At 36.8% G+C, this 288,358-nt stretch overlaps 3 protein-coding genes and 1 long non-coding RNA gene across 4 annotated transcripts; all 4 read right to left on the bottom strand.

The window, feature by feature from the left end:
* Positions 1-9,909: 9,909 nt before the first annotated feature.
* Positions 9,910-78,762, bottom strand: LOC150074906 (CBP80/20-dependent translation initiation factor-like). Its single transcript, XM_090389351.1, has 5 exons — positions 78,573-78,762; positions 62,052-62,188; positions 33,241-33,520; positions 28,228-28,415; positions 9,910-10,131 (listed from the first exon to the last, which is right to left on the bottom strand). The coding sequence occupies exons 2-5, from the start codon at positions 62,154-62,156 to the stop codon at positions 9,928-9,930; spliced, it is 777 nt and encodes a 258-aa protein (XP_090245477.1). The 5' UTR covers positions 62,157-62,188; positions 78,573-78,762; the 3' UTR covers positions 9,910-9,927.
* A 26,879-nt stretch (positions 78,763-105,641) lies between these two features.
* On the bottom strand, positions 105,642-210,380 carry LOC150074905 (uncharacterized). The gene is made up of 10 exons (XM_090389378.1): positions 210,373-210,380; positions 209,369-210,310; positions 202,266-202,342; positions 183,814-183,893; positions 166,909-167,053; positions 156,080-156,127; positions 144,850-145,091; positions 127,744-127,818; positions 114,723-114,796; positions 105,642-105,803 (listed from the first exon to the last, which is right to left on the bottom strand). Exons 1-10 carry the CDS (start codon positions 210,378-210,380, stop codon positions 105,686-105,688), a joined length of 1,809 nt encoding a protein of 602 aa, XP_090245504.1. The 3' UTR covers positions 105,642-105,685.
* A 92-nt stretch (positions 210,381-210,472) lies between these two features.
* Positions 210,473-219,926, bottom strand: LOC150074904 (uncharacterized). The gene is made up of 3 exons (XR_016547941.1): positions 219,837-219,926; positions 215,159-215,203; positions 210,473-210,546 (listed from the first exon to the last, which is right to left on the bottom strand). It is a non-coding gene; the product is annotated as an uncharacterized LOC150074904 (long non-coding RNA).
* Positions 219,927-225,650: 5,724 nt separating this feature from the next.
* On the bottom strand, positions 225,651-278,531 carry D12 (YEATS domain containing 2 homolog D12). The gene is made up of 7 exons (XM_090389377.1): positions 278,435-278,531; positions 268,209-268,306; positions 258,838-258,921; positions 256,183-256,356; positions 242,539-242,639; positions 232,736-232,901; positions 225,651-225,755 (listed from the first exon to the last, which is right to left on the bottom strand). The coding sequence occupies exons 1-7, from the start codon at positions 278,526-278,528 to the stop codon at positions 225,651-225,653; spliced, it is 822 nt and encodes a 273-aa protein (XP_090245503.1). The 5' UTR covers positions 278,529-278,531.
* Between the last annotated feature and the right edge of the window lie 9,827 nt (positions 278,532-288,358).

The raw sequence follows: 288,358 nt of genomic DNA, 5'->3' as shown, positions 1-288,358 counted from the left end.
GTGAATCTGAAACACCTGTATGGAGAAACTGACAGTCTTTTAGATCCCTTTTTCCCTTAGATCCGGCTTGGCAACTCTCATGGCCAAGCCGACCAACTGGATTACGTCTGCAACTCACGGAGATATAATAAAGATATGAAGTCGGATGCAACACATCCTTTTTGACCTTCAGGTCAACGAGCAGCTCAAAGCCAAAATGGAAACCTATCAGGAAGAGCATGGAAATGAAATGCTACAGCGTACCCGCTCTTATGCAAATGCACTGAGGAATCCTTCAAAAAAGAATACTGAAGCACACAAGCCCACTCAGGTAAAGAAAATGCCACTAAAGGAGCAACATCTAGTTTTATTAAAACAAGAAATCTGTGCTGAAAATGTATTCTACTGCACCACTTCTATAGAACAGCCTTTCAACTTAGATGAATTAAAACTTGTCATTGGCAAAATAAAAAAAAAAAAAAAAGCCCAGGGTTATACTTCATTGAAGCAAAAGTAATTAAGAAGCTTGCAGAGATGCAATCAATCTTCTTCTCAGCCTGTACAACAATTGTCTGGAAGTTGGACTTTTCCCGGATGACTGGAAAGAGGCCAATCTACACCTCATTTTGAAGAACCCAAGTAAGCCACCAGAGCAGCCAAGGTCATACAGACCCATAGCACTCCTTCCCATTTTAATCAAAATATTTGTTGAACATCTTATCTTATTCAGATTGGAAAAAAAGACTATAAAAATGCAAGTGTCTAGTCCCCAAATCAGTTCGGCTTTCGGGCAGGCCGTTCAGCAGAAGATGCTCACTGACAGCTCATGGATTGTGTCAGAAAAAAAAGTCAGCCACCAAATACTTAATTAATATCGGTGGATTTTGCTGGGCCTTTGACTTGCTCTGGTATCAAAGTATATTATGGAGACTCAGAGAAGCTAGCATTCCAGCAAATCTTTACAGCTGCATACAGGACTATCTGCACAACAGAAGTATTACAGTCAGAAATGCCTATCGACAAGTCTCCAGAAATGTCTACAGAGGCTGCCCCCAGGGCTCTGTCCTTGGCCCTTTCCTATGGAATGTGGTCATGGATGAGTTCCTGAATCTAGACCTGGGGAATGTTTCCACCCAGGCATTTACAGACTTTATACTGACAGTCACTGGAAACAACAACCAACGAAGTCCTTACAAAGCTACAAGAATAGGCCAGCCTCCATAAACTCCATATATCCCCTGTGAAAACTACTTCAAATTCTACTCAGAGGAACCCTTCAACTAAGCAGGCCACTGCAGATTAAAATTGCTGGTAGAACCATCAAACTGGCAACTGAGATGAAGTACCTTGGGGTAATTTTCTGCCCCAAGCTCATGTTTTACCTGCATCTAGACTACCTTCATTGCAAAGTCAGGAACCACACCACAATGGTAGTGAGGATCAGCAGGTCTGACTGGGGCCTAAATAGCCACTCATTGCAAATGCTATATTTATTCCCACTATAACCTACTGTGCAGGTGTCTGGTATTAGCATTAGTAGAGGCATATGATGCAAGAAAGCAAGCTTATTCAGCATCAGCCAAAAAAAAAAAAAAAACCACTACTCCCATTTCACCCCTCCGTTCGTTCGAAATACCTGTCCAGCTGAGCCTTAAATTTGTTTAGGCTATCAACTTCAACAACAAGCGATGGGAGTCTGTTCCACAAACCAGCTGCCCGCTGGCTAAAGGCAAATTTCCGCACATCTATCCGACATCCGTCCTTCCTCAATTTGAATTTTATGCCCTCTCAGGTGATTATTCTGAGCAAGAGGAAGAATCCCATCGGCATTGAGCATGCTCAAGCCATTCAAAGCCTTATACACCTCTATCAGATCACCTCGCCGATGCCTAGTCTCCAGGCTCTGTAATTTGCAAAACTTAAGCCTTTCTTCGTAAGAGCAACCCTTTGTTCCATTCACTAATCTTGTTGCCCTTCTCTGTACTCGTTCCAGCAGCTCTACATCCTTCTTGAAATGAGGCCTCCAGACCTGTATACAGTACTCAAGGTGTGGCCTGACCAATGCCTTATACAAGGGAATAATCACATCCCTGTCCCTGCTAGAAAAATTCCTGTATATCATTGACAAGACACCATGAGCTACTCTTGCAGCTCGTCTGCACTGCTCAGAGAACTTCATATCTGCCTGCACAATTACCCCCAGGTCCTTTTCATACTCTACCACTGTCAGCGTAGTACCACAGAGTTGATATGTTGATCTGGGGGTTACTGTTTCCCATATGTAGTACTTTACATTTGTCAATGTTAAACTTCATTTGCCACCTCTCAGCCCATCTGCTCAACCTTTCCAGATCCTGTTGCAGCAGCAGAGTATCAGTAGTGTCCTTAACAACCCTGCCAACCTTGGTATCATCTGCAAACTTGGACATTAAGCCTGATACACCATCATCAATATCATTTATAAATACAGAAAACAACAATGGACCCAACACTGAACCCTGAGGAACTCCACTAATAACATTAGTCCACATTGAGCAGTGTCCATTGATTACCACTCGTCTTCTGCCACTCAACCATCCCTTTATCCATAGCAGCAATTTGCCTCCAATGCCACACTTCTCCAATTTGTGCAGCAGTCTTCCATGCGCAACAGTATCAAAAGCCTTTCTAAGATCCAAATATATAATATATCAAAGTTATTCCCTGCATCCAGTTCTTTTGTGACTACATCATAGTATCCAATCAAATTGGTCAGACAAGACCTGCCCTTAACAAAACCATGCTGTGTCTGAGCTATAACTGAATTCTTGTCCAGATGATCCTGCAGTGCTTCTTTAACCAGTGCCTCCATTAATTTTCCTGGAACTGAAGTTAAACTAACAGGTCTATAATTACTTGTGTCAGCCTTTGATCCTCCTTCGTGAATTGGGGTTACATTTGCACATCTCCAGTCCATGGGTACCTCCCCTGAGTCCAAAGAAGCTCTCATAATTATGGCTAGGGGTTTGCTTACTTCCTTTGCTGCCTCCTTTAATATAACTGGATAGATAAACATAAAAAATGGGTAAACTGGATAGATTATCCAGTTTATCCAGTAGATAAACATAAAAAAACTGGATAAACATCCAGTTTTTTTAACATGAACATAAACAATTAAACATAAAAAAGGCACCCTGGGTGCCTTTTTTATGTTTATCCTCAACAATTTCTCCTCCACTTTCCTCTGTTATTAGAAAATAATCTAGCTCACTGCCAATGTTTACTTCACCTACGACATTCCCCTTCCTGAATAACTCCTCATGTGTGAATGTAGATGCAAAATACTCGTTTAGATTGTTCGCCACCTGAGCTGGATCCTCAACTGTTGAACCAGCAACATCCAGTGGACCAATCTGATTCATCCCTTTCCTTCTTGAGTTTAAATAGGTAAAGAACTCTTTTCTGTTTTTCTTTGCGTCCTTTGCCAAGGATTTCTCATAATCTGCCTTTGCCTGCCTAATCTCCTTTGTGACTTGGTTACAGACCAACTTATATCTATCATAGGCTTCCATGTCACCCATTAATTTGTATGTATCCCATGCATTTTTTTTCTCTGCCATATGTCTCATTAGTTCATCTGACAACCATTTAGGCCTGAACCTTGAACAATATTTCTTGGTTGGTATGTAAAGCCTGGTAGCTTCCAAGATTAGTTCCTTGAATGCTTCCCATTTTGAATTTGCTGTTGGTAACATCATCAGTTGGTCCCACTGTATAGAATTTAAATACTGTCTCAGACCATCATAGTCGCCTTTACGAAAGCAAAAACCCTTCCCTTTACCTCTGATGGTAGTTACCTCCTTGAGTAAATCCCACTTCAGCACACTGTGATCACTGCCACCCAGTGGTTCCTTTATCTGCAGATTCCTAATGCATGAAGAATCACTACTGATAATCAGATCAAGAGTATTACTCCCTCTAGTTGCCTCCCGAACATGCTGGTGTAGAAAACAATCATCCAATAAATCCACAAAAGCCTTGCTAGTGTGTGAGTGACCAACCCACAAATTCCAGTCAATATCTGGGAAATTAAAATTTCCCCATTATAAGACTCTGATTTACTGGCCCATTCTATTTCCCTGTACAGTATCTTATTATACTCATCAGAGTCATTAGGCCTATAGCACACTCCTACTCTCAATTTTGATTTACCTATGCTTATGTCACACCAAACTGACTCGACACTGCCCTGTCCATCAATGTCAACTGGCTTCACTTCCTTGGATTTTATGTGTTTTTTTAACTAATAGCATAACCCCTCCTCCCCTCCTGTCCATCCACATTGTACTCCCCAAATTCCAGTTCTGCATTCCTTATATCTGTGTGACAACACGTCTCTGATATCCCAACAATATCTGCCTTTGATGTTTTGAGCAATACCTCAAATTCATCAAATTTATTTACTAAACTCCTAGCATTGGTGTACACACAAGTATACATGCACCTGTTTCTATTCTTAGCTACCCTAACACAACCCATGTGTTTACTTGTACCGCAATGACTTCCAGCAGTCTCTGAAATATCCTGCATCTTGTTTTTCAGGCTTCTACTCATTCCAATAGAAGCAGTGCAAGAATCTCTTTCACCTCTGCCAGTGGCTACTGTTAATCCATTAGTCTGTCTCCCCCCAAGCTAGCAGTTTTCCGACCCACCTAACACTGCCTCGATAGCATCAGCAAATATTCTTGCACCCTTTCTATTTAAGTGTATCCCATCCCTGTAGAAGCAATCTCTCCTGTTAACAAGTACATTCCAGGCTGAAAAAAATTCTACCCCTTGAGCCTTGCACAATCTTTCCAGGGCCGAATTGATTGACAAGGCTCTCATCATATACTTCCTCCTATCGTGTCTGGGCAGAATTGCAGACACTTTCAAATTCAATCCTACTTCACGGCTTTTTTTCAAAAGTGACCTGTACTTGTTAAGTAATTCCGCTGGTCTCCTACTCTTAATATCATTAGTGCCAACGTGTACAACTATATCACCTTTTGTGCCCTTAAAAGATGATATCTGCTCTACAACGTCATCAACCTTTGCCCCTGGCAGACATACCCTGGTCCTGTTCCACCTATCCTTTTTACAAAGCATGTTCCCTGTTTCCCTGACAATAGAGTCACCAACAACTACTAGTTCCTGTGGGACCAGCGCATTCTGCCTTGGGGGCTGCCTCTGTGTTGCAAGATGACCAAGTGCAAGCTCTGGCGTTGATGTGGGCAGCTGAGAGCTTGATGGGCCCCTCAATTTATTTCCTTCGAGGGCATCCACCCTGTCCTTCAAGGTCTCATATAGGCCCATAACGTCGAGTTGTCGCCTAATTTCCTTGCACCGTGCACACAAAGACATCCCCATGGCAGTATCATGTCCTGTACCCAATTGCTCCGCAAACATCAAGCAAACAGTGCATCTTAAAAGGCTGTGATTCAGAGGGCAACTGCCCCCCCCCCCTCAGTTCTCCCCTGAGTCACAGCACTCCCATTAGCTTGAGCCTTTTGCTTTGCTGCTCTGGTCAGAGTCATGATTTCGATTTAAATATCAATAAAATTACAATTTCAGAACAAAATTAAAACCTTAAACTTGTATCTTAACACAGTTATAACACTATATTTATTTTTCAGTATCGAGTGTTATCTACGAGTTCCCTTTATAACTTCTGTATCAAGTATGTATTAATTATTTGTTACGTTTGTACTCTAAGTCGTTATATATATATATAGTTAAAAGTACAATTTAATTGACAATGAAGTTCGACAAGATTAATAGATTTTACTGATTAATTTTCACGTAACAATGGCGGCTGTTTATGAATGGTAAACACGTGGATTTGATACCCTTTCCGATACTAAATAATACCTACAAATCTCTATCTAAGTTACTTTAAGTACCGTAAATAGGAATATAAAGCTACTCTAGAAATAAGTTAATATGTCAATTTAAACTAATAAAGCAGAAAATAAATCAGAAAAAAACTCTGTTCCAAGAGCAGCAGAAAGGCACGTCCGCACAGGAAACTCGTCCTCAAACTGGAGGACTCTCATCCTCCAGTTTGAGGACGAGACAGCACTCCAAGTCTTGGCAGGAGTTCTCCTTCTGGACCTGCAGATAATTCGCAAAGGCGTGCACTACCGGCTCACAAAGGGACTCCCTACCACCATCCTGGATTTCACTACAAACTCAGCAAACACCATCAAAGAAGAAGAAATAAAGCACCTTGCAGTCTACCTTCCTAACACCTGGCAAAACAGATGGAATACCACCCCCAAAGGTTCCATCTCTAAAAAATTCTTACCTCAAATAGCCAGATCAACCCTAAAGCTCCAGCATGGTACAGCCCAGGTTTATACGCCACTTTCCTGATTACAGGCCATGGATCCATAAATCACAAACTTGTCTCTATGAACATTGTTGGTGACCCTCTGTCTTTGTGGTGAAAACAAAGACTAGGATCACCTATTCTATGTTTGCCTGCTCTACGAGGACCTGCAGACATTGCTCATAACAAAAATACATGCCTTGCCTCAAGGAAATGAACATTTTCTGAATAATGAAGACCAATACCATGCTTTCTCTGCCTTCACCCACGATCTCTTCAACCAGAAGATCACTGGTACAAAGTCCTGGAACTAATGCACATTGATCAACACCCTTTTCTCATACTGAACATCTCCACCTCAGATTAGTCCAGATTTGACTGTCTTAACCCGACTGTGAACATCTTCACCTAGATTGTGACCACTTCTAGTTACTGGACTTTACACTCAGGTCACTTGAATTGCTTCTCTCTTGATACATGACCATCTTCCCACCCTCTAGAGGGCTCTTCCACATTTCGTTTAGGTGGGAGAATTCCCATCCAACCTGCAGAGGATGCCTTCCCTTACATCCTCCGTCACTATCTATACCTCCTTTCCTTTACCCTCTCTGGTACATCCTGTGCTCCCCCCAGGAAGCTCAGGCAACTTGGAGTCTAGCCAGAGAATTATGGGCAGTCTGGCTACCTCCTAGTGGTGTGTGTGCAGGCAACGTGGAGTCCCACCAGGGGCCCCTGCAGCCAAAAGCCAGGACACCCAACAGAACCCAGCACAATAGTTCATTTACAATGCATAACATTTTTCTGGCTTTCACAGTGATACTGTTTGTCTCCACAGAGTTTATATGGCGCAGATGTGGGAAACCACTGGAGGTGCCTTTCCCCCAACGCTATACACACAATCAGATCTTAATCCATAAATGGTGTATTCCCGATACTGTCAAACGAGGATAGGGCAATTTCTGTACCACCTCCGCGATAGTGACCCTTGCTTCGGGCAACCACTATCATCCCTCTTTCAAAGTCAGTTAACTCATGACATTTTTTCATACTGACATTGAATTACCATCTACGTGAATGAAGTGATCCAGCGTACCTGCCAAGTGGTGGGTTCATTCATTAATGAGGGGGGGGACAGCATTGCATTGCCCAGGAATCCCATAAATTGACCTTTCAGTGTACTACATATCAAGTACACATTGTATTTAAAAAAAGATAGTTTATTAATATAGTGGCAGACAAACTGTATCATCTTTAAAAATGCAGCAATTGTAGTGAAATTGCTAAGATTGTTTTCACTACAGTCATTTTACTTGTCACAAAGCAAAAGGTATTGAGTCAGATAATGCTTCTATTGCATCAACCATTTCTATACATACTGGTTGGTTATTAGGATTTTTATGGTGCATCAGCATCTAAGGCTATAGTGCGCCAACTATAAATACTGCGCTGGAAGTGTATATACACTCATTAGTATCCTGTTTTGCAGAGGTGTAAGCCCATATATGTTCAAGTTGACACCAAGGAAAAAAATGCAACTGTTGCTCTGTCCCAGGAAGAGCTTTCTACACGTGCTATCAGTGATAAAATAGGCTGCCACCAGTAATCCTGGGTGCTGAAATTAAAGCGTGAAACCCGTGATGTGAAGAGAAGACCTGGATCAGGCTGTAAGAGTGACTATGCCTTCGTAATCGCCATGCTAGTACTCCTGATCTAAAACTGCACTTTGAAATTGCCTCTGGTGTTGAAACAAGTGCACGAACTAGCCAAAGACTGTTTTTGGAATGTGGTCTGCATGCCTATTGGCCCAAGAAGAAGCCTTTGTTGACCCAACAAATGAGGAAGTGACTTTCTTGGGCTAAAACGCATGTTTCATGGACAAAAAAGCAATGGGACATGGTCATCTTTTCTGACGAATCGAAATTCGACCTGCATGGCTTGGATGGGAAGAGATGTCAGAAGATGAAAATCTGAGTCATACCATCCTGAGTGCATAACACCGACTGTAAAGTTCCCCAGTGGTCAGATGGTGTGGGGATGCATAACAAGCAAAGGGGTGGGGTGAATGCAGAGATCACCACACAGACATCCAAGACTGCATTTTTCAATAGGACTCAGCACCTTGCCACACAGCAAAACTGGTAAGTTTTATGCTATTTAGATTTAATGAGTTTGTCTTCTTGTCTCAAGGCTTAAAATATACTTACACCAATGTGTTCTCATTTTTCTCCCTTAAGGTAAAGGCATACCTCAGAAATGCTGGCATTAGTGTTGGACTGGTCCAGCAACAGTTTAGTTTGAACCCTATTGAAAATTCCCAGTACATAATGTCTAAAATTGCTCAGAAGAAGCCAACAAGTAAGATTCAGCTGTAGGAGAGCATTGTAAGGGTGTGGTATCACAAAATTGGACAACTGTATCCAGAAGTTGATTAACTATAAGCCTATAATTGCAGCTTGAGGAGGACAAACAAAATATTGAGGACTTATTTTGCTGATTTACAATACATAATACTATTACATTAACTTGTCATTTCAGTTTGTACACGTAAATGCAATAAAATGTATGTTTGGTTATTATTGCCAATTGCATGATTTCTCACATTTCCACTAATTACGTATTTTACCCTTTGGGAAGATATTTATGGCAATTAGGTATATCAGGTGGATTCTTTATTGGATTTCATTCACAGATATATCCCATCTAACAAATGCATTTCAAAAATTTCTGCAATCCACAATGCAGCACAAAACACATTTGCAAAATTCACAAATGATGCAGTTTTTTTTTTCCACCACTGTAGATTCATGTATAGTTTAATATTTTTTGTGGACACCTCTACCTCAAATACAAAAAGCTCTAATCAAATAACTAAGGAGGTAATCAAATAGCTAATTTTTCATTTGTTCCTCCTCTTCCTTAGTATTCTGATAAAATTTTTCCCACCAAGAGTGTGCTGTCTAGTAATATAAACCTACAAAAGAATGAACACAAACAGTATTCTGATGGTAACAGTAAATATGCAGGTGATAGAGAACTTGAACAATAAATTGTGAAATTTGTGCTCAGATGGACGAGCAAGCACTTAAAGATCACCAGTTGAAAAATGGAAATACCAGGAGTAAGCCCTTCTTACAATTGATGGAAACTTCAATCAAACTTTAAACCTGCTAGAACATAATTTTTCTTCTGATGTTTCTGAACATCCACTCATAAAATAATGTACATTATCTTAATTTCATAAAAATTATAATTTATTCTCTTGTTCTAAATTAAAATATGAAAGAATGCATCTCAGAAAGGGAGTGTATTTTATTTGTAGCACAATATTGAGGCAATATGTGATAAATTTGTATAAAAGATTCAATATCTTAAAAATTTGCTTCACCTATTGCAAACTTTTGGTTTGCTTTTAATCAAATTAGCATTAGTAGTGGCATATGATGCAAGAAAGCAAGGGTTATACAGCATCAGCCAAAAAAAACCTACTTCCCATTTTGCCTATCCATTCCCTCCAAACAGTTTGTCTAGTTCTTCCTTGAATTTATTTAAACTGTTAAATATTAATCAAAATATTGGACAAATGGAATTTACAATGTATTTTATTTTGAATAATTATTGTAAAAATCATCTACATAAGATGGGAGTGGCTTCCAGTCCATAACAACCAATTCTAGTGTCCTTAACAATATACTCTGCAGTTCTGTATTACAGGAAGAGTCAATTATCTTTTTTCTCAACTTAAGAATTGTGTCTTGCAAACAACCTGGCTCACAGATTTCCAGTTCTCTTCCATGGAGTGATAACTATAAATAGAATTATAATTAAAGTAAATAGTTATCCTATTTCATAAAATATGGATTATTATGCAGTAAAAATAAACTTTAATTTTAGGGAACAAAAGTTCTTACATTACTGGACAACTTACCATTCCCCCCATCTAAAAGATTTTTTCTCTTTGAGGTGCCAAAATGAATGTCCTCAATTTTTTTTTTTAAATCATGAAGTTTTCAAGAAAGATTTTTTAAAAATTAATTACATTATAAAATTATTTAAATAGATCACTAAAACAAAATTACAAATTAACTGAAAGTAGTGAGTTTAGTTGTGAAATTTACTGGACACCAAGTTTCCATTACACTTAATGAGTAAATGAAATAAGTTCTATGCTCAACCTTGAAGTTGTTACCAAATTTTGAAAAAAGCATGCGCCATTCATTTTGAAAATAGTGGTTACTTCGGTGTCCTAGGTCAGACTAATGGACACCAATGTAACCACTAGCTTCACAAGACATAACAGATGTTAATTAGCAAGACTTGATAACGAACTCCAGAGTTCAGTTAGAAATGTCATCATTGTCAGAGTGGTTGAGTATGGAGCCTACTTCATTCACTCAGTACCCAACAAATATCAAAATTTAAACTCAAACCTTACCTGGAGTTGTCAATTACTTTAATTTAGGTATCTAGAATATCCCATGTCCACTTTCAACAATCTTTAAACCTAGTTTTAAGAAATTCAGATGAATTCCGAAAAATGATTTTTGATTTAAAAATGTTTGTCATTGATTTTAGCTTGTTATATAGAGGTTCCTTCATTAATATCCAGCAATAATTAACTATCATGGCTCCAAGTTTATCATTATCAAGCTTTAACAGGAAGTAGTTAAGTGGATTTTTAACCTTATATTAAAAGTGATCTGCAATCTAGAAAAGGCTGAAGTTATGCATACTTAGGTAACCCTTGCCTGCAATAAACAAAGTTCTTCAGGTGGATAGACAATGTTTTAATGACAATCTAAAATTTCATTTTGAATTTGTTTAAAAAAAAAAAAAATTCTCTTCTACAAAACTCCATGAAATTGTTGTTTCAGTTACTATAAACCATAACTTCCTTTGTCTATCATGCCGACAAAATTTTTCATCAAACCTAATTTGATGCAGAAGGGGGCAGAGAGAGAAAATGAAAGCTTTTCAGTAACAGCTAATGGAAGATATTCAACATTTTCTCCAGAAAGGTACATCTTGGATAGCATGTTCTTGGCATTATATTGGGAACTCTTTGTCCACTGTTCTATTTGCACAGAATTTTAACAGAGTAAAAGACAATCACTTTAAGATCATCACATATTGACCAACTGTATCTTGTATTTCCTGTTATGTATGTATCTTTTTCAATGCTTGTCATTGAAAAAAAAAACTGAAATAAATTCTGATCCCCACAATGAAAAATATATGCCTCACCCTTTGCAGTTACAGCATACTTGTTTGTTGTTTGGTTTTTAGGAGCATTAACAACTAGGGCCATATTGCTCCGGGAATATGCGGTGGTCATTCCCTGACCTTTCCGCATCCTCCGTATTTGGTGGTGACAGGCTCGAACCCCAGTCTAATCAAGAAGCGTGTGCTGCGCACTGTTGCTCCTTCCCACCTGGCTACGGAGGCACCCAGCATACTTGTAACCTGGATCAAAATAACTGTGCTTGATTCTTCAAAAATTTCAATTGTGAAGCCAGATTACTCATTCTGTTTAGGCTATCAAGTGATTCTGTTTGTCACTTAGATGGTACACTTTACACTGTTATCTGACAATTTCACTGATTCATCTTCATGAGATGGTGTAGTTGCACTCAAATGTTTTTAGGAATTGGCATATTTCCACAGTGACCTATTGACAGCCCTTTTTTTGTTGAGACAGACTGGTATTGAGTTTTCTTACTTTAGAGAAGAAAACACTGATTCATCTTAGTTTAAAAGGGGAGAGGGTCCAAAATGGTATTCCAAACAGGTTCACTTACCACAGTGACATATTTTGGCACACATACTAACAATCATTTCTTCTCTCAATTGTGAAAAGCATATCTTTTCCTTTCTCTCTAAATATCATGCATAACAACTATAATGGAATATCCAAAGTTGATTTGTCTCCATTTATACTTTTGGAGTTACATACCTTGGATAACATTCATCACACGTAACACATTTCAAATTATTCCTTCCTTATTCTCTGTATATATGATATCTACTGAAACTGGAAATTTGAAAATTAAAAGGCACTTAACTATAATAATAATAATAAATTTTCTGTTTACGACAACAGTCAGGAGTTCACAAGATAGAGAGAATACAAGAAACTGTACTGTATTTAGCAGCCCCGGTCACTCAAGGCAAGTGTATTTATACACTAGCATGCCTGACCACTCAGCTACAGTGACATTGTATAAAGATGACAATTCTTAACATGCCATTTGCAAGTATCTGATATAAACTTGAAGCAGTAGTATGCTTGATAGTGCAAGAATTTAGCATTCTGCATGACCTAAATGCAAACATATGCTGTAAACTTGGAACATTTTAAAATTAAATAAATACTTCCTGCCAATACAAATAGAAAATTTCTTAAAAGCCTTGCATAATAAAAAGGAGTCACCTTTGTAATTAGCATAAAAAAAATTGCTATTTTTAGTAGTTTTATAATGCATCAACAGCATAAGCCATATTATACCAGTGTATTCAGTCTGTAAAAGTGTGGGTCCACACTTTTACAGACTGAATTTGGTTAACTACAGCCCTCACTGAAGAGGCTCTTAATGATTCAAACCTAAATATTGCCATGGAAACAATTCTCAACTGTATTACCTAGCCAGCTCTATAGATGTTAAAAGTAACAAAATCAAACTGTAAAGCTTCCTTATAGAGGAGACACTTTTAGTTTCACTTCTGCACTCTTCATTTATTCCAAACAGGTTCACTTACCACAGTGACATATTTTGGCACACATACTAACAATCATTTCTCTCATCTTTATATGCTATCAAGAGGCATTTTCAGCTGATGACAATCACTGCAAAGTGAAACTAGTTTTCACTCAACACTCTGTAGTAAATTGTAATTGTGTTGTACTCATTATCTACTTATCAGTTTTTAAATTTTGTTATAGAGCTGAGATTTGACTGTTGAATGTATTTTCTTACTATTAAAATGAGTAAAGGTATCACTAGATGAATAGTAAATAAGTACTTGATATTGTTAGCTTCACACCACCTGCTTTTCCCATCAAAATCTAGAAACCATAACTCAATTTCAATGAAACAATTCTTATCTCTTACTTATTCCCTATATGTAAATTGGTTGATACATCTACATCATGAAATTATGATTATATGAGAAGAAAGTCAATTTCATTTACACATACCTTTGTATCAAAACAGAACAGAGTAGTACAATTCCAAGTAATAAAGGTTGTGGGGGTTATATTTCAATGCAGACATTGAAATCTGAAAATTGTAGGCACCTCTGCATTCATTTTCAGGTATGTTAGCATATATACACATTAAAGCACCTATTGTCTTTGCCATGTCTGTCCATCCAGACAGACATGGCAAACCAGTGGATGATTTTCTTAAATTTTATGTGGCTCTTCTGAAGGATTTGTTGACCTATCCCAAGTTTAATTAAAATGACACCAACAGAAATTGAGCAATATTCTTTGTCCATCTGTTACAGGAAAGGGTGCAAATGCTGTGGCAAGAGTGTAGGCAGCTCTTGTTATAGTGGACAAGCAGATCAGGATCACAAGGGTAAATGGTCTTTGTTCTGACCATGTAGCATGTGCATGCTTGGAAGGTAGTTTTGGACAAACATTCTTAATCTCAATCTACATGCAATACTCACAGCATGCTCAACAAATTGAGCATTATCTAAACTTCCTTGAGACAGCTTTAAATAGGTTATCAGGCAAAAAGATAGTTATTATGACTAATGCAAATCCTTCTTCCACCATGTGGAAGAGCCCCATAAAGAATAATAAAGGTGAACTACTGGAAGAATTCATAATAACTAATGGATTGATTGTCTGGAACTCCTCTAGGCATCTGCCCACTCACTCATCCCTTCTAGTCAGTCTTACATAGATGTCACTTTGTCAAATGCAACAGTCAGGAGATGCATAGAAAACAGGACTGTTCACTCTTGGTCAGTAAATGACCACAATGTAATAACCTTTGATATAATATCCAATGAAAACACAGCAGCTTTGAGAGTCACTCATGACTTCCCCAGATACAAAACTTGACTAATCAATTGGAATCCTTTTGAAAAACTACTTAAGGAAAAATTCACGGATGAAAAACTGACAAATTTTACGGAATTTACTATGGACCAACATCTAAAAGAATTTATGGCAATCATCACCAAAATATGCAACGAGACGATTAAGAAGAAACAGAGAAGACAAAATTCTGTTCCATGGTAGTCCCAGAACCTTTCTACTCTAAGGAATCATACAAACAGCACAAGATGAGATGTTCAGAGAGCTAGGAGACCTGAAGATGAGATAAACCAATTGAATGAAATATACAAAAATGCGAGGACATATTTCAACAATATTTACAAAGGAAAACACCCCGGTCCATAGTTAAACTATGGACTGGGAACCCTGTGGCTTAATCTACAAGCTGACTCTTGACAAAATTCATCCGAGGGAAATCTCCTCTGCACTTAGATCTGATAACTCCGAAAGTCTCACATGGGCCGAGACTATGGAAACAATTTTGGTTGAATTGATTATGATAGGGACGAGGTAAGTCTTGCTGTTGCAACTTTGCAAGATGGCAAATGCCCTGGACTGATTTTCTTAAATTTTATGTGGCTCTTTTGAAGGATTTGCTGACCTATCCCAAATTTAATTAAAATGAGACCAACAGAAATTGAGCAATAATTATTCTTTGTCCATCTGTTACAGGAAAGGGTGCAAATGCTGTGGCAAGAGTGTAGGCAGCTCTTGTTATAGCAGACAAGCAGATCATGATCACAAGGGTAAATGGTCTCTGTTCTGACCATGCAGCATGTGCATGCTTGGAAGGTAGAAGTTATATTAGAAGTTACCATTGTTAAAAGAATGTGGAGCACCTGTCCCCAACTGATGAAGAACCTCTTTAATGCCTGCCTACAATATGGATCCTTCCCCTCTCCTTGGAAAAAGGAGAATTTTAAATTACTCATTAAGAATCCCAACAAAACAGCAAATCCACCGCCCAATTTCTTTACTTCCGATCTTTGGAAAAATACTAGAGAAGCTGATTGTAATGAGATTCCAAAAGTACTATAAAGAAAGAAATCTAAACTACAGATATCAGGTTGGCTTCACTGCTGGGATGTCTACAGTGGATGCCATTAACCTAGTTATTAATAATGTTTCAGCCTTGAATGAAAAGTATGTCCTCTGCCTCCTTGTGGTTTTCAAAGGGGCCTTTGACACTGTTTGGTGGTGAAGTGTCCTGGAGAGGTTCCAAGAGGATGGGGTCTCCATGCTTATTTATAGTCTCATCACTGATTATTTCCAGAATCAATCACTTGTGGTCTCCAGTGGATCCTGCTCTGTTGCAAGACCTGTGACTCGCGGTTGCCCTCGGGGATCAGTTCTCTGACCAGTATGCTGAAACGTGGTCCTTGATGAGTGGCTGGCTACTGAACATAATTGCACTACTAAGATTGCTTACGCAGACAATTTAATTATCCTTGTTTCTGGAAACTCCAGACTACAACTTGAAATCCGTGCTAATGAAGTCCTATCAGACCTAGACACAAATTACCTATTTCTGTTCCCAAAAGAAAAATTCTTCTCAAAGGAAAATTAGACCCAAATAGACCTCCAAGTAGTAAGATTAAAGAACAATCAATAAAATTAGTTAATTGTACAAATACCTAGGAATTATGTTAGATAACAAACTTAAATTCATTATGCATGCTAAATATGTACTAAGCAAAATCAAGACTTTGACAGGCAAAATAATCAAAAGGTTCTTGGTTCTGAAACCCTCCCCTCTCGAGCTGTACTACAAATGTACAGCTATTCCTATTGTCTGCTATGCCGCTGGCACTCGGTGCCACAGTATATGCAGTCATGGTGGGAAAAAAAAATCTTTACTCAAGCCCAGCACTTCTTCCTGATTGTAACTTCAAGAGCTTGTCGCACGATTTCAACGTCAGCACTACAGGTAATCAACGGCAAACTGCCAATTAAATACAAAGTACTGTACAATTACTTTCAGTATTGTAGAAGGAAGGTTATTGCAGCACAGTTCAACCAGTTTTCTGTTAACCTGGATATGCCAGTGAAAGAAGACAACACTAGATTAAGAAACCAGTTCTTCCATGAATGGCAAAATGAATGGACTAATGCCAACACTGGAAGAATTACTACCCTTTTTCAATTCCTACTATTAGTTCACACTCTCCCTATATATATCTTGTTCAAATTTTCAATCGTTAATAAAACACTTTTTATTCATCCACTCAAGTTCAAATAAATTTTTTTAAACTTGTAGTGGATGACACTTGATGTTAATACAGTTTTTTCAAATATTAATTCATTAATTAAATTTAATTAATGAATTTTATATGGGAGAAAAATTTCTCTTATATAAGATATTTAGCAGGATATAAATTTAGGAATAAATACCGTCAGTGGTGAAGCGTGTAGATCGCTGGAAAAAAATTTTTCAGATTATTTCATTCTGGGTTCTAGTCTGAGTCAAGGAGGGAACAAAATGGAAAATGAAACATGTGAATAAAAATAAGTCCAACACCATATATAGAAAGGAAAATTGCAAGGACATTCGCTTTCTATTTTGCCACTTAATATTGTGATTCTGTCATATGTATATACATTTATATTAATTGTAATTATTTAATAAAAAGTAACTAAAATAAAATTTGTTGACCTAAGTAGGAATTGACTTTAAAAAAATTTTTTTATATTACTTGTTCTACCTCAATTTGACAACATTGGCCCTGGTTTAACCCAAGTCTTTGCCTAACTTTCCTTCTATCCAGGCATGGCAGCCTAAACTCAAAGTTATTTACTCTGGGTTTGGCTGCATCTCCTCTATGTATATGTGGCTCAGAGAGACAGTCCAACATGTAATCTTTGAATGTCAATATTACGTAGATATTCGATTTGAACTTCAGACATTGACGGAAGTTTATAAATGTAAATAACTTCAAGTTTTTACAATGTAAAGAAAATTATCAGGCACTGGCTAACAAGGCTTTCCACAGAAGGAAAGGACTTGCCAACTGAGAATAATTATGTTATTAGTGTACTACCACTGTATATAATTGCCTTGGTATTAATCTTGTCACAGGACCTCTGATGAGGAAATTTATTTGTATTTATTGCCAGACAGCAATATTAGCATTTAATATATATAAGTTGATGTGCCAGGTTCACTGTTGGGTGGGCAGTGTCCTGAAACTTTGGCCTCTAATAAGATGCATAAATTGTAAATCTTGAATTCTATAAATTGTAAGATATTAGCATATGATGCAAGAAAGCAAGCTTATTCAGCATCAGCCAAAAAAAAACACACCACTCCCATTTCACCCCTCCGTTCGCTCAAAATACCTGTCCAGTTGAGCCTTAAATTTGTTTAGGCTATCAACTTCAACAACAAGTGATGGAAGTCTGTTCCACCAACCAACCACCCGCTGGCCAAAGGCAAATTTCCACACATCTATCCGACATCCGTCCTTCCTCAATTTGAATTTATGCCCTCTGAGCTGATTATTCTGAGCAAGATGAAGAATCCCATTGGCATTGAGCATGCTCAAACCATTCAAAGCCTTATACACCTCTATTAGATCACCTCGCCGGTGCCTAGTCTCCAGACTCTGTAATTTGCAAAATTTAAGCCTTTCTTCGTAAGAGCAACCCTTTGTTCCATTCACTAATCTTGTTGCCCTTCTCTGTACCTGTTCCAGCAGCTCTACATCCTTGAAATGAGGCCTCCAGACCTGTACACAGTACTCAAGATGTGGCCTAACCATTGCCTTATACAAGGGAATAATCACCTCCTTATCCCTGCTAGAAAAATTCCTGTATATCATTGACAAGACACCATGAGCTACTCTTGCAGCTCGTCTGCACTGATCAGAGAACTTCATATCTGCCTGCACAATTACCCCCAGGTCCTTTTCATTCTCCACCACTGTCAGTGTAGTACCGCAGAGTTGATATGTTGCTCTGGGGTTACTGTTTCCCATATGTAGTACTTTACATTTGTCAATGTTAAACTTCATTTGCCACCTCTCAGCCCATCTGTTCAACCTTTCCAGATCCTGTTGCAGCAGCATAGCGTCAGTGGTGTCCTTAACAACCCTGCCAACCTTTGTATCATCTGCAAACTTGGACATTAAACTTGATATCCCGTCATCAATATCATTCATAAACACCAAAAACAACAACGGACCCAACACTGAACCCTGAGGAACTCCACTAATAACATTAGTCCACATTGAGCAGTATCCATTGATTACCACTCTGTCTTCTGCCACTCAACCATCCCCTTATCCATAGCAGCAATTTGCCTCCAATGCCACACTGCTCCAATTTGTGCAGCAGTCTTCCATGTGCAACAGTGCAATATGTCTGACATTGTAACCAAACTGGCAGGTTTTAACTATCTGTAAAAGTTGAAGGTTAATGTAGAAATTGGTGCCTTCAACATATTGTAATAACTGAGTTCCAAGTGTTAGATGTTTGGAGCATTAGCAACTAAGGCCATATTGCTCCAGGATATGTGGTGGTCATTCCCTGACCTTTCTGCATCCTCCGTATTTGGTGGTGACAGGCTCGAACACCAGTCTAATCAAGAAGCGTGTGCTATGCACTGCTGCTCCTTCCCACCTGGCTACGGAGGCGCCCCCAAGTGTTATAGATATATAGTCAAATGTGCAGCTATACTACATTAGTCTCAGGCAAGGAGATTTATTGGTTGCAATCATTCCTGTGAAGTTGGTGGATCAAGATGTTTTGCAAAACCACAAGTTGTAAATAAAGTACAGCTACTCTTTGGCAGCGGATAGAGGAAACCCTGGAGCCCGCAGAAAATAATAAAATACTTTGAATACTTGTCCACATGTAATAACTTAACTCTCCCCCCATCGGATGAATTTTATATTAGGCTCTTTTAGAAAGATTTTTTTCAGCCTTCCCAACTTTAAATGAAATTATTTAGCAATTATTTCTTTTTCCATATAGAGGTTATTCATCTATTCTATATTGTAGCCAAATCACTTGATATTGGATTTATGTTTGTTGCCGTATGCTCACTGGAGCAATGAATGGACAGTACAGCTAATGTGCAGAAACGAGTGTTATAAATGAATTATTACTATTTGTTAATGCACATCAAATGTAATGTACTACACGCACATACTTGACTAACAGAAATATACATTACAGACTGGAGATGCACAAATGTATCCCCAATCACAAATGGTGATCGAAGGGCGACAAGTAATTACAGACCTGTTAGTTTTAATTTCTGTTCCGGGGAAAATAATGGAGTCATTGGTTAAAGAAGCACTGCAGCATCATCAAGATGAGACTACAGTAAAGTTGGGCAAATGTGGTTACAAAGGAATTGGATGTCACGAAAGTTTTTAATACTGTTGGGCATGAAAGACTACTGTACAAATTGGAGCAGTATAGTATTAAGGACAAGTTGCTACAATGGATAAAAAGATGTATGAGTGTAGACAGAGTGGTAATCAATGGACACTGCTCTTTGTGGAGTCCCCAAGGGTTTGGTGTTGGGCCCACTGTTGTTTTATATATTTAAAAGATATTGATGAAGGTATATCACAGGCTTAAATGTCCACGTATGTGGACGATACAAAGTTGTTAAATGACAGTAATGGCAGTGTGCTACTGCAACTGGATCTAGAAAAGTTGGGCAAATGGGCTGAGAAGTGGCAACTGAAGTTTAACATTGACAAATGCAAAGTACTGCATATGAGTAGAAGTAACCCCCAGAGAAACATACCAATTGTGTGGTGCTAGACTTATGCTGGTAGAAAAAAAAAAAAAAAGCCCTGGGAGTAATTGTGCAGTCAGATAAGTTTTCTGAGCAGTGCAGACAGGCTGCCAGAGTAGGTCATGGAGTTTAGTCAATAATATACAGAAATTTTGCTGATTATCAGCAAAATTCCTGTATAATCAGCAAAATTCAGGCCACACCTTGAGTACTGTGTACAGGTCCAGAGGTCTCATTTTAGGAAGGATGTAGAGTTGCTTGAGCAAGATTGGCGAGGGGAACGAATGGGTCCTCTTACCTAGAAAGTCTTAAGTTCCACAAATTGCAGCATCTCAAGACTAGGCACCTGTGAAGTGATCTGATTGAGGTGTATAAGGCCATTAATGGGTTCCATAGGCTCAATTCTGATTGGATTCTTCCTCTTGCTCAGATTAAGAACATGAGAGGACATAAATTCAAGTTGAGGAAAGACAGCTGTAGAATAGATGTGGGAAATTTGCCTTTAGCCAGTGGGTAGTTGATTGCTAGAACAAAATTCCATCTGTCAAAGTTGATAGCTTAAATAAATTAAAGGAGTAACTGGACAAGCTTTCATAGGGAATGAATGTGTGGAATTTTTTTGCCTGATGCTACATAAACTGGTTTCTTGCATCACAAGCCTCTACTATTACATTTCTAGATACTTATTTTATGCAGTTGTCTTGGGTTTATGCATTATAAAGCATAATTATTCCTAAGTCAACCTAAATTTTTAATGTTTTAATATAAATAGTATTACCAAAAAGGTGAATCCATTACTTATTTAATTGCAAGTTTTTCCTTGTGCTATATTTTCTTAATGGCAATATATGCATTCATGGCTCTATAGTGGGATCTTTAAAGTAATTCCATAATTTCCTGGTCTGCCCTTCTACACTATCTTCCCAACTGATAAGAGGTCACATAGAATCTTAAACTATCATAATCTCCTTATCTCAACAACTGAGATATCACTTGTCTTCATACACATTATCATTTCATAATCACTTGTGCACTATCTGAATCTCAAATTACATTAAAGTTCAGAATATTCTTGCAATTCTCTAGTACTTTCCTACATGCAGATATAGATACAAGTCATCTACTTGATTAACATATGGTTAGTGCAAAGCAGCAGTTTGTACATAGTCAAAATAATACACAGTTTGCAGAAAAAGCCATTGTTTTGTATCTCAAATTGTAAATCCCTTCACAATACGTTAATTATTCCTTTCAAATAAGCTGCATCTCCCCAGAAGTGAAGTACACTGCTTTTTATTCTCAGTTGAGTGACACTACCTTGGTGACAAAGACTTGTCTCCTCATTGATGGGTTGGTAGTATCCTGTAAGCTAAGGAAATATTTAACTAAAATGTGGTTAGTACACTAGTTTGCTGTAGTTTTTATGCAAACTTCATTTGCTTTATTTTAGGGCAACATACAAATTGGTGTTTTGCACTAATCATAGTTACTTAAATATTTCCATATACTGAAGCTTACGGAATAATCATCTTGCTGATTTAATAATTTTGTCCTCCATGGAGTTTCCCTTGCAACTATCTAATCAATCAAGAACAGACTGAAATTTTCTGTAACAAGGTGTTTGTTTGCTCTTCCATTTGCATATAGAGGCATTCATCATTTTATTATCCCTTGACTTCCTATTACCTGAACACACACACACACACACTTAGTGCCGGCATACATTAATTTTGGATATGGGAATGCATTTATTACAGACAGGCTATTTTTGACAAATAGCATGGATTCCTCCCCCTCTACATCTATCCTTCCTAAATACATTCCATCAAAACTTATCTCTCTCTATTGCTGGGTGACCATCAGATTTCTAATAGCCCTATTATGGCAGCATAGTTTAGTTGTTCTAACCAAGAATTGGTTAGAAACTATGGAGTGAGCACAGTTCGGACTAAGTATTCTTTTAGTGTTTGCTACTAAGCAAAACTTACTGAAACTACTACCTTAAAGTTATTTAACATCCTCCCCCATTCATTTGAATTGTTATCCTCCACAATCTTCCAGTGCCAGAAAACTATATAATGCAGTGGAAACCACTTTTTCACAACCACACACTAACAAATATGATAAAACAGTTGATCAATTCTAGGGAATTATATGGGGACATCTTAAATGAAAAACAATATTGAAACAGTGTGGAAAAGTGGTTTCCACTGCATTATATAGTAGCCCTACAATCATTTGCTATTGTTTTTCTTAGCTCATTTTTAATTTTTACCTGTTTTTTTTAGCTCATTTTTACCTGTTCTCTAATCAATTTCTCTGTTGATAAATGACCTAAAAATGTTCCATAAAATTTTTGAGCAACAGGTCTGATCAGTGGATCTCTTCCCTCTAATACTCAATACCACATTTTTCTAACATTCATGCCATCTGTTACTCTTAAAACTTTCTGCACAATTATTCTTTTGGTTTAAAGCCAAAGCATTTTCTGATGCTGATTTTATGGGTCCCCTGATATCATTTTTGCATAAACTGCATCCATAATGCATTATATACTATCACTAATTTGTTTCTTTAAGGCAGAGCAAGAACTTAAAACAACCCACCTAATTGAACAATGTTATTTTTTTTACTTTCCTTTATCAAGTCTTTCAAAGTTAGAGCATCCAGTTTAGTTTTCATATAAAAAACTATTTTCACACTCATATTTCATTAATTTGCATAATTTTTGTTTAAGTTATGTAGGATAATTGCAATAACAATTAATTTTATTGTGCAAACATCATTTGGAACAAACACACAACTGACATCTTATGAAGCATACATAAGAACCATATCCTGCACTAGCCATAAACATTCTGGACCAGTGTCCTATGGCACTGCAGTGTGCATAACAGTTATATTTTAACACATTCGCTGCTTCCTGAATGTGTATATGTGAATTCGGATTTTAATCTACTTGGAGGGAAAGCCATCCTTCTTTAGAACTTTTAAATTGACAGAAGAAAAACCAGATTTTTGTCAAGCAACCTTCAATGGAGGCTGATTAGTTCAGTCATAGTAAGAAAGCCCAAAAAATATTTATGCCCTTTCCAATCCAATGACTCAATCCCATGGTTTTCAATCCTAGGTTGAAACCAGTCAGAAAATTCAGTAACAAAAGCATTTTGGATGGGGGGGGGGAGGTTGTGTAATCTGGCAAGTTGTTTAAGCAGACATCAGTTAAGAGGGCTTTGTGCTCACAGAAAAATAAAACATTTTAAAAAACTAGACGAGTAATAAGGGCATAAATGAAGCACAGAAAACATGGAGACAACGTTACTAAAACCAAATCTGTGCTCAGTATATGCTGTTCTGACATGCACAGAGCCACAGACATCAAATGGTGAGTTTCAGCTTCTATTATTTCAGCAGCTCCACAACAAACTTGAGTGAAATTCATAAGAAAAGTAAACTTTAAAAAACCTCCACAATTTCTGGGAAAACCTAGATACGTTAGCAGGCATGAAGCAATATTCAGCAGCATATCCTGGTTCTGCACACAAATCAAAATATTAAATTATATTTGTGACTAAGCTGTACATATATCTGTCAGTGTTTTGGATAAAAAAAAAAGCATTCCATACTAACTCCAAATCTACATTTAAAAACATGTGAGAACAAAAAATACTTATTTGAAACCTCAACTTCAAAAGTATGTGATGAATGATTTCTTTTAAAATTGTTAATCCCATGTTTGAAAAACAAGGACAAAAACTAGATATTTCAAAATCTTTTTACAACAACATTAATAATATAAACTCCATTATTTTTGGCCAACATCTCTTGCCAAGTACAAAGACCAAAATTAATTAATTTTGGTCTTTGCAGTAGCACACAAAAATGGCTTAAAGTAGGGGTGGCCAACAAGTCGATTGCGATCTACTAGTCGATTGTGGATTTAATTTCAGTCGATCACAACAAATTTTAAATATACAGTCATCCCTCGATTTGTGCAATGTAATTTTTGAGATGGTAGATCGCAGCACATTTTGAAGTAAAAAAGCAGATCGCATCACAAATTAAGTAGGCCACTCCTGGGACTGAATACTTAATCTCAAATTTGCATGTTGCTGACTATAACTAAAAATTAAAGAATATACAGTTAGTAACAAATACAAGAACATTTATATGTACAATAGTTTTAATAAATAAAAAAAATTTTTTTTTTAATTTTAGAAAGCATCACATTACAATATTTATAAAATTATAAAAGTGACAGCTAGCTATTTTTAGTATTTTGTTCAATAACCATCAAGCAGTGGAATAGCTAGATCCTGGCCAGGGTTGAGACATCATTCCCCATATATTTCAAATATGGGGAATTTCAAAACTAACCTCAGAACCAGAGCTAGCCTTAGACCCTTGCCTAATGTTCCTAGGCCAATGCAGTGCAGGTTACCTGGGAGAGGACCTTTCACTCAGAGTATCATTTAACATATAATTTAAGACTGTGTAGGAACAAGACAGTGACTTTATTGTAAACATTTGTTTTTGTGCAATGTCAGTAAGCACATGTAAGTCTAATTTACATTAAATTTAATTGTAATGTGACATGAATTTATACTGAAAGTACTTATTAATCTGCTGTGTGATGCTCAAATTTTTTAGATAAATAGATAGCACTGGATTTAACTTGTTTAAGCTGAAAATTTCTCAATCAAAAGTGGAACATGAAATTAGTGAAAAGCATACAATTTAGTAAGCCATGCAACACTGTTTTTGGATGAAACCTTTCTACATCACTGTTGAAAATTGTATGTGTTCATTTTACTTCAAATAGACTTATTTCATTCACATAGTAACCAGTGGTATGGGATGTGCTAAGTTGGGTATTATCAGCGTAGTATCTAAAGCTGTCTACTCAGTGTGTCTAAAACTGCTTACAGCTATTGCTGATATCTTGACAAAACTTAAATTTAGGATGCTTTAATATGGTTTTGATTTGCTTGCATGCTAATAGTGTATGAGATGCAAACACATGTGAAAGAAAACACATGTTTTCTTTAGACTAGCAGCTGAACATATTTAGATTTAAAAGGACATGTCTTCTGATTCTTGTTAAATTATTTCTCTTTGCTGAGGAAGTCACAATCCAGCTTGAATGATTTGTGTACTAACAAAAATATTTCTGATTATGAAACTGCATGGAGATTACCTGCACAATTAATTGCATTTAACTTGGAACTAATTTGAGTGAGTTGTCCTTTTATTTAGTGCATGAAGTAAATGAAAGGACATCTAAAGAATGTCTAACATGAAGCAGCACAGTAGGAAACAAATAGGGAAACTATAATTCAGTTACTTGTTTTATTTTGTTCACTCACTCTGCAAAACTAAGATTTATAAGATGTTTAGGTACTGATTGAAAAGGAAGACAAATATTTGGCTCTGTCCATAGGATTGAAGTTATAATTTAATTGAAGATGAGATTAAGTTCTATTTTCTGGGAATTGTTATGATCTGACACAATAGTTTTTATAAAGGTGTAGACAGAAACTTTAGGGAGAATTTGTGGACAAATAAAGACTTTCCTGGCTCTCCCAAGCAAAAGGATAATGAATGTTCAACAAATTGTTTATCATTCATGTTTGAAGATGTTAAAATTTTCAATATCAACAGGGAATATGCCTAATGGTTAAAATATCTTTATAGACAGTGTGCAACTTGAGAAGACAAAAAAAAAAAAAAAAAAAAAAAAAAAAAAATTCAGGCAGAAGCTCTAATCCTAAACATAACATTGCCTAATAAAAATTTAATTAAGACAACTAAGCAGTTATGTATTCTTGTCAACCAAATGATATTGCAAAATCACTAATTAGCATAGGCATATAATACAAGAAAGAAAGCTTATAGCATCAGCCAAAAAAAAAAAAAAAAAAACACATTCCCATTTCACCCATCCATTAACTCCAGATGTTTGCTAGTTCTGCCTTGAATTTATTTAAGCTGTCAACTTCTACAACTACAGATGAAAGTTTGTGCCAGCAATCAACCCACCCACTGGCTAAAGGCAAATTTCTGCACATTATTCTACAACTGTCTTTCCTCGATTTGAATTTATGTTCCATCAGCATTGGGCTTGCTCAAACCATTGAAGGCCTTATACACCTCAATCATACCACCTTGCAGGTGCTTAGTCTCCAGACACTGCAATTTGCAGTCTTTCATTGTAAGAGCAACCCTTTGTTCCATTCACCAATCTCGCTGCCCTTCTCTGTACCCATTCGAGCAGCTCTACATCCTTCCTAAAATGAGGCCTCCAAACTTGTATACAGTGCTCAAGGTGTGGTCTGACCATTGCCTTATATAAGGGAATAATCACCTCCTTATCCCTGCTAGAAAAATTCCTGTATATCATTGACAAGCCACCATGAGTTCTTCTTGCAGACTGTCTTCAGCTTGGCAAACTCCATATCTGCCTGCACAATTACCCCCAGGTCTTTTTCATTCTAATAGGTCATATTAAATTTTACAGGACTTGGAATAACAGTTAAATAATACTATGATGTCCCAGAATGCTTTAGCCATTGGTTCAAGCAGACCAAGACTGCATTTTAATAATTCTAATCTCAAGAAGACAGGATGGGCAAATTAATTTCAATAGCACATCAAATCAGAAACCAGGAATAATTTGCTTTAAATGCAAAACAGGCTGGATATTTTGCCTGTTTTTATCTTAAGAAGGCATTCATTTAAGCCCACTTAGCATTTTTCAGCAATCTCAGTTGCTGTTACTATCTAGTAATGGTGATGGGGTTGCTAGTGGTAAATTTGGACTTAACCAATCTTCATTTCAGGTAGCTTTGTTCTTTCAAATCTGATTCTTAACTATAAATAGGCAATTTCACTTTGGAGCTGAAGCGTGTTTAGCCACTAAAGGTTGTTTAAACAAAATCAAGAAAGGAAAGGATGTGTCAAAGTAAGTAGAATTAAAAACTCCATTAAAAACTGTAGCTCCTAAAGAGATGGTGGCAAGTTAGAGATTGCTATTCATTTTCAAAATATTAAACTAATATAAAATTCTTTGTTGTTGATAGTTTAGGCACACAACAGTTTATTTTAGGGGAACCTTTTCTGATTAATTCAAAGTTAAGTTAGATTACAAAGTGAGGTAATACATATTTTAAATTATCTCATTTCTAAGAAAAACTGTCACCTATACAAGACTAGCGAAATTAAATTTCTCATCAGAATTAGCAAAATTTAATAAGAGTATTGAGAAAACTTATGCCTTTGTGTAATTTAACTATTTCTTCTTTACTTTATTTTTTTAAGAATAAAAAAGGTTCCCCGTACTGCCTTTTTTTCTCCTTGAAATGCTGTTGTTATTCATCTTTTAGCCAATTGGTCTTTCATCCTCCAAATTTATATCCACTTTGCCACTGCTGTGCAACACATTAACACACTTAATCTTTGATTCTATCTAAATAAATAATAATCTCATCATTTAATAGCTTTTCCCATGCGATTACCTCTGTACTCTGCTTGACTTCATTAAAAACTTACATCCTAGTCATAAAATAGCACTTTTTTTTTTAAATACTGGCTACTGTATTTTCTCAGACAAGAGGAGAAACTTGTCTGAATAATCACAAAAAACTCAATTTGATTTCTTCAATATAAAAATTTTTACATCTCATTATGAAACCTTGAATCATAGGTTGTATACAGTTCTGGTACTAAGAGGTAAGAAAAAGCATTTTGATAAAATTCAAAAGAATGAGCAGTGGTATTATCTAACAACAAAAATGTGTTAATGTTTTAATTTGCAATTAATTTTTCCTTTTGAATGATTTAGTTTGTTTTACAAAGTGACATGGAACTATTTTGAAAGAATTTCAGAATTGAATATTAAATTCTCATTTAGGAAAGATCTCCATTATTCATAAATAAAACATACACAGGGCAATATGAATTAAAGCAGGTCCAGATTAGTGAAAGTTTTACTTATTAATTCCTAAATCTAAAAGTTCATTTTGTAGTGTTTAATTAAAAGTGAATTAATATAGATTAATTTTTTTTAAGTCAATCAAAATTTACCTGATTTGCAAAAGTTGCTATTTCAGCAGCAGAGTTACCATCAACAAGCATACTTAGATAAGTAACAATTGGCTTAACCAAACACTTCATTGCTGATCCATCCTTTAACCGCATGTGATGGAAAACATTAGATAAAAATGCTGAATGGCTCACAAACCTTCCTAGCTGCTTAAACATATGACTTCTGTCTGAAAGGGAGAGAAGAAAAATTAATACAAATATATTTTTGTAAAATTGAATGTTTTGAGTGAATGCACATCCATATTTTTCTGAAAAAAAAAAAAAAAAAAAAAAAAACAATTTTGTAACCAAAATATATTTGACAGCAATTTTTTTTTTTTTTTTTTAATCACACAAATTTGCTAATACAGTAGAACCTAGATAAGAAATTCCTGCATAAGTTTCCCTCTGTACTAGGCTTGGTTTCTTAATTCCCAATTTCAACTGTATATATTGTAATTTTAATAGGAACTGACAAACTGTTATATGAAATAGGATCATACTGCCCCATTGCTCTTCTTTCTGTATTGGGAAAAACTTACGAATGGTTATGCATTAATCGTTTAACGATTAGTTATAATATGAAAGCTATGTCCTATGAAAACCAAATTTGGTTTTAAGAGAGGTATTGAGACAGAGGATGCAATACATAGCTTGATTCGAGCAGTGGGGTTAGGTATGTTTTCAGCATTTTTATTGATTTTAAAGGCACCTTTGACAGGATGTGGTGGGAGGGCATCCTTGTTCGAATTAGAGTTGCAGAATGTTCTGTGAAATTATATTCCATTTTCAGAAATTATTTGCATAGTAGAAAAATTTCCAGTGGAGAAAACTAATCTTACTTATTCTCAGGAAATACCAAGATGTTACTTATTCTTGGCAGATACCACCACCACCACCCCAGTCCTGGGTGGTGGTATTTGCTGATAATAAGTCTTCTCCACTAGAGAATGTTGCTTATTTGATGTAGTACAACATCAGGGCAGCACATTATGAAGATACCCCCCCCCCCAAGAAATAATTGTGCAAAAATAATAGGCGGAATAGCACCAGGGGTATGTCTGCCAGGGGCAAAAGCTGATGACATTGTAGAGCAGATTTCATTCTTGAATATCCACTACCACTTCCTTAAATGCTGATCTCCAGGTAATTCTCCAGTGGGGCAAAGAACTTAATTTCAATCCTTCTAAAACTCAGTCCTGTCATTTCACAAAAAGGATTCTTCTGCTCCTATGCTTATCTTTGATGACACTCAGATTTCTAGGAAAGATCTGATCTCTCTTGGCATAAAGAACATTACAAATATTGTTTCCTCTGCATCTAAAAAACTTGGTTCTTTTTCTCTTGGTGTTACTTTTCTTCCAAAAACTGTTGTTGACTCTGTAGAAATCTGAAATCTGGCCTGCCACAGAATATTATTCCCACATCTGGGGCAGTGCCCCCAAAACATCTCTCAGGCTTCTAGATTCCATTAAAAGAGGGCAGTTAGGTTAATTAATATCTCATCTCTAACAAAAAAAAAATTAGTATGGAAAACATTTAACATGATATACTGTAAAATAAGACCTCTGTAGCCAAGTGGTCAGGAGCAGGAGTGCAGTAGCACACGCTCTTTGAGTAGACCGGGGTTCAAGCCCCTGACTGCTGAATACAGTCGATCTGCCAACCCGCACTGGACCAGCGTGGCAAATTATGGTCCATTTCCCTCAGCATGAATTGTTGAGGAGGCTTCCATCCTGCAGTAGGTTGATAATGGCTGCACTTTACCTTTTTTTACTGTAAAATAGTAAACTAATTATAAGGAATTGTGGGAGATGGTTTCTTTCTTTGGCAATTCTTTACTTTTTATTTAATTTGATTTTACTTTGTTTATTAGTTATATTTTGTAGTTTACAAAGATATACTTATGTAAATCTAAGCAGACGCCATTATAGAATTTTTAGTGTGAAACCCCAGGGGTTTGCAAATGACCAATTGGGAACCGCTGGTCTAACAGAATCTTATCTAAAGAGAAATTTTGCTATGAAATTTTCTTACCCTACCTGTAACATTAGCTTCTTGTGCAAGGTCCTTCAAAACGAGAAAAATTTCAATTAAAATAATACACCATAGCATATTTTTAGTTTGTTATAATGTTAGAAGTACTATATTTGGCAATATTTTGTTTCTATGATTTTATACTAGATATATAAACTATCTAGCTTTTTTAATTTCTTTGTAGTTATACTTTCTTTGTAGTTTATATAGAATTAAATTCTCTGTAGATATAAATGAATATTTGTAAGTTTCTTTTTCTTTGATATTTCTGTTTTGTTATATTCATTATATTATTTAAATTATTTTATTAATAAATATATATGCGCAAATCTTAGACTGTTGGAATAGTAATTTTTATAAATTACTAAAGATTGCAGAGGCATAGCAAAGGAGATGCAGAGTGGGGAATTCCCCCCCCCCCACCTGGTGCCAAGCTTCAGAGGCACATACTGAAGGAATTATCTATCACAATCAGGGGAGCCAGGAAGACATGTTGCCCCCAGGCATCAATGACCCTAGCTATGCTACTGAAAGATTTTACTACCTGCATATGAGGGTGTACTTAACACTTTTGCACCAGGCATAGGATTGCCTGGTTCGGTTCTGGCTCTGTTCATTGAACTGTACTTGTTAAGTAAAGCTGCAGATCACCTACTCTTAATGTAATTAGTGCCAACATGTACAACAATATCATCCTTTGTGCCCTTAAAAGATATCTGCTCTACAATGTAATCAACTTTTGCCCCTGGCAGACAATACCCTGGTCCTATTCCACCTATCGTTTTTGCACAATGTTACACTGACAATTGTCACTCACAATAACTAGATCCTGTGGGACCAGTGCATTCTGTCTTGAAGGTTGCTGCTGTGTTGCCTGATGCACAAGAGTGAGCTCTGGCATTGAGTTGGACAGCTGAGAGCTTGATGGGTCCCACACTTTAATACTTTTGAGGGCATCTAGCCAATTCCTTTAATCATCTAGCCAAGCCCATCAGAACACTGAGCTGGCATGCATAATTTTTTGAAACTACACCTGGCACACAAAGACATCCTCCTTGGCTTGATCATGTTCTGTGCCAGAAAGGTCCACAAATTTTTTTTGTGCAAATTTGCACATAATGCACCTGGCCACCCACCATTTCTACAACATCACCACCCTAATGTTAAAATAAATTTGAGACACCACTTTGACCAGAGCGTTATTTAAACATTTAAAGCGTGTTATCTTTGAAAGACATTTGACATGCTAATTAATGTAACAGATAAGGAGGGAGGTCCAACTGTTAAAGAATTTTGGAAATAATTCCACATTTTAGATGCATAAAATAATACAACGAACCTGGAACAAAATTACAGAGAACTTGAGTGTTTGGAATAAACTGTGTCATCAGTTTATTGATAATTTTAAAGGATTAAGAACCAGCAGAGATTGTACAAAATAAAACAGAAGCAGATTGCTAACCAATTACAGCTTTACATTTCTTCAACGAATGTCACTGATCTGTTTCAAGCACACAATGGAGAGCTCACAAATGAAGACCTCTTTGAAATAGCAAAATGTGAAGAAGATTCTCTTCAAGCTGAAACTCCTGTTCATTCCTTTACTCTCAAAGGGCTAGATGAAACTTTTCAACACATAGAAAAAGCAACTGAGATTTTTTGATTCAAATTTGGAGCATACTAGGAAAGTTGCTACCGATTTAAAAAAAAAAAAAAACCGTATGCATGTTATTGTGAAATTTATAAAGAAAAGAGAAGACTATCTTGGAAACAAACGCCTCTTGACACATTTCTGAAGATGACTCCTTGTGGCTCCAACAAACCAACAATGAGTGCCGAGACAACAACCAACAATGGGTGATCAACGAGTGTGCATGTCAATGATGAAGAATTAACATTCTTCAACATTTGAAAGTCAGAAAATTTTTTTATTATAATTTGCTTTTACAAGCTATGTTTTTATTTCTTTGGATATATGTCATTGTTTAAGCATAAACTAATTTCATTGTTGAAAACTTAACCCCTAATTTTAACATTAGGTCCATGGGGAAAAAACTGCCGCTTTACGAGTGCACATGAGGAATGAATTAACTCGTGAAGTCTAACTACCTGTATATCACAAATTTACAATGGACCACTTTGAGAAATATATTATTACATAGTGTAACAAAAATAACTCTAGGTATGAGTGTGAAAGGGAAGAACTTGCAAAGTTAAAAATTTGTCATAAATGGTTTAATTACTTTAATATGTTGAATACAAAGAAATTGTGGTTTATTATTACAGAATAATTAATTGTAATAAATGAGCAAATGTAAAAACAGTGAACATTATTGGTGTATTTATTTCTACTATTGACCTGTTTTTTAGCGCATATAATTTGTCTAATTATTACAAACCCATTCAAAATTTTATTACAGAACATTATAGCAACATCATTAAATTAATATTACATAAAAATAGCAAAGTATTTTAAAAAGATTTAACATTTCAGTTTGATTTTTAGTCTGTAAAACTACTTTTAAAAAAAAATTATGGGTTTTGGAAAATCACTGATTTAAACTTTCTCAATTACAGATTGTTTTTCCCTTTACAGTTTCTTCTTAATGTCACAAAATTTAAGTATAAAAATTAAAAAATGTAATCTATAACTAGGAAAAAAAAAAAAAAAAAAAAAATTCTTTGCACAACAAGAAGGGAAATATTGTAACACCTACATTATATCTTTTGAATTGTGCAATTATTCAAAAGGTCAATGACATAAATACGAGTTGCATTAAAATTGCATTGTGTACATTATATAGGATTTACCACTAATGAAGAATCCACAAAATCGTCAACAACTCCATAACATATCCAAAACTATGTAAAATATATATGACACTTAATAAGAAATTTAATACTCTAAGGTTTTATTATTAATAACACCTTCAAATTCTAAAAACTTGACTACATAAACACTAAAAAGTAACATACCTTCATAATCCTTTTGTAGCATTCCAAGCAAAACTGTCCTGAATTTGATATCATTAACTTCAAAGTGACTAAGCTGCTTGCATATCATGGCACCCAAATAAGCATTTTTTTCATTCTTCATGCTAAACTGGTATATTGCTTGAACTGCAGTCTTAAGCTTTTCTTCATTATTAGAAGACATTTTTATTGCATCCACCACACTTGAAAATTCATCTGTTTCTATATTATCAATATAGATTGATTGTAACCTTTCAGATAGAATATGATCAACACTTGCTTCCTACATACAGATATAAACAAAATCTTTTATATTAAAAATATAATTTAAAAAAAAATTATTAAATTTAAAGATATATATATATATATACACACATACCCCTGCTACAAAAATGAAACAGGAAAGAACTATGTGAAACATTAAAACTGAAACAGTCATTTATATGATCAATGTTACAGGAATGTGTACATTTGGCTCCTTTAGGATTGGCTGTTTAGCATAAGCAGCTAGATAGTCACAACCATAGGGCATCAATATATTGTGCCTGTAAATAAAAAGCACATATTCTGGCCTTTTTTTTTTTTTTTTTTTTGAAATCTGTGTGCAGCCCAGCTAAACTACAGTAATTCTGCTGTATATTATGAAGATACTATACCCAGCAAAGCTGATCGTTGAAGTGACAAGGGTATTTGCATAGTATGGTGTACAATTGTGTTGCTCATGATGAGCGATCAGTTGCTTAGTCCCACAATATGCAGTATGTCCAGCTCACCCACCCTCTTACCACTTGCTCAGTTCATTTTCTAGCTAATTGCAGCACTCATCAATTCAATTATAGCACACAGAATAAGAAGAATCAAAATTATTACTTAAGCAGCTTTAAACCAAATCACTGTTCAAATTATTACAATCTTTGTGAGAACACTCAGTTGCCTATTTTGTGAGATATATATAAAAAATTTTAAATATAAAAAAAAGTCATACAATCCTTGCCGAAGGCCAATTAATTCAGTCATGTTGTAAAAAACCCACTAAGTTCCATCCATCCAGGCAGGAATTAAACCAAAGTCTTTTCCACATGTGGAAAAACAGCTGCCATATACTGCACTAGTAAAAACAACCTATTATGTCAGAATAGGCAGTCCTATTACAATAAATGTTATAATATCTGTCCTACATTCTTGTTCCTGCTGGAATCTGACACAATGTGTAAAGGCTATCAAATTGGCACACAGGGTCCTTCAAGCTCATACAGAGGAAAAGTTCATATATTGGTGTGTATAAGAGTAAATAAAGATGAAGTTTAACCCTTCTTAATTCATTTTATATAGATTAGTAAATGTAAGGTATAAAAACCTCTTAAACATTAAAAATAGTGTTTCCAACAATTATTTATTGAAAACACTAGACAAACATTTCTCTTATAGTTTTTTTTTAACCTTAAAAAGACCCAAATGTTTCTACTCTGATGTGCCACAAATGTACCCATTTACCCCTATAGATGCCAACATGAACAGAAATAAAACTGAAAACCTCTAATACAGCAATTACTAATTTTTTTTGTTGCAGTGTCTCACTTTTTTAGCATTGGCTGATGCATATGATGCAAGAAAGCATGCTTCTACAGCATCAGCAAAAAAAAGCCTTCCCATTTCACCCATCCGGTCACTCTAAATGTTTGTCTAAAGGTAAAGGGCAGCCATTATCAACCCACTGCAGGATGGAAGCCTCCTCAACAATTCATGCTGAGGGAAATGGACCATAACCTGCCACACTGGTCCAGTGCGGGTTGGCAGATCGACCGTATTCAGCAGTCAGGGGCTTGAACCTCTGTCTACTCAAAGAGCGTGTGTTACTGCACTCCCACTCCTGACCACTTGGCTATGGAGGCCGTTTGTCTAGTCCAGCCTTAAATTTATTTAAGCTATCAACTTCCACAATGATAGATGGAAGTTTGTTCCAGCAATTAACTACCCACTGACTAAAGGCAAATTTCTTCACATTTATTCTACAACTGTATTTCCTCAATTTGAATTTATGCCCGATCAGGTTCGTAATCTGAGCAAGGGGAAGATTCTCATCAGCATTGAGCCTGCTCAATCCATTCAAAGTCTTATACACCTCATTCAGATCACCTAGCAGGTGCCTAGTTTCCAGATGCTGCAATTTGCAGAACTTAAGCCTTTCTTGGTAAGAGCACCCCTTCGTTCCTCTCAACAATGTTGTTGCTTTTCTCTGTACTTGTTCTAGCAACTCTAGATTATTCCTAAAATGAGGCCTCCAAACCTGTATGCAGTACTCAAGGTGTGGCCTGACTATTGCCTTATACAAAGAGCACTTCCTTGTCTGTGCTAGCAAAATTCCTATATATCATTGACAAGACTCTATGACCTGTTCTGGCAGCCCATCTGCACTGCTCATCAGAGAACTTCATATCTGACTGCACAATTACCCCCAGGTTTTTCATTTTCCACCTCCCTGTGTGTAGTATACCACACAGTACATTTCTCTTGGATTACTGCTACCTATATGCAGTAATCCATGTTTAATATTGAGAAATTGCATTTGTCAAATTGCCTAACTTCCTTTGTGACAGACTAGTTTATATCTGCCCTAGGCTTTTGCACCACCTGATAATTTATGTATCCCATGTGTTTTTCTTCTCTGCCACAAGCATCATTAGTTCATCTGACATCCATTTACATCTAAATCTAGAACAGTATTTCTTAGTATGAAAAACCTAGCAGCTTCCAAGATTAATTCCTTGAAGGCTTACCATTTAGAATTCACGTTTTTAACATCAGTTGATTTCACTGCATAGAATTTTAAAAATGTCTCAGACCACTGTGTTCACCTTTACAAAAAGGAAAACCTTCCCTTAGTAAGCATAGTAACTAATTAATAATACAAATTATAAGTCACAAAACACTGCATTAGGATTTAAATCACTTAACTTCAACATAGCTAGAAAATTAAGGATTATCACATTTACATGAATGATCATCTTAACATCACATGTATTATCACTAAGTTGCCTGCACATTTCCAGAGTTGTTTGAGCTGCACACTCTGCCATAGGAGAGGAACTATGCTTAGAAGTGCAGTGATTTCTCAATGCCAGTGTTTCCCAAACTTTTTTTAATCACGGAACACTTTATCTCACAAAAAATATTCACAGAACACAAGTTTAGCAGGAGCCAAAGAACTGTTTGCTAATATTTTATTACATATGATACACTGCATCAGGAGCATCTTTATTTCCAACACATGGAAAGCCAAAATTCAAACTGTCATTATACTTTCGTTTTGGTATTTTATTAGTTGGTTCCTGTTTTTTCACTTCGGATTTTTGGGGAACAAAAGGCAGCAACTGTTCGTCAGTTTGAAGTGTGACAATATTGTGTTAGTTTTCATCTACCACCTTTGCACTACTGGAAGTAGTTTGCTTCTTGTTTTAAAGTTTTTCAACTACAAATACATGGTCACATATTTTAATAATATTTCAAAATACTGATAATTATCAAAAAAATATGCAAGGAAGTGAGTTTAGTTATGATATCAGTTCGCTTCCCCCTCTCCCTTAACCCCAGTACCCCAGACTAAATCACATACGAATGGCATATTAGATCACTACATTGCTACTTTTTCTTAGATGTCATTACCTCTATGCAAAGCACGCCAAAATAAAGTGTTCTGCGGCCTATTTGATTATTAGTCTATGCCAGTATATTAATAACCAAAAAAAAAGTTAAAAATTATGATACAAAAGTGGTTATGCTACAGATTTGCAAAATTTATTATTATTTTTTAAATTATTAATTAAGATTTTTCACAAAACACTTGTTTACGTCTCACAGAACACAGTTTGGGAAACTCTGCTCTATGCATAGTGTCATATTGTACATAAACCTTAACACATTATACATAAACATTGATGTCATGTCTTCCACGATTGCTGGATGTGTGCTATTCCAACGAGTTTATGGCAAGAGCCCATGCTACGAGACAACACTATTGAACTGGAAGAGCATAACTGAATTTTGTAAATAGCATTGAGCAAATTAACTTTACTATTTAGTACACCAATCTCAACATTGTAAAGGCATTCTGCACAGAGTTCCCTTGGTATTGTACTACTATAAGTAAGGCACACTGCACCAATAGAGAAGTATGCTGCTATTTTATTTAAAATATTTGCCACTATCCAGATTTGAGTTGTGATTGTATTTGGAATTGCATCAGTGGGCAGGTAAACAACATGAAGACCTGAACAACCCAGTTGCAGGAAATATCTACAATGTGAGATGCAAAGAAATTGTGAAAAAAAAATTGAGTAAAGCTAGTTTATGACAAAAGCCAATGCTATGAGTACAATACTGAGCTGTCATTAGGTTGTCCAGGCCTTTGCACTGCCTACCTACTCAGTGATGAGATCCCAAATAGGATTGAAACTCAAATCTGGGTAGAGGCAAACATTAAATAAAGCAGCAATACACTTATCCAGTGGAGCAATGTTTTATTTAGAGTTGTGCAATATCAAGGCAACTCGTGGTGGAATGCCTCTACCATGTGAGATTAGTGCACCAAGTAGCAACTGAGTTTTCTCAATGTTACATACAAAATATGGCTGTGCCCTTCGGGTGAAGGTTATTCTAGTGTAATATATTCACATTCATTCAGGAGAGTAATTTAAGCAGGCAGTGGCATTCCATTAGTAAACATCAGTGTCAACATATGAAAAAAGTATCCACATACTTCCCACCCCCTTTTTTTATTTATGAAGTAGAAAGGAATGAATAAACTGGAAAATAATTACATAGAGTAAAATACAGTGAACACTAACTATACTAGATAATTTTATTTGAAATAATATAGATAGAACACAGTAAAAAATTACAGAATATAAAATAAGTTTCCCTATTCAGGAGACCTTTAGTGTCAAAACGGTTAGAGATAGCGCTGTGAAAATCGGTGGGTATGTCATTTAGAGTATGGGGAAGCGATTTGTAGAAGAAAAAAAAATTCAAATTTCTGCCACTAGGAGAGAAATTGGCACTATAAACATGAGATGGATACTTAACTTAGGATTAGATTTTAATATCAGAACTTAGAAATCTACAGATATTGTTCTATGTGCTTTCCTTCACTTGAGACGACATTCTGAAAATGGAGGACTGCGTGCGACACAGTTTCACATAGCATCTCATTGGGGATGTTGGCTACATGCTGTTAATGCTTGCTTTCAAATCAATAAGCATCTGTATGCCTCCACAGTAAACTGTCTTTCAGGTATCCCCATAGCCAGAAATAACAGGGATTGAGATCTGCTGATCGGACTGGCCAGAACTGCAGAAAGTATCTAGAAATGATGCAATAATTTCCAAACGTTGAATGGAGCAGTTGCTTCATTTGTCGACCAACGTGGGGAGGGGCACCACCTCGCATGAACACTACAGCCTCCAAGAATTGCCTTTCTTGCAGAGAGGGAATAATGTGATCTCTAAAAGAGATCACTACCGTACACTAGTTACCATACACCTTATGGGGCCACGAGGTGTAGACTCTTCAAAGAAAAATGGTCCGATTATAAAAACTCTGCTGTGAATCCACACCATACTGTAACATGAACTTTGTAGTGGTCTTTCATGCAAAGCAGATGGACAAGAAGTTCCCCATATTTGGCAGTTTTGTGCATTTACAGCCCCATGAACAGTGAAATGTGCCTCATTAGACCACAAGGTCATTTAAGCACATTTATCATCAAGTTCCATACGAACCAAAAATTGTAGAGCAAAGTCTATTCATTGTTGCTGATCACAAGTTGTTGATCATTGTTGCTGATTACTAAAAAGGAAAATTCCTTAGCTAAACAAAAAGATATGCCCAACAAGTGACTAGAACCTTTGAGCTACTTATTTATCACAGCTAAAACCATACTATTTCACTGCACTACTCATTATATGCTACAATATTCATGCCAAAACTTCAATACAATAGCAGTACAAATAGCAAGTTGTAACTTAAAATCACTAGCTAAATTCAAAAATAAGCTAAAGCCTGTGACTAAGCCTATTTAAAGAACACAACTTAATATGTTAATTAATCAAAAAAGATGGTAAAAAACTTCAGCCCATCTGCCTAACTTTAGATCCTGTTGCAGTAGCATTCTGTCTTTACTATCATTAACAACCCTGCCAACCTTTGTATCATCTGCAAACTTAGACAAAAAAACTTGTTCTCACGAGCTTAAAATTCTGCATCCCAACACTTATCTCGTACCTAAGATCAACACTTGAACCCAAGTGTTGGGTATTTCAGTATGACCCAGAGACAAAGTGTGACAGAATGAAGTGGACTTCAAAATCATCACCAAGGCCTAAATGTTTTATTTATAATAGTCTAGAATCAAGATTATGCTGATCCATGTTTTTTAATAAACAGGCGATTCACAAAGAATTTGTACCTGAAGGGAAAAAGAGATTCAATACTGTGTACATATGTGTGCTTCAAAAACACTATTGAAGCATATTTCCCAGGTGAGGCAGCAATTTCAAAACAAAGACAGCCAGTTCCTATTGCACAATAATGCCCCCACATAGTGCACTTGAAGACATTTCTGATGAAACATGGCACTGATCAACCATCCATGCTAATCTCCCAATCTAGCACCAGAGGACTTCTCCTTCTTAAGGTGAAACCTGCTGTCAAAAGGAAGATTTCAGAATGTTTAAATCTCTAGGTCTTAATTGCAAAATGAACCTAGGCCCCTATGCAAAAAAGAGGATGCCTGCATAGGGGCCTATATCCTTTATGAAGTACAAGAAGTGAAATATTATTATTAGCCTTATGGTACAAGGAAGCCCGAGGCTTATGCTGCACCAGCCAAAAAAAAAAAACATTTCCTGAGTTACCCCGAGAGAGAGAGAGAGCCAAGCCCATACTCACCAGATGTGAGTCCCCGGGGTGAAATACTATACCTATCATTTCATTTCTTGTACTGCATAAAGAAAAAAGTAAATGCTAAACTGAACATCTCTTTGGATGCCTTCACTGACTCTTTTCAGAAACTTTTAGAATGGTATAATAAGTGCATTCAATTGGTGATTACTTTGAATAAAAATAAAGCCATTTGAGCTTTTCACTTTTTTTTTTATTTGACTGGTCCAGGAAGTTAATTGCCACACCTCATATGTGATACTATAAGTTTTCATTGACAATTAGTGCACAATAGAGGTCCATCCATTGTAAGCAGATACATGGTTAAGCAGGTGTGTCCAATACATATCCAACCAAGAACAGTAGTTCTTGCTATAACACACATTTTTGCAATGCACATTTGCTCCTACGCAACTGATATATTAGGGAACAATGAGTATAATGCAGTTTTCATGTTGGCTCATGCACGATTTCATCTGTGAGTAACACCAGGTAAACGCAAAACCAGGCACCAAGATGGGAACGCAGTGACCTGTGCAGCAGCAGCAGCAATACATAAGTTTACAAAGCTTAAAAAAAAGTCAAACTAATTTTTGACAGCTATTCCTATTTGCTGTAGTTGTACTGCAGAGACACTGTTGATATTCACAAGATAACACATGATATTGTAGGCTGACATGTTTTAAGGAGCTCACATTTTTCTGTTCAAACAGAAATTTAGTGATAGTAAGAGCAGAGGAGCACATTTCTGGAGTTCACCACCATAAAAACAATTTGCAGTTTATTGGGCTTTTTTGTAATGCAATCTAATAAATAAATGGCTAGTAAACTCTATCTTACTGCATTTGCAATAAGACTGACAGCTGGAAATCTGTGGGCTTTTACATATTATGGTGAAGTGTAAAGTGTGTTAGTTGTCTGACGGCACCAGGGGTTTCCCCCATCTCCACATTGTATTCTTTGTGAGTGACAAAACTCTGTGGAGGCCAGAGATTTAAAAGTGTGTGGGGAGTGGTTTGTTGTGTAGTGTTATGTTCTGTTGTTTCTCTGACCATTTAGCCATTGGGCCCCACTATTGCCCACACCACAAGGTAGAGGCACCAAGTAGATTATTTAATTACTCTGGCAGACCACCACCTATTATTTGAGGATTTCAGTGGCAACACACAATATATATATATATATATATATATATATATATATATATATATAAAAAGGAAGGTGAACACTAGAATTTGGAAAGGCCAAAAGAGGTTTATGAGAAAGCGGCTGAATTTTGACATTGGTTAGAATTTGGCGACCTTATTAGATGTGTACTCTGTTGGTTTAGTTAGAGTGGGGGAAGACTTGGGGGAAACATGTAGAAGGATGGGGACAATAGAATAGGCATCTCCAAAAAGGTCAGTGGGAACGAGCCCCACCAGGCAAAGTATGGGAGAGGAGACAGACCTGTTTCCTCCCCCCCTGCCTGGGGATGGGATTTTAAAGGGAACCGGGTTAGAGTACCCAGTTCAGATCGCCAAATGGAGTGTTGACAGCAAAGCTGCAGTGTCTTTGTTGGTGATGGTTGTCAGGTCCATGTCTTATCAAATGCGGTAGGAAGGTCAAACTGCCCATCTTACTCCAGGGGTGGACTATGTTAGCTGGCAGTGGGAAACCCACTAGGTGAGAGGATTGAGAGATATACATTTGCTTCATTCATAATCTGCATTCTCACTCTACTTGAATCCTATTTTTATACTTTTATCTTATAGTTTAAAAGTTTTTTTTCCCCTTCCTGTAAGGACACACACGTTCAAAGAAAGTTCATCACCTCGGAATTTCACATTTCTAACCTTTTTTCGTGACTGTATGTTACATTAATGACTAGCATCACAAATAGAAATATAAACAAAAGATATTTATCAATAGTTAAAGCAAAGCTAAGTAATATTTGACAGGTGCTCTCAAAATATTCCAAAATGAGCATTTGCAACCTTTATACAACCATTTTGGTAAGCCCTCAATTTGCTTCAGGTTTATCATTTTAAAAGGAAAACAAAAAATGAAAAGTTCAGGTGCAAACTAATATTTAGCTGAACTGCCTCTGGCCCTGATTACAGCAGCACACCATCGAGGCATTGACGAGATCAATATCTGAAGATAATCAACTGATAGTTTGTGGTTCCAAACACAAATTATGGCTTCCTGAAGTTCACAAAGCATCTTTGGTTTCTTTCTGGCAACTGCAGATTCCACACGATGCCAGAGTTCTCTATAGGATTCAGCTCCGGCCAGGCTGTTTCCTGGCCAGCTAACAGTTGTAATGGACCATTCTTCCAACCATTTTTTCACCTGTAACAAATGTAACCACATTACTGTCAAACCACTAATGCAGAAATGAAGCTAAAGTAACTACAGAAATGTCTAGTTACACTTTTTGCCCAATGACAAGGAGCAGAGTCATCCTGAAAGATGCAGTTACTTGGCAGGTTGAAATGGTTGGCAGCAATTTTTCTTCCAATATCCATTGGCATTTACAGAACCTTTTATAAATTGCAGGTAACCTACTCTGCAATACAAAATGCACCCCCATATCATTTGGCTGGTAGGGAATTTCACTGTAGACACCATACAGTCTGGATGGTATTCTTCATGTCTATGGCGAATCATTTGTCTCCTATCAGAGCCATGCAGGTTGAATTTCTTCTTATCCAAGAAAATAACTGGACTTCCACTGCTCGGGAGTCCATTTGACATGCTCCCTACAACAAATTAATAGGGTTTTTCTCTTTTTTTTTTTAGTGAGGGGGGGCTTCTTAGGACAACCGTCTACAAATCCATTTTTAAAGAGGAGTCTTCTGACTGATACTGCACTTGCTACCATTCCTGTATGTTCTTCCCATTCTCTTTTCAGCTCAGACAAAGAAGCTTTACGGTTTTTAAGGCAAAGCGCTTCAAAATGCAGTACTGTTTTGGCATAGACTCGTTTATGTTCTGTTCCTTTTTTTTTTTTTTTTTTTTATCTAATTACAAGACAGTCTATAACCAATGACTGGAAGGACATCCTTCCTCATGTAAAGCAACAATAGCACTCTTTCTTCATGGCATCAACTGCACGTAACTTGCCAACCTGACAATCAATGGTACTTGAGGTTGTCACAGACATTCTCTCAGATATGTCAAACAAGCTATACTTGCTACCTGGGAGTCTAAAATGCTGATGTAACTGATATTCGGGTGATATTCAAGTCAAGTGGACCCAATTTCAGTGAGTCCGGACAGTCTATGACAGCCAAATCCTCTACTTCCACCTTCACGATGGTGTGACTGTTAGTAATCCTGTGTATAACCTCCATGTACAAGCACACTGTGGGTACCACCCAGGTGTGAACCAATGTAAGCAGGGGATAGAGGTGTGGCACCCACACCACATGGAGGAATTCCACCCCTCTGTGTTACCAGGCAATACTAGGTGGTAGTTGACTCATCAACCAGTGCAATAACACCACTTTGTTAATTGGGGGCTTGAAGTGGTGGAACCCATGTTTAGTCTCCAGAGATAAGTTACAGTCAACCCTTACATCATGCAGTATGACTGATGACTTTAAGTTATGATGAACATCATGGCAAGATTCAATCTTCCTTACATTTCAAGGGTACAGCTCTAAAACAGTGTTCACAGGCCAGCCACTAGTTAGTACACTGGATCAAACCTATTAGTAACTATTTAGGAGGCTTCCAGATCAGCTAGTGTATAATCTTGCTACTTCTACTCTGCCAGGTATCAGGTATGTTGAGGGTCTGACTGTACCTGTGATTTCTCCCATCTCCGCGTATGTTCTCTGTATCGGACAAGCCAAGATTTAAAAGTGTGTGGGATATGTACTATGTAGTTTGTTGTGCCCATTGTTTGTCCGGCCTGTTAGCTGCTTGGCTCCTAGTTAGACCCGACGTTACCAATACCCGCCACGGGGAGGCCGGCCAGGTGTTACCAATATTTGTACTCTGGCGGGTCCTGCCACTTTCCTGGGATTTCAGTGGCTAGGACCAAAAAATGCAGTTGAAATTAGTGATACTTAAGTTAGTATTAATAGTATGCGACATGGGGCTGTGCGGTAAAAGCGAGTTTTAAAAACCGAATTGGTTCAGGCAAGAATTGATGTTCTCTTTTAATTTTGACATATAGGGCTAAATGCTGTGCAAGACAAAAGTTTTTAAGGCTGAAGACTGAGTGGAAGAAATTAGAAGTAAGGGGCCTACAGAGTAGATGGCTCGTGCCCCACCAGAGTGAGAAAATTGGGGAGGCAAGGAGAGGCAAGCTCCTCTCCCCAGGAGTTTGGGAAGAAAGATCCACTCCAGAGTGCAGATTTGGGTTGCCAATAGGCTGTCCTGTTAGCAGTAATTATGCCTCTTGTGGCCACAACTTTTGCCTATCTCTGCTCACACCTCTATCAAAACCAGATGGTTCTGTTGTCACTTCAGCCAAGGATAAAGCTGACCTAGTATCCCATTTTTCTTCCAACTCATGTATTAATGATCTTGCTACAACACATCCCACCATGCTCCATTCAATTGCTCCTGTGGTCTTCTGTCAAAAGGATATTGACAAATCTTATACTAAGAAAGCTCCAGGTGCCAATGGTATTTCTCCACTTGTTCTCAAAGCCTGTGCTCCTGAACTTACTCCTGTTTTTGCCACCTTTTTTCACTTTCTTATTCCAAGGGTGATTTTCCTTCTTGGAAAATTGCTCATATCCAGCCAGTTCCTAAAAAGGGTGACAAATCCCTCCCATACAATTATCGTCCCATTGCAATTACTTCTACTCTTTCTAAAGTAATGGAGAAATTCAATTAACCACCAACTCTTAAACTACCTAGAAACCTTCCATCTGATCAATGATACCAGTATGGATTCCATCAGTGTTGAACCACTGGTGATATTCTGGCTTATGTTACCCATTTATGGACAAATTCAATGGAAAAGTTCAGTGAAATTCAAGCAGTTACTCATGACATCTCAAAGGCTTTCAATGATGTTTGGCATAAAGATCGTCTAAACAAGCTTCCATCTTATGGTCTGCCAACTGTTTTTTGTAATTGGTTATCCAGTTTTCTCTCTAACCACTCACGGAGGGTGATGGTGGATGACTGTCTTCTAACCTCTCCACTAATGCTGGTGTCCCCCAAGGTTCAGTTCTTTCCCCTACCCTTTTCCTCTTGTATATTAATGACCTTCCATTGACTGGAAATCCTATCCATAGTTTTGCCGATGATAGCATATTGCATTCCACTTTCCATTTTGTGAAAAGTTGCCCTGTTCAATCAGCTTTAATTTCTCGAATATCTGCTACCAATTCCTTAAATGCCTATCTCCAAATAATTCTCCAGTGAGGCAAAGACAACTTAGTTTATTTCAACCTTTTTAAAACTTAGTTTTGTCTTATATCTCGCAAAAAGGATTCTTCTGCTCCTATGCTTATCTTTGGTGACACTCCAATTACTAGGCAAAATGATATATCTCTTTTGGGGATTACCCTGACTTCTAATCTCTTAGCACAAGCACATTACAAATATTGCTTCCCCTGCATCTAGAAAACTTGGTTTTCTCTTTTGCTCTTGGCGTTACATGTCTTCCAAACAGCTGTTCACTCTTTATAAATCGCAAATCTGCCCTACCATGGAATATTGTTTGCACATCTGGGGTGGTGCCCCCAAAACCTCTCAGGCTTCTTGATTTTGTTCAGAAGAGGGCAGTTAGGTTAATTAATGACTCATCTCTAACAGTCTCTCCACTCACTGTCTCATAGACTTACTGTTTCTGCTGCATGTCTTTTCTACATATACTTTCATGGGCACTGTTCTTCTGAATTGGCTTCTATAATTCCCACTCTTTCAAAAGAGTCCGAACACGTGCCACCACCAGCCAACATCCATTTACTGTCCAATACAATACAACTTAAGTTGTATTGATATACTGAATTAAGTATGCATAAATTGAAGTGAAAGTTGCAAAGTGACAGTAACTATAAGGGTGAGGAAAGTTAAAAAAGAAGTGTAGTAGATTTGTGAAAGAACACTATGTACCATGTGATACAACTCCCAGAAAACAATCTGTCAAACAAACTTTCCCTACTTGGTGTGACACAGAATTGACTCTGGGTTACTTCCAAAAGGAGAGCCATCTGTTCACATATTCCTTTTAACCTTAGAATTTGAACCTTTAAGTTCAGGCTAAACAGCAAATGTGTAGCTGCCCACACCTTCACATTTGTCACTAAAGTGTCTGTGGAGCATACTAAAGGGAAATGAGGACCAGAATAAATCTCGCACAATAGAAGAAGTGAAAACAAGCATTTCACAGAAAATTGAACCCATTATAGAGGACATATTACAGTACATGTTTACAAATGTAAAGTGTTGGGCACAACTCTGCCTAAACATTGATTCCAGCATTTCTTACAAGAAACACTGGAATCAATTACAATAGAACTTTGATTATTATTATTTTTTATTACCAGCCACATGGTGCAAGGAAGCCTGAGGCTTATGCTGCACCAGCAATAAAAATATAATAATAAATAATCCCAGAGTTACTCAGAGAGAGAGAGAGAGAGAGAGAGAGAGAGAGAGAGAGAGAGAGAGAGAGAGAGAGAGACACACACACAAGTAGAAGGGAATCACTAAGAAAGAGAAGAATGATGATATCCAGCTCAGGACCCTAGGTGTTCCAAGCCCATACCAGATGGGAGCCCCTATTGTCTGTCACTGTATTTATTGTCAGTCTCTGTTAACTGTCACTTAATCCCACTACACTGTAATACTGGCACCATGTATCACTCAATCTATGTATACAACTCACTATATACTGTTGTACTTTCACATTTTAATAAATTTTTATTTAGTAAATTCATTGAAATGACACAAACGTAAACAATTAGTGTTGGAATTATTACAAAAAATTGAAATAAACAATCTAAGAAAAGGTGAAAGTGCTACAAGTATAGCATCGGTTTATGGAATAGGAAGAACAATAGTAAATGATATAAAGCATGATTCAGGCAAAATTGAAAACCATGCGTTGAAAATGAAAACCATTGACTATAATGTTAAGTCTTAAAACAATGAAGCTTGCTAAAAATGAACAATTGGATACCACAATGTTTCAATGGTTTGTTCCAAAACATTGCCAAGGAATTCCATTGTCAGGACCTATAATAATCGAAAAAGCCACTGAAATCAAAAAAACTAGGCGGAGATCCTTCATTCAAGGTTGGACAAATTTAAATTTTGCCATGGTATTTGACAGTTGTTGATCCTGGGTGAGAAGCTAAGTGCAGCAATTTCTGTTTATCATAAAAAACAGCAAAATGAAGTAGCTGTTCAAAGTTTGGTTAAAGACCAAATATACAACCGTTATGAGACTGGCCTTGATTGGAAGGCACTACCTCAAAAGACACTGGCTTCAATGACTGAACATATGGCACTGGGATAAAAGATCACATCACTATAATAGCATGTGTTAATGCCAGCAGTAGTCATAAATTGCCTTTGGTGGTTATAGGAAAATAAAAAAGGCCAAGATCATTTAAAAATATTAATTTAAATGCTTTACCAGTTAAATATTTCTCACAAAACAGTGTGGATCAAGATTTTTTGCATTACCTATATTAGACCATTTACCAAAATGTTTCCACTCCCATATCTGATAACAGCCATACTATTTTCATTTTATTAGCATTTTAGTGTTTAATTTTACTTTATAGTTCCCCCACTTTATATTGGCTTGGCAATTCAGCCCATAATTTTCTTAATTCATCATAACCTCTAGGATATTAAAGTTCTTTCACAAATCTACTACACTTCTTTTTTTTACTTTCCTCACCCTTCTAGTTACTGGCACTTTTTGTAACTTTTGCATCCATTTATGCATACTTTATTCAGTAAAACTTATATATAGGCAACCCCCCATATAACACAGTACTTCTACAAGGTTTCACTCTAACGTGGTTTGAGAATTGCTGAAAATCTCGCATAGCATGGCATTTTTAAACTTTTGTGCTGGGAAACCCCTGCTATTATGTTAGATATAATTTTCAACATTTCCATTCCTTTTTTGTAAATCCCTGTTGACTCGCCTTAGTGATATTTTTCTGAAGCACATTTCTGGAGGTCACTACCATAAAATAATATAAACTATTTGCACTTTCCACTTTATTGGTCTTTTCTGTTAGTGTAACCAATTATAAACATGTAGTAAACTTTTTCTTTTGGTATTTGCTATAGTGCCAATAGCTGGAATTCTGTGGGTTTTTATGTTATTATGGGTGAAATGTGTTTCCCCCTTCCATGAAATATTCAATCATACAAAAAACAAATTTTCAGAAACCCTTATCGTGTTGGTTGCAACTCTTGCATGGCATATTATTTGTCATTAATTGCTTATAATTTTTACTGTTTTAAATTTTACAATAAAAAAAAAAAAGTCAGTATGTACATATTAATTAAGCCATGTATGTAAACATACATTTAATCTTATTTTGCTAACTGGAAAATATTCTATCGATTTTCACATATTTAAAGCAGGGGTCAACTGTATTTTGTTGAGAGATCCCTGGGTTAGGTTCTGTGCTATTGAACTTATGCTTGTTTGAGACCATAAAAAATAATTGCGACTTTGAGGGGTGCAGTTTGTGACTTTTAAAGAGCAGAAGGTACACGAAATCTAGATGCTGCACGAATGTACATTATCTCACATAACTATCACAGTTTGTAAGGTAAGACATTTGTTCAGTTATTACTATTATAAAAATAATAGTTAAAATATTAAGTTATTACTAAATAAATGGCATATTTTTGTTAGCATTTGGAACACAACCCTCTTTTTGGTACTGGTTCTCAACATACGCGCGCAAAATTGTTTCCCCTTCCATGAAATCTTCAATCATTTTTTTTTTACCTTCGTAAACTTGTCTCACATGTGCAATTTGTGCATCCTGTGTTCGTCGTCATTGATTGCTCATCTTTTTTACCGTTTTCAATTTTCCAACCCAAAAGAAAAAAAAAGTCAGTGAACAGAAATATCAATCAAGCAAACGTCATATCTTGTCAAGGTAAATGCTATATTTACTGTAATATTTATTTCTTTATTAAAATGTTTAAACCTGTGTTAGCAATTTTATTGGGTTTTTTTTTTTTAAGTGTTTTACTTACCAGACTGAACAGTTTTTATGACTAGTTTAATGGGCTAGTTTAACAAAACAGGCCAAAAAAAAAAAAAAAGTGATCTTTATTTGTTACGCTTTAGTGTAACAATGGTGTGTTATATGCATGCAAAAAACATGCCATTGCACTGGTGTGGTAAGCACATTACACACAGTAATGCCAGTATTTGCCTCAGTGAAACGTATGCAAATACCAGCTTCTTGAAATTCAAGCTGCAAATCTTGAACAGGAAGCTGCTTGTCTCAGGATATTTTGTTGCACATTCCATAGCATGCTTATTGATGACAGCACCTTCGAATAATTCCATAGAAAGAAGTCTACTGGGTTCAGATCCAGAATCTGCCTGGTCAAGGGACAGACCCTCCACAGCCTATTTACTGCTGAGGAAAGGCCACATCCAAATACTGTAACTTCATTACTAAAATGTGGAATAAGGTTACAGTGCCTTCCTTTTCATGTAAGGATATGGTTCCAGAAAGTGGAGATAGGAAACAACATCACCACATTTTCAAAGGCTCATCCTAAATAAGTTCAGTTAGTATCTCCCCATTATTAAAAAAAAAAAAAAAAACACCGTGCCAACATAATCTGGAGCTAAAATGCTTGAGGAGAGGTCTGACCTTGCGAGGAAATCCTCAACAAGGCCTTCCCACATGCTGATGCTGGTGAGAAAAACTTGGTGTGCATGTAGATGCACTAGACAGGAGTTTTGTTTAGTCCACTAAAGACTGTTGTGGGTGTTAAAAAACTCCTTTATACGTAAAGTGGGACTCATCTGTCCAGCTTAACATTTCTGGAAATTGTGTTGTTGGCTGCATGCCACTGCAGTAATCAAGTTGAATGGACAAGTTGCAGAGAATGGTATTATTCAAAAAAACCTAGAGTTAACTAAAATAGTAAGGTTACATGCCCTCATCATGAAGAATGATATGCATGGGGTTCAGATGTAAACTCATCAGGCCTACAATCCTGTGAGTGGGCTCTGGCAACAATCAATGCTAGTACATTCTCTTCAGTTGTTGCTATCCTCATGGTGTATGCAGTCCAACTGCTTGCAGACTTACAAGGGATGTTGGTCCCCATTTAACACATCTGCCACCTAATCTCCTGAGCATATCTGAGTTGTGATGTCACCTAACTGGGTACACTCTCCAGTGATGATAGTTGCACTTCATGAGATTCACCTTATCTCATTGCAGAACCCAGAATTTTATTAATACAGTAGAAGTTATATTATCTGCCAGGGTACAGGACCAAGACGGATAATAGAATATTTACATTAAAACTATACATGCAATAGACTGGGTCATCTAACATGTTTATTTTATTACATAACCTAATGAAATTTAATTATTTATTTTTTACCGGGTCATCAAAAATCATTGTACAGATATCTACATACATACCTATTTTTAATATTGACTTACATTGGTCTAATAATGCCATAAATTTAAAAGAAAACAATATTACGTAATTAAATTTCTTTTCTGAAAAAGTCAATTTCTTTTGTTTCATTACCCCTCGAGCCTTTTGAGAGGCAATGTTACTTTTGTGTAAAATTTGTAACACTTGCGTAGCATTTATTTCTTGTACCTCTAACCACTCAATGCACTTTGACAACAATTTCAGCTTCAGTGGCTAATTACTTTTGTTGTTCCATTAGCAGCAGCTTTTTCTTCTTCAGTTTCAGAATCATCTGAAATTGTCACCACTCTTTGCACAATTTCATTGTAGAATAAAATTTCGCATCCAACGTCCATTTTATCTATATCCAGCCAATCATTTACTTCCTCCATCGAAATATTTTTAAAACTAGGAACATTCAAACATAACTACAAAATTTCAGTTTCTTTTGGAATGGTTTCTGTATCAGTTGAATATATTTCTAGCCACAACTTATTCCAGCTTCTTTGTATTGTTTGAACAGGAACATCATTCCAGGCATCAGTGACATTGAAAATTGCATCTTTTATAGTGTAGCTTTTTCGAAACCCTATCAAATCTAATTTATTTTCTGCCGAAACAAGTTTTTCAATAAACATTTTGAGATAATGACATTTCATACTTAATAATGCCTTGGTCAATCGATTGAATGAGAAAGGCAGTGTTTTGCTAGCAGAAAATGGCATGATATTTTTCTGTCATCACTTTTTAAATCACATAAGTGTATGGAATGGGTAGGTGCATTGTCCATCAATAGCAATGCATATTGTAGCAAACCTTTTGATGCCAAATGTGATCTTACATGGTACAAATATTTTATGAAACCAATCATGAAATATCTTAGCTCATCCATGCATTGTTTCGTGAGAAATATTTAATGGGCAAAGCATTTAAATTAATATTTTTAAATTATTTAGGCCTTTTTGGTTTTCCTATAACCACCAAAGGCAATTTATGACTACTGCTAGCATTAACACATACCATTATAGTGATGCGATCTTTTATCCCGGTGCCATATGTTCAGTCACGGAAGCCCGTGTCTTCTAATTAGGGCTTACAATACCAGGAATTTTCTTCCAGTATTCAAATACTGGTATTGATACAAAAAATACCAGTTTTTCGGTACTAATTAAAAAAAAAAAAAAAATAGTTTATACTCTAACGTCATAATCACAAAGGTGATTATGACGTCCTTATCTCTATTAGCAAATGTTCGATAAATCATCGATAGGACACCATGCAACATTGCAGCCTGTCCACAATTCTCGGGGTGCCTCTGTAACCAGGTGGGAAGGAGCAGCAGTGCGTAGCACATGCTTCTTGATTAGACCGGGGTTCGAGCCCATCACCACCAAATACGGAGGATGCAGAAAGGTCAGGGAATGACCACCGCATATCCCGGAGCAATATGGCCTTAGTTGTTAATGCTCCTAAAAACCAAATGACAAACAATTCTTGGACAACTTTGTGTCTGACCATATCGTAACTCCCAAGTCCCGTTCCTCCACTACTGACTTTAGTTCAACTCCAAGTGTATAAGTTATTTTGGGGTTGATGTTCCCCAGGTGCAAGACCTTGCATTTTGCTGAATTAAAGCATATAGCTGCCACTTTTCTGACCATCCCAGAAGTATATCTAGGTCACTCTGCTGCCAAGCAGAGCTTCTTCAATCATCAACTACTCTACTGATATTTAGATCATTTGCAAGTTTAGACATCACACCCTATATTCCTTCATAGATGTCATTTAAGATAATCAAAAACAGTGATTGCAATACTGATTCTTGGAGAACCCCACTTCTTACATTAATCAAATCTGAGAAATAACCATTTATCACAACCCCCCTGCCTAGTGCCCTCAAGCCATCGTACTATCCATCTAAGGATTCTCCCTATGATTCCACCCTGCTCCAACTTATAAAGTAACCACTCTTGTGGGACTGAATCAAATGCTTTGCTGATATCTAAATAAACAAAGTCAAAATTATTCTCTAAATCCAGCTCACGAGTGACCTGTCAAAATAGCTAACCAGATTTGTTAAACATTATTTTCCCTTTACAAAACCATGCTGTGTATCCTACAGAATTCCATTTCCATCTATATGATCCTGAATTCCACCCTTGATCATTGCCTTCAAGATTTTCCCTACTACTGAAATTAGACTGGCCGGTCAGTAATTTCCCCATTACACTCCTAGAACCACGTTTATGTTCCAATTTATGCCAATCCAACGGAATTGCTCCCAAATCCAGTGATGCTCTCATAATGGTTCAATGCACTCCCTTGCCGCCTCCTTTAAGATTATAGGGTATATGCCATCAACCACAAAAGCCTTACTCACCTGTGAGCACAAAAGTTCTCATTAAATCAACTTGTGAAATTTCATCATTAATTAAATTTTTCTTCAACTTCACTCCCATAATTTCACATTGACATGAAGGATTTTTCTTCTGTAAATATCAATGCAAAGTAACTTGAGTTCATCTGCAACATCAGTTGGGGTATCTAATACTATCCCACGCAATTACATTTGTGTCCGATCTGATTTGTCCTTCTCTTCTTTGCATTTATACATGTGAAGAATTCCTTAACTGCACTCTTTGCTCTCTTTATTCCTTATCCCCACTCTTTGATCTCTCCCAGACTCAAAAGATACTATAGTGAAAATTATACTTCTCTGAATAAAATGTCTTTCTCCTTCAGAAATGAACATAATTCAACCATGGAAGACCAACATGGAACAGAACATCAGTGTTCCACAAATTCTTCCCAAAATAAGAAATTGCCTGACTCCAATGAGATTTTAAAAGATAAACTTAGTCGGAAATTAATGAAATACTTTAGCTATATTTGCTAAAAAAGTTCAAAGTCTAGAAAATATGGACTGAGATAGTCTACAATTATCTCAGTACAATAGTACCAGAACAGAATCCGAAAGGAGTTTTCTGTCGCTAATCAAATATGTACCAAAATTAGATCCATTTTAAACGATCATACTATTGATTGCTTATGTTTCTTAAGAGCTCACTTTATTCGGACAGTTAGTGTGGATGCTTAAACATAATTAAACTTTGCAGTAACAATATATATTTTTTGTTGTTTTTAGAAAAAATATTTTTAATGATTTCTTCAGAATATTTATTTAAATATTGAATTCAAGTAATTACAGTACTTGTTTTTTCCTTACTTTATTAACTGTCAATTTATTGAGGGGGAAAAAAAAAAAAAAAAAAAAAAACCATTTGTTTTTGGAATACCGGTATCCCGGTTTCGTAAATTAAAAATACCGGTATTGTAAGCCCTACTTCCAATCAAGGACAGTCTCATCACGGTTGTCTAGTTGGTCTTTAACCCAACTTCGAACAGCTACTTCCTTCTGTAGTTTATTTTTTTTTACAATAAAAAGAAATTGCTGCATTATCCGCACTTAGCTTCTCACCCAGGATCAAAAACTGTCAAATACAATGGCGAAACTTAAAATTTGTCCAACCACCCAATGCTAGCCTTGAAGGATCTCCACCTAGTTTTTTTAATTGATTTCAATGGCTTTTTCGATTATTATAGGTCCCAACAATGGAATTCCTTGGTGATGTTTTTGAACAAACCATTGAAACATTTCAGTATCCAATTGTTCATTTTTAGCAAACTTTATTGTTTTATGACTTCCATGTCATAAAACAATGACATGGAAGTCTTCCATGACTTCCATGTCAGAATATACTTCAATAGAAGGGTATTTGCTGAGAATACTTGCTGATACTATCAAGACTATGTTAGGTAGGTTGGAACACAACTTGATGGCTGGAGTATACAGACTAATAAATTAACTGCAGCCACAGTAAGAGGTGCCAGTGATTCTTGCACTGCTTCCATAGGAACATGTAGCATCCTGAAAAGCACAGTGCTTGTGATTTCAAGGCCTGCTGGGGGTAGTCATGGAAAATGCACAGGCTATGTTACAATTACTAAAATGGTTTCATAATAGCTTCTGATAGGTTTACACTGAAACTGACAGAAATGACACTGCAAAACAGACTGCTTCATCTTCAACAATACTCAAAAGTACTAAAACCTTGTCAACAAAAAATTTTAAAAATTTGAAAATGATGCATTGTAAACTGATTAAATTTGGACTGCTGCATCACTTATAAGAAAATCATTACTTTCAGTGGAAACCTGTACATTGTGTTTCCCATTAAACAATAGAAAAGAAGCTTCTCTTATTTCAGACTTGCCGTGACTGTAGCAGTAGAATTATTTATGACTAATTCAGAATTACCCTTCTGACTTAATCTTCTATGGTAATCAATTTTGAAATGTGGAAGCAGAAGATTTTTTCCAACTGTTCGTTTAAAAAAAAATTACACATCACTTTTTTTCAACTCATTTTGACCTTGACAAATGTATGTTGGGCAAGTTTTACTAGTTTGGATTTTCATATGTTGACATAATATTTAAAAAGAATAAGCAAATTGCTTTATTCTAGTCCAAAGAAAGGAATATGAACAGCCTGCATTGAGTTACTTGGCAGGATTCTTTTAGTGTTTACACCAGAAGTCTTCAATTCAAAAATTTTCTTTTAGTTCAGGAACTAAATTTGCAAGAGATAATGCAACTCACTAGTGAGTGCTTGTTTAATCTTTCAGTTTCTTAACACTGAAAGAAGTTTTAACATGGTTTTTATCATCACTTCTAACCTCTTCTTTAAATAGACATTTTGGAGGCAGCCACTATTCTACCAGTATGGTTAAATATTTAATCAAAGACAGCTAACATACAGATACATGCCCTTCGCACTACATTAATCTACTCTTTTAATATACCCTTTTCCATTCCAGGTTTTAACCCAACTATAACAAATGCATTATCAGCATCAAAGTTGCCTGACAGTTTTCCAAAGAATCCCACATACTTGCAGGTTGGTCAGAAGACCATATTTTACTCTGTAGAACAGAGTTTAAAAAAAAGAAAAAAAGGCAAATAAATTCAATTATATTTAAAATGGTAAGTACATAAAATTAAGAAATCATTTTTCAATATAATATAGAATTTAAATAATATTTCTGCCTGCACAAACTTCAAAGTTGGCTGCAGTCCAGTAGAAAACAATTTAATAGTGACTCCATAGAACTAGTAAGACTCATGGCAGAGAAGAAAAATGCATGGGATCCATATAAATTATCTGTTGATGATCCTGCCCAGATAGCAAACAAACTGAATGAGTATTTTGCATCTACATTCAAACATGAGGAATTAAGGTGTGAAAATGCTAGAAGGTTATCAAATTGTAGCGGGGTACTTATGATTTTGTAATAACTGAGAACAAAGTGGAGGAAATATTGTTGAAGTTATATTAAAGGAGATGGCAAAGGAAGTAAGCAAACCCTTAGCCATAATTATGAGAGCATCCTTGGACTCAGGGGAGGTCCCCACAGACTGGAGATGTGTAAGTGTATCACCAATTCACAAAGGGGGATTGAAGGGTGACATGAGTAATTACAAACCAGTTAGTTTAATTTCTGTTTTAGGTAAAATAATGGCGTCACTGGTTAAAGATGCATTGCAGAATCATCTAGACAAGACTGCAGCAATAATTCAGACACAGCATGGATTTCTTAAGGGCAAGTCTTGTCTGACAAACTTGATGTGTACTATGTGTTCCAAAAATTTTGCATCCAATTCCTTTGGATGCAAAAACTATTTTGCATTGGATGCAAGAAATAATTTTGATATCATATACTTGGATTTCAGGAAAGCTTTTGACACTGTTGCACATGGAAGACTACGGTACAAATTGGAGCAGAATGGTATTAAGGGTAAGATGCTACAATGGATAAAAGGATGGTTGAAGTTGTTGTTGTTTTTGGTTTTTAGGAGCATTAGCAACTAAGGCCATATTGCTCCGGGATATGCGGTGGTCATTCCCTGACCTTTCCGCATCCTCCATATTTGGTGGTGACGGGCTCGAACCCCGGTCTAATCAAGAAGCGTGTGCTATGCACTGCTGCTCCTTCCCACCTGGCTACGGAGGCGCCAAAAGGATGGTTGAGTGGGAGAAGATAGTGGTAATCAATGGGTGCTGCTCTTCGTGGACTAATGTTATTAGTGGAGTCCCACAGGGTTTGGTGTTGGGTCCACTGTTGTTTTGTATATTTATCAATGACATTGATGAAGGTATATCAGGCTTAGTGTCTAAGTTTGCAGATGATACAAAGGTTGTCAGGGTTGTTAATGACAGTAATGGCAGTGTGCTACTGCAACAGGATCTAGAAAATTTGGGCATAAGGGCTGAGAAGTGGCAACTGAAGTTTAAAATTGCATTTCTCAAAGTACTGCATATGGGTAGAAGTAACTCCATAGAACTGTACCAACTGTGTGGTAGTACTACACAGTTAGTACATGGTAGAAAATTAAAAAGTACTTAAGGTGATAGAAAATTAAAGACCTGGGAGTAATTGTGCAGTCAGATATAAAGTTTTACGAGCAATGCAGACAGGCTGCCAGGGCAGGTCGTGGGGTTTTGTCAATGATATACAGGAATTTTGCTAGCAGGGAAAAGGAGGTGATTGTTCCTCTGTATAAGGCAATGGTCAGGCCACACCTTGAGTACTGCGTACAGGTCTGGAGGCCTCATTTTAGGATGGATGTAGATTTGCTTGAGCATGTACAGAGAAGGGTAACAAAATTGGTGAGGGGAATGAAGGGATTCTCTTACCAAGAGAGGCTTAAGTTCTGCAAATTGCAGCTTCTGGAGACTAGGCACCTGCGAGGTGATCTGATTGAAGTGTATAAGGCCTTGAATGGATTGAGCAGGCTCAATGCTGATGGGATTCTTCTACTTGTTCAGATTATGAACCTGAGGGAACAGATTCAAATTGAGGAAAAACAGATGTAGAAATAGATGTGCAGAAATTTGCCTTTAGTCAGTGGGTGGTTAATTGCTGGAACAAACTTCCATCTGTTGTTGTGGAATTTGATAGGTTAAATAAATTTAAGGAGGAACTGGACAAACATTTAGAGGGAATTGTTTTGTAATTTTTTTTTTGGCCGATTCTGCATAAACTCATACACTTGCATCACATGCCACTACTACTTTACAACATTGGCACTGGAAACAAGCTCTTTCAATATCATGGGAGTTTTTTTAAAGCTAAGGTAATGCTATTCACCATATTGTGAAAGAATAGCCACAGACTTTTGCTGCATTTGCCAAAAAAAAAAAAACCAAAGTAGATAGGAAAATACAAATTATATATGCTTCCCTCCTCGCATAGGTAAACTATCCAGTTGACCTTTGAATTTATTCAAACTGAAAGCCTCAACTACCTGTGAGGGCAACTTGTTCCAGCAATCAACAACTCACCGACTAAAAGGGGGGGGGGGGAAAAACCTTCCTACCATCTAGTCCAAATATCTTCCCCTGTAATTTGAATTTATGGCTGCTAAATCTGGAATTCTTTACAACAGTGAAAATTCTATTTTTGTTCATTTTACTAGCTCCTCTCAGAGTCTTATAAATCTCAATCTGAGGTGCCTGGTTGCCAAACTCTGTAGCCCACATAATCAGTGTCTTTCTTCATATGGTCACTATTTTGTTAGTCTTGCCTGTCCTTGGACCCTTTCAAGAAGTGCAATGTGTTTTTCAGATGAGATATCTATACTCAGTATTCCAAATGTGGTCTTACAATTGCCTAATAGAATGGGATTATGACCTCCCTATCTCTACAGGATGTTTGGTAAATCAGCGATAGGACACGTGGATATTCCTGGCTGCCTGTTTATACTGCTCAGGAAACTATATCTGCTCGTAACTCCAAGATCCCTTTCTTCTTCTGTTTTTCAACCCTACCAAGTGTGTAATTTATTTTGGGGTTACTATTTCCCAAGTGAAAGACCTTGCATTTTGCTGCATTAAAACATAGCTGCCACTTTTCTGACATCTCTTCAAGTCATCCTGAAGGAGTGCTGCTTGGCATTGATCATTAAAAATTCTGCCAATCTTTAAAGTTGTCTGCAAATTTTGACATCACATCATCTATCCCTAAGTCACCACAATGGGATAAAACTTATGCACATATTTTCCTTTTGGCCAGTGGGTATTTTTAATAAATTCAAGCAAGAACGAGCAAACTATTGGAGGGGATGGGCAAGCTCGAAAAGTTGTTTTTTTTCCCCTTCTTTTGAATGATGCTTTACAAAAACTTACTTTCATGCATCATTTGCTACCACTAATTCTAAAAAAAAAAAAAAAAAAAAAAAAAAAATTTTTATCACCAAAACAAATTTCACAACAGATGCTGATCACAACAAAAACTACACCTCACAAAGGAGAACCTTTGAGGGAATATACCACCTCATGTGGTATATTCCTTCAATTAGACAATTAATTAATTTTTTATTACAGTATTTATCCCAAATAATCAGCCTCTCTCCTATATCAGCAACCAGTTACGGGTTAAATGTAAACAATTCTTTGCAATATAAAGTTAAAATATTACTTTTTGTAAAAGAAAGTAGTAGATGTAATGAAATTACTGTATGCCTCCATGAAGCTCATGGAACCCAAAACTTAGAGCCTCAACGATGTGACATTGTTCTAATTAACATATGCAAAGCTCTGTTTATGTAACTGAGTGGTTCCTTATCTCCTGTTTATATACCATGCTGTAAACATGTCTTATTTCAAATCTTGGGATAGTCATAAGAAACTGACAATTTAAGTTTTATTTTTTTTTTTAAGTACAATAAGCAATGGTTATAGTGATCATGTTTGCAAATTGAATTTTGATTCTAATAAACAGCAATAATAATAATAATAAGCAAAAATAGATGAATATTATCCACTGGCTATAAAAATAAAGATATAAAGCACAAATTTACACTTTATTACTAATTACATGATACGTGAAAATCAGAAGAATATTATTCACAGGTTAGCAAAATAAACTTATACAGCTTAATTAATATACATTAATTAAGCATAACACTTTATATAATATGCTTACAATTTAAAATATGTAGTCACTCATTTTAGATTGCTTTCAATTATCATTATGCCTATTTATAGATTTTCCAATATTGTATAAGTCTATATTCATGATCACTTGTGCCAGTTTCTTCCAATGCTCTCCTCAGGATGGCTATAGCTTCACAAGTTTGCCGTTTTCTAACTAGAATTCGTTTGGGTTCACCTTCATTTTCCTCCTCCTCCTCGGCAAAATTATCAGTAACAGCCTGGGCAGTTTCTTCATCTGTTAAAGCTGTAGTAACTTATAGATCACCATTATGTCCACCCAATCATTAAACTCCTGTTCACCCATGTCTTGGGGCTTTTCAACATGATCAGTATGGTGACTTAGTTGACCATCATGAATAATTAATCTACATTTTTTGAAACAGTTGCTAATGCAGGTTTCGGAAACCTCATTCCAGGCACTCATTGCATGTGAAGTGCATCTAGAACAGTTATCTTCTTTGTGATATTGGACGATGTTCCCAAACCATCATCAATGGATGATTCTTCATCCTCATATCTGATCTAAAAAATGTCTTAAAGGTTTTTATTATTCCCTGGTCAAGAGGTTGAATCAGTGATGTGGTATTTGAAAGTAGTAAAACTAATTCAATGTTTTGCAGGTCGACTTTGGATGAGCTAGGCAGTTGTCCAAAACCAATGCAATTTTTTTTTCTTCTTATCCAGTTGCAAATGTCATTTACAAAGATAATCTTCAAATAAAGAGGCTGTCATCCAAGTGTTGGCATTACTGGCATACTCAACTATTTTACTCCTTTAAAACATCTAGGCAATTTATTTTTGCCTATAACTAACAGCTTCATCTTGATGGTTCCCATCATGTTGCACATTAAAAGAACTGTAATCCTGTCTTTGATCTTCTTTCCTGCAAAAGCAGAGGAATTTTTAAAAATCATGCAAAGGTCTGAGGTAGCCCTGTAGTACAACTGCTTCATCTGTATCAAAAATGTCTTCAGGATTATAAGTGATTAACACAGTTTGCCAAGAGGTTTGCAACCAGTTGTCAGCTGCAGAACAATCTGAATCCTGTTTTTCTCCGTGAAGTTTTTTTGTAAACAACATCATGCTCCTCCTTCCATCTCGTCAGCCATCCATCTATCACCTTAAAAACTCTTCGTGTAGTTTTTCAGCAAAATCATTAGTTTTTTGAAGAATACTAAGATTGCTTGGGGCATTAAAGGAGCAGGCCTATTTGAACCAAATAAACTTCATCTACTGTTTGGCATTTTCCTACACACTTCCTTTTTCTGGTTTTGCTAATCACATTAGTGTTTAATGCGATTTTAATAAAAATTACTGAGGCACTCCTATTTTACTGCTGCTTCCCTTTGAGACGTATTGCTTAAGTTTAATTTGTTGTATGTTTCTATAATTTGTAACTTATCTTTTACACTCAAATTCACTCTGTTCACTGTTATTTTTTTTTTTTTAGGTAGCACAAAATTTAAAACACAGTAAAAAAGATAAGCGTCAATTGATAACAAAGCACACACAAATTGGAACTAACATGACACATGCCAGTGAGAATTGGAGTAAAAAGTTTACGAAGTTTAGATATAGGAATGAAGAGCAGATTCTGAAAAGTTTTTTTATATGATTGAAGATTTCATTGAAAGGGAAAACACATTTCACCATAATAATGTAAAAACACACAGAATTCCAGCTATTGGTATTATCGCAAATGCAATAAGGTCGAGTTTACTACCTGTTTATAACAGGTTGTGCAAACAAAAAAAAAAAAAAAAAAAAAACCCAATAAACCAAAAATTGTTTTATGGTTGTGACCTCTAAAAATGTGCTTCAGAAAAATGGAGGGTTTCAGAATTGATTCTTATAACCAAAAGATGTGATTCTAATAAACAATGAAAGTGTAGTGAATTTTATTGATGATTTTAAATCGGTTCTTTGAAATTTAAATTTTATAAAGCAGCTGATTCTAATAACCAGTGATCACTATAACTGGCACTTATTGTATATGAAACATTGCTGTTCAATATATCTTTAAAGTAGAGCATTATTAAAACAAAAACTACAAGTAAGAGCACATTTGTCATTTTAAAAACTTAACCCATTTTGTCAGAAAAGACAGTAAAACTGGAGGGGGGAAAGGTGCAAAATGAAATTTGCTTATAATAAAAACACTAGCTTAACAATTCATGCCACTTATGTATTCATTTAAAAAAAAAAAAAAAATACCTTCACTTTATTCAAGCTACACTCAACTTGATCACCAGGTCTACGAAGAGGACCAGTAATTACAGCTCTACCTCGACCAAATCCTCTCCCTCTGCCTGTTGCCATCTTGCAGTTACATTAATTTTAAAAAATGTTATCTGAAACATGATGCATAAATTAATGCTTATGTAATATTTTTAACCAACATAATCAGTTTAACCAAAAAAAAAAAAAAAAAAAAAAAATCAAATCAATGAGCTTACTTTAGGAAATACTGTATTAGTTAAGTAATCAAATGGAAACAATAACATTGTACTAATAATATGTATAGTGCAAAAGGTAAATGATATGTTTACAGTTTTGCTGCTGAAACTATACAGCAACCTTTGGTTTAATCTCATCACTGCAGATGCCACTTCCTATAAAAAACTGTTATTAAACATGGTCATATCAATTCTATCATGGTTGGATGAAGTTCTTATTTTGTCAGCTACTATTAAAAAAAAAAAGGTATAGAAACACAAAGGCTTTTATTAATATTTGTGTTCATAAGTACAGAAAAGGGCAACAAGATTGGTGAGAGGAACAAAAGGGTGTGCTTATGGAGAAAGGCTTCAATTGGATGAAACATCCAGAACTAAGCACTAAGTTCTGCAAGTTGCAGCATCTGGAGACTAATCACCTCATAGGTGCCTAGTTGATTGAGGTGTACAAGGCCTTGAATGGTTTGAGCAGGTTCAATGCTTACGGGATATTTCCGCTTGCTTAGACTAAGAACCTGAAGGGGCATAGATTCAAATAGAGGAAAGACAGTTGTAGAATAGTTGTGCAGAAGTTTGCCTTTAGCTAGCGGGTAGTTGATTGCTGGAACAGACTTCTTGCCATCTGTTGTTGTGGAAGTTGATAGCTTAAATAAATTTAAGGCTGAACTAGAGAAATATTTGGAGTGACCAGATGGGCAAAATGAGGTTTTTTTTTTTTTTTTTTTGGCTGATGCTGTATAAGCTTGCTTTATTATTAGCCATATAGCACAAGCAAGCCTGAAACTTATTCTGCACCAGCCAAAAAAAAAAAATTCTGAGAGAGAGAAAAACAAGTAGAAGGGAATCACCAAGAAAGAGAAGAATGATGATATCCAGCTCAGGACCCTGGGTGTGCCAAGCCCATACTCACCAGATGTAAGCCCCCTGGGGTTTCTTGCATTATATGCCTCAACTAATGCTGATAAGAAAAATTAATGCTTCTAGCTCTAACATCAAAAACTAAGTTTTATGTAGAGAAAAATGAAACAATAAGATTCTTCTAGGATTCAGCATGAAAAAAAAAATTATTTCTACTTGCTGCCAAACCCACCTAAGAGAAGCAGTCTAAATATTAATGCTTTTAATCCAGGTTGTACCAAATTATAGCCTCAACTTTCTTTTTACTAATTAGGTCAGACTAAAGATGGTCATAAGAAAAATCTCAGAAAGCCTTGGCCTCTTCTGATGCCTCATTAAAGTCACTACTAGACTTGCTCACCGATCCAAACACAGCCCTGCAACTAACTCAATGATGCTTCTAAATACTCATCCCTGCTATTACTCCATCACAATACAGCATTACAACTGACTAAACAATGGCTGACTAAACAATGGAGTACATATTTGTGAATGTATTGGCATAACAGGTATAGTATCATTTGTTTTTATGCAAAAGCAAGTATTGCCATGTCACAGTGTACACAACACAGGACAAGAATGTCGATATACATTATGGAACGAGATCGCTCCCTAAGCATTGTCCCAACTTCGCTGGAGACAATGCTCAGGCAGTAACCATTCTTCATACAGAAATGAATCCATTAGACACGCAGAGCAAGACTTGTTGATCCACTACATTGACTCACAGGACAGATTCAGTGTGCCTTTTGCATAAAAAAAAGTGATACTATACCTATTATGCCAATACATTCAGGTGTGTTTTTTTTTTTTTTAAGGTTTGCTTTGGCTGCTCGCAGCCAAAGGCAAACCTGTAAAAAATAAACTTCCCCAAACTACATATAACTATTGTTCCCCTCTGAGACTGTTAGTTCTTTCATTGTGCTCACTGTTTGGCATAATTTTTTTTTTCAAATGAATTATGGGCTAGCCTGATGACCTTTATAAACAGAATATTTGCATATTTCAGTCACACAACTTCCGGCTCCTCTGATTTTTGGTAAGACAGTGTATCATGTTTGTAAACTTAAGTATTCTATACTCAGTTTCCTAGTGTTGCTGCATGAAAAATCCAAGTTTCTGGGGGAGGGGAGACACCTTGCAACCCTCGTCTGAGAGGGACTTGTTCAACCACAGCAAAAAAAAAAAAAACTGGTTGAACCCCACCAAATTTTACAGGATTTGAACCCAGGTCTTTTCCACACTGCATGTAAGGATGGTGACTAACCTACATACTACCCATATGGCTATCACATTCAGCCGTGAAAAAAAAAAAAAAAAAAAAAAAGTTATTCACTCATCATACATATATCCAAAAACAAACAAGATATTCACAAAGAAAGTAATATATAGAATATTTCTAAATCAAGTGCATTCTTTGGAATGCATGACCAGGATAAGACTCAAGTCAAAAATATCAAATTATCAAGGAGAATACATTCCCTCCCCAAAAAAAAATTTTTTAATTAATTATCTATCCCAAATTAAATTTTTACATATTCCTGGAATGGGAAAATACATGTGGCCCATGTTGTCAGAGCAGATTGCCACTGTTGTTTATCCCTCCTCTCCTTGTCATGAATTGTCCACTTTTGCTGCAGCACATACCATGCTAAGCAAGATTGAAACTAAGTCTGAAACAGCAACCCCAGAGCAACGTATCAACTCTGTGGTACTACACTGACAGTGGTAGATAATGAAAGGGACCTGGGGGTGGTTGTGCAGGCAGATATGAAGTTTTTTGAGCAGTGCAGACGGGCTGCAAGAGTAGCTCATGGTGTATTGCCGATGATATATAGGAATTTTTCTAGCAGAGATAAGGTGATTATTCCCTTGTATAAGGCAATGGTCAGGCCACACCTACAGTACTGTATACAGGTCTGGAGGCCTCATTTCAAGAAGGATGTAGAGATGGAACAAGTACAGAGAAGGGCAACAAGATTAGTGAATGGAACAAAGGGGTGCTCTTACGAAGAAAGGTTTAAGTTTTGCAAATTACAGTGTCTGGGGACTAGGCACCAGCGAGGTGATCTGATAGGTGTATAAAGGCTTGAATGGTTTGAGCATGCTCAATGCTGATGGGATTCTTCCTCTTGCTCAGAATAATCACCTGAGAGGGCATAAAATCAAATTGAGAAAAGACAGATGTAGGATAGACGTGAGGAAATTTGCCTTTAGCCAGCAGGTGGTTGGTTGGTGGAATAGACTTCCATCCCTTGTCGTGGAAGTTGATAGCCTAAATAAGTTGAAGGCTCAGCTGGACAGGTATTTCGAACAAACAGAGGGGTGAAGTGGAAGTGGTTATTTTTTAATTTATTTTATTATTATTTTTTTTTTTATTTTTGGCTGATGCTGCATAAGCTTGCTTTCTTGCATCAAATGCCTCTACTAATGCTAAAGTCAGAACCAGTGATGGCTTATGATACTGTATAAAAAAGTGGTTTAAACTTACATTTTGAAACTTTAAAATAACTAAAAAAAACGTGCTTAAAAAAAAAAAAAAAAAATCCATCTTCAGCTCTTTGTTTTAAACAATTTTTCGATAAACTTCTGATTAAAAAGTGGTATGTCTATAACAAATTCTTTTTTATAAAAGCACAGTTAAGGCTGGCACTCTTCCCTTGGCTCATTATATTTCCTATATAAAAATATATCTATTGTTTCAATTTTTCATTATATACTAGTTCTTCTATACTCACTACCTTGCTATAATTACCACAATGAAAGTGTAGAAGAACCTTTTACACTGGAAGAATTGTCCGTTGCACTGGAGAAAACAAAAAATAAGGCACCCAGATATGATCTCACTGACTTTGAAGTGGTAAAAAAGCTCTTCACCATCCACCCTGACTGCCCCTTGGTCCTCTTCAACAAATTCCTTGAATAAGCAACATTTCCTACTCTCTGGAAGAGAGCCTCCCTCAGCCTTATCCTGAAGGGCCCAGACAAGCTGTTAACAGCTTCAATTCCTATTGGCCCATAGCACTCTTACCTGTACTCTGTAAGATCTTTAAACATTTACCTTATGAAAGAACACACCAAAATTACCTCGCTGCAAACTTGGGGTCAAATCAACAATATGTCTTCAGAAAGGGATCCTGTGCAAGGATGCCCTCTACTCTAACAGCTGAGGTCCACTGCCATGGACCAGAAGTTCTTATTAGCAATCTCCATTGACTTCAGTGGGGCATTCAATACCATTTAATAGCCGAGCATCCTGAGGCATCTTCGGCAGGCTGGGATTCCCTTAAATCTTTATCACTGCCTCCAAGAAATATCACTGCCACAAAGAAATATTACATCATCACGTCTCCAGGGCTGCCCCAGCCCCTCTGTTTTGTACAGTTGTCCTAGATGAACTACTAAATCTGGAAGTAGAGCACTCCACCAGAGCACAGCTAGATGCAAAATCAACATCTGCCTTAACACAAATCCAGACATGGTTGTATCTTCACAAATTGCAAATTTCAACCAAGCAAATGCAAGCCCTTCTGATTAAAGGAACCTAGAGTCCCAGAAGATCACCAATCGTACACCTTAATAACCAACCCATTAAACTGGTAAAGAAGCTCAAGTTTCTCGGTGTGATCATTGACGATAAACTTCCATTTTATCCTCACCTTGTCGACTTGGCTGGAAAGATAAGCAATCCTCATTAATTGTTAGGATTTTCAAATGCAATTGGGGACTAAAGCACTGCCTTGGCCACCATCTATTAGGCTACTTTCATTCCGGAGGTATGCTATAGTGCCGATATTTGGTTTCACAAGGCTATTATCAATAAAAACAAAAGGAAGCTTGATTCCATCTAGCTGCACATTCTATTTGCCATCACCTGAACTTGCTGCACCAAGGATACACCTGCCCTTCAAGTACTGGCTGGGGCCATGCCACTTCAGCTCAGAGCCATTGCAGGGGAAGGGGCCTCTGTTACTGGTTCAGTAAATCTCTTCCAGCAACAATGCTATATTTCACACTGAACCCAACCAATAATTGGACAAAAGAAGAATTATACTCGCCTCATTCAAATTTGGCAAGATGACTGGAATACCACCCTTTAAAGGGTTGGCTACAAAGAGGTTCATTCCTGAAGTCACCATCACCTTCCTGCAGCCACCCCCTTGGTTTTCACTGGGTCTCTATGCTACTTATCTTCTCATGGGATAACAGAAGCTTGCAGACCTGGGCCTCACCAACAGTTCATCCTGTGTTTGTGGCACCCTCAAGAACCGGGTGCATGTGCTATACCACTGAAAATTACCATCCATTCAGAAGCATCATGCTGACGACCCTTCACTCCCTCCCACATAGATGAGCAGCACTCTCCCCATTTGCACAGGCAGCCTTCACACACACAGATCTCTTCTCTCTAGAAACTGAAATATGGGGGGGGACAGATCAACACCGCCACACCTTGGTTGGGAGTCCAACCACAATTTAAGCCTTTTCACAACATCGCCTTACTCCCATCTTCCTGGTAAACCAAAAATGAGAACTGTGCAGGCATCCTCTTCAGGGCACTGAATCTGTCAAAGTTTCCTTGCACCTGTATACCACCTTTGGTCTGGTGCAGCTGACATTTGGCTTTCCAGATGTGGGATTCACCTTTGCAGACCTCCCTTCTGCAAGCTGTCTTCCTTTCTCAGGCCTTCAATGAGCCAGAGAAAGGATTGTAGAGCGAGGACAAATACATTTGAATTATGAAATACCTTTAAAGCAAAAAAATCACAGGAGGCGGCTGCCAAAATGGATGAATGTGAAGGTAGCTGGTTAGACAGAGCAGAAATATGTAGGATGGGATAGTTAGTGACAAAGTACTGCAACAGGTACAAATAAGTTTAGAGAGGAAAGGCTGTGTATGAGAGCACAAGAGTGTAAAAAATTGAGACGAGAAATTTTGCACGTATGTGAATAAACAAAGTTCTAAGAAAGTTGATCATTATACCATTCTCAGAAGAAACCATTGAGTTTAATTATCAGGCCATCATTGGACTCAAGAGATTCCTTTGGATTGCAGAAGCACCAATACATAAAGATGGTTCTAAGGGTGAAATCTGTAACTACAGACCAGTTAGTCTGACTTTGGTGGTAGGGAAAATCTTAAAGACAATGATTAAGAGTGCAATTCAGGGAAATTTAGATAAATGTGGCATTCTGAAGGACACACAACATGGCTTGGTTAAAGGAAAATCATGTCAGTTATTTTAACATAGTTACTAGTGAGCTGGATATAGGGAACAATTTTGACACAGTTTATATGGATTTTAGCAAGGCATTTGACTCAGTTCCTCATGAAAGGTTACTGTATAAACTGGAATATGTTGTGATTAGTGGAAAGATTCTAAGATGGGTGGTTGCAGGGCAGAAGGCTGTGATTAATGGATCATCTTCAGAGGTGGTTACCCCAAGGATTACTCTTTGACTACTGTTTCTCATTCTCATAAAAGAGATCGACGACATGATGTCAAACTTTGCAGATGACGTAAAGATTGGTAGGGTCATTAATGATCATTGCCAGGCAATGCTCCTACAGGACGACTTGAACAGACTTAGAAAGTAGTCAGAAAAGTGGCAGCTACATTTTAATGCAGCAAAATGAAGTCTTACACTTGGGAAATAGCAACCTCAAAGTAAATTTATACTTAAACAGTGGAGAAAGAAAGGGAGCTGAGAGTTATGAAGTTTTCTGAGTAGTGTAAACAGGCAGCCAGGAAAGCCCATGGTGTCCTATCGATGATTTATCAAACATCGATCCTGTAGGGATAGGAAGGTCATAATCCCACTCTATAAGGCAACTGTAAGGTCACATTTGGAATACTGTGTTCAAGTATGGGGACTTCATCTAAAAAAAAAAAGGCACTGAGCTTCTTGAAAGGGTCCAAACTTGCATGATGAGATTGGCAAAATGGCAATTGTATAAACAAAGATTGATTAAATGACTTACAGAGCTTGGCAACCAGGCACCTCAGAAGTTATTTGGTTTTTTTTTAGGAGCATTAGCAATAAATCCATATTGTTCCAGGGATATGCAGTGGTCATTCCCTGACTTTTCCACATCCTCTGTATTTGGTGGTCAAGGGCTCGAATCCCGGTCTAATCAAGAAGCGTGTGCTACGCACTGCTGCTCCTGTCCACCTGGCCACGGAGGCACCACCTCAGAAGTAACCTGTTCAAGATTTATAAGGCTCTGAGAGGGGGTTAGTAAAGTGAATGAGGGTGTAATTTTCACTGTTGTCAAGGGTTCCAGAACTAGTGGCCAAAAATTGCTTTTCTTTTTTTAGTTGGCTAGTGCAACAAAAGCCTCTAGTTTCCTTGCATTATGTGGTGAATACTGTTACTATTAAATCAGCCAGACTAGTTTTAGGTCTGTGCATCATGAACAGCTTTGTAATTTGTGCCTCTAACTTTCAGTGACAAGAGGAAATCACCTTGAGAGAGAGATTGTGGAAAAAAAAAACTTCATGATTAACGATATAAATTTATTGTACAATAAAGTCAGTTCTGCTTTAACAAGGTACACATGTTTCTAAAAATCTCAGCATTATGGTATTTCGTGCATTAAAAACAGGGCTTATGGAAAAAATAGAGATAAGGGCAGAGCACTAAAATAAAAAAATAAAATATCAGTCTGGTTAAGTAAAACACAGGCCTAGACACCTGAAACTTCTAATAAATAAATATTAGAGTAAATATAGCACTTTATCTTGACAAGATACCTTGTATTGGTTGGAGACTATGTATGCTTACATATATAGCCTAATTAATACTGTAATATATGCATACTAACTGATATTTCAGTTTAGATTTTTTTTACTATAAATTTTAACAGTAAAGAAAAGATAAGCAATCAATAACGACAAACACAGCACACACAAATTGCACTAGTGAGATACAGATTAACAAGTTTATGAAGCTTAAAAAATAGGAATGAAGAGAAGATTCTGAAAATCTATTTTATATTTTTTAAATGAGTGAAGATTTCACCATAATTATGTAAAAACCCAGAGAATTCCAACTATTGGTTTTTAATCATAAATGCAATAAGACAAGAGTTTACTATTCATTTATAATTATATTGCACTAACAAAAAAAAAAGTAATAATTATTATTATTTATTAGGGTCACCTATAATCGATTACACCTACCCATATTTTGGGTCTGTAAATTGCATGTGTTCTCTGGTCAATTTGCCTGTTTTGCTGGATGAAAAAACCAAGTTTATGGGGGAGGGGGGTGTTGTTGTCTACGCCTGAGACACACTAACTCAGTCAAAGTGAAAGAAGACCATTAAAGTTCCTCGCATCACTCAAGAATTTCAACCCAGGCCTTTTCCATCCAGTGTGGGGAAGATGGTGACAATACCATTGTGCTACCCACATAGACTGCACTAACAAAAAAGCCCAATAAACCAGGAACTGCAAGTTGTTTTTGTTTTATGATAGTGACCTCCAGAAATGTGCCCCTCTGTTTGCACTGTCCTGCCTCACAATTTCTGTTTGAACAGAAAAATGTGAGCTCCTGAAAATGTCTGCCTACAATATCACCTGTTATCTTGTGAATACAACAAATGACAGTGTCAACGACCAATACAACTACAGTAAATGAAATATAGCCATCATACGTTTGATGGTTTTTAAGCTTTGTAGCTTTGTATGCATTCCTGCACAGGTCACTACATTCAACTTAGTGCCAGGTTTTGCATTCACCTGTGTTATCAGACAAATTGCACATGAGCCAATTCAAAAATTGCATTACTCTTTGTTCCCTAATACATCAGTCACACTTGGGCAAATTTGCATCGTTAGAATGTGCATTATAGCAAAACTGACTATACAGTATAAGTGATCAGAGAACATAATCAGGAAGTCAAATATATAAACTATATTACTGCCAAAACTGAATTAGTTTCCTTTTTACTGCACTTTATAAAATTCATCAAATTTTTGCCAAAGCCAGCTATCTAAAGATGCATCCAATTTTTGCCAAAGTTATATGATATATTTTTAAAATTAGGTTGCATTTCATCATATTGGCTATGAATTTTTTTTTTTTTTTTTTTGCTTCAAAATTTTCTCACAGCCTAACAAGTTGGTAAAATCTGGACCTGGAATTAGCAGGTAAACCTGAGTGTACATGTGCAATTAACTTCCATGGTTGAATTAGTGAGCACAATAAACAGCTAATCATGACTGATTGTCCCTTTAACATACATGACATCACTGTTGTAGTAAATATTAGTGTTGGAAACGTACATATATTTCTCATGCCTGGGGCAGTTCCTTATATCTTCCTCATATCTGCACTGGGCCTCTGATCATAGTACCAGCACTGACAAACCAGTCATGCAACTGTTGGCAACAAAGAGAATATCATCTGGTCAAAATCAGCTGTGACTGGCCATGTGCATAGAGTATCTCAAATGATAAAAACAGGGAAGAAAATGGTTTTCCCTAAGCTTTGATGATGAAAAGAATTCTTGGGAAGTTTATAAAAATAGTTAACTAGTTCCAGCTGGGTGCTCAAAATACAGGGAGATTTTTTTTTTTTTTTTATTCATTTCAAGAACAAAAAAACTGCTTAGAAACAGAAATTAATACCAGAATGTATATTTAGGGGTGTTGTTAAAAAAAAACTCATGCCACAACATGTATCCTCCACATTTATCAATACTTTGTTGCAGTATGAAATTGCAAAGAATGTGCTCTAACATTTCTTCTGAGATGGTAAAAATTATCTTCAGTCAATTCCTTCAGCACAGGAATGGTTCATAAATTCTTCTAAAACACTCAGTTTTTGAGATAACCCCATAGATAAAAATCGCATGGGTTTAAATCGGATGACATGGGTTTAAACGGATGAGGCTATGCCTAAGGAACCACCCTGTTATCGAAAATTATCTCTGAACTGCAGGACAGCTGTGGAAAGTAGTCAATGTTGCCAACAAAAATAAAGTAATGACATTGTTAGTATAAAAAATTTGAAGCTTAAAAAAAAAAATTGCACAGAAATAGTACAATAAACAAAACAATCCTGTATAAACTATTTAAAGTTCTAGTTTGCTTTAGCAAAAAAAAAAAAAAAAAAAAAAACCCGACTTTGTTGAGTTCCCAATTTGCTTAAACAGCAGCTGAACAGTTCCTATTTAAATGAATTTGAATTTTATTGTAGTTTCATTATTTTTGTTTAATTTGATTTATTTAATAAAATGCTTGAATGTAGCAGTAGCACCAGAGTTGGCCTGTCCATATAAATGATCTAAGCAGTCACTGTAGTAGCATTCAAGTTCTGTAGACTTGTTTTTTTGTGAAAGCCAATTCACATGAAGAAACAAAGGGTGATAGCAGCTCAGACAGTCACTCTCACTTCCACTAATTGTATTCACTAACTATGCTGGACTGTACTTTCTGATCCTAACATCACTAATAAAAGTTTCTTGTACCAGAAGTAAGTCAACAGTAATCATAAAAAATGTGTTAGCTTCAACACACTTGTTAAGCAGATAATCAGAGACAGTGATTAAGCAACCATAATGCCATGAACATTCTCTCATTAATACTTCAAATTGGCTATAAAAAAGGTACTGCAAGTAAAATCGTTGAAATAAGTTCATTGCCTAATGAAACTTTTTAAATAGGAATGGAATTTTGCAAGAATGCTTTACAAAATTTAGGTATTAACTTAGGAAATTAGGAAAAAGTGCTGCTTATTTCAGAGATAAAGCAGACAAATTCTAGCAAACGTCTTCACCACAAAACTTAGGTATAAACAAAATTTTGGAAGGAATTGGATGTTTAGCACACGTGCTACATAATACAATGCACATCTCCTTCTCATATACTCTCAATTATGTTGAAGTTAGACTATTTTCATGTTGAAGTTAGAATATTTTGCTATTTCAGCACTGTCAGAACTGAAAGTCCTCAGATGCCAGCATATGAATGCAAGTTATTCTTTCACAGTCAAAGGAAAGCTAGATAGGCACAATATGGACTTAGCAGCCCTTGTGCCATTAAACAATATACCAGCAACCAAGCTAGATTTCCTTGGAAAATACAGTGGAAACAATCCTCAAACTACATAAAGCACTCATATCATACTTACTTTTTGAAGAAATTACTCCAAAAATTCTAGAAACATTTTTTATGGATTCACTGAGTAACTTACATGTATTGGGTCTAAAGCCCACAGTAAACCTTTAAGAAAATTTTACAAATTGAAGGGGGATAGAAAAGTATTAATCAAATCGTTGTTCATTTAAAAGCAATCTGCTGATTATGTGAAAGAAAGGTTGTTTCCAATAAGTGATAAGTCCATTCTTAACAGATATTTCTGAACTTATAACAAAAGTTATAATTAGAAGCCAAAACTTCTTTTACACTACTCATAATTATTTAATTAGGTATGTCAGTTTCAATTTGGGACAAGCTGAAGCCACTAAGTATTTAAAAGAGAGAAATTGAAATAAATAAAATAAATGTTTAGTCAGTGTGCTATTCTAAATAAAACCATAGCACAAGAACTTTAATAGTCAGCAAAACTACTGTGGAGGAGGGACTAACAGTTGATACAGTATGGTTGTTAAAGGTCCTGTGGGAATCTATTTGGAAATTACACAGGAGACTGCAAAATTTATAGCTGCACTTCTGATATCAATCTCACTTAGGCTGGAAGATAAAGCTTCATCACAAGTGGTTGTACATTCTTCAGCAAGTCCAGTTCAAGGAATAAAGCTCCAAACTGTCTGTTAATTTTTTAACATCTGTGTTGGGAACTATGCAAATGCTCACATTAAACATTTTTCTTTCAGTGAATGTTCAGTGGAGCAAAGGAAAAGAACTCACTGGACACAAAGAATCTATATCAGTGTATGTATACACAGTGTTTCAAAAACAATGGTAAATAATTTAAAGGTGAAAAGTACAAACTAAAATAAACAAAAAAGTCCCAGTGAACATCAGGCCACAAATGAATTGTTTGAGATAATGCACATTTTCTGTTAAGAGCCACCACTGAATATGGGAGCACTAGTTTAGCAAAAAGCTGTGAATACGCTAAGAGTGGTTTTATTAAACATAAGATAATACATTTTTAATTTTTGGTTTCAACACCACAGGATTTTACAGATGTTACATGATGTTCTAACACCCTTTCCTCAACATCAGGTGTTATGCTTCTGGGCCTACCTGCTCGTACTCCATGTGCAAAGTGCCCATGTTCTCTTAAGGCATTAATGTACCCTGATGAATGTGCGCCTGTTGGGCTGCCTTCGGCAGGGAAATGCTTCTTGGTACAAACGTGCAGCCTCAAGTGCACTGCCGTTGGCTTTACCATACATGAAGTGTATGTCCACATACTCTTTGTTGCTGTAACCTCCTTCCATGTTGACTATCCTTTGACGAGTACTAGTATGCCTGCTACGTCTCAGAGCATTGAGAGAGAGGAAAGGGAAAGAATGCACATAACCTAAACAAACAAGTCAGTGGTGGATCCCAACTCTGTACAGTTCACCTTGTTAGTGGTGGAGCCCAACTAGAAAGGTGCAATATCTCGAAAACAATTCACTTAAGAACCCATGTTTACTAGGCTTTTTTGCATATTGTAGTCTGTACAGTTCACCTTTAAATTATTGACTATCACTTTTGAAACACCCTGTATATATCACCCCAGGGGCTCACACCTGGTGAGTGAGTATGGGCTTGCACACCCAGGGTCCTGAACTGGACATCATTCTTCTCTGTCTTGGCAATTCCTCTCTTTTTTTGGTTGGTGCAACATAAGCCTCAGGCTTCTTTGCACCATATGGCTAATAATAATATTAAATTATGTATTGCAAGATGAACAAAAAACTACTACATCATCAAAACAAATAATTAAAGGAATTATTTTGATGTACCTAATACCCAATTATGTTATTTACATTTCCTTATTTTATAACTACGACAACACAGTAACTTTTATGTTGAAATAAAATAAAAAAATTAAATGTTTATTCCTATCCAAACTGCTTTGGAACTTCCACTCAATGAAAAATTCATAAGCAATTTAAGGTGCCAAGCATTTTACTGGTTAGCGATTAATATTTACCTTTTATTAATTCAGTGCTTCTCAAAGTGGGCAATATCACCCCCTGGGGGACATTTGAATTATCCATGGGGGCATTAGGCATGTAAGGGGGCAACAGGGGCAGATGGAGCACCATCAATGATTGGCCGTTACAAGGGTTTTATGGCTTATTTAAAAAATGCTGTGCCAAATATCATTACTGTCCACTGTGTCATTCACCATCAGCATTTAGTTGCGAAAAAACTTGATCAACTGCATAATTCTCTACAAACTGTTATTACTGCTATAAACAAAATTAAAGCACATTCCTTGAATGATCGTATATTTCGAAAGCTTTGCGATCAAAACAGTGAAGATTTTGAACGAGTGCTACTTCACTCAGAGGTTCGGTGGCTGTCAAAAGGCAACTGTCTCAACAGATTTTATGAACTCTAAAATACTGTTGTCGAGTTTTTTTAAGATCGGAACAACGACCTTAGATGTGCACAGATGTGCTTAGTAATGACCTCAAGAAAATGAAAACTGATATTGCTTATCTTGCAGATTTATTTACTAGATTCAACTCAATGAACTTACATTTACAAGGACAAGATGTAACTGTTAAGACGAAAACTCAAATTTCAGCATTTATTTCAAAATTAAAGCTTTTTATGCACAACGTAGGACGACGTGAATTGTATCAATTTCCAAATCTGTTGGAAATAGAGAAAAAAGGAAAAATAGCTGATGAAACTAACTTTTTGTATTCATCTAGAAATGTTGCACAGAGATATGCAGGAAAGGTTTGAAGATCTCCTTAATTTGATAATTCTAGATTGGGTTATAAATCCTTTTTTAAATAATGACGATGGTGAACATTTTGTAGAAGAATTGATTAAGTTACAAAATAAAGCTGAACTGAAACCAAAAATTTCGAAATTCATATCAGGAATTTTGGTTACAAAAGAAAATCCCTGACCTGCACTGTGGGAATTGTAAAAAAATTACTTATTTCTTTTCCAACATCATATCTAGTCGAAACCAGTTGCAGTGCTGTATCTCAATTGCTGACAAAACAAAGGAATTGTCTGAATGTTGTTAAACATTTATGGCAATTTATGACTTCTACTAAGAGATATTAAACCTAATAAATCTCCACCAAGTTCATCCATTGCATTAAATATTAAAATATAATTAACTATTTCCATTAATATGACTTATTTATGGAATTACTTTAATTTTTATGACTTAATTTAAGTGACTATAACTGACTTTATTTATATATAACTTTTTATATATAAATTTATCTATAACTGACTTTGTTCCATTTACTAATCTTGTTGCCCTTCTCTGTACCCGTTCCAGCAGCTCTACATCCTTCTTGAAATGAGGCCTCCAGACCTGTATACAGTACTCAAGATGTGGCCTTACCATTGCCTTATACAAGGGAATAATCACCTCCTTATCCCTGCTAGAAAAATTCCTGTATATCATTGACAAGACACCATGAGCTACTCTTGCAGCTCGTCTGCACTGCTCAGAGAACTTCATATCTGCCTGCACAATTACCCCCAGGTCCTTTTCATTCTCCACCACTGTCAGTGTAGTACCGCAGAGTTGATACGTTGCTCTGGGGTTACTGTTTCCCATAGCAACGTATCAACTCTGCGGTACTACACTGACAGTGGTGGAGAATGAAAAGGACCTGGGGTAATTGTGCAGGCAGATATGAAGTTCTCTGAGCAGTGCAGACGAGCTGCAAGAGTAGCTCATGGTGTCATGTCAATGATATACAGGAATTTTTCTAGCAGGGATAAGGAGGTGATTATTCCCTTGTATAAGGCAATGGTAAGGCCACATCTTGAGTACTGTATACAGGTCTGGAGGCCTCATTTCAAGAAGGATGTAGAGCTGCTGGAACGGGTACAGAGAAGGGCAACAAGATTAGTAAATGGAACAAAGGGTTGCTCTTACGAAGAAAGGCTTAAGTTTTGCAAATTACAGAGTCTGGAGACTAGGCACCGGCGAGGTGATCTGATAGAGGTGTATAAGGCTTTGAATGGTTTGAGCATGCTCAATGCCAATGGGATTCTTCATCTTTCTCAGAATAATCACCTCAGAGGGCATAAATTCAAATTGAGGAAGGACAGATGTTGGATAGATGTGCGGAAATTTGCCTTTGGCCAGCGGGTGGTTGGTTGGTGGAACCGACTTCCATCACTGGTTGTTGAAGTTGATAGCCTAAACAAATTTAAAGCTCAACTGGACAGGTATTTCGAACGAACGGAGGGGTGAAATGGGAGTGGGTTTTTTTTTTTTTGTTTTTTTTGGCTGATGCTGAATAAGCTTGCTTTCTTGCATCATATGCCTCTGCTAATGCTAATGCTAATATAGTCGTAATTTTTTTATGAAGAAGGAATAAAGTGCAGTAAATAGTTTTCTTTATAATTCACACACATATATGCAGGGCTGCGTTTACGTTTGTGGAGTCAAACAGACAAATATTCATTTCAGTTATTTAGCTTCACTTTATATTGGTAGGCTAAAAAAAAAACCCTGGCGAGGGCTTTTTGTTTTTTTTTTTTTTTTTAAGGGGGAAGGTGATCCAAAAAAGTTTGAGAAGCACTGTATTAATTGAATGAGTAAAGATAAGCGCATGCCATTGGAAAAGCGAATGAATCGCTAAAAGAAACATTTTTTTTTTTAAATTCTAAGCTTGGTCTTTTTTGCCCCTCCTCTAAGATTCGTTTGTTGGAGTGCATCTTGAAACTTTCCTGCCATACCGTACATTTGCGGGTAAATAATCCATGAATTATACCGTATGCTCACCCACGAACCGCCGTTGACTACATGCAGTCGGTGTCACTTGCCATTTTCCAATGCTCATAAACACAAGATAAATGTTAACCTGTGAAATACGACTCCAGGAAAACAAAAAAGTTAAAACACCTTAAATAAAAAAAGAGGGGGGGGGGACATATGGAGGAGAGAGAGGGGTATATCTCCTATGCCAAAGGGGTGTGTGTATATGTATATATAATAAAAATTTAGTACCACCATCATCTTTAGTTTTACTTGTCATGTCATATTTTTATAATATGCATGCTTACATTTGCATCCATTGCTGCTGCTTTGAGCGATTCGGTGCGTTTGCCATATCCTATCCTGTTTATATCTTATCTGTTTTTACTCTTTAAATACTATCTCTTAAATGTTATATATATATATATATATATATATATATATATATATATATATTTTTTTTTTTTTTTTTTTTTTCTAAGTCAAATGCAGTGCTCACCATGTTACCTTCATGTTGCAAAGAAGACGCTCTCTATGGACTCATTAGCTGTACTTTATTTGTGGTAACGAATTTCTTTCTCATCACGTAAAAAGTGATTAAAAAAATTAACAACTATAACATGTCTCCTCAAACCTATTAGTTCAAGAAAAGCACTGTATTCATAGTAAGAGGCTCGGCATATTTGAAACAAAAATAGACTGAAGTTACCTGGCGATAGGATAAATCAACGCTGCATCTACAGAGTAGCAAGAAATCTTATTACTCTGTGGCTGCATCTAAGTTATTCGCAACTTCGGAAAGGATATATAAAATTGTCAAATAATGCGAAATTAAGTTTAAATATAAAAAATAAGAAATAGAGCATAAAAAAGATAATATCTATGCAGACTTATTTTAAGATGAGCTCAGTCATGTCTAAAAATTCAAAGCGAATAAAATTCCTACGCAAAATTGAAAATACCCCATAATCTTAAAATTTTTCGCTCGATCCATTAAATTTAAAAATCAAAAATTTCAATGTGGGAAATAACAAGATTGCGAAACAATATCTAGTGGAAAGGGAAGAAAAAAAAAAACATTTTATATAAAATTTCATATTAGTACAGGAAAATTACACTTCACACTATTTTTTTTAACGCGATTAGTTTAATTAAAATTTCTGTGACTTTCAACGCAGACCAAGAACAGTATAAATACATACCAGATCAAATAGGAACCTGTGATTTGAATACTGCTACTGACAGTTCAAGCCAGTCGCCGAAAAACTGAAACTACAATAGCAACTAACAACACGTGACACTTCTAAAAGTGCAGGTCTCTCCAAATTTCTGGGGAAATAATTAAGCAAATAAAACACGTGACTTGGATTCTTCCCATTATTATTTCAGGGGAGAACGCATTTCTCGTTTTTGTGATTTGGTAAATTTATTCCGGTTGATTTTTTCAGGAGCATCATTAACTTAAACAACATTATTCCGCTGTGTAATATGCCATGTAAGTTAATATATGCTCAGGGGCCAATTTGCATACTGTGCGGCTGAAAACCACGGGCTAACTAATGGAAGGAAGTGCACTATCTCCGCTTGAGATTGTAAACTATAGCCCATATTGAAGAGACCTTTAGAAATATTCCTCAAGTCAGCAATAGAATTCCAGCCCGGTCCTTTCCAAACGAGTGATAAGTGGCAAAGCCACTTTGCACGATTAACTGGTAATAACTTTACTGAAATTAATGTTATTCCCATAATTCAATTAACTTAAGTAAATACAGTGGTACCTCGACATACGAGTTTAATTCGTTCCGTAACCTTGCTCGTATCTCCAAGCAATTTTCCCCATTGAAATTAATTGAAATGCCATTAATCCGTTCCAGCTCCCAAAAAACCACCTCAGTTGTTTTTGTTAAGTGTTTTTGAATAAGAAAAATGTACTGTAGTTACAAGAAGAAACATTTATTTATAAATAACAAATACATATTCTATAGAAACATAATAAAAGAAAAGGTGAAGTGCTTACGGAAGCGTATAATTTTCTTCATTGGTCTTCGCTTTTTTTGTCACGCATTGCTCATTTTCACCTGCAGATCGTTTAAAAAAAACTGTCCAAGGAGGTTTGTTTCTTCCTCCCTTTCAGGATATTGCGGAAATGTGTTAGGCAAGTTTCGTTGAACAACTCCGATGCACGACCAGTTGCAACTTTTTCGGGGTGATTTTTATCCACGAACTCTACAACTTTCTCCCACATTCCCAAGATCTCCTTTATATTTCTTATAGAGATAACCTTCTCCATCTCTGGCTCCTCTTCAAAACTAATTTTTCGTTGAACCACCATATGCTGCTGCGAATGTAGATCGTGTAACTCCTCGGTTGTCAACTCCTGAGTCTGTTCCTCGAAAAGTTCGTTCACATCTCTCTCATCCACCTCCAGACCCATGGATTTTCCCAGAGAAACAATCTCCTCTACCACTGACACTTCGGGTTCCAATTCTTCAAAAGCCCTTTCAGCTACAGCCTCAGGCCACAGCTTCTTCCATGCAGATATTAAGGTCCTCGTTGTAACACCCAGCCAGGCCTGATCAATAATTCTTAGGCATATCACGATGTTAAAGTGGTCCTTCCAGAACTCTCGAAGGGTAAGGTTTGTGTTCTCCGTCACTTCAAAGCAGCGCCGAAAAATGTGCTTGGTGTACAACTTCTTAAAATTAGAAATCACCTGCGGATCCATGGGCTGCAGGATAGGAGTGGTGTTGGGTGGTAGGTAGAGAACCTTTATGAACTTGAACTCTTCGAGTAAATCATCTTCGAGATTTGTTGGGTGAGCAGGGGCATTGTCGAGGACGAGAAGGACTTGCATGGGTAGGTTGTTTTCCTGTAGATATTTTTTGACAGAAGGGCCAAACACCAGGTTTATCCACTCCACAAAGAATTTCCTGGTGACCCACGCCTTCGGATTTGCCCTCCACATAACTTGTAGTTTTTCTTTTAAAATCTTATGTGACTTAAAGGCTCTGGGATTTTCCGAATGGTATACTAGCAGAGGCTTGATTTTGCAGTCGCCACTCGCATTGGCGCAAAGTGCTAGAGTTAATCTATCCTTCATGGGTTTGTGACCTGGCATCGTCTTCTCCTCTGCCGTTATGTAAGTCCTATTCGGCATCCTTTTCCAGAAAAGCCCTGTCTCGTCACAGTTGAAGACTTGCTGAGGGATGTATCCTTTGGCTTCTATCAGTTCGGAAAACGTTTTGATGTAAACCTCAGCTGCCTTCACATCCGAACTTGCTGCCTCACCATGCCTGACGACGGAGTGAATGCCGGTCCTTTTCCTAAAGTTGTCAAACCAGCCCCGACTGGCTTTAAACGAGTCTTCCGAGTCCTCGTTTGTGGAAGTGTGTGGGATCTGCTTCAGCAAATCACCGTAAATCGCTCGTGCCTTCTCACATATGATACTTTGTGTTAAGAATCCTCCTTGAAGCTGCTTCTCTGTCACCCACACCATCAGTAGTTTATCCATTTTCTCATGGAGAGAGGTCCGGAGCTTAGAAATTATTGTAACGCCCTTGGCTGGCGTTATACCCTTTATCAACTTCTTCTGTTTAAGCACAGTACATATCATTGTATGTGCTACGCCCGTACATCCTCGCCAAGTCAATTACTCGCACACCTTGCTCATGTTTTTCTATGATTTCACGCTTTAATTCAATAGACATCATCTTCTTCTTCAGACCCATAGTTATAAAAATAAATTTGATAATGTTTTGTAAATGTACAAACAGCAAAAAACGCGAACCCAACTTATCAAAAATGCTACGAAAACGAGGGAAACAAGCACACAGACTGAGGTCTAGTCTGAGGTGGGAGAAACTGTTAGACGCTGCACACGACCCCAACATGCGCCCCGCATGTTGGGGTCGTGCGCAGCGGTGTAGTGTGCGATTCCTCGTATCTCAAATCTTGCTCTCATCTCAAAGCAAAATATCGCTCGCTCGGCGGCTCGTATCTCAAAACACTCTTATATTAGGGCACTCGTATATCGAGGTACCACTGTATGTCAAAACCAAACTAAATTCTGCGCAAAAGCTTGCGCTCTTCAAGTACCTATTTGAACCTGGTGCTACTATATCGGGGGGGGGGAAGAATTCACTTTATGCTCAAGGCTGAATTTAGCTGGCTATTTCACTTTATGCTCAAATCTGCTGCCCTGACAAGATATTTTTATAGACCCTGAAAATAAGGTTACGGAAATTGGACCATTGTTTCTCAGTCCTCTCCGTGGCCGAGTTAGTCAGTCTCAGGCGTAGATAGCAAGATTTTCTACCCAGAGAGCTGAGATTTTTCGTCCAGCAAACAGACAAATCGACCGTAGAACACACGCAATTAACAGACATAAGACACGGCACGGCAGATGAATTTAATTATTCGAGTGGTCCAAATATAATAGTTTTGTTTCTCAGCCCATGCACCTTGCGATCCTGGCGCAACTGTGCTGTGGTAAACCTGGTTTTGCCCATACTTAAAATAATACACTGCTTCACAAAATTAACAGAACAAAACGTCTTTCATGAATATTTTATTGAGAACAGTGTCGCCGAAGCTAAATATTTGATATACGCGACATCCTGGCATGCAAATTCCGAGTATCCAAGACAAATCGATCTATCGCTTTACACAGCCAGAATTTTGCAAATTACCTATAAAAACTCGAGTTGCGACCACATCACTTCATTCCCATTTTCTGGCTTGCCTCTCTTATAGATCTGCCATGGTCCAAACCCCTTACTGCACAGTCTCCGGGCGAATTCCCGGAGGGCTCCGTGCTGGGTCCACTCTTCTGGAACGTGGTCCTCGACGGCTTCCTCACGCTGGACCTTGGTAACATCGTATCACAAGCCTACGATGATCTCAGCAAACCATGCAATCGGTATACTACAAAGCTCGGCAGAACAAAATAACCTACAAATATCCCTGAACAAAACTTGCTCCATCCTACTGGAGGGAACTTTGGACATCAGGAGACCTCCCCAGATCCGTATTCAAGGAACAACAAAAAAGCTTGCCACAGAACTAAAACACCTCGGCGTTGTTTTACACAAACTGTGTCTTTCACACCACACTTAGCCTACCTCCAAAAGAAAGTCAGGAGCGTCTCTGCGCTATTCGTGAGGAATACCTGCAAGGACTGTGGTCTTAGCAAAAGGAAAGGACGCTGGTATTCTTCTATAATGTGCCTTCTTACCTGTCATTACGTACGTATATATATGTTTTTTTTTATTATTTTCTTTTTTTTTTTTTTTCCGGCCCTCCCTGGGAAGCTTAGGCTAACCCCACGGTCGGCCAGCCAGAGTTCTCTTTCCACATACCTGGTCCGGCTCCCAGTGCCAGTGACGGTAACTAGCAGTCTGTGGTGTTCCACAGACCCTAGGCTAAGCGGCCAGATGAACAACATAACCCGCACTAAGCAAACATGAACATACACTAACATATGATATCTGGCCTTCACAGTACTGTACTGTCTTACTTCACAAGAGATTCAAATGCGGAGTTATGGGAAAGCACCGGTGCCGCTTGTCAAAAAACACTATGTCACTATGTCATTACGTACGCAGCTGGGCCTGGTTCAAGAAGGCCACCACTCCTGTAAATAGAGAAAAGCTTGAAACTACCCAACGTTACATGCTTCTAAAAACTTCAAGAGCCTGTAACACTCCAGGTTCTGGCTGGGGAACTGCCCACTAGACCTCGAGATTGTCCACTGAGGGCCTCTCTTCTGCCTCTCCGGATGCCGGGAAACCGACTGTCTAGATTTCACAATAAATCCTGCAAATGACGCAAAACTAGAGAAAAGACGCTTTATCGAGCATCTCCAAAACAAGTAGCTGACACGCTAGGAAGCCTCAAGGAAGGGAGCAATCACAAAAAAATTCCTACACAACATACAGATGATGGTATCATAAGCATCCAAGCTGGATTCCACCGAGGCTCCTAGTCATGTATTTACTTACAGGGCATGCCGCTATCAGGGAAAAACCTAGCGGGGATTGGGTTCAGAGAACACCCACTTTTGTTCCTGTGGTGATTCCGAATAATGCGAACACCTAATGTGCAACTGCACCTTGTATGACAACCTTCAAGAGGTTGTCATACAAGCTGCAGCCTGGTGAACAAGCTCTAATACTCAATAAGACACCAGGCATACCTAATCCTAATTCGCATTAGTAGAGGCATATGATGCAAGAAAGCAAGCTTATCCAGCATCAGCCAAAAAAAAAAAAAAAAAACACTCCCATTTCACCCCTCTGTTCGTTCGAAATTCTTGTCCAGCGGAGACTTAAATTTATTTAGGCTATCAACTTCCACAACAAGGGATGGAAGTCTGTTCCACCAACCAACCAACCACCCGCAGGCTAAAGGCAAACCTCCAAATATCTATCCTACATCTCGCCTCCCTCAATTTTAATTTATGCCCTCTCGGGTGATTATTCTCAGCAACAGGAAGAATCCCATCAGCATTGAGCATGCTCAAACCATTCAAGGCTTTATGCACCTCTTTCAGATAACCTCGCCGGTACCTAGTCTCCAGACCCTGTAATTTGCAAAACCTAAGCCTTTCTCCACAAGAGCAACCCCTAGTTCCATTCACCAATCCTGTTGCCCCTCTCTCTACTCGTTCCAGCAGCTTAATATCCGTCTCTAAATGAGGCCTCCAGACCTGTATACAGTATTCAAGGTACGGCCCGACCATTTCCCCATACAAGGGAATAATCATCTCCTTATCCCTGCTAGAAGAATTCCTGTATATCATTGACAAGACACCATGAGCGACTTTGCAGCCCGTCAGCAGCGCTCAGAGAACTTCATATCTTCCTGCACAATTACCCCCAGGTCCTTTTCATTCTCTACCACAGTCAGTGTAGTGCCAAACAGTTGATACGTTGTTCTGGGGTTACAGTCTCGCATATGCAGTATTTTACATTTGTCAATATTAAACTTCATTTGCCTCCTCTCAGCATATCTGCTTAACCTTTCCAGATCCTGTTGCAGTAGAATAGCGTCAGTAGTGTCCTTAACAACCCGGCCAACCTTTGCAACGTCTCCAAACCCGGACATTAAGCTTGATATACCATCATCAATATCATTTATAAATACAGAAAACAACAATGGACCCAACACCGAACCCTGAGGGACTCCAATAATAATATTAGTCCACGATGAGCAGTGTCCATTGATTACCACTCTCTGTCTTCTCCCACTCAACCATCCCTTTCTTTATCCATAGCAGCAATTTGCCTCCAATGCCACACTGCTCCAATTTGTGCCGCAGTCTTCCATGTGCAACAGTATCAAAAGCCTTTCCAAAATCCAAATAAATAATATCAAAGTTATTCCCTGCATCCAGTTCTTTTGTGACTGCATCATAGTATCCAATCAAAGTGGTCAGGCAAGACTTTCCCTTAACAAAACCATGCTGTGTCCGAGCTATAACTGAAGTCTTGTCTAGATGATCGTGCAATGCTTCTTTAGCCAGTGCCTTCATTAATTTTCCTGGAACAGAAGTTAAACTCACAGGTCTATAATTACTTGTGTCAGCTTTTAATCCTCCTTTGTGAAATGGCGTCAATTTACACTTCTCCAGTCTATGTGTACCTCCCCTGTGTCCAAAGAAGCTCTTATAATTATGGCTAAGGGTTTGCTTACTTCATTTGCTGCTTCCTTCATTTATAACTGGATAGATCCCATCCACCTCGGGTGCCCTTTTTATGTCTATCCTCAACAATTTCTACTCCAATTTCCTCTGTTATTACAAAATCATCTAGCTCACTGCCAGAGTTTACTTCACCTCTGGCATTCCCCTTCCTGAACAACTCAAGTGTGAATGTAGATGCAAAATAATCGTTTAGTTTGTTAGCCACCTGAGAAGGATCCCCAAATGTTGAACAATGAAAATCCAGTGGACCAATCTGATTGCTTACCCTCCTTCTAGTTTACACAGGTAAAGAACTCTTTTCTGTTTTTCTTTGCATCCTTTGGCAAGGATTTCTCACAATCTGCCTTCACCCGCCTAATCTCCTTTGTGACTCAGTTACAGAGAAGCCCACATATACCATAGGCTTCCAGTCCCCCATTAACCTATATGCATCCCATGCACTTTTCTTCTCTACCATAAGTGTCACTAGTTCATCTGACATCTATTTATGCCTCAACCTTCAACAATATTTCTTAGTTGGTATGTAAAGTGTAGTAGCTTCCACGATAAGTTCTTTGAATGCTTCCCATTTTCAATTTGCTGGTGGTAACATCATCAGTTGATCCCACTGTAAAAAATTTAAATACTGTCCGAGACCATCGTAATCGCCTTTAGGAAAGCAAAAACCCGTCCCTTTACCTCTGATGGTCATTACCTATAGAATTCTACTCTAGTACTCTAGGGGTGGCCTGACCATTGCCTTATACAAGTCAATAATAATCACCTCCTTATCCCTGCTAGAAAAATTCCTATATATCATTGACAATACACCATGAGCAACTCTTGCAGCCCGTCTGCACTGCTCAGAGAACTTCATATCTGCCTGCATAACCACACCCAGGTCCCTTTCATTCTCAACCACTGTCAGTGTAGTACCAGTACCACACAGTTGATACGTTGCTCTGGGGTTGCTGTTTCCCATATGTAGTACTTTACATTTGTCAATGTTAAACTTCATTTGCCACCTCTCAGCCCATCTGCTCAACCTTTCCAGATCCTGTTGCAGTAGCATAGTGTCAGTAGTGCCCTTGACAACCCTGCCGACCTTTGTATCGTCTGCAAACTTGGACATTAAGCTTGATATACCATCATCAATATTATTTATAAATACAGAAAACAATAATGGACCCAACATTGAACCTTGAGGGACTCCACTAATAACAATAGTTCACGATGAGCAGGGTTCGTTGATTACCACTCTCTGTCTTCTCCCTCTCAACACTTCTTTATCAATAGCAGCAATTTGCTCCAATGCCACACTGCTCCAATTTGTGCAGCAGTCTTCCATGTGCAACAGTATCAAAAGCATTTCTAAGATCCAAGTATATAATATCAAAGTTATTCCCTGCATCCAATTCTTTTGTGACTGCATCATAGTATCCAATCAACTTGGTCAGGCAAGATTTCCCCTTAACAAAACCATGCTGTGTCCGAACTATAACTGAAGCCTTTTCTAGATGATCCTGCAGTGCTTCTTTAACCAGTGCCTCCATTAATTTTCCTGGAGCAGAGGTTAAACTCACAGGTCTATAATTACTTGTGTCAGCCTTTGATCCTGCTTTGTGAATTGGGGTCACATTTGCACATCTCCAGTCTGTGCGTACCTCCCCTGAGTCCAAGGAAGCTCTTATAATTATGGCTAAGGGTGTGCTTACTTCCTTTGCAGCCTCCTTTAATATAACTGGATAGATCCCAACCACCGCAGGTGCCTTTCTTGTGTTTATCTTCAACAATTTCTCCTCCACTTTACTCTCAGTTATTACAAGATTCTCTAGCTTACTGCCAGAGTTGAATACACCTCTGGCGTTCCCCTCGCTGAATAATTCATGTGTGAATTTCGATGCAAAATATTCATTTAGTTTGTTAGCTACCTGAGCAGGATCATAAACAATTGACCCATCGATATCAAGTGGACCAATGCGATTCATTCCCTTCTCTTCTCGAGTTTACATAAGTAAAGAACTCTTTGCTGTTTTTCTTTGCATCCCTTGCCAAAGATTTCTCGTAATCTGCCTTTGCCTGCCTAACCTCCTTTGTAATTGGTTACAGATCAACTTGTATCTATCATAGGCTTCTGTGTCATGTGTTAATTTGTATGTATCCCATGCATTTTTCTTCTCTGCCATATGTCTCATTAGTTCATCTGACAACCATTTAGGCCTAAGCCTTGAACAATATTTCTTAGTTGGTATGTAAAGCCTAGTAGCTTCCAAGATAAGTTCTTTGAATGATTCCCATTTTCAATTTGCTGTTGGTAATATCATCAGTTGGTCCCACTATATAGAATTTAAATACTGTCTCGGTCCATTGTAGTCGCCTTTACGAAAGCAATAACCCTTCCCTTCACCCCTAATGGTAGTTAGCTCTTTGAGTAAATCCCACTTCAGCACATTGTGATCACTGCCACCTAGTGGTTCATTTATCTGCAGATTCTTAATGCATGAAGAATCACTACTGATAATCAAATCAAGAGTATAACTCCTTCTAGTTGCCTCCCGAACGTACTGATGCAGAAACCAATCATCCAATAAATCCATAAAAGCCTTGCTAGTGTTTGAGTGACCAGCCCCCAAATTCCAGTCAACATCTGAGAAATTAAAATCCCCCATTATAAGACTCTCTGATTTACTGGCCCACTCTTTTTCCCTGTACAGTTTCTTATTATACTCATCAGTCATTAGGCCTATAGCACACTCCTACTCTCAATTTTGATCTCCCAATGCTTATGTCACACCAAACTGACTCGACACTGCACTGTCTAGCGATGTTGACGGGCTTTACTTCCTTGGATTTTATGTTTTTCTTAACTAATAGCATAACCCCTCCTCCCTTCCTATCCTTTCTGTAGACGTTGTACTCCCCAAATTCCAGTGCTGCATTCCTTATATCTGTGTGACACCACATCTCTGATATCCCAACAATATCTGCCTTTGATGTTTGGAGCAATACCTCAAATTTCTTTACTAAACTCCTAGCACTAGTGTACACGCAAGTATACATGCACCTGTTTCTGTTCTTAGCTACTCCAACACAACCCATATGTTTACATGTACCGCAATGACTCCCAGCAGTCTCTGAAATATCCTGCATCTTGTTTTTCAGGCTTCTACTCATTCCAATAGAAGCAGTGCAAGAATCTCCTTCACCTCTGCCAGTGGCTACTTTTAATCTATTTGTCTTTGTCTCCCCCCAAGCTAGCAGTTTTCCGACCCACCTAACACTGCCTCGGTACCATCAACAAATATTCTTGCACCCTTTCTATTTAAGTGTATGACATCCCAGCAGAACAGTCTCTCCTGTTAACAAGTACAGACCAGGGCTGAATTGATCGATAAGGCTCTCATCATACACTCCCTCCTATCGTTTCTGGGCAGAATTGCAGGCACTTTCAAATTCAACCCTAATTCACGGCTTTTTTTCAACAGTGACCTGTACTTGTTAAGTGATTCTGCCGGTCTCCTATTCTTAATATCATTAGTGCCAACGTGTACAACTATATCACCTTTTGTGCCCTTAAAAGATGATATCCACTCTACAACGTCATCAACCTTTTCCCCTGGCAGACATACCTTGGCCCTGTTCCACCTATCTTTTTTACAAAGCATGTTCCCCCGTTTCCCTGACAATAGAATCACCAACAACTACTAGTTCCTGTGTGGACCAGCGCATTATGCCTTGGGGGTTGCCGCTGTGTTGCATGATGATCAAGTCAAGTTCTGGTGTTGATGTGGGCAACTGAGAGCTTGATGGGCCCCTAAAATTTAGAACTTTGGGGGCATCCACCCTGTCCTTCTAGCTCTCATATAGGCCCATAACAACGCTCAGCTGTCCCCCGATTTCCTTACACTCCTTATATCACGCACACACACCCAAAGACATCCCCCATGGCAATATCATGTCCAGTACCCGAATGTCCACAAACATCAAGCAAGCATAGCATTTTAAAAGGCTGCGATTCTGAGGGCAACTGCCCCCCCCCCCCCTCAGTTCTCTCCTGAGCCACAGCACTCCCATTAGCTTGAGCCTTTTGCTTTGCTGCTCTGGTCTGAGTCATGACTCCGATTTAATTTCAATAAAATTTCAATTTCAGTACAAAATTATAACTCTAAACTTGTATCCCAATAGTTCTAACGCTATATATATTTTTCAGTATCGAGTATTATATCTACGAGTTCCGTTTATATAAATTCCGTATCAAGTTATGTATTAATTAATTATGTTACGTTTCTAATCTAAGTCGTTATATGTATTTAGTTAAAAAGTACAATTTAATTGACAATGAAGTTTAACAAGATTAATAGATTTTACTGATTAATTCAACAATATTATATTATATACTATACTATACCAAGCTTACGCTATCTAGTTTAGGATATAACGTTGTATTGTATAAGAATCGCAGAAAGTTAGGAACGGTAAATCTATGGACACTTAAGTATTAATTAACTTCCAAATCTCACTGTCTCAAATTCAGAATAAACTAAGGATGCTGACTAGATCTATAAGCTACTTATAGAAAATAATTTAATATAACAATGGGTCAATAAAGCGGCTAAATATGGCTAAAAACTTCTCATTGAGCGGAGCTGCAACTTGTAACACGTAGATTTGATAACCTTACCGATACTAAGTAATACCTACAAAATCTCTATCTACGTTAAACTTTAAAACTAAGTATCGTAACCAGGAATATAAAGCTACTCTAGAAAATAAGTTAATATACCAATTTAAGCTAATAAAACAGAAAAAACGTATCTATTCCAGGAGCAGTAAAAACTTTGCCTGCACAAGCCTACGCTCGTTCTCGATTTCGCCTTCTACTGCATCTTTGTATCTTTCTAATCATGAGCAGTAAAGCCTAGGCTTTTACTGTATCAACAAAATAAATAAATAAAACATGGGTGTTTCACCCCTCCTCGACATCAATCCAACTGACCTATGAGATTTTCAGCTGTCAGCCCTAGTAATGCAGGACTAGAGCAACAACTAATTTCGTTAAAACAAAACTCCTCAACGCAATCTGTTAAAGGAAAACAATCCAGTCTGTGCCTATTTCCCAGATAATTTAAAATTATGACCATAGCGCTAGTACTGTTAATAACCACAACAATATCACCCTCACTCATCTTACTAACCCCCCCCCTCAGCACCTCACAGACCTTAATTAGATCCTCTCTAAGGTACCTAGTTATCAAGCTCTATACTTCACATAATTAGTCTTTTCTCGTATTAGTGCCCTTTTGCCAATCTCACCAAGTGCACTGCTGTCTTTGGGCCTTTTTATGAAGCTGGATGTCTTTTGTTTAGGTGGGCACCATACTTTTCATTAAAAAAAAAAAACAGAATGGAAGTTTTGTGATTTCTCAATAAACCAGTTTTTTTTACATAACAGCGTTTTTATCTTTATTTATTGAATCACTCTCATAATTTTAACAATTAGCTATTCTGTTTTTGCAAACTTTTATCAAGAGAAAAACAAATACACAAAAAATACATTTGGTCTTAGAATATACTTCTGATGTAGGTGTATTTTTGAAGTGCTGGAATATATCGAACTCCATTACATTAATCTTATGGAAATAATTATTCCAAACTTTTGTCAATTTTACTGTCTATACTTTTCAAGAATGTATCCCTGATAAATAATGGTAAATTATTATTGTTTTCATAAACATGAAATGGTCTAAGATATGAAGGTAATTACATGCAGGGCTTCCTGTAAATAAATCACCCAACGAATGACCAGCAAATGAGTACTGGGAATGATCCCTCTCCACCACCTACCCATTTTTACAAACTTCAGTGTGTTTAATTCTAGGAGACTATTTCTGGTCCCTCAGGAAGCATCACAAGAAAAGCTGGAAATGTTCTAGAAGGTGATCAAGTAAGTGCACTGCAGGTAAGGCAGATACACAGAGGAAGAATACGGTGGTGAGAGAATATATGGAGGAGAACGATTACAAAGTATTTGACAATATGCTCAGGACCTCTTCAGCAGGAAGCTCAAGAGGTCTATCTGAAGAAGCCTATCTGGAACCTTAGAATTGTCAAAACTGCCACTAAAACAACCTACCACTATTTACAAACCTATTGTGACCACAACTACCCTTGATGAAACTCAATGATTAGAACTACCCTCGACGGGATTTCGCCACACGAGCGACCTATAGCACTAGTGTTGGGAAAAGGCCGCCCTCCTATCCACCACCATACAACCAACAATGGATGGAAACAAGACAGTAAGTGATGCTCAGCAGTGAGCCACAGAACGCTTGATGACAGACTGCTAGTTACAACCACAACAGCCTGAACTGCAAGCACGGGACTTGTCCCAGGAGTGACGCGCAAACCTGACCGTCGTAACCCATTGCGGACGACCAACCTGTAAAAAGAACTACCACTGAGTTGACCTCAAATGCCACATGCGATCCTATACCTGTGCTCTCTTGCATAGTACTTTCTTTCCACTTCCCCTGGAGGAAGATGGTGTCATTTTCTCCTTCCCTGTTTGCCCCTTTTTCTCCTGCTGGGAAATAGGCCTGCTCCACTAACCACAGGGAGTCACCATCTCTATCGACCCTTTGCTTCCTGTTTCCGCCCTTCAGCCTTCCCCCCTACTGTTCACTTTCACAGCATAAGCTGAACAGAGCCTAAATTTTCAAATTCCATTGTACAGGTGTTCCTCTCCCACAATCTTACCGCTTTTTTTATGGGTCCTCGCCAATGAAACTATGTGGCAGGACCTACCAGAGTACTTACTTAAAATTCTGGTGTATCTAGTCTGCCTCCACGGGGACGTGTGGGCAACGGTGGGCCCGAATAGGAGACCAACGGCTAAATGGCCAGATGAACGACACTTAACAACATGCATAAACTTTTAAATTTCTGGCCTTTATAGTGTATTGTGACACATGGCAATGTATACTACACGGAGATGGGGCAAACCCCACGAGCAGTTAGACCCTAAACACACTTTAGACTTTATGGAAGCAGCATTCCCCCATTGGGTCTATGAGGGTAGCAGTGTTATCATCACCAACACCCCCACACAGGGTGGAAAAGGCCCGAGTTCGAATCCCGTCGATGAAGCGAGGAATTTTAATGGGCTTTTTTCACTCTGTGACTGAGTTAGTCGGTGTCAGGTGTAGATAGCAAGATTTTTACCCAAGAAAATGTGGTTTTTTGTCCAGCAAAACAGGCAAATCGACCAGAGAACACACCAATTTACAGACAAAATAAATATATGGGCAGATGTAATCTCTTAAGTGTGATCCTAATATAATTTGGTGACGTTATAGTGGATAAGCTGTGTTTTTGCACTACAAGAATTCCTCTTCAAACTTTGAATTTTCTAGCCAGATTTTGCAAAATTGGATATAATCAGATTCAGCATGTCTTCGAGCATCTGTAATGTAAGTTTTGTCTTTATTCATTAAGGGGTTCTTGGCACACCCAGGGTCCTGAGATGGATATCATTATTCTTCTCTTTCTTAGTGATTTCCTTCTACTTCTGACATTCTCTCAGGATAATTCAGAATTATTTTTTTTTTGCGGTTGTTGCAGCATAAGCCTAAGGATACCTTGCATCATATGGCTAATAATAATGTAGATCTATGGCATACAACGGCACCGTGCCCATAAACTTTCTTTAGCATGGCATTTCCGAAATTTTTAGGTCTGCCACACAAATTCCTTTGCCTTCTTTGATTAGGGAGGGGTTTCACTAACGTAAGCTTTCTAGTGATGCGTTTATTTCCCAATTTTACCAAACATTTCCCGAGCTACAGCCCTATTTATGATAATGATCGGGATTTTTGGCTGCTGTAAAGGGATAAGTATTTTTAATATTTAACATATTCTTCGTTAATTAACATACTACATTGTGTTTTACAGAGATATTAAATAGGTATAGTAGCATTTGTTAGCTTATTTTGAATTTAACTAGCCATTTTTGGAAGTTATGACTCCCGGTGTTGGCACCAATATTGTTGACCTAGCCGCCATATTGTACTCGATAAGATATAGCTTAACGTAGTAGTAGGAGTGGCATGTGATGCAAGAAAGCATGTGTATGAGCTCATGCAGCATCAGCCAGAAAAAAAAAAAAAAAAAAAAAGTCACACCATTACCTCCAAATGCCTGTAAAGATCCTCCTTAAATTAATTTAACCTATCAACTTCCACGTCAGATGGAAGTTTGTTCCAGCAATTAACAACCTGCTGGCTAAAGGCAAATTTCTGCACATCTATTCTACATCTGTCTTTTCTTAATTTCAATTTATGCCCCCTTAGGTTCGTAATCTGCACAAGTGAAAGGATCCTATCACAATTCAGCGTGCTCAACCCATTCAAGGCCTTATACACCTCAATCAGATCACCACGCAGGTGCCTCGTCACCAGCCACTACAATATGCAGGACTTAAGCCTCTCTTGGTAAGGGGATCCCTTCATTCCCCTCACCAATCTTATTGCCCTTCTCTGTAAATCTACATCCTTCTTAAAATGAGGCCTCCAGACCTGTATGCAGTACTCAAGGCACAGCCTGACCATTGCCTTATACAGAGGTACAACCACATCCTTCTCCCTGCTAGCAAAATTCCTATATATATCATTGACAAAACACCATGACCTCCTCTGGCAGCATTGCTCAGAGCACTTCATATCTGACTGAACAATTACTCCAATGTCTTTTTCATTTTCTACCAACTTAACTGTAGTACCACAACATAGTTGGTACGTTTCTCTGGGGTTATTTCTACCCATAGGCAGTACTTTGCATTTGTCAAGGTTGAACTTCAGTTGCCACTTCTTAGCCCATCTGCCCAAATTATCTAGATCCTGTTGCAGTAGCACACTATCATTAACAACCCTTCCAACCTTTGTAACATCTGCTAACTTCGACACTAAACCTGATATACCTTCAATATCATTGAAAAATATACAAAATAGTGGACCCAAAACCGAACCCTGTGGGACCCCATTAACAACATTAGTCCACAAAGAGCAGCACCCATTAATTACCACCCTCTGTCTTCTTCCATTTAACCATCCTTTTATCCATTGTAGCAACTTACCCTTAATATCATTCTGCTCCAATTTGTACAATAGTCTTCCATGCGCAAGTGTCAAAAGCTTTCCTGAAATCCAAATATGATATAAAAATTATTTTTTGCATCCAGTTCCTTTGTAACCACATCATAATATCCTAACAAATTTGTCACACAAGAATTTCCCTTAACAAACCCATGCTGTGTCTGAATTATTGCTGCAGTCTTGTCTAGATGATCCTGCAATGCATCTTTCACCAGTGACTCCATTATTTTACCCGGAACAGAAGTTAAACTACCTGGTCTGTAATTACCTGTGTCACCCTTTGATCTTTGTGAATTGGGGATATATTTGCACATCTCCCGTCCGTGGGGGGACCTCCACTGAGTCCAAGGATATTCTCATAATTATGGTTAAGGGTTTGCTTAGTTGCTTTGCTGCCTCCTTGAATATAACTGGCTCAATCCCATCCACCCCAGGTGCCTTTCTTATGTTTAACTTCAACAATTTCTCCTCCTCTTTGCTCTGTTATTACAAAATCACTAAGCACCCCACTACAATTTGATAACCTTCTGCCATTTGCAAACCTTAATAACTCATGCGAATGTAGAGGCAAAATACTCATTCAATTTGTTTGCTATCTGAGCAGGATCAACAGCCGAACCATTGATATCCAGTGGACAAATCAGATTCATCCCCTTTTTCTTTTAGTTTATATAAGTAAAGAAAACCTTGCTGTTTTTCTTAGCATCTTTTGCCAAGGATTTCTCGTAATCTGCCTTCCCCTGCCTAACCTTTGTGACCTGTTTACAGACTAGCTTATATCTGCCATAGGTTTCTGAGTCGCTTCATAATTTGTATGCATACCATGCATTTTTCTTCTGTCATGCATCTCATTAGTTCATTTGATATTTAGGCCTAAACCTTGAACAATATTTCTTAATAGGTATGAAAGTTTTAGCAGCAACCACGACTAATTCCTTAAATGCTTCCCACTTAGAATTTACTGTTGGTAACATCGTCAGTTGATGCCACTGTACAGAATTTAAAAACTGTCTGAGAACACTGTACTCACCTTTACGAAAGCAAAAACCCTCTCCTTTACCCCTGATGGTAATTATATGTTTAAGTAAATCCCACATCAGTACACTGTGATCACTGCCACCAAGTGGTTCCTTTATCTGCAAATTCTTAATATACGAATGATCACTGCTGATAACCGGATCAAGAGTATTACCCTCTCTGGTTGCTCTCGAACATGCTGCTGTAGAAAACAATCATCCAATAAATCCACAAGTCTTACTAGTGTGTGAGTGACCAACCCACAAGTTCTAGTTAATATCTGGGAGGTTAAAATCCACCATTGTAAGACATTCTGATTTACTAGCCCACTTTATTTTTCTGTACAATTGTTCATTGTACTCATTCGAGTCATTAGGCCTACAACACACTCCTACTCTTATTTTTGCTTTCGCAGTGCTTATGTCACACCAAACTGACTCATCTGTGCACTGTTCATCTATATCAAATGGATGCACTTCTTTTGATTTTATGTTTTTCTTAATTAACAGCATAACACCTTGCTGGATAACAGGATAACCCTTGCTATCCTTTCTGTACACATTGTACTCCACAAATTCCAGTTCTGCATTGCTTATTTTTGCGTGACATCACGTCTCTGCTATCCCAATGTGAATATAACGTGACCATGCGTCCCATTTTGAACGGGACCATCCGTTCAAAATGGGATGCATGCACCCAAGCACAGCTTCGGGACGCTGAAATGTCCTGTTTTCAGAAAGAGAGTAACCTAGAACAATTTTAAAAAAATGCGCGAAAAATCAAAAATCATCCGATGGTAGCACCTAGTAGCACAGCGATGATGGCATGGCAATACCTCACACATATAGAAGTCGGTCAAAAGCCTGGTAGCTCGCTCGCTCCTTGTTTGCAAGGAGCGAGCGAGACGGATCGCGCATCTTTCTTGACAATTGATTGTTTTTCAACATGTGTTATTGTAGTCAATTTAAATTTCTTTTACGTGAACCCTTCATATTAACAATGCCTAAACTCAAATGCACTTTTAATGTTAACTTAGAAACTAAGTACCCGTTTATAAAGCAAAGAAGTACTCCATCGGACGTCAGATCTGAAAAGGGTCGTACAGAATTTATCATAGCCCATGGAGGTGCCAGCGATATTTCTTTCGAAGTTGGTGAATCCGTTTGCTTAAAACAATTAAGCATCAAAGAACTCGAAGCGGCAGCAAGATCGGAATTTTTATGTTTTTCTGATCTTAAATGTTGGTTAATATCCAACTTCTTTCGAAGTTGGTGAATCCAATAGTAATAGGTGAATTGAAAGATCGCCTCAGCAAATGCAACTGTGTTACTACAGGGGGGGTGGCCACTGAAAGACTGAATGATATAAAACAAAAATAACTTTTACAAACATGTTTTTTAATTTTTTATTAGGAAATATAATTAATGGATTTCTTTTGTATTGTGTGAAAAACAACGTCCCTCCAATGACCACCATTTTTCTGCTCACAAATAGAGGCCCTTTCCACCGCATTTTCCATGACCGTACGCAAGGTTTCGGGTTGTAAACGTCGGATTTCGGCTCGGTTCTCCCTAAGTTCTTGAATTGTTCAAGGTTTATTTACGCAAACCCGTTCTTTCAAGTAGCCCCACAAAAAGAAATCTGGAGCTGTCAAATCAGGTGAACATGGAGGCCAATCAAATTCAGCATTTTTTGAAATTATTCGTTCACCGAAAATTTCTCGGAGGTCCATCGTCGCCCTGGCAGTGTGTGCGGTAGCTCCATCCTGTTGGAACCATACCTCCTGATTATCTTCGACCGCTGGGCGTAAAAAAATTTCAAGCAGTCATACAGGGGCCAGTTGATTCTTATGGCTGAAAGATAACTCTTTCAGCCATAACCTGCACCAAACAGTGCATTTTTGGGGATGCAACTGATGCTGATGTAATTCCCTGGGATTCTCAGTACCCCAAAATCTGCAGTTTTGTTTGTTGATGAAACAAACCCGTTTGAAAAACCCCAAAAAAACCCCTGTTTAAATGAAAATGGGCCTGATCACTCATTATCAAGTTGTTCAAAAAGTTGTTGTTACCTCTGGCTAGGTGGTAAAATCGAATGGCTTACTGCAGGCGCTGCTGAGTATCTTGGGGTAGTAAAGCTTGGACCTTTAACATTTTTAAACCCAGTTTCAGAATCTTCTGAAGCGATGTTCTGGCAATGCCTAGTTGAGCAGAGCGACGATGGGTAGAGGCAGATGGATCCTCAAGGACACTGCCATACAGCTTCCACCGCTGCGTCAGTGCGCTTAGGACATCTTCCCGGAAGACTCCAGACTGATCCAGTTCTTTCAAACCGGGCGATTAGGTTCCGAATCATGTTATCGCTAGGAGATACTCTTACTTTAAAATGTTGCCAGTATTTTCTCTGAGTTTCAATAATTGATCTTTCACTGGAATAGAAAAACCCAATGAGTTTTACTCGTTGCTGGACATCATACGTAGCCATTTTAATCTCCAAGGGATCCTCTATAACCTGTAAAAAAAGAAAATAAAAAAGTTATGACTTTTTCAAACCCTTCAGTCTTTCGAGAGGCTACCAGAGCACTTCAGTCTTTCGAGAGGCTACCAGAGCATGTTCGAGAGGCAACCAGAGCACGTAATACGCTTGATTTGATTATCAGCAGTGATTATTCATGCATTAAGAATTTTCAGATAAAGGAACCACTAGGTGACAGTGATCACAATGTACTGATGTAGGAATTACTTAAAGATGTACCTACCATCAAGACTAAAGGGAGGGGCTATTGCTTTCGTAAAAGTGACCGCAGTGGTCTCAGACAATTTTTATATTCTACACAGTGGGATTAACTGATGTTCAAAACAGCGAATTCTAAATGGTAAGACTTCAAGGAATTAATTTTGGAAGCTGCTAGGCTTTTCATACTAAGAAATACTGTTCTAGATTTAGACCTAAATGGATGTCAGATGACCTAATGATGCTCGGGGCAGAGAAGAAAAATGTATGGGATGCATATAAAGTATCAGGTAACACAGAAGCCTATGGCAGATATGAACTACTCTGTAATCACAAAGGAGGTTAGGGGCAGGCGAAGGCAGATTACGAGAAATCCTGGGCAAAGAATGGAACGAAAAACAGCAAAGAGTTCTTTACTTATGTAAACTCTAGAAGGAAAGGGATGAATCAGAATGGACCACTTAACATAGATGGATTCGCATTGATTATGATCATGCTGAAGTAGCTGATAAATTGATGAGTATTTTGCATCTACATTTATTCAATGAGGGGAGTGCTAGAAGTTTATCAAAATCAAACAAGGAGATAAGTGATTTTGTAATAACTGAGAGCAAAGTGGAAGAGAAATCGTTGAAGTTAAACAAAAGGAAGGTATTTGGGGTGGACGGGAGCTATCCAGTTATATTAAAGGAGGCAGCAAAGGAAGTAAGCAAACCCTTAGCCATAATTATGAGAGCTTCCTTGGATTCACTGGAGGTGTGCAGAGTATCACCAATTCACAAAGGGGGTTCAAAAGGTGACACAACTATAGACCTATTAGTGTAACTTGTGTTTCGGGGAAAATAATGGCATCACCGGTCAAAGAAGCATTGCAGGATCATCTAGACAAGGCTGCAGTAATAGTTAAGACACAGCAAGGGTTTGATAAAAGGAGGTCTTGTCTGACCAATTTGATTGGATACTATGGTGTTGTCATAAAAGGAATTAAATGCCAAAAATAATTTTGATATAGGGATGCCAATTTCCACAGCAAGCAGAATAAATCCCCCCCCCCCCCGTGTGTGTGCGCACCTCCGTAACCGAGTGGTCAGGAGCGGGAGTGCAGTAGCACACGTTCTTTGAGTAGACCGGAGTTCAAGCCCCTGACTGCTGAATACGGTCAATCAGCCAACCCGCGCTGGACCAGCGTGGCAGATTATGGTCCATTTCCCTCAGCATGAATTGTTGAGGAGGCTTCCATCCTGCAGTGGGTTGATAATGGCTGCACTTTACCTTTTTTTTTTTTTTAATTGCATTCCAGGAAAGCTTTTGACATGTTGCGCATGGAAGACTACTGTACAAATTGGAGTAGAATGGTATTATGGCAACCAGAATGTGTATAAACAGTCCCAACATATTTTTTTACATATTTGGTTGTTTTGTTCCTGTAAAGCAGAGGCGAAATATTACCGATTTTGTAAAAAATTCGTATTATGCATACTTTTTACATAAAGCTAGGCGATCAGGATAAATCATGGGCACCGCATAAAGTATGCCATACATGTGTCGAACATCTTAGAAAATGGAGTCAAGGAAAAAAGGTGTGCTTGCCATTTGCTGTTCCTATGGTGTGGTGCAAGTCAGTAAGCCATGCCAAATGTTACTTTTGCATATGTGACGTTAAAGGTTACAATTCAAAAAATAAAAATGACATCAAATACCCAGATCTATCGTCAGCCATAAGACCGGTTCCGCATGGACCTGATCTGCCTGTAAAACCTCCACCAGAAACTGTGGAGTCCACATCTTCTTCCACCGAAGCAGAAGCTAAAGAGGTTAGTGAAGAGGAATGTTATCAACCAGAAAATATTTTAAAGCCACAGCAATTCACGCAAATCGAACTGAACGATTTAGTAAGGGACTTAGGTCTTCCAAAGTTTGCTGCTGAAATTCTGGGATCCAGACTTCAAGCGAAGAACTTACTTGCTCCAGGTACATCAATTTCCTGGTACAGAAATCGTGAAAGGGAGTTTACAGTATTTTTCCCAAGAAGGTCCTCTCTTATATTGCAGTGATATCGCTGGTTTAATAAGTGCCTTAGGAGTTCCATATGTTCTTAGTGAATAGAGACTATTTATAGACTCTTCTAAGACTAGTTTAAAAGGTGTTCTCTTGTATAATGGAGATAAGTACACATCTGTGCCAGTTGCTCATTCAGTCTACTTAAAAGAAACTTATGACAATCTAAAGTTTCTTCTGGAGAAAATTAAATATCAAGATCACAAATGGCAACTATGTGGAGACTTAAAAGTGTTATGTATGTTGTTGGGGCAACAGGGTGAGTACACTAAAATGCCATGCTTTATTTATGAATGGGATAGCAGAGCTAAAGCGCTGCATCGGACGAAGAAGCAATGGCCTCGGAGGCACAATCTTACACCGGGGTCAAAAAATATTGTGCACAAAAGTTTGGTGAAGCGAGATAAAATACTTTTACCTCTACTGCATATCAAGTTAGGCATAACGAAGCAATTTGTTAAAGCACTGAATAAAGATGGCAACTGCTTTAAGTACCTTTGCTTTAAATTTCCCGGTTTATCTGATACAAAACTTAAGGAGGGTATCTTCATTGGTCCCCAAATTAGAAAATTGGTTTTAGACGGTCAGTTTGAAACTACTATGGCTGACTCTGAAAGAGAAGCCTGGATTGCTTTTAAAAGTGTAATGGAAAATTTTCTAGGAAATCATTAATCACAGAATTATGAGAAAATTGTTCAAAACATGCTCAAAAAGCTTCACAATTTAGGTTGCAATATGAGCATCAAAATTTACTTTTTGCATGCCCACCTTGATTTTTTCCCCAAAATCTTGCACAGCTGAGCGAAGAACTAGGGTAGAGATTCCACCAGGACATAAAGGAAATGGAGCAGAGGTACCAGGGAAGGTGGAATACAAGCATGATGGCTGACTACTGCTGGTGTTTAAAAAGAGAGAAACCTGGAACTGTACATAAAAGAAAAACGATTAAACGTTCTTTTCAAACAAAGAGACGAAGGTCTGATTAATGAAAGTTTCAGAATTTTGATTAATACTTGTTAGCATTTACGTATTTTTGGATATATGAAAACGTATTCCTATCAATTTGTCATTACTAAATACAATAAAGTTATATACTTTCGTAAAAAACAATATTTTTTGATTTCTTAAACTGATGTATCTGGATGTGATAGAAAAAAATATAAGTCATATTTGAAATAACAGCAACATATTTCGGCAGTAGGACCTATTGAAATTCAAACCACAGTGAACAAACATAAATTTGTAAACTAGTGTAATCAGTACAGGCTGAAATTTGCACAAAAGGCTATTGCAGTCCCTAGCCAGCTGCACTAACATCTTGAAGAACAGGATATTGATGTCCTCCTTCAAGAACCATACTGAATTTGTGGAAAGGTCTCTTACTTACTTATTCCACGGCACTACAGTCCTTGTAGAACCCTGGCCTCCTCAAATATTTTTCTCCAGATGTCTATTTCCCTGGCCATTGGTCTCCATCGTCTCACCCTAAGCTGTCGTAGGTCGTTCTCTATGTCGTCCACATATCTCGTTCTCCCTCCCAGTTGCCCTTCCATTGCTTTCCTTGGCCATCTGTTTTCCTCCATTCGTATCTCGCGGCCTGGCCACTAAGTCTTGAGCTCTTTATCACTTCCACTATATTCGGTTCTCAACAGTTCCTTCAGCTCTTGGTTTGTCCTTATGTCCCATTCTTTCCCGACTTTTACAGGGCCAAAGATTTTCCTTAATCTCTTCCTTTCCCCACACATTTAAAGATTTTTCATCCTTTTTTTATTAAGCACCCATGTTTCACGGGCATAAGTCACGATAGGTCGTACCAGTTTAATATAACACTAATTTCGTTCTTCTAGAGAGCAGCTTTGATCGAAAGAATTTCTGCGGGGAAAAGTAGCATCTATTACCAGCATTAAGACGAGCCTGAATTTCTGGGGTGTTATTACTGTCATGCTGAATCACAGCTCCCAGATATTTGAAGGATCCTGTTCTATTAAAGCTATGCTTTGCTGTTTGCCATATCTATTGGGTACTTTGTCTCTCCTTCCTACTTGTAACCATAAACTTTGTTTTACTTTCATTTACCTTCAACCAAATCCTTCCTGCTTCTTTCTTAAACTCTTCAAAAGCTGCCCTCAGAATACGTGGGTTTCTGGAAGTCATCACTACATCATCTGCATAGGCTAAGTGCTGGTAGATTCTGTTATATATGGTCCCATTGGAGGTGGTTGATACTTTCCTCATAATCCTCTCCAACACCAAGTTGAAAAGGACAGTTGACAAAGGGGTCCCCCTGTCTCAGCCTTCTTCTCACTTCGAAGGACTCAGAGAGATTCCCTTGCACCTTAACCTTGCACTTGCTTCCTTCAGGCATGATCTTTGTCAGCCTTACAAGCTTTTCTGGTATACCCAGGTTTCCCATCGTTTCTAACAGCTCCAACTATCCACACTATCATATGCCATGCTGAAATTAATAGAGATGGTGTAGATCTACATTATATTCGTAGCACTTCTCCAAGATCTGCCTGAAGGTGGAAATATGGTCAACAGTCTATGGAACCCACTTTGATATTCACCAACTATTCCTTCTGCTAGACCTGCTATTCTTACACTGCACTTCCATGGAATGGAAGTGTTTCAAATATGGGTATGCCAAACAGTGGTTTTTATCTTCTTTTCACTTTTGGTTGCCTTTCTTTAATTCTAATTTATTATCTTATGTTGATAATGTCTCTATTTATTTTTATTCTCCTGTGCATTTTGATCAATCAGGGTTTTTTTTGCAGTCATGAATCAACAAATTCAAAGTGTGTTCAGTTTTCTTTATCTTCCTTTACTGATAACTTGAATATTCAGATTAATTCAACTCATTTATTCATTCAATTCACTACGCTGGGTCGCCAAACAAACAGCTGCTCCACACCACCGACCCACAACAGGTAAAAAGATACATCGTATCAATTCTTTACCCGGCAATACTGTATGCTTCAGAGATATGGGCCTCGGCTGCTGAATCCAATATTAAAAGTATATTCTCTGCCTAATTCTGGCTTCTAAAATGGGCCAACAGCGAACTCCACCTTCCCCCAGCTCTCAGATCAATGCACTTAGCAGAAGCCCTTCAACTAAACAGGCTCCAATCCTATATCTGAGAAAGAAAGCTGCTGCTCACCATGAAGATGGCCACCGGTAAAATTACAGAGCCGAACTTCTGGGATCACTGCTCTTGGCACATTCCCCCCCCCCCCCTTATCTCCGGTCTTCAGCACAGCTGCTAACAAACCATAACCAGCTAGTACTAACCAGCAGATTTCTGCCAAAGCAAATGCTGCCCTCACTGCAAGCCATCGATGGGGACCTCCAAGAAGTGGTCAACAATAAAAAATACAGGAAGGGAATCCTCCTGAAACTGAAAATTTAAAACTGGGCTTTGTTGCCTTCCAATAATCTGATGTAATGTATGTTTTTCTCATGTGTAACTCTTTTGTACATATGTTTTGCAAACCCCTGGCACCACCATGCTGTGACAGGACTAACTGTATGTATATCATGCTGCAATTAAAGATTCTATTCTATTCATATTTTTCCTACTGATTGAAATTTTTTGCAATTCCTTTAGATTGTAAGTTGTCATATACTCTTAATGGTTGCAAAGTACACTTGAAAAAATCTTGAAGGCATTTTGACTTTGTGTGTTTGATCTGGTTGCAATCTCTGATTATAAGATGGTTCTAAGTACTTTAACTTTTTTCATAAATCCTTTATGTACGGGTTCATTATATAGTCTTCTGCTTGACTTTGCCAATTTTGGCAACAGAATACTTTTGTCTGAAGTAGTTGAATTGTAAGTTGCTCTCTCTTTTGTTTTTCATGCACCATTTATGTAAGCAGTTAGAAAATAATTCTGCATTAATTCAATGAAAATTTGAAACTGTAGACTGGATGATGAAGCATTTCAATAATCAAGTTTTGCTTCCTTCAGTTTTAATCATTGAAAATCCCCACTGCTGGACTTCGACTGCATTTAAATGGTTCCAATTTTGAGAACAATGAATCATAAAATGATGAAAATGGATCATTTCTTTGTGAAGACATCAAGTGAACTGGTGAATCTGTTATTAATATATCCAGTGACTTGGTCTAAGGACATAGCAAATGAAATTAAAGAAGACATTTAATTTGTGATTAACATGTAATTTTCAAGGGTGTATGAATGCATTTATTTATTTTGAATTGTAAATCTTACTAGCCTTGGCTCTATATATATATATATATATATTAAAAGCACAAGTGAAAAAAACAGATACAGTATAAGAAATTTCAAGTATTGAGAACTGGAATAAATTTATAAATTATACTTAATAAAAGTCCATTTCTAATTTAACCAAAAGCTAAAAATTTAATTTTATATTTAATTTTTTTAACGCAAATAGTTGTGCTCCATTTAGGAGTGAGTGAGGAATATAAAGGGTTAAAGAATTAAAAATCTGTTTAAAATGTTAGCATCTACTTAAATTATGATAGGAACATTTTTTTTTTTAGTGAGGTATTAACTTCACAATCAGTATACATGCTTACATTGTCTTTTATAACTTATATTAGAAATAATGTGCTAATCTAAAAACTTCAAAATTTATTTATTTACAGTATAAATAAGAGTTCCTGAGTTATTAAAACTATGTACATATATACACTTCCTTTTTACAATGTCCCTCATTTCTCAAATTGCAGGTCAAATGCTTTAGGTATTTATAAATTTAGGATAAAACAACCAGTTTCCCTATATCCTTCATATCTCTTTCAATCATTTCTGCTTGATATCATTTCTTTACTGATAAATAATTTTAATTTCATAATCACAATAGTTAAAATAATTAAATAATAATTGTTTTTTTTGTGTACAAAACACTGTAATCCAATATTTTACCCTGATCACATATTCTGTATCGTTGGCAGTGTCTGGCAAGTATAAAAGAACAATCAAGAATAAGAACTGTTGCTCACATCCACCCCAAGATATTTGTTACTCAGGAAATCACAGTGAGGCAATTGTTGGATACCACGGTCTACGTCTTCTACTGTTACCACATCAGGACATCTATTGAGTAAAAGTAATCAATTCTATATAAATATAAAAATAGTATGAAAACACATAAAATAAAATTATTCTACTGCCCAATGAAATAAACAGTTAAATGCACCAAGCTAAGTGTGTCAAGAAGAAACTGCTGTGAAGTTGATATCCTTTCATAGAAGTTCCTTCATTTCATTTTTCACAATATTAAAGAAACTCTTTACACAGTACAGCAAAATAAAATAAATTTCTTTTATTGTACAATACTTCTTAACTATATACAAGAAAATATGTACCCTACAGGTTACACTTATGGCAATATGGAACCTCAGATAACTGTACTTTGTTAAAAATGATGAGGCAAGAAATCAAAAGATATTTCCAGTTTTCAACAAGAACTTCATAAAGTAACATAACAGCTTTATAAAACTTCAAGTTTCTGTAAATTTAATAACAAAACATTAATTATAATAAATGCATTACTAAAAACATGGGTAGATACCACCTTTATTTAAATGGGTAATAAAAAAAAAATTTTTAAATGAAAACCTCAAACATGAAAGATATCAGAATCTATAGTACTCGGTACCATGCGTGGGATGAAGGCTGAGAAGATGAAAGAACATACTTGTTTATCTTAAACTTGAATTGCTGTAGATTGTAATTTTCAGAAAATGTGTGTGAAGGGAGGTTGTTACAAAAAAAGGAGTTGAAGGAATAAATGAGGAAGAAAAGTTGGTTCTGTGAGTTTGAATGTGGACAATAAAAGGATGCTGACTGGTCGTGTGGCATGTGTTAATGGAAGTATCAATAGGACAAAAAAAAAAGCAGAACAAAATGTCCATGAGACAGAGAGTGGACAGATTCTGTAAGAGATGGGTCATTAATTAATTTAACTGTCTTCTTCTGAACTGACTCTAGGAGCCTCAGAGAGAGGTTGGGGGGGACAACACCGCATATGTGGGAACAATATTCCATAGTAGGGCAGATTTGAGATTTGTACAGAGTGAGTAATTGTTTAGAAGAAAGGTATCACTGAGAGCAAAAGAGAAAAACCCAGTTTTTCAGATGTAGTAGTAGTAGTAGTGGCATGTGATGCAAGAAAGCAAGTGTATGAGCTTATGCAGCATCAGCCAAAAAAAAAAAAAAAAAAAAATCACACCATTCCCCCCAAATGCTTGTCCAGTTCCTCCTTAAATTTATTCAACCTATCAATTTCCACAACGACAGATTGAAGTTTGTTCCAGCAATTAACCACCCACTGGCTAAAGGCAAATTTCCGCACATCTATTCTACATCTGTTTTTTCTTAATTTGAATGTATGCCCCCTTAGGTTCGTAATCTGAACAAGTGGAAGAATCTCCATCAGAATTCAGCATGCTCAACCCATTCAAGGCCTTATACACCTCAAAGGAAGTAGAGGAAGCAATACCTGTGTTTATGAAGAGAGATTAGAAGTCACTGAACACAAGCATAGGAGAAGAAGAATCCTTTTTCAAGATATAAGACTAGACTGAGTTTTAAAAAGACTGATATTAACTAAGGTAACTATGCCCTACTGGAGAATTACCTAGAGATCAGCATTTAAGGAATTGGTAGTGGATATTCAAGAAGTTGAAGCTGTTTGCATAGGGCAAGTCTGAAACTGGAGGATGGAATGCAATGTGCTATCGTCAGAAAACTACGAATAGGATTTTTAGTCAACGGAAAAAGGTCATTAATATACAAGAGGAAAAGAGTGGGAAAAAGAATTGAAACTTGAAGAACACCAAATAATTTGTGCAGAGAAGTTAGAAGGCAGAGAACTGTCTGCCAACACCTGCAGTGAGTAATCAGAGAGAAAATTGCATACCCAATTACAAAAAACAGTTGGCAATCCATAAAATGGCAGTTTATTTAAAAGACCTTTATGCCAAACACGATCAACAGCCTTTGAAATATCAAGAGCAACTTCTTGAGTTTCACCAAACTTTTCCATTGAATTTGCCCATGGATGTGTAACATAAGCTAGTATGTATCAATCCACTGGTTACAGTGGATTGACACTAATGGAATTCATATGGGCAATCACTGACCAGATGGAAGGTTTCTAGATCCACGTCAGTGTCAATCCACTGTAACAATGGATTGACACTGATGGAATTCATGTCAACAATCTGACCAGATGGAAGGTTTCTAGATTTAGGAGTTGGCAGTTATTTAGGAACTGGCTGGATATGAGCACATTTCAAAGTGGTAGGAAAGACACCAATGGAATAAGAAGTGCAAAAAGGTGACACAGAACAGGAGCAAGCTCCACAGGTTTTGATAACAAGCAGAGAAATATCATCAGGACCTGGAGCTTTCTTGGCATCAAGACTGTTCAAGGTTCTTCTGATATCCTTTTGATGGTTGGTTGGTTGGTTGGATTGGATATTTTACTGTCGCATCAGCTTCTATGGCTATAATGCACCAAACTTATGATTTATGGCTTATTCACGGTGTTTTTTGTTATGATTTTTATATCAAATTGTAGTAGTTTATGCATTTCAGAAACTGGAAGACTTCGGATATATTAGATTTATCTGACAATATTGTTCGTAATGAAAATGTGTCTGTTCCTTAAAAGGAACAGACACATTTTATCTGTAATAATTTGTTACCAGCCTGTTCCTGCCATTTTTTTTGCCACTGTTTTTCGCCACTATTTCGAATTATAATTTTATAGTCCAGATATGGTATTTTTATGGTATTGTTGATTGGGCTTTCTGCTTGTTTTGCTGCTTGGTCTGCCTGTTCATTGCCATCTATTCCTACATGTCCGGGAACTCAGAAGAAAGTTATGTTTTGCTAGTTTTGATAGCGTGTTATTATTTTATATACGGTCAGATGGGTATTTATGGCGTTATCCTTTAAGGCTTGCAGAGCATTGAACGAATCTGTAAATATTATACTGTTGGAGATGTTGGTTAGCCACATAGGGTTCATGGCTAGTTGTAGAGCCTCAAGTTCTGCCGTATAAATGCTGCACTCAGTTGGAAGTAGTTTGGAAATGATGGTATTCGGGAATTTGGCTGCTATTCCTACTTTGGTTTCTGTTTTGGAACCATCTATGTATATCAAGGTAGAATTTACAATGTTGGTCTCTGTAAGCTGCGTGTAATTGTTGGAAATTTTGTGTAGGTAGGGAATCCTTGTTCCATTTATGCATATGGAGATCGCATATCGTTTGAATGGTATCCCAAGGTGGATATGGAGTTTTAGGAGAAATTGCTATTTGATTGAGATTTAAATTACGTTGTTGGATTAGGCCTCTTAAATATATGCCTACTGGTTTGTTAGCATTTGGATGTGCTCTATATAAGTTATCCAAACTTGATTTGTGTAGGATTGTCCATGTCGGGTGGTCAGGTATTGATTTTATCTTTGCAGTGTAGTATAACAGCAAGTTTTGTCTCCGAAGTTGTAGTGGTGGTTCATGAGCCTCTGCATATAGGCTGTGGACTGGTGAGGTGCGATATGCTCCTAAAGCTGTTCGTAAAGTGCTGTGGTGCACTGGATCAAGCCACCTCAGGGCACTCGCTTTGGCTGAGTTATACACAGGGGTTCCATAGTCTAGTCAAGATCTTATGAGGGCTCTGTATAATCACAACAGAGTAACTCTATCTGCACCCCAGTTCGTTGCAGACAAGACTCTCAAAATGTTTAGTTTCTTGAGGCAGTTTGTTCTTAGTTGTTTTATATGTTCCAAAAAAGTTAGTTTTTTATCAAGAATAAGTCCAAGAAATTTTATGGTTGGCTTGATTGGGATTAACTGTCCATTAAGTTTTAATTCCGGATCTAAACGAAGGTTTCTTTTCCTACAGAATTGCACACCTATATTTTTTTGTGTGGAGATTGTGAAACCATTTTCCTGAGCCCAGTTGCTGACCTTGTTTATTGCACCTTGTAACTGGCGTTCTATTGTTCTCATGTTTTGGGATTGGAAAGAGATACTGAAATCATCTAGGTAAAGAGATGTATTTATGGAGGATGGTATATGTTGGGTTATAGAGTTTATTTTTATTGCAAACAAGGTGGCACTGAGGACTAATCCCTGTGGTACTCCTCCTTCTTCTTGTAGGAAGACCTTTGAGTGTGTAGCTTGTATTCGTACTTGGAAAGTTTGATGCTGTAAAAAGTTCTGGATGAAAACAGGGAGATGTCCTCTTAGCTTTAAGTTATATATGTCCTGGAGAATGCCATTGCGCTAGGCTGTATCATATGCCTTTTCGATATCAAAGCATATCATGACTAAATGTTGTTTTCTAATGAAAGCATTTCGTATGTTGTTTTCTATTTTAATCAAGAGGTCCAAGGTTGATCTATGTTTCCTGAAGCCACACTGCACTGGGCACAAAAGGTTATGGTTTTCTAGGTACCACGAGTCTTGAATTTATAATCTTTTCCATTAACTTTCCTAGGCAGCTGGTGAGTGCTATTGGACAGTAGCTGTTTAGATTAGTAGGATCTTTACCAGGTTTTGGGAAAGCCAGGACAATTGCATGATGCCACATGTTAGGAAACTCTTGTTCCATATAAATTCTGTTGTATAAAAGAAGTATAGATTGTAAAGATTCTTCACTGAGTTTCTTTATCATTATATAACTGATGCCATCTGGACCTTCTGCACTTTGTTTTGTTTGTGACAGTACCTTATGGAGTTCCGTTATGGTTAGTGGATGGTTATATATTGTTCTACATATTTTGTGGAGAATTTTAAGTTGTATTTTTCTTGATGATTTTTATATTTCTGGAATTCCGGTGAATAGGATGTGGTGTCAGATATTTTGGCAAATGTTTCACCTAAAGCATTTGCTATTTCTTTTGGATCAGCGATGTCTTGTTCTTGCCAATTGATAATTGGATGTACTAAATTTTGGCATCTATTATTCATTTTTCTTATTTTATTCCAAACTGTTTTAGTATTTGCAGTTCTATTTATGGTTGAGGGGAAACGTATCCAGGAGGCTTTCTTGCATGCCCGTCTGACATATCTTGCTCTTGCTCTCATTTTTTTAAAATGTATTAGATTGTCTGTGGTAGGACTTTTGCGAAAAATATTCCATGCTCTGTTTCTATCTCATTTTGCTTGGGTACATTCCTCATTCCACCAAGGCTTTGGGAATAGAGGAAGTTTGGTAGACGTTTTTGGTATTGATTGTTCTGCTGCTTGGCTAATTTGATTCATTACATATTGTACTGCTTGGTCAATGGTTAGTTGTCAGACTCTCTGTTGTTCGATTACTGCTAAATTTTTGAATTTTTCCCAGTCTGCTTTGTGAAATTTCCATTTGGGTTTTTGTCTGGATTGACATAGGGTGTCTTTTGTTAAAGTGACAATAATGGGATAGTGTAATGGTTCTTCATGAACTGTCCATTCTAAAACAGGATATAATGCTGGGGAGCATAAAGTAAGGTCTATCGCTGAGCTGGTTCCTGTTGGAAGGTGGAAATACGTGTGTTTTCCACTATTCAGGAGGATTAGATTTTTGGCATCTATTACTTTTTCTATTTGATGTCCTCTTTTATTAAAATCAGTATTTCCCCATAAAGGGTGATGTCCATTTAGATCCCCCATTATACAGTAGGGAGGGGGATAGTTGATCTATTAGTTCTTCTAAGTCTTCGTAATTTATTTCTTGGTTCGGGGGAAAATATATTGATATTATTATTAAACTAATTGTTGCTATACATACTGCTACTGCCTCAAGAGTGGTTTGTAGGTGGACTGCTTGGACTGGTATGTGAGAATTGACAAGGATTGCAACTCCTCCGTGGGCTATAGAATTATTTATTCAGTCTCGTCTATGTATAGTGTAATTCTTGATTAAGATTGTATCGTCAGGTTTTAGATATGTTTCTTGTAAGCAGAAACATATCGGATGATATTGAGAAATTAAATCACGAACATCGTCAACATTCTTACGGAAACCTCGGCAATTCCATTGAATAAGGTACTACGCATTGTTTTGTTTTAGATGAGTTTTCTGGTTGTTTTCTTGTTACTGTTTTAAATTTTTCTGTCCATGGTTTGTCTTTTTTAGGGAAATATGGCTTTCCAGTGTCCATATCTTCCTCGGCAAATATTTCTAGAACGGGCTCTTCTTGTGTTTTTCCTGCTGTGTCCATTTGTTCAGCAGCTTGGTACATTATTATGGAGGTATCTTCTTTGGTTTTTCCGTGCAGCGGTGAAATTACTGTTGGTGGAACTGAGATAGGGGTGTTTGCCGCCTGTTCTCGTTTCTGCTGTTTGGGGACATGAGCCATTTGCGTGCCCAATTCGACGATTCATTTGGTGCAATTGTGACTTCGGTTTGTGATTCTGTTGTTTGTTGGTTCTGGGTTATTTGTACTACTTCAGCTATCTGTGCGTAGGTAGGTTTCCTCATGTTGGCTGGTTGTATCTGGTTGTATCGCCTTTCTGGCTTCCTGGTATGCAACTTTGTGTTCTTCTTTGTATTTTTGGATTTTCCTTTCCTGTTTCCATCTTTCGCATTCTCAAGAGTAGGCAGTATGGCTTCCACTACAGTTTGGGCATTTAGGGTGCTCGGTTGTGCATTCTTGATTGGTGTGTTCTCGGGAACCACATTTGGCATATATTGCTGTTCCTCTGCAGGTTGTTTGTGAATGTCCGTATTTTTGACATTTAAAGCATCGAACAGGATTTGGTATGTATGGTCGGATTTGACAAAGCAAGTATCCTGCTTTCACGTGCTGTGGTGGACTTGGAGTGTTGAAAGTTAAAATGATATTTCTGGTCTGGATGATTATTCCTTCTTTTTGACCGTTATTCTTTTAAAATGAATGACTCCTTGGGTTTTCATTTCTTGTAATATTTATTCTTCTGTTATAGTGAGGAGATTCCATTCAGAGATTACCCCTTTCGAGGTGTTTAAAGTATTATGGGGTGTAATTGATACTGGAATTCCCCCAAAAGTGGACGTTTTCATTAGTTGGTCTGACTGTCATATACTGGCTGTCTCAATTAGTAGGTTGCCTGATTTTAATCTTTTTACTGCTTTTGGAGTTCCAGCTATGCTTTCCAGACATTTTTGTAACGGGAAAGGGGATAATTTTCCAGTAGACTCTTCGCCCGTAGAATGAACGATGAGATACTTTGGAGCGGGTATCTCATATATATATATATATCGGTTTTTTGCCTTTTGGCCATGTTTGTACAAGCTTCTTCACGTTCTTGAGTTGACCGGGCCATGTTAGAAGATTTTGTAACCGTGTTATCAGAATCCATGCTGTTTTGCCCTGGGAATGAGAGCCTTTCCTCCCAGGTTTCCAGCCCCACCACGCCACGTGGAGAGAAGCGGCGCCACCTAGTGACCAAGCGGGAAAAAAAGGGGGGGGGGGTTAGTGAGCAATTAATATAAAGAAAGGTGACTTTCCTTTCTGTATTAGTAAGTTTTAATGTGCTAAATGTTATTAATATATGCAGTAGTAGTTTAAGGAGTTTGCAAAAACTCACACAAAAAATAAGCTCTTTATAATAATTGGCACGCTAGAAAATTCGCTGAAAGGTCATTCGAATTGCTACGCTTGGCACTCGGAGCCTCTTTTGATGGAAGACCACAGGAGACATTGAATGAAGTGTACTGGGACTGGTAGGAGGTGGTTTACCAAGGCCATCAATACAAGAGTTAGAAGAAAAGTAGGATGCTTTATCTTTAAGTCAGCTTTATCTTTAGCAGAGGTGGAAATAGAATCATCAGGGTTTTAATAGAGGTGGGAGTAAAGATTGGCAAAAGTTGCAGCTTTGGCAAAAGACCAGAAAGCTTGACTACTGCTTGGCCAAGAAGCAAGGTTTCTACTCACAGCCTGTTTAAAATCTAGTATCGAGTTTGAACTGACTAATAACTGCTTTACAACTATTGCGAGCTTTGGTGTAGGCAGAAAATGAAACTGGAGATTTGGATGCAAGCCAATTGCTATATGCAACATTCTTATCATGAACAGCCTTAGCACATTTATTGGAAAACCAAAGTTTAGATAAATTACATGATTTTAAGGTGGAGTGTGGAATAAAGAATTTCATCCCTACAAGAATAATTTCACTGGCACAATCTGAGCAAATATTGACATCAGAAGATTTAAAGCAGCAATTCAACGTTGGGACATGGATTATAGTTGAAGTGCTGCTTGCTCCAATAATGTTCAGAGATGGCTGAATCAGCAAAATCAGCATGACGGATTGCCCCTCATGCTCACAGACTCGATTGTATAAATTGTGCTATTTGGCCAATATAATATACCACACAATCCAGGTAAATAATACAATAAACTACATTAGTGTGATGCAATAGCAGAATAATCTGTTTAGCCTTAGATAGTACTGACTGCAGTTTTCTGCCAGGGAGCTGCACACAACCAATATGGTAACATTGCAACATCCTGGAAATGCATGCAGACATGTCTGGAAAGTGGGGAATGTAAGCAGTGGCAACTAGTGTATTGTCCTGACTAACACAGGAAGCAGATTCATGATCAAAAAATTGGAATCTGTCCAGTACATCGGGGGGGGGGGGACTGAATCTTGTCAAGTCTGTTTTGATTCTGATGACCTCTGCCTCCTTATCAGTGATACCATCAGTGCTTTTACACTATATTTTGACTTGCTGTCATAAACATTTAAGTTGACAGAGGCACATTGCTTTGAAAGCTACAGATGTGTGTATTCATTTATTATATTATAGCTTTCTTTCTATTTAAATTATATTCATTTTTATTTGTATTAATTTATTTTAATAAACTTCTCTTGTTTATGTTATGTGTTCATCAGTCAATGGAATATTATTTCAATACATATAATTGAGACTGTAGGTAAAAAACTTGTTCTGTGTGTATGCGTGCATGAGTGTGTGTGAGATAGAGAGACCAATATAAAGTCTGAAAAATATAAAAAACATTTCTCACTTTTTACCATCCGTTCGTTCATATCCTTCGTTTAGAGCTGAACGAAGAATTTCCTCCATGAATGCTTTGCAAGCCTGAAAATATAAAGTTTAAATTGATTTTAAAGAATTAAATAGAAACTGCTACTTTTTATAGTATTTAGTGTTAGTCTAAGGATACACATTAAGTATGAGTAGCAAAGTATTATTTATACTGAAAATAAATATTGCCACAACTGACAAAACGTCAAATTAAAATTTTATCAAAAATATACAGTGAGAATTAAGAAATAAAAATGATATAATAAAAGAAGAAAATATACAGAAACTATTGAAATAATATAGACAAACTAATTAGTACCAGAAGTAAATATACTAAAAGCACTAAAAATATAAACACTAAGAAAGTTAAAGCAAATGTACACCAAGTGGCTTTCGGAGTGACGTGCTACTTTATCAACTTAGACAAGACAGCACGGCACACATCATTAAATCCTGCAGAAGTATAACACACACACACACACACACACACACACACACACACACACACACACACACACACACACACACACACACACACACACACACACACACACACAACCAAACTAATGCTGAGTGTGGATGATGAAAAAGGAAAGAGAGGGAGGGGAAGGGAAAAGAAGAGACAAATATCAGCCAATGGACTCTGTGGAGGTAGGACGATGCATGTTTTCCATGTTATTAGCTCACCATTTCTCATCATGTTGCAAAATTATTGCTTCCATAATGGGGTGTATGCAGATTCCACAATTAAAATTAATGATGGAACCCACAACAGCCACACAACCAACCACTTCTAACCAAGAACAATGACGAGCATCACACACGTGGTCCAAAATTTCAACATTAAAACATGGGCTAAAACTCGTGTGCTGCTCATACCAATAATGTTCCACAATAGCAGAGCGGGCAAAATTGGACTGACGAATAGTCGCCCACCTCAACCCCCATGCTCCAAAATACAATCATGAAATCTGTATTCAGATTTGCCAATGTAATGAATCCCACAATCTGAGCATGTAATCCAATAAACTGAATCTGCTCATTGTAGCAAGGGAATGATCAATTTAACAGTAGAAACCACTGAATGTAACTTCTGCAAGGAAGCTGAGCACAACGAAAATCTCAGCATCTTTGTCAATAGCACTGACATAATTGGACCATACCTGACTAAATAATGCTCTTGCAGTACTATGTAGATGTCTGAGACACGTGCTGACTTATAATTAGTAAACTGCCCATGGTACACTGGTTTTCTGTAAACTAAAGTCACCAAAACCTGGAACCCACTGGTGACATTGGTGTATGTATGTGTACACATATGCACACAAACAGTAAACTAAAACTTGGCATCCTCAGGGATTGGAAAGTGCAGATTTTAAAAATTTATGGACTTTAAAAGGAATACCAAATGGTTCAGCATTAACAGTGATCTTATTTACATCTGTGAATAAGATCATTCATGGTATTTTTTGAATATTCATGGTATTCAAACTGTTGTTTGAAGATAAAGCACTCAAAACCTACACTGGTATTATTATGTTTATTTTCAAATTGGAATTTATTTCTAAATTTCCAAAATGTACATAATGGAATCAAACGTTTTGTGGTATTCTCCTACCACTTTTTCAATGACTGCAAAGACAGTAACGAAGGGCTATTACTATGGAATTCTAAAAATTTTTTTAGTAGAATTAAAAGTTTTAATAAACAAACTTAGATCTAATTCGAAGAATTTTGTTTTAAGGTAAATTTTTATGTAGTAAATAACAATAATACATAAACACTTACCAGCGGTCTTAGCAATATCACCGTCACAAAAGATCAGTTAGGTCACAAGAACTTGTTTATACAGGTATAAACTTGTATATACAGGTAGCCCTTGGTAGCCAACCTGTATATACAGGTAGCCGACGGTTTGAAAGAGGCTAACGCTTCTGCTCCTAGGTGCAAATGTCTCTGGCACTTTAAAATTAAAACCAATGTTGGCATACCATTCACAGACACCACATGCTCTCAAGGGCCTAAACAGAGCCACATTTCCAGTCTACTGGAAATGGAACAGGAGGGCTTGGGTGACAAAAGAAATCTTGGATTAGTACACAAACTATTTTTGCCCTACTGTGCTCCATTTTTGTCAAAAGAATGAGTTAGCAGCCAAGGCTCTTCCCTTGGACAATGCCCCTGGTCATCTTGCAAACCTTGCTGAAGTTGGAACATCTCGGGACATCAATGTTGTTTACATGCATATCAAACACTTCAGTTTTAAAACCAATTGACCAGGAGGTAACAGCAACTTTTAAAGCCTATTACCTCTACCAAACCTTCATGGAAATGTAAACAATCAAGGATTATGGCACTCATTTGACATTTTGAAGGGCATTAATAACATCAATGAAGCTTCAGAGGAAGTGACAGTGAACTGTTTGAATGGAATGTGATGCAAACTTCTCCCACAATTTATGCACTACTACACAGGATTGGAGCCAGTGGAGAACACTGTTGAAGAAGTCAGCAGACTGACACAAGAGGTGGAATTGGAGTTGAAGATGTAACAGAGCTGTTGGATAGTCACGGACAGCAGCTTTCCAATGAAGACTTGGAAGATTTGGAACGAACTAAGCCAACAGAAAGAGGAAGAGAAAGAAAAAGATGAAGAGCCCCTCTAAAATCTATGAATACAAGTGATCTACAGTACATCCTTTGAGCCATAGAGACCCTCTATGGCTCAAAGGAAAAAAGAAGAAATCTTGACAGTCACCACTGCATGATTTCTTCAAAAAAAGGAAAGACCCTCAACCAGGGAATTCATCAGAGAAGTAAAATCTTTGCATTACACCACTGTCAAAAAGGATCAATGCAGGGCCTTACAAAAACTTTCGGTCTGGGCTTCGAACATATCAAAATGTACAAAATTTAATATTTTCATTTAATTAAATTTAGTTTAGTCTACTGGAAATGGATTTCATGTATTTATGAATATAAATCAATTAAATGTATTTCGTTTAATCGATTTATATTCATAAAAATACTGTTTTCATATTCATAGTATTCATTTCAGAGCTTTAATATAATATATTACTTATGCAAATTAAGAGAGGGGCCTGGCACATAACTCATTGACTTACATTATATAATTAGATTCATTTTACACAGATTTTTTTTTTGCAACAGTTCCTTCAGTAACAGAACCCCATCATAAACCGAGGTCTACTCATACTGTGGTTTACTTAATCTTGTTGCCAGGTGGTTTGGTGGATAAGTGTCTATGATTATCTTTTATAGTCTTGATCACAGGATTTACTTGTGCCCTGAGGGTATCATCACTGCAAGTATTGGCTTAATAGGTAATGGGGGATGTTGATATACATTTAAGGATATGTGATAAAAATTAAATAAATAGAAATAAAAACTGTTTAAATTAAAATAGAATAAGACAAAATTAAATAAATAAACTAAATTGTATAATTTAAATAATATTGTTGGAAAACTATCAGTTAAGATCTGTTTCTATGGTAGCTGGTAGGGATTTCTACTTTGTAGTCTACTTCTTAGTTGGGGGGAGAATATTTGGTTGGCTGAGAAGTTTAAACTCATTTTTAATTTGGGTTAAGACTATTCTTAAAGGTATATATGTGGCTGTTTTTGAATTGATTTCCTTTGTTGCAGCTAATGTTATCCATGGCTCCTATTAAATAGGCTTCTTTGTAGAGTCTCTGGTTATGGTAGCTGCAGCGGTCAGTACTGATGTTTCGGAAGACGCTGTCCATTAGAAGAAGATAAAAAATTGCCATTTCTTGACCTAGTACTAAGCAAAACCAACACCACAACAGAAATTTATAGAAACCTACTGACAAGGGATCTATCTTCCATTTCTCACCTGACCATCCCTCAAACACAAAAATAGGTGTCCTGAGGGCCTACTACTGGAGAATTTTTCTGCAAAGGTCAAGGACAAAATCCTCTAGATAATCTTCAATAACTGTGGTTATCCACATAAACTCATATCAAAAACACAACAGAAAAATTCTCCAACAATATTCCTCATGAAGATAAACAATTTATCACTATCTGCTATTGCCGACCAGGCCAGCCAGGTGGGTAAAGTGCCTGCCTGGCAACCCCAAGGTCGCGGGTTCGAATCCCGCCTCGGGCTTGGATCAAAGTACTGCAAAAACTTTGGGAGGTGCACTATGGCCACAGAAGCCGATGCGCCAACTACCACAAAAAAAAAAAAAAAAAAAAACTATCTGCTATGTATCAGCGAAGAAACAGCTAAAAAACATAATCACAGACAAAGTAAAAGAACACAAGGACATTGACAAAGGCAGAATAACAAATTTAGACCTGACTTTCCGTACAGGGACAGAGGACCACAAATGGGCATTTTCCGAAAAAATCAGTGCTAGCCACAGACAGATACCATAACTGTACTGTATACAAAGAATCCTTTTTAATAGGAGCCACAGATAACATTAACCAGGACAAAGGAATTCAGACCGAAAACAACCACATAGACATCTTTAAGAATAATTCTATTCTTGAAGATGTGTATGTGGCTGTATTCAATCTGAATTTCAACTTCTTAACCACAACCAACCCTCTAACCAAATAACCCCCCCCCCCCCAACTAAGAAATCCTTACCAACTACCCTAGAAACAGATCTTAACTGATAAAATAGTCCAACAATATTATTTAGATTATACAATTCAGTTTATTTATTTAATTTTCTTATTCTTTTTTAAATTAAACAATTTTTATTTTATTTCTATTTATTCAATTTTTATCACATATCCTTAAATGCATCTACATCCTCCATTACCCATTAAGTCAATACCTGCAGTAATGATACCCACAGGGCACAAGTAAACCCTGGGATTGAGACAGAAGTGATCTTTTGTGATGGTGATATTGCAAAGAAAGCTGGTAAGTGTTTATATATTATTGTTATTTACTATATAAAAATTAACCTTCAAACAAAACTCTTCAAATCAGATTTAACTTTGATTTACTAAAACTTTTAATTCTACTAAAAATTTTTTTAAAAATTCTATAATAATAATAATAATAATAATATGCAGTCGGTGCATATTATTATGTACATATTTCCAATTCAGAAATAAATATAATAATATCCAACATAGGTTTTGAGTGCTTTATTATCTTCAAACAAGATAATTTATAATAACTAAAAGATAGTGCTGGTGATTACAAATGTAAATAGCAGTTCAATTCATTAAATGTAAACAAATGACAATAAACAAAATCACAGAAACTGTTGCCACATGCTGTAATTATCAATTTTAAATGCATGCCTAGAACAGTCTCAGAAAGAATATCAATCAATGTGCTAGAGGGAAAATATAGTTTCAAATTGGAAGATAATAAAAAAACTATTCATCTTAAGGAATGATTATAATGAGGTATATGTAATCTTTAAAAATTTATGTGATATTTTGATTTTAATAATATACTGTGGAGAAATTCAATCAATTCTCACAAGTAATAACAAAGGTTTCTATGTTTCATTTTAGTTGCCATTATAACTTGTCATGCATCTCACAACTATCTTACTAGCTATAATGGCATAAAAAAACCTTGGTTATATGGAATACATCTATTGTCTGTGCATATCAGTAAATCACTGTTTATGGATGACGTGATTAACCACAGGTTTAATGAAATAAAGGTTTTTCTGGATATAATCACAATGGACATTTTTGATCTCTGTCTCTCTCTCCTCATCAAGCTGTTCTAAAGCAATATATATTATGGCTATGTGCTACATGCCCAGTCATCATCATCATCATCATCATCATCAGCCATTTTCAATCCACTGCAGGATGAAGGCCTCTCCAGCAACTTTCCAGTTCCTTCTGTTTTGAGCACTGGCCATCCATTTACTACCCACAAACTCATGAATTTCATCTATCCATCTCCGCTATTGTCTTCCAGGTTTTCTTCTAGCTCTTCTTGGATACCATTCTGTTATTTTCTTAGTCCATCTGTCATCATGTCTTCGAGCTATGTGTCCTGCCCAAGACCATTTTAGTTCTTTAGTTTTGATAAGAATGTCCTTTACTTGAGTTTGCTGCCTAATCCATGTGTTTCTCTTCTTATCTAACAGTCTGATTCCCAATATAATTCGTTCCATTCTTCGCTGTGTAGTTCTCAGCTTCTCTTCCATTCTTTTGGCGAGTGCCCAAGTTTCACTTCCATAAGTCATGGTGGGGAGTATACATTGGTTCATTATTTTACGTTTCAGACAAACTGGGATATTGCTCTTCAGTATGTGATTGTATTTCTTGTCATAAGCCACGATCCCAAAATTTATTCTTCTCTTGACTTCCAGCCATTTATCATTATTACAGCTAATAACTTGTCCCAGATAAGTATATGACTCCACCTTTTCAATTACTGCTCCTTCAATCGTTATATCCCTTTTTGTGGCATACTTGTTCATCATTACTTTTGTTTTAGCCATATTCATCTTTAGTCCAAAATCCTTACTAACTGTGCATAACTGATTAAGATTTTCCTCTAATTCTTTGGGATCGTGGCTTATGACCACAATGTCATCTGCAAATCGTAAATGGTTTAGGTACTCTCCATTCACATTGACTCCTTTCTGCGACCAGTCTAATCTTCTGAAAGCTTTCTCAAGGGTGGCAGTAAATAGCTTCGGAGATATTGTGTCTCCTTGTCGAACTCCTTTCTCGATTTTAAATTTCCTACTGTCTTTGTCTAGTCTAATAAAGGAGGTAGCACTCTCACATATTTTCTTCAAAATCATAATATATGGGGTATCTATGCTTTGTCTTTCCAGGCGCCTCCGTAGCCAGGTGGGAAGGAGCAGCAGTGCGTAGCACACGCTTCTTGATTAGACCGGGGTTCGAGCCCGTCACCACCAAATACGGAGGATGCGGAAAGGTCAGGCAATGACCACCGCATATTCCCGGAGCAATATGGCCTTAGTTGCTAATGCTCCTAAAAACCAAACAACAACAAACAACAACAGCTTTGTCTTTCCAGTGCCCTAAACATTGCCTTATGCTGTATGGAGTCAAATGTCTTTTCATAATCCACAAATGCCAGGCATAATGGTGTTTTATATTCATTTGCTTTCTCCATTAACTGTGCTATTATGTGAAGGTGATCCATAGTTGAGAATCCTGTCCTAAAGCCAGCTTGCTCTTTCGGTTGATTCTCATCAAGTATTCTTTTAATCTGTTAGTAATGACCCTTGTGAACAACTTGTAGATGTGGGATAACAAGCTAATTGGTCTATAATTTCCAATTTCTGATTTATCTCCTTTCTTATGGAGCAAAACCATGATTGCATTATTCCACTGCTTAGGCGTTACGCCTTTTCGAATGCACTTTGTGAAGAGCCTTGCCAGTTTTTGTGTTATGTCTCTTCCTCCCAATTTTAACAACTCTACAGTAACTTCATCTTCCCCCGGGGCTTTCTGATTCTTCATTTTCTTCAATAAAGTTCTACCTCATCAGGAAGAATATCGGGTATGTTGTATGTGTTGCTACTTTGCAATCCATCTTCCCCACTGCTGGCATCATTCCCTTGCTCCTTGTATAATTCTCTATAGTAGTCTTCTGCTATTTGAATTATGCCTTCTCTGCTGTTTATAAGTATATCATTGCTATTCTTCAGTTTCAGTATCATTTGTCTTTCTGTATTACTGCTCATGGCTGTTGATTTAAATCCTTTGTTTTCCCTTAATGCTTGTTCTACTTTTCTTGTGTTAAATCTTCTTATGTCCTCTCTGAGTCTCTTTCTAATGGCTTTGCATAACTCAGTATACTCAATTTTCTCCCTGTCAGTGTTTTTCTTCCTCTTCATTTGTTGTCTTTGGTTCATCATGACAAGTGTTTCTTGACTAATTTTTTCTTCTTTGGATTTCTTTTTCCCTATAGGTTTCTTGGGCTTTATCACTTTCAGAAAGTTGTAATATTCCTCGTCGATATCTTGGTCCTGACTAGTCTGCAGAAGCTCAAACTTGTTCTTAAGTTCCAGTACATACTGCCTTTTCTCCCCCTTCTGTTATCTCAAAGACCTTTGTATTATTTACTTGAGTCAGTTTTTTCCTTTCCTTTCCTACATTTATATCAAGTGTACATCTTACCATTCTGTGATCACTTCCAACATTTACCTTATTCAGGACAGTAACATGATTCACAATATATCTTCTGTTAGTGAGGATGAAGTCGATTTCATTAGTTGTTAATCCATTTGGACTCTTCCATGTCCACTTTCTGTTCACCCTTTTCTTGAAAAAAAGTGTTCATTACTGACAGTCCTTGAGATTCTGCAAATTCCACAAGTCTTTCACCTCTTTCATTTCTTTCTCCAATTCCAAAATTTCCTATGGTTCCCCGTTCTGCGCTGTTTTGTCTTTTTCCAACCTTAGCATTGAAGTCCCCCATAATAATAGTGTAGTGGGTTTTCTGCTCATCTAGAAGACTCAATTTCGGTGTACATTTCTTCAACCTCTTCATCATCATGGCTCGATATTGGTTCATAAATCGTTCTAATCTTTAGCTTGTACCGCTTAGAAATCTTGAGTATTAGTCTTGACACCCTTGGTGATGTACTTTTGAATTCCAAAATGTTGTTTTTAAAATCTTTATGGACCAGAAACCCAACTCCACCTTCACTCCTTTCACTGTTTCCATTGGTGTACAGCAGATTTCCACTTGATAAACTTATAAGTGATTCATTTCTTCTTCTTGTTTCAGCCAAACCGATGATATTCCAATTCACATTTTCTAATTCCTTTTCCAGCTCTAATATCCTGTCTTCACCGATGAGTGATCTTACGTTATAACAGGCCAAGTTCAGTTTCTGTGAATGGCAGCCTGGTCGTACCCAGAGATTCTTAGCACCCTCTGCTTCCACTCTGATCCTCTCACTGCCGTAAGAGGGAGAGTGAAAGCTGCTGGGGACTGAGGGCCATTTGTTTTGTTGTGCTGTCATATGCTGGAGGGTTTGGTCTTTTTCTCTTCACGCTGACCAGGCATCTTGAAGAGAACCACTCTACACGTTCATTGCCACCTAAGTGATGTAACAGGGCTTACCATCAAGAAGGTGTGCATGAGTGGATTTTAGGGCGGCAGGCCAACCGGACTTCTCCTAAATCTGTAATAGAGAGATATTGGATCCATCAGTGTTTTAGGCTGAGTGTCTGATAACACACAGGATACCTGTTCCCCTCTAAGCCCAGTCACATAGCTGTAATTTGCAAGAACAGCTTTGCACTAAGTTGTGACATTTACCAAATAAGCAACAGCACTAAAAGAGAGAAGCATTATTTTATTTTATTTTTTTTCAAGAATTTTTAAAGATAAATCCATTGTAGATAGGTAAAGGTAAAGTGCAGCCATTATCAACCCACTGCAGGATGGAAGCCTCCTCAACAATTCATGCTGAGGGAAATGGACCATAATCTGCCACGCTGGTCCAGTGCGGGTTGGCAGATCGACCATATTCAGTAGTCAGGGGTTTGAACCCTGGTCTAACTCAAAGAGCATGTGCTACTGCACTCCTGCTCATGACCACTCGGCTACGGAGGCCGTCTTGTAGATACGAGTACCAAATCGCTTTTCTAATATTTCTCGATTGCAAAAATTATTTTATTTTTTTATTTATTTATTTTTTTTTTTTTTGTAAAATATGCTGTATTTCAAGGAATTGTGTGGATAGATATTCATGTGAGTTTTCATATTTTAATTGGAAAAATTTTAAAATAAACACTATCATAATGATAAATGTAGTGTTTCTTATAATGTTTACAGAAGTACTGGCCGAAGAACATAAAATATATTTCTAAAGGTAAAATGCTATTGTATCACTATGAAAACATTCCAGTTACAAAATGCACAACAATAAACAAGCAGCTAAAAATAAAGCATTTCCTTAACAAATAGAAGTTTTTTCTTTTGGCTTGGTTTTATTGCAGATCTTCATGAAAATGTTTCTACAGCTTCTTAGAACAAATGGGATCACAATCTGCAAAACAAATTGCAAATATAACTTTTTGAGTTTTTAAGTTCTCTCGACGAGGTCTGAAGCATTAGTAGAGGCATATAATGCAAGAAAGCAAGCTTATATAGAATCAGCAAAAAAAAAAAAAAAAAAAACACTTCCCATTTCACCCATCCATTCACTCCAAAAGTTACTCTAGTTCAGTCTTGAATTTATTTCAGCTGTCAACTTCCACAGTGACAGATGAAAGTTTATTCCAGCAATTAACCACCCACTGGCTAAAGGCAAATTTCGACACATCTATTAACTGCCTTTCTTCAATTTGAATTTATTCCCCCTTGCATGCAGAATCTGAGCAAGAGGAAGAATCCCATCAGCATTAAGCTTGCTAAAACCATTCAAGGACTTATACACCTCAATCAGATCACCTTGCAGGTGCCTAGTCTCAGACGCTGCAATTTGCAGAACTTAAGCCTATCTTAGTAACAGCAACTCTTTGTTCCACTCACTAATCTCATTGCTCTTCTCTGTACTCGTTCTAATAGCTCAACATCTTACCTCAAATGAGGCCTCCAGACCTGTATGCAGTACTCAAGATGTGGCCTGACCACTGCCTTTTACTAGGAGATAATCACCTCCTTATCCCTGCTAGCAAAATTCCTATATATCACTGACAAAACCCTGTCCGCACTGCTCAGAAAACTTCATATCTGACTGCACAATTACCCCCAGGTCTTTTTCATTCTCCACTACCCTGAGTATAGTACCACACAGTTGGTATGTTACTATGAGGTTACTGCTACCCATATGCAGTACTTTGCATTTGTCAATCTTAAACTTCAGGTGCCAAATCTCAGCTCATCTGCTGAACTTTTCAAGATCAGTAGTGTTGTTGAAGTAGTGTACCATCTTTACTGTCATTAACAACCATACCAACCTTCGTATCGTCTGCAAACTTGGACATTAAGCCTTATATATCTTCAATATCATCGATATATACAGAAAACAACAATGGGCACAACACGGACCACCGGGGAACTTCACTAATAACATTAGTCCATGAAGAGTAGTGTCCATTGATTACCACTCTCTGTCTTCTCCTACTCAACCATCCTTTTATCCATTGTAGCAACTTGCCCTTAATGCCATACTGCTCCAACTTGTACAGTAGTCTTCTGTGTGCAACAGTATCAAAAGCCTTCCTAAAATCCAAGTATATGATATCAAAATTATTTTTTGCATCCAGTTCCTTTGTGACCACATCATCCAATCAAATTGTTCAGAAAAGATTTCACCTTAACAAACCTACGCTGTGTCTGAACTATAACTGCAGTCTTGTCTAGATGATCCTGCAGTGCTTTTAATCAGTACATCTTTTAATTAATTAGAACATCGAGAAAGAAAAAAACAATCACATGTGTGATATACTGCTGGGTGATTAATATGTTCACCCACCTGGATGAAAAATCACCGGAATTCAAGAATTGTTTTCTTCTGATTTTCCAGATGAAAAATCAGATATTTCTGTTAAACAACCTTTGCTGGAGACAGAGTAATTTGGTCACAGTGAGAAAAAAGCCCCTGTCCAAAAAAAGTTTGTGCTCTACCCTCCCCAATCTGGATGTGACCCAAACCCATGATTGTTGAACTCAGTGTGTGAAGGACAGAAGAGATTGTAACTGGCAGCTAAGGTGTTAACAAAATGGTGCAGCAATATGCAAAAAATAAAAAAAATTAAAAAATTAAAAAACACCCCAAATAAAACATGCTTATTTCAATTTCAAGAAAAATCCAACTGTCTATTCACAGGGTACAAGTTTTAACTTTTCCAGATTTCTCAATACTGTGGCTTTATTATCCTATAGACTTCTTTGTTTTACTACTATTTAATCTATCAGAACAACAACAGCAGAAGATAAAAGCTTGGGCATGAGTGCAATTGTCTCAGCCTCTTTTGTCTCATTGTAGTTAATGTGCTAAACAAGATTTGCAGATGGTCCAAACCAATTGGTAATGCTTTAGAAGGCTTCCCAGGTTCAGTTGATGAATAATCTTGTTGCTACTACTCTGTCAGCTGTAATCAAGAAAGTCTGATTGATGGTTATATAAGGAAGGGAAATATTACCAAGGCCATGCTTTGTGAAGGAAATGGATATAACCTGACTATGTGTACAGCACATCTGAACACTCCATTCACATCAGAGTAAGTATTTTCCCACATGTAGTATTACAATGAATCTTTTCTTGTTATTCAAATATATCATATCAGAATTTTTATTGTTGTACAATTACAATAAACTGCAACTGTTGTTACATTTACAATTAAATCTTTTAAAACTATTTTTTGTCCACTACTATAAGTAGCCTCACAATGAACTGTTATATAGAGAGAAATGTGGGATTTTGTCAAATGACAAATCCATGACCTAATTTCCTGTTCAGGAGAAAACATTTATATACTGGTGCAATGCATAATGAGCATGAGTGCCATCTTGTTGAAACCAGTTATGAAGTTTGTTTTGTTAAAATACAAAAAAAGGTTAAACACATTTCTAAATAACTGTTGATAAACACAGTTATTTAAAAGTTAGTCAGTTAGTTAAAAGTTTTGAAAATATAATTTTATTTATTTATATATTTTTGACAGAGGTGAAATAAAAGTACAGAATTCTGAATACACCAGTCCTTATGCTATATTCAAAATAATGCTCAAGTTTCTTGTAAATATTACAAGAAACTTGAGGTTTCTGATTTTGCCTAGAAATAAACAATGCACAATTAGTAACTCCTATAAACTGTGTCAACTTTCAGACATCCTGCTTGTATGCAATAAGGACTCTAAAAACAGTAACTCATATTTTGTACTTTTAATTATATTCTTCTAATAAAATTTAAGTGGAAATGAAGATTATTATATGTATGATTTTAGGTTACAAAAAAACATATAAACTGGAAATTCTGAAATCTAAATAAATAATAAGTTCATGAATATAATGTACTTACAGCAAAAATTATTTCTTGGGTAAGAGGCCCTGTCACTGATGGCACTATTTCTTCTGGTAGAAACTTTATTCCTATCTGCAAATTAAAAGACAAGATTGAAAAATGTATTTTTTTGTAATTATATATAAAAAAAGAAAATTCTAATCTGACTGTCTGTTAAACTTGAAAAAAAGATATAAACACCAAAGTTGCTAGAACATTATGAAAAAGTTCTGGTATTGTGAGATAAAAAAAAAAAAAAAACATTAAATGTAATGAGTATACTACTGAATTGAAAATTTAATGTAGTAGTAGTAGTAGTAGTAGTGGCACTTGATGCAAGAAAGCAAGTGTAGGAGCTTATGCAGCATCAGCCAAAAAAAAAAAAAAAATCACACCATACCCTCCAAATGCCTGTCCAGTTCCTCCTTAAATTTATTTAACCTATCAACTTCCACAACGACAGATGGAAGTTTGTTCCAGCAATTAACCACCCGCTGGCTAAAGGCAAATTTCCGCACATCTATTCTACATCTATCCTTTCTTAATTTGAACTTATGTCCCCGTAGGTTCGTATTCTGAACAAGTGGGAGGATCCCATCAGAATTCAGCGTGCTCAACCCATTCAAGGCCTTATAGACCTCAATCAGATCACCGCGCAGGTGCCTAGTCTCCAGCCACTGCAATTTGCAGAACTTAAGCCTCTCTTGGTAAGAGGATCCCTTCATTCCCCTCACCAATCGTGTTGCTCTTCTCTGTACACGCTCAAGCAAATCTACATCCTTCCTAAAATGAGGCCTCCAGACCTGTACGCAGTACTCAAGGCGTGGCCTGACCATTGCCTTATACAGAGGGACAATCACCTCCTTTTCCCTGCTAGCAAAATTCCTATATATCATTGACAAAACCCCGTGACCTGCCCTAGCAGCCTGTCTGCATTGCTCAGAAAACTTCATATCTGACTGCACAATTATTCCGAGGTCTTTTTCATTTTCTACCACCTTAAGTGTAGTACCACACAGTTGGTACGTTTCTCTGGGGTTACTTCTACCCATATGCAGTACTTTGCATTTGTCAAGGTTAAACTTCAGTTGCCACTTCTTAGCCCATCTGCCCAAATTATCTAGATCCTGTTGCAGTAGCACACTGCCATGACTGTCATTAACAACCCTGCCAACCTTCGTGTCATCTGCAAACTTCGACATTAAGCTTGATATACCTTCATCAATATCATTGATAAATATACAAAACAACAGTGGACCCAACACCGAACCCTGTGGGACTCCACTAATAACATTAGTCCACGAAGAGCAGCACCCATTGATTACCACCCTCTGTCTTCTCCCATTTAACCATCCTTTTATCCATTGTAGCAACTTACCCTTAATACCATACTGCTCCAATTTGTACAGTAGTCTTCCATGCGCAACAGTGTCAAAAGCTTTCCTGAAATCCAAGTATATGATATCAAAATTATTTTTTGCATCCAGTTCCTTTGTGACCACATCATAATAACCAATCAAATTTGTCAGATAAGACTTTCCCTTAACAAACCCATGCTGTGTCTGAATTATTGCTGCAGTCTTGTCTAGATGATCCTGCAATGCATCTTTAACCAGTGACTCCATTATTTTACCTGGAACAGAAGTTAAACTAACTGGTCTGTAATTACTCGTGTCACCCTTCGAACCTCCTTTGTGAATTGGGGATACATTTGCACATCTCCAGTCCGTGGGAACCTCCCCTGAATCCAAGGATGCTCTCATAATTATGGCTAAGGGTTTGCTTAGTTGGTTTGCCGCCTCCTTTAATATAACTGGATAGATCCCATCCACCCCAGGTGCCTTTCTTATGTTTAACTTCAACAATTTCTCCTCCACTTTGCTCTCAGTTATTACAAAATCATTAAGCACACTGCTACAATTTGATAACCTTCTTCCATTTTCAAACTGTAATAATTCCTCACGTGTGAATGTAGATGCAAAATACTCATTCAGTTTGTTTGCTATCTGAGCAGGATCATCAACAGTCGAACCATCGATGTCAAGTGGACCAATCATATTCATACCCTTCCTTTTAGAGTTTATATAAGTAAAGAAATCCTTGCTGTTTTTCTTAGCATCTTTTGCCAAAGATTTCTCGTAATCCGCCTTTGTCTGCCGAACCTCCTTTGTGACCTGATTACAGACTAGCTTATATCTGCTACAGGCTTCTGCGTCGCCTGATAATTTATATGCATCCCATGCATTTTTCTTCTCTGTCACGAGTCTCATTAGTTCATTTGATAACCATTTAGGCCTAAACCTTGAACAATATTTCTTCATCGGTATGAAAAGTCTAGTAGCTTCCACGATTAATTCCTTGAATGCTTCCCACTTAGAATTTACTGTTTGTAACATCGTCAGTTGATCCCACTGTACAGAATTTAAAAACTGTCTGAGACCACTGTACTCCCCTTTACGGAAGCAAAAACCCTTTCCTTTACCCCTGATGGTAGTTACCTCTTTGAGTAAATCCCACTTCAGCACACTGTGATCACTGCCACCTAGTGGTTCCTTTATCTGCAAATTCTTAATACACGAATGATCACTGCTGATAACCAGATCAAGAGTATTACTTTCTCTGGTTGCCTCTCGAACATGCTGCTGCAGAAAACAATCATCCAATAAATCCACAAAAGTCTGACTAGCGTGTGAGTGACCAACCCACAAGTTCCAGTCAATATCTGGGAAGTTAAAATCCCCCATTATAAGACATTCTGATTTACTGGCCCACTCTATTTCTCTGTACAACTGTTCATTGTACTCATTCGAGTCGTTAGGCCTGTAACACACTCCTACTCTTATTTTTGCTTTTGCAGTGCTTATGTCACACCAAACTGACTCAACAGTGCACTGTCCATCTCTATCAACTGGATGCACTTCTTTTGATTTTATGTTTTTCTTAATTAACAGCATAACACCTCCTCCCTTTCTGTCCTGTCTATCCTTTCTGTACACATTGTACTCCCCAAATTCCAGTTCTGCATTCCTTATATCTTTGTGACACCACGTCTCTGCTATCCCAACAATATCCGCCTTTGATGTCTTGACCAACACTTCAAATTCATCAAATTTATTTACTATACTTCTAGCATTGGTATACATACAAGCATACATGCTCCTATGCCTATTCCTTGTTACCCTAACACATCCCATATACCCAACTATTCCAGGATGACTGCCATCCGTCCCTGAAACCCCCAACACCCCTCGCTCCAGGTCGCTTCTTATTCTAATAGAAGTTGTGCAAGAATCACCTTCACCTCTGCTCGCGGTTACTGTTAAACTATTAGTCTTTGTATCCCCCCAAGCTAGCAGTTTTCCGACCCACCTAACACTGCCTCGATAGCATCAGCAAATATTCTTGCACCCTTTCTATTTAAGTGTATCCCATCCCTGTAGAAGCAATCTCTCCTGTTAACAAGTACAGTCCAGGCTGAAAAAAATTCTACCCCTTGAGCCTTGCACAATCTTTCCAGGGCCGAATTGATCGACAAGGCTCTCATCATATACTCCCTCCTATCGTGTCTGGGCAGAATTGCAGACACTTTCAAATTCAACCCTAATTCTCGGCTTTTTTTCAACAGTGACCTGTACTTGTTGAGTAATTCTGCCGGTCTCCTACTCTTAATATCATTAGTGCCAACGTGTACAACTATATCACCTTTTGTGCCCTTGAAAGATGATATCTGCTCTACAACGTCATCAACCTTTGCCCCTGGCAGACATACCCTGGTCCTGTTCCACCTATCCTTTTTACATAGCATGTTCCCCGTTTCCCTGACAACAGAGTCACCAACAACTAATAGTTCCTGTGGGACCAGCGCATTCTGCCTTGGGGTTTGCCGCTGTGTTGCGCGATGACCAAGTGCAAGCTCTGGCGTTGATGTGGGCAGCTGAGAGCTTGATGGGCCCTTCAATTTATTTCCTTCGAGGGCATCCAAACTGTCCTTCAAACTCTCATATAGGCCCATAACAACGCTGAGTTGTCGCCTGATTTCCTTACACTCCTTACATCGCGCACACACAAAGACATCCCCCATGGCAATATCATGTTCCGTTCCAGAGAGTTCGGCAAACATTTCACAAGTTGCACATTTTTTTAGGCTGTGACGCGTTGGAGAATCGTCCCCCTCAGTTCTTCCCCCGAGTCACAACACTCCTGCCACTTTGTGCCCGTTGCTTTGCTGCTCTAGTTCGGGACATGGTAGTTTAAATTAATAAAATCAATAAATTAAATGTCAGTAGTATTTGAATAGAAACTATGAAATAGAAACAGTGAAGCGTATTACTATATAATTATGCGTTAGAGCTACCTAGCTACCTCAATTAAAAAATTTGAATTCCCTACAAAAACTTTGAATTCCCTATATACAAAAACAATGGCTACAAAAATCGAACAAAAATAACGGTTTTACCTATCGTAAGTAAAATCCACAAAAACTCTTTATCTAAATTAAAATAAAAATAACCAGCGTAACTATAACTATATGACTACGTATTAAGTACAATATAAAACAAAAATCATGTAAATAAAAGGCAAACACATCGTTTTTGCGGAGCCTGTAACTGACAGCTGTAACTTTTAAATAGAGTCAGCACCCTCCACAAAAAATCCACAAAAACTCTTTATCTAAATTAAAATAAAAAATAACCATGTGTTGTTTAGCAGTAGTGAAAACTCTAACTAAAGCTTATTCAGGGTCTGAAGAGTTCTCAAGTAATCACACTGGAGGCTCTCAAATGAATCCCTACTGATGTTGACCCATTTTACAGGTTATAGAAGGTGATAGTGAGGAAAATCCTGTCTCCTCAAGCAGTGAAAAAATTTTAAGTGATGGAAAATATCATCAAAACTTGAGACAGTTACATTAACAGGTTCAATAAACATAAAAAGCCTGATTCAGTAGACATGGTCCATTATGATGGAAATCTGTTAAAGTAAGGGCTTCCTATACTTCCTAAAACAAAGGCCCTTTCAAGATTTGAATGAAGATTGTAGAACCACCAGGAAAGCAAATATTTAAAAATTTCTTTCCTTAGCTATCATACATTAATCACTTAATTTTATTCATATCATTCTAGAGCATTTGGTTATAAAGTGAAATTAGAAATCTACAGTGGCAGACAAAAAAACTGCATCACTTGTGAATTTTGCAAATAATGTGTTTTGCACAGCACTGTGGGTTCCAGAAATGTTCAAAATGCATTTGTTAGAAGGGATATATATCTCTGTGAATGAAATCCAATAAAAAGACTACACCTGATATACCTAATATTCCCATAAATATCTTCCGAAGGGGTAAAATGCATAATTAATGGAATTATGAGAAATCATGCAAATGGCAATCATGACAACCAAACATACATTTTATTGCATTTACATGTACAAACTGAAATGATAAAGTTAACGTAGTAGTATTATGTACTATAAATAGTAGTAGTACTAGTAGTAGTGGCACATGATGCAAGAAAGCAAGTGTAGGAGCTTATGCAGCATCAGCCAAAAAAAAACAAAAAAAAATCACACCATTCCCTCCAAATGCCTGTCCAGTTCCTCCTTAAATTTATTTAACCTATCAACTTCCACAACGACAGATGGAAGTTTGTTCCAGCAATTAACCACCCGCTGGCTAAAGGCAAATTTCCGCACATCTATTCTACATCTGTCCTTTCTTAATTTGAACTTATGTCCCCGTAGGTTGGTAATCTGAACAAGTGGAAGGATCCCATCAGAATTCAGCGTGCTCAACCCATTCAAGGCCTTATAGACCTCAATCAGATCACCGCGCAGGTGCCTAGTCTCCAGCCACTGCAATTTGCAGAACTTAAGCCTCTCTTGGTAAGAGAATCCCTCCATTCCCCTCACCAATCGTGTTGCTCTTCTCTGTACACGCTCAAGCAAATCTACATCCTTCCTAAAATGAGGCCTCCAGACCTGTACGCAGTACTCAAGGCGTGGCCTGACCATTGCCTTATACAGAGGGACAATCACCTCCTTTTCCCTGCTACCAAAATTCCTATATATCATTGACAAAACCCCATGACCCGCCCTAGCAGCCTGTCTGCACTGCTCAGAAAACTTCATATCTGACTGCACAATTACTCCCAGGTCTTTTTCATTTTCTACCACCTTAAGTGTTGGTACCACACAGTTGGTACGTTTCTCTGGGGTTACTTCTACCCATATGCAGTACTTTGCATTTGTCAAGGTTGAACTTCAGTTGCCACTTCTTAGCCCATCTACCCAAATTATCTAGATCCTGTTGCAGTAGCACACTGCCATTACTGTCATTAACAACCCTGCCAACCTTTGTGTCATCTGCAAACTTCGACATTAAGCCTGATATACCTTCATCAATATCATTGATAAATACACAAAACAACAGTGGACCCAACACCGAACCCTGTGGGACTCCACTAATAAAATTAGTCCACGAAGAGCAGCACCCATTGATTACCACCCTCTGTCTTCTCCCACTTAACCATCCTTTTATCCATTGTAGCAACTTACCCTTAATACCATTCTGCTCCAATTTGTACAGTAGTCTTCCATGCGCAACAGTGTCAAAAGCTTTCCTGAAATCCAAGTATATGATATCAAAATTATTTTTTGCATCCAGTTCCTTTGTAACCACATCATAATAACCAATCAAATTTGTCAGACAAGACTTTCCCTTAACAAACCCATGCTGTGTCTGAATTATTGCTGCAGTTTTGTCTAGATGATCCTGCAATGTATCTTTAACCAGTGACTCCATTATTTTACCCGGAACAGAAGTTAAACTAACTGGTCTGTAATTATTCGTGTCACCCTTCGATCCACCTTTGTGAATTGGGGACACATTTGCACATCTCCGGTCCGTGGGAACCTCCCCTGAGTCCAAGGATGCTCTCATAATTATGGCTAAGGGTTTGCTTAGTTGCTTTGCCGCCTCCTTTAAAATAACTGGATAGATCCCATCCACCCCAGGTGCCTTTCTTGTGTTTAACTTCAACAATTTCTCCTCCACTTTGCTCTCAGTTATTACAAAATCATTAAGCACACTGCTACAATTTGATAACCTTCTTCCATTTTCAAATTGTAATAATTCCTCACGTGTGAATGTAGATGCAAAATACTCATTCAGTTTGTTTGTTATCTGAGCAGGATCATCAACAGTCGAACCATCGATGTCAAGTGGACCAATCATATTCATCCCCTTCCTTTTAGAATTTATATAAGTAAAGAAATCCTTGCTGTTTTTCTTAGCATCTTTTGCCAAAGATTTCTCGTAATCCGCCTTCGCCTGCCGAACCTCCTTTGTGACCTGATTACAGACTAGCTTATATCTGCCACAGGCTTCTGCGTCACCTGATAATTTATATGCATCCCATGCATTTTTCTTCTCTGTCACGAGTCTCATTAGTTCATTTGATAACCATTTAGGCCTAAACCTTGAACGATACTTCTTAATCGGTATATAAAGTCTAGTAGCTTCCACGATTAATTCTTTGAATGCTTCCCACTTAGAATTTACTGTTTGTAACATCGTCAGTTGATCCCACTGTACAGAATTTAAAAACTGTCTGAGACCACTGTACTCCCCTTTACGGAAGCAAAAACCCTTTCCTTTACCCCTGACGGTAGTTACCTCTTTGAGTAAATCCCACTTCAGCACACTGTGATCACTGCCACCTAGTGGTTCCTTTATCTGCAAATTCTTAATACACGAATGATCACTGCTGATAACCAGATCAAGAGTGTTACTTTCTCTGGTTGCCTCTCGAACATGCTGCTGCAGAAAACAATCATCCAACAATCATCTGCTTAACCTTTCCAGATCCTACTGCAGCAGCATATAGCGTCAGTAGTGTCCTTAACAACCCTGCCAACCTTTGTATCGTCTGCAAACTTGGACATTAAGCTTGATATACCATCATCAATATCATTTATAAATACAGAAAACAATAATGGACCCAACACTGAACCCTGAGGGACTCCACTAATAACATTAGTCCACGATGAGCAGTGTCCATTGATTACCACTCTGTCTTCTCCCACTCAACCATCCCTTTCTTTATCCATAGCAGCAATTTGCCTCCAATGCCACACTGCTCCAATTTGTGCAGCAGTCTTCCATGTGCAACAGTATCAAAATTCTTTCTAAGATCCAAATATATAATATCAAAGTTATTCCCTGCATCCAGTTCTTTTGTGACTGCATCATAGTATCCAATCAAATTGGTCATTCAAGACTTTCCCTTAACAAAACTATGCTGTGCCCCGAGCTATAACTGAAGTCTTGTCTAGATGATCCTGCAGTGCTTCTTTAGCCAGTGCCTCCATTAATTTTCCTGGAACAGAAGTTAAACTCATCATCATCATCAGCCATTTTCAATCCACTGCAGGATGAAGGCCTCTCCAGCAACTTTCCAGTTCCTTCTGTTTTGAGCACTGGACATCCATTTACTACCCACAAACTCATGAATTTCATCTATCCATCTCCGCCTTTGTCTTCCAGGTTTCCTTCTAGCTCCTCTTGGATACCATTCTGTTATTTTCTTAGTCCATCTGGCATCATGTCTTCGAGCTATGTGTCCTGCCCAAGACCATTTTAGTTCTTTAGTTTTGATAAGAATGTCCTTTACTTGAGTTTGTTGCCTAATCCATGTGTTTCTCTTCTTATCTAACAGTCTGATTCCCAATATGATTCGTTCCATTCTTCGCTGTGTAGTTCTCAGCTTCTCTTCCATTCTTTTGGTGAGTGCCCAAGTTTCACTTCCATAAGTCATGGTGGGGAGTATACATTGGTTCATTATTTTACGTTTCAGACAAACTGGGATATTGCTCTTCAGTATGTGACTATATTTCCTGAATGCTATCCATCCAAAATTTATTCTTCTCTTGACTTCCAGCCATTTATCATTATTACAGCTAATAACTTGTCCCAGATAAGTATATGACTCCACCTTTTCAATTACTGCTCCTTCAATCATTATTTCCCTTTCTGTGGCATACTTGTTCATCATTACTTTTGTTTTAGCCATATTCATCTTTAGTCCAAAATCCTTACTAGCTGTGCATAACTGATTAAGATTTTCCTCTAATTCTTTGGGATCATGGCTTATGACCACAATGTCATCTGCAAATCGTAAATGGTTTAGGTACTCTCCGTTCACATTGACTCCTTTCTGCGACCAGTCTAATCTTCTGAAAGCTTCCTCAAGGGCAGCAGTAAACAGCTTCGGAGATATTGTGTCTCCTTGTCGAACTCCTTTCTCAATTTTAAATTTCCTACTATCTTTGTCTAGTCTAATAAAGGAGGTAGCACTCTCGTATATTTTCTTCAAAATCATAATATATGGGGTATCAATGCCTTGTCTTTCCAGTGCCCGAAACATTGCCTTATGCTGTATGGAGTCAAATGCCTTTTCATAATCCACAAATGCCAGGCATAATGGTGTTTTATATTCATTTGCTTTCTCCATTAGCTGTGATATTACGTGAAGGTGATCCATAGTTGAGAATCCTGTCCTAAAGCCAGCTTGCTCTTTCGGTTGATTCTCATCAAGTATTCTTTCTAATCTGTTAGTAATGACCCTTGTGAACAACTTGTAGATGTGGGATAACAAGCTAATTGGTCTATAATTTCCGATTTCTGATTTATCTCCTTTCTTATGCAGCAAAACTATGATTGCATTATTCCACTGCTTAGGCGTCGCCCCTTTTCTAATGCACTTTGTGAAGAGCCTTGCCAGTTTTTGTGTTATGTCTCTTCCTCCCAATTTTAACAACTCTACAGTAACTTCATCCTCCCCCAGGGCTTTCTGATTCTTCATTTTCTTCAATGCATGTTCTACCTCATCAGGAAGAATATTGGGTATGTCGTATGTGTTGCTACTTTGCAATCCATCTTCCCCACTGCTGGCATCATTCCCCTGCTCCTTGTATAATTCTCTATAGTAGTCTTCTGTTATTTGAATTATGCCTTCTCTGCTGTTTATAAGTACACCATCGCTATTCTTCAGTTTCAGTATCATTTGTCTTTCTGTATTACTGCTCATGGCTGCTGATTTAAATCCTTTGTTTTCCCTTAATGCTTGTTCTACTTTTCTTGTGTTAAATCTTCTTATGTCCTCTCTGAGTCTCTTTCTAATGGCTTTGCATAACTCAGTATACTCAATTTTCTCCCTGTCAGTGTTTTTCTTGCTTTTCATTTGTCGTCTTCGGTTCATCATGACAAGTGTTTCTTGACTAATTTTTTCTTCTTTGGATTTCTTTTTCCCTATAGGTTTCTTGGGCTTTATCACTTTCAAAAAGTTGTAATATTCCTCGTCGATATCTTGGTCCTCAGCAGTCTGCAGAAGCTCATACTTGTTCTTAAGTTCCAGTACATACTGCTTTTTCTCCTCTTCTGTTATCTCAAAGACCTTTGTATTATTTACTCGAGTCAGTTTTTTCCTTTCCTACATCTATATCAAGTGTACATCTTACCATTCTGTGATCACTTCCAACATTTACCTTATTCAGGACGGTAACATGATTCACAATATATCTTCTGTTAGTGAGGATGAAGTCGATTTCATTAGTAGTTAATCCATTTGGACTCTTCCATGTCCACTTTCTGTTCACCCTTTTCTTGAAAAAAGTGTTCATTACTGACAGTCCTTGAGATTCTGCAAATTCCACAAGTCTTTCACCTCTTTCATTTCTTTCACCAATTCCAAAATTTCCTATAGTTCCCCTTTCTGCGCTGTTTTGTCTTTTTCCAACCTTAGCATTGAAGTCCCCCATAATAATAGTGTAGTGGGTTTTCTGCTCATCTAGAAGACTCTCAATTTCAGTGTACATTTCTTCAACCTCTTCATCATCATGGCTCGATGTTGGTGCATAAATCATTAAAATCTTTTGCTTGTACCTCTTAGAAATCTTGAGTATTAGTCTTGACACCCTTGGTGATGTACTTTTGAATTCCAAAATGTTGTTTTTAAGATCTTTATGGACCAGAAACCCAACTCCACCTTCACTCCTTTCAATGTTTCCATTGGTGTACAGCAGATTTCCACTTGATAAACTTATAAGTGATTCATTTCTTCTTCTTGTTTCAGCCAAACCGATGATATTCCAATTCACATTTTCTAATTCCTTTTCCAGTTCTAATATCCTGTCTTCACCGATGAGTGTTCTTACGTTATAACAGGCCAAGTTCAGTTTCCGTGCATGGCAGCCTGGTCGTACCCAGAGATTCTTAGCACCCTCTGCTTCCACTCTAATCCTCTCGCTGCCGTAAGAGGGAGAGTGAAAGCTGCTGGGGACTGAGGGCCATTTGTTTCGTCGTGCTTTCATATTGCTGGAGGGTTTGGTCTTTTCCTCTTCACGCTGACCAGGCGTCTTGAAGAGAACCACTCTACACGTTCGTTGTCACCTAAGTGACGTAACAGGGCTTACCATCGAGAAGGTGTGGATGAGTGGATTTTAGGGAGGCAGGCCAACCGGACTTCTCCTAAATCTTCTGTAATAGAGAGATATTGGATCCATCAGTGTTTTAGGCTGAGTGTCTGATAACACACAGGATACCTGTTCCCCTCTAAGCCCCACAGTTAAACTCACAGGTCTATAATTACTTGTGTCAGCCTTTGATCCTCCTTTGTGAATTGGGGTCACATTTGCACATCTCCAGTCTGTGGGTACCTCCCCTGAGTCCAAAGAAGCTGTCATAATTATGGCTAAGGGTTTGCTTACTTCCTTTGCTATTTCCTTTAATATAACTGGATAGATCTCATCCACCCCGGGTGCCTTTTTTATGTTTATCCTCAACAATTTCTCCTCCACTTTCCTCTCAGTTATTACAAAATCATCTAGCTCACTACCAGAGTTTACTTCACCTCTGGCATTCCCCTTCCTGAATAACTCCCCATGTGTGAATGTAGATGCAAAATATTCGTTTAGTTTGTTAGCCACCTGAGCAGGATCCTCAAATGTTGAACCATCAATATCCAGTGGACCAATATGATTCATCCCTTTCCTTCTAGAGTTTACTTAGGTAAAGAACTCTTTTCTGTTTTTCTTTGCATCTTTGCCAAGGATTTCTCATAATCTGCCTTTGCCTGCCTAATCTCCTTTGTGACTTGGTTACAGACCAGCTTATATCTATCATAGGTTTCCATGTCACCCATTAATTTATATGTATCCCATGCATTTTTCTTCTGTGCCATATGTCTCATTAGTTCATCTGACATCCATTTAGGCCTAAACCTTGAACAATATTTCTTAGTTGGTATATAAAGTCTAGTAGCTTCCAAGATAAGTTCTTCGAATGCTTCCCATTTTGAATTTGCTGTTGGTAATATCATCAGTTTGTCCCACTGTATAGAATTTAAATACTGTCTCAGACCATCGTAGTCGCCTTTAGAAAAGCAATAACCCTTCCCTTTACCCCTGATGGTAGTTACCTCTTTGAGTAAATCCCACTTCAGCACACTGTGATCACTGCCACCTAGTGGTTCATTTATCTGCAGATTCTTAATGCATGAAGAATCACTACTGATAATCAGATCAAGAGTATTACTCCCTCTAGTTGCCTCCCGAACATGCTGATGTAGAAACCAATCATCCAATAAATCCATAAAAGCCTTGCTAGTGTTTGAGTGACCAGCCCCCAAATTCCAGTCAACATCTGAGAAATTAAAATCCCCCATTATAAGACTCTCTGATTTACTGGCCCACTCTTTTTCCCTGTACAGTTTCTTATTATACTCATCAGTCATTAGGCCTATAGCACACTCCTACTCTCAATTTTGATCTCCCAATGCTTATGTCACACCAAACTGACTCGACACTGCACTGTCTAGCGATGTTGACGGGCTTTACTTCCTTGGATTTTATGTTTTTCTTAACTAATAGCATAACCCCTCCTCCCTTCCTATCCTTTCTGTAGACGTTGTACTCCCCAAATTCCAGTGCTGCATTCCTTATATCTGTGTGACACCACATCTCTGATATCCCAACAATATCTGCCTTTGATGTTTGGAGCAATACCTCAAATTTCTTTACTAAACTCCTAGCACTAGTGTACACGCAAGTATACATGCACCTGTTTCTGTTCTTAGCTACTCCAACACAACCCATATGTTTACATGTACCGCAATGACTCCCAGCAGTCTCTGAAATATCCTGCATCTTGTTTTTCAGGCTTCTACTCATTCCAATAGAAGCAGTGCAAGAATCTCCTTCACCTCTGCCAGTGGCTACTTTTAATCTATTTGTCTTTGTCTCCCCCCCAAGCTAGCAGTTTTCCGACCCACCTAACACTGCCTCGGTACCATCAACAAATATTCTTGCACCCTTTCTATTTAAGTGTATGACATCCCAGCAGAACAGTCTCTCCTGTTAACAAGTACAGACCAGGGCTGAATTGATCGATAAGGCTCTCATCATACACTCCCTCCTATCGTTTCTGGGCAGAATTGCAGGCACTTTCAAATTCAACCCTAATTCACGGCTTTTTTTCAACAGTGACCAACCCACAAATTCCAGTCCATATCTGGAAAATTAAAATCCCCCATTATAAGACTCTGATTTACCGGCCCACTCTATTTCCCTGTACAGTTTCTTATTATACTCATCAGAGTCATTAGGCCTATAGCACACTCCTACTCTCAATTTTGATCTCCTAATGCTTATGTCACACCAAACTGACTCGACACTGCACTGTCCAGCGATGTCGACTGGCTCCACTTCCTTGGATTTTATGTGTTTCTTAACTAATAGCATAACCCCTCCTCCCTTCCTGTTCTGTCTACCCTTTCTGTACATATTGTACTCCCCAAATTCCAGTTCTGCATTCCTTATATCTGTGTGACACCATGTCTCTGATATCCCAACAATATCTGCCTTTGATGTTTTGAGCAATACCTCAAATTCATCAAATTTATTTACCGAACTCCTAGCATTGGTGTACATGCGAGTATACATGCACCTGTTCCTATTCTTAGCTACCCTAACACAACCCATGTGTTTACTTGTACCGCAATAACTGCCAGCAGTCTCTGAAATATTGTGCATCTTGTTTTCCAGGCTGCTGCTCATTCCAATAGAAGCAGTGCAAGAATCATTTTCACCTCTGCAAGTGGCTACTGTTAATCTATTATTCCTTGTATAGCAGTTTTCCGACCCACCTAACACTGCCTAGATAGCATCAGCAAATATTCTTGTACCCTTTCTATTTAAGTGTATCCCATCCCTGTAGAAACAGTCTCTCCTGTTAACAAGTACAGACCAGGCTGAAAAAAATTCTATCCCTTGAGCCTTGCACAATCTTTCCAGGGCCGAATTGATGGATAAGGCTCTCATCATATACTCCCTCCTATCGTGTCTGGGCAGAATTGCAGACACTTTCAAATTCAACCCTAATTCACGGCTTTTTTTCAACAGTGACCTGTACTTGTTAAGTAATTCTGCCAGCCTACTACTCTTAATATCATTAGGGCCAACGTGTACAACTATATCACCTTTTGTGCCCTTAAAAGATGATATCCACTCTACGTCACGAACCTTTGCCCCTGGCAGACATACCCTGGTCCTGTTCCACCTATCCTTTTTAAAAAGCATGTTCCCCGTTTCCCTGACAACAGAGTCACCAACAACTACTAGTTCCTGTGGGACCAGTGCATTATGCCTTGGGGTTGCTGTTGTGTTGCGTGATGATCAAGTGCAAGCTCTGGTGTTGATGTGGGCAGCTGAGAGCTTGATGGGCCCCTCAATTTAGAACCTTTGAGGGCATCCACCCTGTTCTTCAAGCTCTCATAGGCCCATAACAATGCTGAGTTGTCGCCCGATTTCCTTACACTCCTTACATCGTGCACACACAAAGACATCCCCCATGGCAATATCATGTCCAGTACCTGATTGCTCCACAAACAATCAAGCAAGCAGTGTGTTTTAAAAGGCTGTGATTCTGAGGGCAACTGCCCAACTCAGTTCTCCTCTGAGCCAGAGCACTCCCATTAGCTTGAGCCTTTTGCTTTGCTGTTCTGGTCTGAGTCATGATTTCGATTTAATTTCAATAAAATTTCAATTTCAGTACAAAATTATAACCCTAAACTTGTATCCCAACACAGTTATAACGCTATATATATTTTTCAGTATCGAGTATTATCTACGAGTTCTGTTTATATAACTTCCGTATCAAGTTATGTATTAATTAATTATCTTACGTTTGTAATCTAAGTCGTTATATGTATTTAGTTAAAAAGTACAATTTAATTGACAATGAAGTTTAACAAGTTTAATAGATTTTACTGATTAATCGACAATATTATATTATATACTATACTATACCGAGCTTACGCTATCTAGTTCGGGATATAACATTGTATCGTATAACAATGGCGGCAAGTTAGGAACGGTAAATCTATGGACACTTAAGTATTAATTAACTTCCAAATCTCACTGTCTCAATTCAGAATAAAGTAAGGATGCTGACTAGGTCTATAAGCTACTTATAGAAAATAATTTAATATAACAATTGGTCAATAAAGCGGCTAAATATGGCTAAAATACTTCTCATTCAGCGGAGCTGCAACTTGTAACACGTGGATTTGATACCCTTACCGATACTAAGTAATACCTACAAAATCTCTATCTAAGTTAAACTTTAAACTAAGTATCGTAACTAGGAATATAAAGCTACTCTAGAAAATAAGTTAATATGCCAATTTAAGCTAATAAAACAGAAAAAACATATCTATTCCAGGAGCAGTAAAAACTTTGCCTACACAAGCCTACTCTCGTTCTCAATTTTGCCTTCTACTGCATCTTTGTATCTTTCTAATTTGGAGCAGTAAAGCCCAGGCTTTTACTGTATCAGCAAAATAAAACCTGGGTGTTTTTCACCCCTCCTCGACATCAATCCAACTGACCTATGAGATTTTCAGCTGTCAGCCCTAGTAATGCAGGACTAGAGCAACAACTAATTTTGTTAAAACAAAACTCCTCAGCGCAATCTGTTAAAGGAAAACAATCCAGTCTGTGCCTATTTCCCACATAATTTAAAATTATGGCCATAGTGCTAGTACTGTTAATAACCACAACAATATCACCCTCACTCATCTTACAACCCCCCCCCCAGCACCTCATAGACCTTAATTAGATCCCCTCTAAGGTACCTAGTTATCAAGCTCTATACTTCACATAATTAGTCTTTTCTCGTATTAGTGCCCTTTTGCCAATCTCACCAAGTGCACTGCTGTCTTTGGGCCTTTTATGAAGCTGGATGTCTTTTGTTTAGGTGGGCACCATATTTTTCATTCAAAAAAAAAAAAAGAATGGAGGTTTTGTGATTTCTCATAAATCAGTGTTTTTTACATAACAGCGTTTTTATCTTTATTTATTGAATCACTCTCCTAATTTTAACAATTAGCTATTCTGTTTTTGCAAACTTTTATCAAGAAAAGAACAAAAAAACAAAAAATATATTTGGTCTTAGAAAATACTTCTGATGTATTTTTGAAGTGCTGGAATATATCCCAACTCCATTACATTAATCTTATGGAAATAATTATTCCAAACTTTTGTCAATTTTACTGTCTATACTTTTCAAGAATGTATCCCTGATAAATAATGGTAAATTATTATTGTTTTCATAAACATGAAATGGTCTAAGATATGAAGGTAATTACATGCAGGGCTTCCTGTAAATAAATCACCCAACGAATGACCAGCAAATGAGTCCTGGGAATGATCCCTCTCCACCACCTACCCATTTTTACAAACTTCAGTGTGTTTAATTCTGGGAGACTATTTCTGGTCCCTCAGGAAGCATCACAAGAAAAGCTGGAAATGTTCTAGAAGGTGATCAAGTAAGTGCACCGAGGGTAAGGAAGAAGACAGGGGTGAGAGAATATATTACAATATAATTACAAAATTACAATAGGCCAGCATAGTTCTGAAGATAAAAGAGACAAAATAACCACATATAAAATTTTATAGAAAGGTTTGCTTGCTACGTGTGCAGTAAGAGAACATTTTCTTAAGAATCTTTAAACAAAAAAATAAGATGCATTATAGTTAAGAAAGAGAGAGTATGGATTCAATTGCTCTTACCATGGCAGCTGTCTCATTAATAAAATCAACAGCAACTGATGATGGAGCTAAAAACAAAGAATCTATGATAGAATGAGAAGAAACTCTTTCTTTTTTCTCTTCAGGATGATCCACAGAAACGATATCTACAAATACCTCTTCTTCTTCTTCTTCTTCTTCTTCTATTTCATTCAAGGAAATGGTTTGTTCAAGCTGAGCCACAGCCTGAGTAGGTGCAGTAAGAGTGCTGAATGAATTCAATGCTATAAAATCAAAAAAATGTTGTCTATTTAACTTTTAACAACCTTAAAAACTATACATCATAAAAACTTTCATTATAACAGATGCATTTTATACAAACAGAAAATTAACACCCTTATGTGGATATCAAATGAAATATTTGGGTTTCATTCTAATCTGATATATAAAAGAAGACTAAATTATCTGTAATCCTATGAAAATGAAGTTTGTGACATCAATTTCATAGGATTACAATTGGTAGTAGCTTTTAACTTTTTATTAGAGTTTCTAAATAACACACTTAAATTTTTGTATGTTGTTTAGAAACTTGCATGACATGCAGTTCTTCTGTTCTCAGTTCTCCAAACATGAGGTTTTATGGCCTAAGAGAGCATTAAGCCAAACAAGCATAATGCTTTTTTAGGATATAAACTGCATAGTATCTATGACCCAGCAGAATATGTGCAATGATCTAGTGGTAACCCATTAGTATTAAAACCCTTTCTTGTAAAAGTGGAGTGGCTAATCATGCTCAAGGCTTTCAAATACATTTCAAGAACAACCTGAACAGTGGGTGACTGTAATACCATTTGTACATGGAAAAAATGATGGAGCAACAATAACAATGGAGCATAACAAGTACCACTAAATGTCAACTTATGTATCTTTCTCGAAGAAGATGATTTTCAGTTCTAACTGCTAATAGGGAAAGTAGGCTTTGGTGTCGCTTTTGAAATTCCTATGTATTTTCTGTAAGAGCTTAGCAGCTATTAATTTTATAACAGTTTTACAGGGTACAAAGAGATTACTTTCACATAACTTAAGGCCTACACTAATTTACACTGTACACAAAGATTGCAACTCTTAGACTGTCATTTATTTCAATATAAGTTTTTGAAAACATCATTGAAGCAACTTTTAAGCAATAGGTTCTTATGCTGATATATCCAGGTGCTTACATAACTTCTAACAGCACAGAATAAGGGTAAGATCCATCACTGAGAGGCTACCAGATCTGTGTAAAACTAGCAGGAAAAATCCAATTTACAACTAAAAAAAAAAAAAATCCATGCCCTCTTGATATATTAATAATTAATTCACCCTTAAATAATACAGCACCTGCAATTATTGAAAAAACTGAGGTTAACTTTTGAATCCTTAAATGAACTCAACAATCTCTTAAAAAGATTGTCAGATTCCAAAGAAAGTGCCGTGCAATTATAGCTAACACACACAGTTCACAGTTAATTTTCATAATTCACACTGTAACACCTGCAAGCACTCTGCACTCAGTAACAGTAGGCAGGTTTATATTATGTTAGCAGTTGTTTGATTTCAAAATGTAGCAAATCATTGCTAAATTGGAATTTTTACTCGAGATTAAAATTTTATTTAATTATCCAATGCCAGAGGATTTCTATAGTTTAAATAATATTTTAGGTGGTCTAAGGTAATAGTAACCTAGTGAGAGTCATAATCTATGATAGTCATACTAATTTCACTGTATAAATTTTAAATTTGTAACATAGGATATTTGATAAGTGGAGGCCTCCGTAGCCGAGTGGGCAGGAGCGGGAGTGCAGTAGCTTGTTGTTTGTTTGTTATTTGGTTTTTAGGAGCATTAGCAACTAAGGCCATATTGCTCCGGGATATGTGATGGTCATTCCCTGACCTTTCCGTATTTGGTGGTGACGGGCTCGAACCCCGGTCTAATCAAGAAGCGTGTGTTATACACTGCTGCTCCTTCCCACCTGGCTACGGAGGCGCCTGAGTGCAGTAGCACACGCTCTTTGAGTAGACCGGGGTTCAAGCCCCTGACTGCTGAATACGGTCGATCTGCCAACCCGCACTGGACCAGCGTGGCAGATTATGGTCCATTTCCCTCAGCATGAATTGTTGAGGAGGCTTCCATCCTGCAGTGGGTTGATAATGGCTGCACTTTACTTTTACCTAATCATTTTTTGATATGATATTATATTACTTATAACAGGGTGTCTCAAAAATATTGGTACAAATGTTTAGTGGAAGTAGATAACATCTAAAGGAATGTGAATCGCATAGGAACCCATAACTGGAAACGTCATGGGAAAGTAGTAGCAGAGGCACAAGAAGCAGAAATGACACAAGACAGTAATTAGTGGCAAACATTTATTTGACATAATATTAACAATGGAGTACGAGATGGATGCATTTCATGACGTTACAACAGATGCTCGAAGGTTCTACCATGAGACGCGATGCATGCATGACACCGATGCAGCATGGATTGGCGGACACGGTCGAACACACCTAGAGTTTCTTTGACAGTAGCAGCAGCGCAGACGAGTCTTTCCACGAGATCCATTTCCATCTCCACAGGCGATTCATACACGATAGATTTGAGGGCTCCCCACAGAAAGAAATCAAGGCTCTCGATAAATCAGGTGAGCGTGGGGGCCAGGCAACGGGTCCACCACGGCCAATCCATCGACGCCCAAAACGCCTGTTCAAATGGTCACGAACACACCTTCCATAATGGGCAGGCGCCCCATCATGTTGAAACCAAATGTTCGTCTCACATTTGCTGAACATCATCAAGTAACCTTGGTAGAACTTGTTCAAGAAAGATCCGATATTTAGCGGAGTTCATGCGGGATGGTAACAGGTATGGGCCGACTAAGCAGTTACCGACCATACCTGCCCACACATTTATTGTGAAGCGATGTTGTGCCGCATGGGGATGCACACCGTGTGGGCCCTCTGCTAATCCAGACGCCTCCATAACCAGGTGAGAAGGAGCAGCAGTGCGTAGCACACTCTTCTTGATTAGACCGGGGTTCGAGCCTGTCACCACCAAATACGGAGAATGCGGAAAGGTCAGGGAATGACCACCGCATATCCCGGAGCAATATGGCCTTAGTTGCTAATGCTCCTAAAAACCAAATAACAAACAATCTGCTAATCCATACACTAGGTGCATGTCTGCCAGCTCACAGTTCGTATATCGATGCATGCTCTTCGTGCAGCGACTACTGCTTGAATGAGTAAACCAGAAATTTTCCCTCTCATGAACTGCGCCGTGTACCGACTTACGGTGACGTTTCCGGTTATGGGTTCCTATGTGATTCACATTCCTTTAGATGTTACCTACCGCCCCTAAACGTTTGTACAAATATTTTTGAGACACCCTGTATAATTTATATAAGTAATATTATGTAAATTTACACATAAATATTCCTTACCTACAACCATGGATAATACTACATTTACCAAGATTATCATGACTTAGGTTGGATGTGCTGTGTGTGTGATTCCGTTATTGTTTATACAGGTTATGCTGTATATTCAAAGGTCACTCTTGCAGTCAGTCATAGCATGAATGCAGTATCATTTCTATGTACTAGATGTAGAAAGTGTCATGATCTGAAACTAAAATTTGGTGCATTAATAGATCAGCTGGGTTAAAGAAAAAGTAGCGTTACTCTAGAGCAAAATAAAACTGGGGACTCAAGCCTGACATATCACAAGTGTCTTGTGATGTCAGGAATTGCACTTGTGATTCATAGATACAAACAATTATGAGCAGACATTGGTCCAACAGGTGATAGTCTTATTAGGGGATTCAACTGAGAATATATTTTGCAATAAAGCTATATGGAACTGAACCAAAATGTCTGCCTGTTTCAACTATTAATGATTTATCTAACTAGTTGTAAGTTCTAATGGAAATTATAAGTCAATATTAATATTAAACAAACACAAATGTAGGAAGATTTGACTGAAAAACAGAGGGTTAAACTGAAAAATATATTGAGTCAGGGTAAAATGCAATTATTTGCAATTTCATTCAGGTTATTGGATAATTATTATTATCATTATTAGCCGTATGGTGCAAGGAAGCCTAAGGCTTTTGCTGCACTGGCCAAAAAAAATAAATAAATAAATAAACATTTTCATCAGCATAACCTGCCTTTTGGTAGAAAGAATTTATTTTTCTGGGAAGGTATACACCCGTGATGCCTTGATCACGTGACACCCCTGATCACTGAATTATGACTACTGAACTAATATCATGTTGGGCCACCGTTTGCACAGATAACAGCTACTAATCTCCCAGGCATTGACTCCACCAGATCTCTGGGGGATCTGCAGCTATGCTGCCTGCAAGGCTTTCCACATCCACAGTGTCCACACAGATGATGGTTGCGTATTCATAAACCTCACATCCTGTATCAAACATTCCCAAGGTGTTAAATTGGATTGAGGTCAGACAAATCTGGAGGCCAATCAAGATGGGTGATATCTTCACTGTGCTCCTTGAACTACTTGCATACATGATGGTCCAATGATACAGCATATTATCATCTTGGAAAATCCTATTTCTGTCCAGTTGTTGTTGTTTGTTGGTTTTTTTAGTTAGTTGTTGGCGCATCGGCTTCTGTGGCCATAATGCACCTCCCAATGTTTTTGCAGTACTCTGATCCAAGCCCGAGGCAGGATTCGAACCCGCGACCTTTGGGTTGCCAGGCAGGAACTTTACCCACCCGGCATTTCTGTCCAGGAACTAATATCATGTTGGGCCACCATTTGCACAGATAACAGCTTCTAATCTCCCAGGCATTGACTCCACCAGATCTCTGAAGATGTCTGGGGGATCTGCAGCTATGCTGCCTGCAAGGCTTTCCACATCCACAGTGTCCACATAGATGACGGTTGCGTATTCATAAACCTCACATCCTGTATAAAACATTCCCAAGGTGTTAAATTGAATTGAGGTCAGACAAATCTGGAGGCCAATCAAGATGGGTGATATCTTCACTGTGCTCCTTGAACCACTTGCATACATGATGGCCCAATTATACAGCGTATTATCATCTTGGAAAATCCTATTTTGAGCCAGGAAAAATGCAACATGGCATGATGCATGTGGTCTCCTAAGAGTAGCTGATAGACCTCACCAGTGAAACGTCTGTCCATACGCACCAAGGGTCCTAGTTCTCGCCAGCAAAACATGCCCCATATTAAGCAACCACTGCCACCTGTCTGGATAGTGGACACCATGCACAACTGGTATAGGGACTTATGTTGCTTGCACTGTCCATGAAGTCATCCATTGGCGTGTTGCACCAGGTACTTAGACTCATCCGACCAGCACACTTGTTCCAATGCCCAACTAGCATGTTATCGGCACGCTGGTTGAGCATTGGAACTAAAATTTGGTGTGCATCACAGCCTGTTTGTTTGTTTGTTGTTTGTTATTTGGTTTTTAGGAGCATTAGCAACTAAGGCCATATTGCTAGGGGAATATGCGGTGGTCATTCCCTGACCTTTCCGCATCCTCCGTATTTGGTGGTCACGGGCTTGAACCCCGGTCAAATCAAGAAGCGTGTGCTACACACTGCTGCTCCTGCCCACCTGGCTACAGAGGCGCCTGTGCACCACAGCATTTGCTGTCAATGACAATCAGTGGTGAGGAGAGGGTGTCTCTTGGGTCATCTGCTGTGGAACCCTATATGTCTGAGTGTGCAGCACACCATCATCTGGGATATTGTTCCTGCATTTCCCACATTGTATTGCAATGTCAACTGCCACACAGTGACCTGACGTTGAGCCCGTACCCTTCACTCACCACAAACATCCACCTACCTTGCATAATCCTTTACAGTTCTGTCAGTAGCAGGTGCTTTGACCCATGCAGTTTCCAATATGGAAGCATCTGACAATGAGCTTCCACAATCATGCCGTTTTGAAACCCCATGATATTTTACTATGTCCCATAACTGCTATTTTGTATCTCACTGCAAGTCGTGGTTGTGCAAGTCACTTCTTTGACTTGCACGACCAGACGCATATTACCACTGCTCGAGTGCACGAAGCTGTTTGGCTTTTTATCCTGCAAGTTATGTGGCATAGATCATTATGGATGGAGTGGTCATAATTCAGTAATCACTGAGTGTATATGAATTTCAATATAAAAGGGTATGGGCCCTTGTCAATATAAAAGGGTATGGGGCCTTTAAAGACTCAATGAAACCACTAGTGGGAAGTGTGGCCAGGAACATAAATATGCAATTAGTTAAATAGCATATAGCATGGATAAAAGTGACACTTATAATACTATCCTTGAGGGTTCAAAGTGCAAGGATCCAAGCATGATCTGTCACTGTGATGTGATGAAGAAAAAATTATAAATGCATAACAGGCTAGTAACATTATAACATGCTTCAATAACTACTAGAGATATCACAAGGAAGTAAATCATAAACTGTTTAAATGGTGATGTTAGAAGTAATGTCAATAAAATCGATAAATTTGAGCTACTCATCAGATCTACAGATGCTGATAGCTAGTGACAAAGTTAGTGAATTGCAGATACAAACACATTCTGACCTAACTTGCAGCATTTTTTCAGCATGGTCTTATATTTACCCAACAAATGGTCAGGTTGTTTAATATCGTTAGTCCCCACATGAATAATAATGCTCTCTTTACATACCCCCTAAAATCTAACAATCTGTTGGTAACATCATCAATTGTTGCTCCTGGCAAATATCCTGGATCTGGTCCATCTCTCTTTATTACAAAAAATATTACCCATTTCCCCTGACATCAGAGTCTCCCAATACACTTCTATTGGAATGAGCCGCAGCCTGAAAAACAAGATGCAGGATATTTCAGAGACTGCTGGGAGTCATTGCGGTACAAGTAAACACATGGGTTGTGTTAGGGTAGCTAAGAATAGAAATAGGTGCATGTATACTTGCGTGTACACCAATGCTAGGAGTTTAGTAAATAAATTTGATGAATTTGAGGTATTGCTCAAAACATCAAAGGCAGATATTGTTGGGATATCAGAGATGTGGTGTCACACAGTTATAAGGAATGCAGAATTGGAATTTGGGGAGTACAATGTCTACAGAAAGGATAGACAGGATAGGAAGGGAGGAGGGGTTATGCTATTAGTTAAGAAATACATAAAATCCAAGGAAGTGAACCCAGTGGACATCGCTGGACAGTGCAGTGTCGAGTCAGTTTGGTGTGACATAAGCATTGGGAGATCAAAATTGAGAGTAGGAGTGTGCTATAGGCCTAATGACTCTGATGAGTATAATAAGAAACTGTACAGAGAAATAGAGTGGGCCAGTAAATCAGAGAGTCTTATAATGGGAGATTTTAATTTCCCAGATATTGACTGGAATTTGAGGGCTGGTCACTCACACACTAGCAAGGCTTTTGTGGATTTATTGGATGATTGTTTTCTACATCAGCATGTTCGGGAGGCAACTAGAGGGAAGAATACTCTTGATTTGATTATCAGTAGTGATTCTTCATGCATTAAGAATCTGCAGATAAATGAACCACTAGGTGGCAGTGATCACAGTGTGCTGAAGTTGGATTTACTCAAAGAGGTAACTACCATTAGGGGGAAAGGGAAGGGTTATTGCTTTCGTAAAGGCGACTACGATGGACTGAGACAGTATTTAAATTCTATACAGTGGGACCAACTGATGATGTTACCAACAGCAAATGCAAAATGGGAAGCATTCAAAGAACTCATCTTGAAGCTACTAGGCTTTACATACCAACCAAGATATATTGTTCAAGGTTTAGGCCTAAATGGATGTCAGATGAACTGATGAGGCATATGGCAGAGAAGAAGCATGCATGGGATACATACAAATTAACACATGACACAGAAGCCTATGATAGATACAAGTTGATCTGTAACCAAGTTACAAAGGAGGTTAGGCAGGCAAAGGCAGATTACGAGAAATCTTTGGCAAGGGATGCAAAGAAAAACAGCAAAGAGTTCTTTACTTATGTAAACTCTAGAAGGAAGGGGATGAATCAGATTGGACCACTTGATATCGATGGGTCAACTGTTGATGATCCTGCTCAGGTAGCTAACAAACTAAATGAATATTTTGCATCGACATTCACATGAGTTATTTAGCGAGGGGAAAACCAGAGGTGTATTCAACTCTAGCAATAAGCTAGAGAATCTTGTAATATCTGAGAGTAAAGTGGAGGAGAAATTGTTGAAGATAAACACAAGAAAGGCACCCGGGGTGGATGGGATCTATCCAGTTATATTAAAGGAGGCAGCAGAGGAAGCAAGCAAACCCTTAGCCATAATTACGAGAGCTTCCTTGGACTCAGGGGAGGAACCCACAGACTGGAGATGTGCAAATGTGACCCCAATTCACAAAGGAGGATCAAAGGCTGACACAAGTAATTATAGACCTGTGAGTTTAACTTCTGTTCCAGGAAAATTAATGGAGGCACTAGTTAAAGAAGCACTGCAGGATCATTTAGACAAGACTTCAGTTATAGCTCAGACACAGCATGGTTTTGTTAAGGGCAGGTCTTGTCTGACCAATTTGATTGGATACTATGATGTAGTCACAAAGGAACTGGATGCAGGGAATAACTTTGATATTATATACTTGGATCTTAGAAAGGCTTTTGATACTGTTGCACATGGAAGACTGCTGCACAAATTGGAGCTGGGTGACATTGGAGGCAAATTGCTGCTGTGGATAAAGGGGTGGCTGAGGGGGAGAAGACAGAGAGTGGTAATCAATGGACACTGCTCGTCATGGACTAATGTTATTAGTGGAGTCCCTCAGGGCTCAATGTTGGGTCCATTATTGTTTTCTGTATTCATAAATGATATTGATGATGGTATATCAAGCTTAATGTCAAAGTTTGCAGACGATACAAAGGTAGGCAGGGTTGTCAAGGACACTACTGACACTATGCTGCTGCAACAGGATCTGGAAAGGTTGAGCAGATGGGCTGAGAGGTGGCAAATGAAGTTTAACATTGACAAATGTAAAGTACTACACATGGGAAACAGCAACCCCAGAGCAACGTATCAACTCTGTGGTACTACACTGACAGTGGTAGAGAATGAAAGGGGGACCTGGGGGTGGTTGTGCAGGCAGATATGAAGTTCTCTGAGCAGTGCAGACGGGCTGCAAGAGTAACTCATGGTGTATTGTCAATGGTATATGGGAATTTTTCTAGCAGGGATAAGGAGGTGATTATTCCCTTGTATAAGGCAATGGTCAGGCCACACCTAGAGTACTGTATACAGGTCTGGAGGCCTCATTTCAAGAAGGATGTAGAGCTGCTGGAATGAGTACAGAGAAGGGCAACAAAATTAGTGAATGGAACAAAGGGGTGCTCTTATGAAGAAAGGCTTAAGTTTTGCAAATTACAGTGTCTGGAGACTAGGCACCAGCGAGGTGATCTGATAGAGGTGTATAAAGCCTTGAATGGTTTGAGTATGCTCAATGCTGATGGGATTCTTCCTCTCACTCAGAATAATCACCTGAGAGGGCATAAATTTAAATTGAGGAAAGACAGATGTAGGATAGACGTGCGGAAATTTGCCTTTAGCCAGCGGGTGGTTGGTTGGTGGAACAGACTTCCATCCCTTGTCGTGGAAGTTGATAGCCTAAATAAGTTTAAGGCTCAGCTGGACAGGTATTTTGAACAAACAGAGGGGTGAAGTGGAAGTGGTTTCTTTTTGTTATTATTTTTTATTTTATTTATTATTTTTTTAATTTTTAATTTTTTTTTAAATTTTTTTTTTTTTTTGGCTGATGCTGCATAAGCTTGCTTTCTTGCATCAAATGCCTCTGCTAATGCTAATCACCTTAAACCAGAGCGGTATGCACTTGAGTCCCTGATAAGCTCCCAGTTACATTTGTTTCTAGGGCAAGCACTTGTTTCTTCGGTGACTCAATTTCTTCTCGTAAAGCACAAAGTTCTAATTTGAGGTCAGTACACTCCTTACATTGGGTGCAAAGAAAAGAATCGTCAGTTGAGCTAGGCATGTCCACTAGACCAGCCTTGGAATACATGCCACAGCCCATACAAATGACAAACCCACGACTCACAAAATATTTTGGATATCATTACTACTAGAGATTGGAAATATCCACGAGCATTTCCATCTGGGTCACGATATCCTTGGATTTTGTATTGTAAGTGGATCTTGTAGCAACCATTATTAAGATAAATTTTCAATTTTAAAAAGAACTTTACAGTTTTTTGAACTTCACAAAATTTAAATTTACAACATATATTACAGAATTTAAATTAACAAAATATTACATAAATGAAACTGTTGACAAAATTTTAACCACCAGAGAAGTTAAATTTAAGATAATGAATGAAAGTTACAAAGTTCCTGTCAAAATATCAATAACAAAGGCCAATTGAATATTAAGCTGTAGATTTCAAAATGCTTTAGAAATTTAAATTTAGAAATTAAATTGTTACCAAAATTTTAACCACTAGTGAAGTTAAAAGAGTGAGGTGGTGAAGTTATTATGAAGTTCCTGCCAAAATATCAAAATTATAAATAAATTATTTAGTTAATATTTGTAAAATTATAAGAGAAGTTTACCTCAATATAATACGCAGAACACTTTAGTATAATACTCTCCAACAATTAAAATTAAAAAAAATTGAAAATCTTACATAATAGTAAAAAATAATTAAAAATCAATTGAACACAATTAAAAATCAATCTAACACAATTAAAGATTAAACAGATTAATTAAAAGAAATATAACAAAAAAAAAAAAGCAGCAACGATTTTCATTTTGCATTCACATAGCAACTGATAATAAGATGTGGATCAATCATTATGATCTAGAAATACCTCACAAAATGGATCCCACAGCACACAGCATAAGGCCACTTTGCAACTACATAGATAACGTGTCAAAACTTACAATTGTGATAGTGTATTCTTGAACATACACTCTCCTGGCTCTACCAGCAGTTTGCTGAAACTCAGGTAGTTGTAGGGTGGAACTGCCATTTTGCAAATTAAGTGATCAGTTAAATATTCCTGTTAGTGATATATTATTATATCATATCAACTTTTTCTGATCTGCATTTGAACACACACACACACACACACACACACACACACACACAGAGAGAGAGAGAGAGAGAGAGAGAGAGAGAGAGAGAGAGAGAGAGAGAGAGAGAGAGAGAGAGAGTTACTTACTTAGTCCAAACTGAACTTGTTTGCCTTCTAACTGTGATATGCATTTTCCTTTGGGAGGATCAGAGAAAAAGAGAGAGAGAGAGATTAGCTGACTTTCAAATTGTAAACAACTTTATAGTATGCAGAAAATTTATAATTTACACACAAATTTATTGAACAGAAAACTTTGGTATTATTCAAAAAATGTATATCTTGTGAAAGGTTCAAGCATGCCATGATGAGGTTGATTATAAAATGCTGAAAAGTTTGTAAGAAACATTAGGATACTTACATTAATGCAAATGAATTTTATATTGTTTCATTTACTTAGATAGGAAAGAAATGTAAGTTTTGGCTTTGAATCCCTAATGGTATGTGCTATAAAGAATTAAATTGGTTCACTTGCCACTGAATATGAATTTTTTACACCAGTATCAAACATTCAGTTGTAACATTGGTATCAGAATTGATCATATAAACGCTACTATGTATGAAATCACCAAAAATTGTCATTAAACTCACACATCCTGCAGACAGTCATTACTCCATTATTTTGCTTAGTGCGATGGCTACAAATGAGGGTTTCTCAGAGTCAACATTACAGTTGTGTGAATGTTAACAGTTGTCACTGCATAAGTAGGTGTTTTGGTAGTAAAAGAATTGAGAAAGATAAGCACTTACAAAAATGTCACACTTGATCTTCTCAAAGTATCTGTTAAGCAACTATTACTAATTACAAGATTATCAGATTAGTATGGCAAGAAACTACTGTTAATTCTCTAAAATGAAACCTGACAGTAATCTGACAACTTGGATCTTCAGTAAGAAAATGGGAAATTTTGTGCACTAATGCAAGGAGGCTCCGTAATTTCTTTAACTTAGAAATTCATCTCTTTATGTTTATGAGAGGTTATGAGATCAAGTATTGGTTAATCTATAATTCTGTAATATCATTTAACATAGCTAAATGCTATTATGATGGCAATTTAAGTGGGGGAAGCCTTCAAACTACTGTACACAAGTTATACAAAGTATAACTTCAGTACAGTAGGTACCAGGCCTGGATTTACTAATTTTTTAATTAGTAAATCCAATTTCAATTTATAAATTGAAAGTTTAAAATCGTCAGACAAAATCTATCAGCATCATACTGTGCTATGTATTGTGCACTGTTCATGTGATTTAGGACAATCTGAGCCAATCAGCAATTAGCACGTTCGTATCAGAGATGAGAAAGATTCCTGCCCTCAAAGTAAACCACTCGTGGATGCAGGTAGTAAAGGTCCATGCGGTGAAGCATTCAGTTGGTTGTTGTTTATGCTATTTACACGTGTAGTAAATTTATTACGCTAACATTTTTTTATTAATTGTCCTATTAATAAATCGTGTTATAAAGTTTTTAATTTAATAGAATAAAGACACGGCATGTCTGGTAAAAGTAGCTAATTGAATCCAAGTGCAATATTTGGAGGGTAGAATCTGATGAAAGCCGCGTAGGGCTATGAATATGCCTCCATTGACTATTACTACAACTATGAAGAATGCTAATAAAATTAAACAATCGATGCAAAATGGTAGGTAAAATTTTTGGTGCCCGGAACCTAACCCTGTGATTTCTGATTGACTCCATTATATAAAGGGTTCCGTTTGTGCCTGTCCCCCCAGGAACCTAACTCCGATGCAAACCGAGGGCTACCTGTATATGTAGTAAATAAGTAAAAACTTATATTAACCTAAAATGTTTAGTTTTTTTTTTTTTATAGTGGATGGCAAATTTATTTTTATTTGTTGTTAATGATAAGTAATTTTGTAGCTTCATTTTTTATTTTTTTAGAATGTTAATTTCTGAATTAAGATCTATAAAATTTTGCTTTTTTGTTGAATGCATCAGCCTCAGAAACTGCAGAAATGATTGTTGAAGCATATGGCAAAAAAACTTTATCAAGAGGTAGAATATTTGAATAGTATAAGAACTTCAAAGGTAAACATAATACTACTGAGGATGATGTAAGGTGTGGGCAACTTTGCATGTTAGGATTACAAGCACACATTAGAAGCATTATTTGGACTGAGTGTCAAATAAGAATTGAAGACAAAGCCTCTCAAGCTGGAATGTTATATGGTAGTTGCCAAGCCATCACACATCCGATATTTTAAACATGAAAAGATAATGCAACTTCCTTTTTTCCAAGATTTTAATTGCAGATTGAAACAAGGATAGAATTTCAAAAGAACTGGTTGAAATTTTTGATCATGAAATGCTGTGTGATTTTATCCCTGAAGACAAAGGTCAATTCTCTGAATGGAAGCCTCTGAAGTCTCTGAAGAAAAAAAATTCCAATTGATTATGTGCTTAGAAATCATTAAATGCTCGAAACATGCAATCAGATGGAAGAAACCTGATTTGTGAGCAAGGAAAAATTGGAAATTACTTCATGATAATGTTTTTGCTCAGAGTGTAGCAGTAGTTTCTACACACTTTTCCATTCTGTAACTATCATGCAACATCCTTCTCATCACCCCACTTTGCATCATGTAATTTTTAATTCATTTATTCCCCAGAACTAAAGAGCTAATTAAACAGTATCAGAAATTATGGTTGAAAAAAAAAAAAAAAAAAAAGGAAGCAAGGAACTTCCAAAAAATGGGAAAAGGAACACAAAAAAGCTTTTCTGCAAATTATATATATCCAATGAAAAAAAAAAAAAAAAATGTGTAAACAGTCGTGGTCATTATTTTGAAAAAATTTGATTACAGCTAACTGTATATATATTTCTTTAAATAAAAAATACAGTCTTGGAACATTTGGATCATACCTTGTAGATTTGTTTGAATCAGTTTTGAGATGGATATGAAGAACCTCTTATCTTATTACTGTATTGCTGATATGATCAATAAAGAGCATATTTTTAATGTAAGCAGGAATTACTTGAAAGAAATCTATAAGTAAAACCTGGTTAATTCAGAGTTCAAGGGGGATAAATATTTCCATTTCTGTTTAAATGAGTCTGAAATATCCAAACAAGTTCAGAATATTTCAGTATTAATTAATCAAGATAAATTTTTAATTAGATATTCTTATTTACATGCAAAATTTTCATAATTATCATTTAAAATATTGATAATTTTTTAGTTTTGTTGTGGTAGACACTCATGACTAAATAGTTAACAAATTAACTTAGTTAATAGGAGAAAGATAAAAGCTGTGCTGTGGAGAAATTTATAACAAGATTTAAATTTATAAGTCATAACAAGATTGCTAAGATTCATTTTTGCTGCCATTAATAGTCATACAGTATTACACTGTCTGTTTATTTGTATGACTGTACATACCTGCTAGAGAGAGAGAGAGAGAGAGAGAGAGAGAGAGAATATTATTTGCTGTTTAATACTTGTAATCCATGCGACTGGTTCATGCAAGCACTACATGATCAGCTCACACAGCTGAAATTAGTATGAGTAGTTGGCACAATATCATGAAGTTTAATGAATGAGTGGCAGTCCTAAAAGTAAGAAATGTCACTCTCTTTTTGCATGGATTACAAGTATTAAGCAGCAAATAATATATCAAAATATGGATTACTCTCTCTTTATAAGGTATATACAATTATACTTAATAAACAACACAGCACTGGTTTAATAAAAAGGTAAAGTGCAGCCATTATCAACCCACTGCAGGATGGAAGCCTCCTCAACAATTCATGCTGAGGGAAATGGACCATAATCTGTACGCTGGTCCAGTGCAGGTTGGCAAATCAACTGTATTCAGCAGGCAGGGCTTGAACTCCGGTCTACTCAAAGAGCGTATGCTACTGCACTCCCGCTCCTGATGCCGTTTACTGGTTTAATGCACTGTTTATAAACATCAAGTTGAATTACTATTCTGGAGGCAAAACTGAAACCCAACACTTTTATTAATACATAGTAATAGAGGCATCTGATGAAAGAAAGCAAAGGTATGAGCTTATGTAGACAGCCAAAAAAAAAATAAATAAATAATAATAATAAATAAAAAATTAATGAATTAATAAAAAAACAATTTCACAAAACTATTCCCTCTAAAAGTCACTCCAGTTCCTGCTTGAATTTATGCCCCCTCAGGTTCGTAATATGAGCAAGCGGAAGAATCCCATCAGAAATCATTGTACTCAACCCATTCAAGGCCTTATACACCTCAATCAGATCACCTCGCAGGTGCTTAGTCTCCAGCCAGTGCAATTTGCAGAACTTAAGCCTTTCTTGGTAAGAGGACTCCCTTTGTTCCCCCCCCCACCAAACTGTTGCCCTTCTCTGTACACACTCAAGCAACTCTACGTCCTTCCTAAAATGAGACCTCCAGACCTGTACACAGTATTCAAGATGTGGCCTGACCATTTGCCTTATACAAAGGGATAATCACCTCCTTTTCCCTGCTAGCAAAATTCCTGTATATCAGTGTTTCCCAAATTTTTCTGAGTCGTGACCCCCTTTTATAATAGCCAAGTAACCTGCGATCCCTGCCACATTTGCATAAAAACGCATTTTTAATAGGGTAAAGAAAACACATTAAAAATAGATTTTTCAGAATACAATTCAAACCCAAAATTTAATTAACCTAATATTTAAGGCGATAGTTGTACAGTACTTGAATCTGGGCAATCAGCTTCAAAATTTGTGGCTGAATATTTGTTAAAGCCTACCTCATGTCATCCTCAACATCCAACAAAGGTGGTTGACTATTGACGAACTAAGTTCGCATCAGTTTGCATTAGATGGCTCATCGCAGACATTATTAAATTACATCATTACAAACGTGGCGGCATCAGCAAAACATAAGGGGTGACCATCAACTGCATTAAGAGAGCAACTCACCTTTATTCAATGGTCCATATTCGACAGTCTGTTATTCACACATCAAGACACTGATTAATAATGAATTTTGATATTGAATTTTGCATCATAGTGAATTTTTTTTTTTTCAGTCTGCTATTTGTTACACAGAATTTTATACTAATGATAACACTGCATTTGTATATTTTATTTTTAGGGGGTGAATCAAGGTCTGCCGTGGCAGAAATTTGAAAAAATATTAAAGGCCCGCCATGGCAAATAAGTAAAATAATATAAAATGTTTAATATGTATGAACACGGTGGGCTTTTAATATTTTTTAAGTATCTGCGGTGGACTTCCTTTCTTAAGTCACTTCCTTTCATTTATCAAAAATCTGTGTTACAACCACTAGTAGAATATTGCAGTGTAGCCATATTGAAATAAATAAGTGTTGAAATTTCCTATAAAAATAATTGCAACTAAAAATAACCGTGGCGACCCCCTTGGGGGTCGTGACCCACAGGTTGAGAACCCGTGCTATATATCATTGACAATACCTCATGACCTGCTCTGGCTGCCTGTCTGCATTGCTCAGAAAACTTCATATCTGACTACACAATCACTCCCAGGTCTTTTTCATTTTCTACCACCCTAATTGTAGTACCACACAGTTGGTATGTTCCTCTTGGGTTACTTCTACCCATATGCAGTACTTTGCATTTGTCAATGTTAAACTTCAGTTGCCACTTCTCAGCCCATCTGCCCAAATTTTCTAGATCCTGTTACAGTAGCACATTGCCATTATCAACCCTACCAACCTTTGTATCATCTGCAAACTTGGACACTAAGCCTGATATACCTTCATCAATATCATTGGTAAATATACAAAACAACAGTGGGCTCAACACCGAACCCTATGGGACTCCACTAATAACATTAGTCCACGAAGAGCAGCGTTGATTGATTACCACTCTCTGTCTTCTGCCACTCAACCACATAAGAAATTTCACATATCTGATTGTGAATTCTTTATAAAGAATAGTTAATTTTTTTAAATCCTCCAAATTTGAATTGTTTCCCACCTCTGAAGTGCATTCAATTATCATTCTCTCTCAAATAGAGTGAGGTGACACTTGAAGATGCACAACAATTGTGCTGGGAAATCATTTTGTATTGTTAGCAAATCAATGTATTTTTTATTTTTATTATTGTCAGTGGTGTAAACAAAATGGATTACATGTGCACCAGTAATGCAAGTCAAAATTATGTAAATTCTCCATAATACCACAAAAACATAGTTATTATTATTATTATTATTAGCCATGTGGTGCAAGGAAGCCTGAGGCTTATGCTGCACCAGCCAAAAAAAAAAAAAAAAAAACACACATTACCCTGAGAGTGTGAGAGAGAGAGAGAGAGAGAGAGAGAGAGAGAGAGAGAGAGAGAGAGAGAGAGAGAGAGAGAGAGAGAGAGTCAGAAGTTCTTGGAGGATTGAATAGAAATATAAATTTAAAGGTGCTATATATTTCTATAATGATGTTACATGCACACAAACAAATTTTTATCATAGTTTAGCAATCTTCGAATTAGACATGTTATTCATAAACAAGTCATAAGTTATGGTAGCCAATTCAGATAATTATTCAATACCATATTATTTAAATGAGGTGACATTAAATTATTGTATAGTGTCCTTGTCCTTCATGGTGTATATTAAGTTCCTATCATTTAAAAAAACTCAGTCAAAGTAATAAAAATCTTCAAAATAAAATTTGAAGTGTATAAATTCGTAAATTAAACCAAGAATGCAGTGAAGTATATTTCTTTCAAGTATTATATGTGTAACATACATTAATACTTGAAAGAAGGATACTGTTCAAAGATGCAATTTGGAATAGACAATGTCTGGAACAGGAGTGGCCAAGCTTAGTAACCCTGACAACCTCACAAGATAGTTATTGAAAGCTTGAGAGCACCAGAAAGCCTTCAAAAATTATACTGGCAGGCTTATATATGACGCTTTTATTAAATAAAGTTCATATTCAAACATTCACCTATGAGGAATTCTTTAGGAAAGTGGAGGTCAGAAGTTTCTCAAGCTCTAACAGGGAGCTAAATGATTTTGTAATAATTGAGAGGAGAGTGGAAGAGAAACTGTTGAAGTTAAACAAAAGAAAGGCACCTGGAGTGGATGGAATCTATCAAATTATATTAAGTTAAGTAGCAAAGGAAGTAAGAAACCCTCCATAATTATGAGAGCATCCTTGGATTCAGGTTCTCACAGACTGGAGATGTGTGAATGTATCCCCAATTCACAAAAGGGGGTCAAACGGTGACAGGAGTAATTACAGACCTGTTAGTTTAACTTCTGTTCCAGGGAAAATAATGGAGTCACTGGTTAAAGAAGTAATGCAGGATCATCTAGACAAGACTTCAGTTGTACTTCAGACACAGCATGGGTTTGTTAGGGGGAAATCTCGTCTGACCAATCTGATGGGATACTATGACGTGGTCACAAAGGAACTGGATGCAAAAAATAATTTTGATATCATATACTTGGATTTCAGAAAAGCTTTTGATACTGTTGAACATAAAAGACTGCTGTACAAATCAGAGCAGTGTGGCATTAAGGGCAAGTTGCTGCTATGGATAAAGGGAAGGTCGAGTGGGAGTAGACACAAGCTACCGGCTGTGAGGATGAAATTTCTCGATGTGATAGTCATATTACAAATGTGCTACAGTGGAGTATGGTTAACAGTTGACCAGTTGCCATGGGTAATGATGGTAATATGCCTTGCGATGTTTTCTTTTAGGTTGGCAAGAGACTGGACACTGCTTCAACAACCCTTGTCCTTCAGATATTCCCCATAACCAGAGTCACGACAATTAAGATCCAGAAAGCGAAGTAGCCAAGCATCGGTAAATGCTAGGAAATGATGTGGTAATTTTCAAATGTGACTCAAAGCTCCAACCTGTATAAAAAAGAAGTCGAAATACCTGCCCTTGTGCAGGGCAGCAAACCACGGTGTCAGAGAAGACCAGACTAATAGTCCCTCTCCCATAATAGGCGACATTTTATAATCATGTGCTTGAACCTCCTAGAAGAAGAAAGGTCCAATTATGCAGTTTGCTGAAAACCAACCAAACAGTATCACGTGGGAATCGGAGAAGAACTTTGCCAAAAACAATATGACAGTTATGGATACTCCCACTGTTGCTTAGTCACAAACAACCTTATCAGTCCACAAGATGAAGCTCATTTCTGACTCCAAGCCTACATGTCCACTTTCTTTTTACCCAAATGTGGAGTTAACTGGAATAGTGTATGGATATTTAAAGGAAGTATTGCAGGATAAATCAAAGCTGTTGTTGTTGTTGGTTTGGATTTTATTGGCGCATTAGCATCTAAGGCTATAATGCGCCAAGACCAAGTAATATATAAAAAAATTTTTAAATTTATCCTTTCAGTGACCTAAGTAGTTAGGCCACCATGTCCAGATATATAATAAAAAGCTTACCAATAAAAGAAATAACAATAACGTATACATTTTAAATACGAGTAAAAACCTTTATTGATTTAAAAAAGCTAAAAACAGCAGACACATTGTCATTGCCGGATAAAATCTGACTGAGTCTATATGGCTCAGTCAGATGATTAAAAGCAGTAAGACGGATATTGCTAAAATCTGGACAGTCAACTAAAATGTGTCTTATTGTCAAAATTGTGCCACACGAATCACACATAGGAGGGTCATCAGCCCTCAGCAAAAACGAATGAGTCAAATGACTATGTCCTATGTGGGTCCGGGCAAGAACAACTTCCTCCTTACGATTCCTGCGCAGACTAGACTGCCACGGTTCAATTACAGGCTTTATATGATATAATTTATTCGCAGTCTGTCTATTCCACGAATCCTGCCATTGGGAGTGTATCTTTTCGTGTATTAATTGCCTGTAGTCTGTATAGGGGACTGACAGGCGGCGATTTTTACTGGGAATTGCTGATTTGGCTGCGGCGTCAGCCAAATCATTTCCCCTAATCCCAATGTGGCTGGGAATCCAGCAGAAGCGGATGTCATATTTGCGTTCGTGGAGAACGTGAATCTTCTGCTGAATGCTAGACAGAACTGGATGAGAATTATATCTCACAGTTATTAACGCCTGTAACACGCTGAGAGAGTCGGAATATAAAATGAACCGTTGGTATTGGCATTTACTAATTTGATCCAAGGCTAACAACTGCTTACGTCGAAGCGATAACGGCGGTTCGTTTGCTTCAACATATAAGCTCTGGACTGGAGATGTTCGATATGCTCCAATAGTGGTACGGAGAGCTAAATGATGGACAGGATCCAGCCAACGAAGTGCACTGTCTCTGGCCGAATTGTATACCAGGGACCCGTAATCTATTCTGGATCGTACAAGTGCACGGTAGATGCATAGTAGGGCGCATCGATCCGCAGCCCTCTTGTGCATTTTATGTGGAGTTGACGGATGTGATCCAGAAAGGTCAACTTTTTATCGAATACGAGTCCCAAAAATTTTGTGTACGCCGCTACTGGAATAGCATTTTGTCCGAGCCTTAATTCAGGTTCAGGATGAAGATTGCGCTTACGACAAAAAAAAATCAAAGCACTTTGCAGACTATTCCCATGAAATTATGGAAAAGTGTGTGTTGTGTGTGTGTGGCAACAGAGATTTCAATAAAAACAGATGTCATCACTGACTGGTATTGACCAGGAGCTACAGATAAAGCACCTGTTTCTTTGAAATTCCTCATTTTGCACAATACCTTTTGGGAAAGGGAATCTTCATCTTAAGTTTTTTAAATGGGAGTATTCCTAAAATGCAGCCAAAGTGTTATTGTTCTTTTGGTAAAATAGCTTTACCAACAAAGCACAATCTTTCATTTTAAGTAACAAATTAAGGTATGTTAATTTCTGCTAATACCGTGGTTGCATCTACTTTTATTGAGCATAACATGTGGCACCAAGCTACCTGGAACTTTTTTTTTTTTTTTTTTTTTTTGGTGCTTGTCATTTTCTCCTGGTCCAGTCACTAATTTAGTTCAAATTTCATCTTTGGGTGATTCACAATTTGCCACCTACCTTCAAATATATATTAAATAAACCTGAATTTTCAGAACAGTGAGCACAATCCTGTTTTGGGAAATATTACTCTGGTCTCCTTTGAATGTAATTGTCATGTGAACCTGTGATATACTTAACCTTAAGATAGCAATTTAATATTTATTTCTCTTTTTGATTTTAATCATAAAATCATGAAGAGAAGTAAGTTTAAAAGTAAAGTGGTGCAGTCAGTTTTAGTTGGAAAAATACACCTAATAGTAATATAAAGTTCATACTGATAGTAATGTTAAGATAGGATAATGAAATAAGTACAGAGGAGATGCAAATCTGTTTATTCCATAATCCCAATATAAAGAATACTGATGTCATATAAGTGCATCAATTGCACCATTCCATGCATCTTCCAGTTTAAGACTTTGGATACCTCTGAGAATTAGAACTCTCAGAAACATCCTCATCTGTTATTTCCCACTAGCCAATATGATCCATGAAAAGACTGGACTGAAACACTTGCTTGAATTTTTTGCTTAAGTGCTTCAGTCTAGTTGTTTCATGGATCATTTTCTGAACTGTCTAGAATATCTGTTGCTGCATATTAACAAGCTGATCAATTTAGCTTTCTTTATTTTATTTATATAAAATGAATAGTTTGACTACACAAAGAAAAAATTTGTGATTTGGGTGTTAAAAAATTTGTGATTTTGATGTGCATTTTGGTTGCACTACTAAGTTTTTCAAAGTTTAAAAGCAATGCCATGATAATATGTTGTCTATTTCACTGATATTAAATTTTAAAATACTGCAATTTTTTCGTGATGACCCGGTACTACTGACCATTTCTTAAGCAAGGTAAAAGGGACAAAAAACTTACATCTAGCAAGGAATTACAGCTAAAACACTTGATAATTCAAAAATAACCTATAAGGTGAATTTATGCTAAATAAACATACCCGGTATCACAGGTGTGTGGCCAAACTTCCGACACCACCACATAATTTCTTTTCTAGACATTATATCTTTCATTGTCCAAAGAGAATTCTCCTCTCTACGAAGTATATCCAACAGAGACTGTCTGATGCAGTGGGCTCTCTGCCACTAACAATAATATAAAATTAAGAATTTTCATATGATTGAATTAACATACTGAAGAAAAAAATAGCAATATATGTGGAATTTATTAGTGTGTGTGTGTGTTTTGTTAGAGGGCATGAATTTACTATAAATGGGTCCAATTGTTTCAGAAAGGCTAAAGGTCTAAAACTCTCAGTGAATAAAACTGCCAGTGAATGGTGACAAACTGTAAACAAAAAGAAGAAAATGTAAATAAGTATATTATAAGTTTTTTTTTTATTTATTTTATTTACTTTTTCCCTTCCTGTTATTAGTAAATTTAAAAATAAAAGCATAACAAAGAAATTGACTTTTAGAAAAAATTTGTTTCATTATACAGTCAGTCCTCGTATAACACGTGTTTACACTACACGAATTCGACCATACACGATTTATAAATAGGGGAACGATATCTTATATAACACGAACCGAATTTGCTTATGCGCAATTCGCCTTTGTGTTTACAAGAAATGGCAGTCGAATGCAGAATCACCCCAAACGAACACAACACAATAGGAATGAAGAGAAGATTCTGAAAATGTATTTATGTTTTTTATATCAGTGAAGGGGAAACACATTTCACCATGATAAAGTAAAAACCAACACAATTCCAGCTATTGGTATAATCGCAAATGCCATTAGATCGAGTTTACTACCAGTTTATAACAGATTCCACTAGCAGAAACGCAACTGGAAATTGTTTTTATTGTTTTATGGTAGTAACCCCTAGAAATGTGTTTTAGTAAAATGTGAGGTGTTAATACAAAGGGTACTAGGAAAGTTTTGCAATACAGCTTTGTTTATTTAATTTTTTCAAAGTAATTTCCTCTACATTCAATACACCTCTCCATCCTCCGAAACCAATCTTTAAACCAGTTCTGCCAAGTTTCACTAGGGAGTAAAGCACACTCGTTGTCCCAAGCCCGTAGAAGGTCCTCATCACTGGAAAACCGCCTCCCTTTTAGCTTCATTTTCACATGCGGGAACAGTGCAAAGTCGCAGGGAGCAAGGTCTGGACTGTAGGGAGGGTGCTTGAGAAGTTTCAGTCCTGTCGTGGTCAAATATTCGGTGCAGGCTTTGGCGCGGTGAGCTGGAGCATTATCGTGATGGAGGTACCAGGTGTCCATTCTTGACTTTGGCCGCAGGTTCTTCATAGATCCAATGACTTTAGGCAGGCATTGTTCAGTATACCACTTAGCTGTGACTGTCTTCTGCGTGTCCAAAACGACACGTTCCACAATTCCACTCGATTTGAAAAATACAGCTATCATTTTCTTCTTTACAGATCGGGATTTTCTGACAATTACGGGTGTGTCGTCATCATCAAAGACCCAAACTTTGTTTTGAGCCTTGGTCGGCAGATCGTAATAGTACAGCCAAGTCTCGTCACCTGTCACGATGTTGTTCACATACCGAGATTGTCCCTTATCAAACTTTTTTAACATCTCCCGGCACCAAGTCACACGTCGTGTCATCTGCTCTTCAGTCAGTTGATGCGGCACCCAGAGAGAACAAAGTTTCTTCACGTGCAAATGATCTTGCAGAATCGAACGAATTGCTGGTGCATTTAGGCCCAAAGTATCCTCTATCTGTTGGTAGGTCACTCGCCTGTTTCCGTCAAGCATTTTCCTCACAGCAGTAACGTTTTCCTCCGTAACTGACGTTCGTGGCCTTCCCGGCCTCTCAGAATCCTCCAGAGTGAAATTTCCCCTTTGGAATTCTCTATACCACCTGAATATCGTTGTACGATGTGGACAATCATCATCTAGTGCAAGAGTCATTTCTTCTAAGCACTGGTCTATGGTTAAACCATGCACGAAATTATACCGCAAAACTGTCCTTATCTCATTTCGTGACCACGATGCCATCGCAAGCACTTTACACTCTCACTACTAATGAATAACTGAGCCCATCGACTTGGCGCGGCGGCTACTATACACGTATGAACATGTCTCAACATGCAGCAACAAGCAGCTTCCTGTGATTCATTTTTGTGTCATATTGCAAAACTTTCCTAGTACCCTTTGTAGTGTATCTCTGCCTTTACAGTGTTATTTATTCAGTTGCTACACGTGCGCAGCTTTGTTTATGTGTATCAAGCGTGCCTCCTCGTTTTGTAATTGTGCTTTATTCCCTAAAAATGAGTAAAATACTTAAAAGGTGTGAAAAGGAAGCATCCTGGTGAAGTCACTGCAGATTCAGAGAGAAAAAGAAAAGCAATATCGATAAACAGAGGCAGACTGGATCAAAAATTCTTACCCGCGAAATTTATAGTGGCCTCATACTATGGTTTATGGCCAAAATCACACCAGGCTCCGGGGTTTCCCCGGTAAGGCTTATGGCCAGTCCGCCTCTGTCAATAGAGAAAAAATATGAAATTGCGAAATGTTTTGAGCAAAATGAAAGACCATGTAATATTTCATGTGCTACAGGCCTAAATGAGGCAACGCCGAGAATTACAAGGAATGCAGAGAAAATAAAAACAACTTTCATAGCAGGAACAAAAAGTGTAATTAAAATCCATTAGATTTAAGACACAAAGAATTGGAAGAGATGGAATGGCTGTCATCTGTCTAGATAGAAAATCAAACAAAAAACAAGTTTGCTTATGATAGAAGCAAAAGCATTAGCAATATTTTATTACGTAACAGTCATAATAAAATACGTAAGTATTTTATTATGATTATTTATTGTGTTTGGTAATGTTTTGGTTACAAATGTGTGTTGAATCTTGGTTGGTTGGCACCTAACCCTATTTTTCCCATAGGGCCTGTTGTTTATATTGCACGAGGGTTTCTAGAAACACAACTATTGTGCTATACGAGGACTGACTGTACTAGTAATTACTATGTACATTTAGTGTCCATAAAATGAATATATAATGAAGTTTGCAAATTGAGGACACCTCAATCATTATTGTGGAAAGAATAATATATTAAACATTTTTTTATATTATCACAAATACTGTATTATAAAACTATATAAAATATAGCAGAATCCGGATAAGAAGTTTTCCAAGGGAGTGGAGGTTTAGAGCTTCTTACAAGGAAAAATTACCTTAAGGATATGAAATATTAACTACACAAATAAAAACAAAAAGATACACATACATAAGTTAAAGATTATTTTTAAGTACTATTTCAGAATTTATAAATATTTTACTCTGCTTATGAGAAACATTTTTAAACCAAGGATTTCTAATTCCATTTAATGAACATTCTGTTCATTAAACTCATCACCAAGTTGGAAGAATGAGCTCCTTTGGAGTTTCAACATACCTTAAAAGGTCATAATTACAATAAGACAGAGCAACAATCCACTAAGTAATTCAGAACTGTTCACAACCATCAGAACTTAACACTTAACATGGTGATTGTATCCAATTATGGATATCGATGAAAACAATTGCAATATGTCACTTCCATTATATCAAAATGTTTATAATAAAAAGGTTTTAGTGCTGAAAGCCTCTGATTACGGAAAATTCACTAATCGAACAAGTTAGCATGTAGTATCATTTTAGTTCGTAGTATATGCTAGTAGGGAAAAGGAGGTGATTATCCCTTTGTATAAAGCAATGGTGAAGCCACGCCTTGAGCCCTGCATACAGGTCTGGAGGCCTCATTTTAGGAAGGATGCAGAGTTGCTAGACCGAGTGCAGAGAAGGGATAAAGATTAGCAAGGGCAACAAAGGGTGCTCTTACCAAGAAAGGCTTAAGTTCTGCAAATTGCAGTGTCTGGAGACTAGGCACCTGCAAAGTGATCTGATGGAGGTGTATAAGGCCTTGAATGGGTTGAGCAGGCTCAATTCTGATGGGATTCTTCCTCTTGCTCAGATTACAAACCCGAGGGGGAATATTCAAATTTAGGAAAGACAGTTGTAGAATAGACGTGCAGAAATTTTCCTTTAGCCACAGGTAGTTGATTGCTGGAACAAACTTCCATCTGTTGTTGTGGAAGTTGATAGCTTAAATAAATTCAAGGAGGAACTGGACAAACTTTTAGAAGGAATGGATGTGTGAATTTTTTTTTTTTTTTTGGCTGATGCTACATAATCTTATACGCTTGCTTTCTTGCATCACATGCCTCCAAAGTAGGTGAAATGGCATCATTTTTGTTATATCTCATATTGTGAATGCCTTCACAATGAGTTGCAATTTCATATAATGCAATTTCATGGCAACTCGTTATAAAGGCATTCACAATATGAGATGGAAAAAATGAGACCATTTCACCTACTTTGGTGGTTTACTACGAACTAACTAAAATGATGCTATGCACTAACTTGTTCGATTACCAAAATGTTTATATTGTTTTATATTTTTTAAATATAAAAATAAAGAATTTCTATATTGAAAAAACATATTAAGTGGGGAAACATCATTATAATAATACACCGTGGCTTCATTATCACATACTTTTTATGCAGAAAGCTTTTACCTGGGAAACTTCTTACTCGGGAAAATAATACATTACAATGTATAAAGCTGAAAATGAAAATTAAGAAACCAAACCTAGTACAGGGGAAAACTTCTTATGCGAGAATTTCTTATCTGGGTTCTACTATATATATGAAACATAAACTGAATGACATACTGTAAGCAGTTTATTTTATTATTTATCTGTTATTATTTTTATTATTTATTTAGTTTTTGGCTGATACAGCAAAAACCTAGGGCCTCCTTAACACCATATGTCTATGACTAACACTAATAATATTTTTTTTATAAACAATTCTTTATAAGGGTTCCTATTATTGTAAAGACTCTCTCTCTCATGTTGAATCTGTTTTACACTTACTTCAGTCCTTGGGGGCATTGCAGACATTCACTCAGATATACCAAGCTGTGCTTGCTACCTGGGAATCTAAAACAATGATGGAACTGATATTTGGGTAACACTCAAGTGGACCTAATTTTGGTGAAGTCTGGTCAGTCTGTGATAGCAGAAACCTCTGCTTGCACCTTCACAATGGGGGGAGCTAATAGTAACCCTGAGTTTAATCCCCATGTGCAAGTCCTGAAATACTCACCTAGCACACTGTGAGTGACCACCCAACTGCAAACCAATGTAAGCAGGGGTCGTAGTAAAATGATACTACATGCTAACTTGTTCCTCCGTGTGGTTTCCACACCACACGGAGGAACAACACCCCTCTATGTCACCAGGTACAATACCACCACTTTGCTTATTGGATGCTTGAAGTGGTTTTTTTTTTTTTTTTTTTTGTTAGTTGTTGGCACATCAGCTTCTGTGGCCATAATGCACCTCCCAAGGTTTTTGCATTTTACTGTGATCCAAGCCCGAGGCAGGATTCAAAACTGCGACCTTTGGGTTGCCAGGCAGGCACTTTACCCACCTGGCTAGCCCGGTCTGCACTTGAAGTGGTGGAACATGTTTAGTCTCCAGAACAAACCTCTGGTAACCCTCCCCCCCACCTCTTTGATCATGCAGTATGATTGATGTCTTTTGAGGTTATGATGGACATCATAGTGAGATCCAAATTTCCTTACATTTCGAGGGTAAACCTCTAAAACAGTATTTGCAAGCCAGCTACTAAAAAGTCCACCAGACTGAACCTATTGGTAACTCTCTAGGAGGCTTCTGGATCAGCTCGTGTATAATCTCACTGCCTCTACTCTGCCAGATAGTGACTGGAGGGAGTCTGAGTGGTGTGTGTATACGGGGGAGCATTATTGAGGCCATGTTATGCAAAGGAGATGGGTATAATTTTACCTACCATGTGTATGCCATATCCAAAAATTTTATTACTTCAGACAACATGTCCTTGCCACTTTTTCTTACTACTGAAAACACCATGAATTGTCAAATTAATAGAGCAGACCTATCTGCAAAAAGAACTAAACCTCCCAAACACTTTCTTGTTCATTTCACAAATATATGTGATCTCGGTTCTAATCTCAATGATGTTCATTTCCACTAACAGTTTGCCAGACCCCCATATACTTTTACCAACAGAATCTCAGTTGTTCGAATTATTTGCTGTATGATTCCTTTCTCTTCAGAGGTGAGACTTGTGCATATGTCAGCTCTTATATGCACAAGTATCTCCTCTGTTGCATCTAATGTTCTCCCAATTCCACTAATCACTTGGAACTCTGACTTCCTCTCTTTGCAACTTGACTTTCTCCAGTCCAACTTTCCTAACAGTGAGATAATTTTCCTTGGTGATTTTAATGTTCACAACTCCAGCTGGCTTCTGTTTTCTAGTTACACCAACCCAGCAGGTCGAGATGCTGAGGCTTTTGCAATTACTAATAACCTCGCACAAATTGTTCATTTACATACCAGAATACTAGACAATCCTAACCACACTGCCAACATGCTTGATCTTTTACTCACAAACAATCCTTCTAAGTACACAGTCGAGGCAAGTGGCCGTCTAGGCACATCAGATCACAACTTGGTTGGCCTCTTCTCCAATGGAGCTTTTTCTCATGGCCATTCCCAACTTCGTGTTGTTCAGCATTACAAGAATGCAAAATGGGATGGTCTGTAAGATTTCTTTTCTTCTTTTTATTGGTTGGATTACTGTTTAAAATCTTCTGATGTCCACATTTGCTCAGATTGTGTCAGAGAAATTATTCATGTAGGGATGGAATCCTTTATTCCACACTCTACATTAAAATCTCATCCTTTATCTAAACCTTCATTTTTCAATAAATGTGCTAAGACTGTTCAAGAGAATAATGTTGCATATCGTAATTGGCTTGTTTCCAAAGCTTCAGTTTCATTTTCTGCCTACACCAAAGATCGTAATAATTGTAAAGCGGTAATTAATCAGTCCAAACTAGATTTCGAACAGGCTAAGAGTAGAAACTTGCTTCTTGTCCAAATGGTAGTCGAGCATTCTAGTCTCCTGCAAAAGCTATTGGCCTCAAATTTTGCCTTTCTCTGTTCCCACCTCTGTCAAAACCAGATGGCTCTATTGCTACTTCAGCCAAGGATAAAGCTGACCTGCTAGAATCCTATTTTTCTTCAAACTCATGTATTAATGATCTTGGTAAACCACCTCCCACCATTCCCAGTATGCTCAATTCAATGCCTCCTGTGGCCTTCCATCAAAAGGATGTCAGAAGGATTATTTTGATGAATCTCAATGCAAAGAAAGCTCCAGTTCCTGATGGTATTTCTCTAATTTTTCTCAAAACCTGTGCTCCTGAACTTATTCCTTTTCTGCATTGCCTTTATTTCACTTTCTTAATCCAAAGGTGTTTTTCTTTCTGCTTGGAAATTCTCATATCCAGCCAGTTCTTAAAAAGGGTGACAAACGCTCCCATCCAATTATCATTCCATTGCAATTACTTCTACTCTTTCTAAAGTAATAGAGAAATAAATTAACCGCTAACTCTTAAACTATCCCAAAACCTTCCATCTGATCAATGATTGTCAGTATGGATTCCATCATCCACTGGTGATATTCTAAGTTTGGTGAAACTCAAACATTTCCTCGACATTTCAAAGGCTTTTAATCATGTTTGGCATAAAGGTCTTCAAAATAACCTTCCATCTTACAGTTTCCCAACTGTTTTTTGTATTTGGGTATCCCGTTTTCTCTCTGACCACTCACTGTGGGTGATGGTAGATGGCTCTCTGTCTTCTAATTTCTCCACTAATGCTGGTGTTCTCCAAGATTCAGTTCTTTCTCCCACTCTTTTTCTCTTTTATATTAATGACCTTCTTCCACTGACTGGAAATCCTATCCATAGTTGTGCTGATGATAGCACATTGCATTCCACCTTTCCAGTTTGAGAAACCTTATCCTGCATAAACAGTTTCAACTTCACAAATATCCGCTACCAAATCTTTAAATGCAGATCTCCAGGTAATTCTCCAGTGGGGCAAAGACCACTTAGTTGATTTAATTCCTTCTAAAACTTAGTCCTGTCTCATATCTTGCAAAAAGGATTCTTCTGCTCCTATACTTATCTTTGATGACACTGATTTCTAGGCATGTTCATATACCTCTATTGGGGATTACCCTCAACTTCTAATCTCTCTTGGCAAAAGGAAATTGCTTCCTCTGCATCTAAAACCTGAGTTTTCTCTTTTGCTCTCAGCGTTACTTTTCTTTCAAACAGCTGTGCCCTCTGTACAAATTGCAAATCCGCCCTATCATGGAATATCGTTCCTACATCTGGAGGGTGCCCCAAAACGTCTCTTCTCTCAGGCTTCTAGACACCATTCAAAACAGGGCAGTTAGGCTAATTAGTGACTCATCTGTAACAGAATCTATCCACTCTCTGTCTCATAGACATTCTGTTTCTGCCTTTTCTATAGAGACTTTCATTGGCACTGTTCTTCTGAATTGGCTTCTATAATTCGCACTCTCTCTTTCAAAGCAGTGGGTGAAAGAAAACACATGCTGCAACCAGTTAACATTCTTTTACTCTCCAACTTCAAACTCACAGAATCAACTTTTCTTCATACTAGCATACAAATTAGTGCAATTGCATCATTTCTGTACGTAACCAACTACTTAAGTAGTTATAAATTGGCATCATTAAGTATATCTCATATTCTGAATAACTTGACAATGAGTTGCCATGACATTGCACTTTCTCGAATAAGTAATGCTTCACCATACGAGAAGACTATTTTTACCTATTCTCAGCAGATACCATCACCTATATGGCACCATTTTGGAACTTATTAGCTCCTCATCAGTGGGTGAGCAGGTACGATGGTGTTGCAATGATGACAACCCAGTTGCGAAGAATAACTCCACAACATGGTGAGGCGTTACTTATTCGAGGTAGTGCACTATCATGGCAACTCGTTGTGAAGTTATTCACAATGCTTTGAAAGAGAGAGTGTGTGAATTATAGAAGCCAATTCAGAAGAACAGTGCCAATGAAAGTCTCTATAGAAAAGGCAGAAACAGAATGTCTATGAGACAGAGAGTGGATAGACTCTGTTATGAGATATACTTAATGATGCCAATTTATAACTACTTAAGTGGTTGGCTACATACAGAAATGATGCAATTGCACTAACTTGTATGCTAGTTAACTCCCTACGTAACCTGAGGCTTTAGCCCTAAACTATTCTGTAATCTAAATTACTCCGCACCATCAGGCATCTCTCATATTGTGGATTTATACTTCGCAACTGGGTTGTCATCATTGCAACACCAGGGTACCTGCCCACCCATTGATGAGGAGCCAATAAGCTTTGAAACGGTTCCTTATGGGTGATGATATCCACTGAGAATAAGTAACAATAGCCTTTTCCTATGGTGAAACGTTGCTTATTTGATGTAGTGCAATATCATGGAAACTCGTTGTGAAGGTATTCACAATATGAGATATACTTAATGATGCCAATTTATAACTACTTAAATAGTTGGCTACATACAACAATGATGATATTGCACTAACTTGTATACTAGTTAACTCCCTACGTAACCAGAGGTTTTAGCCCTAAACTATTCTGTAATCTAAACCTTCCTTCATAAGTATTTCCTGAAAATTACTATCTACAGAAGTTCAAGCCTAATGCCAATAAATATCTTCTTAACCTCCAACCCATGCACAGTACAACAGGTTCTAAACCTCTAGTCTTTGGAGTTTTCATAAAAAAAAAAAAAAAAAAAAAATTACTGAATTTTTACCTATTTGAACAATCACTGAGTGTAATACACATCAAAGAAAGATTTTGTAACAATAGAAATTTCACAAATTTCAAAAAATAAACTGTTATGAGCAGTGCATGCTTTTTCCCCCCCACTTTCAACATGCAAAATAAGATGGAAGCAAATGTTTCCCTTTAATACCGGCTTTTTTGTAATATAACAAAGCTTCCAACAGATATTTTCTTGAAATTTTGTTTCAAGATCAAATATACACCCAAGAAAGGTGACAAACCATTATAGTTTTTGAAAATCAATTGTATGAGAGCAACACAAACTTTTTTATTCAGTGGGCAATGTTGTTTCTTTCTGTTTGACACTAAGTTCTACAATTTATAATGAAGTTGCCAACATATGAATAGAGTATTTAACACACACTGAAGAAAGAAAATATAATAACTTTCTTTCTAAAAAGTATGATGGATATGAAGGTTTCAGTTTGACACCAGGTTCTAGAAATTTATAACACAGACAATGTCAATAGATATTTTCTTTAAATTTTGTTACAAGATCAAATATACGTATATCCAGGAAACATGTTAAATAAATATCACTTCTACAAAACAATAATAATAACACAAACATCTTTTTGATGTGAAAACATCTATGGTGGCACTGGAGTAAAACTGATTGGTAACGAAATTTTCGTACAAAAATGATGCAAATTCAATTGCTAATGAAATTTTCTTACAAAAATGATGTCACTTCCTAAATGGTGCTAACGATGCTAACTCAGTCACTAACATTGATTCGGTAGAATAAGCAGCGGATATGAGAATAAAACATTGCATCATTCATACTAAGAGACGGAAATGGCATCACTTACTAAATGATGCTAACTCAGTCACTAACATTCATTCGGTAGAGTAAGCAGCGGGTAGTAATATAATGTAAGAATAAAAGCTTCGAAGCCACTGAAGAAGCCTCTCGTGTCGAAAAGTAATGAGTTCAAAAACATAGAGAATGAAAAAACGCAGACTTTAATAAAATCTACTTCTCAAAATGATCAACACCAACCTTCTAAGTATCATAAGTAAGTAAGTTTCAATTAAACCGTTTAAAATTTTAAACGGTTTAGATTCAAGAATGCAACAATAAAACAATCACTTGAACAAATAACAACCACTTCTTGCAGTAGTTTTTGGTTATGATGTCATTCTAGACTACAAATGGATTTCTCTAACTACTGAATTGTGAAAATACCAAATCAAATTTCAGTTAACTTCATATAAGAGTATTTCGAAGATTGCTAAAACTCCAGCTGAGCAAAATTGAGAGAAGTATGCAAGAATAAAAGCTTCAAAGCTACCGAAGAGTTCAAAAATATAGAGAACAAAAGGGGAAAAAAAAAAAAAAAAAAAAAACGCAGAAAAGCTAAATAAAATCTGCTTCTTAAGATTTTGAGAAGCAGATTTTATTAAACTCTGAAAATAACATCTGAAGCCCGTTACTTCTAGCAGTGGCTGGAAACTAGGGCACCTGCGCGGTGATCTGATTGAGGTATATAGGCCTTGAATGGATTGAGCATGCTGAATTCTGATGGGATCCTTCCACTTGTTCAGATTACGAATAAATTCAAATTAAGAAAAGACAGAGGTAGAATAGATGTGCAGAAATTTGCCTTTAGCCAGCGGGTGGTTAATTGCTGGAACAAACTTCCATCTGTCATTGTGGAAGTTGATAGGTTAAATAAATTTTAAGGAGGAAATGGTGTGATTTTTTTTTTTTTTTTTTTTTTTTTTTTGGCTGATGCTGCATAAGCTCGTACACTTGCTTTCTTGCATCACATGCCACTACTACCACTACTACTATTTCCAACTGCAGATGTAACGACTATGAAGGCTTGTAATACTTGTTTAGCATCTCTCAAAATTATTCCACTCCAACATTTTCAAAGATCAACGGTTTCGTTTATCCTGCTATTCCACCTCATCTGCCTCGACTGAATTTAGTAACCAAGCAACTCATTTCTCTTCGTATACCATTCATGCAAATTAGAAGACTAAGACATTGTTTCAACCAATACAGAATTTTGGGCCAAATTATAAATGTGCCTGTAAATGTTAATTCGATGATCGATTATTTGCTTTGGAGAATAGATGACGAATACTGCGTTAAACGTAAGAAAAAATTCACAAATCAAGTAATTTATAGGGCTTGGTTCGTAAACGAGATGTAAGGGTTAGGTGAAAGTATCTACTTACTTGTATCGTCTGTATGATATCAAGATTGACGAAGCATTCTTCGATGAAGACATGGAACACGATCATGCTTCTACACATGGTTAAATAAGTGAAACTAGACCTACTGAAGAAAGTTTAGTTGCACAATAACAAACTCTTTTATGAAGCGATGAAAAATATTTATGAATAGCTCCTGGTGAACGAAATGTTCCACAAAGTTTACTTTTGGACAAAAATGCCAAAGAATTTTCCTTGCTTGCTATTAAATACCAGTTTCTAAAATTTATAATGTTGCTTCATAGTTACAGGTAAGACTTAGGAGAAATTTATTCATAACCAGACAATCCCTAAGAAGGGTGACAAATCCTCCCCCCACTAATTATAGTCCCATTGCTCTTACCTCAGACTTTCCAAAGTAATGGAAATATTCATCAGCTAAACAAATCTTACACTATCTTGAAACCTTCCACCTGATTAACAATCCCAATATGCATTAACTTACTGCCAATCCCTTGATAATATGGAATTCAGTTTCCCTCAGTCATGACTTTAAAAGAGTCAATTACTTTGTGAATTATTTCTGTTAAGAGAACTGCAAATTAAACTGTTACACTGCAATATTACTTTGTTAACAGCATCATGTTCTGCATTGCATGCATAATCAGAAGACGAGTGGTATATGTGTCCAGAAGGGACTGATCCATGAAGAGTTAGTCACTCTCTTATGATATTATCTTCCTCCTCTTACTTTTCTTCACATCCTAATCACTGAGAGGAGTTGTGCACATGACCAAGGAACTGGAAGGGGTTCTGAAATGTGATGCTATTAACAAAGGTAATGATTGTAGTGTAATAATTTGTAGTTAACTTAATAGTTTCCTTGAAAAAAGAAGAGAAGACATATGCATTTATAAAAATGAAAAGTTATTAAAGAGATAATAATGATCTGATGAGCTTAGGATTATGTATAGCAGATAAAAAATCTGCTATACATAATCACTCTTTGAAAGAAATCCAAACACAGGGGAAACACAAAAACATTCGGGTTTACTTTAATTGTTTTTCTCTACCACCTATATGAATATTAAATAAGCTTGGAATATGTGGTTATGTCTACACCTATTAAGAAAAAGAAAGCATCATTTATCACAAAATCGAGTGAATTCCACAATTAGGATAACTTCTCAGAAAATTCAATATCACTACATATACAGGATGATTCACTACCAGTGCGACAAACTTGCAGGAGGTGTAGGGGGCACAAAGACGAATCGGAATCACATAGCATTGCAGGGTCCGAAATGCCTTCGTCATGTGGTAGAGGACGTTGAATGGGAGGTCGGGTGAACAGCGATCCCGCTGGACGTCAGCATTTGCGAACCGGTTTCCGAGGCAGTAGGATGGACGAGTATTCAATATTCAAACGTTGAACTGGCCAACATGCAATTCGCGTGTGGAGCTGTGGACTGTAACGGGCGCGCCGCTCTGTGCTTGTACCAGGAACGTTTCCTGCACAGGTGTGCTCCTCATCATACGATTTTCGCACGTGTGCACAGAAGGTTACATGAGAGTGGTTGTTTCACGAGAGGTACCATGAAGAGCATGTCCTATGTCTTGCAGAAGGCAATCCGTGTACGAGTACTCGAGCGATAGGCCAACGATTGGGTATTTCCCAATCCACTGTATGGAGGATACTGGCAACAAACCAAATGAGTTCATACCATCTCCAATGATGGGACGCGTTGCAGATGGTATGAACTCATACCATCTGCAACGCGTCCCATCATTGGAGCCTGCGGATTATCCACTCCGGAGGACTTTTGCTACTTGGTTTCTTCAACAGAAACGGTTCGCAAATGCTGACTTCCAGCGGGATCGCTGTTCACGCAACCTCCCGTTCAACATCCTCTACCGCATGACGAAGGAATTTTGGACCCTGCAATGCTATGTGATTCCGATTCGTCTTTGTGCCCCCTACACCTCCTGCAAATTTGTCGCACTGGTAGTGAATCACCCTGTATATACTAAGACATCCCAATATTCATATAAAATAAAACCATGAAATAAAATTAAAATAAGAAAGAAACCACAGCAACACACACACAGTCCGAGTCATATACTTCACAACAGGTTACGACACGTTATCTATCACAGTGGATAATTTTTTTGAGTCCAGGCTACTTTCTGTGTACTTTTCATAAGTCTTAGATCGAATACCAGCCTGTTCATGTAGTGTAAACAGAATTATTCAGCTCTGAAAGCTGCATGCAAAGAAAGATACAGAACATCTGAAGAAAGTGCAAAGAAGGGCAAATAGATTGGTGAAGGATCCTAAGCATTGTTCCCTATGAGGAATGGCTCACAAGAGTTTGTAGAGATGGCAACTAGACACCTTAAAGGTGATTTGATTGAAGTGTAAAAGGCACTGAGAGAATTGAAAAATTAATGAAGGAGGGACTTGCTCAATAGTTCATAAAGTTTACCTTCAGATACAATGTTGTGCACGAGGTTGAGAGTTTGGCAAAATCCAAGGAGAAATTGGATAGGAACCTTTTGACAATGGGAGTAATATGAGGGTTTTTCTTTCTTTTTTTTTTTTTTGTGGCTGATGCAGAATAAGTCCTCTTCCTTTCATTATTATGCCATTCTAATACTTTTCTTTATGACAGCAAAAGAATTAATACATAATACACGTACAGGGCACTACATGGTAAACCCTTTACAAAATAGAGGCTTACAAAACATCTAAGTATTATTCCTGCATTGACAATCAGTAATGACATGATACTGCTCCAGTACTCAGGATTTAGGTCCCACAAATCAGAATCGAGTGAAAAGAAAGTTAATCAGATCAAAAATAGCATTAATAAATACCATTTACACTTCTTCCATCTCTGAAATGGCAACCAAATACAGGTTCTAGCACATAGCCAAGTTTTTTGGAGTCCTTCATGCTTTGAAGCGTAAAAGCCACTGAGAGGATTGTAAAATTAATGAGGGAGGGATTTTCTCAACAGTTTGTAAAGTTTACCTTCGGATATAATGTTGTGGATGAGGTTCAGAGTTCAGCAAAATCCAAGGAGAAATTGGATAGGAACCTTTTAATGATAGGAATAATATGAGAGAGGTTTTTTTTTTTTTTTTTTGTGGCTGATGCTGAATAAATTCTCTTCCTTTTATTATGCCATTCTAATACTTTCCTTTATGACAGCAAAGGCTTCTTTACGACAGAAAAAGAATTGTTAGTTATTTGTTTTTTTTTTAAGAGCATTAGCAACTAAGGCCATATTGCTCCGAGATATGCGGTGGTCATTCCCTGAACTTTCCGCATCCTCCGTATTTGGTGGTGACGGGCTCGAACCCCAGTCTAATCCAGAAGCGTGTGCTACACACTGCCGCTCCTGCCCATCTGGCTACAGAGGCATCAGAAGAAAAATAATTAATAAATGATACACATATGGGGCACTACATTGTAAGAACCCCTTTACAAACACCTAAGTATTATTCCTCCACATTGGCAATCAGTAATGACATCATACTGCTCCAGTACCCAGGATTCAGTTCCGTAAATCAGAATTGAATGCAAAAAAAAGTTAATCAGATCAAAAATAGCTTTGATAAATACGGTTTACACTTCTATCTCTAAAATGGCAACCAAATACAAGTTCCAGCACACAGCCAAGTTTTTTTGAGGTCCTCTATGCTAAAAGGTTGAAGGAACACAATCACCTCAACCAGAAATGACATTCATTGCCTTCTTTAAAGCAGAAATCCTCCATACATTCCTGAGATTGATTAAGTCTAGATTCTACATCATAACTGTTCTTGAAGAAACATCACAAATTGTCAGTATCACTCAATCAATTAGGTAGAAACCTTGTTGGGGCACCAAAAGAACAGGGATTTAAATCATTCATATCAGTAAAAAAAAAGAGGTTTCATATGCCCCAAATACCTCATCCACCAAAGAACCCTTTGAGAGGATACCTGCTCATGGACTAGCAGATACTGTGCAAGTGAATGGGACACTTAAGTTTACTAGAGCATCATACCCATATCTCCAATAAATCTTGGCCTCCCAACTTGAGACCTAGCAGAAGGAGATCAATTGAAATACAGTTTACAACAGTCATGTCAGGTGTTGAGCAGAGCAGAGCCGAGCTAGGCCAGTCCAGGCCTTCCTATCTAGCCAAAGCAGGGGTCAAAGTGGCATATTAAGGTTGGCCACCAGCAGCAGGATGCCCCTCCCTGAGTTTCCACAGGTCACGACATACATACTGTACATGCTGGATTCCAATGATGTAACTCTGGAACCAAGGTAGATTCTAGTGATACTGATCTGGAAGACCATAACTGGGAGATCTCCTTCACCTTGTATATATGACCACATTGAGAGGGTGTTACAAAGAGTGTTCAATTAGGTGTGGTTTTCTTCCTCCCCATACCGTATCCTCTCTTTATATGGATTTTCTGTGGGGTCTTCTTCTTCACCAGGATATTCTACTTTATTTTTACAGTTCCTTGTAAAAGGAACTGTAAAAATAAAAATTTTTATAAGGTTGGTTCATGTCATTGACATTTTACTTTTACCACATGTGAACCACAATGGAATATGCTACTTGAACATGAACTTCAACTACCAGCCATCTTCTAAACACGTCTAATTTTATAAATCACTTTCAGATAAGGTTATTAAATGTAATGTGATATGTTTTGCACATCTCTAGCAATTTAGCATAATAAATTTCTGGGAACTGTTTAATTGTGCCTTGTGCTAAGATTACATATAGCTTTCACAGCAATATTTGTATACAAATACTGTAAACAAATGGGGGAAAGATAATACAAATAACACAGCTGAATGATAATGCATTGGTATAAATATTAAAGCTATTCAATAGTAACCTTACCTCTGCAGCTCTTTGTTTACCAATATTCCAAGATAAAAATATTTGTAGTGATGGAGCACAATATGGATGGTATGAGCGGTCTGAAAATAATATGGAAACATTATAGATTTTGCCAAAATTTTAAAAGCATAAAAAAAAAATCTAGGTACACAGAACAAGCTTGTTGTGTATATAGGGTTTGGAGAAGACCGAATTCAAATCCTGTCAGGGACTAGCAAAATTCTTAAAGGTCTCTCAATTGAGATTAGCTTATTTCAGGCTGAGGAGGGATGTTTTTCTAAGAATTTATATGGTTTCTTAGCATGCATAACATGCAAATTGTCTGTGAGCAAACATATGTACATAATAGATAAAATGCATGTGTTCACAAGAAGGACCATATGATGTGGCATACCATAAGAAGTGGCAAATTATGAGCAAATTACCTGAAGTGCCAAAACCCCCCAAGCAAACACATATAGGTTTCCAAAGGTTGATTTAGTTACATTTCAATTCATAAACATCGTGCATTCCTCCAGAGCAATAGTTCCCAAACTACTGAGATCTAAGGAAAATCAAAATGAAAATCAAAAAATTCAAAAATGAAAAAAAGTTCACAGACCCCCGGCCCCCTAAAGAAATATAACAAACCACAAAAAAATTGTGGCTTGCAGACCCCCTATATATATATTTTTGGTGTGTATATATATATATGGATGAATAATGGGTTTTTTGAAAAGAAAATTCAAAGTTTTATGTTTAAAACAACTCAACTTTATTCTTATTTTTACATAAATATATAACTTTATTGATCATCAATTTGCTATACATACAATGAATAATTTGACCAGTTCTAGAGGGTCGTTTTGCAGAAACCCCCCCCCCCCGGAACTGGTCTACGCACCTCCAGGGGTCTGCGGACCCTAGTTTGGGAACCACTGCTCCAGAGTGATTCGTAAAGAGATTTTCTCACACCATACAATGATATAATGGGAGGATGAGTGCAAAAAAAAACATTCTTTGATTAATGCACACATTGTACTTTATTTTATATATCATACAGTTCATATCATACAATTCAAAAGCTGACACAACTGTGGATTAGCATTCATTATGAAATTCAGCAATGGACTGGCTCCAAGATTGGCATTTCAGTGTAATTATTTAAAATTTCTTTTCCAAAGTTTTTTGGCTGTAATAATGATGTACTGTACTAAAAACAGAATTTTCTTAGAATAACAAGACAATTGTGATTTTTTTTTTTTTTTTTTTGGCAGATGCAAGAAAAAGCCAAGCTTCTTGCATCATTTATTTAATGCTAAATAAAGGAAATAAGTGGCTACACACATTTTCTAACGTATGCTGTGCATCCCATTTCAATATGTTCAATTTTTTTTTCTTTTTCTATGATTAATAGAAGTGAAAAGCAAATATAGTTATCTTTATTTATCAATTAATACTAAAATTATAACTTTACAGAACACTTAACAAACTCTATAATTTTATGTTCTCTAAACTGAGGAATTCAGTTTAATTACTACTGCATAATATTTATACTCTAAAAAATACATCGAAGAATGTGCTCTCTCTCTATCTCTGTATATATAGTGGATTCCGGTTATTTGGGCCACCGGTTAATCAGAGCAGCCATTTATTTGGGGCAAATCTTAAAAAACAGAAACCAATAGAGAAAATAGCCACGGTTTACTTCGCTTAATTGGGACAACATGCCGTTTAATTGGGGCAGCAGACCGCAGCACTGGAGATTACCCTACGATTGTCTCCGATGGTACCACATGGTTCGGTCGAAATTCTGGAGGTCACAACCATAAAACAATTAGCAGTCACCTGTTTATTGGGATAGTGAAATCTATCATAAACGGACAGTAAACTCGATCTTACTGAATTTGCGATAATACCGACAGCTGGAATTCTGTGGGTTATTATGGTGAAATGTGTTTACACTTCAATGAAATCTTCAATCATATAAAAAAATTAATTCTCAGAGCTCTTTATTCCTATTTTTAAAGCTCTGTAACTCGTTACTCGGTTCTCACTTGCGCGTATTGTGTTACCTGCAATTTGTGTGTGTGCCGTTCTTTGTTATTGATTGCTTATCTTTTTACTGTTTTAAATTTGAACCCCCCTGCCCACAAATGTCAGTGAACAGAAATGTCAACTAGTTCGTATGTACATATTACAATACATATTAATTATTCTGATTATCATGTATATTCTTCCGATTTTCACGTATCATTTAATTTTTTTAATTGGTAAGGTAATAAAGGGTAACTTTGTGCTTAATATATCTTTGCTTTTATAGCCTGTGGATAATGTTCCTCCTATTTTCGCTAATTAGAATTGCTGTTTAATAGAATTAAAATTCAATTCACAAACGTGATCACAATGACCGGCGCTTACTGCACATCGTATAGTGAACGGTACTTTACTATGTTCAGTTCGTCATAACGTGATTTGATTGTACAGCAGTGAACTAATTGTAAAGGGAGGGGTACATTGTATTTTTAACTATTTATGTGAAACTTCGGATAATTGGGGCAGCCGCTTAATCGGGCCAAAATGCACTAGTCCCGATGTGTCCCGGAATGGACTGTATTAGAATAATGACTTTAGTAAGAATGACTTTAGAAAATGAAATGAAATGAAATAAAAAATAAATATAAAGCTATCATTAGAGGCAGCAAAATGCACATCCTCCACATGATGCACAGTACATAATCATTAACATATTAACATTATCATTAACATAATAATTAACATAAAAATTTTAATTTTTATGTTAAATTTTCGCTCTACAGTTTTGCCATGCTACTGGCTTATGTATTTATTTTTATTTTTATATTAATTATCGATTATATATATATATAAAGGGTGATTCAGGAGGAATAGTAAATATCTTGGGACGTTATAGTATTGATTATTCAGAGTAAAAAAAAAAATTCATATAAACACGGGTCCAATTCTCAACGGATACGGAGATACAGCTGTTTAAAATTGGCATGCACAAAGCCATTATGAGAGGTATTACAGAACAATGAATGACTTATTGTTTGTATTTATTGACTTTTTGAATGATACGAAACACAAATAATTGACAAATTTTTTACAGTTCACAATAAATGTTCGAAAATCCTCCCACCAACCTCAATGCACTTTGTAACTCTTGTGGTAATATCACGCATTATTCTTCTGAGGTCGTCTTGGTGTTCCTTTACAAGGGCAGCAGTATCCAAAATGCGAGCAAGCAATTTGTCTCTTGTATTCACCTTTTCCTTGTATAGTGCACTTTTCATCCATCCCCACAAACAAAAATCAAATGGAGTGAGGTCTGGAGACCTTGGTAGCCAGTGAACGAGACCACTGCAGCTGATCTATCATTCAGGGAAAGTTCAATTTAGACATTGTATCACCAGACGGATATAATGTGCAGGAGCTCTGTCATGCTGAAAGTATATACTAATCCTTGTAGCCAAAGGAACATCCTCCAATAGCAGTTGAAGTTCATTTTGCAGAAATTCTAGGTAAATGGACCTTGTAAGACGATTTAGCAACACAACAGGCCCAATCAACTGATTGTCAATGATACCACACCATATGTTTACAGAGAAGCAATGTTGAAAATTCGTTTCTACAGTGGCATGTGGATTTTTCACCTGACCACCTATGAGAGTTATGGGTGTTGTTGATACTGTCACGGGTGAAAGTAGCTTCATTGCTGAACAGTATTAATGGAATTAATCGGCAATTAGCATTTACCCACCGACAAAATTCCAATCGATGGGCATTGTCTCCTGGTTGAAGGTGTTGCATCCATTGTACGTGAAATGGATACAAGCCATGCTCCCGTAATGTTCGCTTTACTCTTGTCTGTGGAACACCGATATGCATAGAAATTCTTCATGTGCTAATAAGGTATAAGGTATAAAGTATGTTCATTTCAGACGGCACCTGGGATTTCTCCCATCTCCGCATATGTTCGCTGTATTGAGGACAGTACACTGTCAAGCCAGAGACTTGAAAGTGTGTGGGCCATGTCTGTGCAGTGTGATGTGTTGTGCCCATTGTTTATTGGGCTTATTGGCCACCAGGCCCCTAGTGGGGCCCGACATTGCCCATACCTCACCACGTGGAGGCTAGCCGGGTGTGTCCAGTATCACAATAAGTTTCTCTTGCAGGTCCTGCCACCTAGTTTCCTGGGATTTCAGGCTAGGATCTTAAAAAAAAAAAAAAAAAAAAATTGACGTGTTTGACATTAATGCTTAATGAGATTGCTGTTAGGAAATCGCTGGTTGGGGTTGAACACTAGAGAGATGTGTTAAAAGGCCTAATAAGTCGGGCAAAATTTTGATGTTATTAAATTTAGACGTGAGGCTATATGCTAGATAAAAGATAATAGTGTTAGTTGTCTTAGAGATTTACATGAAACCGGGAGAATTTAGACATTGATTAGAATTTGGTGGCATTATTAAGGGGTGTACTCGGTCGGTTTAGTGAGAGAGGGGGGGAGACTAAAGACTGGGTGGAAAATAGACAGAAGAATAGGGACGATAGAGTAGGCATCCCCCAAAGAGGTCAGTGGAGACGAGCTCCACCAGGCGAAGTATGGGGGAAGGCAGGGAGGGGAGGAGACAGATACCTGTCTCCTCCCTCCCCTGCCTAGGGATGGGTTTTAAAGGGAACCGGGTTGGAGTACCCAGTTCAGATCGCCAAATGGCGTGTCGGCAGCAAAGCCACAGTGTCTTTGTCGGTGATAGTTGTCATGTCCATGTAGTGTCGAATCTGGTAAGGTCAAGCTGCCCATCCTGCTCTGGGGGTTGGATATGTTAGCTGGCATAGGGAACCCACCAGGCGAAGGGGTGGGAGAGACACACATTTACTTTCATGTGTTAATAGTAGTGTATAGTGTATAGTGTGTTTAGGGTCTAACGGCACCAGGGGTTTTCCTCATCTCCGCGTAATATACATTGTGGTGTGATACAGAACACTGTAGAGGCCAGAGGTTTAAAAGTGTATGGATATTGTGGTGTGTAATGTTTTGTACCGTTGTTCATCTGGTCTTTTAGCCGTTGGGTCTCAAATGAGAACCACCGTTGCCCACACTATACCTCGTGGAGGCAGACCAGGTACACCAGTATTTTAGAAATTTACTATTTACTCTGGCAGGTCTTGCCACCTAATTTCCTGAGATTTCAGTGGCTAGGACCTATAAAAAAAAAAAAAAAAAAAAAAAAAAAAGTGGAGGGGAGGGGAGGGAGAAACGCTAGAAATTGGGTCAGGCCGAAAGAGATATAAGTTATACGGGTTATAGTTCGTTTTTTTTTTTTTTTTTTAAATTTTTGTGTGGGGCTTGTGTAGTTTTGGCAAGGGGTCAAACGCTAGTTGCAAGATAGCTAGAGAGGGAAGGGAGACTGAAGACTGGGGGGGCGGGTGAAAGACAGAAATATGGAGTCAATAGTGAAGATAACCCCAAAAGTCAGCGGGGCAGACCCATGCCTCACCAGGTGAAGATAGGGGATGGCAGGGGGGAGGGTACAGAGTAACCATTCCCCTTCCAAGGGAAGGGAAAGAAAGCGAACCGAGTGAGGTACCCGGTTCAGGTCGCCTAATGATGTTTCGGCAGCAAACTGCATAATGTCTTTGTCAGGTCTTCGCATGCCATTCCTGGGACATGTTGTCCCATCCGTGTGAGTGGTCAAGTCCAGATAATGGCTCCAGTTTAAGCCAGTGGTCAGATCCAGATAAGTTAATGATTAGCTTTTCAGATTGTAGTTGTTAGGTTTTTGCTTGGTTGACACATCTAAGGATCTTTATTATGGATGACGAGTGGTTAGTTTGTGGGAAAATTCCTGCTAAGGTTGTGGGTATGTTCTTCTAGTAAAAAGATCCTGCGCAAACTGCGTTAAGGCTTTATAGTTGTCTACGCTCTCCAGGAGATATTGTTCTTGGTTTATTGACGAGAAACGTATTCTAGTTATTAAGAGACAGCGGAGGTCTTCGTATAGTTGGCAGTGGTGCATGAGGTGCTCCCACGTCTCTGGCTATCCACAGTGGCAGAGAGGGGTGTCACTCAATCCGAAACTGGAGAGTTTTGCTCTTATTGCGCCATGTCCCGTGAGCAGGTAATATGTCAGCAGTCCCGGTGAAAACCAGTTTGGGCTTTTGGGAAACACTAGTTGATTATCCGGTATGAATCTTCGGGTGACTTCTCCTTTTGTCGAAGTCGTCCAGCAGGTTTTCCAGGCCTGCTGTAGATGGGTGAGAAGGCGTTTTTTTCTCGAGTTTACGATCGTTTGCCGGATCAGTTGTGTAGTCTAGGCAGGTGATTGATTTGCCTTTGGATAGTTGATAAAGCAACCCACAGCGGACGATCTCCAGGTCCAGGGGGAGAGCACCCAAGAGGACCTGGAGGGCGTGGGTGCTTACAGTACAGCAGGCTCTCGAGATTGTCAGTAGGACTGAACGTTGAATGGTCTCTAGCTTCCTTTTGTTTACTGCTGTTACCGCCTTGTGGAACCAGACTCCTGATGCGTATGTTATTGCTGGTAAGAAGACTGCCTTATAGAAGAGGGCTAGGGTCCTCTTCTTAAGTCTCCAGTCACGACGAGTGACTCTAGCTATTAGTGCAGAGTATTTTTTGATTTTGCTTCGGAGGTAAGTAAGATGGGGTGTGAATGATAGATTTTTATCCTGCAGAATACCAAGATATTTAAGTTCAGTGGAAAGCTTAATTGTTGTTTCCTGAATCTTTATCTGGGGAGGCCTTCTGATATTGAGAGAACCTTTAAGTAGGATGGAGCAGGTTTTTGTTGGGAATATCTTTAAGCGGTTTTGGGTGGCCCAGTCTTGTAGGATATTTATAGCACGGTTTGCAGAGATCTCTAGTTGAGTTCTTGAGTCTTCCGCCAGCATCAGGATCAGGTCATCCGCATAGGCCTGCGATCTCACATTACCAAGGTCGAGGTTTAGAAAGCTGTCGAGCACCACATTCCAGAGAAGTGGGCCAAGTACTGAGCCTTGTGGGCATCCTCTATAGACTGGTCGTGTGACTGAACAGTACGGAGCACTGACAGTTACTGTTCTGTTTGCGAAATAGGTTTTTATACAATTGTACAAATTAGCTGGTAGTTTTGCTTTCCGGAGTCTGCCGAGGACGCTTGGCCACCAGAGGGAGTCAAACGCCCCGGCAAAATCCACTGAAATGACAAGGAAGTATTTATGGCTGGTAGTGGTAGCTGCTTTGACGATATTCTCTAAGGCGTCCACCGTGGAGCATCCCCTTCTAAAGCCGTATTGGTTGTCAGAGTGAAGGCCAGCCTTGGAGTAATGAATTTCTATTCTTTTGCTTAGAAGATGTTCTAGGAGTTTGCTTAGTATGGATAGAAGAGCGATGAGCCGGTATGACTCCGGAAGGTCTTGTAGTTTTGTCGGATTCTTGAGAATAAGCCTTAATTTTGCAGATCTCCATACTACTGGGAAATGGCCTGCTTCAAGGCAATGGTTGAAGAGGTTTAGGATCTCATTTGGGATGGTTTCAACAGCCTTCTTTACGATCTCAGGCTCCAGCATATCTTCTCCTGGAGATTTCTTGTTTTTTATTTCATGTGTTAATAGTAGGACTACGATCTACTGACTGAAGAATGTGTTCTATTTCATGTTCAGAAGAAATATGAGTGCTGGGAACTGTACCAATCTTGCACAGTTTGGTGTAAACACTACTAAATGCTCTTGAATCCAGTATTCTGATTAGGAAACTGTTGATGGTATTCTCTACAAGCAGCAACACTTACACCACAAAAACCACACACAAACACCATATGGGCACAATCAGCATGTTTGAAGATGTGCAGCATTCTTAACAACACTTCTAACACCAAACAGCATCAGGTTATAACTGCTTCTTGATCATATCTGATTCAGGGAGCTGTGCATGCCAGTTTCAAACAGCTGTATCTCCACATCCATTGAAAATTGGACACATGTTTATAGGATAAGTATAAGTAAAAAGGCCTATGCGGATTCATTTCTATATTCACTATTTTGCAGCTCAGAGCAGAACGGAAAGTAACATAAAATGACAGATTGTAGTTAAAATTAGTTTAATGCTAAATACATAAAACAGAATATAGTAAATACATACAGTAACTACTAATACAAAAGCTTTCAGGCTTTATGCAGCCCTTCATCAGTTAACCATCAGACCGAAAGTTTTAGGAACATAAAACTTAAGAGGGTGCAATGGCAGTCATGCACAGTGAACTGCATGATGCAACAACTAATCGTTGGAAGTTAAAGCCTGTTGTTGTGAAGTAGGGGAATGTTGCCAATGTTTGTCAGTCATGAGAATAGTTGCTTTGATAATAGGATGAACACGACACCCTCTATTTCTGTTGACAGAAGTATTAGTGCACGTGATGTGCAGTGATTCCAACCAGGCAGTGTCGGTAATGGTGGGACCGATCAACAACCATGACATCGCGGCATGAGTTAATGTCATGTTGGGTTGACTAGAAGTGCTCAGCAGTGGCCGAGTGTTCTATGTCTCTAAGCAAATGGCTCTTTCGTGTTCAGAAATACATTTGCAGAGCCCTCTGCCAGTTTCCCCGACGTAGCAGCTAGTGTAGTCACGGTAAGAAATGCGGTAGATTAGCCCACTCTGTAGTAAGGTAGGAATGGGTGTTTTCACTTTGGAGATGAGGGATCACAACTTCCTGCCTGGGGGTTGTATGCGGTCATGCACCTGTCTAGGGTACTGGTGGGATAGCCATATCTCGCAAGATCTGTCTTGACCCTAGCAATCTTGGTGCACCTCTCATCCGCAGAACTAGAGTGGGTCCAGGCACAAGTTAACAAGGCCTGCGCAGTGCTGAGAAGATGGCTGCGCATGTGTTAACAAAATGTTAACAAAAGGCGCGAGTCATAAAATTCACTATCAAACTAGAGTTGGTCAATACCCTACCATACTCGGACACCCTAGTCCGACGTGAAGGCAAGCGCTTGAGAACAACAGTCTAACAGTCTACTGCAAGCTAATGTGTGCTGCTCGCCAATTTACAAACTACTGGTCAGCAAACACGTGCAGCCATCTTCTCAGCACTGCGTGGGCCTTGTTAACTCACGCCTGGACCCACTGTAGTTCTGCGGATGAGAGGCACACCGAGATTGCTAGGGTCAAGACAGATCTTGCGAGATGTGGCGATTCCACCAATACCCTAGACAGGTGTAACCTGCAGGCACGTGAACACATAGCGACCAACAGGACTGTTCAAGGTAATGGCGGCGATGCGAGCGCCTCCATCCCACCACCCAAACCTTTCACAGCAGGTTTCTAGGGTCCTAAAATCTCATGGGATAAGGTGCATACAACTCCCAGGCAGGAAGTTGTGATCCCTCATCTCCAAAGTGAAAACACCCATTCCCACCTTATTACAGAGTGGGCTAATCTACCGCATTTCTTACCGTGACTGCACTAGCTGCTACGTCTGGGAAACTGGCAAAGGGTTCTGCAAACGTATTTCTGAACACGAAAGAGCCATTTGCTTAGAGACATAGAACACTCTGCCATTGATGAGCATTTCTGGTCAACCCAACATGACACTAACCCACGCCGCGATGTCATGGTTGTTGATCGGTCCCACGATTACCGACGCTGCGCCTGGTTGGAATCACTGCACATCACATGCACTAATACTTCTGTCAACAGAAATAGAGGATGTCGTGTTCATCTTATTATCGAAGCAACTATTCTCATGACTGACAAATGTTGGCAACGTTCCCCTACTTCACAACAACAGGCTTTAACTTCCAATGATTAGTTGTTGCATCACGCAGTCCACTGTGCATGACTGCCATCGCACCCTCTTAAGTTTTATGTTCCTAAAACTTTCAGTCTGATGGTTAACTGAAGAAGGGCTGCATAAAGCCTGAAAGCTTTTGTATTACCAGTCACTGTATGTATTTATCATATTCTGTTTTATGTATTTAGCATTAAATGAACTTTAACTACTACCCGTCATTTTATTTTACTTTCCGTTCTGCTATGTGCTGCAAAATAGTGAATATAGAGATGCTTATAGGAACTTTTCACTCAGTAACGTCCAATCGATACTATAACGTCCTAAAATATTTATTATTCCTCCTGAATCACCCTGTATACACTGGTATGCAAAATTTAAGGAACAGTCAGGTTTTCACCTGTAGCTTCTCATAGGAGTGGCCTGGTATGGAAAAGCATACCAAAGAAATCTTGTGAGGTACAGAAATGATGAAGGAAACAACACTAACACAACAGAAACAAAATGGTATAGAGGGACTTTATTCAAAAATGGAAACATAGCACTGGCTGCCATGATACAGATGCATCACTGCCAAAGATGGAACAAAGGGAAGAGGTGGTCTTCAGAAGGAGATATGGCCACCCCTAATGTCAATGCAGGCTTTGCACAACCTGTCAATACTTAGAACAATGATGTTGATACGTTCTTGCGGTAATATCGTCCATTCCTCTGTCAGCACCATCTTCAGCTGTTGAACATTTTTTGGTGGGTGAGGCGCTAGGCATCTCCCCAGAGCATCCCATATGTATTTGATGGGATTTAGATTGTTGGAACGGGCAGGCCAATCCATATGAACAATGTCCTCACTTTCCAAAAGTATATCACATCTGCAGTGCAATTGGGTGTGGCATTATCATCCATAAACACGAACTCAGGGCCAATGGCACTTCGGAAAAGATACATATGGGGAAGGATTACCTCAGTACAGTAGCGTGCACCAGTTACAGTACCACCTTCCAGTATCTGGAGTTGTGTACGTCCATCAAAGATAACGCCTCTCTCAGACGAGAACACCTCGACCGCCATACCGATCCCTTTCAGTGATGTTTGTGGGGTGTTTGTTTGTTTGTTATTTGGTTTTTAGGAGCATTCGCAACTAAGGCCATATTGCTCTGGGAAATGCGGTGGTCATTCCCTGACCTTTCCGCATCCTCCGTATTTGGTGGTGACAGGCTCAAAACCTGGTCTAATCAAGAAGCACGTGCTACGCACTGCTGCTCCTTCCCACCTGGCTACGGAGGTGCCCCCCTCTTTGCGGGGTGATACCATGTGCCAACCGGTCGCCAGATTAACTGACACAGAATCGCTGCTGAGACTGAATCTACTCTCATCAGTAAAGAATACCTTAAGTAAAGATTTTGTGGTTGTAACCTTTAGAAATAGTGTTTTGTAGGTAGTGTGTAATAGGTAAAGGTAAAGGGCTAACGGAACAGAAACTGTAACTAGGGAGAACAAGGAAAAAGGACAGAAGTTAATAAGAAGTAATTATAAGTACTTAATGCTGCATATTCTATGATTCCAATGCCTTCTTCCGGGGCTAGCCGCCAAAATCAAAGGAAAAGCAGTAAATAAGGCTTCTATTTCCAATATGAAATATATGCAGCGTGTGGTAATTTTAAAAATAGAAGATAAGGGTTGAAATTTAAATTATAAGGCATACATACATTTCATGGCTGACCCGACAGAAGCGAAATGCAAAGTGAAAGGTAAAATGAAAGAGGATAACTTACTGAGGTCGAGTTGGTATATGAGGAGAGAGAAAAAAGGTCTGCACTGCCGTGGAGAGTTAAGAAGTTTCAAATAAGACTGATATAAAGTATTTATGGTATATGCTAGCGACCCTGTGTGTAAGAAATCAGAAAAAGTAAGTTAAGGAAATAATCAAAATTAAATTAAAACTACACTAGCTACTCCACATGTCTGCAATTTGAAAATGTAAATTAAAGAAAATAGTTTTTAAACTATTTTCTCATATAGTTTAAAAACATAGTTTAAAAACTATTTTCTCTAATTTAAGTTTTGTTATTTGTTTGTTATTTGGTTTTTAGGAGCATTAGCAACTAAGGCCATATTGCTCCGTGATATGCGGTGGTCATTCCCTTGACCTTTCCGCATCCTCCATATTTGGTGGTGACGGGCTCGAACCCCGGTCTAATCAAGAAGCGTGTGCTACGCCCTGCTGCTCCTTCCCACCTGGCTACGGAGGCACCTCTCTAATTTAAGTGGATAAATTTGTACCAGACACTAACACATGCATTTGCCACAAGGCAGAATCACAGCCCTATGTTGATCCCTATCATGGACATATAATAACTGGTAATGGATATAATAACTTACCAGGATCTGAGAAAGATCCTTTCTTATGGTTACAAATTTAGGTTGTATACAAAAACAAGCCTAACCACATTCAAAAAACAGATTTATCAGGCCCTCCTAACTATTGCTTCATGCTTGCTTATAAATATAACACACCTATTGAAGCTTTCTGTATGTGGATAAATACTGTGACATCAAAATTAATTAATAATTATAAAGCTATATCGTATGGATCTCCACCTATTCACAAGCCTATTCATATAGCCTATTCACAAGTATTAACCAAACTAGTTTGAAGGCTGTCTTAAATAATCTGTATAATAAATACAAACATATAATAGACTGCAAACCAACATATTGGAACAATGTAATAAATTTGTGTATTTCCAATAATTACATCTTTGATGGAAAAACAGTTTACCAACAAACTATGGGCAGCCCTGCTAGTCAGGTGCGCATTATCCAATAGGCAAAAAAGACATCTGCCTAGAGCCCCCGATCATAGGGGGAGCCCCAAAATCACTGTTTGAAAAACTCATTGCTGTTTTTCACTAATATTTTTAAGTGATTTTTATTGGAAACTGACTTTCTACCTGAAGGTCAATGAACTTGAAGATTAATTTGAAAATTACGTTTTCTTCAAAAATAGTTTTACCGATTTTGATGAAATTTTATATTTAGTTCTTCCTTAAATAGTTGAGTTAATTGAAAAAGTAAAGACTGCCTTGTATGGAACCAGCACCCCTGGTAGCGTTATGCTTAAAGGTGTCCCCACATAGAACGCAGGTGATTGCTTATCTGGAACTAGCAGCGAAAGCTTCTCACAGACTATGATAATAATCGAAAGTGGAAGGGAAAAATATTTTTGCGAACAAATTTAAATTTATTAACCCGAGCCTGGTCCGCCCTGTTTTTGTCTAATTTTTAACCCTAACTCGAAAGTTGCTCCCCCCGAAGAAAACTAATAATTTTCATAATTTCTACTCAATTTTCCAAATTGAAACTCTCAATATACATAAACAGAAGTATATTCTTTGATTTCCTACCTTTAGCGCTCAGCAAAAACTATTAATTCACTCTAAAACAGCAAAAATGTACGATCACATTTCAATTTATTAAATTTTGATGTCGGCAAAACAAGATCCAAGCTTTGAAAATAAAACGCGTTACTTCATTAGTTCAAAATTCGCGCGTCAGCTCGGCGCCTCTGGCTAAAACGAATCAACGCACGCAGAGAGATAATTGACTGGTCAAGCTTACGTCATTAGCGTTACCAGGGTGATCCAAGGAGAAAATGAAACTGCAAACAACTTTCGTGGAAAACAAACAGTTGAGCATCATTACTTGCGAACACTAATTTGCATGGCTTGCTCACAACAGTAGCTTTATTGCTTTTCGTAATTGTTGTATGAAAGAATCGCAACGAATTGGTTTTGAAAAACTAAAATATTGCATTTCCTTTCTTCAATATCTACTGAAAAAAATCAAGGAAATTCATCTACTGGAAGCTATACTGGAAACGGAAAGAAAAAAACTGTCGTAAAACTGATCACTACAATGCGCATTTACTAAAAAAAAAAGTTCGCTTTATTGTAATTGTTTCTAGAGGACTAAATCGGAACAGCAGTTTCATGGATGTATATTTGATCTTCTTACGAAATTTCAAGAAAATATTTCTATTCATAGCTGCGTTATAAACTTCGAAAACTGATATCGAAGGAACTTCACATGCATCTCACCTGGTGTACAAACGAAAAAAAAAAAAAAAAAAAATGCGCAGTAACAGATTGTGAGAACAATCCATTACTCGTAGTGAGGGATTGGGAAATTGTAAGTAATTGTTATTGAATACTTCAATATTTCCTTGATATGCATTTGATATCATCAAAAAATTTCCAGAGAAAAATTGAATTTTCATTATCACACAACGCCCGAAAAATTCAACATAAAATGTCATGTGTTTCAATGTTTGAATTCCATTCTGAGCTGCAAATGTAATTTCACTTCTCTTGCGCTGACAGAGTAGCCGTTCACCGAATGAAGAAAAACAGGGTTCATTTTCATGAAATTTCCAATTCCCTTCTTTCACTTGAGGGGAAAAAACTCCTTAGGGGAGGGAGTCCACCCTTTCTAGTCCGACCCTGGACAGAAAGAGAGAGAGAGAGAGAGAGAGAGAGAAATAAAAAATACCCTTTTGGTGGGGAGAAGGCCAAGAGATTGTCAAAGGTCTAGAGCGCTAACTTTCATTTATTTTATTTATTATTATTTATTTATTTTATTTTATTATATTATTATTTTTTTTTTTTTTCTTGTGTTATTCTAGCAATCCATCCTGGATTGGGGCTTCCCTGGGCCGGGATAGTGCTTCTCCTCTTTTCTCCTTCCCTCTCTTTATCTTATACAAGTTTTTCTTTCCTCCCTGGGAACTCTTTTTTTTGGCTGATGCTGCATAAGCTCATACACTTGCTTTCTTGCATCACATGCCACTACTATTACTACTACTACTAGTAGTTTCCCAGAGAGGAGGGCGTGCAGTTAGTAGGAGAGATCTTGCCCTCCTGCTAGGGACGAGTACCTGGAGGCAGTCGTCCAGGTGATCGCTGCTTCCAGGTAGCCAGAATGCACAAATACAACATCACAATACAGAACACACACATAAGCTCACAAACAGTTTTTCTTTCCTGTCACTTTCTCCAGTGCGGGTGAAAAATTTTTTTCTCTCTCTCTTGCCTTCCTTTTCAACTGTCTTCATCCAACATGGGATATTCCTAAGCGGGATGATTTTTTTTTTCACGATACACACTGGCCTTACCCTGACAATGCGTAAAAACTGAACAGAGCAACGAGGCCGAGATGAACTTTTGTTCTAGGAGCCGCCCATACAAAAACAAAAAATAAATAAAGAAAATAAATAATAATAAAAAAAACAGCATTGCAGCTCTAAGTCAGCTTCATCCTAGGATGCCGAAACTGCAATTGTTTTAGAGAACAATATTTTGCATTTTTACTTTCTAACATTATTTCGCATTTTTACTTTCTAACATTATGACATCAAAGCGTAACAAGCAAATATCTTCTAACGATACTTTTTGAGCAGCCGTTAGTTGTAATCTGTTAGCTTTGTATTGTTACAAATATTGCAGTTCACAAATATGAACAATACACATTTCAAGAAAGAAAGAAATTCATAGCGGATGATTTTGTTTTTCTTTCTTTTGATGCACCAGTTTCGAAGTTTATAACGCAGCTATGGGTGGAAATATTTTCTCAAAATTTGGTTAGAAGATGGAAACTGCTGTTCTGATATTGTTTACTAAAAACAATTACAATAAAGCGAACTTTTTTTTTTTTTTTATCAAATGCGCATTGCAGTGTTATCTGTGATATATCAGTATAATGCAGTGAAATATCAGTTTTACACCAGTTTTCCCCGTTTCCAACAGATGAATTTCCTTGATCTTCTGTTCGTAGGAGCAATACACGTTGAAGATAGGATATACGATCTGTTCACCTTCCATAAACTGTTATTGGTACTGTATGGCTTTATTGCTTCTTATGTCAAAAACAGTAGCTCCTGTTCGTCTTTTGTTTATTTACACTTCTCCCTTACCGTCTCGATGTATTTGTACTGGTAACGTGATATATACCTCCCACGCTTCGCTCGTATTCACGCGGAGTTGTTTATCAGAACTGCTCCTCTCCGTAAAAAGAAATTCGCGCGCTTTACACCAAGAAACGAATCAAGTGTCGGGTTTCATAAGCTCTAGGCTGGTTAGGGCGGGGGTAAAAAAATTAATTGAAAAGGCCTAAAAAATTGCATACTTGATGTCACATTTTTGTCATTTGCGTGAAATTCAATAGAAAGTTTTGAAAATTTAAGTGGGAAAATTCAAGAAAACAGTTCTGGCTCCAACTATAGCGAGTTTCAGCTCTGTAATTAGAGTAAAAATTATAGAATTAACTTGCTGAACCCAGTTGGGGCTGGTACGTACCCCAGCGGACGGGGATATGGTTAATATTATTACTATATTTAATACCACTCATATACCATGTGAAATTAATTCTTCAATTAAAAAAATTGAAGAACTAAAAATATAAGTGCAGGAATTTCTAAAACTTTAGATTCCTGCACTCAGAATTAAAATTAATGGATACAGTATATCCTGTTAAGTGGATATCAGATTATTCAAAATGTGATGTATTTTGAAGTTACCGTTTTTTCCCCTGACCAATGATATAGTTCCATATGCATTTTGTTTTACTTCCTTTAATGAAAATATGTCCAGAATGAAATCCAAAATCTGAATGGGAGCCCTGTGACTTGTGAATAGTATGTCTAATTCAGAAACACTGCCAAAACCAACTATAGGTGAACATCATTATAAAGAAATAGAATGGATGGAGCTATAACAAAAATTTGCTAGTGTGCTGCATATAGTATCACTATATGCAGCACACTAGCAAATCCATACCTTTAAATTTCATACATCTAGTCACTTCCCTAAGAACTGTGTGCAGAATTGCAGAGAATTCCTGTAACTGCAACTCATATTTACGGGTGTAGTAAACATAACCCAAATTTATATTACTGGGGAAAAAAAAAAAAAAAAAAAACCACTGATCATTAACGATCACAAAACATGATTTTCTGATGCAGATAATGTGCACCCTCAAGTCACTACATGTGCATCCCCAATTTGAGAGAATGACGATTAATATGCTATAGAAAATTTTAAAAAATTAACTATTTTCCTCGAATTCACAACATGGTATTCAAATCCTTTTCAATTTCTTGCATATGATAACAAAGATTTCCGAGTTTCTTTTTTACTACCACATTAATACAAGCAATGTATTGTTTATTATGCATAACTGCATACACCTGCCAAAGAGAGAGTATCCATATTTTGGGATATTCTTTAATACTTGTAATCCATGCAAAAAAGGGTGACATTTCTTTTTCAGCAATGCCACTTATTCAATAAGCTTCGTAACACACACTAATTACAGCTATGTAAGCTGGTCAGAGTACTTACGTGAAATGGTGACTAGTTTGATGCTGACAGAGAGAGAGAATGTCGTGTGGGGTACAGCTGAAATTTTTTTTTTTTTGATTGTGTGGAATTCAATGTATTTTCTGAACATATCAATTGGGTCACTATTTGCAGGTTAGTCACGGTTAAGAGTTTTTCTCTCGTTTTTGATACTACTTTGTCAAGCCAAGACAGAAGATATAAAAATTTTATCACATAGCTCGATGCTTGAATCTGTCAGTTCTAACATCATGAAAATCAAGGGTTTTTTTTTTTTTACTGTTATGCTTTATTTATTTTAGTACATAGTTGCATATAATATTTTCTTTTCAATCAGCTTCAGCAATCCTTCCATAAATAGCAACTTATTTACACAAATAACAAAATAAAAATAAATCTAAATAAAATTAATTCTGCACAACAAAGGTGAAATTTTTGATATTCTCAGTTGCTTTAAAGTGACGTCAATCTGGTCACTGGCTCACACATAGTGTAATTATCAACAGTTTGACATATAAAGTTCACTCAAAGTGAAAATGCAAAAGAGAAATGTGATCCTTTTTTGTATGAATTACAAATATTAAACAGTAAGTATTAATCAATACATTCACTCTTTCTTTCTTTTTCTCTCTCTCTCTCTCTCTCTATCTCTCTCTCTCTATCTCTAACAGATACATACAATATTATACACAGCAATAAACATAATGCTTATTTTGACATATTAATGTATCACTGGTATACACAGAATCTATATAATTAGCAAAAACAAACCTTGGAAATTTTGTTATCATGTACAAGAAATTTACTGAATTTTTCCATGGTACAATTATTTCCTTTCTCATATTGACTAAATTAATGCATCAACTGTCTACCAAGGAGAAGACAAAAGATTTTTAATATTCTAAATGCAAATTAAGAACATTCTGCACAGTGTTACAAGAGTACCTAACTAAAAACTTCTCTTGATTAATTAATACAAAACATGTTCCGATACTGTATGATACTTTGAATTAACCATGATTTACTGTAATTATTTGTTTTTTTTTTTAGGAGCATTAGCAACTAAGGCCATATTGCTCCAGGGATATGCAGTGGTCATTTCCTGACCTTTCCGCACCCTCCGTATTTAGTGGTCACGGGCTCGAACCCTGGTCTGATCAAGAAGCATGTGCTATGCACTGCTGCTCCTGCCCACCTGGCTACGGAGGTGCCGTTTACTGTAATACTATATTTTTAATTTAATAAATAAATAAATAATAATAATAATTACCAGAATTTTCCATCACCAAAGGATATATTTTTGCAATCTGATGCATCACTTGAAGTAATGTACAGTAATTTTTTAACCTAGAAAATAAATGAAAATTTTATACAATATTTCTTTTCTATATTATTTTACATCAAATATATTTCAATCTTTTATAAACAGTTACTCAGAAATGCTACTTGAACGTGTTAGCAAGCCCTGTTTACAGATGATGTGCTGAATCTTTCAGTTTTCATCTTTCATAATATGTTTATTTATTTTGGCTTCACACTCTGCTTGAATGTCATCTATTGACTTCCCTAAGAATCGTATGCAGAATTGCACACAATTCCTAGAATTTATTTTACACTCTATACTGACAGAATTTGGAGAGTATAGTCAACATTTGTATCTCTGCAAAAGTTGACTGGGTTATCTTCATAAATGGGCAAAGTTCAAAAATATTTCCCACTGGTACAGAAACTTAAGTGCTTTTTTATATTTTGGACAAGATATCTTGTTATATACTTTATTTCCAATTTTATAATCTCAATAATATATTTGTTTTCTACTTATTTTGTAGTCTCAGATATATAGGGCTACCCTAGAACCGAGTTTCTTTGCACCATCTTGTACTTGCCTACTGCCTCTTAATTTCATTTCTTCTGTGCTAAGTGGAGGAAGGAGGGTTGAGGCATGCAGTAGAAGTGCATGCTCCTTTACATATTTAGACTGTTCTTCAGTAAACTAGACTTCCCGAATATATCAGTCTGTTCTGTTCTTGATTTTTCACCTCATGAAATCCAAAGTTATTCACATAGGTTGTGATGCATTGGGGCACAAATGTACTGATTTGTTTCAAAGTATCAAAATGCAACCAAATTCTATGAATAGTAAGTGCAAATTACTAAAAAATGAAAAATTCCACTTAGATCCGGGAGTGGGGGGGGAGAACACATTACTGGTGGTTAAAAGCATATGCAGCTTACATTCTGGCTTTTGAGACATAGACTTACTTGTTGAAATCAGTAGCAGAAGTACAGAGAGCCTCCTGGGGTATCTTATAATACTAATGCAGTGAATACTAATTTAAGGCCATTGGACTATAAACTTAATTATATTAACAATATTTACATTAACTATAGTGAATACTGATTTAAGGTCATGGGCCCATGGCTTTAAATCAGTAAAAAACTAAAGGTAAAAATCCAAATCATAAGCAACGGCATGGGATGCATTACAGTCAAAGCAAACACAAAAAGACAGACTTCCATCTGTTTATGTTCACTTGATAATATTAAGCCTGAAATTAAGAAATGCAATTAATTATATGTAATGGTGAGGTTAAGTATATAACTGTGTAAAAGAAACAAGCATGGGATGGTTACAGACAATCACGATTGTGAGTCACACGAGCATTATAAAAAAATATGTAAACAAAGCCACTGACAGGGTAAGATGAGCAAAAGCTCATTATGAGACAGCACTAGCAAAGGGAACTAAGAATGGTGATGGCATTTCTTCTCATACAAAAAAAAAAAAAAAAAAATGACTGTAAATCCCTTAAATGGTCACAGTGTAAATCTGTAGAAATCCCAGCAGAAATGATCAATGAGATGAATACATATTTCTCAATGATATTTACAGAAGAAAACAAGCTTGAATCTCTGAAGAATGTTAAAGAACCAATTTGCAAAAATAAGTGATATAATGATCCCAGAGAAGCATTTTTAGAAAAGCTACTGATGTTAAAGGAGTGCAGGGGCTCCAGGGCAGGATGGTACATATTCAGTTATAATTAAAAATGGTTGCATGTGAGCATATCAGACCAATGGGAATGTTAATGAGAGTGTTATTAGATTCTGAAAAGGTCCCCTTGGAATGGAGAAGAGTTAATGTCTCCCATAAACTGCAAAGGGTTCAAAGATCATCGTCCTGCACACAGAAGATGAATTTGACTTCTGTGGTCGGAAAGTACAGAGATTAAGGATGCAATTCAAGACCATCTTTACAAGAATAGTATTTTAATAGACCTATACATGGGTTTGTTAAGGGAGATCATACCTCATCAATCTAGTAAATTACCATGATGTAATAATTAAACAGTTGGACACAGGTAACAATTCTGATATTACATACCTAGACTTCAGTAAAGTCTTTCAATCTTTACCAAAGATCAAAATGTTAGATCACAAGCTGGTTAAAAGACAAAGAGATTCGGGGCACAGTGTTGGGCCCCCTCCTATTTTAAATTTTCATAAATGATACTGACAAGGGCACAGGAGGGAAACTGTCAAAGTTTGTTGATGATCTGAACATGACAAGGGTGTTAACAATTCAAGCCAGGCCGTGATGCTTCAAAAAGACTTGGATCAGTTGAATATATGGTCCAAAAAATGCAATTAAAGATTAATGATTCTAAATTTAAGGCTATCTCTAGAGAATGTCAATCTTAGAGTTACATATAAGTTAGGGTCAGAGGAGATAAAAGTGGTTCAAGACAAAAAAGACTTAGTGTTAGGATCCAACTTAACAAAATTTTCCATGCAGTGTAATTACAGTCTAACTACAGTCTTGAGGCGGAAGAGAACAGTCGGTGGATTTTTGACTGCTCTAAAGGGATAAGTATTTTTAATTTTTACCGTATTCTTTATTAATTAACATAGTACTTTGTGTTTTACAGAGATATTAAATAGGTTTAGTAGTGTTCGTTAGCTTCTTATTTTGAATTTAACCAGCGATTTTTGGAAGTTAAGACTCCCGGTGTTGGCACCAATATTGTTGAACTAGCCGCCATATTGTAGCCGATAAGAAACAGCAGGCGCCTCCGTAGTCATGTGGGCAGGAGCAGCAGTGCGTAGCACACGCTTCTTGATTAGACCACGGTTCCAGTCCATGACCACCAAATACGGAAGATGTGGAAAGGTCAGAGAATGACCACCGCATATCCCTGGAGCAATATGGCCTTAGTTGCTAATGCTCCTAAAAAAAACAAATAACAATAATAACAACAACAATAAGAAACAGCTTAACATATATATATCTTGAACTGATAGCGTAAGGTATAAAGTAAAACTAGATAGTGTAATATGAAGCACTTTATTAGGAATCTGTTAGCTTATTATAGTATTATCAATTAATCAAAAATAATAATATCAATCTTACTAAAATTCATTGTTAATTAAATTGTAATTAAACGGAAACCATGACCCACACTAGAGCTGCGAAGCAAAGATTGCAGATTAGCGAGTGTGTTGTGACTCGGGGGAGAAACAAAGGGGGTGATTCTCCAACGCATTACAGTCTCAAAAAATGTGCAAAATATGTTGGGTCCCCTGAAGAAATAACTTTATCAGGATTCATTGTTTTTTTTTTTAAATTTGGTTCAGTGCCTGGGCTCCCCACTCACCACAGAACCCAAATGGGATGCTCAAAATACCCGGCAAGCAATAAATGCACTTGGGAGTAGGACACCAGGGCAACGTAGACACCATAACTGCACTGCTGCAGACTCAAATCCTGTCCCTCAAGACCATGAGGGTAGGGGGATGGCACTGGCACCAGTTGCCCCTTTCAGGTGAATCTGCTAGCTAATTGATCCTGCCTGGCCAAGCCATCCAGGACCACTCCTTGTCGAAGCAAGGGCCAAGTGGCATGTTGAAGCTAAGCCCCTCAACCACCGAGCTCCTCCTTTCTGAGTTTCCATGGTTCGCAGAGCATGGAAAACATACCAGATTTCTATGATAATAGCCTGGAACCATTGGATCCCAGTGATGCTAATCTGGAGGACCAGCACCATCACTGGGAGGTTCCCTCACTACATACATGTACTCACATCAAGCAGGCATGGGAAGGAGTTGATAGAGGTATATAAGGGCCTGAAGGGGAATCAGTAAAATGAGGGAGGAATATTTTTATTGGTAAAAGGGAGAAGAACCAGGGGACACAAACACAAAATTCTGGCAAGTAACAGAAGGCTAGATCTGAAATTCACTTCAGAGCAGTGTACTATAGTTCAGTGCTACTCAAAGTGTAGTCTGCAGATCAGTGCCAGTCCACAACAAACTGAAAATTCATCGTGGACGTTACCAGTCCGCGACGGTTGTATTTTACAAAAGTACTGGTCTGTGATGGATTGGAAATAAAAAGAACTGGACCTTCGCCACAGACAGTTTGAGAAGCACTGCTGTAGATCACTTGAATGAATTGCCTGCCACAGTGACTGAGGCAGAAAGTCTAGTCAAGTTCAAAGTGCAATTGAATAGCCATTATTTTGGCAACAGGAATGATATGAATAATAATTTTTTATTTTTTTATGGTACATTCACATGTATATATATGCATAAACATCAAATGTCTTCACCGTGTCCATTCAACTGTCCATCTATCTGCATTTAACAATTCAACTCCCAGTGGATGAATTTCATGAAATTTTGCATTTAGTTCTTTTGGAAAGATTTGCCATCCCAAATTTCATTAAAATTGGACAAATAGATAACTATTTGTTAATAGGTATCTGGTAATCAATATTTCTTTTTTTCCATACAAATGCAAACTATATGGACAAAAAAAAAAAAAGAAAAAAAGAAACTGGTAGAATAAACATGATTTTAATGCAGTATTGTTATGCAAGATTCGTGAATGTGGTGTCACATGAAGATATATATATATATATATATATATATATATATATATCTGACCATGTATCAATATTTACTTCAGCTGACATCAGACTCTGCATTTTTGATGACAAATAAAAGGTGGTAAAACTGATGACAGTTTTACCACCTTTTATTTTGTTTAATCAATTGGTATTAATAATTTTACTTTACAGTTCACCTCCAAATTGGCTTTGCAATTCAGCCCATAATTTTCTTAATTCATCATAACTTTTAGGATATTAACATTCTTTTGCCTTTTCAAATCTACAATACTTCTTTTTTTCTACTATCCTTACCCTTCTAGTCCTTAGCACTTTGTGTAATTTTCACCTCCATCTATGCAAACTTTATCAGACTTATCTATTCTTACATGCTTATATATACGAGGGGTTTCCAAAAAGTAAGGTAACACATTTTTTCTCTCAATGATGTTTAATAATACGAAGTTGAAATTACACACAAAGAAATAAGTGAACATGCATTACTTCTCCACAAAGTCTCCAGTTTTATTGATGCTCTTGTCCCAATGATGGATCAGTTTATCAATACCAGTACTAAAGAAGTCCGTGCCCACATGCAATAACCAACATCACACCGCCTGATGAACTTCTTCATTCGTGGTGAAATGCTTTCCTGAAAGGTGTTTTTTCAGAGGGCCAAACAAATGGAAGTCTAAAGGCGCTAAGTCTGGACTGTAGGGGGGATGTGACAGAGTTTCCCAACGATTACGGCACAACCACTCACGAGTGGTGTGGGTAGTGCGTGGAGTTGTGTTGTCATGCAACAAAATCACGCCGCTTATCAGGAGTCCTGGTTGTTTGCGTCAAATGCTGGCTTTCAGTTTTTCCAATGTTGCACAGTAAAGCTGTGCATTGATTGTTTCTCCCTTCGGCAAGAAATTCACCAACAGAATGCCTTGGTGATCCCAGAATAATGTGGCCATGACTGCACACCTGATGTCGATCTTCAATGTCAGCACGGCCCGCTTTAAATTCATTGCTCGAAAAACACACCTGCTTCTTTGTCATCAACTTTTTGCCATACACAGCAACCAGTTTACAGTGAATGTCACTTGGTGACGATCATTTTGCTTGCAAAAAGTGAATAACTTCACGAACACCTGTTTTGGACCACACTCGCATGGTAGCCACCATTTTGCAACTGGAATCTGCTGTGAGGCAACAGTACCACAACACTACACTGGTGGTCTTTTTGAACATTATTAACGGATCTATCTATCCACCGCATTTCACCACTATTAAGAAAAAAAATGTGTTAACTTACTTTTCGGAAACCCCTCGTATATAGTGATATATAGAAAGCTGATACTAATGAATTTCGTTTGCCTAAGCAGTGTCCCTGGTCCATAATACCTTATTTCACTTTCTCTTTTTCTACAAATCCTTGTCCATTATATATATATATATATATATATATATATATATATATATATATATATATATATAGAGAGAGAGAGAGAGAGAGAGAGAGAGAGAAGACTTGAAAGTACATGGAAGAAGAGTAATAAATATTATACAGTTGTAAATCTGAATGAATAAGTTTGGAAAACATAAAACTGGTTTGATTAAGTCTCAAAAAAAGTTATAATCGTAGTAATTAAGTGATAAGAATATAATTATATTCACTTTTCACCTCTATTAATCACAAAAAATTTTAAAAAATTTCAAATAATTTAAAGGAAAAAAAAAAAACATATGTACTTTAAAAGTAGCACACTTTTTTTTTTTTTTTGCAGATACAGGAAAATGTCCATTTTCTTGCATCATTTAGCCATTTTTATTAAAATGGCTAAATAATAATACTAAATCTGCTGATAGTGGGTGGCTATAAAATTGAATCCTCAACAAAGCTGGGGGGGATTTACATGTGTGAAGTCAAGGGAGGGGATTATGCTGACCTGGACTATTTTGTCTCATCTACCAAATAATAGATGCTAAAAGTTTGTTTATTCACTAGTTCATTCAAATGAAAAGTGCACTCATCACAAAAAGTAAAGCAGTTGATAAAACCCTGTTCATTATTTAAACAACAAATTAGTTTCCTCATCTGACTGATGCTGGCTTGTGGCATTTGTTTGGAGTTTGTATGTTTCTGGGCTGAAGTATCATAAAGCATAATAACCAGAACTGGTCATTATGCTTTATGATGCCCTTTTTTTTTGATGATGTTTTATTTGAATGGACATGTAAACAACCAAATCAGCAGGCTTTGGGGCATAACAATACCCCACAATTTGTGCACAAGTTCCTCTCCATGACGTAGCTAGCATCTATATTGTATTTCTGCAGTCACACTAATGAAGGTTGTCAAAGTAAAAATGCCACTTTCTCGCCAGTGAAGAGGCCATGTCCCAGCATAATCTGAAAAATCTCTCTGCATAATGATAGTGCAACTAAACTAAAAGAAATTAACTGTTAGACAGAAAGTATTCCAAATATCACTTACTTTATAGATTTCAGAGATTCCTTCACACGACTTTCAGGGTCATCTTTAGTCATTTTATTCTGCCCTTTTCCAACTAGTTCTTTTATTTCCAGATTTACTTCAGACACTTTTGACATCTTTTTATTTGGAACAGTGTCAAATTTTTGTGATGAAGATGCACTTTTTGTTGAAGACACTGCAGGTATTAAGATCAGCTGGTTTGGTTTGCCTTCAACTCCAGGAATTATTTTTACAGAATAAGATGGCAAGCCATTTGGCACTCTACATAAGGTGCTGGAAAGGTTGTGAGAAAAGGTCACAGAAGGAAGTGAATTTTCTGATTTCACTAAATGCTTTGGCTGAGATGATTTAATTCCTTGAGAGCATAACGTGTTTAAAGATTTTTGGGCATCAGCTGCTCCAGTTGTTGGCGATTTAACTAAAACAAGAGATGACTTTGGAACAAGAAGAACATGGCCTTGACTATCTACACATCTGATATATGTAACACTTTGTGGCAAGGCAACTGTAGTAGCAGTATTCTTTTTTCCAGTAAAACTATTTGCATTAGGTAATGGATTACAAATTGTACTGCTAACTTCAATGACTGAATCAGTAGATAATGGACCATAAACAGAACTAGTACAGGAACTTCTAGTATTACAGTTAATTGGTTCACTTATAAAACCACTTGTGGATGGATTATGGCATGTTGCTTCTATAGAATTTGTGAGAAATTTATCATTTGATATTCTAGATATTAAAGTTTTGTCCACAGATGAAGGTGAAGTCCCAATTACAACACTTGGAGAACCAACAGCACTCTTACTGGATTCATTACTGATGGGCAATGAATCTAAGCTACCATTACATACAGTCAGTTTTAATTTTTCTTCATTCTCTGCTTGAAGAGGCTTGCTCAGTAATGAATTAAAACACAAAGCATTAGTGTTTTCTGGGAGCCTGTTATTAAAATTTAAACAACCATTCAGTGGAATTTCTGAATTTAATTTAAGAGAAGGAACATTGTCATCTTTAATGTCTGCTATGTTTTTTCCAAGTAGTTCTGGTTTTAAAAAATTACAATACAAATGTTCAGCTTGTATTTCTGAAATTTCCACTAAACAATCAAAAGGTGGTGAGCTATTAGATGAGTTATCATAGATTTCTTCTCTTTTAAACAGCCAGAGATCTACAACCTTTAAAAAAGAAAAAGAACAGAGAGAGAAAAATTAATTTCTGAGAGTACACCAAATAAAAGATCAAAATATATATATATATATATATTTTTTTTTTTTTAAGACTTAAGAATATCAAAAATAACCATATGTACACTACATATCAGCTAGCTTTCAGAAAGTCAAAGAGACTATCTCATTTGCTTATGAACCAATAAAAGGTGTTATTTTAAATATTCATTTTATTAAACATGCATATTAAAAGCATTATGATTAATTTTCCTGTGATACTTGGGATCCAAGTGAATCACAGAATTCTGGGAAAATTGGTTATAAAAGTCAAAAAATGTTGCATTTTAATATTCAGTAGTTCCAGATTCCTTTTTTTTTTTTTTTTTTAAATAACTAGTTGCTGGTTGTTTATAAGGGCAATCCAAAGCACTTACCAGTGAAGATGCAATCCAGTTGTGTTTTTCTATTAATGTAGTAACTCTTCTTTGGAAAAAATCTCACAATATTTTAGTGAGATAGAGAGAAAATTTCCACTCTGGAACAACCTTTTTGAAGCCTGTTGAGTTTTCAATCCTAATCAACTGAGGTGCTTAGATACTTCTGTGAGTAACATGCATAATATCATGCTCAACAATATACCAACATTCAAAGACAATAATTAAAAAGCCAAATATCAAATAATATGTAAGGAACTAAGACCACTGTTAATTTTAATTTTTGTTCTTGTTTTAATTCTTGTTTTCCAAAAAGAGTAAAAAATGATTTCCAACCTATCACAGGTAGTATTTCAATGTTTTCCAGAATAGCACTGTTGCAAAGCAATCTTTTTCAATAATGGAGCAACGTTCTATGAAATGATTGGCAAAGTATAAATGAAGACATTATTTCCATTAGCTCAAAAATACTTGAAAGCATATTCAGAGATACAAAAATAGCAAAAATTTTAAAAATTAAACTTTTTCATTAGAAATTTAAAAATAAAGATAAAATAGTAACCTCATTAAATACACCTTTTATAAATCGGCGCCTCCATAGCCAGGTGGGCAGGAGCAGCAGTGTGTAGCACACGCTTCTTGATTAGACCGGGGTAAGAGCCCGTGACCACCAAATACGGAGGATGCGGAAAGTCAGGGAATGACCAACACATATCCCTGGAGCAATATTGGCCTTATTTGCTAATGCTCCTAAAAACCAAATAACAAACAACAAACAAGCAAACCTTTTATAAATAAGTAAGATTAAAAGATTTTAAAAAAACCTATATATAATTTGCAAATATGATTACTAAATTGTAAGATATGAAGGAGATAGCAATGTCAGATACCATAATGCTCTACATGCATTGAAAGTAGAAACATTAATCAACTGAATGCCAATTTCAGTTTTTTTAATTAGTCCAGAAATAAACAACTAAAGAAGTTTTATTAACCTTTTCAGGTTAATAACAAATATATCAACATTTTAAACCAACATTTTTCACATTTGAGCTCTGGGGAGTATTAGTATTAGCAATGGCCACATGGTACAAAGAAGCCTATGGCTTATGCTGCACCAGCGAAAAAAATAAAATAATAATAAAAAAATAAATAAAATAAAATAATAATAAGAAGAAGAAAATTAAAAAAAATAATTATTATTATTATTAATAAGAGAAAAGGAAATGGACAACCTATGCGTTTTCCTCCTGCCATAGGTGACCTTTGAATTTCTCCAAATTAATTTTTCTAGTACATGCTGCCATCTCTTATCTATATTTCCAGGTATTTTTCCAATTGTAGATACCATTCATAATAGATAGCGGCACAAAAATAGCTTGGAAAATTTGAGGAAAAAAATTGCACTTTTTGATTTCAGTTTAAAAAACCTGAAATTGAACAATTTCTGTGAAATTTTGAAAAAGAGTTTGATAAAACCAAATCAATGCATAAACAGATATAGAAGATACTGTTGTGTCAAAAAAAAGTAATACCAGGTGTTATTTACAAATTTTTTTTTAAATTCTGACTTAATTTTGGCAATAATTTTACTCTAGCGTTCAATAAAACAAAATAAGAAAATATTAATATTTTAAAGCATTTATGTATAAAAAACCTAAGAAAGATTTGATGAAGACAGTTTTCCACATGAAATAATTTAATTAGCTTATTGGTATGTAAAGGACGGTTACATACCAATTATAGACCCCAAAATATCCTAATAAATTGAAATCACCCATGTTTTGGATATTTCAATACTGAAATCTTCAATACTTCAGAGTTGGATTTTTGAGTTTGGGAGGAGTTCAAAAACTTGACCAGGGGAGACCAAACTGTACTACTGGAGAAACCAAATTGTACTACACTGAGGAATTCTACCTCTACTCTACTGGAGAAAATAAAATAAAAATAAAAATGTGTAAAATTTGGTTTCTCTAGTGGTACAGTGTTTGATATTGAAATCTGAAACATAGCCAATTTTATTTAGTTAATTGGGATTGCTTGGGGTCTAATTGTACCAACTATTCCTTTCATACCAATAAACTAATTAAAATACTTCATGTGGAAAAGTGTTTTATTGAATCTATATTGTAGTACTACATGTAATTCCTTTTTTGGACTTAATTTATGTATAAAGTTTTTATTTTTACAAAATTTTAGAATTCCATGAAAAAGGACAGTCCAGGGTCCACAGAGTCTGCTGCTAGAAAAATTCATTACAAGGAACCCACACAAATGTTTCAAACTCACAGATGAAAAGTTTAAAAAGGGTGATAAGCAGTAATTAATAATGACAGCATTAGCCATATGGTTTTTTAACCCATGATCCCTTTTATCAAAAGGAGCATGGATTAAAGAAGTTTCAAAACAATGCTTTAAATTTTCTTATCATCTATGTGCAGTCTCTATAAGTTTTATAAAATTACTGAATTATAGGGCAACAGAGTTTGCATCCATTTTCAGAATTTGTAGAGCTGCACAAACTGTTGGAAGCATTTTTAGAAAATTTTGAGACCATTGCCTGCTGTCTCATGCATTTTTAAAGAATTTTGGGACTGCACATGTAGCTGAAAAATTTCAGAATAAAAAAATGAAATCTTGCTTTAGATTACAAAAGATTATAAATTAATGAAGGAAAATCACAAGATAAGCACAAAATTTTTTTATGTAATTCTGTTTATTTTTTTTTATCTGATGTTTTCTGGTATGAAATTATGGTATGATATTTTATCAAACAGGTATGCTACAAAAGATATTTTTAGGTATGGTATGAATTATCGTATGATAAATATTCCCAGATGAAATTACAAACAAATTTAATACCATACCATACTTCGTCATTCTGTCAACACAAGCCTTTCACATTTTCAAGATCACAAAATCTCAGTTGAAGAGGCAGTGTTTTAGTAGCATGACAAGGTGAAATACAATGACTGCTGCTCTGAACAGCATTCTAAGAAATTATTACCAGCAATGCATCTAGAATTGCACAACAGTGAAGGAATGTCTAGTTGTCCAAGGACAATACTTTCACGGTGGTGTTACTGTCTCAAATTATCACCACAATCTGATGAAAATAAATTATCAAATTATCATCATAAGTTGACAAAAATAAATCCATTGCTGAAACTTTCTAAACCAACTTTGCACATTTCATGTTGGAACTTTAAGTTGAATTCAATGTATGGGGAGGGCTGATTTCAAGAAACTGCAGAAAACTACATAAAATCATCTATCTCAGTGGTTTCCAAACTACTGAGATCTACAGAGCCCTTCAAAAATCAAAAAAAGTTTACGGTCCCCTTCAAATATCAAAAAAAAAAAAAAAAAAAAAAAAATTTTGCATACCCCTATATATGTATATATATGCATATATTTCTCTCTCTGTGTGTGTGTGTGTGTGTGTGTGTGTGTGTGTGTGTGTGTGTGTGTGTGTGTGTGTGTGTGTGTGTGTGTGTGTGTGTGTGTATATATTTATGAACATTACATTTTCTGAAAAGAAAATTCAAAGTATTATGGTTAAAACAACTCAACTTCATTCTTATTTTTACATAAATATATAATAATAACTTTATTTTTCATCAATTTGCTATACACAGAACGAATAATTTGACCAGTTCCAGAGGATCCACAAAACGGACCCTCTGGAATTGGTCTATGGATCTCCAGGGGTCTGTAGACCCCAGTTTGGGAAATGCTGATATAGATAATACCCAATATGTAGTTTGCCAGTTGGACAATTCCAAATTATATTTATATGAAATAGCAAAATGCAATTACACATTGCCTTGAAAAAAAAATTTTAACAAATATTTTTTTAGAGGTTCCTCACAAAATAAAGAGAATGAGCTCCAATCACTAGCATACTTCTAATAATTTTTTCACCTAACTTGTTTTAGCTAAGTGGCAAAAATTCAACTATAATAGGATAAAATCTCAACAAGTTGTGGAGTACACAACAAGTACACAACAAGTACACACACACACACACACACACACACACACACACACACACACACACACACACACACACACACACACACACACACACACACACACACACAAGTAATTCTTCCAATAATTATATATTTTAAAATGACATGGTCAATTTTATTTACAAAAATATATCTACAAAGAAGTCTTACTGTTTCTCCTCCAAGTGTCTGAAGACCAGTGTACCTTTTATCCAGCTGTTAAAAATCCACAAAGTTTTAGCAATTAAACATAAAATGTATATCTGCATAATTAATATTATACTGCAAATCTTACAATTACATGCTGAAATCAGTGATATCAGTAAAATATAACACTTCTGAAAGCATGAAATTTAAGTACTGTCATAACTTGGCAAGTTAAAATTTGAATATAAGATGAAAATATGATCTTAAACTATGTTATAAGCAATCTGGGATGATGGATTGCTACTGGCTGGATAATGGCAGGAGAGTTGCAAGCTGAGGTGATCAGAACCTTAAATGTGGGAAGAATAGCAATCTCAGGTGACATGAAAATGTCTTTAAGGCAAGTTCAAGATCATCCAACAGTTATAACTTCCTTTTATAACTGCTATCTTGCACTAAGCAAGACAGTCCATCGTGTTTTCTCAATCCCTCACATATAAAATGCATGCACTGAATTCATGCAGATAACAATGTCTCTAAAAGCAAAGACTAATAAGAGGGGCCGCTGTAGCCTAGTGGTCAGGCGCGCGGGTGCATAAGTACACGTGCCTTGAGTGACCGGGATTCAAGCCTGTGACTGCTGAATACGGTGCTGTTTCTTGTATTCTGTCTATCTTGTTAACTCCTCTGACTGTTTGGTCGTCCCGGAGTATAAACAGAAAATTTATTTATTTATTTAATATGTTCACTTTACAAACAAGTCAAAATTCAGTCTTGAAAGTGATTCTCAACATGTTCTCATCAGGAGAGAATATGGAAGATGCACCCATCCTTCTAACAGTAATGAAAAGGAATATTCCAGTGATAGTGAACTAATAGTTAAGATAATCTAGAAAGGTATCGCCACGAATGACACCAGTAATCAGTCAGCATGCACTTCAGGGAGGAGAGCACCTTGACTGTTCAACATTAGAGACAGGCTGAGCTAGTAAACCAATCTCATCCAAATGAGGAAGAGAGCTAGATCTCCAAAGTGAATCTGACTGTGCATGCTTGACACGCTTTAGGGAGACAAACTGGGTACAGAGATCAACTAAGACCTTCCATATACATTGGTCTGTTCTTGTTAAAATTAGTGACCATGGCTGCCAGAGAATGATTATATGAAGTGACAATTATACAGGACTGCCCTCTCACTTTCTGGGTAGTCATGACCTTATGATTATTAATCATGAAAATAGAAACATATTATGCTACAAACACAAACATGATTATATATATAAGACTACTGCAGAAAAATTAACAATAATTATACCATAAAATTAATGCAAAATTGATGACAGCCATTGCCATATTGTGAAAATTGATCCAAAATGATCATAATAAATAAAATGAATGAATTAATAACAGTTATTGTTGTGTCCAAAAGATCGTTTTGTATTAAAGCTGCAAGGTGCAATTTAGTAAGTACAAAGATACCCTAAAAATCAAATTAAAGTTAAATAATTAAAAAAAATATATAAATAAACTAAAGTGACACCCACTGGGAAACGGTGCAAGTACACAATGCTCACACTATGTAATGCACCATCACACCCATCAAAGAGAAAAAGTTCTTTGTAAATTCCAAAAGGATTATATTTCAGTTAAGTGCTGACTTGTAAAACATCAATGGATTTCCCTATACCATCTAGGTATAAAATGGAAAGTAACAAACAAATTAAACTCAGAAATATAAACATAACATATGCCACTGCCCTCTATATGTCCACTTCACTAAACAAAAACATATCTAAACAAAATGCAAATTAAAACTGAAAACCATATCAAAAACAGAATTAATCAATCAATTATAATAAAGTTCATTAAGGTAAAGAAACTGACAGAATAAATTAACACATGATGAAGTAAATGAGGGGTAGTCATGAGCATTCACACTAAAAAGGAAAGATTGGGGCAGAAGAGGCATATAAATCAGAGAAGGAGGTAAGGGAATTCAAATTCAGTGTTGGGCTATATTGTATCATTATGAAGGTTCGAGCCCGTGATCACCAAATACGGAGGATGCAGAAAGGTCAGGGAATGACCACCGCATATCCCCGGAGCAATATGGCCTCAGTAGCTAATGCTCCTAAAAACCAAATAAACAAACAAACAACGTATCATTATGAAAACTTTAGTTTTGTTTTTTTTTTGTTGTTGTTGTCTTTATGATTTTATTTTACTTTGACTGTTACGGTATTACAGGAAAAATAATAAAAAAATGAAAAATAGTAATTTCCTGGCCTTAGAGTAATCAAATAGCTGAGAAGTGGAAAAAAAATAAGAATTAATAAAAATAAATGGGTCAAGAAAGGAAGCATAAATGCACAGTTTTTAGAGAGGCAAACAGGGTTCGTAATAACCATCCCTTTAGTAGTGTCTTAGAAAACACAAGAAGGTTAAAGAAGGTTAAGTCAAAGAAAATGTATATTATGGTATGTATGTATGTGTATGCACACATACATACATATGCACATATGCACACACATGTACAATTAAACATAAGTTTTAAAACATGTTTTATAATTTATAGTCTTAATATATTATTTAAATTAATAACAACTTAATTTATCTACAGGATAATAAAGAAATTGTTGTTCTTTTGTATATTAAATATTTCTGCCTATCATCCTTTATTATAATGTCCTACTGTACACTATTGTACTTCATTGCATTTACATATTTTTAATATTTAGTCACATTTATATATTTTAATATTCATTATTCAACATATTTAATTTATAATAGTTAATGTTTTTATTCATAAAATTAATATATACATATTATAATCTATATTATCAAATCATAAATATAAGGCCTCTGGCTGTTGTGATTATTTAATAATAAAAAACATGGTAAAAACAATATAGTTGACAGTGAGGGAAAAGGTGGGAGTAATCTAAAAAAATTTTTTCAAGTAATAAAGAAATTAAAAAATTAATAATTACAAACAAATATAAAACACATCTAAATGGAACAGAGCAATCAACCATTATAATTCTAAATCTACTTTATGTATTATCTTAACTAAAGCAGTAACAACTGAAACTGGGTATAAAAGGTGTGGAAATAAAGTTTCTGGAGTGGTTCAAAGAGTTTGAAAATAAATGGTAGTAGTAGTATGTTGTAGTTCAAACTTCCTCCAACAGATAGTGGTACAGAGATTGAACAGTAAGTTGGTAAGTAAAAACCAATTTCATTAGTAGCATTTACGGTTCCATGTCACTATTTTGCAATGGAGCAACAAACAAATATCAAATGTTGTTTTAAATTGGGGAAATCTGCAACAGAAGCATATGAAATGTTAAAAACTGCTCATGGTGTTCAAATATTAAGTTATACGTTTAGAAGACAATTTGTCGAATTCGGCATAAAGATTTAGAGAAAAGGAAGGTCTGTGCAAAACTTGTGCCACACAGCCTCAAGGATAAGCAGAAGCAACAAAAGATGTCATCGTGTGAAGACTTCATCCACACTTGTCGTGATAATCCTAATTTCCTTGACTGTATTGTCACTGGAGAAGAGTGTTGGGTTTCAGTATGACTCCCACACAAAATGTCAGAGTACGCAGTGGACATCAAAATCATCACCAAGGCTAACAAAGTTTCATTTAGAAAAGTGCAGGATAATGATGTTGATCATGTTTTTTAACAAACAGAGTGTGATTCACAAGCAATCTGTACCTGAAGTGGGGGGGGGGAGCCAACGCTGTGTTCTACATACAGGTGCTTCAAAGGATATGAAATGCATTTCTGAGGTGAAGCAGCAATTTCAAAAGAAAGGTTCTCGTTGCACCACAATGCCCCGACCATTTTGCACTTGTTGTGAAGACATTTCTGATGAAACATGTACAGATCAACCATCCACCCTACTCTCATGATCTAGCACAGGCAGATTTCTTCCTCTTTTCCAAAGTGAAAACTGCCCTCAAAGGAAAGAGATTTTGGGATGTTGAGGGCAGAAAGAAAAATATAACCTCCAAACTGAACATAATCTCTTTGACACATTCCCTGACTCTTTTCAGAAACTTTTAGGATGGCATAATAAGTGCATTCAATCAGGTGGATACTTTGAATAAAACTAAAATAATTTTTGAGCTCCTTCACTTTGTGTTCTTTACACCAGTCAAGGAACTTTATTACCACACCTCATATGTCTTCAGGTTGGTACAGCATTTCTCATTATGCCAATGCATATAATGACATGTTCTTGTAGCATAATGCGGGATAGGTAGATAGATGTATTGCACAATTTCCTCAGTTGTTATTTTTTATAACTTTCCATTATTATTTTTTATCTTATTATTTAACTTTTTAGCCAGTTTAGATTTGGTTTCATTATTGCCTCTATAATATATATAGGCATGATTTAATAAGCTACCAAACCTTGCAACCCTCACCTCCTGTTGAGTTAAGAGAATAATAGCTTATCCTCAACTTATATTTTTTATGGAGACAATGCACCATAAAAAATCAAACCAACAACAACTGCTTTAAGACAAACTTAAACACTGTAACTTACTGTTTGCAGGTATTATGACACTAGCATCTTTGCTTGATTAACTCACTCTATCATAGCTTATTTATTTACTTCATTCCTATTATATTCCTTTTATGTACTTTGTATATTTATTTTTATAAATTGAAAATATCAAACAGACCTTTAAATTATGGATTATATCTACAGGCTTGTTACGCTGATCATGAAAGTGCAGTTGCACTCTAACTGGAAATTCTCCCCATCCTTGACGAGTCAGGTGAAATGGAGCTTCACTAAATTTTCGGAAAAGTATAAAGAATGACATTCTGATATACACACACCTAAATTTTATAATACATAAATGTACACAAAGTTATCCAAAATATATATAAAATGCATTTAGATAAAAATATAAACAAATTACACCACAAACTAATCTAAATACTGAGAGAAAATACAACAGAAAGTTACAAAAATAGTTACGTAAAAATACTTAATACATGTTTTTTTTATAAAAAGCAGATCATAAAAAACAGTTTGCCATTGAAAATATGTCTTTTACAAAGAATTAAGTCTCATTTTGTGAGAGATTATTGCTAAAAACTGCTTTGGTGTTGCACTACAAATAAATAGCACCTCTGTGAGAAGTACAGTGAAAGCCCATCCATTTGATACATCCAAAAAGCTCAAGCCACCAACAATTTCCTATGTTCCCATATTTGACACTGATTGGAGCCAGTTTGCTTAGTGATTTCTCAGCATTTCTTATTTGTTGTTTGCTGGTAGTAGGAGCCAGTGGTTCTAAATAAACAGCTGTTTTGTGTTGTTATCACAAAATACACTATGGAACATTTTATCCAGATGTGCCAAAAACCAGCTATCAAGACCAAGGATAATACATTTAATCTGTATGAGCCACGAAAATTCTCAAACGTAGTGCAAAATGATTTTTACTTGCCTACCAATAAAATCTTTTTTTTTTGCTTGTATAAGCACATTCATAAACATATTGCTAAAATAAAATGTCCTAATTTAAAAATATTTGAATATATCACAGCCTTAATAAAATCACCTCATTAATATTTTATGAAAATTTCTAATTGGTTCATTTTGTTTATGATGCCAAATGTTCAAAACCATTTTTTGTGTCTTTTTCAGAAGTCCTGATCACACATATCCATTGTCATCATGTTAAAAAAATCTGCAGAACAACCTGTATGATGGGCATCATGGTGAGATCCTGTATTCCTAACATGTCTTGGATACAGTTGGAAAATGGGGCAAGACTGTCAAAAGGAAGCATGTATCTATTAAAGAGAAAGTGGAGTTACAAAAACATCTAGACAAAGGTGCATTGGTGAAGTTATTATGTGATGAGTATAATGTGAGTATATCTACTATCTATTATTTGAAGAAACAAAAATAAAAACTGATAAAATTTTATTGCGATAGTGATTTACCCAAGTTAATGGAACACAGGAAGACATTACACCAGACGAAGAACACAGAAATAGACACGGTGTTAATGGAATGGATATGACAGTATCAAAGTGAAGAATACCTACTTACTTGCTCTCTCATCATGGCATTTATTATCAATTAGGCCTAAAAAAACCAAGTGAGTATACATCAGGCTGGTGTGAAACATTTAAACAACATAATGGTTTTTGTATTTTGGCAATTGTCAGTGAAAAAGCATCTGCTGATTATGAATCAGCAGAAGCATATTTAGGTGAATTTGCAAAATTAATTGAGGCAAAGTTGAATGCAGAGAATATGTATAATGCTGACAAGAATTCTTAATATTGGAGGTATATTCCTAGAAAAACTGTTGTTGCACCAGAAGAATCAGCACCCACTGGGTAAAGGAATCCAAAGACAGATTAACAGTGCTAGGCTAGTGTATGCAAATACTGCAGGATCACATAATGCCAAATTGCTTGTTATTGGCAAAAATAAAAATCCAAAAGCTTTCATAGGAGTTAAGGTCTTCTCAGTTATTAATGGGCCAAAAAAATGGCCATGATAACCAGAAAAAATTTTCTTTGACTGGTTTGAAAATCATTTTGTTCCAGATGGTAAGGCACATTGTATGTCTGCCGGGCTTCCAGTGACAGCAAGATAATGTTAATTCTTGATAGCAGTAAGGGCAAGTAACTACTATACATAAAACGATGGTTGTTGGAAGAAGACAAAGAGTGGTTATCAATGGGCACTGCTCTTCATGGACTAATGTTATTAGTGATGTCCCGCATGGTTCAGTGCTAAGCCCATTGTTGTTTTCATTATTTATTAACAGGCTTAATGTCTAAGTTTGAAGATGATAAAAAGGTTGGCAGGGTGGTTAACAACAGTAATGATGGTATGCTACTGCAACAAGATCTAGAAAAATCAGGTTGATGGGCTGAGAAATAGAAGTTGAAGTTTAACATTGACAAATGCAAGGTGCTGCATATGGGCAGTAATCCCAGAATAACTTATCAGCTGTTGAAAGTATTTACACTCAGGATAGTGGAAAATAAAAGAGACCTGGGGGTAATTGTACCATCAAATATGAAATTCTCTAACAGTGTAGATATGCTGCCAGGACAGCTCATAGGGTTTTGTCAATGATATATAGAAATTTTCCTAGTAGGGATAAGTAGTTGATGTATGTACAAAGTCATGATTAGGTCACATCTTGAGTACTGTATACAGGTCTGGAGGCCTCACTTTAGGAAGGATGGTAGATCTGCTGAAACGTGTGCAGAGAAGGGCAATAAGACTGGTGATGGGAAGGAAAGGGTGCTCTTATCAAGAACACTGTCCTAAATAATCACAGAATGTAATACTGCAAATTGCAGTATCTGGAAACCAAGCACCTGCAAGGAGATCTAAATGATGTGTTTGTTTAAGGTCTTGAATGGATTAAGTAAGCTAAATGTTGATGGCATTCTTCCTCTTGTTGAGACTACACACATGAGCAGGCATAAATTCAAGTTGAGGAAGGATGGTTGCAGGACAGGTGGGCAGAAGTTTGCCTTCAGTCAGTGGGTGGTTTAAATAAATTCAAAGAAGAACTAGACAAATTCTTGAAAGGTATGGATGGGTGAAGTGTAGTTTTTTTTTTTTTTTTGGCTGATGCTATATAAGCTTGCTTTCTTGCATCATTTGTCACTACTACTACTACTATTGTTCAGCACAACCTGCTGCTGAGCTCCTTATCAAAGATAATGTATTTGTCACCTAACTGCGTGAGCCTGATTCAGCTAACAAATCATGGAATGCTAAGGTCATTCAAGTGCATCTATATGGATGAATTCTTACATGAAATGCTCACAGAATGTAATAAAGGTTGGAACAATGAAATTTAAAGAGATTTTAATTTCAAGGATGCAAACTGGATTACTGCAAAAGCCTGTGAGAGGGTTGCTAAAGACACTTTGAAACATGACTGGCCTTATCTGTGGACAGCATCAATGTTCTTTGATGAAGATGATGAAGAACTTGATTTTACTGGATTTAGGATATCTAAAAAGAAGAAAATTGTTGCTGACAAATAATATCAAAAAACAAATTTACAATAAACTGCTATATAAAGAGATGTTGCAAGAAGTCTTATTACTGTTGAAGAAGGGAGCTGACACTCTCGAAAGCTTCAGGTTTTTTAGCACTTTTAACTTTTATATTTTAGTATATTTTATAGTAAATGATTTTATTTTAGCATTCCGTAATATACAACCTCAGTTTGTTGTAAATAATTTGTTTTTTGATATTATTTGTATAAACTTCAGTTACAGTAAAAATTTTATTTAATGGTCAGCGTATGAGTTTATTTATTCCTAGACATGAATTTTCCCGACCTCAGAGGCCTCTTTCAGGATATCCTGAACCTCAGGATACTACTATTGAATTAGTAGTATCCTGAGTATCCTCAGGATACTACTACATGTTGATAGAATCAACAGGGATTCTATCAACAGAATCCCTGTTGATAGAATGTTAAGCCTTACAGAACTGATTTGGGGAATTGAGCAAAGATGTTTTGCTACAGAGCACCACATAATGTTTCTCTAGAAAATTTACGAATTGCTTATAAAAGAAACACTAAAACATCTAAAACAACTTAGCTTATAAGAAATGTTTCAGAAACTGGCTTCAAAGCAAACCTCTACAGGTATATATACAGCATTTATCCCTGTGCCCCAGCCATCAACTTCAGGTGTGTCTATCCCATCAATGGCATCTCTCTCTCAATCAGTCGAGATATTTCTGAAGACATTCTCTCTGATGATAATGCCATATAACTGATGTGGATCAACTTATGATGCATTCATTTTGGAAGGAGAACAATGAAATAAAGATATGCTAGTTATAAATATATATATATATATTTTTTTTTATTTTCCTGAATTTTTTCTTGCTGTTTTCTGTACATTTTAAGCTTGGCTATCCAAAAATTGGAAAAACCCCATATCCAGCAACCCTGAGGTCCCAAACATGCCAGTTAAAAGATTCAGTAATGTATTTTCAGCATACTTTCAACATGATGAAAATCCTTTAAACTCACACATCACATAGTGAATAATAAAAAAAATAAATAAATCACATTGTATTTATGAAAGAAATTTTAGAAATTTAATGTTGGTTCACTGATTTTTTATTATGTTAAGGCTCAGCTTCTGAAACCTGAGCTTCTGCTGAGACCAGTTAATATTCTGGAGCAGAGGCATACTCTTCATTAGAATACTGCTGCGTTATTTTATTATAGCCTAGATACATAAAGTAATTCAGGTTTAGACTTCTGGAATATTTTATTAAGGCTTTTATGGTGTGAAAAATTCAAGTAACCAGCATAATCCAATTTTCAGCAATTCCACATAATCAATATTTTACTATATAATGCATTTATTTGCAACACAATGTCCCCCCAGTATGCAGGTATTTCAGGGCTTCAGTTCCACTTCATTTGATGGGAAGCTAGGTATTCAGTGTAGGTATCCAACAAGCTAAGAATGATTTAACTAAAAAAAATGAACCAAAATGCTTTCTAATGGTGTTACTGAATATCTTGAAACGAATGTAAGATCAAGAACAGTTCTTAAAATGGACACTTTCATCAACAAAGGAATATAGGTGTAGAGGTGAACTTAGTAAAAATACTCCACACTTCTAAAAATTAAGAACAATGAGCTTCTGAGCTCTGGGTCTAGCTAAATTATAAAATTGATTTAACAGCAATAGTCCCACAAAATCAAATTTATCTCTTATAAAAGAGTTTTGCCTTTTCAATAACAAACTTCCGTTTACTATACTCTATTATCTTTATTAAAATTCTGAATAAAATGCATATAAATACCACTAATAACCTGTCGGTAACTCATAAGAGAAGAAATAATTTCAACACTGTAAAAGTCATGAAACATTGCACATCAGTAGAATTTAATGAGCCAAACAAAACTGCAAAGAGAATTTTTGCTCAAAACTAACTATGCACACACAAAAAATAAAACTCATAAGATGTTTAGCCTGGGGAAAATGTTGTTGAAGAATACAAAAAATGAAATACTGATAACATGTTACTTGTTCTCAGTATTTTATAAATAAGGTTTCTGATTATAAGAACTCATATGCCAAATTACCCAGATTAGGTTACACCCTTTTTTGTAGCAAAAGCTCATACTTGCTCTATACAGGTAATAAATATACTTACATATCAGCAGTCTCAATGTGTAAGTATATTCGTGATATCTGTAATTGCAAAAGTATGACAACTGACAGTCATAGATGTAATAAATCCACATGTGTCTTGACTTTTCATTTGGTGCATTCCATATGAATGTCTCAATCATCTAAATAATCACAGAAAAGGAGTGGAAGCTAGCTGAAACAATCATTATTCCATGTTAAAGCCCCAGCAAATGAAATCTATATCAAAGTTCCAAAAATATTTGACACTGTAGAAAGTTAATTATCAGAGGAAATGAAAGGACAAACAGAAAATATGTCAACGTCATCAAAATCGAAAATGCCACCAGTCCAAGTCCTCCACAGCAATTGTCTTCAAAGTTTGAGCAATGACGTCCATCTGGCATGAATTTGGACTATAACCTGATTGTTCCTAGTGAAGGTTATATTCAAACATACTTCTAATCTTTTTCTCTAAGGTTCTTGCACAGATTTTAGCTGATAGAGTAGATATGTGTAATTTCAACATTCAACCCTATTTCCCTCATTAGTACTGCACAATTAATGTCTTAGTCCAATCTTCCAGATCTTATCCTACAGAAAACAACCTCTGGATACTGTATGTAACCATGACACTATTTTCTCTCCTGCTTTCAGCATTTTATCTACACTTTCTGGATTTCCATACTTGAAAATAGTGAAACCAAAAGAGAAGCCTCTATTATCCACGAAAAAATGGAAGAACTTGAACTTATGTTAATGCTTGTATTATGGAATTATATATCAGAACAGTTTCACAAAACCAGCAAAATATTACAAGACCCTCAAACATCATTAATTACATGTTCAAAACTATGCATATTTATCGGATTTCATAAAAGAAACCAGAAATAGTTTCAAAGAATTTGAACAAAATGCAAAAGAAAAATTACCAAATAACACAGATTATAAGAGTGCAAAGAAAAGAAGATCTGGAAAAGTACAAATTAATGATGGGAATGTATCTGATATTGACAATCTTTCTGCAAGAGATAAATTTAGGATAAAATCTTTCATTCCTATCATGGATTCTTTAGAATGTAAATTTTGACTAGACAGATGACGAGCTCAGAGAAAATGTAAAAATTTTAGTAAATAACTACTCCAAAAACATAGATGATAACTTATATGATGATATAAAACATTTTCATCTCTATATAAAGAAAAATTATTCTCAAACAAATGAGTTTTAATTATCAAAATTTATACAATATAATAAATAATTCAAGACAAAGTACAGTCAGTTTTTCCAAATGTTAAAACTATATTTCAAATTTTTCTTACCTTGATGATAACTAATTGCTCTGGAGAAAGATCATTTAGGAGGCTTAAGAGGGTAAAAAATGAATATCATACAACCATGCTTCAAAACAAACTCTCTTCCTTGAGCATCTTATATACGGAAAGTGACAAGCTTAGAAGCTTATCATTTGAAGAGATTGTTTCAGATTTTGCCATAATGAAATCACGGAAACGAATATTTTAAATAATTTGAATCAATAATTTTTTGTTATTAATAAAATTATTTATTAATCATTAAATAAAAAATTATTTTATTTATCTGTTACAAGCAAAAAATTATGTTTTATTTTATTTTTTTAACATAAATGAATGAAAATAATGTCTTTTGTTTTACTAAATTAAATATTATTAATTTAATTCATATTATTGTTATTATTACCAATGTCAAAAATACAGTCGATTCCGGTTATTTGGGACACATTGGGACTAGTGCATTTTGGCCCGATTAAGCAGCTGCCCCAATTATCCGAAGTTTCACGTAAATAGTCAAAAATACAATGCTCCCCCCACCCCTTACAATTGGTTCACTGTACAATCAAATCACGTTACGATGAAGTCACCATTGTAAAGTACCGTTCACTATATGATATGTAATAAGCGCCGGTCATTGTGATCACGTTTGTGAATTGAAATTTAATTCAATTAAACAGTGATTCTAATTAGCGAAAACAGGAGGAATATTATCCACAGGCTATAAAAGTAAAGATATATTAAGTACAAATTTACCCTTTATTACATTACCAATTAAAAAATTAAATGATACGTGAAATTCGGAAGAATATACGTGATAATCGGAAGAATTGATATGTACTGTAATAATGTGTACATACTAAACTAGTTGACATTTCTGTTCACTGTCATTCGTGGGTGAGGGTTAAAATTTAAAACAGTAAAAAGATAAGCAATCAATAACAAAGAACACGGCACACACAAATTGCTAGTAACACGATACGTGCAAGTGAGAACGGAGTAACAAATTATGAAGCTTTAAAAATAGGAATGAAGAAAAGATTCTGAAAATTCTTTTTTTTTATATGATTGAAGATTCCATAGACGTGTAAACACATTTTACCATAATCACCAACAGAATTCCAGCTGTCGGTATTATCGCAAATTCAATAAGATCAAGTTTACTATCAGTTTATGATAGATTTCACTAACATAAAAGCCCAATAAACAGGTGACTGCTAATTGTTTTTATTGTTTTATGGTTGTGACCTCCAGAAATCCGACCGAACTATGTGGTACGGTTGGAGACAATCGTTGGGTAATCTTCAGTGCTGCGTCTCTTGCCCCAATTAAATGGCATTTTGTCCCAATTAAGCAAAGTAAACCCTTGCTATTTTCTCGATTGGGTTCTGTTTTCTAAGATTTGCCTCAAATAAACGGCTGCCCCGATTAACCGGTGGCCCAAATAACCAGAATCCACTGTATTTGTTTTTTTTTACAATTAATAAATACACATATGTATTACTATGTATGTAGCATTTTATACACACCCTTTGATGAGCATGAAATGCTATTAAACCTAAAATTTACTCAGTACAGGGGGGGGTGGAGCCTCATTAAAGTTATAGCTTAGGGGCTACAACAAACTTATATCAATCATGCTTCCCATAAAGAAAAAAAAATGTCAGTTATGCTATTTCAGAATCCCTGCACTATTGTTTTGATTTGATCAATTTTTATGAAGAAACTGGTGTTAGTCTTAAAAATCCATAGCAAGTTCAAGTAAAAACTTGAACTTGCTATGCTTTGTGTTATTGCTTCACAATGGGCATATACATACTTATAGATTCCTATTGCATACTCTGTTCTTGTTAAAGAAGACTGCAGAAATGTGTTAAAAAAGATCAATTATGACCAATATAAATATAATGTCTGTGGGGCCTTCAAGATGCTGAAGTTCCTTCTGGATTTGCAGGGTGGTTTCACTAAGTTCCCTTGTTTTTAATGCCTCTGAGACAGCATGAAAACATATAAGTACTACAGAAGAAAAGAATGGTCTGCTAGAATTGGGTTGCAGACAGTCATATAATATAGTAAACAATTCCTTGGTTCCAAGAAAGAAAAGTCATTTCCACGACACCATACATATCAAGTCAACTAATATATACATATCAAGTCAAATAACTGGTCAAATAATTTCTTAAAGCACTGTATGACAAAGACGACACCTTCAAGCATATAGTAGTAGTGGCATGTGATGCAAGAAAGCATGTGTATGAGCTTATGCAGCATCAGCCAAAATAAAAAAAATAAAAAAATCACACCATTCCCTCCAAATGACTGTCCAGTTCCTCCTTAAATTTATTCAACCTATCAACTTCCACAAAGACAGATGGAAGTTTGTTCCAGCAATTAACCACTCGCTGGCTAAAGGCAAATTTCCGCACATCTATTCTACATCTGCTTTTCTTAATTTGAATTTATGCCCCCTTAGGTTCGTAATCTGAACAAGTGGAAGGATCCCATCAGAATTCAGCGTGCTCAACCCATTCAAGGCCTTATATACCTCAATCAGATCACCACGCAGGTGCCTAGTCTCCAGCCACTGCAATTTGCAGAATTTTAGCCTCTCTTGTTAAGAGGATCCCTTCATTCCCCTCACCAATCTTGTTGCCCTTCTCTGTACACGCTCAAGTAAATCTACATCTTTCCTAAAATGAGGCCTCCAGACCTGTACGCAGTACTCAAGGCGTGGCCTGACCATTGCCTTATACAAAGGGATAATCACCTCCTTTTCCCTGCTAGCAAAATTCCTATATATCATTGACAAAACCCCATGACCTGCCCTTGCAGCCTGTCTGCATTGTTCAGAAAACTTCATATCTGACTGCACAATTACTCCCAGGTCTTTTTCATTTTCTACCACATTAAGTGTAGTACAACACAGTTGGTATGTTTCTCTGGGGTTATTCTACCCATATGCAGTACTTTGCATTTGTCAAGGTTAAACTTCAGTTGCCACTTCTTAGCCCATCTGCCCAAATTATCTAGATCCTGTTGCAGTAGCACACTGCCATTACTGTCATTAACAACCCTGCCAACCTTTGTATCATCTGCAAACTTCGACATTAAGCCTGATATACCTTCATCAATATCATTGATAAATACACAAAACAGCAGTGGACCCAACACCGAACCCTGTGGGACTCCACTGATAACATTAGTCCACGAAGAGCAGCACCCATTGATTACCACCCTCTGTCTTCTCCCACTTAACCATCCTTTTATCCATTGTAGCAACTTACCCTTAATACCATTCTGCTCCAATTTGTACAACATGAATAGTCTTTCATGCGCAACAGTGTCAAACGCTTTCCTGAAATCCAAGTACATGATATCAAAATTATTTTTTGCATCCAGTTCCTTTGTAACCACATCATAATATCCAATCAAATTTGTCAGACAAGACTTTCCCTTAACAAACCCATGCTGTGTCTGAATTATTGCTGCAGTCTTGTCTAGATGATCCTGCAATGCATCTTTAACCAGTGACTCCATTATTTGACCCGGAACAGAAGTTAAACTAACTGGTCTGTAATTACTCGTGTCACCCTTCGATTCCCCCCTTTGTGAATTGGGCATACATTTGCACATCTCCAGTCTGTGGGAACCTCCCCTGAGTCCAAGGATGCTCTCATAATTAAGGCCAAGGATTTGCTTAGTTGCTTTGCTGTCTCCTTTAATATAACTGGATAGATCCATTCCACCCCAGGTGCTTTTCTTATGTTTAACTTCAACAATTTCTCCTCCACTTTGATCTCAGTTATTACAAAATCATTAAGTATCCTGCTACAATTTGATAACCTTCTGCCATTTCCAAACCTTAATAAACCTTAATTCTCGTGTGTGAATGGAGATTCAAAATACTCATTCAGTTTGTTTGCTATCTGGGCAGGATCATCAACAGTCGATCCATCGATATCAAGTGGACCAATCAGATTCATCCCCTTCCTTTTAGAGTTTATATAAGTAAAGAAATCCTTGCTGTTTTTCTTAGCATCTTTTGCCAAGGATTTCTCGTAATCTGCCTTCGCCTGCCTAACCTCCTTTGTGACCTGATTACAGACTAGCTTATATCTGCCATAGGCTTCTGAGTCGCTTGATAATTTATATGCATCCCATACATTTTTCTTCTCTGTTACAAGTCTCATTAGTTCATTTGATAACCATTTAGGCCTAAACCTTGAACAATATTTCTTAATAGGTATGAAACTTTTAGTAGCTTCCACGATTAATTCCTTGAATGCTTCCCACTTAGAATTTACTGTTGGTAACATCGTCAGTTTATCCCACTGTACAGAATTTAAAAACTTTCTGAGACCACTGTACTCACCTTTACGGAAGCAAAAATCCTTTCCTTTACCCCTGATGGTAATTATATCTTTAAGTAAATCCCACATCAGTACACTGTGTTCACTGCCACCTAGTGGTTCCTTTATCTGCAAATTCTTAATACATGAGTGATCAGTGCTGATAACCATATCAAGAGTATTACTCTCTCTGGTTGCCTCTCGAACATGCTGCTGCAGAAAACAATCATCGAATAAATCCACAAAAGTCTGACTAGTGTGTGAGTGACCAACCCACAAGTTCCAGTCAATATCTGGGAAGTTAAAATCCCCCATTATAAGACATTCTGATTTACTGGCCCACTCTATTTCTCTGTACAATTGTTCATTGTACTCATTCGAGTCATTAGGCCTATAACACACTCTCTTTCCAAAGAGATATAATCTCTTTCCAAAATTTTCTGATGCAAAAGTGAAAAGTAGTATATTCATAGGTCCACAGGTTTAGCAGATGTTAGCTACAAGTAAACTAGAAAACGAGAAAATGAAAGATGCTTAGCAAAATGTCTGGCAATTGTTTCACCTTAAAGTGAATGGCATTCTTGGTAACATTAAGAGCAAAAACTAGTTGACAAGATTATTGAAAATTAGGATTCAGAATGCCAATCAAGCTCCAGTGACTTGTACTATCACCTGGATTTTTTTAGATGAAATCCAGTCACTGTGATCATATATGTCCTGGTGGAATCTCTTTCCATGCTTTTGACTAACACTGACTACAAAAAACAAACAAAGATGTTCAAATGTACATGTAACTTTCTGTCACTTGCACCCTCAATTTTAACAAGGGTACTTGTGTGGCATCTGTGTGATCCCACCTTCCTTTTTTTTTTAATTATAGAAAATTACTTTTTAGCTCTTTTAAATTGAAAATGGCAATTTGTTAACTGATTTGCTAAACCGAATTAAAAAATATTGAACAAAAATAAACAAGAGAAACCAATAATAATAATAAAGCAAGTTTTTGCTGTATTGTTTAGAATTTTCAAGGTTACTGATTCCCCAGATGCTTACGTGATGACTAGTAGACACAACATGAATGTCTGTATTTTTCTCTGCTGTTTGTGTTTAGCTGGTGAAATCAAAGCATTATGGCAAGATTAGACACCTGCTGGCATCTCACAGCGACAGGTGTCACACCGATATCACGTGGGAATTAGAGTTTCCTAGATGAAAAGTACAATTTTGTTCACCTGGCACCTGTTAAACACCAAACAAAAATTTAATGTCTTGTAATCTGTAGTATATCAAAATGAAAGCAGAAAATACTGTATAACCAGATAGAGAATATTGGCAGGCAAAGGTACACAGGAAGATTTAATTTCATTTACAAATTTTTAAAAAATAACAGAAAAATTTTAAAAAGTAGCAGCTGTCAAACAAACACCATGTTAGCAGCAAAAGTAAGGAAATTTTTTGATTAAAAGCAGAAGCCCTGAGTAGGGCTTTTACTTTTATTTATTTTTTTAGCTTATTTATTTGTTGCAAAGGTTAATACTTTATTCTATAGAAAAATTAAAACACTGTTAATGAATCTGATATAGTATTATCACAAGTTTACTTTTCTCTCATTTCTGGGCAAAAAACCATTGATGCTACAAAAAAAAAAAAAAAAAAAATAGATCACATTCAGAATCATCATATCCAAATTCATTAACTCCAATAGCATGGTCATCTAAATGAAAAAACAAATATAAACAATAAACAAAAATACCTGCCTTATTTCAATAACATCATTTGGCCTATAGCTTGGATGAAGAAAGAATCGCACTTTACAGACATGGCATTCAAGATGTGGATTTGTTTTGTCACCCCTCACATAAATCATCCACTTATGTGTAGACTGATTATTTTCTTCACGTTGATCGGATGGAATGTACCTTTTAAGTTGAACACAATTATTCATTTCAAATATTGTGACAAGTCCAGTTTTTTAAAAAGTTATATGAAGTTTTTCTTAAAATTGTAACTCTGTACATTAGTTTTAATAATACTAATAACACACATACACACAGTGATCACTGAATTATGACCACCTACCTAATACCATGTTGAGCCACTGTTTGCACTGATAACTGCCACTATTTATCTAGGCACTGACTCCACTAGATGTCTGATGATGTCTATAGGGATTTGCAAGGCTTTCCACAGTGCCAGAATAGATGATGGTTGCGTGTCGATACATCTCACTTCCCATTCCAAAACATCCCACAGGTATTCAATTGGAATGATTTGGAGGCCAATCAAGATGGATGATTTTAGTGTGTTCCTCGAACCACTCATGCACAGTGTAGGCCCCATGCCATGGCACATTATCGTCTTGGAAGACTCCATTTCTATCCAGGATAAAATGCAACATGGTAGGGTGGTCTCTTAAGAGCGTGCTACTAGTAGATCTCACCAGTGAAATGTTGGCCCATAACATGCCAGGGGACATAGTTCTTCCCAGCAAAACATGCTCTATATTAAGCAACCACCGGCACATGTCTGGATAGTGGGCCCCATACATGAAGGAGGGCATATTTTGAACTTGTGTTGTTTACACTACACATGAAGTCAGTGTTGCCCTAGGTATTTGGATTCATCTGACCAGCACTTGTTTCCAGTCCTCCAGTGTTCAACCAGCATGCTGCTGACACCACAGCATTCACCACTGATGATGAGGGTGTCTCTTGGGTTGCCTGCTGTGGAATCCCATTCATTCAAGTGTGTGGCACATAGTCAACTGGGATATTGTTTATATTCCAATCCCCATATTTATATTGCGATGTCCACTGTTGCACAATGACCTGCTGTTGAGCTCATATAATGTGCTGCACCCTTTGCTCTCCACAACAGAACTATAAAGGATTACATAAACATCCACCTTGTGCAATCCTTTATAGGTCTTGGGGGGGAGGTGGTTGGATCCATTTGACACCATTCTTTGTACACCTTAACAACAGTGGGCCATGAGCAACTGACATGGAAGCTCCCAAATTCATGCCCTTTTGAAACTTTGTGATATCTTTGATATGTCCTATAACTGCTACTTTATCACTCTGATACTTGCACAACCAGATAAAAATTACCACTGCTCTGGTGTACGAAACTGTTCAGCTTTTTATACTGCAAGCTATGCCACATAGTCTATTAAAGATCACGTGGTGGCAATTCAGTGATCACTGAGTGTATATACCACTTCGCAATCTAAAAAAATTTAAACTAAGTAATTCAGAGTAAGTCACGATTAAGTACGCCTTCCTTATATACTTATTAAGTGCCATAGCACAGAATTACATTTGAAAGAAGAAAAAAAAGTCCTACAAATTAAGCTATAGTCATTTCTCGATTTTCATGATAGACACAATTCTGTAAAGTCCATATAAATTAAAAATGTGTAAAGTAAGAGTAACTTTTCCTATAAAAATTAAAAGAAAGGATGGTTGAATGTAAGGGCCAAAATCAATGCATAGGGTTAACTCCAAATGACAGGCAATTACACACACACTTATTGAAGTAAAACATGTGTTGAACTGTACAAATATATTTTTAATTTATTAAATTAAATGTGCATCAAGAGAGAAGGTTTAGAGAATGAAGTTACAAAACAGAACTGCTATGCACTGTTAGACAACAGTTTTTATTTTGTTACTGAATTTCAAAGGTTTCATTTCACACTAATTTTGTTAAACCTAAGGGAAGGCTAAGTCAACAATTATTTTTATATTTAATTGTTTTGTTACAACATACAAGATGCCATCAAAATAGCTGGGGACTGACTTTATACTTTGAAATTTTAAAACTGCATGACTTGGAACTTGTTGAGAAGTTGCATAAGTGCAACAAGCTGTTGACTCATCTGTACAGTAACACATGAATTACTTCTTTATCTGCAGTCAGTCTGAATTAGTGCACATTAAACAGAAGACATTTTATGTGATTTGTCACATTTTAAAATTTGTCACATTTTAAAATGTGTAATTTTACTGAGCAGTAAGTCTGTATAAAATTTTGTTCAAATTAGGGAATAGTGTAATGAAAAACTCATGTAATGTTAAAAATAGCTTTCAAGGAAGATGCTATGTGTCATTCAAAGATATTTCAGTAGTTCACAAAGTTTAAAGAGGGTTGCTTATCCATTGAACATGACACTCACTATAGCTGCCCTTGAACTTCAAAATCCAATGATTCAATTGCTTGTATATAGTGTCAAGGAAACTTTGAACGAGATCATCTGAATAGCTGGTAAGTTTAAATTGCCAAATATTAGGTCAGTCCCCAGGCTTTTTAATCATACATCATAGAAAATATAAAGTTACAATTTAATACAGACAACCCCCGTATAACGCAGTACTTCTACAACATGGTTTCACTCTAACACACACGCTTCTTGATTACACCGGGGTTCGAACCCATCACCACCAAATACGGAGGATGCGGAAAGGTCAGGGAATGACCACCGCATATCCCGGAGCAATATGGCCTTAGTTGCTAATGCTCCTAAAAAAAAAACCAAATAACACTCTAACACAATTAATAAATTGCGGCAATCCTCGCACAACACTGTACTTATATAACACGGTTTTGCTCTAACGTGGTAATAAAATTTCAGCAAACCTCGCATAACAGGGTATTTTTGAGCTTTCGTGCGGGGAAAACCCTGCTATCATGTTGGATGTAATTTTTCAAAATGTCCACTCTTTTTGAATCCCCGCTGTTGACTCGCTAGTCAAAAAAAATTATTGAGAAATCCCTGTTTTTTTTTTTTGTTGAGAAATCCCTGTGTTAGATTCTGTGCTATTGAACTTGTGGAAAAATCTAGATTTCAAAGTTTTATTATTATTGGATAGCTCGACAGGCCATCCAAAAGATTTAAGTCATCCAAATGTTAAAGTTATGTTACTACCACCACAGTTGTACTAGGTTAATACAACTTCTTTCATTCAGCCATTAGATCAAGGCATTATATCCACCTTTAAAACTCATTACATCAGAAAATTATTACAATGGATTTTGGAAAAAATTGATTCCGAATCTATTGAAGTAATGGAGGCATGGAAACATTTCCCAAATGTGGACTGTATCAGAATATTTATACATTTATATTCACAGCTTTATTGCTCAAATAAGTAAAACCGTCAACGTTAAATGCATGTGGAAAAATGTATGGCCAGAGTCAGTTCGTTCAGGAAATATGGTCGAACCAGCAGAAAATGGAATCGGTGCGATAGTAGACTTGCTACGTCTGTAGGAGGGGAAGGTTTTGATGATATGACTACCGAAGGCCTCGTGGGTAGCACAGTTGACAGAATTTCTTTATATAATAAATGAATAGGCGCATTATAGCCAAAGTAGCTTATGCGCCATCAAACCCCCATAACAACAACAGTTGATAGAATCGCCCTCCTCCTCCTCCTCCTCCCCACACCGGATGGAAAAGACCTGAGTTCGAATCCTGTTGATGACATGAGGAAATTTTTATGGGTCTTTTTCACAACGTGGCTGAGTTAGTTTGGCTCAGGAGAGGGTAGGATGGTTTTTCTCCCGGAAACTCGGGTTTTCGTTGATCAAAACAGAAAATCAACCTCAGGACACACAATTTATAGACAATATACGCAGAGCAATATGGCCTTAATCATGATGTTCCTAAAAAAAAATCCTAGGTTAACACAACTTTTTTTCTAATCTTAGGTTAATACAACTTTAAAAAAAAGTTGTATTAACCTAAGATTAGAAAAAAATATATATATGATTATTGAAGACATTCAAGAATTATTGGTAGAAAAAGATGCTGGCGAAGCGGATTTTGAGGAAATGGCAATGGAGGTACAACCAAATCAATTCAGAGAATGATAATGATAACGCAGATGAAAATTTTCAACTTCTAAATTTTACACAAAATAGCATATGGGAAGGCATAAAGTTATCCGAGCAATTAGAATCTTATTTTTTGAATGCAGATTCTTGAATGAAAGGAGCCCAAAGTTCAAAATGGGGCTTCAAAATTGCTTAGTTCCATATGATGAAATTCACAAAGATTTATCAAACAAAAGCAAACAAAACCAGATTACTGATTTTTTAAAGAGAGAAAAAGATACACAAAATTTAGAATGGTGTATTTTTGTTAGCTTTAGAAACATAACCCTCCTTTTTGTACTTTTCCTTAGTCCCGTATAACACACAATAGGAACCTAACTACCTTGTTATATGAGGGTTACCCGTATTAAGAAAATATAGTTACAATTTAAAATATCAATTAAAGAGAAAATTGTAAACATCGAGCATACCATTCAATACATGACATAATGACCTTCGTGATCTTCAGCTATTTTTAGTGAAAATTATAATATCGATAAATGAATAAAATCAATAAAATAATATCAAAACATGTACTCTGTTTATAAACATATAAATTAAGAAATGGTATACATTAATGTTAGCCAGGCCAAACCTGTTTGTTCATATGTTGGTAAATATAATATGAGGGGATATCAAAAAGGTCGTACCCTGACCTAGATAAAACATCAGTAGGTTTGTTATTTGTTATTTGGTTTTTTTAGGAGCATTAGCAACTAAGGCCATATTGCTCCGGGGATATGCGGTGGTCATGGGCTCGAACCTCAGTCTAACTCAAGAAGCGTGTGCAACATTGCTGCTCCTGCCCACCTGGCTATGGAGGCACCACATCAGTAGGAAGATGCTGTTTTTAATATAAGTTGTCTACATATTCCATAACTAACATGTGAAATTTCATTTCCATAGGTGATCGTACACCAGAGGTGGAGCCCAGAATCTGAGGAAGGACATATGGCTGACAAAGTGGAGTATCGCGCAGTGATCAAGTTCCTGCATTTGCAGGGCAAGTAAGCTCAGGAAATTGACGAAGAAATGTCCATCCTATGACATTGTAAAAAGTGGAAACAGGAGTTCCAGCACGGTCATATAATTGTCTTTGACGAGCCAAGAGAAGGAAGGCCATCAACATCCACAGACAGAGAGATGGTTGCAAAGGTTGAGCAGCTGGTGCTGAGTGACAGACACATGACAATTCATTTCATTGCAAATGCAGTGGGAATTAGGTAGGGGTCTGCCCACAGCATTTTACATGACCATCTGCACACGTCTAACGTCTCCGCACGATGGGTTCCAAGATTGATGACGCCTTTGCAGAGGCAATGTCGAATGCAATGTTCTTGCCAACCGTTGTATTTGTGTAATGCAGATTTTGAGAACTTTTTTGATCGGTTGGTGACAAATGCTGGGTGTGCCAGTATGATCTGGACACACGTCAAAGCAGTGGTTTTGATTTGTCTCAGGAAGTCGTCAACGAAGTGGAATCGTGGTTTCAGACAAAAAGTGCAGACTTCTATAATCAAGGTATTAAACAACTGATCCATAGATGGGAGAAATGTGTTACTATACATGGAGAATACAAAGAAAAGGATTAAAGTTACTGTGAAATTTCACCTTTCTAAGGCTATTATTTCTAGGTAAGGGTATGAACTTTTTGATACTCCCTCATACATTCTTAACAGGATTTTAATTGTATAAACAAGATTTAAAAAAAAATAAAAAATACATATACAGTAGTGGACAAAAAAACTGCATCACCTTAAAAAAAGTAACATTTGTAATGAAATGTATAAGATATTGTTTGATTACAGTCATTTTGTTTGTCACAAAGCAAGGGTATTGCATCAGATAATGCTTCTATTGCACTAGACAGTAATTGCAAGGATCACCTTAAAAAAAGTAACATTTGTAATGAAATGTATAAGATATTGTTTGATTACAGTCATTTTGTTTGTCACAAAGCAAGGGTATTGCATCAGATAATGCTTCTATTGCACTAGACAGTAATTGCAAGGTATTGCATCAGGAGTTTCAATAAATATGGCATTGGAAGGGTATACATCAGCAGTTAGTATCCTGTTATGGTATAGTATCCTTAAAAAAAAAGTGTAGCTGTTGCTCTGTCCCAGGAAAGGCTTTCGACACGTGCTATTGCTGATAAAATAGGCTGCCACTAGTACCCCGGTTGCTGAAATTAAAGCATGAAACCAGTGATGTGAAGAGAAGACCTGGTTCAGGCCGTTAAGAGAGTGACTACGACTTTCCAAGATCGATATTTGAAATAGCTATGCCTTCGTAATCGCCACGCTAGTGCTCCTGATCTATAGCGATATGTCAGAAGGCGAAAATCAGATGTATACCATCCTGCCTGCATAACACTGACTGTTAAGTTCCCCGCCAGTCAGATGGTCTGGAGATGCATAACAAGCAAAGGGGTAGGGCAAATTAAGTTTATTAAAGGAACGGTGAATGCAGAAACCTACACTGCTTGGAGGAGTGCCTGAAACCCATTTTTTCGACAGGACTCAGAACCTTGCCACACAGCAAAATTGGTAAGTTTTATGCTATTTAGATTTAATGATGAGTCTGTCTTGTCTCACAAGGCTTAAAACATACTTACACCAATGTTTTCCCTCATTTTCCTTCCTTAAGGTGCAGTCACACCACAGAAATGCTGGCATTACAGTGTTGAACTGGCCAGCAACAGTTCAGATTTGAACCCTATTGAAAATTGCTGGTACATAATGTCGTCTAAAATTGCTCAGAAGAAGCCAACAAGTAAGATTCAGATGAAGGAGAGCATTGTAAGGGTGTGGTACCACAAAATTGGGCACCCGTATATCCAGAAGTTGATTAACTCTATGCCAGATCATTGCAAGGCTGTAATTGCAGCTCGAGAAGGAACAACAAAATATTGAGGACTTATTTCGCTGATTCACAGTACATAATACTACTACATTAACTTTATGATTTCAGCTTGTACAAAGGGTACTAGGAAAGTTTTGCAATACAGCTTTGTTTATTTAATTTTTTCAAAGTAATTTCCTCTACATTCAATACACCTCTCCATCCTCCGAAACCAATCTTTAAACCAGTTCTGCCAAGTTTCACTAGGGAGTAAAGCACACTCGTTGTCCCAAGCCCGTAGAAGGTCCTCATCACTGGAAAACCGCCTCCCTTTTAGCTTCATTTTCACATGTGGGAACAGTGCAAAGTCACAGGGAGCAAGGTCTGGACTGTAGGGAGGGTGCTCGAGAAGTTTCAGTCCTGTCGTGGTCAAATATTCGGTGCAGGCTTTGGCGCGGTGACCTGGAGCATTATCGTGATGGAGGTACCAGGTGTCCATTCTTGACTTTGGCCGCAGGTTCTTCATAGATCCAATGACTTTAGGCAGGCATTGTTCAGTATACCACTTAGCTGTGACTGTCTTCTGCGTGTCCAAAACGACACATTCCACAATTCCACTCGATTTGAAAAATACAGCTATCATTTTCTTCTTTACAGATCGGGATTTTCTGAAAATTACGGGTGTGTCGTCATCATCAAAGACCCAAACTTTGTTTTGAGCCTTGGTTGGCAGATTGTAATAGTACAGCCAAGTCTCGTCACCTGTCACGATGTTGTTCACATACCGAGATTGTCCCTTATCAAACTTTTTTAACATCTCCCGGCACCAAGTCACACGTCGTGTCATCTGCTCTTCAGTCAGTTGATGCGGCACCCAGAGAGAACAAAGTTTCTTCACGTGCAAATGATCTTGCAGAATCGAACGAATTGCTGGTGCATTTAGGCCCAAAGTATCCTCTATCTGTTGGTAGGTCACTCGCCTGTTTTCGTCAAGCATTTTCCTCACAGCAGTAACGTTTTCCTCCGTAACTGACGTTCGTGGCCTTCCCGGCCTCTCAGAATCCTCCAGAGTGAAATTTCCCCTTTGGAATTCTCTATACCACCTGAATATCGTCGTACGATGTGGACAATCATCATCTAGTGTGAGTCATTTCTTCTAAGCATTGGTCTATGGTTAAACCACGCAAGAAATTATACCGCAAAACTGTCCTTATCTCATTTCGTGACCACGATGCCATCGCAAGCACTTTACACTCTCACTACTAATAACTGAGTAATAAATGAATAATAAATGAATAACTGAGCCCATCGACTTGGCGCGGCGGCTACTATGCATGTATGAACATGTCTCAACATGCAGCAACAAGCAGCTTCCTGTAATTCATTGTTGCATCATATTGCAAAACTTTCCTAGTACCCTTTGTACATGTAAATGCAATAAAATGTATGTTTGGTTGTCATGACTGCCATTTGCATGATTTCTCATAATTCCATTAATTATGCATTTTACCCTTTGGGAAGATATTTATGGCAATATTAGGTATATCAGGTGCAGTCTTTTTATTGGATTTCATTCACAGAGATCTATATCCCATCTAACAAATGCATTTTGAACATTTCTGCAACCCACAATGCAGTGCAAAACACATTATTTGCAAAATTCACATGTGATGCAGTTTTTTTGTCCACCACTGTATATATATATATTTTTTTTTTATTTTATTATTTTTTTTTTTTATGTTTACCCCAAACACGAGAGGTATTAGAACCTATAGTACTTAGTACCGTGCTTGGGTTAGGGTTGAAGGAGAAGTATGGGAGGAGAGGGATGCCGGAAACTTTGCTCTAGAGACTAAACATGGGTTTCACCACTTCAAGCCTCCAATAAGCAAAGTGGTGGTATTTCACCGGTTGATGAAAGCCATCTACCACCTATAAATATATATATATATATAATCTTATTTTTTTTATTTTTTAAACTTAATACCAATTGGATAAATTGGAGAAACTGCATACAACTGGAGCAATTTAATAAGAATTTAGAATATAAGTATTATGGGTGAAAACTATACCCATGTGGCCAAAGGGACACATGGGTACACAGTAAAATTAAAATGATGATGTAGCTAATTATTGATATTTGGATACACTGAATGGAACTGAATGGATATTTGGATACACTGAAATTAACTAGGGCTAGCTCCAATCAATATATCCCATCAATAAATTAGCTGAGGCTATCTGTTTCTGTTTTTCATTTGCCAGTTATTCTAGGTTCAAATATACTGAAAATTTACTGCTAATATTCTATCAATTTAGTTAATTCTTTAAGATAGCCTCAGAAACAGATAGCCTCAGCTAATTTATTGATGGGATATATTGAGTGGATCTAGCCCTAGTTAACATTCCATTCAATGTATTCAAATATCAATAATTACCTACATCATCATTTTAATTTTACTATTTTATTATAATATATGTGTTTATTTATAGGGTACAACAAAGAAGTCCAACTTAGGTTATCTAAATACTTGGCCCTTTGGTCGCATGGGTATAGTTTTCACCCATAATACTTATATTCTAAATTCTTATTAAATTGCTCCAGTTGTATGCAATTTCTCCAATTTATCCAATTAGTATTAAGTTTAAAAAATAAAAAATAAGGTCATATACAGATGTAATGTTCAATCTTATTTTGATGGCATTAATCTGTTCTGATACTCTTTTTCTATTTCTATTCCTCATATTCCACATTCTTCTACATAATTTCACATATAAATATATATATATATAATAATTACAACAATGATGAAAATATAAAATAAATTTACTTACTTCGATATATTACCAATCACAATTGTGCATTTTTCCTTCATTCTTGGTGCTTCACTATGAATGCCATCACTAGTTTGTTTAGCATGTATCACATTTTCTGTCTGAAAAATAAATTAATAAAAAAACTAAATGCCACACACACTATATATATATACATATATATATATATATATATATATATGGTTAATCTTCATATATTAGGCTTTCTCAAAATTCAACCAGCTTTTGCAACTTTTAAATTTAAAAAATATTAAGAAAGATAAAAACTTCTTTAACTATTCTAAATTATACATTACCAGAGGAACTTTTCAAATTCAGCATGCTTTGCCAATGCTAATGAAACTCATGTAATGACATGATGCCCATTGATAATCAAACTAAGTACAGAATGTGATGCTGGAAACTGGAAATCATTTTGGCAACTTCCTTGTACGTACATTTCTTGATTCCAAGCTTCACAATTACAGCAGACTGCTTACATCAGGTAACCTTCCCATGCCTGATGGAGCAGCAGCACAAGAAAGTTTCCCAAACATGACATTCTAAACCTTATCTTGCTTGCTTTAAAATCTATATAATGTTCAGTCTGAATGAAAAAATCTGTCAGGTGGAGTTGATTATCAACAAAGTGCTCAATCATATTGTAACATGATTTACAGCAAAGTTGTAAATGGTAATATAATTTATGATAGCCACTACACTATCATAAATTATATTACACTAGTTTTTTGTGCTAAATTCATAGAATCTTTGAAGCTTATGATGAACATAGTTAATATACATAGTCAATATTTCTGATAAATAGTTAATATGTACTGGAGCAGTGGTTTTCATCTGGGGTGTGTGGCACCTTAGGGTTTAAGTTATTTAAATTTATTTTTCTTTTTTAATTTATATATTTATTTCATTATAAAAAGGTGTAGGGTATTTTTTAAATTTTGTCGTGATCTATAATTGATGTTTATTTAGTACCTCTATATAAATAATAAAATTATTATATATACACCGATGAGGCAAAACATTATGACCAGCAAGTCATTATGCAAATCGAAGCAACTGCAGGTGAACTACGGCACGTGTGCTGGTCGGGACACAATATAAAAAACACCTGATACTAAGCTCCGTTAATCAGTGTTACTCGTTCTTCAGATGGGAAAGCAGCAGATTTAAGCAAGTTCGACAAAGGCCAAATTGTAATGGCCAAATGACTGGGTCAGAGCATATCTGAAACGACATGGCTCGTGGGGTCAGCCTTGGTTAGTACCTACCGAAAGTGGTCCGGGGAGGGGGAACCCATGAACTGCCGGCGAGGTGTTGAATGACCAAGGCTCATTGATGCTTGAAGGCCCTCCCGGATGATACATAGCAACAGAAGGGCAACTGTGGTGCAACTCACCGGAAATTGGAATGCTGGTGACAGGAGTAATGTGTCACAACACGCAGTACATCGAACCCTGCTGAAAATGGGGCTGTGTAGCCACAGGTCGCTCCGAATGCCCATGCTAACCACGGTTCACCAGTGACAGCACCTACAATGAGCACGCCAGCATCGAAACTGGACCTTGAGTGATTGGAAGAAGGTTGTTAGTTAGTTAGTTATTTGGTTTTTAGGAGCATTAGCAACTAAGGCCATATTGCTCCAGGAAATGCGGGTCATTCTCTGACCTTTCCTCATCCTCCGTATTTGGTGGTGACGGGCTCGAACCCCGGTCTAATCAAGAAGTGTGTGTGCTACGCACTGCTGCTCCTTCCCACCTGGCTACGGAGGCGCCGGAAGAAGGTTGTCTGGTCCAATGAATCACGTTTAATGTTGCACCATGTGGACGGCTGGGTACATGTGCATCGTTTACCTGGGGAAGTGATGGTGCCGGGATGAACCGTGGGACGAAAACAAGCCAGTGATGGCGGTGCCGTGCTTTGGGTGATGTTCTGCTGGGATACCCTGGGTCCAGCCATCCATGTGCTGGGCATTCTGATGTCTACCACCTACCTAAACATCACTGCTGAGCAGGTACATCCTTTTGTGGCAACTGTCTTCCCCTCTGGCAGTGGCAACTTTCAGCAGGATAATGCGCCATGCCACACCGCCCGGATTGTTCGAGACTGGTTTATGGAACATGAGGAAGACTTCCAGGTATTGCCCTGGCCTCCAAATTCCACAGACTTTAATCTCATCGAGCATCTGTGGTTTGTGTTGGAAAAGCAACTCCAATCTAAGGCATCTCAACCACAGACCTTACAGGAGTTAAAGGATCTGCTGGTTACGTGTTGGTACCAGATACCACAAAAAACATTTAGAAATCTTGTAATGTCCATGCCTCGCCGGGTATGAGCTGTTTTGGGTGCACGTGGAAGACCAACATCATATTAGGTAGGTGGTCATAATGTTTTGGCTCACTGGTATATATGTAATTTGTATTATGAATTGTAATTTTGTTTACAGTTATATTTTTGGAATAACTATCATATAACATATTTTTTTAATATTATATATATACATATATATATATATATATATATGCAGGGTGTCTCAAAAATATTGGTACAAATGTTTAGGGGAGGTAGGTAACATAGGAACATACGAATTGCATAGAAACCCAAACCAGAAACGTCACCATAAGTCGGTAGACGGCGCAGTAGTCGGCGCACGAAGAGCATGCATAAATATACGAACTGTGAGCTTGCAGACATGCACCTAGTGTATGGATTAGCAGAGGGCAATGGACGAGCTGCTCAACGGATTTATGGAGAACGCTTCAAAGACAGACATGTACCGGACCACCTTTTTTATGTGCGTGTGCTTCAAAATTTGTGCGATTATGGGTCATTTAGAGGTAACAGGAGTAGTGCGGGCAGACCACGTTCGACACGAACTCCCGCCATGGAAGAAAGTGTGTTGAATGCCATCCAGAATAATCCTACTACCAGCACACGTGCTGTTGCCTCTGTCTTAGGAGTGTCTCGTTCAGTGTACAGCGTGTCTGGCATGACAATTCCTTACACCCCTTTCATCTCCAAATGGTTCAATTACTGCTCCTCCAAGATCATCCTGCACATGTGGCTTTTGCGCAGTGGTTTCTCCAAGAAAGTGTTCAAGACTTGAATTTTCCAGCCTATGTTTTGTTCACGGATGAGGCTTATTTCACTCGGGAAGGCTTATTCAATCAGCACAATGCTTATGTGTAGGCTCACGACAACCCACACGGTGTGCGCCCCCATGCAGCACAACATCACTTCGCAATAAATGTGTGGGCAGGTATGGTCGGTGACTGCTTAGTCGGCCCATACCTGTTACCATCCCGCATGAACTCCGCTAAATATCGGATCTTTCTTGAACAAGTTCTACCAGGGTTACTTGACGATGTTCCAGCAAATGTGAGACGCAACATTTGGTTTCAACATGACAGGGCGCCTGCCCATTATGGAAGGGGTGTTCGGGATCATCTGAACAGGCATTTTGGGCGTCACTGGATTAGCCAGGGTGGACCCGTTGCCTGGCCCCCACGCTCACCTGATTTATCAAGTCTTGATTTCTTTCTGTGGGGGGGCCCTCAAATCTATCGTGTATGAATCGCCTGTGGAGACGGAAATGGATCTCGTGGCAAGACTCGTCTGTGCTGCTGCTACTATCAAAGAAACTCCAGGTGTGTTCGACCGTGTCCGCCAATCCATGCTGCGTCGGTGTCACGCATGTATCGCGTCTCATGGTGGAACCTTCGAGCATCTGTTGTAACATCATGAAATGCATCCATCTCGTACTCCATTGTTAATATTATGTCAAATAAATGTTTGTCACTAATTACTGTCTTGTGTCATTTCTGCTTCTTGTGCCTCTGCTACCACTTTCCCGTGACGGTTCCGGTTATGGGTTCCAATGCGATTCACATTCCTTTAGATGTTACCTACCTCCCCTAAACGTTTGTGCCAATATTTTTGAGACACCCTGTACACACACACACATACAGAGAATCAGATCTAACAAGCAGAAAATTGAATAGGGGTGCCTCAAAATAAAATAAATTACTTAGGGGTGCCGTTATTAAAAAAGGTCAAAGCCACTGTACTGGAGTCTTAGAGCCACTATACATAGCAAATACAGTGTAATTGAAAAGTAGCTTCAGAACTATAAGTGTTTGTAAATGTGTTTACTACAAATCAACATATGATGTCGGTGGTATAAATAGATAAGAGTTAAATTTGGAATTTATGTGCTGATTTCTTACTGATTGATAAGTATATCGCCCCTCCTGCAGCATTACTGCAGTGTGAACAGAAATTGTAACATACAGCAGTGCAGAAAGAGGAATTCATTTTTTGAATGGAAGCCAGTTAAACAGAAATTTCCCACAAGGTTACTGTGAAACCAGCAGGCTTACTGCTGGTTTCACAGCAGTAGTTGTCGCACAGCAATAGTGGCTGTATCACTGTAAGTGATACAACCACTAAGGAAGTAAGAAGTTTCATCCACAGTTCACAAAAACCAATGTACTGGGCCAGTATAGAACTTGATGTACTGCATCAAACAGTATGAATAACATTGCATAAACCATTGCATGTAAAACCATACAAATTGCAGATGGTACAAGCCATAATGGCATGTATTATCAGCAACTTGTATGGATACTTTCTGTGTGGACATGTTTATTAAGGTGGCAGAAGATGAATGCTTATGTCATTTCCTTAAATTTTGTTTTTAGTAAAGAGCACTTGTTCTACACCACAAGCAGGGTGAATACAAACAGTGTGTGTGTGGGGGAGGGTAAAAGGCAAATGGCTTTGGAACACATCCAAAGCAACCCCAAAGTTATCATGTTATGCATTGCAAGTTATAGAAAGGTGTAGTGGCCTGCTCTTCACAGAAAGAGCAGTTGCTAGTTTGCCCAAGTAACAAGATATGTTGATGGACTCTCCAATCCTACAAATTTGGAATGATTTAGGCAATAATGTGATCTACCAACAAGGTGGTGCACTCCTCACTTTCATAATGATGTTTGAGACTTTTTTGGAGCTCCACTTTCCAGGTCAACAACAGGGTATGCAGGTCCAATTGTATGGAAAGCTTGTTCACTGGACTTCACACCATTTGACTTTTTTTTTTGTTTAGTTACATTAACAACCAGATGTGCCAACCTGACATAAATGATTTGAAGAAAGGGATCAATGCAGCAATTGACAAAGTTATACCAGCCATGTTACAGCAAAGCTGAGATTGATTACTGTTGGGATGTGTCATACTACTGCTGGAAGTAATATGAAATGTTGTGACTTAACTTCTCCTGCAACTTTGCGTTTAAACTAATTTTCTCCGAATACAATGCTTCTTCTATATAAACATAATAAAAAGTTATAATGCACCAAATGTGTGAAGCTACTTTTGACTTATCCTGTATATACCAACAGCACAGCTTTGCAGCTGCTGTTAGTAAACCAGCCTGGAACTCTGTAGCAGGCCACTGGGATCTAGGATCTTGAATCATTATTACAAAACAGAGTTCATCTTTCTTTATTGATATTTTTAATATTTTGTAATCATTTACAAGGGAAAGTTTCCCAAGATGTGCACAGTGTGCTGCAACTATCATACTGGAAACTTTCTTTTCTTTGCGGCTCTATCAAAACGTTGCATAATCCTTCAGCAACTTATGCCCTTATTACCAGCAATTCTCTTTAGGTTTAAAAAATATAGTAAAGGCTCAAGGTTGCCAGATTTACAAAATTCTACCAGAGTTATATTAAAGAGGAGGAGAAGGGAAAAAGCATATTAAAAACTTTCAAGTAAAGAAAATTCACAAAAACATATAATGGAACTTGTTTATAATGAGCACAGGTATAATGAGATCACAGCTACTGCAAGAAAAGTAACTAACAGTGATTAGACTATGAATTTTAAGAGAAAAATTTCTCATTTATAACAAGTATGGTAATTACAAGTTTACAAGTATAATGAAAAGTTTTTAACAAATCATAATAAGAAGTCATTATGACTTGTTAAAAACTTGTTTACCTCTGAAACAATAAGCGTATTACCTCAAAAGATTGTTTAAACATCAGATGCCCCATTACCATTTCAAATAACTGAGATTACTAACATTTTGACATATTTTTCATGTTAACTTTCCTCCTGCCTAGAGTAAAAAAAATGTAAGAATACTGAACAATACTGCCTTCAGAAGTGTCTCTTATCACATCCCACTTATTTTTGAGAAGTCCCCTTTAATAATATTTTTGGAAAAAGTTTAACAATAATCGTTCATTAACACATTAAAAGCTAATAGTGGCTTCTATTTCCTTTTCATTGTATTTTTTATATTCATTATTATTATTATTATTATTTTTTCTAGTCTTATGCATGCAACTTTGGTTTCTAGCTCCAACATCTTACCAATTACCCTTCTTCAACTGGAATCACCTTGGTTTTTTCATATTTTTAGTCACATTTTCTTTGCACTTGCATCATTTTAGCTGGTACAAGTTTTCAAATTATCAAACTTCAACATTCAGGTATAGCAAGGGTAGCCAACTTAATTTGTGATGCGATCTACTTTTTTTCTTCAAAATGTGCCACGATCTACCATCTCAAGAATTTCACTGCACATGGTTAAAAAAGTTAATCAACACATATTGAAAAATGTTGTTTATAAATTTTAAAATTATAATACAACTCAAAATTCTTATTTTAAATTCATACGTATTTAAATTTTTAATTTATGTGAAGAAGTTTGTGTCTTAATGTCATCTGCCAAGCTTTAAAAGTCGGGGATATACTATGTTTAAGGCCAACCATAAAGAATCTTTTGTATGCAAGTCCATAAGAGTAGAGCTATTCTTCATCTTTGTTTGTTTCAAATACGAGAAGGCCGATTCACATAGATATAGTAGTAGTAGTAGTAGCAGTGGCATTTGATGCAAGAAAGCAAGTGTATGAGCTTATGCAGCATCAGCCAAAAAAAAAAAAAAAAAAAAATCACATCATTCCCTCCAAATGCCTGTCCAGTTCCTCCTTAAATTTATTCAACCTATCAACTTCCACAACAACAGATGGAAGTTTGTTCCAGCAATTAACCACCTGCTGGCTAAAGGCAAATTTCCGCACATCTAATCTACATCTGCCTTTTCTTAATTTGAATTTATGCCCCCTTAGGTTCGTAATCTGAACAAGTGGAAGGATCCCATCAGAATTCAGTGTGCTCAACCCATTCAAGGCCTTATACACCTCAAATATGTGGAACCAAAACAGAAATTTAAAATTTCACTGCATTTTTTTCATTTGGGTACTTTTCTCGGCAAACATATTTCCAAAAGTCTTTTTCTGATGATTTGGCTTTTAGGAAGATATCGTTTCGCAATGTAATAATTTCATTTTCAAGTAATATTTTCTCCATGTGAAAAATCTTAGCAGAGTTTTTTTGCAATTTGTTTCGTATCTAAGTCAACATTAAATGGATAAGAAATATATTGAACAATGTCTTCAATTGTTTTAAAATCACTGAATCTGGTTTCAAACTCATCCACAATCTTCTCAATTTCAGAAACATATTTCTCACAATTAAATTCAAAAACAGGATATTTTTGCAAAAGATCTTGCATATTTGCAAAATGATAAAATTTTTTCTTTTAAATCCTTAGCCATTGCCAAAAATTGATTTTTATATGCAGAAATACTACTAATTACGTCACCCACATTTTTATTTTTTCCTTGTAATTCCAAATTCAGATCGAAATCTTCCAAAAAAGCCAGATCGCACAACCACTCCGTATTTTGTAGCTGCTGATAAACATCTCCCCAAAAAAGTTTGATAGACAATTTTTTTAATTTCATTCAACAAATTTTGAAATCTCTGTAGAGACTTACTCCGGCTCAGCCACCTCACATCTGTGTGTAATATCACATCTGATTCATTTTTATCGAGTTTGCATTTTGAAAAGTCTCCTTTGAAGAGATTATCCTCTGATGGAATTCACGATTTTGAAAGCTATGTCCATAACACTTTTAGTATTTAATCTTTTGCTGGCTAACACTTGTTGGTGGATGATACAATGGTAACTCAAAAAATCTGGGAATTCATTATCCTTTTGACACAATGAGATGAACCCATTAAGATGTCCCATCATTGCTTTAGCACCATCTGTTGTTATTGATACGAGCTTAAATAGTGGTAATTTAATTTTTTCAATAAAATTTTTGAATGCGTTAAATATATCAAGACCTCTAGTTCTTTCTTTTAAAGAAACTATACCTAGCAGTTCTCTAGTGGCAGAATCATCGAAAATCATACAAACAAAAATGAGCAATTGAGCTGTATCACTGACATCTGCAGATTCATCCAGCTGTAAAGAAAAGGACGCACAATTGGCAATATGAGCACGCATTGTTCGCTCACATTTTTACTCATTTTTTCGATGCATCGCATCACAGTATTTCAAGATAATTGCAGATCTTGAAGAGCACTTTTAATTTCATTTTTGTTCTTAAAATTTTCAAAAAGAGAATCTGTTATTTCTAAAAACGCATCTTTGATGAATTGACCATCAGAAAATGGTTTGCATTTTTTTGCAAGGTCACTCACTTTAAATGATGCTACAGCTTTAGATTGTAAATTAGGTGGTATGAAGAAATTCTGTTGTGCAAATAATCTGGATTTAAGTTCTTTTAATTTATTTTTCTAAGGTCACTATCAGGTGGAAAATCTGATTGGTATTTACCATGGAGTGCCGTTCTAAATTTACTTTTTTGGGTATAGCCACGGAAGCATTGCAAATCAAACAACAACATTTTTTTCTTTTATCATTACAAAAAAGTATTCTAGTTCCCACTCTTGATGAAAATGATACGTTTTACTCTTTTTCATAGTGTTAATTTTAAATCAAAGGGTATTAAATTAATGTATAAGTACTGTCCAGTTATTAATATTAAGTAAGCTAAATAAGAATTTCACACATACACTATGCTCTCCAAAACGTAACTGTGTGATTTTTCACTAGACAAGCCAAGTGGCTGCGTGGCAACAAGAATAGTCACGTGGTTCAACAGATTTGTAATAGGCATATGCAGTGGGGCACATAATAATAATAACATTTAGATTTTGACTAATATATTTTTTAAATTCATTATGATCGACCAAAATTAAAGCCGCAATCGACTGGTAGATTGTGATCAACTTGTTGGCCACCCCTGATGTATAGTAACCAATATATAAATCTTCGGTATGCTTTAATATGCATAGTCAAACTCAATTAAAACAACACTGGAAATAATGACAACTTGGCTATAACATCACAATTATGTAAGTTAATAAAAAATCTCCATACAAATAAGTATATTGTATGCATTGTAACCAAGGTAAAAAAAATGCCATTTTACCTTGGTTGCAATGTCATTTCGAAATTGACTACCTCAGCTAAAATGTCCAACTTTCCAGCTAACTAACCAGCAATATGTTTACAGTGCATTAAGTTAATATCTGCATTAAGAATCATTGTCCACTTTGAATTCAATTATTCTGCTCTTTATTTTAAAGTTCACATTGCAGCATTTTATTTCACTGAACAGTAAACTGCCAAGGAAGCAATAAGTATCTGCACTCCTTTATGTAGAAGATCACAAACCAAAACCTACAAGTATAGATGGTGATATGACATTGCTCTTATCTGTGCTATAAGTGTACAGTCAGTCCTCGTATAACACGTGTTTACACTACACGAATTCGATCATACACGATTTATAAATAGGGGAGCGATATCTTATATAACACGAACCGAATTTGCTTATGCACGATTCTCCTTTGTGTTTACAAGAAATGGCAGTCGAATGCAGAATCACCCCAACCGAACACAACACGATAGGAATGAAGAGAAGATTCTGAAAATGTATTTGTTTTTTATATCAGTGAAGGGGAAACACATTTCACCATGATAAAGTAAAAACCAATATTCTAGCTATTGGTATAATCGCAAATGCCATTAGATCGAGTTTACTACCAGTTTATAACAGATTCCACTAGCAGAAACACAACTGGAAATTGTTTTTATTGTTTTATGGTAGTAACCCCTAGAAATGTGCTTTAGTAAAATGTGAGGTGTTAATAGTGTATCTCTGCCTTTACGGTGTTATTTATTCAGTTGCTACACGTGAGCAGCTTTGTTTATGTGTATCAGGCGTGCCTCCTCGTTTTGTAATTGTGCTTTATTCCCTAAAAATGAGTAAAATACTTTAAAAGGTGTGAAAAGGAAGCATCCTGGTGAAGACGCTGCAGATTCAGAGAGAAAAAGAAAAGCAATATTGATAAACAGAGGCGGACTCGGTCAAAAATTCTTACCTGGGAAAATTTATAGTGGCCTCATACTATGGTTTATGGGCAAAATCACACCGGCCTCCAGGGTTTCCCCGGTAAGGCTTATGGCCAGTCTGCCTCTGTCGATAGAGAAAAAATATGAAATTGGGTTTGTTTGGTTTTTTTTTTTTTTTTTTGTAGTTGTTGGCGCATCGGCTTCTGTTTTTTTTTTTTTTTTTTTTTTTTGATTTGGTAGTTGTTGGCGCATCGGCTTCTGTGGCCATATTGCACCTCCCAAGGTTTTTGCAGTACTTTGATCCAAGCCCGAGGCGGGAATCGAACCCGCGACCTTTGGGTTGCCGGGCAGGTACTTTACCCACCCAGCTAGCCCGGTCGGCTATGAAATTGTGAAACGCTTTGAGCGAAATGAAAGACCATGTGATATTGCACGTGCTACAGACCTAAATGAGGCAACGCTGAGAATTACAAAGAATGCAGAGAAAATAAAAACAACTTTCATAGCAGGAACAACTCAAAGTGTAATTAAAATCCATTAGATTAAGACACAAAGAATTGGAAGAGATGGAAAGGCTGTCATATGTTTGGATAGAAAATCAAACAAAAAACAAGTTTGCTTGCGATACAAGCAAAAGCATTAGCAATATTTTATTACGTAATAGTCGTAATAAAATATGTATTTTATTACAATCATTTATTGTGTTTGTTAATGTTTTGGTTACAAATGTGTGTTCAATCTTGGGTGGTCGGCACCTTATCCTATTTTTCCCATAGGGCCTGTTGTTTATATTGCACGATTTTGCATTGCATGAGGGTTTATAGGAACACAACTATCGTGCTATACGAAGACTGACTGTACTTGGAAGGCTGATTTTGTAATGGGGTCTTTTCTTGTCATCTGCTCAGTACTGTAATGCAAACTAGTTTCTCTGTAAACAACAGAAATGATTTTTGCTGAAATGATCTTACCAATATAAAATACAAACATTATCACTATCAACACTTTTTAGTTCCTTCATCCATTTATTTCTCACATCCCACTCCACTCTTTCTAAGCCGCTCTCACAATCATATAGAGTCTTACCGTGTTCAATTTTATTTTCACATAGCATATGCATGCTAGTGTTAAAACTCTAGAGTATTGCTGCTGAGAGCTTTTGATTACAGAAATAGTTAAACTGCCTTCAACAATACTTTTAAAAATATATTTACATTTTCTAACTTATTTATTAATATGTAACAAATTGCACACTGTAAATTATATTTAACACAGAAAAATGACATAGGACAACAATGGAGGCATGTTTACTATAAGAAATTGACAATCTCAAGAGCAAATACTTGTAAGATAAATTTCCGAGCATTTAGCATCACCTGCACATATGTAGTTACCCCCTGCTTGAGAATATTGATTTCATTTTGAATTCCGATCAGTTTGCATCATTCTGTTGGAAAGATTAAGAATAGTACTGTATGGTGTTTGGTTTTTACTGTGTACAGTACAGTACTTTTACAATGGACAGCAAGTGAAAAGTTTTAAGTGCTGAGGATAAAATGAAAGTCATTAGAGAATAGAAAATGGAAATAAATATATTGTTCCTTGTGAATTTAACTTATCAAGCTTAACTGTTCACACAATTTGGAACTTGAAACAATTTGAATTTAATTAAAAAAAAAAAAAAGAATTGTACCAAAATGAAATGCACATTTAAGTCTGAACATTCTGATGTTTACAAGGAGGCTCTTTTAAAGTGGCTTAAACAGCAAAAGAGTGAAAATATACCATAGTAGTTCACTTTTAATAATTAAAGCCAAACATTTTGCCAAATTATTTGGAATTGAGAATTTTGTGTGTTCCACTGGTTGGACAAATCTATTTAAGCTGAATCACATGTGTTCTGAAAAAGTTACAGGTGAAGCAAAAGATGTGAACAATACAACTATCCTGGAGTAGTTAAATTCAGTATGGTTCAAAGTGTATAAAGGATATACAAAATATTTTTAATGCAAATGAAACAAGATTCTTTTTTAATTTTTCTGAAAGAACATTAAAGGGTGAAAAGTGCATAGGTAGTATAAACTATCGAGAGATAATATCACAGTCCTTGTTTTCATAAATCTGCATGGCACAGAAAGGGAAAAAAATGTCTGTTTTAGGAAAATCTAAAAATCTGAGATGTTTGAAAAATGTTACCCATTCAACATAACACAAATAAAAAGGCTTGGTTGATGGATGATGTGAGCCTTGTTTAAATCTGAGCTTATTCATTGTGATCATGCACCATGGAGATATGATCAAAAAATTCTGCTTCTTTTGAATAATTGCACAGCACACAAAGTTATTTGGTTTTTTTTTTTTTTTTTATTTATTTATTTTTTAGGAGCATTAGCAACTAAGGCCATATTGCTCCGGAATATGCGGTGGTCATTCCCTGACCTTTCCGCATCCTCCGTATTTGGTGGTGACGGGCTCGAACCCCAGTCTAATCAAGAAGCGTGTGCTATGCACTGCTGCTCCTTCCCACCTGGCTACGGAGGCGCCTTACGCACACAAAGTGAACGAAAACAAGAAAAAAAATGAAATGTGTTTCGTCCAGCAAACACAAGTGTTTTGCAACTAACAGACCAATGTGTTATATGAATTGTTAAATCTTATTTCCAAAAACTGACTTTGCTTAAAATTTCCTTTCTAAAAATGTAGAAAAGGCATGAAATAGAGTATCTGCAAAGACATTTGCAATGCCTTTCATCATGCAAGTTTTATCACAAAAAATCCTATGGCCGATTTGCTGAAACCGATACTAACAAGGAAGACTTGTCTTAATCAGAATGGATTTGCAAAACAAATTGCACAGATTTTAAATTAAAACAATTTAGACACTTATGCTAGAGTTGATGACAATGTAATCACATCACAAATTTTAATAGATGACATCACTGTTTACAAAGTAAAATATCAAATTGGCAAGCAAGATGGAGATGAAGATAAAGAAGTCCTAATTACACGTAATATATACATTTTATATCAGTTAATTTTATCTTATTATTACTACTAATATCAATGTAATTTTAAAAAATGTCAACCTCGGTTATAATGTTAAGAATAGTGCAGTTCCCTCAACAATGCTGTATACTGTTTTTAGTTCACGCAAAGCCATTAAGTGTGTGGGGGGGGGGAACTCCACTATAGTTCAATTCTAATTCTTAAATTCCAACATTTTAACAAGTGTTTAAAAAGTAAATGATGTATTTTCTTTATAACGAAGATGTCGGTGATAACTCGTATATAGCGCAAATGCACATGGTGTTATTCAAATAAATATCAAGAAAGTTTTATGCAAACTATCATACTTACAAATCTGGAGGATGATTCAGCACGCTTACTGCATGGCATGTTTTGAGTGCTATGCAAAGATTTCTCTGTTAATAGAGCAGCTTTATGTTGTTTATTGCATTCTGTGAGCCCAAGTGGTGCCTTTCTAAGGTACTTTTTGACACATGGATGAATTGATGGAACTTCGTGTTTAACCTAAAGAAAGTTTGAGAAAATTATAGTATTTTAAATTACTTCTAATTTCTATAAAATCAGGAGGAAAATCTAATATACAGGGTAGGGCTTTCATTGCATTACAAACAACCATAAAAATAAAAGTACACCAAATAATGAAAACAGTTGAATAAAAATCATTTTATTCGAACGAACAACTCAAACATTTCATGGAACTTAATCACGTAATGTAACCTGATGGCGGGAACAAAAAGGTCGATCTCAAAATGGAACCACTACAACAAAAAACAATGTGGGTGATGTGTACTGAATTTAAATCTGTCATTAAATTGCAAAGATGTTACCAGCTGAAATTTGAAGAGAAAACAGTCTATTCAGCAGTGGTTGAAATAGTTTCAAGAAACAGGTACTGTTCTGCACCAGAAAGGAGTAGGCAAGTTGAGGTTGAGACAGCTGACAGGTTTGTAACGAAGTCTTTCAGCCCAGCCAAAAGAAGTCAACTTGTCACACCAACTGGGAACTTCATTTGGCCTGATCAACTGCATGGAATTTTTTCCACACTCATCTGAAGCTGTATGCATATAAAATTCATACTGAGTACATACTGAAAATGAAAGACCAACCATATCAAAGGGCTTTTGCTTGGACATGCTCATTGAAAATGAAAATGGCTTTACTTCATTTGATGAAAGGTGAAAGAGATGTTGGTATTCCTTATATGAGAAAAGCTGAATGCGTACAATATGTGGTTTAGAATAACATGTAATAGCCAACTATGGATAAGGAATAAGAATGTCATGTGACAGAGGTTGGTAATAGTAGTTCACATGGCTGAAATATGTGATGGTTGGTACATAAGGGAAAATTTTTCATTATTTGAATGCAAAAGATTCAGAAATTGAAATCGAAGTTTTACAGACTTTAATAGTCAAAATCTTAGGCAATTCTGTACCCACATTTGGCACATAATCATACAGATAGAAGTAATGGCAAATGCCACTCTTGCTAAATCAAGATACTTTATCAGAAAAATATTTTTTAAAAATCATTTGATTAACTTATTTCACTAACATATATGGACAGCCTATAGAATCCAACCCTATTAAAAGTTGTTAAACTATTTTACACATTTCAGCTGATTTAATTATATATAGTTATCATTAATTTAGAAGTCAAGACTTAACTGAATGAAAAGCACACAACCTTTTCAAGACTGAATTAATTGATCAGAATGACATTATCCCTACTTAGTCATTATTGGCTATCGCAAGTCAAGTGCATTTCATTTTTCACCAAATGTACTATAATTAGACAGTGTTATTAGTGATGAGTCAACGTTTCATGTGTATAGTACAGCAAATAGATACTGCAGAATTTGTACCACTGAAATCCAACATGATGTTCAAAAGTGAGGAGGATAGTCACAATATAAAAATAAATGGTTTCACATACAAGAGTAGGCTGCCAACATGTTCTCCACTTATTTATGCTTGGTTCTTTCCAGTTAGTTTTACAGTATGCATATATCTAGTAAAGAAATTTCATTTACTCACAAAAATGTAGTTTTATATTCCTCTTTAATAATTCCTTTTAATTTGTGTAAGTTGTATAGAAGTTAAGAGTTGCTTGGGACTGGGCTATCAAGCTGCCAAAAGAGTGTAGTGTTTATTTATTTATAAATAAGTACTTCTTATCTCCATATAACATTGTACTGGCTTTAGTAATAAATTCAGTAATTTGTGGCTTGCTTCTCCATTATGCACTCAATGTATGAATGAGCACATTTCATGTTTTGTGGTCAGCAAATTTCCTGTTGTGAGGTAACTAAATCATTAGTGTTTACTTACAGTGGTCAAAAGTCCCTTGAGAACCAAAGAGAAAATATGCACATTCATAAATTTAACATATAGTGCCAGAAGCAAGAGAACTAATTAATTTCAGAAAGTACCAGTACTTGCATTAGGACAACCAATTTGCCATCCAACAATCCAACAGCACTACTCAAAGCAGCAAAACTAAAACTAAACCAAATGGGATGGGGGAGGACAGTTGATTTAGTGTAGTTAGAGAGCACACAACGTGCCCATTCAAGCACTGAAGGGAGTCCTGGACCTCTATCAGAGAATAAATTTCAATATATATACTTGTTACTTAGTGGGGAGGAGACAAGGATCTGAATCTTAAAAATATCCAGTTTTTCATCAGATTTTGGATGTTTTTCAACATATTCTATCTGTAACTTCTTCAAAAAAAAAAAAAAAAAAAAGGCAAATTTAAATAACTATCTAATCTTAATCCTTAGTTAACATCCCCTTGTATTCCCACCAAAGAAAATCCACAAAGAATGGCTGGAACACATGGTAAACCCCATCATACTTTAATTGCTAATGCAATATAACATACTGTAGTGTTTTTTTAGTGAATATTTTTATACTGCACTAAAGCATACATTACCAAGATCATTGTTAAATTTATTTCCTCAAATTATTGTTTATAGCCTACCTGATCTACTTGTCCTGTAGCATAATATTTTGTCACAACACATGCTCGTAAACGATCCATTATTGTTTCCATTTCCCGAATTCTCTAGAATACAAAAAACTGTGAATGAAATACTGATACATATTTAAAGTAACTTGTAACACCATAACAGATGAGCAATCGATTCTATTATATTTGCCCCTCATAAGTAAGAACATGGAATTTCAGCCAAACACAGAAAATCCCTTATCTAGTAGTTACTCTTAACTCCACTGCCAGCATCTAGTATTTAAAACACTTTTTTGAATAACATTTAAAACACTTTCCTAAGAATAGCAGCTGAACATACAGTGTCCTTTTCCTATTCTAGGCTTACAATTCAGGTTTACAATTTCATTTCATTTTTCTTTACCTGTCTAAAACAGGCACTGTTTTAGAAAGGTAAAGAACATTTTTTCTGTAATGATACAAAGACTTTTCATAAGAATTGCTCATCACTTCAAAATGACCTTTGTACTACAGTACTTCATCATCATCATCATCAGCCATTTTCAATCCACTGCAGGATGAAGGCCTCTCCAGCAACTTTCCAGTTGCTTCTGTTTTGAGCACTGGACATCCATTTACTACCCACAAACTCATGAATTTCATCTATCCATCTCCGCCTTTGTCTTCCAGGTTTTCTTCTAGCTCCTCTTGGATACCATTCTGTTATTTTCTTAGTCCATCTGTCATCATGTCTTCGAGCTATGTGTCCTGCCCAAGACCATTTTAGTTCTTTAGTTTTGATAAGAATGTCCTTTACTTGAGTTTGTTGCCTAATCCATGTGTTTCTCTTCTTATCTAACAGTCTTATTCCCAATATGATTCGTTCCATTCTTCGCTGTGTGGTTCTCAGCTTCTCTTCCATTCTTTTGGTGAGTGCCCAAGTTTCACTTCCATAAGTCATGGTGGGGAGTATACATTGGTCCATTATTTTACGTTTCAGACAAACTGGGATATTGCTCTTCAGTATGTGACTATATTTCCTGAATGCTATCCATCCAAAATTTATTCTTCTCTTGACTTCCAGCCATTTATCATTATTACAGCTAATAACTTGTCCCAGATAAGTATATGACTCCACCTTTTCAATTACTGCTCCTTCAATCATTATTTCCCTTTCTGTGGCATACTTGTTCATCATTACTTTTGTTTTAGCCATATTCATCTTTAGTCCAAAATCCTTACTAGCTGTGCATAACTGATTAAGATTTTCCTCTAATTCTTTGGGATCATGGCTTATGACCACAACGTCATCTGCAAATCGCAAATGGTTTAGGTACTCTCCGTTCACATTGACTCCTTTCTGCGACCAGTCTAATCTTCTGAAAGCTTCCTCAAGGGCAGCAGTAAACAGCTTCGGAGATATTGTGTCTCCTTGTCGAACTCCTTTCTCAATTTTAAATTTCCTACTGTCTTTGTCTAGTCTAATAAAGGAGGTAGCACTCTCGTATATTTTCTTCAAAATCATAATATATGGGGTATCAATGCCTTGTCTTTCCAGTGCCCAAAACATTGCCTTATGCTGTATGGAGTCAAATGCCTTTTCATAATCCACAAATGCCAGGCATAATGGTGTTTTATATTCATTTGCTTTCTCCCTTAGCTGTGATATTACATGAAGGTGATCCATAGTTGAGAATCCTGTCCTAAAGCCAGCTTGCTCTTTCGGTTGATTCTCATCCAGTATTCTTTCTAATCTGTTAGTAATGACCCTTGTGAACAACTTGTAGATGTGGGATAACAAGCTAATTGGTCTATAATTTCCAATTTCTGATTTATCTCCTTTCTTATGCAGCAAAACTATGATTGCATTATTCCACTGCTTAGGCGTCACACCTTTTCTAATGCACTTTGTGAAGAGCCTTGCCAGTTTTTGTGTTATGTCTCTTCCTCCCAATTTTAACAACTCTACAGTAACTTCATCTTCCCCCGGGGCTTTCCGATTCTTCATTTTCTTCAATGCATGATCTACCTCATCAGGAAGAATATCGGGTATGTCGTATGTGTTGCTACTTTGCAATCCATCTTCCCCACTGCTGGTATCATTCCCTCGCTCCTTGTATAATTCTCTATAGTAGTCTTCTGCTATTTGAATTATGCTTTCTCTGCTGTTTATAAGTACACCATCGCTATTCTTCAGTTTCAGTATCATTTGTCTTTCTGTATTACTGATCATGGCTGCTGATTTAAATCCTTTGTTTTCCCTTAATGCTTGTTCTACTTTTCTTGTGTTAAATCTTCTTATGTCCTCTCTGAGTCTCTTTCTAATGGCTTTGCATAACTCAGTATACTCAATTTTCTCCCTGTCAGTGTTTTTCTTGCTTTTCATTTGTCGTCTTTGGTTCATCATGACAAGTGTTTCTTGACTAATTTTTTCTTCTTTGGATTTCTTTTTCCCTATAGGTTTCTTGGGCTTTATCACTTTCAGAAAGTTGTAATATTCCTCGTCGATATCTTGGTCCTGACTAGTCTGCAGAAGCTCAAACTTGTTCTTAAGTTCCAGTACATACTGCTTTTTCTCCTCTTCTGTTATCTCAAAGACCTTTGTATTATTTACTCGAGTCAGTTTTTTCCTTTCCTTTCCTACATCTATATCAAGTGTACATCTTACCATTCTGTGATCACTTCCAACATTTACCTTATTCAGGACGGTGACATCATTCACAATATATCTTCTATTAGTGAGGATGAAGTCGATTTCATTAGTAGTTAATCCATTTGGACTCTTCCATGTCCACTTTCTGTTCACCCTTTTCTTGAAAAAAGTGTTCATTACTGACAGTCCTTGAGATTCTGCAAATTCCACAAGTCTTTCACCTCTTTCATTTCTTTCACCAATTCCAAAATTTCCTATAGTTCCCCTTTCTGTGCTGTTTTGTCTTTTTCCAACCTTAGCATTGAAGTCTCCCATAATAATAGTGTAGTGGGTTTTCTGCTCATCTAGAAGACTCTCAATTTCAGTGTACATTTCTTCAACCTCTTCATCAGCATGGCTCGATGTTGGTGCATAAATCATTATAATCTTTAGCTTGTATCTCTTAGAAATCTTGAGTATTAGTCTTGACACTCTTGGTGATGTACTTTTGAATTCCAAAATGTTGTTTTTAAAATCTTTATGGACCAGAAACCCAATTCCACCTTCACTCCTTTCACTGTTTCCATTGGTGTACAGCAGATTTCCACTTGATAAACTTATAAGTGATTCGTTTCTTCTTCTTGTTTCAGCCAAACCGATGATATTCCAATTCACATTTTCTAATTCCTTTTCCAGCTCTAATATCCCGTCTTCACCGATGAGTGTTCTTACGTTATAACAGGCCAAGTTCAGTTTCCGTGCATGGCAGCCTGGTCGTACCCAGAGATTCTTAGCACCCTCTGCTTCCACTCTAATCCTCTCGCTGCCGTAAGAGGGAGAGTGAAAGCTGCTGGGGACTGAGGGCCATTTGTTTCGTCGTGCTTTCATATTGCTGGAGGGGTTGGTCTTTTCCTCTTCATGCTGACCAGGCATCTTGAAGAGAACCACTCTACACGTTCGTTGCCACCTAAGTGACGTAACAGGGCTTACCATCGGGAAGGTGTGCATGAGTGGATTTTAGGGAGGCAGGCCAACCGGACTTCTCCTAAATCTTCTGTAATAGAGAGATATTGGATCCATCAGTGTTTTAGGCTGAGTGTCTGATAACACACAGGATACCTGTTCCCCTCTAAGCCCCCAGTACTTCATATCAATTCCCTATTGACACAGGGGGGAGAGGGGGGGGGAGAGAGAGAGAGATACTATTTATTTGAATACGGACCATTCTCCGCCTTGGTAATGCATTACTGTAGTAATTAGCACCATTATAACAAGAAAGCGATAAGTTATACACATATCAGTTATTTAAACACAGAGGGTCTTCACCTTTATAGCCAATCTCAACATAGAAGTTCTGTTTGGAACAATGTAATATCTAACTTTTTACAGACAGTATCTGATTTAAGTTGTTTCAACATAACATTTTTAATTTTAAAATTTTAAATTCTAAATTTAAAAGCTTTCATGAGAAACAAAATAACTCTTCATAAGAAACAAAATCTCAACAATATGGCCATGCTTGTTTTTGACAATGTGGCTGGCCTGTTAACAATACTGCAGATCTGGATAATCATATACATGTTTTCATGCCAACAAATATAACCTCTTTGTTTTAACCAACAGACCAAGGGCTGGAAGCAGCATTCAAGTTTTATCTCCAGTGGATCATGAGCCAACTGATCACCAAAACAGATGCCAAGGACCAGCCATCAATTTGGAAGTTCTGGTGAGGACACAATATTAAGAAGTCTATAGACAACACAATATTAAGAAGTCTATAGACAACACAATATTAAGAAGCCTATAAACACTGCAGCACTGTGAGAGAAAGTCACTTGGGTTACAATGAATGGTGTGTGACAGAATGTATGGAAGGAGAGCATTCAGTGTTCAGGAACTTGCTAGTCTCTGAAATTCAGTTACTAATCGTTGAACTGACAAATGAGATTGGCTTCAGCAAAGTGGGCATAAGTAGCATAGTGAAGAGGTGCTATTGCATGACTGCACTGGCTGGTAAGCATCTGATTAAGTTAAAGCAACAAAGAGCATAAATGAAAGAATCTGGAACAACTATATTGTCAGACCTGGTCCCAAAATCAGAAATCAAAGGACTCTGAAAGACTTTTGGCCCCAATTGGTATTAGTAAGGATAAATAATACTCTCAACAAGATTTTCAACATGATACTTTTCATAGGATGTTCTCTTCTTAAAATATTCAAGGTAATTCATGCAGCATTGATCAAGCATTGCTTTGGCCACAGACCTTTATACTTACACTCTGTGTTAAGCAGACAGTCAACGATCATGAATCTCCTGGACACCCCATTCTGGATTCAAAAGTCTTTTAGCAGCAAATCATAAATAGATATCATGTTCCTTGGTGTGAAGTTAGCATTCGACTGGAGGTATCAGTCCCTGCTCTACCCTATTTTCTGCAATCATACTTCAACAAAACCAGAAACCTTGTTGTAGTAGTAGTAGTAGCGGCATGTGATGCAAGAAAGCAAGTGTATGAGCTTATGTAGCATCAACCAAAAAAAAAAAAAATAACACCATTCCCTTCAAATGCCTGTCCAATTCCTCCTTAAATTTATTCAACCTATCAACTTCCACAACGACAGATGGAAGTTTGTTCCAGCAATTAACCACTCGCTGGCTAAAGGCAAATTTCCGCACATCTGTCTTTTCTTAATTTGAATTTATGCCCCCTTAGGTTCGTAATCTGAACAAGTGGAAGGATCCCATCAGAATTCAGCGTGCTCAACCCATTCAAGGCCTTATACACCTCAATCAGATCACCGCACAGGTGCCTAGTCTCCAGCCACTGCAATTTGCAGAACTTGAGCCTCTCTTGGTAATCCCTTCATTCCCCTCACCAATCTTGTTGCCCTTCTCTGTACACGCTCGAGCAAATCTACATCCTTCCTAAAATTAAGCCTCCAGACTTGTACGCAGTACTCAAGGTGTGGCCTGACCATTGCCTTATACAGAGGGACAATCACCTCCTTTTTCCTGCTAACAAAATTCCTATATATCATTGACAAAACCCCATGACTTGCCCTGGCAGCCTGTCTGCATTGCTCAGAAAACTTCATATCTGACTGCACAATTACTCCCAGGTCTTTTTCATTTTCTACCACCTTAAGTGTAGTACCACACAGTTGGTACTTTTCTCTCGGGTTACTTCTACCCATATGCAGTACTTTGAATTTGTCAAGGTTAAACTTCAGTTGCCACTTCTTAGCCCATCTGCCCAAATTATCTAGATTCTGTTGCAGTAACACACTGCCATTAACAACCCTGCCAACCTGTGTATCATCTGCAAACTTCGACACTAAGCCTGATATTATGGAAATAATTCGCAACTGGATTGCCAAGTTCTTAGAGTTTTGGTGCCTATCCAACCCACTGATAAGGAGACAATAAATCTTCAAAATGTTGAATCTAGATGATGGCATTCAACTGAGAATAATTAACACAATACCTCTCTACTTGTTGTTGTTTAGCAGTACAAGAGCCACAAAGGCTATAATGTGCCAAGCATTTTGTTGATAATCATTACAGTTGTTCCATTTATACTTATATTTTATTGTAACACTGTATTTGTTTCAAGTAAACAAAAATTTGCTGCTACTGGTTTGTCAGCTATTATTTCTTATAGGGTAGCAGGAACTGAAGCTTTCAACTAACATGACAGAATCACTTTCCCCTGTTACAGAGCAGACAATCCACATTAAAGTACTGCATAGTTAGCTGAATACTGCAGTACAACAGCAAAGTGGGTCTTTAAGGAGGTAGAAATGTTATCAGGTGGATGTGACCTATATATATATCCTAGCTAGTATTACTTTCTGTCTCTTAGAATACAGGGCTAGTTTTCCAGGGCCAAACTTCTTGCTTTATTTAAACAAGTTAATTGGTTGTCTGGGTTTACCAATGATTGATGTGCTGGCATTTTATATTCTTGAACTCTGCATGTGGTATGCTGAAGGGAAAATCAACAGGACTTGCTGCTATTCTTGCTGCAACATCTGAAAGTTCATTTCCTCAAATTCTGGCATGTCTGGGGAACCAGCAAAACTAAATAATTTCTTATTCCTATTTATATCACATTGTGTAGGGTATGGCAAGTTGAAATATGCCAGGTTAAGTGTGCATTTATCTTGTTTTTTTTTTTATTATTATTATTATTTTATTCATGGGTTAATACAATGGGATTATTCAAGGTTAATAGAATGGGATGATAATGGCATGGAATTGTGAGATTTTTGCCTAGTTTTAATAAAACAATGACATGGGCATTGAACAACCAGTTGAGTATAAAAATATTTTCTAAAAAAATATATTGTAGAGCAGCATATTAAGATGAAACAACACCAAATAATGACTTCAACTAAGATCTTGGTCTCGTGTTTGTAAAAATTAGTTACAGCTCAGCTAAAGTAAACAGCACATTGTAGAAATCATGATTAGCAGTGTCAAAAGTTCAGGAGAGATTTTTTCAGTACTATTTTTGACATTTTTGAATATGAGTGTGTACAGAGCCAGGGAGGATGTCATTGCAAAGGATTTATCCAATACTTCTGAGATGTCTTGAAAACTTGTGATGTATCAACCAGTTGCATGAAGTAACAGTAAGATAAATTGCACTTTTCACATACAGTTCAAGGTTTTATGGTTCTTGTAGCTGTGGAGGCATAGTGCATCCATGCTTCTCTTTTACTTATATGTCTGACCCCCCCCCTTGCTTCTGCTCTGGATCTTTATCACATTCACTGTAGTAGTTTTATCTCATTTTCTTGGTAATCATGCAAACATAGAAGAACATGCAAACATAGAAGAAACATAGAAGAACATAGAAGATGAAACAACACCAAATAATGACTTCAACTAAGATCTTGGTCTCGTGTTTGTAAAAATTAGTTACAGCTCAGCTAAAGTAAACGGCACATTGTAGGAATCATGATTAGCAGTGTCAAAAGTTCAGGAGAGATTTTTTCAGTACTATTTTTGACATTTTTGAATATGAGTGTGTACAGAGCCAGGGAGGATGTCATTGCAAAGGATTTATCCAATACTTCTGAGATGTCTTGAAAACTTGTGATGTATCAACCAGTTGCATGAAGTAACAGTAAGATAAATTGCACTTTTCACATACAGTTCAAGGTTTTATGGTTCTTGTAGCTGTGGAGGCATAGTGCATCCATGCTTCTCTTTTACTTATATGTCTGACCCCCCCCCTTGCTTCTGCTCTGGATCTTTATCACATTCACTGTAGTAGTTTTATCTCATTTTCTTGGTAATCATGCAAACATAGAAGAACTGTTAACATACTTAAATCGTACTGGCCTATATGCAAATATATAATCAAATAGTTAAAAGGTATATGGATATAAGAAATAAACTATGAAGTGACACAATTTGGCCTTAGTAGCCCTTGTGACATTAAACTTAATAACAACAACAACAACAACACTGTAGTAGGATGCTTCTGAAAGGATTCCATATCTTGTTTGTTTTGCACAGTTGCATTCTTCCTTACATCAGGCCTTTGGATGTATCTGGTACTTTTGTTGACTTTTTAGAAACTACAGGCTTAAACATGCACAGTAATCAATTTGTGATATGGTCTACTGCAATAAACTAAATTATACAGTACAAGTTTTTTATTTAAAAATACTGAATTTTGATATCTTTATCAAATGGCATCTTCAAAGTTGCAATTAGTGATTTTGTTTTCACAAGGAGGTAAATTTATATATGTGTGACACACTATACAATAGTGATCCTTCATTTGAATAAACTGAATATTCCTGGAAGTTTGGTATCCAGAATGATGTGCTTCTATAACATAGGATCTACGATACCTCCAGTGTGTCTTTTTTTCAACAACAACACTGTAGTAGGTTAATTGAATTAGTTTATATATATATATATATATATATATATATATATCACTAAAAAGATGTCAATAAAAGTTCCTATTATATGTAAATTGTTTGTAATTTGTAAATATTATTCATTAAGCTTGCCAGTAAATTCTAGTAATTCACAGAAAACAGCAGGATGGCTGAATGTTACTTAATTGTGCCCGCATGAGGATAATTCAGAAAACTTAAACACTGAATTTACAGATTTTCTGACTTTCCAGAAAACTTAAATACTGAATTATATTTTTAAGTATTTCCACATTTTTCTAACTTTATTAGTCTTCAGTAGATAATAATCTACTACATATCACTAAAAAGATGTCAGTCAAAGAATTATTAGTCTTCAGTAGATAATAATTTACTGAAGACTAATAAATACAGTCTAAAATAAACTAATGAAGTCTTTAGTAGATTATTATCTACTGAAGACGTTATTAGTTCAGTAGATTATTATCTACTGAACCCATGACACAGAGGATATATCACAGCAGAAAATAAGGTGAGATCAATGGCAGAACTTGACCCAGAAGGGCACAAGAATATAAAAAATGTCGTTTGCAAAGAAGTATTATAGAGACTTTACTACATTTTGTATGTGTGAAATTGTTATGCAACGTGCACATTTTGAATAATTGGAAAGATGGTGAAACGAAAGAAAATTTATAAGTTTCCTCAGATACAAGGAATGAGAAAGGATTTGACGCATGCTGGCTTACCTGCTCACAACAAAACATGGACTACATTTCTTTAGGAGATCTAGAGAAAAACTCTGCCACCAATTACGAAATTTTCGCAATGGGTACAGCTAGTATAAATCTTAACCTTGATTAAATATTAATACCTGATCAATAATACTGATTTCCACTTGTTGTTCTTTTATAGCCTGTCTAAATTCTGTACTCAGTACTGCTTCAATTCTTTTTACAGTTTCCTTCCTAGCTGATAAAAAAGATTAATGACAAACACGATAAAATTAAACTGCTGCATTTATAAAACAAAATCATAATAGATAATGCTAACTAGAGCCTACTGCTAAACACATATGTATGAGTTCTTTTTATACCCTAGTTACAATTAAAGGATATATGTTTGAAAACAATGAAATCAAATCATAAGGATACACATGATAGAACATATTTCCTAAGTATTAGAAAATGAGCAGGCAAACTACCCTCTTCTCCAAAATTGTGAATTTTAACCCTTACCTTGGTTCTCCTACCAACCAGCAATGTTTCAGCACCTACTGGTGCCTCATCAGGAATGAGCAAGGAAGGTGCAAGTTTCCCTTTTAGAAATGAGTATTCCAACAAACAGCCCTATGGTCTAATTTTACTGCTGTCAAAACCATATATATTTTTTTACTAACAAGGGTTAAAAAGGACCTTTTTTCCCATAAAATATTACAATTACATTTACTAGAATCCACCAGCACAGGAGACAGCTAGCTCTAACCCTCAGTGAACAGGTATTTGCTTTACATACTTTTAAGCAATTTCTCACTTCCTAATGAGGTTCCGACAGATGATAAAATACAGCAGACTCTCGATTTACTGGGACACTTCAAGACTCCAAATTAAAAAAAAAAAAAAAAAAAAAAAAAATCAACCAAAAATCATAAAATTCAAGTAATGACTAGAATACAGTAGTTATAAACAGATGTTTTGAAATTTGGAAATAAGCAACAAGAAGTGGCATTATAAGCCGTCATTGGGAGATTAGTGTACCCATTATCTTGCAACCCCGCTATCTTCACACCCACCACTCAAAAAAATATAAAAATTAAAAAAACAGAGAGAGCAAATGTTTAGTTTGTTTTAGTGCGGCGTCTCGATTGTTGTGTTCTGTTGCACCGCAAAAAGACAAATTTTGTCTTGTTATTTATGTCAGGGATGTCGAAATTTTTTTTATAGTAACTATGTATATATATATATATATATATATATATTTTTTTTTTTTTTGTTTAGAAATCGCAAAAATGATGGGTAAACGCAAAAGAGTTGCGCTTTCAGTTAAACAAAAACTTGAAATTATTCAAAAGTTTGAAAACGGTGCATCCGTTAAATCTTCAATGAACCATTATAATATAATGTTGGTGACCAAACCATATGCAACATCGTAAAAAATAAAAGGAAGCTATTAGATTTAAAACTGACATTGCAAAAAAAGCATCATATTGGACACGCGAGTAGTACATGACAAGTTTTTTTGTTTTTTATCTATCGCCATATTTTTTACGCAGGTTGCTGCACATTTTTTGATACAGTAAATCCCTGACTTACGCAACTAGAGATTAACGTAAATTTTTTCTCACACTATTTTTTTTATTATTATTATTTTTTTAGGATTGTAAAATTTAAAAAAAAAATAAAATAATAATAATAATAAGCAATCAATAACAACGATCACGGCACGCACAAATTGCACAAGTGAGATACGGAGTAACAAGCAAAAAAATAGGAAAGAAGAAAAGATTCTTACAATTTATTTATGGTTTTTTTTTTATATGACTGAAGATTTCAGTGAAGGGGACACACATTTCACCATAATAACGTAAAAACTCACAGAATTTCAGCTATCGGTATTTTCGCAAATGCAATAAGATCGAATTTACTATCCATTTATAATTAGATGCACGAAGAGAAAAGCCCAAATAAAGTGGAAAGTGCAAATTGTTTTTATTGTTTTATGGTAGTGACCTCCAGAAATGTGCTTTAGTAAAATGTGAGCTTGTGCAAGGTGATAATAGTGAGATTTCGCCTTAACCCTGTGAAATTCTTTACAGAAAATTTCATTTTGACAGTTATCATGGTGCCGACTAAGAGAATAAGTGACAGCGGTACTAGTAAATTTACCAAGCAAAGAAAAGCGATCGATTTGGATTAGAAAATTAAACTAATAAGAATGCATGAAAATGGTGAAAGATTAACAAGTAATGCGCTGAATTCAGATTTGTTAATAATAATATAGTAGCAACTTGTTATTAGTCATTCCTGAGTTACGTAAAACTCGACAAAGTAAGAAGTTATGTCTTACGCTTACGTATGTCGAGGACTTCTGTATTTTTGGATTAACCGGCAAATCAATTATCCGGGATTTGTTTTTTTACCATCTAACTCGAAAAATCAAGAGTCTATTGTGTGTCAGTTCTTTCTGCAACATGGTTTAAACAAATGTATTGAAAACTTTACTCAAATTTAATTATTCATATATTTGTAAAATAGTCTCCAAAAAATTTAACAATGCAAGGGGCTTTTGAAAAAAATTTATGGCCTGAGCATGAAGGGTTTATTTGAGAAGTCTGGTAACATGTTACTTTTCAATGTAGACCCCTTTGGAGTCAATACACTTTTGCCACCAATGCTGCAATGCACTGATTCCAGGTGCAAAGAAAGTTTTCTCTTGGGCCTCCAGGAATGGAATGCATCCACTGCAGTAACGATGTCAATGGGAAAATGGATGCCAGCCAGTTATTTTTAGAAATTTGGAAATAGGTGAACATTCAATGGTGCTAAATCTGATGAATATGGGGGATGGTCCAAGATTTCAAAGCTGCACACGTGCAGTGCAGCCATGGAATGAAAGAATGGTGCTGAGTTTTCTTCAGCTTTCTTTGATGTTTTCATGCAAACAACTCCCAAAGTTTGCATAAATAAAACCAATCATCATGAAGTTAAATGAATTTGTGTTGCTAAAGGTTGCATATGACAAAGTTTCAACTGTTGTGTAATGTTTATTGCTAAGTAGTAGTGGAAGCAAACCTCAGAACAGGTAATTGATTGCAAACCTCAGAAGATATGCTGCTGCATCATCATCATCAGCCATTTTCAATCCACTGCAGGATGAATGCCTCTCCAGCAACTTTCCAGTTTCTTCTGTTTTGTGCAATGGCCATCCATTTACTACTCACAAACTCATGAATTTCATCTGTCCATCTCTGTTGTTGTCTTCCAGGTTTTCTTCTAGCTCCTCTTGGGTACCATTCTGTTATTTTCTTAGTCCATCTGTCATCATGCCTTCGAGCTATGTGTTCTGCACAAAACCATTTTAGTTCTTTAGTTTTGATAAGAATATCCTTTACTTCAGTCTGATTCCCAATATAATTCGTTCCATTCTTCGCTGTGTAGTTCTCAGCTTCTCTTCCAATCTTTTGGTGAGTGCCCAAGTTTCACTTCCATAAGTCATGGTGGGGAGTATACATTGGTTCATTATTTTATGTTTCAGACAAATTGGGATATTGCTCCTCAGATGTGACTATATTTCCTGAATGCTATCCATCCAAAATTTATTCTTATCTTGACTTCCAGCCATTTATCATTATTACAGCTAATAACTTGTTCCAGATAAGTATATGACTTCACCTTTTCAATTACTGCTCCTTCAATCATTATTTCCCTTTCTGTGGCATACTTGTTCATCATTACTTTTGTTTTAGCCATATTCATCTTTAGTCCAAAATCTTTACTAGCAGTGCATAATTGATTAAGATTTTCCTCTAATTCTTTGGGATCGTGGCTTATGACCACAATGTCATCTGCAAATCATAAATAGTTTAGGTACTCTCCATTCACATTGACTCCTTTCTGCGACCAGTCTAATCTTCTAAAAGCTTCCTCAAGGGCAGCAGTAAACAGCTTCGGAGATATTATGTCTCCTTGTCGAACTCCTTTCTCAATTTTAAATTTCCTACTGTCTTTGTCCAATCTAATAAAGGAGGTAGCATTCTCATATATATTCTTCAAAATCATAATATATGGGGTATCTATGCCTTGTCTTTCCAATGCCCGAAACATTGCCCTATGCTGTATGAAGTCAAATGCCTTTTCATAATCCACAAATGCCAGGCATAATGGTGTTGTATATTCATTTGCTTTGTCCATCAGCTGTGACATTACGTGAAGGTGATTCATAGTTGAGAATCCTGTCCTAAAGCCAGCTTGCTCTTTCGGTTGATTCTCATCAAGTATTCTTTCTAATCTGTTAGTAATGACCCTTGTGAACAACTTGTAGATGTGGGATAACAAGCTAATTGGTCTATAATTTCCAATTTCTGATTTGTCTCCTTTCCTATGCAGCAAAACTATGATTGCATTATTCCACTCCTTAGTCGACACACCTTTTCTAATGCATTTTGTGTCATGTCTCTTCCTCCCAATTTTAACAACTCTACAGTAACTTCATCTTCCCCCAGTGCTTTCTGATTCTTCATTTTCTTCAACGCATGTTCTACCTCATCAGGAAGAATATCAGGTATGTTGTATGTGTTACTAATTTGTGATCCATCTTCCCCACTGCTGGCATCATTCCCTCGCTCCTTGTATAACTCTTTATAGTGGTCTTCTGCTATTTCAATTATGCCTTCTCTGATATTTATAAGTACACCATCGCTATTCTTCAGTTTCAGAAGATATGCATATAACTATATAAATGTCCTGTAGGCAGCTCACAGCCCAGAAACTACATGTGGGACAAACCTGTTCTAAGACAATAAACACCACTGTGTTGATTGTGTCCTAGTCTCAGATCTGCTGAATAGTATCACTGCAGATCTAACTGACACAACCTTCTCTCAGCAGTTATAATGACAATAATGAAAGAGAAAAAATTATCACTCTCCCGTGGAAAAAGTGAGATGAATAACAATAATAAATACTTTCTCAAGACTATAAAGAAATTATACGTGTGAAGTAGATTCCACTTTTGTCTAAACATGAGACAGGTAAAATCAAATTCTCAGTATTAGTAGTAGTAAATAACAAGGAAGCAAAACAAAATGACATCAACTATATAGTTGAGGCAAAAAAAAAAAAAAAAAAAAAAATCATAATCAACTATCCATCCCCTCTAATAGTTTGCCTAGTTCTTCCTTAAATTCATTTAAACTACCCACTTCTACAACACTAAATGGAAGTTTGTTCCAACAATTAATTATCTGTTGGCTGAAAACAAATTTCAGCACATCTATCCTGCAACCATCCATCCTGAGTTTCAATTTATGTCCCTCTCTGTGTGTGTACCTTTGAGCAAGAGGAAGGAAATCATCAGCACTGAGCTTACGTGATTCATTCAAAGCCTTAAATACTTCAATCACCTTTTCCAGAGGCAACAATTTGAGAACTGAGGTCTTTCTTGGCAAAGTACTAATCTAGCTCTTCTCTGCATCAATAAAATGAAGTATCTAGACCTGTATGCAGTAATCAAGATGTGGCATAACCATTGCCTTACACAACACTATAATCACTTCTTATCCCTGCTGGTAAAATTCCTGTATATCACTGATAAAGCCCATGAACTGTCCTAGCATCCTGCCTGCACCATTACCCCCAAGTACTGTTCACAGATCGTCGCCTATTCACATATTTTAATGATTTTATGAGTGAGGTATTTAGAAGACAGAATACTCTAATGGTAGATACTGGTGGATTGCCACCTTATAGCAGGGACAGAAACCCACCTGATTCAGATCTATAGATATGAAATATCCAGGTAAATTCTTCTTAGTTGGGGCCTAGTGGCCGGACTGAAAGTTCAAAGGGAAAAAAAATAAAAAACTAAGAAAGGAAATTATGCGTTGAGTTCTTTTTATTGTCTATACCAACTTACTGTATACAACTCCAACCCAATTAATAGTTTAGCATTGCAGTTGATAGCAATGGATAGGCTGTGGACTAGGGAGTGGCCTTTAGCATTAATGGAATTTAAATGTAATGTAATGCCATTACCACCACAGGTAGCAGTAATCCCGTATTCTGGGATTACTGCTACCATATATGGTACCTTGCATTTGTCACTGTTAAACTTCAGTTGCCACTTCTCAGCACATCTGCCTAATTTCTGTAGACTTTGTTGCAGTAGCATTCCATTTATACTGTCTCCATTGCTCCATTTATACTGTCTGTAAATTACGTGCATTCTGTAGTCGCTTTTTCTGTTTGCTGGACCAAAAACCTGAGTTTCCGGGACAATAAACAGTGTAAGTGTAGTGCAAATTGTTTTTACTGTTTTATGGTAGTGACCTCCAGAAATGGGCTTTTAAAAAATATCATGAAGGTATTCAAAATTGATTCTTATAACCAATTAGTCAGTTAGTTAGTTATTTTGGTTTTTAGGAGCATTAGCAACTAGGGCCATATTGCTCCGGGAATATGCGGTGGTCATTCCCTGACCTTTCCGCATCCTCCGTATTTGGTGGTGACAGACTCGAACTTATAACCAAACATAGCAATAAACAGTGTTTGAGTTGTTGGAGTAGGATTTTTTTAGGAGCAACCACAACTAAGGCCATATTGCTCCATTTATACCGTCTGTAAATTGCATGTGTTCTGTAGTCGATTTTTCTGTTTTCTGGACGAAAAACCAGAGTTTCCAGGACAATAAACAGTGTAAGTGTAGTGCATTTTAATGGTTTGGATTGGTTTTTGAAATTTGATTCTATAAAGAAGCCTGATTCTAGTGATCATGCACCTACTTATTTCAGGGCTTACAATTGTCTCAGACCGGACTACGTAGCATTTCCTATCAGCCAGTAGCAGATTTTTTGTAAACATGTTGGCCGAGTGTTTCATTTTTGAATCCTTTAGTTAAAAGTGATTTTTGTGTTGTGCTTATTTGACATAAATTTATATAAAACTAATACAATTTCCATTATAAAAATGACCTTTAAGAGAAATAAATAGCTTAGTTATATAGTGACATTTTCAACTTCTGAATTCTTGGAACGAATTACCAAAAAAAAATGTGTTATTGGGTTCACATTACAACATGATGGTGTCTCTGGAATGGACTGATATCACAAAGCAGGGGTCCACGGTACACAGCAGCTGATTTTTGTACTTCGTGCGTGGGATTCAAAACTATCGATATATTTTCGATATACAGTATTTTTATTAATTTTGAGAAGCTTTGTATGTATCTACAAGTTGTACATAAGTCGTTTGTATAAGTAGAGACATGCCTGTATTTAGTAAATTGATAACAAAAAAAACAAGCTGTTAAAAAAGCAACCACTTTCATAGATGTAATATTTACACTAAGAATTCAGTGTTTCAGCCACAGTATTATATGTAACCATTGCAAAATGCATGAAAAAAAGAAATTCCATACCTCTGGTGCAAAAGTTGCAGATTCTAAATGATTCTAAAGGAAACTGAGCCATTTATTCCAAAATTATGTCTCTACTGATATGCTCAATTTTAGTAACTTAATGAATGACCAATTTCTAATATTATACAATTATACAAAAAATTAGTCTTATTCATTTTAAAATACTTTAATGAAACATATAATATACTATGTACATTTTATTTCCTAAGAAGTGTTTGGCACTCAGAATTTTTCTTACAGTCCATTTTGCTTTCCCCCCCCCCTTCAGAAATCAGCAGTAATCTCCCATCATGGCAGTATCTCAACAACCTTGGTATCACTCTTCCATCGTGGATAGGTCCTGATGAAAGCATTTGCCTTGCTCATCACTCACATCTCCCGAATTTTGAGAAAAAAAAATTGAGAGGGGAACGAAGAAGATGAATTTGCAAAGACATATGGTAGCCATAACATAATAACATTGCAGTCAAGTTTACATGAGATTCATAATTATCTTCTTTCCTTCTTCCAAGAAACAATGCACAGCTGCCAGTTCAGTATCCTGTAGCTTTGTTTCAAATACATCATCTTCGAGGAGTTTCTCTGAGGCTCAATGAAAATTCATTTTTTCAGTTTTGCATCTGTTAAATTGGGAAACACTTCGCAAAATTCTTAATTAATCCAAGCTTTACATGCAAAGGTGGAAGAAGAACCTCTTTTGATTTAACCAGTGGAACATATTTTATATTCTCTCTCTCTCTGGTGAAAATTGGTCCCTCTTTTCCCACTGCTGCATAATATGTTTTTCTGTTGCAGACCTATCCCACAAACATAGCAAAACAGTATTTTGTGAAACCTCCCTGTAAGTCAGTGAGTTATCCAATTACCTTAAGATCAATATAGACATTCCAAGCAGTCATGGTACTCTATTGCACATGATCTTGGACATACTTTCATATGCTTCTTTCAGGTCAACAGCATAAAGTAGAGGAACTAATACGAATGCTTTTACACTGTGCATCAAAACTACTTTTAAGCTTAATTTTGAAGCATTAATAAATATGTGCCATACATTAGGATTGTGTTTAATGCCCAATTCACGCAGAAGACCATAAATATCTCCACAGAAACAAGTACCACCTTCAACAATGAAATATTCTGAAAATACTTTGTGATGTTTTTGATATAATTTTAGTTCCTGCTTCAGGCAACTTCACTGCTGTAATCTAGCCCCAAGAAGACCTGATTGTTCTTTAGATAAGTTTAAATCAACTAAGTCAGCAGTGCATTATAATTTTCTGGTAGGTAGTCCAAATCTGTTGAAGTTAACAAAAATCTTTGCTATAGTCATGCGCTTCTTTTATCCCAAAATTTTGGAAAATCTGGTTTCAGAAAGTCTTCATTATGTGGAACAAGCCTTATTGCAGATAGTATGTTAGGATACTGGATTATGTGCCTGCTTTTTCTGGATATTCCTGGTCATGCAGAAATAGCAATCTTCAATGTGGTTACATAGTTCTTTCCATATGATAGGAACAGCAAAAGTCATACTTTTAATTTTTCCAGTTAGCCACATCCTCAGATTTACAGTGGAGGTAATACAGCCCATATATGGAACTCAAGGGTAATACAGCACATATATGGAGAAAGTTTTGTCCTGATAACCAATCTTCATGATAAGTACAAAGAATATGCACATTGAGTAATACTGCAGATTTTCCACCATCGTAGAGTTTTGTCTTAAACTGTCCACATATGCAGCAGAAATTGTCAGGATGATTCAGATACTTCCTTTGCTTCATTGAATCATTTTAACAATATAATGTTAAGCAAAACATAGAAGAAACAAACAATATATAACAGGTACACGATAAACTTTACATATACTCACACTACAACCGCCTTTCAATTACTGAAAGAGGTACACAGACAAGGCTAAACATGTTAACCCTTCCCAACATTACTGCCTTTTATGAGTACACGCAAACATTATTATTTGCTGGTAATACAACAGATCAATGCCGTATATACTTCTCTAAGCTGATGTAAGATATACATATTATGGGTAAACACAAAAACCTCTATAGGTAGAAATTGTGATGAGAAATTTTAAGAATTATTTTCGAAATGTACACACAGAAATTGACTGCAAACTGATGCTATATTAGTGGAAGCAAAAACTGAAATACTTAAGTATCTAGTCTAGTGTAATTAGACTAGGCAATCAACCATTAGTTTAATGGTCATATGTCACAAATACAATTTTCAGTACATAAATCAGCCATGAACAGGATATACAATAATGTTTTCAATGTATTCTGAATTGTATTTGCAAATAAAGGAATATTATTAAAAGGAAATAAAGAAGATAAAATTTATATACATATAATTCACTACTTTCTATCTATCCATCATAAATCTAATAGTATTTGTTTACTATTGTGCATTACAATTCTATTCAATGGTCTGGTTTCCACTGTTTATCCAATGTGTTTGTTAAGAAACAGTGGCAATGGAACCAATCAAAACCATGTAAATAATGTTTGTTCTTATTCTTTGAAAACAGTGCCAGTCTTATGGTAATTTGGTTCATATGATTTTGTCACATATTATATCTGTATGGGTGTATTCACAAAGAAATTTGTATTTTGTTTAAGCTGAAAAATCCAGAATAATATAAAAATGCAATAACCAATGGCAAAGATACCTATAAATAAATAACCCAGTGGTTTCAATAAGTCCTAAAACTAGCATATTTAAAATATGATTAACAGCAGTGGAAAAATCAGAATGTAGGGTGCATCTTACACAGATAAGACTAAACAAATAAAAAGTAAATCTTGAAAAACAGTGTATCAATTATTTATGAGTAAATCAAAAAAATAATTTAACGTTGAGGAGAAAACAATATATTTTTTATAATTTTATAATCAATTATTATTATTAAGAAGTGCACCTCAGCACCTTTATAAAACAAAATGCATTTACCATCTTGCTCTAACATCTTTAGCCTTTTTGGATGAAGGTGAATAGGTATACTATCATATTCAGGATCTTGATCAGAATGTCTTTTTGCTGCCATGACAGTCCTGAAAAATATTGAAAAATATTACTTTACATGTACAGCAGTATTTATTACTTTTAATATATGAGATATTCTATGAAACAAAGGCCATACTTCAGGAGATTGTTAATTAGGTGATTTTGAGTCACATGATCATGCATAATAGGCCTCCGTAGCTGAGTGGTCAGGAACGGGAATGCAGTAGCACACGCTCTTTGAGTAGACCAGGGTTCAAGCCCCTGACTGCTGAATACGGTCGATCTGCCAACCCGCACTGGACCAGCGTGGCAGATTATGGTCCATTTCCCTCAGAATGAATTGTTGAGGAGGCTTCCATCCTGCAGTGGGTTGATAATGGCTGCACTTTACCTTTTTTTTTTTTTTTACAGTATTCACAGCTAAAAACTAGCTAAAGACTCTTTCTGAAAAGCAAGTAAATGAAATTAAAATCACAGAAATTCAGCAAAAATTTCAAACAGGGAAGAAGTTTTGCTATGATTTATTAGTACCAAGCAGATGAACAAGGGAAGAACTTTTGCAGTGATTTATTAGTACCAAGCAGATGCCCTTTGAAAATATGTTGTGAATTAATCATTAATTAATTTCTAAAAATCTCAATATTTTTCTACCTTCCTAAATACACTCAAACTTTTATTTGAGATGTTTTATAAAGGAAAAAATATTGTTTACATGGAATTATAAATGAAAAGAACCTGTCAGATGCTAGACAATATTTGCTTTTTTTGTTATGCTTAATATGCTAGTTTCATTTCATAAACAACACATCGAGGGCACATGTACTTCTAAATTGGTGCATCGCCACGCATATATATGGTGGAAGCACCTGCTATGCAAAGCAGTACCTCCTAGTTTTATGTAGTATGTACATTCAAAAAGTTTCTGGAATCACACACTGGTGCATTACAAAAAAAAAACTTTATGGGCGCCTCTGTAGCCAGGTGGGCAGGAGCACCAGGGCGTAGCACACGCTTCTTGATTAGACCGGGGTTCGAGCCCGTGCCCACCAAATACAGAGGATGCGGAAAGGTCAGGGAATGACCACCGCATATCCCCGGAGCAATATGGCCTTAGTTGCTAATGCTCCTAAAAAAACCAAACAACAACAACAAAAAAAAACCATGACTGATTCTTTTTGCAATACTTCACAAAACAGTAGGATGGCTGTCGCATACAGCAGACATTCTACTGCTCTGACCTTGCACTGTCTGACTTCTGGTTGTTCCCTAAACTGAAAATGAGGCTTCAGGATCATTGTTTCACTACAGAGGATGACATCAAAGAAAACACAAAAGTGGTTTGTGTGCTTAAAAAACATGATTTTAAAGAATGTTTCAAAGCTTAGGAAGATTAACAGAGAAAGAGTGTGGGGGGGGAGTGCATGCGAAGAAAAGTACTTTGAAGGCAATTAGATTAGTAAACCCAACTGTTCACTCAACAAACTTTTACAGTAAAATTCTGGGAACCTTTTGAATTTTTATTATTATTGATGTACAAATTTTTGCTTTGATTATTATTTAATTTATCTGCAAATGTAAATTTGCATTTAAGTTTTCATTTACAGTAGAATAATTTTTTTTTAAATTTTTTAAATATATGAATTTCTTTTAAAAAATGAATTTTTTAAATACTTAATAAAAGTTGTATTAAAAATTTAAAAAATTACACACAGTAAGCTATTTAATTCATTAAGAAAAGAAGAAATACTACAAGCAGAATTTAAAAAAAAAAAAAACTTTTCCAGAAATAAAAAAACAAAGTTGAGCACCTATCAAAGGTCAGTAACCTTTTTTGAGTGAAGAGCCATTTTTGATCTAATTTTAAAATAAACAGAATCCAAAGAGAAACCTCAGCTCAAGCTGGGAGGGGATGATTTTTTAATTAATGTAACAGAGTGGGAAGGTGTTTTATTAAAAAAATATATATATTTTGAAATATTATTTATTAATACTGAAAAAACATAACAAACATCCAATTAGGTACAAATTAATGTGACTTTTGCTGCTGAACTTCTTGAATGAGTCTCTCAACATCAGGCGAGTATGCCGTAATTTTCATCTTTAAACATGCTGAGAGACTCGCATTGTTCAGACGGTTTCTTGATTTATTTTTAATTTAGTTCATTTTCGAAAATATTTGCCTACAGAAATACATCAAACAAAGCACTAAGAGAAGTCCAAACGCAAATATTTTCAAATTTATATACTTGTCTGCTACTCCATGTGTCAAACACAATTTGGCCTTGCTTTTTCAACTCATCTATCACCGTCCATTTGTGTAGAATTGCAAGGGCAGCCTTTTGCCTTTCCAAATCCTCAATTTCAGTTTTAAGGCATTTTAGTCTTGCACTCCACATGTCCTTGATTTTTAAGTCCTCTAACTCCATTTCAAATTGTGCTTCACATGGGCTAAAAGTTAAAGAGCTGAAGTTACAAAGAGCCACATGCGGCTTGCGAGCTGCAGGTTGCCAACCCCTGACCTATCAGGTTCTGCACAACTGTTTGTAACAAACTGTGGGATAACTGTTAAGAGGTTAAAAGCATAAAAGGACCCACCTCTCCTTCTATCATGCTTATCCTTCCTGTAAACAATGTGTAACTTATATCAGAATGATACTGTGTTTCTGATTCCTATGATGTCCACATTTTGCACATCACATGGAAAAGTAACCCAACTCAAAAAATGCAATTTGTCAGAGAAGCAAAAACAAAGAAAAAAGACAAGGTTTTATCTCAATAAGTGGGCATTAATAATAGATAAGAAAAGATAAGATTTTGTTCAGGATAATATAAATTATTTAATTATTTCCTAGTTACTGTAAAATTTGAAAAATTAAAAAATTACTATTACAAAAACACCTGTATAAATTTTACACAGGGCCCCGCAAGAAATTCTTGAACAGGGCCCCACAAATTTTAAGGCCAGCTCTGGCTGTAAAGTATAACAATGCTTAAAAGGAAATGGGTACCTTCTTTTTTGTACAGTTTTACAGTTTAACAATTTAACACTTGTACGTATCAGTACAAATTTTAAACTGTTTGCACTAAATAGAATTCAAATAAAATAATGCCTAAATCCATAATTTCCCTTGAAAAAACTAAAACCCTTCCTTTTATCCTTGATAACAGTTATCATTTTAGACATGCCTCACATGAATATACATCAAGCTCTTTTAAAATCCAGAACCCATGTGGATTGAGAGGTGCCAGATTTTATAGTAGCATGAGGTATTTCACAAAATTAATTGAGACATTTTATAAAACATGATGTGGCAGCACTGTGCATGCATACAGCATATCAGCATGTAAGTTGAACTCCTTCTACACAAGAGAAGTTCATTCAGTGTGTGTCGACTGCATCATGAAAAATAGAGCAGAAGAATATCGAACAATATTACACCATCAAATTGTGTCAACAAAAGCATGACAGAAACATAAAAAAATTAAACAGAACTTATAGAGATCAAATTGTATCTTAGGCCCGATTTTTCCAATTGCACAAGGCCTTTTTGGAAAGACATTGAAGATAAACACTATACAGTAATACCCCTAAGTTACGCGATAGGTGGGTCCGACGAAAATCGCTTAAGTCAAATTCGCGTAAGTCGGGGTACAACTTTGCATATAAATACATATATATTTTGTTTAATTGGGACCAAGGACTAACAAAAACACTAGTTTAGAAGAAAAATATTTAATAAAATTGCAGTTCTTTATACATATTAATACAAAATATGTATTAAAAAAATAAATGAGTTACATAAAAAAGTTATTTCAATGTCGATGGCTTCATAAAATCTAACAAATTCGTCTGACGACACAGCGCCTTCTTTTTTTCATGCAGAATTTCTTTGTAGAAAGCTAATAATTTTTTTATTCCTTGCTTTGTAGCTATAACGCGTTCTTCGTTGGAGTCTGTTTTCTAAAATTTTTAAGCCCTTTTCAATTGAGCTGAGACCTTCTGTCAAGCTTGCAATTGTCATGTGCTTTTCTGGTGGAACTGGGTCTGAAGTGTCGGATACTTCAGTGACGTTTTGCTCACGCATCTCTATGAGCTCATTCATTGTCAGCTCCTGACTATGTGAATCCAACAGCTCGTTGACATCATCACCACTGACTTCCAAATCTAATTGCCTGGCAAGATTAACAACTTCTTCTATCACATGAGCGACATGATCAGTTTCTGGCGTTGTTTTCGTCTCGGTTTTGAAAAAAAAATGGACAAAGTTACTTCCAGACACCATTCAATGTTTTTTTGTGAATTTCATCCCAAGATTCTTCAATGATTCTTACGGCATCTAAAACATTGAATTGTTTCCAAAAGTCTTTAACAGATATCTCACTATTTTGTCTCATAGCTTCATTCAGATGTGCAAACAAACGCCTCGTGTAGTAAGCCTTGAATGTTTTGATGACTCCCTGGTCCATCAGTTGAAGCAAGTTGGTTGTGTTTGGAGGCAAAAACACAACTTTCACACGTGGGTCGAAATTAATTAGGGTGGTAGGAGAGTGACCGGGTGCATTGTCAATAAGAAGCATCACTTTAAATGGAATCTGTTTAGACTTGCAATAACGTTCAACTTCGGGTATGAAGTGGTGACCAAACCAGTCCTCAAAAACGGAAGCTGTCACCCAAGCTTTATGATTTGACTTCCAAATCACTGGTAAGCTAATTTTAGATATACACCAATCAAAAAAACCAAGAACCGCGTAACTCCGAGTTCGCGTAAGTCGGGGTATTACTGTACAAAGAGACCTGTCTGTAACAACAGAAGAAAATGTGAAGGTAAGGGCTCTGATTGTGTCTGACCAATGGTTGACTATAAGAGCAATGGCAAGTGATTTGAACATGAATCACAGGGCTGAACATGACATTTTAACAGAAATTTTCGAAATAGGCAAAATTTTTGTGAAAATGGTGCCAAAAAAATCTCACTGAAGAACAGAAGAAAAATTGGAAGAACATCTGTCTCAGTCTTCTGGAACATAATGAAACTGAGCTAGAGTTCCTTCAATGAATGAATGAATGAATGATAATGGGTATAAGGTATGTTCGTGTCAGATGGCACCTGGGATTTCTCCCATCTCCGTGTGTGTTCGCTGTATCGAGGACAGTACACTGTCAAGCCAGAGACTTGAAAGTGTGTGGGCCAGGTCTATGCAGTGTGATGTGTTGTGCCCACTGTTTTCCAGCTTATTGGCCGCCAGGCCCCTAGTGGGGCCCAACGTTGCCCATACCTCGCCATGTGGAGGCTAGCCGGGTGTGTCCAGTATCACAACAAGTTTCTCTGACAGGTCCTGCCACCTAGTTTCCTGGGATTTCAGTGGCTAGGACCTAATGATAATGGGTAATGAAACATGGATTTTTGAGTACAATCAAGAAACAAAATAATAGAGCATGAATGGCACACCACAAATTCGTTCACAGCTGAAGAAAGCACAAATGAGCAAATACAGAATCAAAGCAATGTTCATCTGTTTTTTTTTTTTTGTTTTTTTTTTGATCAGTGTGGAGTGGTGCACAAAGAGTTCGTGCCTCAACGTAAAACTGTCAACCAATGTTTCAACTGAGAAGTCCTTGAATGGCAAGGGGAAACGGTTCTGTGCATTCAACCTGATAAGGCCAAACACTGGTTTTTGCATCATGATAATGAATCCTGACATTGTGCAATATCTGTTACAGAGTTTGACCTCCAAAAACATTCTATTGCCACCACAGCCACTTGCATACCTTTTCCAGCCACTTTCTATCTTTTTTTCACTCTCACCTGTCCTGAAGTGATAACAAATTGGTCACCGACTCACACTAATGTTGTATGACCAGCCACATAGTTGTAATTTTCAAGCATAATTTGTGCTAAGTTATGAAGTTTATTGATTTTTTTTTTTTTTTTTTTTTCCTGTTAGTTGTTGGCGCGCTGGCTTCTGTGGCCATAATGCACCTCCCAAAGTTTTTGCATTTTACTCTGATCCAAGCCCGAGGCGGGATTCGAACCCGCGACCTTTGGGTTGCCAGGCAGGCACTTCACTCACCTGGCTAGCCCAGTTGGCATTAAGTTTACTGAATAAGCCACAGTACTACGAGAGAGAAATGGCATTGTTTTTTTGCATAGATTCTTAAAATCATATGTTGATACAAGTGCTAGAATGCTTCCTTAACCTTCCATAACTCTCATCCTCAGTTCTAACAAAGACACTTGTGTGGCTTCTGTGTGATACCCCTGTTTTAATTATAAATTTATTTTAATTTTTAGCTTTTTTACTCAATTGGAAATTGAGTAAAAAAGAAATTATAAATTGGAAATTATAAATTTATTTTAATTTTTAGCTTTTTTACTCAATTGGAAATGGTGATCTTTTCATTATTATTTGCTAAAATCAATTAAAAAATATCAAACGAAAATAAATGAGATAATAAAGTTTTTAGCATATTTTCAAAAATTTTCAAGGTCACTTATCCCCAGATTGAAACCCAGATGCTTATGCAGTTTCTGCAGATATGACACTATGTCTGTATTTTCATCAGCTATTTGCATTTAGCTGGCAAAATCAAAGTTGTACAGCAAGATTAGACACTTATTTGTGATAACTGAAAGGAAAGTGGACGAGAAACTGTTGAAGATAGACATAAAAAAGGCACCTGGCATAGATGGAATCTATCCAATTATATTAAAGGAGACAGCAAAGGAGGTAAGCAAACCCTTAGCCATAATTATGAGAGCATCCTTGGATTCAGGGGAGGTCTCTATGGACTGGAGAATTGCGAATATATCCCCAATTCATAAAGGGTATCAAAAGGCAACATAAGAAATTACAGACCTGTTGGTCATTACTCGTGCCACACAGATTCTGTGCTGGCAGATGTAACTTCAGCTTCAGCAAAAGCTCTTTTCATGCTCAGGCTGCTTTTGATAAGAAGCAGGATCCCTCCACCCCTTCTATCTTCCCTAAATACATTATACATACTGTAGTGGAACTCATCATCATCAATTTCCTGGTGGTACCACATTTCTGTCAGCCCTATTATATCAGCTTTATTTGTCCTAACCAGGAGTTCAAATTCAGCCATTTTATTGATAACACTCCTGACATTACTGTAGACACAGTTGCGACTAAGTAATCTTCTATAGTTTATTACCCTAAAACACCCCTTGAAGTTATTTAGGTTTACATCCCAAGCTATATATCTTCCCTCTCATTAGAAACATTGCTACCCTCAGAACATCTTATCAACATCAGCTGTTGTGGCAACAAACAAGAATTCGTGAGGTGAGTGCAAGCATTACTTTGACCCATATCATCAGATAAATGCGGATCTAAATTACCTTTCTAAATGATGCAAGAAAGCAAGCTTATACAGCATCAGCAAAAAAAAAAAAAACTTCCCATTTTACCTATCCATCCCCTCCAATAGTTTGACTAGTTCTTCCATGAATTTATTAAAGCTATCCATTTAAGTTTATGTCCCCTTGTGTGCCTTGTCTAAGAAAGAGTTAGAATACTATTAAAGTTTATTCAATCCATTTTAAGCCCTAAATGCTTCAGTCAGGTCTCTTTGCAAGTCCCAAGTTTCCAAGTGAAGCAATTTGCAGAATCAGTCTTTTGTGGTAACAGTACATCTCTGTGTTCTCGACTAAGCTGGCTGCTCTTCTCTGTACCCATTCTAAGAGATATACATTTTTCTTAAAATAAGGCTTCCAGACCTGTATGCAGCATTTAAGATGTGGCCTAACCATTGCCTTATACAATGGGATAATCATCTCCTTGTCCCTGGTGGCAAAGTTCCCATAATCCTAACAACTCAAAGAACTGCAAGTCAGACTGTAAAATTACCACCAGTCTCTTTTGTTCTCCACCACCTTGAGTGTGGTACCAGCTAATTGGTACGTTATTCTGGGATTACTGCTGCCCATATGCAGCACCTTGCATTTGCTAATGTTAAACTTCAACTGCCAGTCAAACTGCCTAATTCATCTAGGTCTTGCAAGCAGTATGCTTTGATTCCTTTCATTAACCACCCTGACGACTTTTGTATCATCTGGAAACCTAAACAATAAACTTAATATGCTCTAATCAATATCATTAATATTATAAACAGTAAGGGGCCCAGCACTAGACCTTGAGGGACTCCACTAATAACATTAGTCCAAGAAGGGCAATGCCCATTATTACCCTCTGTCATCTGTCACTAAACCATTCCTTTATCCAAAGCAGTAATTTGATCCTAATGCCACACTGCTACAATTTGTACAGCAGCCTTTACTGTGGAACAATGTCAAAAAGCTTTAGTAAAATCTAAATATATGATGTCAAAATTACTGTTTACATCCACTTTCTTTGTTACTGCATCATAATAGCTAATAAGACTGGTTAGCTTTAACAAACCATTAACTTTATGGTTTAACAAACTTTAACAAACCCATATAACGCTGGGATTTCCATATAATTCCATTCCTGTTAAGATGATCCCACAATACTTCTTTAACCACTGACTCCATTCTATTCCTTGGAACAGAAGTCAAGCTTACAGATCTATAATTGCTCGTGTTAGCCATTGATCACCCTTTATGAATAGATGACGCATTTGCAATCTCCAATCTATAATAGCCACCCTTGAATCCAAGCATGCTCTCATAATTATGGCCAAGGGTTAGCTTAACCCTTTTTGCAGCTGCTTTTAATATAACTGGATAGATCTCAACAGGCCCAGCTTTATATCCATTTAGCTTTGGCAATTTCTCTTCCGCTTTTCTCTCAGTTATAACAAAATCACTATCTCCCAGTTATAACTTGTCATACTTCTGGTATTACCATTCCTAAAAACTTCATGTGTGAAGTTTTTAGTTTGTCAGCAACCCAAATAGGATCATCAATAGTTATGTGATTGATATCTAGTGGGCCAATGCTCTTCATTCCTTTCCTTGTAATTTTAGCATAAAAAAGAATTCTTTGCTTCTTTTCTTTGCGTTTTTAGCCAAGGAATTCTCATAATCTGTCCTTAGTAACCTGTTATAGTCTAGTTTGTACTAGACTATAACAGTTTATAGTCTAGTTTGTAGGATTCCATGTGCCCCGATAACTTAATCATCCCAGATATTTTTCTTCTCTGTCAATCTCACCAGTTCATCTGACATCCATTTATATAGAAAAAATAAATATTAAGACTCTCATACCATACAGAATAAAAAAATAAAAAAAAAAAAAAAAAAAAAAGGGTTTGTATTGATACTAATATCATTTACAAGCTGATAATGACACTAAATTGTTATCTGGTGACATTTTAGGATGCTTTCCAAATCCTATCATCAGACCTAAGTGGGGTTAAGTAAGAGGACATCATTACTAAACTATCAAAAGGATCTTTTAATAGTCTTACAGTAGTTCAGCTGTGGTTGTTTTCTCTGAGTGAAGCCTTATTACTTAGCTCCACTTAGGTGTGATGACAGCAGTCAGAAAGAATCCTGAAATGTCACTGGAAAGCAATTTAGTGTCCATAGTGTGCTTGTAAATGATATACACTTTAATAAAAACTTGTTTTTTCCAATCAATGTGATAAGTTTCAACATAATATATTTATTTATTTTTATACACACATATATATATATATATATATATATATATATATATATACAGTGCTTTTTTTTGGGACGGCGTACCAGCACCTTCATTAACAGTGACGTGTGACATTTGGATGAGGTGCACTTCAAAATTTGTAATATTCCGTAAATTTTTTTTCACATGTTTACCTACTATTCAAATAGGCTTAAAATTATTTAACAAAATTTGCATTTTTCACTGTCTATTGTTAAGATATTTTCTACATAAAACTGT

This window comes from Mastigoproctus giganteus, unplaced genomic scaffold (genome assembly GCF_048544385.1).
Source record: "Mastigoproctus giganteus isolate SK-2022 unplaced genomic scaffold, ASM4854438v1 scaffold_15, whole genome shotgun sequence".
In the NCBI taxonomy this organism is placed as follows: Eukaryota; Metazoa; Arthropoda; class Arachnida; order Uropygi; family Thelyphonidae; genus Mastigoproctus; species Mastigoproctus giganteus.
This window is presented reverse-complemented; position numbering and strand designations above follow the sequence as displayed.

What these genes read in the sequence shown, in the direction of transcription:
- LOC150074906 (XM_090389351.1), bottom strand. Translation starts at nt 62,156, where the DNA reads ATGGCAACAGGCAGAGGGAGAGGATTTGGTCGAGGTAGAGCTGTAATT. An exon ending in GTAGCTTGAATAAAGTGAAG is followed by an intron (nt 33,521 to 62,051) that starts GTATTTTTTTTT and finishes ATCTGTATGTAG; the next exon opens with GAAGCAAGTGTTGATCATAT. An exon ending in TAGCAACTTTTGCAAATCAG is followed by an intron (nt 10,132 to 28,227) that starts GTAAATTTTGAT and finishes TTCTATTTATAG; the next exon opens with TTATCACTCCATGGAAGAGA.
- LOC150074905 (XM_090389378.1), bottom strand. An exon ending in GAATCTCTGAAATCTATAAA is followed by an intron (nt 202,343 to 209,368) that starts GTAAGTGATATT and finishes TTTATTTTCTAG; the next exon opens with GTTAAAAAATTACTGTACAT. An exon ending in GAACGAACGGATGGTAAAAA is followed by an intron (nt 105,804 to 114,722) that starts GTGAGAAATGTT and finishes TTTACTCAATAG; the next exon opens with ATGTCCTGATGTGGTAACAG.
- D12 (XM_090389377.1), bottom strand. Translation starts at nt 278,528, where the DNA reads ATGGCAGCAAAAAGACATTCTGATCAAGATCCTGAATATGATAGTATA. An exon ending in AAATCAGTATTATTGATCAG is followed by an intron (nt 258,922 to 268,208) that starts GTATTAATATTT and finishes TTTGTATTCTAG; the next exon opens with AGAATTCGGGAAATGGAAAC. An exon ending in CTACAGGACAAGTAGATCAG is followed by an intron (nt 256,357 to 258,837) that starts GTAGGCTATAAA and finishes AACTTTCTTTAG; the next exon opens with GTTAAACACGAAGTTCCATC.